The sequence below is a fragment of the Camelina sativa genome, chromosome 4 (assembly GCF_030686135.1).
Source record: "Camelina sativa cultivar CO46 ecotype springtype chromosome 4, ASM3068613v1".
Classification (NCBI taxonomy): domain Eukaryota; kingdom Viridiplantae; phylum Streptophyta; class Magnoliopsida; order Brassicales; family Brassicaceae; genus Camelina; species Camelina sativa.
The window spans coordinates 25,547,402-25,801,264 of NC_141883.1; the positions used below are offsets into that span (position 1 = coordinate 25,547,402).

Here is a 253,863-nt window from a genome sequence, read left to right on the forward strand (position 1 = left end):
TTGATCGCCTTGTATCCTTGCAATTTCCCCAATCAGCATCCGAGAAACCATTCAAGCATATCTCTGAATCAAAAGAGTACATTAGACCTTGTCCAGGATTATTCTTGATATACCTGAGGACCTTATGAGCCGCCTGAAGGTGAATATCGGAAGGTGCAGAGATAAACTGACTTAGTTGATGGACAACAAACGTGATATCCGGTCTGGTGATGGTGAGGTAAAGTAATCGTCCAACAAGTTCCTTGTACGACCGAGGATTAGGAAGAGGTGTTCCCATTGTTGCAGTAAGATGGAGACTAGGATCCATTGGGAGTGGAATTGGTTTACAACCAAGTAAACCAGCATCCTCCAACAAGTTCTGTGCATATTTTCTCTGACAGACCGAGATACCTTTGGAAGAGCGTGAGATTTCAAGTCCAAGGAAAAATCTAGCAGGTCCAAGATCCTTAATTTTGAATTCAGACCGTAATAATGCCTTCAAACTCTCCACTGCATTATCATCATTACTAGCTATCATGATATCATCAACATAAACCAAAGCTGCAATGAATGATCCAGGTCTCTCCTTGACAAAAAGTGTATTATCCGCAGGTGACTGAATGAAATTTGCACCCAACAAAACAGAGGATAAACGCTTATACCATTGGCGAGAAGCTTGCTTCAAGCCATAAAGAGATTTGCGAAGTCTACATACCGGATTAGGAGGCAGGGTGACATTTGGTGGAGGAGTATACCCTTGAGGTAAACTCATATAAATTTCTTCATCCAAATCTCCATGTAAAAATGCATTAGAGACGTCCATCTGTGTTAAACTCCACCCTTTCTTAGCAGCCGCACCAAGTAGTAGTTTCACACTAGTCAACTTTGCCACAGGAGAAAATGTTTCGATGTAATCCAAACCTTCTTGTTGTGTAAACCCTTGAGCAACCAACCTAGCTTTATATCTCTCCTCTGAACCATCAGGATTATACTTTATAGTAAACACCCATTTGCAACCAACAACATTCTTACCAGGAGGTAAGGATTCAACATCCCAAGTATGTGCAGATTCAAGAGCATTAAGTTCATCACCTGCTGCATTTGTCCATTTTTCAGATTTCATGGCTTGGGCAAAGGTTTTAGGTTCAGTTTCAAGCTATAAGAGCAAATATAGGATTGAGACAAAGGATTGAAACGTTCATAAGAAACAACAGAAGAAATGGGATAAGGAGTAGTAATTGGTTTAGCAAGAGGTTGATTTACTGGTGGTATAAAAGGAAGTGATAACGGTGGGCCTGTAGAGATAAAAGGGACTAACGCACAATGATATTCAGAAAGATAGGAGGGAGTCTTAGTAGTTCGTTTAGGTCTAGCCATGGGTAAAGAAGCAGTACCTGTTTCATGTGTACGAGCAGTGTTCTCTTCCAGAATGATACTAAGATCCCGTGGTGTATGTGATGAAGATGCATGAGATGCATCAGGAAGATCAGGAATATCAATTTCAATAGCATCATCATCAAGAAAAGACATGGAATCAACAAAATGTGATGGTGCACGCAAAGGAAGTACACTATTTGGAAACATATCAACTGCAGTAGATAACAAATTTGATGTTTTAAAAGGAAAAACATTTTCATGAAAGACAACATTACGAGATATAGTAACAGAATGAGACTCTAAATCTAGCAGTTTATAGCCCTTATAACCAGTCGGATAACCAAGAAAAACACAAGGCTTTGCTCGAGGTGAAAATTTATTCCTATCATTGACATTAGTAGAAACAAAACATAAGCAACCAAAACTTTTGAGTTGAAGATAATCAGGTTGTTTATCACAAAGCAATTGAAAAGGAGATTTATCATTTAACAAAGGCGAAGGTAAACGATTAATCAAAAACACTGCAGTTAAAACACAATCACTCCAATGCTTCAAAGGTATATTCGATTGATATAACAAAGCTCGAGCCACATTTAAAAGATGTTGATGTTTTCTTTCAACGATAGAGTTTTGTTGAGGTGTATATGCACATGAAAATTGATGTATCATCCCTTGTTCTTTAACTATTTCATGAAAAACTAGCTCAGGTGCATTATCTGATCTTATTGTTTTGATTTTAGAATCATATTGAGTAGAAATCATTTTGATAAAAACTGGAAAAATAGTAGAAACATCACTTTTATTGCCCATCATATAGATCCAGGTTACACGCGTACAGTCATCTACCAAGGTTAAGAAATACCTAAAACCCTCAACAGACTCTATACTAAAAGGACCCCAAGTATCCATATGAATGAGATCAAAAGGTTTCTTAGCAAGATTATTATTTGAAACATAAGCTAGCCTTTTCTGTTTTGCTAAAGGACAAATTTGACACTGAGTATTATTAGAAACTAAAGACTGTAAAGAAGGAATGACACTAACAAGTTTACTCAAAACAGCTGGTGACGCATGTCCAAGACGCTGATGCCATAGAAGATCAGAAGCAACCGTAGAAGCAGAAAAGGAACAAACCGCAGGAAAAGATGATGAGAGGGTTGTGGATTATGTCTCAAGAATATAGAGGTTATGATGAAGTCTAGCCCTCCCAATCATCAATCCCCGTGAAAGTTTCTGTATAAGACAACAATTGGGAAAGAAATGAGCAGAGCAAAACAAACTTTGAACTAAACAACTAACACTAATCAAGTTAAAACAAAAATCAGGAACATGAAGAACATTATGCAAAACTAAATGTTGTGTTATGTAAATCGTGCCGGTGTGTGTAATAGGGACCCGAGTACCATTCGGAAGAGTAACTGTAACACTAGAAACGGGAACCATGTCTTTAAACATCGCCAAATCTGAGCAAACATGACTAGACGCACCACTATCAATAATCCAATCATTAGGTGCAATGAAAGTAGGAAGAGTAGATAAAATGTGTTTTTGAAAAGTAAGAGTATGATTCTCATAACGAAGGTTAGTCGAAGGAAAAGGAATTGTACCAGAAGTAGAGATTTTAGCCATAAAACCATGATCAGTAATAGTAGCAGCAATAGGCTCTTGAGTTTGCACTTGAGTATTGTATTGGGAAATAAGTTGCTGTAATTGTTGTGGTGTTAAAACAGGATTACTGAAAGCATTACCATCCAATCCAGTAGAAGAAGACATTGAAGCAGACTGATTGACCAAAGAATTCGGAGGTGCAAATGAGGCTGGATATGAAGACTGTTCTGTATACACATTAGCAATAGTATTTGCCTTCTGAATAGGATCATAAGGTTCCATCTGCATTTGCATCCTAGGCTGATTCTGAGGCATACGAGGCTGAAAAGTAGACTGTCCTTGCGAATTGCCTTTAAAACCAGTGTTCGTCTTATAACCTGGAGGAAACCCATGAAGCTTATAGCATTTCTGAATAGTGTGTCCTAGACGTCCACAATGGGTACAAACTGGTTTCTGAGTTGGCCTCATCGTATTATACGCAGCAACATAAGTCTGATCACCATCATACGAAACAGGAGCAGAAGATTGAAAAGCCACATTATCAATCCTTGTCAATGGCTTTATAGTTATCTGTCGCTCATCCTGTGTAACCATATTGAAAGCTTCTTCGATCGTAGGAATAGGTTTAAGCATCAGTATATGGCGTCGAGCTTGCTCATAACTTTCATTCAATCCCATGAGAAATTTAGTCACACGACTACGCTGTTGCAAATTCTCCCATTTGACAGATGCATCACACTCACAACGTCCACAAGTACACACTGGAAGATCAATATAATTTTTATGTTCTTCCCAAAGAGAAACCAAAGCTGTGTAGTAGGTGGTAACATCTAAAGATCCTTGCTCAATCTTACTAAGTCGTCTCTCAATATCAAAGATCCTAGGAGCATCATCTTGTTTAAAGCGATTGAAAATACTTTTCCACATGCCCTCTGCAGTAGGAATATAGAGCAAACTCTGTCCTATCTTTTTATCTACTGAGTTCATCAACCAAGTACTCACAATATCATTTCATCTAGACCAAGTTCCATAATCACGATGATTCTCTGGAAGTTTAGTAATCGTACCGTTGATAAAACCCAGCTTATTGCGAACATTCAACGCCATCCACATAGATCTCTTCCAAGAAGGAAACTCCGAAGCCGTTGTAAGGCGATCTGAGACCAAAACAAGTCCAGCATGATCATTACTATTGAGATAAAAAGGATTCTCATACTGATCCATCTGAAATCGCGGAGGCTCAACGGAACTAGTCATCGGATTCAAAGGAGGAACATTAGATCCCATAGTTTTAGGGATTTGAAAAGAGAATTCGTGACGAATTTGTAAAAAAAAAGAAAAGAATCGACACAAGAAAGGTCAATCAAAGAAATAAAGCAAACAAAAGAAGAGTGAAACAAAGAATGACTCCGACGATAAGCTCAAAGATCGTAACAATAAGGATTCTCACAATCCGAAGAAAAGAAATCGAGCAGCTCATCTCTTTCAATCAACTTCTCACAAAGATTCCGATGATAACAAATGATGCGGAAGACTCAAGAGCAATGCTCTGATACCATATTAAGATTCTGATTCACCGGAGAAGTACATCGGAGAAGAAGAAGAAGAGGAGAGCAATTAAGGCTCTAACTAACTTTCTTAACAGAAAATAAATGTGAGTTACAAAGCTTAGTTTAGGAGAATTAATCTCATCTCCTTATATACAAACATCTCATTAAACCAAACTAAGTAAACCAGAGATAACCGATATCCGGTTGAACCAATCCTCATGTATCTAATATACACCAATACCAAATTTAGTCTTGTATGCGTTACCTGTAACGAAAGTTTCTTAATTACTTGTAATCCGATTTGTCACCATCAATTAGGTGAAAGTGCAGTTATATAACTTTAAAATCCTTTATCTCAAAGATCTAAACATATATTATTAATTTATTGTCAACTAAAGTCATGAATCAATATTGATGCCAGGGTGATTCACAGGTGATTCATCATTCTTGATCGGTAATATGTACGGATGATATATATATATATACTTTATAGAAATATAATTGATGAATCTAGGCCCTGGGCATAAAAATTGTATCCAAATATTTAACCCGGAATCCGACTCGAAAAACCGGATTTGGGTTGGGTACGGGTTTGCCTATAAAACTCCATTGAGTTTTATTTTCTAATATCTGTGGGTTCGGGTTAGGACCGGATAATACCCGATACCCATTTAGGTACCCATTAAACCCGAACATACAAACATATTTATAATATTTATCATTAATATAATGCAATTATCTGAAAATAATCAAAATATCTAAAATATTTTGTCACATAAATCAAAATTTAACTAAATTTAATTACATTTAATTATATTTCTTCGGGTACCCGGTAGTTCGGGTACTAAAATTTGTAACCCAAACCGATCCAAACGCGATAGTACCCAAAGCGAACCGAACCCATATATCTAAAAATACCCAATGAGTTCTATCTTTCTAAACCTGTTTATCCGAACTCAAATGGATAATACCCGAATCCAAACAGATTATCCGAATGTTCAGTCCTAGATAAATCCCCCTATTTTACTAAAATATTAACTCTACCCCAAAAGTCCAATCTTCTGTTTATGTACCTTCGTCAAACGAATATAAAGTATATATAATCTTTGAAAATAAATAGTTGAAAAACGGGTACCGTTTATAAAGAACTTACATGTGAGCCATGCATGATCAATATATTTGTTTTAAAACACCAAACTAACAATGGATCTTTTTTTTGCTTTCGCTAACAATATCCGTATGGATTTGAGCCGATAACATTGAAGTCACATATGGCTAAGGCAATCGGTGAATGTTTGTCTGCACCCAATAGTCCATGCTACAATGGGTTCAAATTTCATTAAATTTCCGAATTTCAATGTCTAATCCGCCAAAAATTTCCTCTAGATAATATTTTAAACTGTTGTAATGTGTGCCATTGATTTTATATTAGAATTTTCATTAAAAAAAATATTCAAAGAATAATTTGTTGTCAGTTTAAAATCCGCACAAAATTTTAATCGTGAAAGTACAAAATCCATGACTATTACTTGAAAAAATGTTAAATTTTTGTGACCGCTAGAGTTTGCGTTAATGAAAAATCTCGATAAGTATGACATGCTTGTGATGACGAATCACGAATGTCAATCACCAAAAATAAGTATTTCAAAATTTATGACCACAATATAAAGTTTTGTATTTTTTATACTTTTTCTAAGTTGGTTGTAAATGAATATTCAGGAAATGATATGTTTTTACATTCAAAAGTTTGAAGTAATACTAAAGTAGCAGAATCATATACTCTCATACAAACTCAAATTGTTTTATATTTGTGCCATGTTTATAGTGTTAAAAAAGACATACAGTTAACTAAAAGTATGGTTGTGTGTTTCGTGTAGTCTACACAGTTTAAGGAGTTTTGTGAAATTTTTGCAAATATCAGTAGAGAAGAAGACAAAAGGATAGAAAACGTTATTTTGTAATAAATAGCATGATACAAAATCAGAAGATACTTGGTTCGATTCGAATCGATCCAACTTGATGCTATTGATGCACACTCACCATCGATGCAGAAAGCCATTCCCTTCGATCATTAAATTTGGCCTTATTGGCGTTACATGAATATAACATTTTTAATTCTTTATTCAATTTCAATACGTTTAAAATTAAGAACACCGAGCTGGACTGTGTGTAAGGCGATGAATGCATATAGATCACCAGTAAAGTTAATATGTCGTTAATTTTGGAATCAAATTACATGTTCTTGAAAATATGTTTTGTTTTCACTCGTCAGAGTAAAAATTCGCTTCCAAAAAAATCGTGAACCGGTGTTAACTTGAACCGGAAATAATCAGATTGTTAGGTAGGCCCAAATAACAGAACAAATTAATTGGTCTGTAATGGGCCTACATGTGGTTTTTCCTTATTAAGCCGGCTAGCAGAAAATCCAAATTTTGGCAAAGGGATGGCGAACGGTCCAATCTGACGAGCCTTCTTGATTGAATCGGCCGGTTCGTGAGTCAATTAAGGCAGTTTTAGGTCAAATGAGTTTCTTGTGCAAGCTATCATCAAATTGCTGTGCAATTAGAAGGTCCAGAACCAGAAGCAGGCTTTTTTAACCCCCTTTTTCTTTTTGGATTTGCAGCTTAATCTATCTTTTGTTTCTTTGTATGTGGATTTCTTTTTTAAGTCATCCCCCTTAACATCTCAGTTCTTCCTTTTGTCAATAATTAAACAGTCTACTATAGAGCCTTCCCCGTCATCATCCCCATTATCATCATCTCAATACTTACAGGGAATTGTTATGAAACCACCGTACCATGTAATATGTAGTACAGTGTTACTTTAAGCGATAACACTCATCCTACTGATGAGTCACTTGGAGAGCCTACAGACACGTTTCTAGATGTTTTCAGAGTACTGCTTGTGGGTTGCAAATATTGAACTGTACCTTCCTGAAGAAGACAACATACTGTGTTGGGGAAAATATAATCAAGTGCTATCACAATCTTCGTGCAAACTTAACATATCTTGGAGTTTCGGATGGCATTAAACCCGGGTTGTTCATGTGGTTTTACCAAACTATTTTAGCAAGATATTTCTTATCCTGTACGCTGGTTCTGATATGGTTGGTTTGCTTAGGGCTGTCCATTTTCTCAATATATACTTCTAGCTACCTCACAGGATTCTCTCATTTTCAAGTGTTCTTTTTTTAATCTTTTTTCTTATAAGTAATTTAAGTGTCAAAATGGCTCTCTTTTCTTGTAGGAAATGCCCTTTTCCTTAGCCCCGATCGAGCATGTAATTTTGGTTAGCATCATATATTTTCTTGTCCTTGTTTGTTGATAAGTGTCTTGTCCTTGTTTGTTGATAGGTGTACTTGGATGGATACTCAAGTGCAGGGGATGCTATTTGAGGTAAGATGATTTTCAATTCTTAGCCTCATCCACGTTTTGTGTAAGAAACATTGATGATATATGGCATATGCTTTAAAACGTCCGGATGGAAGCTTTAGATTTATGGTTATTTTTGTAATGCTCTGACTTCATCCGTTGAAATTAAATTTTGTTGCTCATCTTCACTTTTACTAATAATATTGAAGAGCAGACGGCAAAAAAAAAAAAAGAGTAACAATATTGAAGAGCCATGTTCTTTTTTTCTTTTTCACAATTTTACTGTTAATACAAATTAAAGTCTGCCATATACTGTACAACTACACCTATTACCCTCTTGTACATGAAAGTGATTAGCTAATTTACTCACATTTCCCACCAAATTCATTAATTTTGTCTCTGTTTTATACATATTGCTATATCTTCCTTTTTGATGGTGGTTGCTTTGGTATTAGATTAGCTGCTAGTGTTAGTGTTAGTGTTTTCCTTTTCTTTTTTTCTGTAGAGCCATTTTTAGCTTGAAATCACCTGAACGTATATCCTTGATATAACTTCCTCTGAAAAATATGGAATTTGGTTGGTTAGGCCCTTTCAAAGGTTTCCCAACTAACAATCACATCAAATCCGCACTGCCTCTTCAAGGGGCTCACAATAATGGACTTCTCTCTGCAGGCTAGTCATGTCAGAGAGTTATGAACACACACGTTTCTTTAAATTTCAGAAATATTAGCTAAAGTAAAGTCATGCAGTTTGCGCAAAGTAAACACGATATATGTACTTGCACTATGTCTATGCAGCATGATTGTGGCAATCCAGCTTGCAAAGATCTTAATTCAAATCTCTCTTTTTCTATATGTATCATAAATCCATTTTCTCTAACACTGTGTCTTTACCCTGTTCAAGGCTTAATGCTGCAACTGTTTGATTAAACACTACAGTATCTTCAAATCATGGGCCAAGTTAAAATCATCAGTCATGAGCCTCGGTAGATACCTTTACCTACATATTCAGTTATGGCCATTATATACGGTTGCTTCTACAGTCTGATACATTACATTATTCATAGCTTTCTGCAGCCTTTCAAACTGTAGACTTTTAGTTGCGGATCAGTTTCAATCACCAAAAGATGAGCATAAAAATAAAGGATGCATGCAAAGCATTGATATGTTGTAACTTAATTAGGAATTCAGAAGGAAACAGTCATCTCAGTTATCAAACCACATGTTCTTTACTTTAGTACCTTTAACTTTACTACCCAAACCGTCAGTTAGTGCTCTGAGATTTGTACTGTTCGAACTATCATCCTCTCTTCTTTTTTTTTGCAACTTTTTTCCTAGGGGTATGGGGTCACTGTTCTTGATCAGATTCAACCAAGTTCTTTTGCACATATCTTAGAAAAAAAAAACTGAGCACAAAAGTGTGGTCCTCTAAGAATTCATACTATATTTCTTTATCAGTTTGTACACTTATCACATGCTTCCCTCTTAATTGCAGTAACTGGTAGGTCCACTTTTTGCTACTACTGATGTTAACTCTTTTTTGACAATATTTCCTTAAACGTCCTATTATGTCCCATAAAAACTCTCCTGTAATTTCTTAACTAGAACTGTTTGTAGCTGAGGAATTGTTCTGGGAGGGTGGATACGTCTTTTCATTCTTTCTGTATTTTTGTTTTTGTGACTACTCTTGGTGACAATTGAAACATCCTTATTATTGTAATAGTTAAGTTGAAACGTGTCCATAAAATGAATCTGAAAAACCTTATCACTTCACTTTTGACTCTACAGGCTGAAGTTGCACCATCTGGTCCCTTCCCTGCTTAACTGATGGAAACTGTTCCGCAACTAAACTCTTCAGGTCAGGAAACTCGCAATGTCACTTTCTGCAGCCTCTCAAACTTATTTTTAGCTTTAGGTTGGTGTCACTTATGTTAGTTATATCTTAGCCATCATGCTATACAATGTTAATTTATAGACATATAATATTTGGTTAGAGAAAAAGTACAAGAAAAGGAACTCCTATGCTCTTTGGGGTAAAACAAATTCTAGCTACGTTGTCAACTATATCTATTAATGTTTTGATTTGATAGTTTAACATAACAAAACTACATGGTTAACTAGGTACATGGATCTTCCCATGTTCTTTTTGTCAAAAAACCAATTTTCGGGTCATTACCATGCTTTGAGATCATTAGTAATTTTGTATCCGCCCTTTTGAATGCAACAAGACTAACCCGTCATAATCATTCGCGTTAGCATCTGTTATGTGGAGTCTACCGCGGGTATGTGAATCACAACTTTTTCGAGTTCATTGATTGTGATATTATATATTTGTTGATTAATATATTCCTTTGGATTGCCTAAAAGAAAATATAGGAAATAAACACAAAAGTAGAAAAGATTGAGGAATTTTTGTTTTCTTTAGCTTTTTTTAAAAAATGTTTTTAACTAGAAATTGCAATTAAAAAAAAAATTGCAAAGTTAAGAGAAGAATAGCTCTATATATCACAAACTCTACATTTGTGTGTTTATGGACCACTTCACTCACTTTGTCTCTCTCTACCATTTTGTCTTGTCCATTGTCTTCACTTACCCAGACGCACCAAATTATCATCATCATCATCTAAGCTTATTACCAATTTTGAGTTTTATTTGTTTCGGCAATTAATGACTCCATTGTGCACTAGATTCGTTTTAAACCTCGTAAAATATATATTTGTACTCAAGATGTTTATTTTCGTGTTTTTCTTATATTGTTTTTTGTATTTGTTACTTTGGTACTTACTAGATTCTATTATTTAATTATTTTCGTACAGTAAAAATCTGAGTATATTACTCTAGACTGACAATTTCCCTGAAACAATAGTGTTCGAAGCTTTTTACTCCACAGCTATGATAATTATGGACACGTAAAATGATAAATTCCTTTCCTTCATTGAAGCACGTGTAGCGAACAAAAAAAAAAGATCGATGAACATTAAACGAAAACAAATTACGTGAATCTCACACACATCGTGCCGTTTCTAATTCAGAAAAATAAACACCGCATCATTTTTTTTCTTCACTAAGTTACACTTAACACTCAGTAAAAGAAGGATACGGATCGAAATAGGTTATAAGAAAAGTCTTTAAAGTTTTATTTTTGTTTAGGAATCTCTAAAGATGAAGATCGAGACTCACATGATCTTGCACATTAGGACTCAAGCCGTACCGGTATGAACCCGTTGCATCATCAACAGGAGACTCAGAACCAGATGCAGACTTAGAAGACATAGATGCAGATTTGGCCTGCGATGCAGCCTTTGAAGCTGTTGCTGAAGTTTTGGACTCTGTAGCAGACTTAGAAGCTGTGGCTGCAGACTTGGCCTTTGATGCAGACAAAGAAGCATGTGATGTAGCATTCTGACCAGTTGGAGTTGAGGGATTTTCAAAATCAACCTTACTCAGGGGCCAAGATACGTAAGCCATCAAACAGTCCTCAAGAAATGACATTTCAGCTGTAGGTCTCCATAGTGATGTATCAGGCTGCTTTACTGAATCCACAAATACTTTAACTGCTTTTGGTCCAAGAGGAATTCCGTTAACCAACGCACTTGGTTCTTGTGTCTCCCAACGCCCCTCAGCAACAATGACGTCACCCTTAGACAAATCCAATAGTTTACATTTGTTTCCTTGTATACCCTGTTAAACACAATCAGTAAACAAATCCAATATAATTAATTAGCATTATAGACAGGGGTAATACATTGCTAACACATTGCTAGAAATTATAAATACCATAGGGGCAATGTCTTCCATTTGGATGTTGTTGTCTACCAGTCTACACTTATCAGTTGGCCATGCGATTATATGTCCAACAGCTTCTTTCATATGAAAGATCTTTTGTGCAGATCTTTTGTGCAGGTCTTTCATATGAAAGATGTTTTGAACTTCATGACCAGTTAAAATTCTTGACTTTCTCCTATGCTCAACTTTTCCATCAAACCAAGTCTTCTTTTCCCTATATCTGTGTGTTGGAGCCAAACCTTTTCTATGACACATGTAGACATGTTTCCTGCTAAACTTCAACCACATACTATCAGTATTTTTCCCACACATAGGACATCCCATTTTACCTTTTACTTTACAACCAGCAAGATTTCCATACGCAGGAAAATCACTAATGGTCCAGAGAAGCATTGCCTTTAGAGTAAATGTACTTTTACTAAAAGCATCATACGTTAGCTCTCCATTCTTCCACAGATGATTCAAATCCTCAATAAGAGGTTCTAGGTAGACATCAATATTATTACCTGGTTGTTGTGGACCAGGAATCAATAATGTCAACATTATATTCTCCTTCTTCATACAAAGGTGAGGAGGCAAATTGTAGTTTACCAATAGCACAGGCCAGCTACTATAATTACTATTCTTCATGTTGAATGGATTAAATCCATCTGTGGACAGCCCAAGCCGTATGTTCCTTTCTTCAGCTGCAAATGAAGGATACTTCTCATTCATCTGAGCCCATGTAACAGAATCTACTGGATGTCGAAGTTTTCCATCAGTGCTCTTGTTAGTGTAATGCCACCGTAAGTCCTTAGCCATGTCCTCTGATCTGAACATTCTCTTCAGCCTTGGTATAATTGGAAAATATCTTAATACTTTCTGTGGGACACCTTTCTTTACCTCATTAGTCCGCTTATTAGTCTTCCACCGTGAAGCATTACATTTGGGACATTTATCAAGCTTCTTTAACTTCTTTCTGAAGAGGCAGCAATCATTAACACATGCGTCGATCTTTTCATATCCCATATGAAAGCTCTTTAAAAATTTCTTGACATCATACAATGATGTGTGAAAGACATTACCATCTGGCAACATGCTTGGCAATGTCTGAAGCAGTTCATTGAAGCTCTTATCCGACCAGCCATTATGTGTCTTAATCCTAAACAAAGTCACAATAGCCGATAACTTGCTGTGGTTTGAACAGCTAGGGTATAGTGGGGTTTCAGCATCCCGGATCTTTGCAAGGAACTCATCCTCTTGTTGGTCCTCACCCTCTGCAATCTCACTTAAGTCGCCCACAGGTTGGTCAGCTAAGTCACCTCTAAAAGCCAACTCTTGATCAAAAAATTCAGCAGCTTTATATAACTCAAAAACTTCCTCATTCCACTGAGTTGGTTTACTTTGAAATTCATCTACTGACTTCACATCTCCATGATGATACCAATCACTATGCACCTTGTATGCCTCATCCATCCCTCTTATTACAAGATGCTCAACCACAACACTGTTTAACTGTCGTACTACATTACGACAGTCTTTACAAGGACATATTATCATTTCTATGTCACCTAAAGCCGCAGACACATCCCTTACAAATTTCCAAGCTCCACTTTTATAACCAGGATCAGCTCTTCAATGGATAATTAAAGAAAAAAATCATAACTAAAAGAACATCTTAAAGTATCCAAACCCAAAATAAAACCTAATTATGAAATATAATTCCTTACCTGCATAGATGCACCCATGCCTTGTCCAACATTATATGTTATAATATAAATTTTAACCTTTATAGATAAAATAGAGATACATATTATACAAAGCTCACATTAAGCAACAATTCAGACAATACTGCACTACTTCAGACACATACAGATGCTCTTAAACCAATATCTAACTGTGTAAAATCTCACTAATCTAATCACTATTTATACGAATCAGACTCAAAGGACAAAACATAGCAATCACCAATATTCGTGTGTAATAATAATGTTTAACTATTGGTTGAGTGATACTAACCTGTTGTGTGAGTACAGAGAAATGAGAAGCTTCAGTTCCCCAACATTTCAATCACCAACACTTGGGAAAAAAAAAAAATCGTTCAGTTTATGAAGGCGCAAATACTCAAATCCAAAAGCTATTTTTGAGTCAAATCTGTAAATAATCGAACCCTAACAAAACAGATGGATTCGAAACTCCACATTCTCAAAATCTGTAAATAATCGAACCCTAAAAAACAGATAACGAAATAAATCTAGATAAATCGAACCCTAACAAAACAGATAACTAAATCTGACCCTTATCGAAATCAAAAGCTGTTTGAAATCACAAATAATCGAAACAAATAACGAAATTAGGAGGAAGAAGAAAGACATGCCTCAAAAATGGATTCGAGCTATCAATTGCGATGGATATGGAGATTTAGGGCGAAATTGGGGCTTTTCACAAACGGCGAAATTGGGGCTTTTCACAAACGGCGATAAAACTGAAGAATTGATAAGAAATTTAGAAGAATTTGAGCACACACAGAGAATTTAGAAGAAGAAATCTTCTTAGGTTGAGCTTAGGTTGTAACGAGAGAGAGAGAGAGAGTGTGTCGAGTTTTTGGGTTTTTTTTTTATTTGGCGATTAAGTGAATAATTTCACTAAGTATTGGCGGACAAAAGTCACTTTTGTTTCCCGCTACATAATTTTCCTATCATAGCGTTAATAAGATGCTATTAAAAAGTAAGCGAAAAAAAATCTCATCTTTCATAGCAGTGACGGAAAATGAGCTATATCCGTCTGCTATCAATGTACATATTTGTTGTAGTGAGACTCACATGATCTTGCACATTAGGACTCAAGCCGTACCAGTATGAAGAAGCTCGGGTCTGAGATCCGGGGCCACCCACTTGTAACGGTGGTTGCGTCTGAGAGCCGGCCAACAACGATAATGTTGGGTTAGAAGAAGAAGAAGAAGAAGAGATGTCACTACTAGTAAACGCTGCGTTTGAGTTATAAACGCCTTGAAGGCCAGAGGAAGAAGTCCGTGGTACACGCCATAGTCCTAACGGGCTCCCATAGCTCGGTCGTGTGTAATACGCCGAAGACTGAGGACCATAAAAGTATCTTCCATAGGACCTAGCCGCGGTTAAAGGACTGCTAGTCCACGAAGGATAATGACGGTAACTGTAAAGGCTAGTGTCAGGATGATGAAAGTAAGAGGAAACACCGCGTTTGGCAAGCTGGCGTTCACGTTTGTGAGCGTTTTGGTGTCCGCCTAGGGCTTGTGAAGTAGGGAAGTTTCTAAAGCAATAGTGACACTCGAATCTCCTATTGTTGATGATGCTACTATTGTCCTTATCGTCATCTCCGGTCTGATCTTCTTCTTCTTCCTCTTCTTCTTTATTTTTTCTCTGGGAGGGATCGGAGTAGTCTTCTTGACCGGTACTGGAGCCGGAGAAATCTCCGCCGGTGAAATATTTGCCGAAGACACGAATGGGTTTAGGGTTCTTATCCTTAGGACGGCGGATGAAAGGAAGCTGAGAGAAGGAGTCGACGTTCATTAAGTCTTGAGTATCTGTTTCTCCAGTAGACTCGTCCATCGAGAGAGAGAGAGAGAGAGAGAGAGAGAGAGGGAGAGAAGCAAGAGAAGAGAGAGGAATAATGAGTGGTATAGAGTTATGAGGCTGACTTCTTCAGAGAAATAGACAACGTTTATATAAAACTGGTTGGTTCCCATTTTTTATGGCAATTCATTTATATTTTTATTTGTTGTTGGTCAGAAGGATTGATAACTTCTAAGTTCTAATTATCAAAGCCAAAGAAAGGTTGATAGCTTACCCATGTTATCGAGTGATGAACAGATTACATACATGTAAAAGTCGCAATTTAACTTAGTCATGATGCTTTATCAAAAAAAAAAAAACTTAAGTCATGATTAACGATGTACATGGTTGTGTTAATATGTCCAATGAAAATTATGGATCCATATAGAGTATATGTTGATCCAGGACCAATAGCAGGATTATATATGATATTGACTTTTGACTATACTGTATATATATGATATTAAAGCTTCCTATGAAAAATATATACATTACACAATTTACTTGTCATCATAATAGTAATTATTGTTTGTATCAGCTTCCTCCAAGAAAAATACTTGTAATGTACGTTTTTCGTTTTTAAGTAATATACTGTAGCACTACAAAACTTTTTTTTTCTTCTGCATAGTTGTAAATATGGTGGTTCACTTTTTATTACTCCCTCTGTTTAATTATAAGTGTCAAAATTCTTCAATGAATATGAGATTAAAGTTAGAAATTTATGCTTAATATTACATTGAAAATCTAAAATGACACTTATTTTTAAACAAAAAAATCAGACTAAAATGACATTCTTTGTGAAACAGAGGAAGTATTTTATATGATATTATATTATATTAATATATATTTTTGACGGCAAAGAATTATCACATTTAACAAAACAAAACGTGCACGATTACTACATTCAACTTTTTTTCTCCAATATTGGTTACCTAGGAAATAAACCTATGAATACAATAAATTACTGTAGCTTTTGTATATATTCCTTCATTTGCCAACAAACAACTTTTCTTGAGAACCATTTGTTCCTGTGATATCTACTTTTGTTTCTTATTAATTTCTCACAAGTGCTTTTACATTACGAACATTCAATTCCAATTTCATTTAGTTTTTCGATTTGAAAAGACTTCTTTTCAATACTGATTTGAATTGTGTCTGATGATTTAAAATCTAGGACATATATATAATAATAGTATAGTATTCTTTCTTTTCAATACTGATTTTTAAGTGTCTGTTGTTTTTTTTAAAAAGCTTTTTTAATAGAAATTTAAGAATTTATATTGCAGTCCCGGTTCTACCTTTTCACATTTGATATGAATTAGATTTTTGAAGCATCTAACATGACAGATATATAACCAAATTAGAACTCTTTTGGTTTTCAAATCAGTTTTAATATAATAAATCATCAATTTTATAGGGTTACTAAAAAATGAGTTTTTAACTTTTAAACTAACAATTACTCAATTATAAGCTTTGAAATTGGAAGAAACATATACAAAATGATAGGGCAGATCTATATGGAGTCATGGTAAATTTATGATAAGTTAATTAAAAAGCATAAAACTAGGTGAAAGTTATTAGGTAAATAAATAAATTCGTCCATTACGAAACTACGTGAAAGTTATTAGGTTACTCACTTACTCTTCCTCTTTCATCACATATGTACACCGGATGTTCCTACTTATAGGTCGACGAGAATTATCTCGCAAAAGGACCCATCTTTTACTTCTTTCATCCCCCTCTCTCTCCCTCTCATGCAAAGATTTTCAGTAGTGCCTCGATAGTAGAGACACAAATGAGAGGAGTGGTCCATACATGCTCTTCACTTTATCAATTTGTTAATGTCATAAATGAAATTGAAAGCCTTTTTGTTGTAATCATCGTCATGTATTGAATTCATCAAATATTTTCATGCTTTAGTAATAATTATTTATAATAGTTCTATACAAAGTTTGATTTGTAGTTTTCATGAATTACGAACCCTTTTATGATTTACTAAACATACGGAAAATAAAGTTGTTTTAGTTTTACAAAGTTTTGGCATTAAATTAGTTTGTGTAGCCATTATAAACTGAACAGTATTATACTTTTTTTTTTTGGGAATTTTGATTTAAAAAGATGTTTCTTTTTTAATTTGTCCATCTATGCTTTCTACGGTAAATTGTTGATTATGGCTAAATTACCTTTTAAAAAATGAAATCAACTTTTAAGCAATTTCAAAATATAAAATGAATGAAAACAAATTAACAAGTAAGGAAGAGGAAGATTTAAGGTTGACAAAAAATGTTTTTGATGAAATCATGATGATTTTCACATTGAAAAAATTGTTCTGCAACATTTAGAATACATCTTCTGCAATTTGTATATATTCTAAAGATATTAGATTATGAATTTTACATACTGTACATGTTCTGAAAATTGTAGATTACGAATTCTACATATTGTATTTGTTCTGAAAATTTTAGAATAGATATATCTTTTAAAAATTTTAGAAGTCAGATTTTGTTGTTGTTCTACAAAAATTAGAATATGTATTCTACACATTCAAGGAGTCTCCCACACTTCATCTAACTCCTTCGCTTATGAGGTTTGGTTGGATAAACTTCACTTATCTCGCCACTTAGCACCATAATGCTTTATCTCCTTCGCCATCCATGTCTTCCACACTTTGACACCTTCTTTGCTCATCCACCAGGTTTGATTTGATAGATCCTTACTGGTTTCTGTCATAGAGCATAAAATTTGCTTCACCTTCTTCGCCATTCATTATTTTCTTGCACCCTCTTGCTCATGCTTAGTTGATTTTCTCCTTGATTCCCTTCTTTGATTTCCCTTGCCCTTTATTTTCTTCTTTTCTTCCTCACGCTTCAACTTGGCCAATTCTTCTCGAACACGATCTTGCTTTTAGCCACCACTCCAACTTGCTCCGCCAAACTCAACACTCACTATTCCACTACACGGCTGGGAAAAGGTTCAACCTAGAACACAAAGGTTTCACTACACGGCCTAACACTAAGGTTTCTTCAAAACGCTTAGCTAGAAGGCTTCCTACACAACACCTAGAACTTGGACTAGCACCACCAACTGCTTCCACAAGCCTAGACAAGCAACAAACACAGCAAGCAAACAGACACCAAACAAACAAACACACACACACACAAAGAGGGAGTTAGCGCACATACTTACCTTCCCGATCGCCACACGGTTCTGAAGGTCTAAGGGTTAACTACCTAATGGAAAGGATACACACAAACCCTTCCTACTTGCTGCTTCAACGGTTGCTCTCCTTTGGGACTGGTCAGTGGGGGATCTCTTGCTTCTTGCACCGCTTCTCGGCATTGGTCAGTGGGCAGGCTGCCATGTAATGGCCACCCTCGCCACAACTTAAACATATGATGTGAGATGGAACTAGCAAATGGCTCTTTCCTCCTTTTGAACACTCACGAAAATAATAGCCTCGCTCCCCACATGAGTGACATACAACTCCTTTTCTCTTCTTTGAGTTTGCACTACGACCTCCTTGGTCGGATAGTCTCCTCCTCCGATTTGTGCCAACACTTGGCATCATCTTTGCCTTGCTCCTCCCATGGTCCTGGCGCATAGCTTTCTTCTCCCTTCCCAATCTTTTCTCCACGTTCACAGCTCTTTTAACCGACTCATCGGTTTCCTGGTAAGTTACAGACATTAGTCTCCTCCGAATGTCTTCGTAGTCGAATAAAATAAAAATTGATCCCAACTCTCGAACGCTCCTCACGCCTTCTTCTAAGTGCATGAACTCGGTCTCCAATTTATCTCCGGCCTCCGATAGAAAATATTTCCGTTCGAACTCCCTTCGAAAATCTATCCATGTTGGATTCCTTTAACCATAGTGTTTCTTCACACTGGTCCACCAATCGCTTGCATCGCTCTTCAAGTATTGCTCGGCAATATCTTTCTTGTAATCTTCTTGACATCGAATTACATCGAAATTCCTCTCCAAGTTTTGCAGCCATTGTTCTGCTTCGAACATGCTTGTTCCTCCTCGAAAATACTTAGTTCTCAAATGTCTCATGATTGCCACAATCCTTAGAACGTTGGGGGACTCTGATATACTTGGGCTTGACACTTGTTGTTACCGCCTAAATTCTAGCATCTCTTGCAACACAACTATCACAGGGTCTCTTGCTCCAATCTCTGGACGTCTTGGCTCTTCGCGCGCGCTCATTTGTCTTATCTCTCCGGGTATACTTCCTTGTTTTGGCTTCTCGGGTACATTCATTTGCTTTGGTGGCACCCTCCTTGGCTCATATGGTTCGTGATATGCAGGTTGTAGACCAGGTGTTTGACGGAAACTTGCTTGCTGTTGACCCGGGTTGTTAAATCGCGAACCAGACCAGTCTCCACCGAAAAATATTTCCATCAGGAATCTTGATCTTTCTTCGGGTAATGATCCTTGCGACCCACTTCTTTCGGAACTCGACCTCTTTGTTGTCTGATCGTCATTCTCTCTTGTTCTTGTCTCTCCCTCGACATCATATGGATCACCCTCTATCGGCTCTTGCCACTCTTCTTCGACATTGTTTTGATCACCTCCTAACGATTCTTGCCATTCTCCCTCAGCATCAAATTGTTCACCCTCCGGTGAGCCTCGCCACTCTTCTCCATCAGCTCTTGAATCACCCCACGACCATCCCTCTTGACCTCCCTGATCTGACATCTGCACCAACATCCAAGGATAAATCCTAAATCCCCACTACCTAAAATGCACAAGGACGTACCGGTTTCCTAAAATTGCCTTTGCGACTCATTTACTCGATCAAACATTTGAAAACATGTGTTCCACGAGCATCATAACCATGCTCTGATACCACCGTTACAACGGTGGTTCAGAGCGGTGTTTTTGAACCCGCGAGCACTTGTGCATTTCAAAATTTTATCGAGTAAATGAGTCGCAAAAACACAAATTTTATCCGGTTGTTTGCTTGTCTAGTTTTAAGTTGAACCTTAGAATGGACTAAGCATCTCACCTTGTTTCTTGTGGGTTTTAGATGTCTTCAGGTGATTCAGGTTGCAGGGATGGTTCAGGAGATGAGGGGCCGATACATGAGGGTTGTAATCATCACAATGGGTATTTGTCGATGGAGTCAGAGAGTACTCATGAACAAATAAATCCAAACACTTGGAGTGTGGATTGGCAATTTATCGGAGAAGGGGACAGTATGTCTATTTGAGACCAATCCATCTGAGTGTCTAGACGAAACGGAGGAGGTAGAAGTGGATCAGGATGAGCAGACGGTTGTATTGGAGGTTGGTGAGCCGAGTCGTATCCAAGTTAGGATGGACGCGCAAGGAAATTTTCAGACCAATCCAGTTGGAGATCATGGAGAGGCGGAGGTGGAGCTCGCCGATAAGTTACAGAAGTTGCTGTTAGAACTTGTGGAGAATCATTATGAAGAGGTTAATCCAGAGGACTATATGAGAGAGTACCCGGAGGTAGTCGAGAAGATTATGAACTTCTTGACGGAGATGTATGCGCCAGAAGGAGCTGTTGCTAGTGGGAACAGGGTAGGGACAACCAGTGGAGGAAAAAGCAGAGACGGTCGCAGAAATTCTTCGTAGGTTGAACGAGTTACACTCACCGGAGAAAGCGGACGGAGTTGAGGGTGAACCTATAGTACCGGAGGCCAAGAGACAAAGGAATCCAGGTGACGGAGACTCTAAGTCGGAGGAGCCGACGACGAGAAGGGACGTGTTTGTGGAGGTGATCGAAATTTTGTCAAGTGATGACGAGGGGATACCAACTTTGGTGGTGGAATCAAGAAGTGACCAAGATATAATGCCAAGAGACCAAGACCAAGAAGCTGCCGCGAGTGTGGAGCCTAGAGAAGATGTGAGACCAAGGGCTACTTCAAGCCGAGATGTGAGAAACCAAGGCGGACCAGATCGAGTAATGCCAGAACAAGTAGTACCGGACCAAATTGTGCCGAGACACAACAGTCCTATTCGGGTTATACCATTGCGAATGGAGTTAGCAGAACAAGAGGAAGAACCAAGAGACTTAGAATGGGAGAAGATGTCTAAGTTAAGAAGATTAAACCGAAGTCATGTAAGGTTTGAGGAAGGAGAAAGCAGTTCAAAGAGGCCAAGGACGTCCTATAAGGAGATGCAGCTGAGAGCAGCAGCAGGAAGCGCGGTCTGTGACTACGCAACCAAGAGGCAGGCTGAGGACTAGAGCTACTGCCCGGAAGAGAGTGGTTTATCCAAATCAAGTCAACATAAGGAACCAGCCTTATTGCGATCTGTGTGAGGGAGTTGGACATTGGACCAGAAACTGTTGGAGGACAGCACTTCGACGTATGTTTTCCCCGGAGAATAAGGTGTGTGAAGATTGTGGGATGCGAGGGCACTTTGCCTATCAGTGTCCGAACCCGGAGTACGTGAGGCACTCAAGGCCCTGTGATTCGTGTGGTATGCCGGGACATTTGAACAACCATTGCTGGAGGGCAAGACCACAACGTCCGTTGATCCTAGATCATATCATTTGTACCGAGTGTGGGACGAGTGGACATTTCACTCATAGCTGTCCGGACCGAGTTGTGCAAGAGGGAGAGAACCCATCAAGCCAACTTGTGCATACGGGGGAGAACCCGTTAGACCGAGCTATTCGAGATGAAGAAGACCCGATGAATCAAGCTGGAACCTCATTTCATGTCGCCTCTACCTCAACCGAATCTCCCACAGAACCGCAACCTGAAAAACTGGCTAGGGCGTGCGTGTGCACTTGTGAAGAGTGTATCAAGCGTAGAAGCCAGTAGAGTGGTAGAGAGTAAGGGAAGTTTCTCTCTAAGTGTATAAGTGTAAGGGTTGGGTAAGTTTTCCCTTGTGTGTAAGCTTCTAGACTTAACCTTTGTTGTGGCTGTATAGGACCCAAACCCTTGAAGTATCGGCTAAGTGTTGTAGAACCTCGTATCTTTTGTAAAGTACCTTGTGTTCTTTAGCCGTGTTGTTGTGTTGTTAAAACTGCTTGCTAACCTTTGCTTATTTAAAATGCTTGCTTTGATTGTTGCTTGAGTATTATAGGTTTCATAGTTAATTGCATAATTAGCTTGCATTGCTTCAACGCGATTGATGAGGATTCACGTAAGTCACCACAAGGCGCGATCAGACAAAAGAGAAGAAGTCCAAGGAAGTTCAAGAGAGTTCATCGAAGAAAGGACAATCAGTTTAAAAAGAAATCAGAAGAGCAAAAGAGCGGTGCAAATCAATCGAAAGTGGCAAACGAAGTTGAGGAGGTCGAACCAAATATGACCAAGAAAGTGCGAAAAGTAATGTGTGGTTCAAGAGTTAAGACAAAAGAGAATACAAGAAGATAATACATAGAGAAGAAAATTGTCTATGAATAGACAAAGAGTGTGCAAGAAAATAGCGGACGACAGAAAGAAGCATTATTATGCTAAGAGGCGAGAGTTGGACAAGACTATCAAATCAAACCTCAAGAGTATGGGAGTTGAAGAAGAAGTTCGTAATGGAATTCAAACTAATTTGGGGGAGAAGTTATATGAAGTCGAAGGAATCGAAAGAAGTTAAAATCCCAAGGAGTGTGAAGCTAAAGGAATCGGAGAAATAAAAATGAGTGTAAGGTTAAAGGAGTCGGAGGAACTGGAGGAGCAAAGTTTTGTGACCATCAGAGGAGAGAATACGAAGTCATAGGATGAGCATATCAAGATGGTGGAGTGAACCAAGTTATAATACGGAGGAAAGAGAAGAGTCAAGAAAAGCTGAAGAAAGAGAAGTAAAGAATATAAAGTAGTGGACAAGCCATGGTGCAATATGGCAAAAGCCTTAGTATTCGAAGAACTTGAAGAATATGAGTAGCCAAGTGGATGCTGGAGATAAAGAAGCTTTTCCAAAAGTATCAGCCAATGGTGTAAGTGGAGCGAGTGTCGAATGGTGTCCGTGTATTGCCGAGAGAGCCGATGGTGTCCGAGCGATGACCGAGAGGAGCGTTCGAGCGAGACCGAGAAATATCGAGAACTGTCGAGAGCGTCGGACGAAGGGACGAGTTTTGCCGGAGAAAGCAAGAAATCGTGTGCCTTTGTAAAACTGACCAATCAGATTATATGCACACATGCAGAAAGAATTTTGGTGTTTTAAATGGAATTTTGCGAGGGGATTGGGCGGTGTAATCCACGCGCCACATGCAAACAAAGAGAGCGCCACTTGTCAAAACGCACTAAGGAAGAAGAAGGAGAAGTCTAGCCTATAAATAGAGGGCTTGCGATTTCATTTGTGGTTTTTCTTTCATTTTCTCTCATTCCTCCCAAACACTAAAACACTAAAGCTTTGTTCTCTCAAAGCCGAGAGAGAGAGAGATCATCGAGAGATATTGCTTGCGCCGAGAGAAAAACAAAGGAGAGATCATCGAGAAGGAGACGTTGTTGGTGTCAAAATCAAGTCAAGGAGGAGACGGTGTTTGTGTCGAGGACAAACCGAGAAGAGACGGTGGTTGCGGACGAAAGCGGATGAAGAGCGGGAAGCTGTTTGACGCGAAGGATAAGATTGTCTGATCTGTGGTGCAGTGGAGTCCGGTCATCATCGGTTGTGTAAGGGTGAGTCTGCGGTAATTGTGTGCGGTGCTGCATGGATCTTTAGATCCTTGCGGTCACCATTTGCGTGTTGCATGTAGACTTGATTCATGGTAGAATCAGTTTAAAGCTGATGCATGCGAAATATGGTAGGATTCATGCTAGATTCATGTTAAGGGAACATCGAATTGGAGCTAGGAATCACCATGCAAGATAAATTTGGATGCATTTTAAGTAAAATTGGAACGCTTAAAAGTTGGTTAAGAGGATTGCATGCATGTTGAGACTTAGCGAATTTACTAGCAATATCTCTTGCTTGAAACCGGTTGCATGCATGATTAAATTGGGAAGTTTGTTAGCAATTTTTATTGCGTAAAATTGGATGAGGTTAGCTTGCATGCTTAATTGGACTTAAAGGATTTAAATGGGTTAAATCGCTAAAAATGGATTGCATTCGTAATCGAACTTGTTGCATTAATATGCTTAAGTGGTTTAAATGGATTACATGCTTGTAAAACAATCTAAGTCGCATGAATTGTTATTCTATTGCTTGTTGATTGTTGCATGTTTTCTTGCTTGAATTTCTTGCTTGTGTTGCTTGATTTTCTTGCTTGATTGGTTGGTTTATTTACTCTATAGTCTACAAATTTTAAAATTTGTTTTCTACATTTTACACTATGTTCTACTGAAGTTAGAAGACGAATTCTACAATTTGTTTTCTCCAATCTACACTATGTTCTTTTTCTACTTTTCTCTCAAAAAAAATTAAGAAAACAAAATAAATTAGTATAAACTCAATTATGAGAGATACGATGGTAAAGAGAGTGTTTATGTTAACATTCATTGTGAGAAGCAAAAATAACCAAACTATATAAATAAAAATTCAAAGATCTACGTTGCTTATCAAAACCATACAATAACCCTACTACATAAATTAATCAATGAAACAGAGACAATCTAAAAGCCAGAAGAGAAAAACAAAACGTAGGAGGATCACAATAGCTTTACCTTCAGCGAAGAAAAAAAAAATCTTGTTTGGCAAATTTTTTCTTTGGTGTAGGAGAAAGGTTTTTAGAATTATTATTATTTTTCTTTTATGAGATTTCAGGAAAAAAATAATCTTAAGGAAAGATTCTTTATGACTTAGATGTTTTGGAATATGTTTAAAAAATTAGATTTTATTTCTATAAGTTGTCAAGTAAGGGTAAAATCGAATTTTAATTATTATACAACCTAATACTCTAAATTTTTCCAATAAAGTCATATATGGACAAATTTTAAAATAAACATCCTTTTAAATCAAAATTCCCTTTTTTTTCCTCACGCACTCCACAACTATGTTGTATAGAAACTCTTTTTGAGGTGCGTTTCTTGTTTCCGAAACGTTTCGGAAATAGAAACTCGTGGAAACTTGGAAACAAGTCACAGAAACACGATTCCTAAAAATCTCTGTTTGGAAACACGATGGAAACTCCGTTTCCGTTTTGGAAACGCGACGAAAACTCTTTTTTATAATTTCAAAATTTAATAAATAAATAATTTGAAAATATAAGTATTCATGATACATATAATGAAAAACAAAATAATATAATTAGTAGCTTAAAAGTTAAAATCCCTAAATGTATGGCGATGCTGGTCAAAAAATTGATTTTGAACGTTTATTTTTTTACAGTTTTACTTTTAACTAAACTATTTAATATTTCTGTTTTGAATTTGTGTTGTTTCAGATTTTTTTAATATGGTTTTTATGTTTGGAGACTTATTATATCTATATATATATATATATATATATATATATGTTTCCTACATGTTTCCATTACTTAATTTTTGAAAAAAAATCATTTCCCGTTTTGAAACGTTTCGTTTCCACGTATCCATTTCCGTTTCTATGCAACTTACCTCCACGAACACCATATTATTTGTAAATTAGGCTACTATAAATATAGTAAGAGTTATAGGAATAACATAGGAGTATTAGTTTTTAACAAGTACCGACAGGAAGCCCACAAAGACTAAAGAATGGTAGGCCCCGTGAAAGGAGTTAACCCCACAAGGCCTTAAAAGCCCACAAAGACTAAAGAAACCCTAACAGGAAACGCTTGGTTACAAACACCTTTGCTTTGCTATTAAAGTCATAGTCATATGCTTCGTAGATTAAATGGCTTTTTGCCTTTTGGGGAAGGGACCATTACCTATCACTTTCTAATTTCTGATGCTTCATTTGCTCCTTTTCTTAGCTGCAACTCATCAACTAGGAACACTACTCTAAACCCCTGTTTTAAAAATACCCGCCTACCACCGATTACGCCTCGTAAAATCACTAAATCCACCCTCTTCGCTTCGATTAATGACTAATCCCCGCCTAGCATCCATTATCCGATTATACCGTCTAATCCGATTAATTCCCGCATAATTTTGTATATACCGATTATTTTTGGAGCCAAATATAAATCAAATATATATATTTCTGTTATTTAGACATTTAAATTAAGAGTTTATGATGTTTTACAATAACTAATGTACAAATTTTTAATAAAAATTATTTTTTCTTTTCTTAATATTACGTTTTTATGTTTTTACCATAACTTTAAAGACAATACTATAGTTTTATATTTTATTTGATATTTTTATTTTCACATAAACATAATTATACATATATTTAGTACTAGATATTTTTAATTTACTATTAATTTAACAAAATAACCCAAAAACTAGTCCCCGATTAATCCCCGTTTAATCTCCGATTTTCTCGTTAGGCGCTAGGTCCACCCCGACCGCCCGACTAGCGCCTAGCGATTTCTAAAACAGGGCTCTAAACTATTATCCATGCATGTCTTTTTTTTTCAAACCATGTATATGCCTATTTATTTCATATATACGTTTTCATACATTACTGTCCTTTTAACCATGCGTTTAATTAAGTAGAGGTGAGTTTCGAAATTATTCCATGCAAAAAAAACTAAATATGGTATCAAAAAATGGTATATGCATACCTCTTTTTATAGGCTACTTCTTGTGAGAGGTCTTAAATTTGAATCTCCCGTTGTAATATATTCATACAAGAGTGTAGCTCGTATCCAAAAAATTAAACAGTACATGGAAAAAACAAATGGTAGATCCAATCTAATCAGATAAGTAAATCATATCTAATGCAAACCCGGTCTGCATGACTAGCTATCATGAATGGACCGTTACCTAATAATTGAAATACATTAAATCATTAATAAGTAACAGTTGTGTGTGTTGTAAGTAAATGAAAAATAAATTGAAGAAGATTTGATGGGGAACAAATCATGCCCCTTTCATAGCATGTAAGCTCACAAGCTATAATATAAGCCTACTTTATAATAGCATGCAACCTCGCAAGCTAAATAATTTGTAGCAGATTAAAAACAGAAGATATTTATAAATACAACAAATGCAAATGAAGTTAAAGAACATGAGCCCACCAATGTCTTTTAGAGTTAAACACTCTAGATTCTACCTCTATATGTGCAGTTATACACAATCAATGTCAATTTAAGCATCTTGCGAAGAGACGATTTTAGAAAAGTAGAATTGGAAAATGATGCTTATAGAAAACTTTCACTTGAACAAATCATTCTTCAATTATTAAGTTGGTTCAACATTTCTTTTATTATCTGAAAGGTAGATAGGTTTGATTTTATGACAACATTTTGTATGAGCCACGATTTATGTAATTATGATAAATGGAGAGAGCATCTTTTTTCAGATATTGTATGTACGTGGGAAGCTTTCTCGAAGATATTACACATGTTTCCCGACCTCTTTAATCAATGTTTTTTTTTCTTTTCTTTTCATTTCTTTTTTTCTCATCCTCTTTGATTTTATAACAGATCATATTGGGCTTAAACCCCAATCTATAATATGAAAATTGGCTAACTCTCTCCATCAGCATGCCATTTCAGCATTTTAGAGTAATGTGGAGCTGACACATAATTTAAAACACCTAGCAATAATACATTGATGTTTATTAATGTTTTTCCCTAATGTTTTTCCTATTGATGTTTTTTTATACATTTTTAAATACATTTAGTGTTAAAAATATGATTTAGTTTTCTGAAATTATATCAGTCATAAAAATTATGATTTACACAATGATAAGATATAGAAATAGACTGAAATATAAAAATTAAGCCTACAATGATTTGTAATTCCATAGTTTTGTTATTACAAGCGTTTACATTTATATCGTATAAATGTAATTGTATAATTGGCTTGACTCTAATGTATGCTATGGTTTTTAAAAGCTCACGTGTATTACCAGCCTGCAACAAGAAGGCAAACTTAACTAAAAGCTGTGCAAAAAGAAAGAAGCTTCATCAATGTTTCCTACACAACAAATTCGATATCCTTTGAAATTATGAGTTAGAGGACACATGTTCTCTACTTCTCTTATTATTTAAGAGTCTTCTCTTTAAATACAAAATAACAATGTAATTGTAAAAGTGAGACGAAATAATATCACGAAAAGAGCTTCTTCTCCAAGTTTCATTTTCATGCTTTTCTACAAGTTTTCACTCCAAACCTTACACAACAATCGATCAAGAGACAAAGGCTGAGAGTAGTAACTGAACAAAACGGAGTTGATAACATACTTAGGGATTTTCACTCGGGGAACTTCTTTTTGTTTTTGTTTCTTATAACAAAACTGACACGCTTCTTTTTGTGCATGTTTGTCAACAAGTTTTCCAATACAAAACATTGATCAATACACAAATGAATACAAAATCCATGATTCGAACGGCAAAGCATCACAAACATTAATACAACAAACAAAGTTTATTTTTACCCATGTTCCACTCTTCGTTTTACCGAGATCATAGAAGGTGTTTATTTTTCCTATGTTGAAACACTCCTATTTAAGCTTTCAATCTTACCGCATAATGTAGCTACCTTCTAATCCAATATATCCACACTACACTCCGAAGAAACATGAAAATAAAAACATTATATATATCAAAGGCAAAATTAATAGCATATAGCAAATCATCAAACAACAACTACAACAAAACCTTCATTGAGCTATTTAGTGATGATGATCGTAAAGAGTTTGGTCATTAGAAAGCTCACGCGAGGACATGGTCTCATCAACGCTTCTAACTACAAATGAAAAACCACTTAAGCTACAAAGGGCCACGAGAGAGAGCCATGAATAACACAGTGAATTGTTCTTCTTCTTCACTGTGCTTTCCTCTTTACTTCTCCACCTTTGATCAACTCTTCGTCATCACCAATCAATCGACCTCTGTTTTAACGAATCACCAAATTTAGGGTTTCTGCTGCACCACCGGAACTTGATTTTTTCAGTTTCTTATCATCATCCTTTGTTCCTCTTCTCTTTTATAAATGGTTCTCTGATACCACATGCGTTGTGTGCTACATAGAACAAAAACATATAGATTAGAGACCAGATCACAACCGATATATCCCCCAAATTGGAGTGAAATTAGGGTCTATATAAATGTCAGAACCTTGGGACCATCAGAACCACAACGCTGAAGAGAGGGTGGGATATTGATACTGGAAGTAGAAGAAATCGATTTTAACATTGAGAATCGATTTTAACATAGAAGGGTAGATAATTATGTGTCTACGTAGGCTAAGAAAAAGCTGATCTGTATTAATCTTATATTTTTATTGGTTAGTTATTTTAACTGATGTGTCAACACCAGTTTCAGTGTTGAGACTGATGTGTCATACAAAGAGAGCAACACATTTTTCTTTTATTGTATTGAGTCATCTAGGCTAACACCTGCAGATTTTTGTATTACTTTTTTTTTTAACACGACAAATCGCTATTATTATATAACCAAAGTTTGACATGATACATACAAACAATTCAAATACAATCTTTAAAACAAATAAAGGAAATTGAACACAATTTCGATGAAAAAATAGAAGTAATCCCGCTGGCCAAACGGAAACCTTACAGGCAACAGAAAAAACGAATCTGTTAAGTCTCTTCTTCATATACTTATAAAACGCTAATATCTTATATACGAAACTCCAAAATGCATTTCACATCAAATGTAGATATATATATATATATATATATATATATATATATATATATATTTGCATTGTGATAATTGTATACCGATTTACGACAATACCAAATATAATGTGTTACATTTCAATATTTCATCAAATCGTTTCTCGGGTATACCATAATTTCTTACAAGAAAAGAACATGAAAAATCAGAATATCGATTCAAAACAAAAAAAAAAGAAGAAAAACAACATTAATTCCACCAACTTTTTTATTTCTCAATGTATTCAAACTAAAACTTTAATTTCAACTTTTCACGTAAATATGGAAAAGCACCAAATTAAGAAGTCAATAATTAATGCCATATATAGACATTATACTCGACCACAGCATTCGCGCTCGTAATATTGAAGGTAAAAGTCTTGGCCTGTGCATATCCTTTTCCGAACCTGAAAGCTCCCGTACCTCCGATGATCGGCATCTCTCTCACCTTCGACATTATCGGATTCCGGCCATACAATGAGATGGTACTGCCGGAAAATTTACCCGTCGTGAAAACAAAGTTAAATACCATAAGCAGACTGAACTTGTTCTGGTCGGTCGATGCAAACATTCCTTGCGCTCTCCCTACTTCCCCCGAGGTTATTTCAGGTCCCACCGTCAATATGTCGTCAACAATTGCAACCATACCAAAAGCGGTTGCCGAGGAGTTTGTGGTGGGACCTGTAGTGACCACGACGGAGGTTGGTTTGTTTCCGGTGACAATATCGTGTAAGTAGAAGTGGAGGTGGGTTAGCTTCTCTAGGTTATGTCCTGGATATGGTTTCTTCACTGTTGTTGAGAAAGCTTTGGATTCTGTTATGGTGGCGGCCAGAAGAAAAGCTGAGAACAGAGAAAGAAGAAGGCTAGCCATGGGGAAGATGGTTGTTGCTTGAGAGAGTCAACTTATCTTTCAGGCTATGTGTGAGACATGTGATTGCGTTTTTGTGGAAGTGATCGCATAATTTATACACAAAACAGAATCATTGATTGAAAGCACGAAATGTTTTGATAATCTATTTGCTTGGTGTACTACAGCTATTGTCTAGACTCTAGACTCTAGCGAGGCGACGTGCTAACAAACAAATCTCCATTGATGTGGACATAATCTTAGTTTAAAAGGTTACACAAGTATATCGCTTTTCCAAAATAATAATATAAAAAAGGAAGGTTACAAGTGTTAAAGATAGAGATGTGTTTTATGACTTAAAGTAGGGAAAGTCAGAGACACGTTTGTTGCATCTACCAAAAATGGTTTTCTAGCATTTTCACTCTAGCGTTCGTTGTTATCGTATTGTATGAACATGTGAATCTCTAGTGTTTCTACTATTCCATGATTCCAGTACTACACTGCTTTACTACTAGTCGTCTAAAATTTATTTCAAGTGATGAGATTTTCAAAAAGACTATATGTTCATACTTCACCATTGTAACGCTGTCTCGCGTTTTGGCGTGCCCAGGCCCGGCCCTTCACCCATTCTGATGAAACATTCGTATTGGGCCTCAACATTTCGAAGCCCATTTTGCAGGAATTTTTTTTCAAAAAAAATAATAATAAGGCTTCAAAACCCAAAACTAGTAAAAAGGCCTCATCATTTTCTAAAATGTCCAATAATAAGTTCCAAAAAAATCCAAAAATTAGTTAAAAGGCTACATAATTTGAAAAATATTACATAATTAATAAAATAGATTTTAAAATTAGAAAAAATTATCAAAATTAGCAAAAAAAAATCTCCATAATTAGCAAAAAAAGTCTCAAAATCAAAAAAGTTAATAAATAAAAATTTGTGAAAGTCCCATATAGTTAGCAAAACAAATATCAACTAATATTATTTTTTAAAAAGAAAAAAACCTTAAACTTTTTTCTTTTTTCGTATTGGGCCTCGGATTTCACCGGACCGGCACTGGGCGTGCCCATATATCTGGGCATGTGTGCTGTCGTTTCTTGATGATCCACAAAGAGTTTTGATCTCAGAGGGACAATGAGATACATAAGGTTAGCTCACAAGTCAAACCAGTCGACATCCAAAGATTATAATATTGTTTTTCTTAAACAGTAATAAAGTGTTACAACGAAACTTATTACTCCCTCTGTTTTTATTAGTTATCCTTTATTAGTTGTCGTTTAAAGATGTTTCATACAAATTAAAAAAAATCATTAAATATTTTGTTTTATCTTTTTAATATATTTTCTAATTTTTTGTTGGTCAAAACGTTAAAATAGTTGGATAAAATTGGAATAATTACTAAATATTTGCATTACAAATCTAAAACAACAATTATTATGATACAAAATTTTAACTCTAATACAACAATTAATAAAAAAATAAAGGTTCCAATAAATGTTGCAGTCAAAGCAAACTAATCCATGAGCGATTTAATTTACTCAACTTTTGGGGTGGACAATAAACTACCGCCAACCAAATCAATTTGTATATAAAAATGATTTATACTTAGTTTGTATCGGTTATCTTTCTATTTTTATTGGACTACACTATTACATAATTATATCTAATCCACAAACGAATTTGTTTATCCTAACGGGTGCAACTATTCAAATCCGTAGTAGTAGTCATGTTTTAAATAAAACATTAAAAATATTAATTACCAATATAATATTATTATAAGTTGACCATGCTATTAGAAAACAATATTCTGAAGAGTTCATCACATTAACTACGAATTTTTATAACACACACAATATAAATTACACGAAAGTCACAATATCAATTAAACAACAACAACAACAGAAACCATTTATTCCACAGGATATTTATTTGAATTATTTCATCTGATGTTCAACAAAAGGTGGTGAAACGCATTGAAAAAATGCCAATAGTTAATGCCAAACATAGACATTATACACGACCACAGCATTTCCGCTGGTAGTATTGTACACAAAAGTCTTGGCCTGTGCATATCCTCTTCCGAACCTGAAAGCTCCTGTACCTCCGATGATTGGCATCTCTCTCACCTTCGACAAGATCGCATTCCGGCCATACATAGAGATGGTGCTCCCGGAAAATTCACCCTTTGTGAAAACAAAGTTAAAAGCCATAAGCAAACCAAACTTGTTCTGGTCAGTCGATGCATACATCCCTTGAGCTCTCCCAATTTCATCTGAGGTTATGTCAGGTCCCATCGTCAATGGATCGTCATCGATTGCAACCAAACCAAAGTTGGTTGCAGAGGAGTTTGTTGTGGGACCTGTAGCGACGAGCACATCAGTTGGTTTGTTTCCGGAGTCAATGACGTGGAAGTAGAAGTGGAGGTGAGTTAGCTTCTCTGGTTTAGGTCCTGGATATGGTGCCTTCACTGTTTTTGAGTAAGCTTCGCATTCTGTAATGGTGGCTGCCAGAAGAAGAGTTGAGAACAGAGAAAGAAGAAGGCTAGCCATGGGGAAGATGGTCGCTGGCTGAACTTATCTTTCAGGCTATGAGTGGAGTGACTGTGTCTTTGTGGAAGTGATCGCATAATTTATACACAACACAGAATTATTGATTGTGTTGGAAGTTGATTCATAGCTTAATCCTACAAAAGAGAAACAGAGAAAAACAGAGAAGAGCTTAGAAGAGTAAGCAACAGAAGAAGACATCGAAGAGAAGAAGAATCGTTGGTAGTAGGAAGAAGAAGAAGAAGATTAGAGAAAAAGACCTTTGGGCCATAAAAGTGTTGAAGCCCAATGTTAATGGGTTTGGTTGTTTTAACTTATGTATTTAGGTTAGAAGTAGTATTAGTATAAATATGTTGTATTGTTGTAAGAGACAAGCATGTGTGTGAGATTAAGGAGAAAGAGGTTGTAGTGGCTAAACCTAATCTCTAAGAGATCCATCATCAAGAACAAGTAACAATGTAGACATAAAAGAGATATCTCTCTAATTGTTCTAGAGGGTTTGTGAGTGAGAAACAAATCAAGAACAATGGAGAGATGGGATGAATCTAACCTCTAAAGAGAAGTGAGATCAAGATTCCAACAGATTGAAAGCACAAAAATGCTTAGATAATATATTTTCTCGGTGTACTACAGCTAGCCATGCAACGTGGTAACAAACAGACCTCCATTGATGTGGACCTAATCTTCGTTTAAAGGTCACAACATCTCATTTAGTTGTTAGCTAGCCCTATTCCTCACCTTTGCTTTTAAGATGTTTTATGACTCTTTATCTTCTTTTTTTTGTGGGACAAAGTTTTATGACCTTATCTAAAGTAGGGTAAATCAAGATGTACACCTTTGTTGCATCATCTTATTATATAAAATTGGGTTTAAAAGTTAGCCAATAATAAGTTTTCGACATGTGTCAAGTTTCTATTAATCTGAGATTTTGACATGTGTAAAAGTTAATATTTAATAGGAGAGATTTGAGATTACAACAAAAAAAACAAAATATTTTATTTTAAACAATATTAATAATGTAAAAAGATAATTATTAAAAAGTTAGAAAATTCAATTTTTCTAAAATAAGTATAAAGAGATTATATATAAATATATATACACATATTTCATAAATTTCGAAATTATAACATTTATTTTTAATTTGAAGTTATTAATTCTACAAAAAAATAGAAATGGGATTGAAAATATACAGTTAAGTATTAATTCTAAATTTTGTAAATACTCACTTCTATATAAACATAGATTGTCTCATATTTTTCATCTAACATAATAATTTATTCAAAAATATTGCTTTCAACTTTGTTCTATTGGTAAAACTTTTTTAATGGAAAGGTATATTTTTCTTTTTTTTTTAAACCAATTTTTTTTCTATTTTCACCTTTTTCAGTTTGGAATATGTAAGATTAATATGTTAGCAAAAAAAAAAGATTAATATATGCAGCTTCTTTTTCTAATAATGTATTTAATGTAGTATTTTTATATTTTTTATTTAATATATATTTTCACCTTTGAATTATTTGATATTCATATATTATCTTGCTTATAATTTTCTATTATTTCTATATTTATGTCAAATTATTTTTCTTCTAATTTCTCAACTTTGATTGGTTGGTCATTGATCTTTTTTGTGCAAACATAATTGTTACCATTCATTCAATCCCAAAAGGAAATAATGAGTAGAAGTTCATCAACCTAATGGTTAGATAAAATAGGTTAATCAAACACAAACTTAAAACAAACATAGATATAATGATTGGAAAAACATAAATTGTTGTTCATAGATCCATAGGAGTTCAAAGACGGTGACACCCTGGTTTGCGGATAAGTTTAAAAGAATTGATTTGGCCACCTATATCACCAAAGTACACTTATCTTTTCGATCAATGGTCTTGAGAGAACTCCAAAGTTAAGCGTGCTTGAGCTAGAGTAATTTCAGGATGGGTGATCTTTCGGAAAGTGATTGTCAAAACTGAGCGAGTGAGGACAAAACAGATAGAAAGATCATATGGTGATTTATAGGGTTGATAAACAAGTATTTAAAGCCTCTCAAACTTAACAGACCGACCGTCGGATATGGATAGGCCAAGAGTAGACGTGGGGTCCACTAAAGAAGGTGGGCCCGTGGACATGGGTTCACTAAGCTAGGTGGCAATCGGGGCATTCTAGAGACAAAAGCTACATTATAATGTGAAAAATACTTCCACGAATACATTGGAAAATTTAACATTAGTTACTATCAAAAGATTTTTTGACGTTAGAAAATGATCTTTAGTTTCATTGGTTGTCGGAGCAAGCTATTTTGAGATAGCTTAAAGACGTGAACATGTTTTCTCCACACATAAGGAGCGCAGAGTCGAAGTTCTCTCTATGGTGGAGGAGGTTGGATGCAAGGTTATCTCCCCAAGGGAGGAAGATGGAGGAGGTTGGACCCAAGGTTATCTTCCCGAGGGAGAAAGGTGGAGCCAGTTCCTTTCATGATGGAGGAGGTTGGTCTCAAGGTTCTCTTCATAGGGAAGAGGGCAGAGTTGAGGTTCTCTCCCTGGTTGGTTATACACTATTGTGATGATACATCATTTATTAGTATACTATGTAATATATTTTTTACTCGAAATTTTTTTTGAGCAAATAATTTTAGTAATTAAAAATACTATCCAAAAGTGAAAGTAATAAGACAAATAATAGTTGGCTTAATGTGTTCATAAAGACATTTTCTAGGTAGTGGTAAAAAATATATTTGTAATATACAATATATTTAGGTGTAAAAAATACGTTTTTAATGGTAACATACATAAAAGATTTGTAAATTGATATAAACATGTAGATTATAGCAAACATAAAACTTATAAAAAATGTATAACAAATTTTAATAAATTTTTATAGAATTTAATTTAGTTTACAAAACTTTAAATCTGCACAACGGACGGGTCCTTATCTAGTGAATATATAATAAATTCAATTCTCATAAATAACATCAAAATAATTTGTGTTTACAAATTTAACATAATTCTCGTGCTAACGTAAATCGATTGATAACAAAAAGAAACAAATAGTATGTAGAATATACATGGCTGCGTAATTGAAAAGAAACAAATAGTATGTAGAATATACATGGCTGCGTAATTGAATTTAGTTTTTAAAACTTATTTATTTTTTGAGTATATAACTAAACATATAGTAATATAAAAGAATTTAATGTTTAGTTAAAACCAAAATATTGTCAACATCATAGTAGCAAAATTAAAGAAAAACATAAATATTTGTTTTTGATAATTGTAACTTGGTAATTTAATTGATATAAAATGGTTATTGCTGTAAATTTCATTTAATTTAGTAAATATCTGTAGATTTAATTTTGGATGGATATATACTTATATGTGTTACTGTGTATAGTTTTAAAGCATTTGTTAGTTCATATTCTTACGAGGTTATGTCAAGTCCCATCATCACCAAAAACGGGAAATATTTATCAATACAACAAATGCAAATGAAGTTAAAGAACATTATCCCATCAATGTTTTTTTTTTTTTTTTCAGCCCATCAATGTTTTTAAGAGTTAAACACTCTATATTATACTGTTGAGCTTTCTAAATTAAATAGGCAACTTAACATATTATCGGTAGGATTAGGATAACTTCTATTTTAAGTTTTTTTCAAGCTTACTCCAACAATCTCTTCTTTAAGATTAAAACTCAACTTTGCCAGATCTTGTACTCCCATTAGCTCCCTCATTCTCTGAATTTGAATCTTCTGAAAGCCTTTGTAAGAATGTTCGCCTTTTTCTCAGTTTCCGGAATATGCCTTACCTCTATTTTTCCACTTTAACACAATCTCTTATGAAGTGATAACGTTTGTGTATATGCTTGCGAGAGCAATGGCTAATTGACTGTCAATTCGAATAGTTATTTTCTCACTTGAAGATCATGTAAGCTCAAATAATAAATTCTGCAACCAAATTGCTTGCTTTGCTGCTTCAGTTCCTGCAATAAACTCTGCTTCACACAAGGACATAATTACAACATTTTGTTTTTGTGAACACCAAGTAATTGGATTCTCTCCAAAATAAAAGATGTGCCCTGAAGTACTTTTCCCATGATTCGGATCAACATTGTGACTACTGTCACTGTAATCAACCAACTTAGGAATCGAAATCGTTCTTCCATAAGACAGACCAAAAGTAGTGGTACCTTTCAATTATCTCAAAACTTGTTTCATTACTACTCCATGCGATTCAATACCGATTTACAACAAATATCAAATATAATGTGTTTACACTTCGTCAAATTATTTCTCGGTACCATAATTTCTTGCAAGAAAATAACATGAAAAATCACAATATCGATTGAAAAACAGAAAGAAAAAAACATTTATTCCACCAACTTTTTTTATTTCTCTATGTGTTCAACTTCAAACTAAAACTTTCATCTTTTCACGTAAAGATGGAAAAGCACCAAATTAAGAAGTCAACAGTTAATGCCATATATAGACATTATACTCGATCACAGCATTTCCGCTCGTAAAATTGAGCGCAAAAGTTTTGGTCTGTGCATATCCTTTTCCGAACCTGAAAGCTCCCGTACCTCCGATGATCGGCATCTCTCTCACCTTCGACATTATCGGATTCCGGCCATACAATGAGAAGGTACTGCGAAAATTTACCCGTCGTGAAAACAAAGTTAAAAACCATAAGCAGACTAAACTCGTTCTGGCCGGTCGATGCATACATTCCTTGCGCTCTCCCAACTTCCGCTGAGGTTATTTCAGCTCCCACCGTCAATATGTAGTCAATAACTGCAACCATACCAAAAGCGGTTGCCGAGGAGTTTGTGGTGGGACCTGCAGCGACTAGGACGCAGGTTGGTTTGTCTCCGGTGACAATGTCGTGTAAGTAGAAGTGGAGGTGGGTTAGCTTCTCTAGTTTATGTCCTGGATATGGTTTCTTCACTGTTGTTGAAGAAGCTTCGGATCCTGTAATGGTGGCGGCCAGAAGAAGAGCCGAGAACAGAGAAAGAAGAAGGCTAGCCATGGGGAAGATGGTTGTTATTGCTTGAGAGAGTCAACTTATCTTTCAGGATATGTGTGAAAAATGTGATGTTGTTTTGTGGAAGTGATGGCATAATTTATACATGAAACGGAATTATTGATTATAGGACAATTTTTGTAGATAATCGATTTGCTATAATCAATAATTCCGTTTAACATATCTCTATAATTGATTAGCAAGTAGCCAGGCGACGTGTTCCATTGATGTGGACATAATCTTCGTTTAAAGGTTACAAGTATCGCTTTTCCAAAATAATAGAGAAAAAGGAAGGTTACAAGTTTAAAGATAGAGATTTATGACATAATAAAACTAAACTATAATTTGGACCGTGCTAAGCACGGGTTAACATTTATTTTATTTATTTTGTAATTTTAATTTAAAGTGATATATATATATGATTGTTTTATTTGTTTTAATTTTTTTTTTTGCTCAAACACTATGTCATGAAATCATATGTTGAATATAACTTATGAAAATAACATCTATTTTGTAAGATCTATTCTAGTAGATCTAGATTTTGACCCGCGGTACGGTGCAGTTTAAGTTATTTGATAAAACTATTAGTTTATGCTTGTTAATTTTATTTGATTTGTTTAGTTTTTAAAATTATATATTGTATTTTAATTCTTAATTATATGACTTAACCTACACTGTACCGCATATTAACTATTTTGTTACAGTATTAATTAATCGATTTAATTGGATACATCTATTAATCTAATATTCATATTGTTAACAAAATAATGAGATGATATTTTATCCATGTAGCACCGAATTAATGACATTTTAAGTTTCTATTAATATTTACTCAAACATGTCTAGTCATATAACCCGTCATGTGATATTTTAATTTGTTGTACACCACAGAAAAAACTTCATAAAAAATATAAATATATTTTTAAAATTTAAAATGTTTAAATAAAGTTTCTTTTTTTATAGAAATTGAACTACTTATAATATTTGAACTTCTTATAAAGTTTAATTATTATTAATATCTTAAACAGTTATAAAAGTTAAATGTTTTAATAATTGAAATATTAATAATCTTTAAAGTTTTTAAAAAGTTCACAAAATAATGAGATGATATTTTACCCGTGTAGCACCGAATTAATGACATTTTAATTTTCTATTAATATCAACTCAAACATGTCTTGCCATATAACTCATCATGTGATATTTTAATTCGTATATATTATTAAAATTTAAAATGTTTGAATAAATTTTATTATTTTAGAAATTGAAATACTTATAATATTTGAACTTCTTATAAAGTTTAAATATTATTCATATCTTAAACTTTTTATAAAAAGATAAATGTTTTAATAATTGAAATATTAATAATCTTTAAAATTTTTAAAAAGTTATACATTTGAATTTTTAAAGTTATTAAAAGTTGAAATTATTTAAAATAACGAACCATAATAAAATGTATAAAATTTTTAATTTCAATACCTGATAAATCAAGGTTTCTGCTCATTCGTATTTAGAATCATTTTGGTCTCTTTTTTATTAATATGACTTTGAATCTTTACCTAGTTTTCTTAGGTGATGTAGGGCATTTAGTATATTTTTTTATTCAACAGTTGAGCAATATATGTCTGTTTAAAAAAATTTAAATTACATCATATGCAGAAAAAATTAGAAATTTTATTAATTAAATATATTAGATAAAAATTTTAAATAATTTAAATATAAAATAAAATAAATGTGAAAGAAGAATCACATATTTTTGTTTTAATTAGGTTGATAGATTTCCTTATCTTTTAAATGTTACCTATAATTGATTTATATGTTACTATAATTAACTAAATCTATACTATCCTTACTTACCAAAAATCAGACGAACCCGTATATTATGATACACCAATGTCACAAGTTTATAACCAAAAAATCATAAATATATCTATTATATAGTCTACAAAAAAATGTCGTGTACTTCCGTTTTATTATACATGGGATTAAATAGGAAAAGTCAGAAACACATTTGTTACATCTTAAGAAAATACAACTACAGTATTTAAAATACAACAATTCATGATCTAGTAGTACAATGTTTTGCTAGTCGTCTAGTATATTTCAAGTGATGAGACTTTAAAAGCTATTCAAGTGTTTATAATTTTGAGGCATATAATTGTAAACACTCGAATAGTCTTTAAAATCTTTAAATTATGGTTGTAACTTCTTTTTTTTTCTTACTTCACCATTTTGAGGCATAAGTTTGTTATCTCCGTTTGAAGGTTATAACTTATAATTATAAAGTGAGCATAAGAATACAAATTGAAAAAAGTGCTTTTATTACCAAAAAAGAAAGAAGATAGAGATATGTTGTATGGCTTTTATCTTTTGTTTTGGACAAAATTTTATGACTTTATCTAAAGTAAAGAAAGTCACAGACACGTTTGTTTTCGTCGTATTGTATAACCACGTAAAATATCTTGTGTTTCTACCTACCATTCCATGATTTTAGTACTACACTGTTTTACTAGTCGTCTAAAATTTATTTCAAGTGATGAGATTTTCAAAAAGACTAGACAAGCGTTTCCAATTTCGAGGCATAAAGTTGTAACCTTTTTCTCCTACCTCAAACCATTTTCACTCTCTCGCGTTTTGGCGTGCGCCCATATTTCTGGGCGTGTGTGCTGTACGTCGTTCCTTCCTTGTTGATCCACAAAGAGTTTTGACCTCAGAGGGACAGTGAGATACATAAGGTTAGCTCACAAGTCACACCAGTCAACATTCAAAGGTTATAATATCGTTATACTTAGTTATAAAGTGTCACAACGAGACTTATTATATAACACGTAAGATTCGAATAACTGTTGCAGCCAAAGCGAATCTATTTGTATAAAAAACGATTTATACTTAATCTATTTATATTAGATTACACCACTAAAAAATATATTTGATAAATGGTAAATAAAAAACAATCTAATCCATAAACAAATTTATCTACCCTAACTGCTGCAACTATTCAAATCCATAGTAGTAATGTTTCAAGCAAAACATTAAAAATGTTAATTACCAATATAATAATATTATAAATTGACCATTTTGCGATTAGAAAACAATATCCTGGAGAGTTCATCACATAAACTGCGAATTTTTATAACACTCACAATACATTACACGAAAATAGCAATATACATTACACGAAAATAGCAATATCAGTTACACAACAAAAACAACAACAACGGAAACCATTTATTCCACAGGATATTTATTTGAATTATTTCATCTGATGTTCAACAAAAGGTGGTGAAACGCATTGAAAAAATGCCAATAGTTAATGCCAAACATAGACATTATACACGACCACAGCATTTCCGCTGGTAGTATTGTACACAAAAGTCTTGGCCTGTGCATATCCTCTTCCGAACCTGAAAGCTCCTGTACCTCCGATGATTGGCATCTCTCTCACCTTCGACAAGATCGCATTCCGGCCATACATAGAGATGGTGCTCCCGGAAAATTCACCCTTTGTGAAAACAAAGTTAAAAGCCATAAGCAAACCAAACTTGTTCTGGTCAGTCGATGCATACATCCCTTGAGCTCTCCCAATTTCCTCTGAGGTTATGTCAGGTCCCATCGTCAATGGATCGTCATCGATTGCAACCAAACCAAAGTTGGTTGCAGAGGAGTTTGTTGTGGGACCTGTAGCGACGAGCACATCAGTTGGTTTGTTTCCGGAGTCAATGACGTGGAAGTAGAAGTGGAGGTGAGTTAGCTTCTCTGGTTTAGGTCCTGGATATGGTGCCTTCACTGTTTTTGAGTAAGCTTCGCATTCTGTAATGGTGGCTGCCAGAAGAAGAGTTGAGAACAGAGAAAGAAGAAGGCTAGCCATGGGGAAGATGGTCGCTGGCTGAACTTATCTTTCAGGCTATGAGTGAAAAGTGATTGTGTTTTTCTTGTGGAAGTGATCGCATAATTTATACTCAATAACAGAATTATTGATTGAAAGCACAAAATGTTTTCTCGGTGTACTACAGCTAGCCAGGCAACGTGCTAAAAACAGACCTCCATTGATGTGGACATAATCTTCGTTTAAAGGTTACAGTCTCTTGTTTACTTGTTAGCTAGCCCTATTCCTCACTTTTGCTTTGAGGGTATCTAAATAAATAAAAAAGTTAGGTGAGCATAAGAAAACAAACTGAAAAGAATGCTTTTATGGTTGACAAAAAAAGAAGCAGCTTTTATTACAAAAAAAGACGATTTTATGTTCTGGATATGGTGCCTGCACTGTTTTTGAGTAAGCTTTGCATTCTGTAATGGTGACTGCCAAAAGAAGAGCCGAGAACAGAGAAAGAAGAAGAAGATGGTGGCTAGCCATGACGAAGACGGTCAGCCTGCGCTACAAACTCTTAACTGATATTTCAGGCTATATGTTTGAAGATGTGATTGCGTTTTTTATTTTAAAAAAGAACCAAGACACAGAGGTATGTTGTATAGGAGGAAATAGGGGAAGTTAGGGGCATATTAAACTCATTTTGAAAAATATGACTAATTAAAACGAAACGTCAGTATTCATCTGCTATAACTGGTCTAGCATTTGAGATAATCGTACAAAAAAACGTTTCATATCTCTAATGGTATCTACTCTTCCATGATTCCACTAAAGTCTTCTAATATATTCCAAGCGATGATAGATTCAAAAGACTATTCAACTGTTAACCAATTATAAGGCATAAGAGAGTGTAACAACCTCTTTGTTCCTGCTTCACCATATTCACCTCTGAGCAACAAACAAGCAGACCGCTTTCGTGTTGAAGTTCTTGGTCTAGCGCTGTGGCGCGTATCCATAAGACTGGGCCTGCATATGTCGATTCTTGATGATCTGCAACGAGATTGACCTCAAAGGGACAGTAACATCCAAAGGTAGAAGTACTTCTTCAAGCTCAGACCAGTCAAGATCTTCAGAATCCCCATCTTCATACTCAACTCTGTACCAACCAGATTGCTTGTCGAACTTTGTCACCACACCAGAATAGTAGTGACCCAAGAAAAACTTGCGAACTTGTCTACCCTCGAGCCATTCGCCGCTTCCTACAGTGCCACTTGATGATGATGATGAGATTGGTTCGTCTTTGGCAACCATACAATCTGTTTGAGGTTCATCAGGTACACCATTGATAACAACAGCAGGCTCTCCCGGTATCTCGAAGATCCCTGGAGGAAGAGACGGTGGTGCTTCTTGCTTAATGCTCCCAGTGTTCTCCATCTTTTTTTTTCTTCTGTAAGAAAGAAAGCTCACAGAGTTAAGTTAAGATTCAAAACATTAGCTGAATCACTCATCTGTTGAACCAAGCGCATCTTTCACAGTTTCTGTAGGTTTCAGGACCGATGAAGCAAAATTAAGTCGAATCATTCATATAACTGATACACGAGAATCAGATACGAACTTGAAAACGAATGAACCCCTAAATTTTATCCTATGATGACGAAATTGTCCTCTCCTCGAACATTAAAACAATCGATTCTTAGTACAAACCCTAAATTCCCCAGCAATCGGCGAGGCGATTCCAGTTTTATACCAAAATACGACGAATCGAAAGAAGAGAAGAGGCTTACTCACCAGTATCAGGTGGGGATAGAAATTTACGGGCGGGAGATTTCAGCCACCGTCGTTCGTAGTCCGTCGAGTGTACGGCGGCGAAGGGAGGCGAGGCGGGAGGTTTTAATTTAAGAGATTAAGCCAGACACGTTCTTGTTTGGCAACGCGGACAACTTAACTCTGGATGGATCCACTCAGCAGTACTAATCTTATTTTTGCTTAGCCTTTTTATTTATTTGATCACCCTAATATAAATTAGAAATGCACTATGTATTTGCTGGAGCATTAGCTTGTAATTGTATTGTGTGACTCGAATGAGACCGTGTCAAGTGTAGCCCTCGAGACCCTAAAAATAGATTCCAGTGTTTGTTTACTTCTCTTACTCTAAAATCTCTGATTGTGTTGCAAAAGACTATCCATTAGCTAATTTTTTAGTAATCTATTTGAGGCTCGAATCAATCTGATAGTCACTAATGATAATATTGAACAAGCTAGAGTCCCAAATAATGATTGCTTAGAAGATGATGGGGATGCTGTTTCTCTTCGGTCTAGTATGTGATTACAAAATGTCTAGTTGGGTTTTTTCTATTATCCTCTGCGTCGATGCCGATGACGGTGTTCAACAACCTCAAATCGTTATGTTTTGAGGAGGGGTAAGAGTCGATGGCAAGCAGTAAACTGTTCTCCTAAATAACATCTAGAAACTCTTAGGCATTGAAGTATTAAACACGACTTATTTTCTTAACTTGTAGAAAAGTAGAGTTCATAATATGAATCCCCTTAGACATATATATATGCCTCTCCTTTCAGGATCTTTCGGACTGTGTGCCAGATACATGCGAGGATGTTTGTGACTGCAAAGGTTGTCCCTGCTCATCTTGTCCACTGAAGAGATTAGAGATTGAAGAGTTTAGAGGAACAATGAGAGAGATGAAGATCATCAAGCATTTCTTGGACTATTTTCCGGTGCTTGAAGGAGATAGAAATCACTGTTCCAGCATTTCTTGGTCCAACATAGCTCGATGTCCCTAACGTTATTGATCTTCAAGTGCAGATGATCGAACTCTACAAGAAGTCATTGAGTTGCAATCTCGAACTCATGGGGTGTGAGTCTCTGTATAACAAGTTGATTTCCCAATAACGTCTACAAGGAACAAAACTTGCTCATAGTTTTGCCAAAGTCCCTTCGAAGCACCACGCGCCAACACATTACACATCCAACGATCCCACATGATCCACACCAGTTTTACACTTGAGGGAGAATTTTTCTATAAGCCCAAAACGCCGTTTCCGAGCATTCTTGAAGACAACACGAACAATTCTGTCAATCTGAGGAACATAAGAAATGCTTTAAAATATTAGTCCATAGTACTTAACAATCTGTCCACAGAAATCTGCATCTGAGATTTTCAATCAAGTACCTCGTGGGTAACATAAACCTCAGTATTAACCCAACTTCTTTGCCATTATCATTTGTCTTAATTCCCCTTGGTTCTCCAAGATAAAAGTACATGTTACCATAAGACCATCATTTTTATAAATGATATCCCACTACAGAACTAGAAAGACAAGAAGCACGATCAGTTTCAATAAACTAATTAAACTGACCTCATGTAAGCTGTTTTACAACCATTAGAACAAGACCTCCTGCAACCTCTCTCTTCAAGCATCTACTAACTGTACAAAAAATAAATAATTTGAAGTTTACACAAGAAATAAAGTTCAGGCTACCAAGAGATTTCCGAGATTAGGCTGAGGATGGTTACCTGTGGCAGAACTGTAGCACGTCTCAGATTTTCAAAGACTTTAAGCCTGCACGAAGCTGAAGTAACCCCTTCTCAGGCCTCAGATGCTGCTATTCATTGTCATCCCATTTGTACCTTAAATTATACCTACATGAAAATATGAGAAACTGTATGCATACTCTGTTCAAATGCGTACTCTGTATGCGTACTCTGTATGCGTATTCATTGTCAACAGGCGAACGAATGCAGACCTGGGGTGGTGCCATCAACACTTCATGCATACTCTGTTCAAATCAACTAGAAACCAGGGATCATCTATTCTTCTCCTGCCCTTACTCATCAGAAATATGGACAAGCCTTACACTAAAGCTCCTCAGTAGGTCAAATTAAACCGTAGAGCTACTCTCTCAAATTAAGAGGTCACTGCAGTACTTAGGGGTCGAATTCCACAAGGACTCTAGATTACTCAATAAATTATAGAGTTTTATAATTACGCTAAACAAATTAAGTTGTATTAAAATTAAGAAAAACAATGCAAAATATTAAATAAAAGTTGTGTAAATTCAGATGATCAAAGAGCTAGACCTAGGGAATTTCTCAGGAAATTATGAAATATCAAATCAATAAATTAATTAGGATTCAGGCATTTAAAATCAGATCTAGAACTCTAAACTCTTCTGTAAAATAAATCAGTTCTCACTACAAATATTTTCTAAATTTAAAACCAGAAAATCCAAATCTCTTTGTAAAATTCTAGGTTGAAAATCAGCTTTGAAAACAGGTTTAGATTGTTCACAAAATTACTAAATCAAATCTCTTTGCAAGAAATAATTTTGCTCATCAAAAGGTTTTATCAGGAAAATCAATTATATTCTCATATCAATTTATTTTCCTAGGTTATTAATTGTTGCAAATCCAACAAGATTTGATGGTACTTGCATATGTTGACTAACTTGGTTAACGGCATAGCACAAGTCAGGCCGTGTGATTGTGAGATAGATCAGTTTCCCTACAAGCCTACGATATCTCCTAAAAATAACAACCTATGATGAAGATCAAGAAAGATAATGAATCCTAAAAATAACAGATCTAATAAATCATAAAATCCCTGTGAAAAACCCTGAACCTAACAAGCAAACTACTCAGAAATATTCAATGAAGAACAAAACATAATTCTGAATAATAAGCAATTGAAATTAAAAAAGTAAAGAGAGAGTTCAAGAATTCTTCTCTCAAAGCAGTTCAGATCTCTCTCTCCCAAAAGCTCTCAAAATCTCACAGGATTGCAGAAAAATAAAACTTGCTAGAAAATAACTTAAGGGTTTCTAAAACCTAAAAATACTATTTATATGTCCAAAAACACGCCAGAGACTAATGATGCAAATATGGAAAACTTTGGGGCAAATTTGTAAAATTTCCAAAACTTGCTTCTCTCGGCTAAACATGGTGTCGATCGATGTTAAGGCAGTGTCGATGAAACTTTCATCCTTCCTCTGCTCCAAGTTCTCTTCCTTAGCTGAATTGCTCCAAAATCCCTCCTAATTGCTCCATTTTGCTCCTTTCATGCCAAAATCCTAGAAAACTTGTTAAGACTCTAAAACATCCTACAAAACAAATCAAAAGACTCTAAAAGACTCATAATATCATGGTTAAAAACCACAAAAACCATGATATATCAACTCCCCCAGACTTAGCCTTTGCTTGCCCTCAAGCAAAACATAAGCTTAAACCTGTGAAATAGGTTTGAAAACAGGGAACTCACTCAACTGCATGATGATTCTTATTCGCACTCTTCATTTACCTGACTCAAGAACTTACTTCTTATACTTAACCATGATAAGCATCAACATTCCTTGCTCAAATCCCACAATCCTATGGAATCTCTAGTCTCACCATTGTCATCTCATTACATAAATTAAAGCAAGTACAGGTGAGTTCTTACCTTGGTGTATCGATCAGTGGCATATGGACTCTTTTCAGACCAAGACATTCTTCATACATCTCTTTTCCTCTCCCTTTTCTCACTTCCATTTTTTTTTTTCAAAGGTGTAAGTGAATACCGGGGTCATTGGTAATTTACCTACCCCTCGCTTCCAAGGTTTGTGTGATCATTTGACTCAAGAGTAGAATAATGAGGTCATAGGTAATTTACTTACCTCTCTAAACTGATCAAAATCATCTCATCTTTTTTTTCTGATCTTTCTCTCTTTTTTTTAAGCACTGAAGGGAAGATAGAGGGGAAACATACTTTGAAAAATTTGCACTGTCTTGTATGGCCCAAAGAAGAAGTCTAGTCCACTGATTTCCAACCCCAAAGTAAGAGATTAAGTCCGGTTAAAATCCTGATAAAAGTTAAGACAACGTTAGTTTAACCAGATTTCCTTTGAATAAGGGCTTTCGGGATTGTTGATACAGCTCATAGTCTTTCTAAGCTTCAGTTCTGAGATCAAGCATAAACAAATAATCATTAGAGCGTTAGCCAAATAAGAGAAATCATTAATCAAGATCATAATTCCCAAAGTCAAAAAGAAAATTTTGACTCAAACTTTATGGCTTTGACTGACACAACTGAAACTCAAAAACAAAAAAAGTAGTTAGTAGACAACCTCCCCCAGACTTAAACAACACTGTCCGCAGTGTTGTCAAGTAAGAGGAAAGCTAAAAGAAACAAAAATGTATGGAAATTGTAATGAAAAGATGAATTGATTCTCGGGTTACCCAGCGGTGTCGACCGACACCATTTCAGCGTCGATCGACACTCATCATGAATGGTGGTTTTTGGCCGTAACTCCTTGTTAGTTGCATTTAGTTGTGTTCATGTGTTGTTGGATCAATCATTTGATGATTATGTTGTGAAGAAACACTCAAACACAAACACAGGTTAAAAGCAACATGATAGATAGATAGTTCATAAATTCAAACAAAAACTGACTCAATGCAAAAAGAAAAATGACTCAAAAGGAAAAGAAAAACCTAGAAGTGGATTGCCTCCCACTAAGCGCTTGTTTTCAGTCATTAGCTTGACTGTTCTGAAGCTCAGGCATCCGGTGGATTAGAACGTGGCATTGAATGCTTCTGAGAAGAATGTCTCATCATCCAAGGTGGTGTATAAGCTTTAGGTGCATGAGGTCTGCCAAGGATGTGAGGAACAAGACCAGGACAGGATTTAGGGATGGGTTTGCTTCTCTTATGTCCTGCAAAATCATCAATAGAAGAAACAAGTGCTCTACGATAATCTCGTGGCTTGGTCAACTGCAAAACAGTTTTTGTATCTTTGAAATTCTTCTTGATGATAGGAGGGGGTTTGGGTAAAGAAGATTCATACCTTTGCCTTACCTGAGGACTTTGGAGTGTGGAGTGGGGGGCTTTCTGTTTGGGAACAGCTTTATGATTTGGAGCATCAGTTTTGGACAAGATCTGTCTCGGATGTGGAGGTGTGTCGACCAATGCTGATAGGGTGTCGGTCGACACTGAACCTGTTGCTTGTGTATTTGCTTCTTTGCAGCTTATCTCAGCAATCTTCTCAACAGAAAATGTCTGTCCATCAATGGTAGGAGCTCTCCACAGCTTATCCATCTCAAAGTTCATACTCAAACCTTCCACATTCAGTGCTATGTTTCCCTTCTTCACATCTATGATGGCACCAACTGTTGCCAAGATAGATCTTCCTAAGATTAGAGGGTCTTTAGGCTCTTTATCATACTTCAGCACCACAAAGTCAGTTGGAATCATGATGTTTCCAACCTTAATTGGAATATCCTCTAAAACACCTTCAGGAACTCTTTGGGATCGATCAGCTATGATAAGAGAAATCACAGTTGGCTTAAATTCTGTCATCCCAAGTCTCACAACAACAGAATGTGGCATCAAGTTGATACTAGAGCCAAGATCACAACGTGAGTGAGCAAACCTTCCTGTGGAGATAGAGCAATCTAACACAAAACTTCCAGGATCTGGTAACTTCTTTGCAATCCTACTCTGGATCATAGCACTCACTTTCTCAGAGACAACTACCTCTTTCTTCTTCTCCTTCTTCCTCTGTGGAGGCTGGTTCAAAAGACTTGCACTGACATCTTTTGTAAGCAGTGCTCCTTCTTCAGGGCTCAAACCATTTGATACCATTCTCTTCACATAACGCTTAAGTGGTGGTGAAAGCTTTACTGCATCAATCAAAGGCATCTCAATCATCACCTTATCCATCATAGCCTTGCATCTAGCTTCCTCCATCTCCTGCTTGGACCTTCTTGGCTTAGGAAAAGCAATCTTCGGTTGGTACACCCTTTCAGCAGCTGGAACCTGAGATTTTGCAACTTCGGGTTCTGTCTAAGAGGGGTGTTGACCGACACCCATGTGGTGTTGATCGACACCATCATCTGAAGCCGAGAAATTTGTCGATTTCTCTCCCTTTTCTGTAGAAGCAATTTCACCTTTATCTTCACCTCTCACTGATATGGCATTACAAGAATGTTTGGGATTTGACTCAGTTCTCCCAGGGAGAAATCCCTCTTGCCTTTTGACGGATCCAGCTGTTTGTGCTACCTGACTTTCCAGCTGCTTTACATGAATGTTCAAAGCTTCAAATTTCCCATTAAGTTCAGTGTAGACATTGTCAAGCTTCCCATTGAAAGTCATTGTCATCTGCTCCTGACCTTGCAAAAGATGCTCATGCATAGCTTCCATCTTACTACTTTCAGCTATTTTCGGAGGAGGGGACTCATATGAGTTATTGCCATAATTCCTTGTGTACCCAATGCCCTGTTGCTGCTGCTGATACTCTGGCTTGGAAGTGTAGCCTGAAAAGTTTCCACTGTAAGGCATGTTGTTTTGCTGATTACCAAATCTCTGTCCCTGATACCCAGCTCCATACACATAGTTGACATTCTCCTCCGTATTCTTTGGCTCTGGCTCAAATGTCTCAACCTTAGCAGCAAATTGGACTGACTTCTTACCTACAAGTAGATTATGCACTACACCTGAAACACCAAAGAGAAGAAAAACAAAAACGTGTAAGTAGAAAATAAAAAGAAAAATTTATACGAAATTAAAAACTAAAATCTAATGGTAGATCAAAGACTCCTCGGCAACGGTGCCAAAATTTGATATGCTCAAATTAAACCGTAGAGCTACTCTCTCAAATTAAGAGGTCACTGCAGTACTTAGGGGTCGAATTCCACAAGGACTCTAGATTACTCAATAAATTATAGAGTTTTATAATTACGCTAAACAAATTAAGTTGTATTAAAATTAAGAAAAGCAATGCAAAATATTAAATAAAAGTTGTGTAAATTCAGATGATCAAAGAGCTAGACCAATTGGAATTTCTCAGGAAATTATGAAATATCAAATCAATAAATTAATTAGGATTCAGGCATTTAAAATCAGATCTAGAACTCTAAACTCTTCTGTAAAATAAATCAGTTCTCACTGCAAATATTTTCTAAATTTAAAACCAGAAAATCCAAATCTCTTTGTAAAATTCTAGGTTAAAAATCAGCTTTGAAAACAGGTTTAGATTGTTCACAAAATTACTAAATCAAATCTCTTTGCAAGAAGTAATTTTGCTCATCAAAAGGTTTTATCAGGAAAATCAATTATATTCTCATATCAATTTATTTTCCTAGGTTATTAATTCTAGATGGCCAATCAAGGATTAATATGAAGAACAACCTATGATGAAGATCTAGAAAGATAATGAATCATAAAAATAACAGATCTAATAAATCATAAAATCCCTGTGAAAATCCTTGAACCTAACAAGCAAACTACTCAGACATATTCAATGAAGAACAAAACATAATTCTGAATAATAAGCAATTGAAATTAAAAAAGTCTAGAGGGAGTTCAAGAATTCTTCTCTCAAAGCAGTTGAGATCTCTCTCTCCCAAAAGCTCTCAAAATCTCACAGGGTTGCAGAAAAATAAAACTTGCTAGAAAATAACTTAAGGGTTTCTAAAACCTAAAAATACTATTTATATGTCCAAAAACACGCCAGGGACTAATGATGCAAATATGGAAAATTTTGGGGCAGATATGTAAAATTTCCAAAACTTGCTTCTCTCTCGGCTAAACATGGTGTCAATCGATGCTAAGGCAGTGTCGGTCGACACTCTCATCCTTCCTCGGCTCCAAGTTCTCTTCCTTAGCTGAATTGCTCCAAAATCCCTTCTAATTGCTCAATTTTGTTTCTTTCATGCCAAAATCCTAGAAAACCTGTTAAGACTCTAAAACATCCTACAAAACAAATCAAAAGACTCTAAAAGACTCCTAATATCATGGTTAAAAACCACAAAAACCATGATATATCAGTAGGTTCTCGACTAATTGGGAGGATAACCTATCTCTCATCTCTGACGAGACTTTGAGCTATGTTACCTTGTACCTAGCGCTCTTTGCTCTTCAAGCCACTATCTATACTTTATGGAGGGAACGGAACAGGAGGAGACAAGGTGAAACCCCATCCCCTGCTCCCTTACTACTTAAACAACTCTCCATCTACACCCACAACAAAGGAAAATACGAAGCAGCAATGGCAACATGGCTTACAACAAGATATCTCTCTGTTACAACAAGATATCTCTCTGACCAATGTTTTAAACTACCGCTGATGTAAAACGCTTTTTTCGAATAAATTTTATATTTTATTCAAAAAAAAAATGAGAAATTGTATTTTCCAAAAACATAAGTTGGGACAAGAGAGAAGACAAACCTTCCAATGGCTCCAAGAAGCACTGCATCTACTTCTTTTGCAACAGAGATGGTATCCTCCAGAAAGGGAACTCTCAGAGAAGCTCTTCTAATGGGAATCTCCGGGAAGCTAAATTTCACTCCTGGTACAGAGCACAGACGACATGAGTCTCTGACCCACCACCATAGTTTTACGTACTATAGACATATTTTTATTTTTAATTTTAAAATTAAATATTAATAATATAGAAAACTATCATATTTTTTAAAATGTTAATTAATGAAATGGCTGAATTTGATCGGTCATTTAAAATTCTACATGAATGCATTTAAAAACTTATAGAAAAATATCATAGAAAGAGAATTGTAGTAATAAAAAAAACTTATAGAAAAATAGAAAATTATAGTAAATATATATATATATTTTTTTTGTCAAGTTTCCTCAGTCCAAATTTCAATATACATATATACCCTGTTTTAAAAATCGGCCTAGGCGGCCGTGGAATCGCCGATTCTACGCTAGGCAACCCTCTGCCGCCACGATTTGGACACAGTCAGCCAAAAATCGGGTTTCAAAAAAAAAAAGAAATTGAAGGTTTGAGTCTCTAACTATTATTTTGATTGTAGATCTATCATATAAGAGCTAAAACTACAAGAATAACAAAGTAAAATGATGAATAATTGCCAGCTTAAATTAGGATTTTCAGATCAATAGTGATGAGGAAGAAGATGAGGATATTTTCATCATTCTGTATTTATTGAAGAAAAATCGAAAAAAACCCAAAATGTGATTTGTACAGCTCGAGCCTGAGAGCCATGGAATTTCGGTCCGGCTTGGAACCACTGAACCACTGAACCACAAACGAATCTTACTAATATGCTACAATTTATATATATTATATATGTATATAAATAAAACCCCTAAAATTAATCTCCGATTTAAATCCGATTTTCCAATTAATTGTTAGGTCCTCTCTTACCCGCTGATTAACGCCTAACAATTTTTAAACAGGGAATATATATGATCAATGAGTCGTATTAACATTTTTTAATTAAAGAATTTATGGAAAATTTCCATGTTTTTGTCCTTTTTTGGGTCCAATAAAGAAAGAGTTGTAATGAAAATAAAACCAAAGCTTGCTTGGTTGGCCCTTTTGGTTGTTTCCTTCCGCTCCGCTCGATTAAAAAAAGTTGCTTTTCGTATCATCTGGTAAGGGGTTCGTGTCGGTCTCACTTGTATTCTCGCGTCGCGTCGACGAGAAATCCAGAGGGGAGAAAAAAATCGCAGAACAATTCGCAGAAGGTGCTGTCTCCTTAATCCTTATCCCTCTCTGATTTTCACCATTTTAGATAGTTAGGGTTAGTGTAGTGAGCTTCTCGAGTTTAGGATGAGTTTTTTTTTTTTGAGGATTCGGTTGTTTTCACTTTCATGACACGATGTTGAAATGGTATGGAAGAGTCCGTGAGGAAACCAAGGAAAAAAAAAATGAAAGAAGCTGAGGATAGGTTAACACAGGTTTGTTCTTCTCTTTGAACAGTCTGATTTGGTAGAATAGGGGTTCGTGATGATTGTACAAATAGGGTTAAATCTTATTTGATTCGTATTCAATAGGATTGAATTTGGTAGAATAGGTTCTTGATGGTTTCCCAGATCTGTTTATCTTGTGCCAACTTTTTCAGAGTATAAAATACTACCAAAAAACAGTAAGTGAGGGTATTGGAAAAGAATTCCGCAAAGCACAAAAAGCAGAAAGAAGGGCGACTAACGATGAGGATAGAGCAAGAGCAACAGCTTTAGTTGAACAATATCGCGAACCAGTGGCAGAGGTCGAGCGTTACATCTTGACTGCAAGAGCAGAGGTTTGTATTTTAGGTATTTTTAATAGATTCTTTTGGGTCTACTTCTTTTACTAATCTCTTCCCTTTTCTTTTTTCCAGAAGCTTTCCTTAATCCGTTTAAAGAACACCAAACGTCTGCTCAAAGATTTGAAGAACTCCGACTCTGCCAAGACTTCGTACTACAGAGGATATAGAGCAACAGCTTTACTAGAACAATATCGCGAACCAGCGGAAGAGGTCCGACGTTACATCTTGACTGCAAGAGCAGAGGTTTGTATTTTAGGTATTTTTAATATATTTTTTTGGGTCTACTTCTTTTACTAATCTGTTCCCTTAATCCGTTTAAAGAACACCAAACGTCTGCTCAAAGATTTGAAGATCTCTGACTCTGCCAAGACTACTTACTACAGTTGCTCCTGGTGCTGCTGGTAAGAATTCTTGAATTCAAGGTTTGCTTTTTCTTTATTTCTGTGATTTATGTTTTTTTTTTTTTTTTTTTGTGTGTGTGCAGAAAACAGAGAAAGAAGAAGAAGATGGTGGCTAGCCATGACTAACACGGTCATTGAAAAGAACCAAGACGCAGAGGTATGTTGTCTAGGAGGATTAATAGGGGAAGTTAGGGACATATTAAACTCATTTTGAAAAATATTACTATTCAAAACGAAAGGTTAGTATTCATCTGCTATATAACTGGTTTAGCATTTGAGATAATCGTACAAAAAAAACGTTTCTTATCTCTAATGGTATCTACTACTCTTCCATGATTCCACTATAGTCTTCTAATATATTCCAAGCGATGATACTTTCATTAGACTATTCAACTGTTACCAGTTTTAAGGCATAAGAGAGTGCAACAACCCTCTTTGTTACTGCTTCACCATATTCACACTCTGAGCAACAAACAAGCAGACCGCTTTTGTGTTGGAGTTCTTGGTCTAGCGCTGTGGCGCGTATCCATAAGCTTGGTTCTGCATATGTCGATTCTTGATGATCTGCAACGAGATTGACCTCAAAGGCACAGTAACATCCAAAGGTACAACAAGTACTTCTTCTAGCTCAGACCAGTCAAGATCAGTAGTGACCCAAGAAAAACTTGCGAACTTGTCTACCCTCGAGCCATTCGCCGCTTCCTACATTGCCACTTGATGATGATGATGATACTGGTTCGTCTTTGGGAACCATACAATCTGTTTGAGGTTCACCATTGATAACAACAGCAGGCTCCCCCGGTATCTCGAAGATCCCTGGAGGAAGAGACGGTGGTCCTTCTTGCTTAATGCTCCCAGTATTCTCCATCTTTCTTGCTTCTGCAAGAAAGAAAGCTCACAGAGTTAAGTTAACCAGCAGAAGTCAAGATTCAAAACATTAGCTGAATCACTCATCCGTTCTATAGGTTTCAGAACCGATGAAACGTGGTGAAACTAAGGCGAATCATTCATATAACGGTTACACGAGAATCAGATACAAACTTGAACACGAACGAATCAAACTTAACTCTGGAGATTAAGCCAGACACGTTCTTGTTTGGCAACGCGGACAACTTAAACTCTGGATGATCCACTCAGCAAATGTACTAATCATTTTTTGCTTGCCACTACTACTACTTTGCCTTTATTTATTTATTTGAACAGTTTTTTTATTCGTCACTTAATCTTCTTTAGTTCTGCAACAAGAACAGTTCTGCAAAGTAAGATTCCGACTTAACCGGATGCTCTCCTCTGCGTCAAGAGGGAACCTCATACGGATACCGAAGCTCTCTCCGCAATGGTCATCTACCAACATCACGTGCAAATATCTGAGTGAGGGGACTGATTCGACGAAGCCGTTTTGGATAAGTAATGTGCTGAGTAGTGGTGTCTTGGATCATCTTCATCTTGATATTAATGCTAAAGGTATACATACAAGTGTTTAAGCAAATGGAACCTTTCCTGGAGAAATTCCCATGTCTTAAGCTGCTCAAAGTCTCTGCTTGCTTGGGAAAAAGATGAAAAAGCAAGGCTGCAACTTGCCACGGATCTGCTAATGCTTCCCAGAGCTCACAAGCTCCAGGTAGAGTTCTTTTCCTGATAAACTAACTAATGCATCAAGTGGAAATTTTTGTCCCTCTCTTGTTGCTTAAGTTTGTTCAAACCTGAAAATCTGTTTAAGCACTCTATGTCTACATTTTACTGTCGTCATCAGGCTTGTTTCTATTTGCGTTTTCAACATGAATTTGCATTGTTGTGTTTTTTTCTTTCTTGATGTCTTAACTGATCTTCAATCGAATTTCTATGCATAAAATTGAGATAGTATATATAACCGATTATGGTTGATGAGATTAACATCATTATATGTTCGCTGACAAAAGGAAATATCACTACAAATTCCCATAAGAAGCAATCAGAACATTTTGAATCACTAACAATGGCATATGGATTATAAAAAAAATCAAAATGCTAATTAGATGATATTAGGCTTATCTTCAAAGGTGAGTGAACTGGGAGAGATCAAAATAGTATCATCCTCTTGCGTGTGAGAGCCTCTAAAGATGATGAATGATTCGTGTCATCGTCAATAAGCTGCCGAAACAGATGAAGGTCAAGATCCAACTCCAGGAAACCGGTCTGCCACCTCGGCTCATATCTGCCATCGAAGAGTCATCCGCTACTCGACCATTGTTCACTCCTCCCTTACTGCACACCATCATGAGAGTATTGTTGAGTTACATAAAAGAATGAGATCAGTTATAGAGAGATGTGAATCATCAGTGACCAAAACAACACAGAGACATCATCCATTTCATGTATTTTCAACAATCTAAGAACCAAATCACCAAATTGCTCAAGAGAGTTTGAAATTGATTACCTCGAAGGGTATTTGCAAGTTCCCTGACCTGAAAACACACACACACACACATACAAATGTATCAAATCTGAATCTAAAACTTGAATTTCAAAAAACAAGAGATCATCATTATATAATCCTGATTCCACTAACCTAACAAATATTAGAAGAAAGGCTTTTTAGCTTACTGGGATTGAGTGAAGTAAGAGCAGCGTTATTGTTGAAATTGCAAGCCTCATCAGCCTCACCGTTCTTCAGATAGTAATTATTGAAAACGAACGACGCCATTTTCTGAACATCCGTCGGGTCGTTACAAGGTCCACCTTGCTGAATCGGACCACAATCGGCACCGCCTTGACCACAAGCCCACTCAATCGCAGTCTGTAGTGAAGAATCTTCCGCGTTGTTCTTCGCTACGCACCATAACTCCACTTGCAACACTTGACCTCCGATCTGCGCAGTCGCAACCACCATTAACATCGCCGCCGTCGCAGCGACTAAAGAGAAGCAAGAGACAGTCATAACGAGTATCGCGAAGAAGGTTTTTGGGGGTTTCTTTTTTTTTGCCGTAACCGCTGATTTGAGCAGTGAGCACTTAGAGAGTTACCGTTAAAGGTATCGGAGAAGATGAAAGAGAGAGAGAGAGAGATCTAACAGTGACGAATCTGAAGAGTCTCAATAATTTTGGTGTTTATTTGGATTTAAGCGTTTAGTTGGGTTGGGCCTTTAATTCGGCCCATGAAAGGAGGTAAGTGAGAGACATTAATACCGGCGAATGGAAATTAAGTGCTCGGATTGATGATGTGACTTTTTTTTGATTGGTTGATTTAGTTGAGAAAGGTTTTTTTTTCTTCTTCTTAATGTCATCGTCGCGACCGTGTAATTGACTGACTCTCAAGTTTAAGTATTTCCGAGGAAAGAATCAGCTCTTCTCTATGGCTTCTTCTCCGTCAGATCCAGATGCTCTTTCTGGGAACCCTAGTTTAATTGAGAAACCGAGTTTAGTAGTAGTAGGTGAGCAAGGAAGTGTTTCGTTGGAGAATGCGAATCCCGTCGCCGACAAAGCCCTAAATCTAGAATCAACACAGGACGAAGAAACGCAGAAGAGTTTGCAGGATCCGGAGGAGTCCGAAGCGAGGGATCAGCAATTAGAAGCGTCGATTGAGGAAAGCAGGAACGAAGAAGACGATATGGACGCGCCGCTTGCCGTAAATAACCGCCGCGGAGGTGGGCCGCCGAAGCGGAAGAAAGTGAATCAGAAGAAACGAAAACAGCAGGAGAGGGCCAAGGATAAGTTTCAGGTACTTTTGAAAACTTTGAAGCCGATTGCTTTCGTGCCATGTAAAACCCTAGATTTTGCTCGGCACGAGAAGCTATTGAAGTTGTTAGGTCTGTGGGATTTTGTGCATTTGGAGTTTGATCAAAACATCCGTCAAGATCTAGTGGCGAACCTTGTCGCGTATTATAACTCAGAGGGTAGATGCAGCTATGTGAACGGGCTAAGGATTAATGTCAGCCGTCCTGATTTGGCTCGTGCCTTGAAATTGCCTAAGAAGAAAGAGCTTGATATCACGGAGGAGGAGAGACAACTTCTGGAAAGTGATGAATCAGTAAGGTTTGTTGATGAGTTTCTTTCAACTTGGGTTCTACTGCAGAGAGATGATATGTGGATTATGCCTGTAGAGGTTGTTGATTGGACTAGGGATATAAAGCAAAAGCATTTGGAAAAGTTAGATTGGTCTAAATTGCTCTGGTTAATGGTTGAGAAAGAACTGAAAGCTGAGCCTCTACTCGGCGATTGTTTTTTTGCTTCTCATCTCCAGCTGTTGATCAAAACACAGAAAGAAGATTTACTAAGGGAAACGCCTGAGGTGGATGAGGATGATGACGATGATGATGATGTAAAGGAGGTTGATTTTTTGGTGAAATCGCCGAAAGAAGATTGTTTGGAGGTTAAGGAGGAACATGTTGGTGCTCCAGGGTTAGGAAGGGATGATGGTGCCACCGAGTCAAAAGAAGACAAGTATGTGGACGAACATATGATCGAATTGAATCTCGGGCAAGATGCTGTGTCAGAAATGGTGTCTGAGGAGGAGAGAGGTCCTGTTGAAGGACAGCCAATGGATGTTGAGGAGAATAAGAAAGAAGTGGATGAAAGGTGGGCATGGAATGAAGACACTCATGCTGGTTCTCATTTCCTTCGCCGTTGCAATCTTAGTAGTGCTAGGGAGGAAGACGAAGAGGATCATATCGAAGGATCCATGGAAATGGGTGAAGATGAACCAATTGAAGATGTTGGCGAAGAGGAAGCTGAGGAAGATAAAGAAAAGCATGATGGGGGTTTTCCTTTTTTTCCAAATGGTGTTTCCCTTCATGGAGTTGGCCAAGAGAACCTCATGTTGGGAGATGCATCTCCATTAGGTTATAACTCCGGGTTACAAATTCATGGCAATTCGATTGGTGGTGATTTCCTTGGTTCTAGGGTTGACATGCATATGGCTATGGGTTCAGGTAGTTCTTCTCTGTTTGGGAACGGCAACAACAGGAGGGAGGTTGAACATGAGAACGATATTACTTATCACTCTCATAACCCCGGCAATAAGAGGTTGAGGACCGAAGAACCCTCTTGGGATGATAAACCACCCTCAGGTGAGGTGATGTTTGATCAGATGGCATATTGGATGGAAAAAGCTAGGTTGTCATTTGCTGAAAAAGAGAGAGAGCGTGAACAATCTGTTATGCACCAGCAGTATCTGATGAATGAACTTCAAAGCAAGGCAGCTATGATTCAGGAATTGGAAAGAACCAAGTTTGAGGAGCAACAGAGGAAAGATATGATGATCTACAAGCTTGAGAGTGAGCTTCGTATGATGACAAGTGTAGTAGAGGGTTATCGAAAGGCTTTGAAAGTAACAAAAAAGGCATCAAGAGAGCACAGAAAACATTGCCCTTTGCCCGATGATACACCGGTCTACAAGGATGTCAAAGGTTCGGGAGGTTTGGTGTTGAGCACTACTGAAATTGAAAAGCTGAGATTGAAGCAAGAAGAGGAAGACAGGATAACACGAGCTCTAGCAAAGAGACAGATTGAGGAGTTTGAAAGTCGCTGGCTTAAAATATTTGAAGAACTCAGGGAAACAGTAGAATCGCAAAACGAGAAACTCATCGAGATTGAAAATGAAGCGAAGATTTTGAGAGAAACAGTTTCTGAAAGCAAGAAGAATGAGACATCTGAAGTGGGTGCTGCTACAGAAGAAACAGTTTCGGATTGCAAGAATCATGAGACAGCTGAAGTGGCTGCTGCTACAGAAGAAACTTAAGATGCTCTCAAGGTACGTAATACGTTACTCCTTTACCAAAACTTCCAGCATAACTTTGCCCTTTTTTGTTGAATTGGTTATTAGAACGATGTATCCTCTCCCTATAGTCATTATAGAGGAATCTTGAATTTGCTCGTGAAGTCTGAGTATATTAGATGAGCAGTAAGACACACAATAAAGTACGGATTTAGTAGATGAGCATATATATGCTTAAGATTCTAAATATCTCAAAATGTTCTCTTATTGTTTAACTCCATAGTCATCCCTGATTAATATCCACCTACTTGATTATCTTCTTCTTTCTCCAGTATGGCTTATTGAATTATATAAAACTTTTTAGTTACTATATAGCTGATTTGTTGTCTCAATATTGTAGGTTTATGCAAATCGGTGAAGCTTTTGAAGAAGCTCTTTTGAACAAACATCAATTTAGCATCCTCATATTGTATGATAGACAATGATGATCGAATCTAATCTCTTCTTTATCTTCTCTTAGGAAATGTAAACCAACGGTTGTGATCAATGCGAAGTCTTAATTAGCAGTAAACATTCAATCATCTTTGAGTTTTGGTTAACATACTGTGATGAACAACTTGGAGACTCCCCAGTGTTCGGTGTGCGTGTCCAGTCCTTAGTATACATAATCGAGGTCAAATTGATTTAGTGTAGACTTTTGGGCGAATGGTCTGGTTTGTCTGATATACTGTAGTTTGGTATTGGTTCTGTACATATCGAGCTCTAATTGTTGTGTTTAAAGTTTGTTCTCCCAAAAGGAAAAAAATTTATCTATATAGACTAGTAGAAAGGTGTATGTAAGGCTCAATGAGAGGATCGAATAGGTATTGCACTGACATAACTGACAATATCTCGCGTTCATACATTTCCCAATAGGGCCAACACAAGACCACTAACCTATTGTCTTTTTTTTTTCTTTTTTTTTTCCTTTCTTAAGCTTATCCTCAAAAAAATTATTCTTTTAAATTAACCTTGCTAGTGCTACTTTGTAGCTTTCCTCTGTAACTTTTATTCCTTTCACCATTTTTTTACTTTGACCGTCTCGTTTAACTTTCAAAACAAACTAAAAATATAAATTGTTTTGATAAACATTATTATAAAAAAAAGAAAAAAAATATGTAAAGCAGAGGAAACAAAGCCAATCATGTAGCAAGACCGTAGTGGTCCAGCCAAAGGAACATAGCACGTGAACTTACAGCTTAGCTTTCAGATGTCTCCACGTTCTCCCTTTTTCCCTTTTTTCACCCCACATTTTCAGATTTTGACCCACTTTGACCCTAATTTCTCATAAAGGGTTTTTGATTCATAAAAAAAAAAAAGCATAAACTCATTAATCCTTTTTTGTTTATGGTCTGTAATTCAGCAACTTATAATAATATTTGTGACGTGTTTCTGTTAACTGCATATAGTAGTTACCATCTAGATTCTATATGACATCATCTACATGTCCAGTCCCTACGTAGGGAAATGGCTACATTGGCTAGTTAACATCTTACATTTTTTTACCCAAAAAAAAAAAAAAAAATCTTACATTTTCACTTTTGTTTTTCAAAAGGAAATTTAAAGACTGATTATTAAAATCATCTTAATTAATTGATATTTCCTTAACAACGAAATTATATTTCGTTGGAGTTTTTAAGGAATGAGAAATCGCTTTCAGTCACTTCAAATATAAATCTTGAAACTATCTGTGTAAACATTTCATGGTTCCAAAACATTGTTCTTTTTGTCAATCTAAACGAAATATTCATTGTTATATATTTTTATTATATGGATCATGGATGGATGGTACACATTAAAATTTTGAACCATGTTAAAGTGGGACTATTCGATATCTCTATTGACAATAAAATGATGGAAAAACAAATATTCGGGGAAAATACCAATTAGTACACAATGCTTAGACACTCCAACAAAAAAATTGAATAAACAACAAATCAGCTAAATTCTTTTTACATATCATTCCCACTTTCCCCCCTCCCACTCCATAAGAAAAAAAAAAAAAAAAATCAGATACACCAAAAGCAAATTCATCACAACTTAAAAAAATGTGATTAGATTAAAATAAAAATAAAAAGTCCTCTTCTTTGATAAATTAATTTCTTGACACAAAGAGGTTTTATAGTCAAGAATCTTTTCGCCATGAAGAGATAAATATCTTAAATGAGAGAACAGCTTTAGACATTGAGGAGCTGTTCTTTCTCAACGGACGGTTTGATATCGGCCGGAGATTGATCGGAAACATTATTCTCCATCTTCTTGATGCTTTGTTGATGATATACTTGTCGAAGTCTCTCTATTTCTCTCTTCAAAGCTTCTTGATGAGCTGTAAAATATTAAAATTTACAACTACTACTGTCAATATAGGCCTAATTAACATGCAATGAAGTGTCACATGTTTCATTTTAATATACATACTTATGTCGTCATATGAGCACACATGTATGGACAGTTGTTCTAGCTTATTAATCAGACTATTATCTAGTGATGTTGTGATCCATGATTACAAGCTAGACCCAAATTATGAAAATGATTTTAGAGATGTCCATAAACCTTTTAAAAGGAATAGAATAGCTACCAAAACAATATATAATTCATGAAATTTTTGTAAGTATATGAATCATGAAGCATGCATTGCCTATATATATTGTCAGTGAGTATTAAATACATGGAGTGAAAATCATGACAGTACTAGTAAAAAAACAGAGATTCTACAATTTGATATGGCAAATATATTCAGAGGAATTTATGGGAAATTTGAAGTAAAAGAAATAGGAAATTACCGTCTTTGAAAATCTTATCTTGGGCTAAAGCTGCAATTCGTTGTTTGATAGCGCTATTGTCGACGTTGAGAAGCAATCGCTGGTGATCCAAAAACGCAACTCTTGGCGATAACACTGACACTTCAGTCTTCAGTTTTCCACAATTTAAATGATTTGTTAATTAGTATTTTAATTTTAATTTTGATTACTACACATCATGTATATCCAATTGTGTGTAAAAACTTTACCTGCAATGAAGTAACGCTTCGTTCAAGCTCTGATATGTATTGCAGTTTCCTCACCCTTGACCTCTGTGCTGATTGCCTATTTGCTAAAATTCTGTAGAAAAATTCAGCAAAAAAAAAAAAAACACAAAATTTAGATTTTATCGATGTGACACGCTTTTTTATAACTATTTTTACAAAAAACGGTATATCGAATTTTATCAGATTATTAATTATAACTGTACGTGCATGCATGACCTTCCTTGGGGGTTTTTGGAAATAGTAAATAAGAATATTAATTACCTTTTTACCCTTTTAGGATCGTGAATCCGATTACCGGAGCTTCCACCGGAGTTTTGATTCGCCGACGGACCATCCTGTGGCTCCGTCTTGCACTGGCTTTGGACCTCGTCTGATTCGTTGTAATTGTTTCCGGCGGCGTTGTTTTGGTTGGTTATGTTATTGTCCATGTGATGATCATGATCGGACGGTGGTGCTTCTTTGTTATCATCGTCGCTTAGGCTATTGTGGTCTGACGGCGTAGAGGTGTTGGAGGAGGAACGTGTAGCACCCACATTGCCGTTGAGGTTGTTGCTGTTGTGATGGTGATGATTGTGGTTGTTGTGTACGTCGTCGTTGAACATGGACATGAATTGCTCGTCGTCGAACCTGTCGAAGTGGTGGTTCCCGACGCCGGAGGAAGGTGGTTCGAGGAAAGCGATGGAGTCGCTGATTGAACGACGGTGTGTACCACGGCGAGTCGCTGAGAAGTCGAGAAACTCATCCATCCACGAAGGGTTTTGTTGCTGTGGTCCGGCTGTTGCTGCGGCTGCTGCGGTTGCGGCGATGGAAGGTAGTTTCTGGGAGGAGAAGTCAGGCCAATTTGGCGTCGTCATGGTTGGGATTTTTGGAGGGAGTTGTGCCATTAATGAGAGATTTAATGGCACACTTTTATATTCAAGAATTGAAGAAAAAAAGAAACGAAAGGATCAAGAAGGGAATTTAGATCATCAAAGTTTTAAAACAGAGGAGGGATGAGAAACAAACCAGAGTAACTAAAGTGGCTATGTATAACAAAGAGTAGTTATACAAAACAGAAGTAAGAGATATAGAGAGAGGGATGCATGAGATAAGATAATTTTTATAATATATGAAAAAAGCTAAATAAATTATAGAAATGGATTCGATCTCAAAGGGTTATATCTCAGAGTGGGTCACATGGGGGTAGAGAGAGATCGGACAGCTATGAAACAGCTGTTTCGGAAGAAGAAAAAAAAAAAAGAGGAGAAAAGCTTTAAGATGAGCAAAATGGAGAATCAGGCAGCACGTGCTCTTAGTGAACCCCTCCTCCCCTTGATTTGTCTTCGCTAAATTCTTTGGTTAGAGACTTTTCTTTTTTTTTTTCTCTACTAAAACAATGTATATTGTATGTATGATATAATATTATATGAATCCTTTGGAAACATTCTTATGTTTCTCTCTTTCACATGCCCCCGCTCTTCCCTCATCCTTTCTCCGCCGTTCGATCATTTCATCCGCCTTGTTTTCTGGCCGTCCGACGAGCTGACACTTGGCCTAATGCTACCGGAAATATCATATGAATTTAATATGAATACTATGTGTATACCACGAACCGATTGAAGAGTACACTTGTAAGTTTAGTTTCTGACATTCAAAGATTGAACATACATATACATATATATATATATCATTAAACTGTTATCATTTGAGTCATTATATAGTAAACACGTACAGCTTTCTCTTATCACTTAGTTTAACTCGCAATTACACCTAAATGCTTATAAGGTTATATAACACAGTGTGTATGGAGTATGGACATTAATGAGTTGAAGGCATAAGAGTGGCCACTTTATCAAATGACAAAGAAGAATAGTCCAATACAATTAATACACTTCTCTTTCTGTCCTTCACATGTACAATTTAGTTTATATATAGAAGCTTGTGTATATATAAACAATCAAAGAATTAACTCCCTCAATACTATAAACAATCAAATAGCAAGAAAACCAATCATCAGTTGTAAGTTGTAACATATATATAGAAAATTATGACAGTGCTATGCTAATTTAGGGGAGAAAAGCATTATAAAATATAAGAGAGAAGAATGAATTTAGTGGGAGGCTGAGAGTAGTGGAAGAGTGGAGAGATAGAGAGAAATGAGCTGTTGAAAGAAAAGGAGAAGTGAAGAAGGAACCATGTTCATGTGTCAGAACATGGGCTTTGTTTTTATTTTGTATAATATTTTGTGACTTGTGAGACCTCTCCCTCTCTATTTTTGCTTCTCCCCAAACCAAAGCCCCATGTAGGCCAATCTATTTGATTATTTGTTTATAAAACAGAAGATCATTTATTGGATCGAAATTTTGTATATAGATGATGAAAAAGGAAACTAAAAAAATATAAACTTTTATAAAATAGATGCCTAATGAGAACGAAAAAAAATGTAAAGAAGAACTTGTTTCGGTTCAAATTAGATTGCTACAATAGGTATGTATGTATTAAAAATATAAGTTGTTAAAACAAAATTGTATGCATCTAGCTAGAAGAAAAAATAAAGGTTATGAAATTATTTCCTAGTTCTAAGTTTTTCAATGGTTCGTTCAAACTGTCTATTGTTTCACTATTCATATGATACATACAATTCAATTTAAATGTTTTTAATACACTTTTTACTCCAAACAATCCAAACATCAATGGTGGTCCTCTAACATAGTACTCTAAGAATATTCTCTTTAATTTCTACATAAGACCAAACTACAAAATTTCTACAACAAGCCCGGCAAAAATAATTCTAAAAGCTACGAGAAAATGGAATTCGACGATAATTAGTAGATTTGAAATAACAATTTAACCAAAGTATTGGACGTAGAATGAGGGCACCTTTTGGCCAACGAAAATAAAACTTAAAAAAAACTCAATTAGTGGAAATTATATAGCATATACGGCATTGGCGAATCATATGATTAGTTTAAAGGATATAAATAAAGTGCATTATCAAATAAAAAATTAGTTAAAGAGGTGAAAATTAAAAACAAATATAAAAAGACATGTCGAAAACTGTTTTCTTTTTGAGTTTATACCCGAATTCAAGTTTCTCTTGAAGAGGAAACTTCGTATCAAAAGATAAATACCATGTTGGTCTGAAGTTACTATGTTTGGTCTGAAGTTACCATGTTTGGTCTGAAGTTAATTTTACATATTAAAAAAAACAAGAGAATTTCCGGTATACAGAAAAAAAAGAAGTAAGAAGTACACAATAAAATAAGTATACTAGTAGAGTAGTAGGCGTAGTAATGTTTGATTTCACCAAAAAGAAAAAAAAAAAGTGGTAATAATGTTTGCACAATTAGTCATTATATAAAAACTGAAAGTGGTTGCCTATGAATACAAACATGTTCATGCGTGCTTCCATGTGCTTCTCCTCACATTCTTAGGGTTGTTATTGGAGAGATGAAATCTAAATTCATATGAAATTGTAAATTCTAAAAATTAAAACGCTTGGATTTTGAAATAACATGTTTCTCTTTGGATTTGAATCATTCTATTTTGCACTATCAAATCCACTCAAATCCATTTACAATATAACGTGGATTTTGAAATCCAAAAATAAATCATTAACTGAATAACATGAGATTTTAAGAAGTATTTGTAAATCATAAAACCAATAACACATAATTTTGATAAGTATTTTAAAATCAATGATTGAATAACACGTGATTTTTGTTTGGATTTTCAAATCCATTAAAATCATGGAACCAATAACTCCCTCTTAATCCACCCAATTCTGCTTCACATATGCATATATATATATATGCACATATCTTATATATGCATACTGTGGTCCGCAAGGTTTTGTATAATATATTATTTTGTTTTTTTTGAAAAAGATATATTATTATATATTGTTTACGGTTCACAAATACTTATTCTTTTTTTTAATAACACAAAATATTTTTCAATAATTTATAAGAAAATACCGTACGTAAAATATGAGATAATTGAGAAAAATATAAGCAAAAGAGATTAAAAGTAAGTTATCTTTAATCTAAATCCATTGAAAAACAAACAACAGCTCGAATGTATGGATAAAAAGATGGGTTTATTTCCAAGTATTATGGAGAAACGGAGAAATGAATTGCACAAATTTCAAAAATGCATTTTACTAGTAGTAGCTTAGGAGTAATATCTTGATGACCAGCAAAATGATTGAGCATTGAGAATCGCAATATCTGACAAGACCAATCAAATGTGACAGATTATTCGATACACTAGTAATTAATGTAGGCTTAAGGCTTCATGTCATGGCACCAAATTGTTAAAAAAAGCTAGTAACTCGTGTTTTAGTTGAAGAGTAATTAAATTACAAAAATTTATTTTCAGTACTGTACATCTTGTTTTTAGATTTTCCGTATAAGCCAAAATACGTTCTGTGGAATCTTTCATCTAAATTAATACTAACAATGTACATATATATATGATCAGAAGCAAACCAAAACAATAAAAATTGTAATAAATAAGAATGTGGAGGTAGAAAGAACAAAAAACATACGGAATCTTCCGTAACGATTCGTACATGTTTTTTCACTGTCATATAAGGTCACACAAATCACAAGAGTACTGCATCTTTTCCGATCCAATTCCTATTTAATTGCAACCAAATCACTAAACTTTATAATATAGTGATTATATATATATATATACATATGTATATGGATCACGCGTTTGTTTTCTGCGAATTATACATCTGACAATGACATGAACAAAGATACATGGTAAAAACAAGTGTGATGGTTTTTATCGTACCATTTGTTTTCGTGAAATATATAAATTTATTTAAAATCGTAGGTATTTCTTAACTGATGGATGATTCACACGGAAGTTACGCGTTCACAGCCATATAACTTTAATATAAAAAAAAAGAGAAGAAAAGCATCGAATTTTTAATATAGTTCAACTTGTGACTAATCATTATGCATGTTACTGTGTTTTTGTGAATTGGGGAAAAAAGCTTGATCTAAAAGAATAATAATCAAAAGGCAGTTTGTATATATGATAACAGTATATAATATAAGGTGGGAGCATAAGTAACGTGAAGGCAGTTTGATCTGTCGGGAAATTTCTTTTATACTTTATGCGGTCCTAATTGAAATTAGATAAGGTAAAGTATAGTTTTAGTTTAAACTCGTGAACTCATCATTTTCTTACAAGAATCCGGCTTCTGCACCGTCACAAAACAGTTTATATGTATATTTTTGGTTGTTATATTGTGATTTTATTTATTTATTGAGCTATTTCATTTTTTTTAAACGGTATATGACTTTTTTAGAGCCCTTATTAAACCTTTTTATTTACATTTTATTTTTTAAGTTTCTTATAAATTATAGTATTGTTAGAAGTATCTTAAATTAAAGGGGCAATTATCTTTTATATAGTATGGGTTGTTGAAAGTATTTTTAAGATTTTTTTTTGTTTTTTGTTTTTTCTTTTGTTTTTGTGTTTTGTTATGTTTTAAGGGGCAAAGTCGTAAATACAATCATCTTTCTCCGGCGAAGATCCAATATATGACCCGACTCGGTAACCTGGGCTGTAGTTAGTTGGGCCCTTTTCAAAGTCCAAATAATTTCTTTTGAAAGCCCAAATAATTTCGTAAGAAAAAGTCTCCGTCTTATTACGTCGATCGCTTCCTTCCTCCTCCTCACCGTCGATCAGCCTCCAACGCCGCCTCGTCGCCGTCATCAAGCTCTTACCTTCTCACCCCCAGCTTCGGTAGGTTCTCTTCTTTGGTTTCGTCGTTTCAGTCTCTGATCTCCCTTAGCTTGATCCTAGGGAATGGAAGAATGTTTCTGTTATGTTCATCTCCAATGTGGATTCATGAATCTGCGAATTTGGGCAAACACGAGTTTCATCAAACTGATTTTCAATTCTACAGTTGTTATTCGTATTCTGAGTTTGATTTGCTTACAAAGTTTGAAACTTTTTGTTTACTTGTCTGCTCTGTTCATTCTTTAAATTGAACAAGTCTCTGAGCTCCTCACCTTAAACGAGTTAAGTTCGACTTATTTGTATGAATTTGATCCATCATGAAACAATTAAGACTTATTATTTGTTAGACTTGATCAGTCTTGTTTTTATTACTTTCTTCTTGGGGCTTCTCCATTTATATGCTGAAAACTTTGAATTGATTCAAATGTCATCTATGGTGTCAGATGGCATGGCTTGTGGTTTCTGTTTCTCTGATTGTTATCTGGGTGGCTTCTTTATGCAAAATTTTCTTCGGAGCAACATCTAGCTCCCGAGCCACTATTCTTGATGATGGCAAGTAGCCAGAAACCGGTTTTTTCACTATTTGATTACTCATTTACGTTAACTTTTGATGCAGAATTTGATATCTCATTGTCTTTGGATTTCAGGTAAAAACCCTCAAAAGAAAAATGTTATGTTCGTTATAGCACATCCTGATGATGAGTCAATGTAAGTTTTTGAGCTTGATTGATCGAAATGTCGAGATTAGTAATTTCTGTTTTGCTGAGAGATTGGTCTTTGACGTTTCTTGACAGGTTCTTTTCTCCAACGATAAACTACTTAACTTCCAATGTTTACAATCTTCACATATTATGCTTGTCTACAGGTAATATGCCTTATCATACTTTTTAGGTGGCTGTATTACTTTCCTTTTCAAAGTTGTGGAATTGGTTAGTAAAAGGATGCTACTGAAATGCAGTTTGGAATTCATTTTGGACACTATAGATGAATTTGTATATTTCAGGTAACGCTGATGGTATGGGAAACATTAGGAAAAATGAGCTGCATCAAGCGTGTGCAGTGCTCAAGGTAATCCAATTTGACAAAGAAAGGATCTGTGTTTCTTGTCCTTGCAGTAAAAACGTGTTTGCTAATAATATATATATCGAACGTGATGCAGGTTCCGCTTCAACAGTTAAAAGTTCTGGACCATCCAAATTTACAGGTCAGTGCAAATATATCTCCCCAGTACATTGTTTATCATTTGAGGGAATACGTATATTATATCCTCTCGCTCAGGATGGCTTTGGGCAAGTATGGAACCATGATTTGCTAACAGAAATTATCGAAGAAGAAGTCACTAAACACGATATCCACACGGTATGACTTGGCTCTTAACTTAGAATTATTTCCGCATCTGATTCTCTGTGAGCTGCTTTCAGATCATAACATTCGATAACTATGGTGTTTCTGGTCATTGCAATCACCGAGATGTGCATCGTGGAGTATTGTACGTTAAGACTTCTTTCTATTCCGTAGTCATGAAATCGCAGAATCCTTCCTAATCACTGTGTTGTACGTGCAGAACGTTCTTGCTGACTAATTCAGGAAGACATATCAAAGCTTGGGAACTCGTAAGTCGTTACTTTATTTTCTTGGAACTGAAAGGTATCCTGCAAGCTCTCTTACGATTCAGCTAAAAGATTACATGCTTTGTATACCAGGTAAGCCTAAATATCTTTCGCAAGTACTGTGGACCTGTTGACATTTGGCTGTCAATTTTATCCGCCAAAAAACATCCAAGTAATGTAATCATCATAAACGAGCAGCCTTGGAAAAGCTTCAAAGCAATGGCACAACATTTAAGCCAATGGGTTTGGTATGTCTCCACCAGATATGATATACTTACTTTTTTATCTGTGACCATGATGAATGTGAATGGTAAAACTGAAACATGAACCTCTGTTTTTTTCTTTGTTTGTGATTGTGCAGGTTTCGGAAGCTTTTTGTTTCGTTTTCAAGCTACACATACACGAATACACTTAATAGAATCATTCCTTGAGTCAGATTTTGAGGCTACTCAGCTAACGAGCACTTGTCTGAGGCAATGGTTAAACAATTTTGAACAAATACGGTAGCTTGTAATGTTGGATCATTGACGATTTATTGATTTGGCATTCTGTATAATTATTTTGTGTAAAACACTTGACTCATTCAGATGCAAACAGTCACAAAAGCTTTGCCAAGTTGAAGCATAAGACATAGAGCCACCTTATTTTTATTTCCTTTAATAACAAAAACCAATGTACATATATTTTTATTTGAGAGTAATGTAATTCAGCCAGAAGTAAACAAATTTTATGTAGGAAATAGGAATTTCAATGTCAAACCTAAAATGCTCATCATCTGTCTGCAATACAACTCTTCTTGTCAAAATTCTCACCTTAATTCAACATTTAGCTTCTTTTCCACCTCAACACGCACTTTGCTCTGCATTTCGATAAATCACCATTTCAAAACCCGTTTAACACTTAACAACATATAACAACATATAACAACACAAATGCTACTTTCCTATTACGACTTTTCTTATGGTTGGTTATTTGAAATAGTGTCCTTTCAGCTAAAAAAGGTTTTGACATCCTTACTCGTTAATAAGTGCCTTTTTCTCAATGTTATATCCCGGATTAATGTAGAACGGAGACACAAATACGATTACCTGCAAATCATTGACCTCCTCGTCCGTAAGAGAGCGCTCCATTGAACGGAACACGATTCTGTAACAATGACTCGTCATCCCTTTCTTATTTGTGAATTTGTCAATTAACTTCACCTGCACATGGATGATAAAGGCTATAAACAATCACTCTGAAGAACGTGATGATAAAGCTGAAAATTAGCTCGATTCTTGGTATTTTCTCCTGACCAATAAAAAGATAAGGTATGTACCTCTTCAGCAAGATCCCCAGCAATTCCTCTAACAACTTCACAAAAGTTATTCTCTGTGAATGCATCACTAATCCAGAAACTGATGTCCTTGTAACAAGGAGGATACTGCAGAACAAGATTTCAGTTGCCATCGTTAAAACTTGGAAGACAAATTGGTCTTAAACTAAACTTCATTTGACTACAAGACATGGACATGAAGATGGAAAGAAATGTTTAACCTTTGAATATGGCTTGAATTTGACTCCAAGTTCTCCTTTTCCAAACTGCATGTACCATCAAATACATTGATGTGAGAAAAGTAAGTCACATTATAGATGATTAATCTCCTTTTTTTAAGTTGTCACCAAAGTAATTACCTGGGTAGTGAATCGTTCATCGGATGACCAGAAAAGTCTTATATCAGGGATGTCAAACAAAACCATAGCAAGTCTCTCAAGTCCAAGTCCGAAGGCCCACGCAACCTTATCTTCTAATCCACTTTGTTTCAAAATTACTTGCTCGGTCACCCCACAGCCCAAAACCTCCAACCAGTCTTCCTGAATCGATAACCAGATACAGCTTACGTTAGTCGAGAAACTGACGTTTGTGTTAGATGCTATAATTTCCTTCATAGAAGACTGGTTGGAGGTTTTGGGCTATCATCTTTGGGATAAGAAGACCACACAAAAATAGAAGTATGTCTCTTTAAAGCATAGTTATGCAATATATCAGAAAGGAAAACGAAAGATTACCTTAAAATATATTTCAAGCTCAAAAGATGGATTGGTAAATGGGAAGTATGTATTAACCCATCTCATCTCCACAGAACCTGGCAGCCAAAATATGAAGTTCATATCAAACAGTTTCATATACATTTCCCCACTTTCTTTTGAAGTTAATGAGAACATCATCCTACACTATACAATAAACCATCTTCCATGTAATTTAGATTGTATAATGGAACTTAACGTACCAAATAAGTGGCGTGCCAATCCCTCGAGACATTTCTTTAAATCCTCAGCGGCATATAAAGTGGGATCCATGCCAGACTCGTTCCAGTCCTCAGGAGAGAAAACACAAAAACCTTCCATCTGTATAGATAGAACGAAAACATAAACATCTAGTATAAGAAACACGTGAAGTCTAGCAAAACAGCCAAAGTAGAAAAACAGAGGGACCTCGAGAATAGAACACCTGATGGAAAACCGGATAATGAGTAGAATCAATAGAATCTCTACGGTAAACATCCCCAGTAACAAGGAAACGACTATGACCTTTCCTCAACAGCTCAGCTTGGTGAGCACTTGTATGGCATCTCAAAACAGTTTGGGGGTCGACATAGTACGTGTCATTAAGGCTTCTGCTTACATGATCAGCAGGAACTAGCACATCATCGAAGTTCTGGTACCAAAAAAACCCCCAAAGAATAATTACATTGAAAACCAAGTGATATGTCCGAAAAGAAAAATACAAACTTTGAGTATGGACAACTTACTTGCTTTGTGGTAACAATTGGGGAAAGGTCTTCGAACTTCTCAAACTTTTCAGCGTAATTGGAATCAAAGTAGCTGTATATAGCATTCTTTAAGATCCCAATCGGATGCTTATTTCTTCTGTGTAGCTGCATTCCTATCTTAGAGAAAATCGAGTCTGGTACATTGTTTGTAGGATCATCATCTTTCACCACATCTGCGAAGTGTACATTGAACACATCAGTAAGAGTATTAAAAGATATTAAATTTAACATCCCAGAACGAGCTTCAGCTAAAATGAAACAACTTTTAAAAAGTCAAATCTTATAACGAACGAACCATTTCTAGCAACTGTGACGCCACCAATATCAACAGCAGAGACGATTGGGTACCGCCGCTGCTTCTTCATTTTAGGGAGTCGTGGAGAATACACGGCGGTTGAGGAAAACGAAGAAGCGAATGAGAACCGCTTTAAGCCATTGCTAGAGAGAAGAACCACTGAAGCTCGACTGAAGATAGTGGAGTGAACTGAGAAAATAGTCATGGCGTCTCCAAATCCTGAGAGTTAAAACACCGTCGATGAAAAGAAGAGGAGACAAGTCTCCGATATGAAGAGAATCGCGGCGGCGATTGGCGGCTGTAAAGAGAAGAGGAGAAAATCTCCGATGAGTGGGAGAGATGATGACGTGTCGAATTAGAAAGCAGTAGGGTTTTGGAAGTTTTTATGGATTGAATCGTGTGACTTTACTATTTTACCCCTTTCCTTGAATTGAGGAAAATTGCGTATTGAGCACTTTGATTTTTCATAATTCAGGTATTGCACCCTGATGTTTTTTTTCAACACCTACCTACCTTTTATATATATACTTTTCCCATCTTGATGTGGGTTTTATTGAGTAAAGATTGAGATAAAAGTTAATGACCAAAAGTAAAATCAGGAACGACATTTTCAATGTAAGAAGAATATCGAATTACGGTTTATGAGATAATAATGGTCCAAGCCTAAACGAACACAGATCTCTTCTCTTCAGCAGTTAACATATCTGGTTACATCTGAAACTTATCTACAAGTAACAAGCTTTAAAAAGCTTTGCAAAGAAACAGAACCATCTATGAGGTTTTTAGTTCTGTTACGGGTATCTTCTGATCAGTAGTACTCTGCCAGCACATGTAGTTGAAGAGCCAAGCAAACCCTCTTGGCTTAAGAACCTCTTCATTAGGGGGCTTAGAAATCTGTTCATTAAGCGGCTTAGAAAGCTCTTCATGAAGCAAGCTGCATCTTTGTTTCACCTCTTCAATTTCTTTCTCCATCTTCTCATGTTTTTGTCTGATTTCCTGGTAAACATAAGCACAGTAGTTAACATATGATATCCCAAAGAGATGCAAATAGAGACATCATAGTTAACATGTGGGGAATAGAAGAGCTCACAGCTAGTTCTTGTTGTCTCTTCTCTTCTTTTTTCGCTTCTCCTCTAGCATTTCTCTGCACCTCGTAGACAAGAGCCCCACCTGCAACCTTAAGAAGAGAACAATCTATTTCAGAACCAATTGAATTGATGAAAACAAGTTCAATTAAGGCGAGGCAGATGATCTTTATTGATGTAATAAATGACTTCAACTGCAGGGAATCTTGTAGATGCAGAACAACTTCATTGATACAATCAATATAACTAAAGTCTCCTTTGAGGAGTCCTTAAGCAATCAAAATCTATTAAAAGACATAAGATACCGTGAAGGCGAAGAGTTCCCCAAGAAGATCAGCAGCGGCTTGAACAGCTCGCTCTTCGTTTAAAGGGCGAATAACTGCATCAGTCACACGACCAGAAGCACGTCTTTGTAACTTTGTTGTAAATCTGTGATTCGCCTGTCACAAATTTTGAGCAACACACACAAAAAAAAAAATGTAAATCAATTTAGAAGCTTTTTCATAAACCCTTGATTCAAAAAATCAGGAATTTTTTGGCTATCTCCAACAATATCAAGAGAGAAACTTTATGCAATCAGATCACAGGTATACCAAAGATCATAACCAAAGATCATAACCAAAGATCGGAGCTTTTGGGGGTTTAAGTTTTATACCTGTGCAATGTTGATGATGAATTGACGGAATCTGGGGTGAACACCAGCTTCTTTTTTAAGGCGATTAGCGATGGGTTTGCAGATAGTTCGAAGAGCTAGGGTTCCTAGCTTCAGAAGCGGCAGGACCATGGTCTGTTGCACCAGAGACTTCGGCTGGCTCATGGAGAGAAGAAAGGTTTTAGCTTTGGGGTTTTTTTTTAGGCTTTTTCTTTAGTCTTTTAAGACCCAAAAAATCAGACCTTGCCCGGCAAGGAAATTTTGCATTTTTGATTTTATACAATTTCTGAAAAAATTCAGATTCGAATCCTGGATCGGGTTTTCTTGTCGGGTCGGGTCAAATTCCGGGTCTTTGAGGTGATGATGATGATAAGGCAAAATCAATACTGGGTGTGTTGTGAGCTAAAAATGGGAGGGAAAGAGAGAGAGAGAGAGAGAGAGAGAGACAATGGCGTCCACAGGAATGGCGAAATCCAAGGGGAGTTTATGCCTCACCCTCTGCAGAAATCGATCACATCCCTTGAGACTCCAATTTCATTTCTCTCATTCGCGTTTGAACCCAGAAGAAGACGAAGAAGACGAAGATTCATAAAATTCGAGCCTCTGACGGTTTTGGTGTTTATACGAATATCGAAATCACCGTCTTCTCGAAAAGTCTTTATAGCTCCGTCGATCGGGGTTTGCGGAAGTTTTATCCGTTTCTCAGAGCGATTGAGGGAGCTACATCCACAGGTGCTTTTTGATTCTTTTGTCATAAGGATGAATCCGGTTCATAGGCTTTTCGATTTTGCTAGATTTATTAATGGGAGATTTTTGAGGAAAGAGCTAATTTTATAACCCTTGTAGTCTTTGGAATCATAGATTTGAATTCTTAAGATTGAACCCTGTGTATATATGTACTTTACTGTCCACTGAAAGCTTGTGGTGTTTGCTTAAAATGCTAGGAAGATTTACGGGATGGCTGAAATCGTGGTGGATTCTCATGTTTGGGTGGAAGACCCAGAAAGAGCTTGGATTGATGGGGTTGTACTTAATATTAAGGGTGATGAAGCAGAGGTTAAAACTAATGATGGCAGAGAGGTAAACGCCTTTTTTTCTTCTTTTTTTTTTCTCCAGTTATCTGGTGCTCTTGTAGCATATTGCGTCCATTCATGGGATTATACATTATCCTGCCTTGTAGAGCTTTTTTCCCCCAGAAATGGATGTACTACACATCAATATCTTCATCATAAATGTCGGTATTGCTTTCAGTCATTTGATACAAAAACCAAAAACTGGACCTTCATAAACAACTGGTTGTTTTTGCTTTTTATACTCTTGATTGATTCACATTTCCGTTTACTGGTCAGGTCATTGCTAACTTATCAAAACTCTATCCAAAAGACACTGAAGCTCCTTCAGAGGGAGTAGAGGATATGACTAGATTATCTTATCTGCATGAGCCTGCAGTTCTCGACAATTTAGCAACCAGATATGAGCTCAATGAAATTTATGTAAGAATATTTCATTTCTGGTTGTAAACTAAATATTTTCATCTTGGTCCTTGGTAAAAAACCATTAGTTAATGCAGTGATAGGCGAGTCTGTTATAATATTTTGACATCATGACAGACTTATACAGGAAACATTCTTATTGCCGTCAATCCCTTTCAAGGACTCCCCCATCTCTATGATGCTGAGGTTATGGAAAAGTACAAGGAAGCCTCTTTCAAAGAGCTGAGTCCTCATGTTTTTGCAGTTGGTGGCATCGCATATAGGTGATTATTTGTTCATTTTTATTATTGTTTTCTATGAAAGTAGCAGAAGTGGGTTTATTTATTAGTTTGAGAAATTTTTCAACAGGGAAATGATTAATGAGGGCAGAAATAAGTGTATATTGGTCAGTGGTGAAAGTGGGTCTGGAAAGACAGAAACAACTAAGATGCTCATGCGTTACCTTACATACTTTGGAGGGCATTCTGCAGCTGAAGGAAGGACAGTTGAAAACCAAGTTTTAGAAGTAAGTTTTGATGATTTAGTTTAGTATTCAAAATTACAGAGCCTCCTACACTGTAGGGGGGAGTTTTTAAACTTGTTGCCTAAATCAAATTAATTTTCAAGGCTATGTCAAAGACTTTCTATCCCTTTTATCTGCTCCACAAACAAGACATTATTGTTTGTTAAACTTTCTTGAGTATATGGTCTGGGGATCGCTACCTTGACATCCTTAGATTGGAGCTTTCTCTTTTTGTGGTACCACTTGTACCTCTTAATTATTGGTCTAATTCTTTATGCCAATTGGGTTATGCTACAGTCAAATCCAGTTCTCGAGGCATTCGGAAATGCGAAGACTGTTAAGAACAACAATTCCAGGTAAACTTAGAGCTCTTAATATTGAGTGCTTTCATTTCTCCTTCGCTTTGCTTGTCCACCTGTCTCTTTTACCTACTTTTATTGAGATTTATCACTGCTATTAATAAATATGAATTCTTTTTCTTGTTACAGTCGTTTTGGTAAATTTGTGGAGATTCAATTTGATGACGTGGGTCGAATATCAGGGGCAGCCATCAGAACTTACCTTTTGGAGAGGTCACGTGTTTGCCAAGTTTCAGATCCTGAACGTAACTATCACTGCTTTTATCTCCTGTGTGCTGCTCCTCCTGAGGTAGGGTTCTCTAAGTTGTCCACATCTTTTATCGGAAGAATCTTTGAATTGATAGATGATATTAAAATTTGCAGGATGTTGAGAGGTTTAAATTGGGAGATCCTAAGTCATTTCGCTATCTTAATCAATCTAGCTGTTATGAACTTGATGGTGTAAATGATGCAGAAGAGTATCTTGCTACTAGAAGGGCTATGGATGTAGTTGGGATAAGTGAAAAAGAACAGGTTTGCAATTTCTTTGCAAATATGCCTATCACCTGTTGATTTTGCTAATAGGAACAACTTAACTTCTTCTTTTTCGTCTCTTCAGGATGCAATTTTCAGAGTTGTGGCTGCCATCCTCCATCTTGGAAATATTGAATTTTCGAAGGGAGAAGATGCTGATTCATCATCTCTAAAAGATGAACAGTCAATGTTTCATCTCCAAATGACATCAGAACTGCTCATGTATTATGCGGCTCTTTACATTTCCAACTAAATAAATACTGATTATTGTACTGCGTGTAACTACAACTTGTTATTTTAGGTGTGATCCCCATTCCTTAGAAGATGCTCTGTGTAAGCGTATAATGGTCACCCCAGAAGAAGTTATCAAGAGAAGTCTTGATCCTCTTGGCGCTGCCGTTAGCAGGGATGGTTTAGCAAAAACAATATATTCTAGACTCTTTGATTGGTAAACTTTCTACTCAATGTTCAAACACCCTTTTTCCATATGCCACTGAGCCTCTGCTAAGTCAGTACATATTTTCTTTATTCCAGGTTGGTAAACAAAATAAATATCTCTATTGGGCAAGATTCTCACTCTAAGCGCTTGATCGGAGTCCTTGACATTTATGGGTTTGAGAGCTTCAAAACCAACAGGTAATAGCTGTGAGCATGCATGGGGTAGTATCTAAATTGTAAACACATCCACTGTCCTATCGTCTAATAGATAAATTACTCTTTCCCCTTGACTTTAGTATGAAGATGACATTGTCTATGATAAACATAGTATTTAGCTTTGATTTTACTTAATATTGTGACCGTAGGAAATAATATGTTTTTTTTATAAGTTTCCATGACTACGGAGATATCTATAATATCTCTTAATCTAATCTCTACTTCAGTTGACACTGACTTGTTAATATTTTTCCGCAGTTTTGAGCAATTCTGTATTAATTACACGAACGAAAAGCTGCAACAGCATTTCAACCAGGTATGAGGTCAGTCGTAGGTTATGGCTGTTGATTTGGCTCAAGATTCTGTTAATTAATCTGAACTCGTTAATATTGTACAGAATGTATTTAAAATGGAACAAGGTGAATATCAGAAAGAAGAAATAGATTGGAGCTATGTGGAGTTTGTTGATAACCAAGATGTCGTGGATCTGATTGAAAAGGTTTGTTTCATCCAATTATCTATTTCCCCTGGTATAAAGACAGATTTGTGGCTTTATATTTGCGACCAATTGGTAAATCAAACACTAGGCAGTAGAAGTTCCCTTTAGAGAGCATTGTGACATCACCTATAATACATTATTATACAGCTCAGCCTATGTTATACGGAAAATGCTTGCACCTGTATGGCTGTATCTAATATCCATGTTTGATATCTTTCCTCTAAAAATATAAGAACTCCCTTAAGTTTATGCAAGAGTTCTATCTGTTTTCAAATATGCTCTGGTATCCTGGCTCACTTTTCATTGTTCTGACTTGAAAACACATGGAGTAGTGGGTCTTTTTATTCATGAAACTGTCTGTTATTCCATTACTTCGTGCTGCATTTTTTCCCCTGAAAATATGATTTCAATCTTTTTGCAGAAACCAGGTGGTATCATTGCTCTTCTAGATGAAGCATGGTATGATAAAATTGTCTTTACCTGCAGCGACCTTAGTGTTTTCTTACACAGTAACTATTTTCTCCAAACACCATTATTATGTGTTATAAAAGTTTATTATCTCTGCAGCATGCTCCCAAAATCAACTCCTGAAACATTTTCTGAGAAGCTGTATCACACATTTAAGGATCATAAGCGCTTCATGAAACCAAAATTGACTCGATCAGATTTTACATTAGTTCATTATGCAGGGGATGTAAGTTGCATTTCACGTTCTGTTGCTTTGAGTATTAAAAGTAGATAGAGTTATGATTTTAAGTTCTATTCCCATGCTATTCTATTCAGGTTCAATACCAGTCCGATCAATTTTTAGACAAAAACAAAGACTATGTTGTTGCTGAGCATCAGGACTTGTTATACGCTTCCAAATGTTCTTTTGTGTCAGGCCTCTTTCCTCCTCTTCCTAAAGAGAGTAGCAAATCTAAGTTTTCCTCAATTGGCGCTCGTTTCAAGGTAACTTGCCTGGAAATCCATTAACATTAACTCCTAGATAGGACTGGATGATTGGACCACACATAGGATATTGTTGAAATTTTGATGCCACACTCATCATTTGTACGAGCTGACATGTTCAATTAATTGGCGCAGCTACAATTGCAACAGCTGATGGAGACACTGAACTTTACGGAACCCCACTACATCAGATGTGTTAAGCCAAACAATTTGTTGCAACCAACAGTGTTTGATAATGCCAATGTCTTGCATCAATTACGCTCTGGGGTCAGTGTTTCTGCTGAATTGTTCATATTAACATGTTTGATGTCTTGAGGTGTTATATCATATTTGTCTTATGCAGGGTGTTCTTGAGGCCATTAGAGTAAAATGCGCTGGATATCCAACAAATAGGACTTTCATTGAGTTCTTGAATCGATTTGTCATTCTTGCACCGGAAATTCTGAAAGGAGAGTATGTATCAGTACTACCCGTTAAGCTTGAAAAGTCTTCCGCTCTTGTCTGCTGTATTGGTTCTTAATTCTGTTTATCGCAGCTTCCTTACCTTACACTGTAATCAGGTATGAAGCAGATGTTGCATGCAAATGGATTCTGGAGAAAAAGGGGCTTACAGGTTACCAGGTAATGTTCCTACGAAGTTCACTAAATATGAAAGGAATCTCATTTTTGCATGAGTTCAATACTTGTAGAATTTTCAGTATTATATGAAGTTGAGTTCCTCAGATAGCATAATTTCCGTAGGTGCGTTGACGATATAATTCTAATTTGCAGATTGGAAAAACTAAAGTTTTCCTGAGAGCTGGTCAGATGGCTGAGCTAGATGCACACAGAACAAGAGTGCATGGGGAATCAGCGAGGATGATACAGGGGCAAGTCAGAACTCGTTTGACAAGAGAACGGTTTGTTCTCATGCGGAAGGCTTCAGTTAATATACAGGCTAATTGGAGAGGTAAGGGCTTCAGTTCCTATACAGACTAATTAGATCAATTTTTAGCTGTTATGGTTTCATTGATATGCTGATGAAATTAGGAACGCCGATAAAGTCTCTTTTTCATATTTTAGGAAATCTTGGACGAAAGATATCCAAGGACATGAGAAGGGAGGAGGCTGCCATTAAAATCCAGAAAAACTTACGTAGACAGATTGCTATCAAAGATTACGGGAAGACCAAATCTTCCGCACTCACCTTGCAAAGTGGAGTTCGCACAATGGCTGCACGTCATGAATACCGTTACAAATTAAAGAATAGAGCAGCAACTGTGATTCAGGTCCTTTCTCATTACCCTTTTCGTACTTAGCAAATCCTCCTGGAATCATTCTCTCACGAACTAGAAATGACTTTCATCTCTAATCAACTTGCAGGCATATTGGCGTGGTTATAGTGCTATATCTGACTACAAGAAATTGAAAAAAGCTTCTCTTGTATATCAAAGTAAACTCAGAGGAAGAATTGCCAGAAAACAGTTGGGACACTCAAAGCAGGTATTGCAAAGCAATCTCTGCACGTTGTTTGAATATCAAGTGTTTTAATTTATTCCGCATGTAGAAATACGTAGAAGAAATTATTTGGTTTTGATTGATGTAAACACATGGGTATAGGCTGACAAAAAAGAAGAGACAGAAAATAAAAGAAAGGTGGAAGCTTCCAATAGAGCAGAAGAGGCAGTGCATTCAGAGCCAAGTGATGATGACGAGATAGGACATAGAAAGACAAAACATTCCATCGAAGGACAAGATGGACTTGAGAAGACCTTAGGAATGCATTCAGATCAAAGTGATGATGAAGAGATAAGACATGAAAGAAAGACAAAACATTCCAGCGAAGAGGAAGACGACGATGGAATCGAGAAGTCCTTTGCAATGCATTCAGATCAAAGTGATGATGAAGAGATAGGACATGAAAGAAAGAAAAAACATTCCATCCAAGCAAAAGATGGAATTGAGAAGTCCTTTGGTCTTGATTCAGAGAAGTCTTACAACACCTTTTCTGTTGTTAGCCAAATAACGGATCCTATTCGTGATACAGAAATGGAATCCCTCACTGCAGAAGTTGAGATGCTGAAGGTAATGTTTCTATATCCACCAACATTGTGACTAGCTTTTAGAAACGGCATGCTAATTAATAATTATCTCCGGATTTTCAAGCTGTTCACTGATTTATTAACCTGATATGCATCCCTATATCGTGAACATAATATATTGTGTGCCTATCATCTTGATCAAATGCATGGAGGATAAATTGAATATTTCTTGTACTCTTCAGGCCTTGTTGCAAGTTGAGAAACAAAGAGCTGACATTTCCGAAAGAAAATGTGCTGAAGCCCGAGAACTTGGGGAGAGAAGACGTAAAAGATTAGAAGAAACAGAAAGAAGAGTTTACCAACTACAAGACTCTTTGAACAGGTATTATTGATTCGTAATTTTAACAACCTTGAAGTTATCTTAGATTTATCTTGCTTCTGACAATTTTGACTGCTTTGTTAAAAGCTTGAATATCAAACCCAGTACATTTACTGATGCTAAGTCTTGTTTAGTGTATTTCAGGTTGTTATATTCTATGTCGGACCAATTCTCGCAACTTAAGTCCATCTTGAGATCTCCTTCTATGTCAACTTCAACAATGGCCTCAGCGCCAGTTGTGCGTGATGATCTTGGTGACAGCTCTGAGAACTCTGAAGCTTCATCAAGTGATTCCGATTTCACTTTTCCTGCTCCATCTCCTTCCCCAGACAATTTTTCGAATTTTAACCCAAATCAGCTGCAAGTCATTGTTCAGGATCTCTCAACCACAGAAGCGAAAGGTCAGTGGTAATAGCACTAAATCCCATGAAAGCTTGCAAGTTATTTGTCTATGAGATAATGGCTAGTTTTTCAATGGGTTAAGTTGAAACACTTGATTAGTTTTGATTAGTTTCTTCACCTAGAAATATAGATTCAATTTTTTTTTTCGTTACACCTGCCTCTAGATCCACCATAATGTAATCATTTTAAACAAGGTATACATTGTTAATTGAATCATCCTTCTTCTCATCTTGTAGAACAATAATATTGCAGGAACAGAGAACTATGACAGTGATAAAGAAGGGGGCTTTGAAGATTACTTTTGATGATGCAGCAGGGTTTTGATCTCTTCACCAGATATTTGGAGTGCTTATAATCTCTTTACTCCATTGTTGTGCCACAGGGCAATTGTTTTAGTGTTTTCACTTAGATCAAACTTCATGTTTTAGTTTCCTCAGGAGTAGATGCTGCAAGAACTATGTAGGGTCATCAAGATATGTCAGGTTCCATGTGTCTTAATGCATTACACAAGCCATGTTTGTTACTTCAACTAATACAATTGTTGCTGAATTTCAGAAATACTAATTTGCTCTCATTTGTCATCTTTCTTGCGCTTTATGCGTCTGAATCCCCTGTTATAACTAATTTCTTCCCGCTATTTGGTAGATAATTGTTAGACTCTGGTATATAGAAATCAAGTTAAGAAAATATTATTTCAAGTTTTATACGGACTTACGTACAACAAGCACCAGTGGTCTAGTGGTAGAATAGTACCCTGCCACGGTACAGACCCGGGTTCGATTCCCGGCTGGTGCATCAAGTATATTCAATATGCTATTATCTTTTGTGCTTGACTGGTTAGAATCTAAACCATCGCTATTATCAAGGTAATAAACGCTCTTTATAATCCATTATATAACTTTTTTTATGTCTATAAATTTTTTGTCCTCAACCCAAGCACTGGATCACACTATAACACTGGAGACATACGTTCATTCCACTGATGAGGGATGATTAGATTGTACGAGCCAAGAGAGAGACTGCTAATAACATGAGATCATGGATGGAAGCTGGTTTAGGAATATCATGGGTTCGCCGATTTTACCGAGTAAGATAGTATATGACTAAAAACAAACCCACGAACGATGCCACGAGCGTCAGCATTCTTCGGCTTGACTTCGTCTCAAATACCTGCAAGGATACGATAAGACACTTTGCAACACATAATAAAGCTATAGGCTAAGGGATCTGAGAGAGTATTTCAACTCAGGATATACCGTTTTAAACCGGTCCATGGTTCCTGAGAGAAATCCCCTAGATGAGTCCATATCATTGCCCTGCATAGAAATCACGCAAAACGTTCAGTATCAATAGCGTCTGTGAGAAAATAAAATATACAATACAAGTATCAGAAAACACTGGGGAAATACCATTCTGTCAAGCATGCGGTTATGAGTATCGACCTCTTCATTTATATCACCAGATAGCTGTGTCATGAAAAAAGAAACATATCAGAATCTGGTTCACACCTAGTCGTGTATAAAAATGTGAAACTATGTTACGGTTTCCATACTACAAGTATGGGCAGTATGTGTTAGATTTGTGGCTAACCCATTGCTAATGTCAATTTATCACGCTTTCATTAGATGCTATGCTCGTTATTCAAAAAAATCAGAGGCAAGTATTCAGGCTTACTCGTTTTAAGAGAAGGACTCTGTCTTGCAAACCTTCCAAGGCACGCTCATTGTCATGTTCATTGATTTCATGAGAGTAAGAAGAAGCAGCTCTAATTCCTCCCTCTTCAATGCCATCAAAGAGAGAACTTCTACCACCACGCGGCTCCCTGAAAACAAAAAAAAATTAGACAATCAGCAAAGGACACAGCTCTAATTCCTCTCTCTCTCTTCACTCAATCATGATACGAGAAAGAACTCAAAGCAACTAATAATCTCTAAAGCTAGAAAAGCTCAAGCAGAGGGCAACATGACTCTCACTTGCAAATATGAATGAACTCAGATGCTACGCACTGTACATTGATTTAACAAATTCCAGATCCAGATTTTGCAGTTTTGTAATCGAAATCTAAATTAGTAAAGACGAATTGGTCTACTACATCTATACGGATACAGAGCACACAATTCTATTCTATCTATATATATTCACTGCTTCTTGTTCAGATCCGCCTGATGGAACCCTAATCTACAAATTAAATAACTCATGAGAACACATCGAATCATGAGATTTCGCCAGATCTTTTACCTCCAAATTCTAAATAGGAAAAAAGATACACGGAGCTAACCTTCTAGGATTCATCGATCAATCGAATAAAACGATCTAATCCTCCTCGCTTCTTGAGTTCACCTACCAGGATCTTTCTATGGTAAACGCAAAATTGAGGCAAGGAAACGACGGTTGATATGTCGAAAGAGAAAGAAGCTAAATCATCATCATCATCATCAGACGAAACTGTTTTCACACACGTGTACTACTACTACTGTGTATGACGTAATAGAAACTATGGGGTCAAATTTAAAATTATGATATTATTATGGGGGCCAAAAAGTGAATTCAGTTATTAGCAGAATAGGTCCCCGCGTTTTATTTCACGAATCGCGGATTCTCTCCTCTTTCGTATACAGAAACCCTAGTCGTCGTCGTCGTCGTCGTCGTCGTCGTGTCGGAACCCCAGATTTTTTTCACAAACTGAATTTAGTGAAGATGGAATCTAATGGAATAGTTTCATCGACGACGGTGAACTTGGAGAAGTTTCTCTGCGAGCGATTGGTTGACCAGTCACAGTCGATCTCGGAGCGGTTTAGAGCTCTCTTCTCTCTTCGCAACTTGAAAGGACCAGGACCTCGCAACGCCCTAATCCTCGGTTTGTTTTTCAATCTCTGCTTCTCAAAATCTTCTCTTTCTCGTTTAATTTTTTTCATTTGTACTAGAAAGTAAGAAAAAAATTGGTACTTTAGGAAGAACATTTGAGTTACTCTTCTAAGCTTAAACTGAATTTGTGTGCTGGTATGGTTTTGTGATTGATTAGCTTTAGATTAGTTATGTATTCTGAGTTTTTGGTTCATCAGGATGTGGTTGCCATAATTTCGTTTTTGCCCTATCTGTCTCATTACTGATTGTTTCTCGCTTTCATATGTGACATTTTAAAATTTCTGAAGAGCAAGAGCTCTGTTTATTTAGTTTCAGTAGGGAAGGTTTCTATCAATCATTTGCGCTGGGATTAACTTCTCGTCTATCTTTTTTTACTTCTCCTGCAGCATCTAGGGACTCATCTAATCTGTTAGCACATGAAGCTGCTTTTGCATTGGGTCAGATGCAAGATGCTGAAGCAATTCCTGCTCTTGAGTCGGTTCTTAATGATATGTCTTTGCATCCGATAGTACGACATGAGTTGAGTATATAATTTGATCCTTGTGCTGTTAATCTCAGATCATCTTTGTTTCCTCTGTATTAGTATAAGCTTTTGTGATCCTTACAAAAAGCTGATTCGCTGTTAATATAACAGGCAGCGGAAGCTCTTGGAGCCATTGGTTTAGCAGGTAATGTTGACATTTTAAAGAAAAGCTTGAGTTCGGATCCAGCTCAGGAGGTTCGAGAAACATGTGAATTAGCTCTCAAAAGGATTGAAGAGTTGGGCAATGTTGATGCCGAGAACCAGTCAACCACTACAGAGAAATCACCTTTCATGTCTGTTGACCCTGCAGGCCCAGCTGCTTCTTTCTCTTCTGTCCACCAACTGAGGTTCTTCCTCTCTTGACCAACTCAATAATCCTTAGATTATTTACCAGTTTGTAACAGGTTATTGATTAAGATCATCGATTTATAGGCAAATTCTTCTGGATGAAACGAAATGCATGTATGAGAGATATGCTGCACTTTTTGCCCTACGGAATCATGGTGGAGAGGAAGCGGTTTCTGCCATAGTTGATTCTTTGAGTGCTAACAGTGCCCTTCTACGTCACGAGGTTTGTCATGTTTCCTTCATTAAGTAACTTTCAGTTTGATCATTGTTTCCTAATGAGAATGCACTCTTCGAAGATGTTCATGAACTTGAATGAGTCGTTATAGTTAACCTTGAATCTCTGCTTATTGTTCTCCAACCTTAAACCGTATAAGTGTTGCTTTGTAATTGATGCAATTTTTATTAGGTTGCATATGTCTTGGGCCAATTGCAAAATAAAACTGCTTTAGCTACTCTAAGCAAAGTACTGAGAGATGTGAACGAGCACCCAATGGTTAGACACGAGGCTGCAGAAGCGCTTGGTTCTATTGCAGGTATCTTTTCCAAAACACACTTCATTGCTTGAACGACCATAATTTCACTGTCTTTAGTTTACTGACTTCTTCACATTACTCGGCTCTGTTCAGATGAGCAGAGCATTGCATTGCTACAAGAATTCTCAAGGGACCCTGAGCCTATCGTTGCACAAAGTTGTGAAGTTGCATTGAGTATCTTGGAATTTGAAAATTCCGGAAAATCATTTGAGGTAAACACTTTGATCTCAAAACTCTTACCCTCATATCTGATGAATACTTTGGGACTGTGAATCTGTAATGACCCATATCGCAACCTTTTTGCAGTTCTTTTTCACGCAAGACCCCCTTGTTCACTAAGGATGCTCAAGGATCTTCAACAATTCTTCAAAACATTTACCAACAAACAAAAGAACACAAACTTTAGCAGAAAGTTGACATTTTTCTACAGAGATAGAAGCTACTTTAACAACTCATATTGCACGATTATTAATTTATTATAGTTATCTTCGTTGTGTAAGGTTAAGATACATTGTCTGATGGGTATGGAAGCTTTCCATTGTTTAAGTTGAGAAAAGGGCATGTGATATTGTAGACCAAATCCAAATAATTTTTTTTTTAAGCAACATTGGTCAAAGTTTGAGCTATCTTTTTGTTGTTCTCTAGGATTTATATATACAGATACAGACGTATAATTGAATTATTAAAAACTGGTTTCAGAGTTGTACAAAATCCATGGTTAGATAAAGTGTTGCTTAGCAACGATCATTAATTAATTTGAGCTGAAAGTCTTTTTACAGAAATGGAAGCTACTTTTTTAATTAGCTTATTATAATCACGCAATTTGATCAACTGACTTCACATTCAAAATTACATATGGCATTAGCATCTGTCGGTAAACTTCTAACGGGCACTTTTCCGGTTTACCTGGTCTTCTAGAACACGACAAACGGCAACATTTCCAATGTCGGGCGTTCGGCGATATAAGTCAATATATTAAAAAAAAAAAAGGACACTAGCTAAGTTCTGTTTTGGAGCCTTATCGGCCGTCTACGTTATTAACTACTAGTTGTCTAACGGTTTGACTATAATATTTGGTCGAGTAATCGTTTAACCATGGAACAAAAACAAGTTTTATCAAAATCAGAATTAATAGTTTGCTACAATTTATCAGAGGATTGAGGTTTACAACATACTGATAATAAATACCGGCTCATTAATGGTTAAGACTTAAGGCAATTCATTTGTTTTCTTTCTTGGTACAAAAGACTTTTACAAGAAATACGTTTGACATCATCCACTATTGATTTGTCTCCGTAGAACCCTGCATGATGACCTTGCATTGTCAACCCATTCGCACCCTTTTGTTCACTCAAAAGTTTTTGACATTAAATGCACATTTTTCCTTCAAGTCAAAGAAACCAAATCTCATTTGGGTAGGCAAACTTATTAATATTTAGTAATACTTTATACGCTATATATATATATATATATATATATAACCATTTTATGTATATTAAGAATTTTAGTACAGTTGGTATAGAAAAAATGCATGTCTAATTTATGATCATTCTAGGATTTTTTGTATCGACCAAATAAGATATAGCATGTAGAGATTACATTATCTCAACGATTGTATACGATGATCATCAAAAAAGATTATGCCTCATAATTTTTAATACAATCTAACGTGAGAAAAAAAAACACTTAAACAAATCCTTCATTTCGTAGCCTACCAAAAGCCTAATCGGTCGGTCACTTAATTTTGTTTTATGAACCCGAAGAACTGATTCAATTAACACGGACACGGCAATGGGATATATAGTAAACTTCATTTACGTCATGAGAAGACTATACATACTATCTTATTCGAATCACGATTGTTTCATCATATACTCTTTATGGACTAAAAGACAAAATAGGATTCAAGTTCTAGTGATGTTCATTTAAAACAATAATAATCTATAAGGGTAAAGGTAACGCAAATGGTAGACAAACAAAAGTAAAACTAATTGATAACATTATCATAGAATACAGGGCAATTCTGCATATATAAGTGAATTTTATTAGGAATCAAACCAAATACACCAACAACTGCCACCATCGTATCTTGTTTTGCTCTACTTCTCAATCTTATAATTTAAACCATTTCCGAGTTTGCTCGTGTACAATTCTTACAAAGACAATCTTTTTGTAACTAAGTATAAAAACTTTGTTCAGATGGCATCTAACGGTACCGGAACAGGTTCGCCATGCGGCGCATGCAAGTTTCTGAGGAGAAAATGCGTGATTGATTGCATATTTGCACCGTACTTCTCATCGGAAGAAAGTCCTGCGAGATTTGCAGCCATTCACAAGGTGTTCGGAGCAAGTAACGTTTCTAAAATCTTGCTCCACGTTCCCATCCAAGACCGGCATGAGGTTGTCGTCACTATGGCCTACCAAGCTGAAGCTCGTCTCCATGATCCTGTCTATGGTTGTGTCTCTCATGTCTTCGCCCTCCAGCAACAGGTAAAAATACAATATTCTATTTGTAACGCATAGATCGATAAATAACCTATAGAATTTCGTAGTGTTCACTCTATGATTTTATGGACTAGTTTTTTTTTCCCAACTTAATTAGACTGTTGGACATTTTTGTTTATGTTTTCACTTTAGATTGTTTAACATATGTGATGTATAGGTGGCATTCTTGCAAGCACAACTGATGCAACTAAAGGCGAACCTCGCCCACCAGACAATCTCCACGGTCGCCGGAGATCTGAGCAAAATATCAGAAATGACGTGGCAGCAAACAACTGGTTACACGATACCGTACATGCCATACAGTCACGAAAACCCTAATAAACCGGTGTCACCGCTGAGCTCAATTGAATCGTTGGAATACAGCCACACGAGTAGTGAAGTCACGACCAGCGTGCAAGATATTCAAACGGGTCGGTTTGGGTTTCACCAGGACGGTTATCCAAACAAGAAGAGATCGCTGAGTTACTGTAATAGCGATCTCGGAGAGCTTCAAGCGTTGGCTAGGATGATGAGAAACTGATATAATTATATAATATACAGAAAATATGTGCTTCTTCTAAATTATTCTTCTTCTTAATCAAGATGCAATGCTATAACAGACAATTTATATACTTTTAAGTTTTAAATCATATGCCAAATCTTTAGAACATTTAAATCATGCTATAACAGACTATGAAATGAAAGAGTTCCAAATTTTTGTTTACAACAATTAAACAAAATATTCCACTTTTTGAAATCATTTTTTTATTTCAGTTTAAGAGAAAATGAAGAATATAATGCTGAGTATATATGGCCTATGTTGACTTTCTTTATAGATTTGAGGATTTTAGCTAGGTTCGGATTTTAGCTATCTGGAAATTGTCAATTGTATAGATTGGTTTATTATTACTCGTCTATCAATGTCTCTCGAATTATCTATAATATTTTTGAGTATTAGCAAACTAGTACTGTTGAGTTGTGTAGTCTTATCTTTTAGACATGTTGTGCAACTCAACGATTGGAGAGTCAGTCTGTGATTTGTATAGTTTAATTAGTATCCACTCGTTTGTTGTAGGGTTTTTATTTACTTTTTGATACTATTTTCCTCTGTCGTAGAGCCAAGAAAAAAAAGTGTTAAGAGTCAACATAGTTCTCACTTTAAAGATGACCATTATTAAACATGTTATTTTTCTTGTTTTTAAATTTGTTCTTTTTTGAGAATCGAACTATTATATATGAAAATTGTCCTCCGAATAAGTGAGAAGCAAATAAATAAATTAAAACTCTTTATTCATATCTAAACTTAATCCTAAGAGGACCACACTTTAATTCAATGTTAGAAAAGATTAAACATGTATACCTAACGAGAATTAAGAAATGTCATAGATATTGGTATTTTTAGACAAAATGTCCCCTACGTAGGATGCAAGTTAACTACTTTGTTCTTTGTCACTTCCAAATAATTTAATCATCTTTAAATTACTCATCTAATCCAATTTGGAATTTCCCACCAAGAAGCTTCTCTAGTTGATCACTCATAAGATATCCCAACTGATTAGTGACGCCAATGGAACAAGAACGCTTGTCCTCTTCATGGTTCTTAGAAAAAAAACAATTGAACAAATAGAACAAAAAGAGTTTGACCGAGGAAAAAAAAGAACAAAAGAAGGCACAAAGGAGTAGCGAAACGGCTGGCGTCGACTTACGTGGGGACTTAGTTTTCTTAAGTAGAAGACTAGAAGTGTACTTTTACATGTTTTTGAGGCTGGAGAGTGCTCACACCATTTGCGATGTCGGATCCACTTAAACATGTCTAATGAGGTGCAATCCAATACTCGTAAACCGTTTAAATTTGTCAACGCCATCGCTGAGATGGAGGCTTTTAAGCCAATGGTTGAAGAGTTTTGGAAGGAAACAGAGCCTATTTTCATGTCCACTTCTTCTCTGTTTAGGCTCATGAAGAAGTTAAAGGCTCTTAAGCCGTTGATCCGTAGATTGGCAACTGAACGGATGGGCAATCTGGTAAAACAGGCAAAGGATGCATATCTTATGCTTTGTCAGAAGCATGAAGCAAAACAACTAAATCCTTCTCCACAAGCTATGCATGAAGAAGCGGAGGCATATACCAAATAGGAACAGATTGCCGGCTTAGAGGAGAAATACTTGAAGAAAAAATCAAAACTGCATTGGTTGCAGATTGGGGATCAGAACAACAAAACTTTCCACCGAGCAGTCATGGCTCATTTTGCGCAGAATTCAATAAGGGAGATTCGAGATGGTAGTGTAACGGCTAAAGCCGAGGAGATAAAGGCAGAGGCAGAGAGGTTCTTTCGAGAATTTCTGCAGCATAAACCAGATGATTATGTTGGAGCTTCAGTTGTTGAGCTTCAAGACCTACTCTCGTACCGGTGCTCCGTAGAGGATAAGCAAAAACTTACTCGCCAAGTTACTGCTATAGAAATCAAACAAGTTCTCTTCTCGATGCCAAAGGATAAGTCCCCGGGACCGGATGGGTACACTGTCGAGTTTTACAAATCGATTTGGGAGTTTGTTGGCCCAGAGTTTGTAGTGGCGGTTCAATCTTTCTTTGAGAAAGGGTTTCTGCCAAAAGGGGTAAATTCTACAATACTTGCTCTTATTTCAAAGAAGTTGGACGCCATGGAAATGAAGGATTATAGGCCGATCTCATCTTGCAACGTGCTTTATAAAGTCATATCCAAGCTCCTTGTCAATCGACTTAAACTGATTAGTCCTCTATTCATCTCGGGAAACCAGTCCGCTTTTGTTCAAGACAGACTCCTTATTGAAAATCTGCTTCTTGCCACGGAGTTGGTTAGTGGGTACCATCTAGATTCTATTTCCAGCCGATGTGCAATCAAAATAGATATCTCCAAAGCTTTTGATTCAGTTCAATGGTCTTTTCTCGAAAATGTGCTGCTCTCTTTGGACATCCCCTTCGAATTTATTCACTGGATTATGCTATGTGTTACCACAACATCTTTCTCGGTTCAGGTCAATGGAGAATTGGCTGGTTATTTCTGCAGTTCTAGGGGTTTGAGACAAGGTTGCTCTCTCTCACCATACTTGTTTGTTATTACTATGGATGTACTGTCAAAGATGCTTGATAGAGCAGCAGGTTTGAGGAGATTTGCGTATCACCCGCAATGCAAGAATCTCAGTCTAACTCATTTAAGTTTTGCTGATGATCTAATGGTTCTCTCCGATGGTAAGCTGCGGTCTATTGAGGGGATTCTGGAAGTATTTGATAGCTTTGCAAAACGATCAGGGCTTCGTATCAGTATGGAAAAGTCTACTGTCTACCTTGCGGGTGTTACAGATTCTTGTAAACAAGAGATTATAGACCGTTTTCAGTTTGGTGTTGCTCAGTTTCCTGTACGTTACCTTGGGCTACCGCTAGTGACTAAGCGCCTCTCTTCTGGGGACTATAGTCCTTTATTGGAGCATATCAAAAAGAAAATAGGATCCTGGACGGCTCGCTTCCTTTCCTATGCTGGTCGCCTTAATCTTCTCTCTTCGGTCCTCTGGAGTATCTGCAATTTTTGGTTGTCAGCTTTTCGTTTGCCACGCCAATGTATTCGAGAGATTGATAAGATTTGCTCTGCATTCCTCTGGTCTGGACCGGCCCTCAACTGTCACTAGGCTAAGCTTGCTTGGGAAGATGTTTGCACACAAAAGACTGAAGGAGGACTTGGTTTACGATCTTTGAAGGAGGCTAATGATGTTTGTTGCCTGAAGTTAGTTTGGAGGCTTGTGTCGAATGGAGACTCCTTGTGGGTCCGGTGGTGCCGACACTACTTACTACGGAAGGAGTCGTTTTGGTCTATCAACCACACTGCCTCCAGGGGATCCTGGATGTGGCGTAAACTCCTTAAATACCGTGATCTTGCCAAACAGTTTAGTAGTGTTGAGGTGAAGAACGGTGCTCAGGCTTCTTTTTGGTATGATGTGTGGTCTCCAATGGGGCGTCTGATTGATGTTGCAGGTGAGCGCGGGTTCATTGATTTTGGGATAAGCCAACATATGACGGTCGCTGAGGCATGGACTCATCGTCGTCGGCGACGGCATCGAGTAGAACATCTAAACCAAATAGAAGACACACTAGCTCTAAAGTTCCAAACACGCACATATGCAGAGGATATCCCCTTATGGAAAGGAAAAAACGATACCTATCGCACGAGGTTCTCAACCAAGGAAACATGGCTCCATATACGTACCACACCCGACCTGGTATCCTGGCACAAAGGAGTCTGGTTTGCCCATGCAACACCTAAGTTCTCCTTCTGTGTTTGGTTGGCTACGAGGGACAGACTCTCAACTGGGGATAGAATGATTCTCTGGAACAGGGGACTCTCCCCGACCTGTGTTTTCTGCAATCAGCCCATCGAAACTCGGGATCATCTTTTTTTTTACTTGTGGTTTCACTTCAGGTATCTGGGATAATCTCGCAAAAAAAATATACAAGACACGATTCTCTTTGAATTGGCACATTCTCCTTGGGATAGTCTCTGCTACTTGGACGACTACGGAAGAAGGTTTTCTAGCATGGTATATTTTTCAGGCAACGGTTTATGCACTCTGGCGTGAACGTAATAGGCGGCGGCACGGTGAGCACCCGATCACAGAAGGTCAGTTGATCAAATGCCTTGATAGACAAGTCCGAGATCAGCTCTTAGCGATCCAAAGGAGTGGTGATAGGCGTTATGCTAATGCCTTACACCTTTGGCTAGCATCAAGATTTTAGCTATTAACAATTTTTACCACATTTTAAATTTCTCTTTTGAATACTATTTTGGCTGAAGGTTGCACTAGTTACAAACACATATTTTTCTTTTGAATCTAATTTAACATTTTATTCAAAAAAAACAAAGCTCACCCGTACGACAAATGTAAGTACGTAACAAAGCTTTACTTGCACAAGCAGCGGCTTTAGCAGTGTTACCCGCAAAATTATTATTACCAAATTAAACATATTTTAAAAACACCTACGGAAAAAGGAATAAGCCCTCTTAATTTGACTCTTTCTTTTAGTATCCTCTGGAATCGAATTAAATATTAGATTTTGTATCCGGAGAAAAACTTTACTGGCATAGAGAAGCATGTCCAATTTCACTTATATTATGGGCTTAACAACCCCTAATGTCCATAAAGGGCTTAATGGATTATCATTTCGAGACCATATATGATACATATATTTTCTAATGGTGAGTTAGCTTATAGATATTTCCATTGATAGGTTAGCTACTACATAGGTAGCTAGCTAGACCATAAGAAAATAAGAAAGACTATGCATAACTCTGGATAACTAACAAAAGAAAAAAATTTGGTCAAGGGTTTATGAGATGAATTTCCTTTCGATTTTGTTGTTTCGGTATTGTAAATCTACTACCGATCAAACTCTTTTCCGGTGATATTCTAAACTAGCTAGTTGATATATAAAAAGACAAACTTCGTGGCAAAATAATAAATTGGGGTTGTACTTTACATTCAATTTTTTTCTATCAAGTAGTTCAAACTAGTTGTTTAGTGGATTGTATGCTCATATACTACTACTTTTCATACCAAAGTTGGTATGTTCGGGTTCAGTGAATTTATCATGTAGATGAACCCTAAATCCATATCCAGATATTAGTTACTCGTACAAAAGTATACCTATTTCCAGTGATTTATGTTTGGACTCGGTTATTTAATTCTAGAACCTCGTTTTACGTTAGTGATAATGAACAAAATATATAATTTAAAATAAAAATATCGCAACAACCAAACAACCAATTAAAATTAGCAGAACAATTATTGTTAGAATCAAAAAAAAAATTATAGTACTTTTTCTAAACAAAACAAAAAAAACTATGAGATTAGATTTGTTGATAAATTAAATTCGCAATACATTATGGAAAAGAAGAAAAAAGAGTTAAACCAATTTTTTTTTATTTTTTTGAGAAAAGTAGAGTTAACCAATATTGATAAGCTGTGTCTACAAACTTGATGATAATGATGAAAACATCTACAAATCGATGAATATTCGAACAACAAACAGGCAACAAAATTATGTATATTTTAGCACTTCTTCTTGATAAAAGGTCAGTGGCAGTCCAATCGATCATGAGCATTAATCATATCGAGGATTATATGTATGTAACATATAACTATCTGCCAATAATTTGGAGAGAGTGTAAACTTTCGAACATGTAAACATAAAAATAAGTCAAAGATCATAATTTACCTAACAGTGATCCAATATCCGCTTTCCCCAGTATTGAGGGAAATTCGCAACCAGGACGATCGGGCGTACGGGTACCAGACTGTAGGTATACAGTATACGTACGTACTAGCAGAATCTAAAGAAACAGGACAGACAGTTTAACGAGCTAGGGAATTTTCTCGTTTAAGATTAAGATTGGGACACAGTGAAGAAGGAAAACATGATTCTTGTGCAAATATATATAACAGAAAAATTGAAATATATATACACTACTAAACAGATGTTGAGGATATTGATATATATCTAATATCTTTATATAATTCTAGGGCATCTAGTGCTTTTTATTTATGATTACAACAAAGCTGGTTCGTTGAGCTAGGCATGCAACATCATCAATCGCTACTAAAACCATCAAAAAGTCTGAAACATATATAAGCAGGCTATATATTTATATATTTATATTCTATATAGATCGGATATTGAATAATTATAAGAATCACAGCCCATGTCTTGATATAAACCATATCACGAGAAGGAGATATAGCCAAAATTTGCTGACTGAAGCTCTTTGATATTATCTTGATTGAAAGTGTTCAAGCGTTGTTCCAAGTCAGAGTAGATGGAGAATTCTCCCATGACTGAGGATGTTTCGTTGTGGTAACTATTCTCTGTGGCATCCCCGTGGTGAACCGTCCCAGAACTTCCGGTTTGGTAAACCAAATGGGTCTGATCATGATGATGATAAATGTTTTGAGGTTCTTGATGATCATGATGATAAGGAGTCTTATTTGTGTCTCCATAGTAACCATTAGGGTTTTCTGATGTCGGTGAATCAGCAAAAATCATGCTTTGTGCTGTCTGTTGCTTGAGGATCTCAAGTTGTGCTTGTAGATTCACAACCTATACCCCAACAAAAAAAAAAAACTAATTACAAAAAATTCGCCGGCAAAATATTCTTATAGCTAGTGATTAAATACGTTTATATGTAGATTAGGAGTGAAACTAATGATCTTGATTAAGGTTTTGAAAGGAAATACTTGTTGCTGGAGAGCAAAGATATGAGAAACGCAGCCATAGATGGGATCTTGAAGCCTAGCTTGAGCTTCATAAGAGATTGTAATAGCGGCTTCACATCGATCACTGATGGGAAGATGAGAGAGCAACTTAGAAGCATTGCTAGCTCCAAAGACCTTGTGAATGGCTGCAAAGTGTGAAGCTCCTTGTTCATGACAAAAGTATGGAGCAAACACACACCCCTTTGCACATTTCCTCCTAAGGAACTTACAAGCACCGCAAGGAGAGCCAGAGCTAGAGCTAGAGCTGGAGCTACTCATGATGATGATGGTGTTGTGATGAATCTTTATATTAGATGTCGAATTTAATTTTGTGATTAATTGTCTTTGTAGTGCTGTTGTAATTAGGTTTTGATCTAACCTTGAGTATAGCTTTAAGGGAGAGAGATTTTATAAACAAGGCAAAGGTGGAGATGAAGGTGGGTTACATATATTAGGTTTGTTTAATTACATATTGTCTGCTTAATGCTCTACACTTCTCATTATTTATTTTTATTCATTCCTTTTGCATTAGTACAACTTTGTTTTTCTTGTTAAAGAAATTGACAATCCTTTTGGATTTTTGTATGCATAAAAACGAGAGATATATAATACATTGTATATATATAGTAGTATATTGCATCATAGAATGGACGTGTACATTTTTCTATTAATTAAACCAATTTAATAAACCGAAAGCAAACTATAATGAATAATTACACAATAGACTTGGTACCAACAAAAAATTACACAATAGACGTTTTTTTGTTTCCGGCTCCACAAAATTACTAGAACTTCTAACCTACCCTTCCAATATTTGAGAAAAAACTATTTACTTTGAAGAATGTTTGAGTTGATTGGCAATGAAAATATGCAACGTAAATAAGTAGGTGCCTTATGTAGCTATCAAAATATAAGTAGGTCATAGGTTCCAAGTAACTAGTAATCGAATTCAAGTAATTTTTTTTTGGTTAACAATCGCATTAAAACATAGAGGAGTTAGGGTTTGAAACCGTTACAAGAAGTGATAAGAGTGATTAAAGCACTTCATACTCATTCTTCAGTTCTTAAAATGTTTAATAATAAAGTAAAAGAAGGACAGTCTTAATTCATTTTAATTTGTATAACACATTGATTTAAGCGAAAAATACATCAACAAAAGGTGTTCATCTTTCATGAAAATAGCAACTATCTACATATCTGCTAGAACTCTTAATTTCGGCCTATATATTTAACTGAAGTATCTCATTCACATCCCTTTGGCAATAATCTCTACCTATTACTGTGTATAAACCGTCTAGAACAGTTAGTTAACAATTAATTTGGACACTATAAATAATTATTTTATGATTTTATCTACGTAAATTATATGCATGGCAAATAATGTTCTCTTTAAAGAATAATGAGTGTTACCGTTACAATCAGCGTCCTAATTTTAACATCATCTCCTCCTTATTCCATCCGTGGTGGTATAGTGGTTGGAGCGCCCAATATTGTAAGGATTCAATACTTCGATTCTTTAAAAACAAAAAAATACTTCAATTCTTCAAAAGGCTTCTTGTAATGTTGAAAAAAAAAATGTTTCCATTACCAATACGGGATCCATTAGTGAAGAATAAGGTATTTTATGTCTATATTACTCTAACTGTGGACCTGCTCCTATCCACCCATATTCTTGCATATAATATTAATATATACTGTATATAGGTTATTCCTCAGTCCTATCGATATAGATACGATCCCTAAAATTTTATAGGGATCCATTAACTACACATGCATGCGTTAAACACTTGTGTAAGTATAATATGAGCCAACATATCTTGAATTAAAATAAATCGTATCTAACTATACATGTTTTCCTATTTTCTTGTTGATCTATATATCATTTGTTGTAGTAACATAAATTCTACAAACCATGATCTTTGTCAATCTATGCATACATTTCAGCATTTTGAATTTCAGATAAGAGAGTATTAAAAGCACAATATGGTAAAGAAAAATGTATATATATTAATTATTAGGCCTTCAATTAACTTGTATTTTTAATACCAAAGAAAATATAATGTGCCAACGATAGAGCGACAATGGACACAACGTCTGGTATATGATATATTTGAACAGTAGGGTCAGGGTTGTCGAGCAATATTGAGAATTAAAATCTTAACCTTAAAATAATATAATTACTTTATAATAAAAATTGATCTGTTATTAAGTAAATGCTTCAATATATTTATTTGTGTCACGCATAGAAACCAACATGTAGACCCTTTCTCAGGTGGCAAATTAATCAGTTCTCACACCCAAGAGCTCCAAATAGTGACATTCTTAATCCCAAAAATCTGTTGTCCTACCACTACTCTCTCAAGTTACTATATAATTATAACACACGAGGGACAAAATAAACCAACTGTAGTGATCAAAACGGGTCGAAAACTCGTCTTGCTAATTATTAAGATCAACGATAAAATGATCGCCGTTTGTGATTACATCTCGGTAATTCTATACGTATTAATAAGCAGCAGAAAACTAACTAATTTCTATAGAATTTGAGATTAAACAGTGCTTGGATTTATAATCACCTGGTTATAAAAATGGTTGTCTTATAGAGGAAAACGGAAGTGTATAAAAAGAAAATAGAAAATATTTATCAGTAGTTTAACTAGAATATTCACCGCCATTCACAACGCGTGATCAGCTTGCCAAATTTTTTTTTTGTTTAGGCTATCATATTTGAGGTCTTAATTATCCTTTCCATAGTGATGAGTTTCTGGTTCAATCTGCAAGTTTTTAGATCATAATTATAACTCGTACATGTAATGATGTAAATCACAAAAAAAAAAAAAAAAGACATCACAATTGTGGTAATTACGTAAGATGTGTATGATTAAAATTTCTTGAACGCTAAATTTCAGTAAGAGCAAATTAATATATACTCGTAGTTTTTTGCGTATATAAATTATATATGCGTGTAGTGACTAGTGAGGCCTCTTGGTGTATCGAAAGGACTTAATTTTGTTTCTTCCTACGATCATTTTGTACGTAACTTTAATTTTTAAGAAAACAATTAGACAGAACAAAAACCTGATTAAGTCATCTTCCATTTTAATTAAGATAGCAAATGAGCTTTTGTCAGCATTATATGTGTAAGCAGACAACTTTTCGTGTTCTCGCGCAACATTTCATTTCACCTTCTCTACTCTTTCTCCACCAATATTAACTAGTATACGTTTTTAAAACAAAAATTAGTTTATTATTTTGATTAAGTTAAATATCATCCGCAAAATTTTGTTTCTTAGTCATGATGTTAACTGAATACTAATCCTTGGTGGTTATTAATTATCGTCAATAGGAGGGATTCATATTCGAGCCATTCTCTGAGTAATATATAATAGTTTTTTTGGCTCTACAATTAAGGACTTAATAAAGAAAAAACTTGAATATTAATTCTAGTAAACCCAAAATAGTTTTAACTATATTACATGTTTGTGTTTGCGAATGCAAACTATGATTGACCTTTTGGAATAATTAACCGATCGGTTTGGAAAAAGTCAAATTTTTGAATATTGGTCCTCCAAAAATGTTAAAACACAATATACGTGTGTAATATTGTACGCTGCTCAAAACAAAAATAAAATGCTTCCATTTAAATTATACAAAATAAAAATGTTTATAAAAATTAACCACATTGTCTCATATAATAAAAATAAATAAAGAAACAAACTAAAACGAAATATTAGGTTTTGAGCAAATGTTTAAACCAAAAAAAAAAAATCACCGAACTTTTTCGCAGCATATACAGTCTATAGGGTAACGTGGTTATGTACAACTGAATATGGTAATGTCGGTGAATTAAAAATCATGTATGCGGTAGTTCAAAGAAAAAATCAGGTGCTCTATATAGTCTATAACTCTAGTCTCTATATATATACATAGTTGTACAGTTTGATTTCTTAACAGTGAACTATTGTTATTGTGCTATATTTACCAAAATTAGAGTTTTATTTTTCAGTGTCACGTGTCCAATATTTTGCTATAGGCGCATCCTGTTTTTGTTAAGCTGAACAAACTTTTAGACCAAAAACTTTTATACAAACTTATGTTTACACAATTCGCCGTGTGGAATATTGTTTCCGTAAAGCTGGAAATTCTTAGAATAAAACTCTAAATTAACGGTCAAAACCCAAAAGGATGGTCAATTATGAATTATGCTAATCCACCCCGAATAATTCGAGATAAATAAACATCAAAAAAAAGGAAAAAGAATTACCCTATCCACACACAAAAAAAAAAAAAAAAAACAACAACAACACAGCCAAATTAAACATATCGTCGCAAGGGTGAACAGTTCTTTATATGATGTTGGTCCTACTTTGACCATATGTCCACGTCACGCGCTTTCCCTTAACAACTCATTGTTCTTCCCATTTTTTCACTTTATATATATAATCATCATTACTACTACTACTCAACTATTTATGCGTTAATAACATCATTATATTTTCCTACGTTTCATTAGTATTTGAGGAGTTTTGATATAAGTTATATCCTCTGAAATTCATATTGTCTTCCCGAAGACCCTAACCGTAAACAATAAAATTATGTACAATTAGTCATTATGGCGTTAAGAAAGAATAGTCGTTATTCAATTTCTACGGTAGCTTCATATATCACATTGAGATACAGCTAATGAGACAAATTATATAGAGTAGTATGAATTAGGCTTAAACCTCATTATGTATTTATGTACATAATACAAAGAGCGTCATTCGTTTCAAGATTAATGTACATATGATATGACTTGTTGGTATGATTAAGTTTAGACTAAATATGTTTATATAGAACTAAAATGTTGGAAAATGATGCTGACCTATCTGACCCTGACGACGGTCAACCCGACAACATATGACCTCTCGTGGGTCCATCACACGTGTGTCGACATTTAAATCATTTATATACTACTATTTTCAGTATTGAGACTTCAAATTTACAATACGACATGCCAGCGAGATGAACACATAAAAAGGAATTTTAATATTTGTTATTTTTTTTGTTCCATTTGTTCCTCGTCAATTTTGGGGGGAATCACTTTTGTTCTATTGTTTTTTATTTTTTAAAAAATGTAGAGGAAAATAAAAGAAAAATTATTACTATCAAATGGTAAACAAATTGTGGAATAAAGAGGAATATCATATTCCTCCTTATTCTTTTCCTAAAATGTGATCACCAGTTGAAACATAAGATTAAGTTAAAAGACATGTATAAAAACTTTGACTGAAAAAGCAACAATTCAAAGTCTAAACCACAATATAAGGAGATTGTTTACTCAATTCAATTAAGTTAGCGCGAGTGTGACAAACAAAGTTGTCTTTTAGAAAATAAACTAGTGAAGATTAATTTTGTATTTTTTGTGTGAATCGGTGCAATCCATACGTATATTCCAAGTTACATATATAAAAGACGCGTAACCTAAAAATTTTAAAACGATAAAATATTATTTTTCTTTAATAGACGAGTAATCGAGTATAGTATATTTATAAACCTATACATATCTAAATATAAACTGCAATTAAGGTTACGCGTCTTTTACTATCCATGAAAAAAACACAAAATTGAGTAATACATTATGATTACTAGAATTGGAGTCGTCCTAGAGTACGTGTTAATATTTATTTTATTTATTTTGTAATTTTTATTTAAAGTTTTATATATATATGATTGTTTTATTTGTTTTAAATTTTTTTTTCAAACACTATGCCATGAAATCATATGTTAAATATAACTAATGAAAATAACATCTATTTTATAAAATCTATTCTAGTAGATCTAGATTTTGACCCGCGGTACACTGCGATTTAAGTTATTTGATAAAAATATTAATTTCTGTTTGTTAATTTTATTTGATTTGTTTAGTTTTTAAAATTATATTTTGTATTTTGATTGTTAATTATATGACTTAACCTACACTATACCGCATATTAATTATTTTGTTACAGTATTAATTAATCGATTTAATTAGATACGTCTATTAATCTAATATTCATATTGTTAACAAAATAATGAGATGATATTTTATCCATGTAGCACCGAATTAATAACATTTTAAGTTTCTATTAATATCTACTCAAACATGTCTAGCCAATTAACACGTCGTGTGATATTTTAATTCGTTGTACACCTCTGAAAAAACTTCATAAAATCTAAATATATTTTTAAAATTTAAAATGTTTTAATAAAGTTTCTTTTTTTAGAAATTGAACTACTTATAATATTTGAACTTCTTATAAAGTTTAAATATTATTAATATCTTAAACAATTATAAAAATTAAATGTTTTAATAATTGAAATATTAATAATCTTTAAAGTTTTTAAAAAGTTCACAAAATAATGAAATAATATTTTACCCGTGTAGCACCGAATTAATGACATTTTAGTTTTCTATTAATATCAACTCAAACATGTCCTGCCATATAATCCGTCATGTGATATTTTAATTTATATATTTTATTAAAGTTTAAAATGTTTGAATAAATTTTATTATTTTATAAATTGAAATACTTATAATATTTGAACTTCTTATAAAGTTTAAATATTATTCATATCTTAAACATTTTATAAAAAGATAAATGTTTTAATAATTGAAATATTAATAATCATTAAAATTTTAAAAAAGTTATACATTTGAATTTTTAAAATAATTAAAAGTTGAAATTCTTTAAAATAAAGAACCATAATAAAATGCATAATTTTTTTAATTTCAATGCTTGATAAATTAAGGTTTATGCTCATTCGTATTCAGAATCATTTTGGTCTCTTTTTTATTAATATGACTTTGAATCTTTGCCTACTTTTCTTAGGTGATTTGTAGGGCATTTTGTATATTTTTTTTATTCATCTGTTTAAAAAAAAATAAATTACATCATATGCAGAAAAAATCATAAATTTTATTAACTAAATATATTAGATAAAAAATGAAAATAATTTAAATATGAAATAAAATAAATGTGAAAAAGAATCATATATTTTTGTTTTAATTAGGTTGAGAGATTTCTTTATCTTTTAAATGTTACCTATAATTGATTGATATATTACTATAATTAACTAAATCCATACTATCCTTACTTACCAAAAATTAGACTAACTCATATATTATGATACACCTATGTTACAAGTTTATAACAAAAAAGTCATAAATATATCTATTATATAGTTTAGTTCAAAAAAAAAAATATCTATTATATAGTTTACAAAAAAATGTTGTGTACTTCTGTTTCATTATATAGGGGATTTCGTGCATGAGAAGTAAATAAATTTATGTGGAGTATATATATGGTGACAGTTTTAAAGAAACACTATATTTTCATTTGTAAATTCTCTTTATGTTTGAAGCTTAGTTCAAGTTAGGATCACATTCGAAGCTTAGTTCAAGTTCCTTTATCGTTTCTACTTTATTCATATATATTGTGTGTGGTGTGTTACATGTTAATTATGTCCGAAGTTCTCTATCATTAATTATATTAAAGGTTATATATTTTCTAATCGATGTATAGAAAGATAGTACATGGACACAAAGAGGTTGCTTTTCAATGCGGGTCTATGTAATTGCATGCTTTCTAATTTTTAACTCTACTTGCCACTGCGAGCTATAACCCTACTATCATGCGCTATCAATCAGTGAATTTAAACCACTTTTCATCAAATCATTAGTTTCACTTTCTAATCCCAAATACAACACGAATAAAGATTAACCTTGAGTGGAGAAGAAACAAACAGAATTAGGGTAAAACAAATTCTACCTTATTAAAAGGGTGTTTTAGTATTATTTTTTTCTTTATTTTATTATCGAGTATACACGAATATAGGTTAACCTTTAGTGGAGAAGAAACAGACAGAATTAGGGTAAAAAAAATTCTACCTTATTAAAAGGGTTTTTTTTTCCTAACTTGCAATATGAGATACTACTAATATGATCCTCTCCAACCATATCGTCCATGTAATCATATCTGAACACATTTGGAATTTTTTTTAAAAAAATTGTCGATTAACTCAAGTATAGACAATAACGAAATACTGGATTTGAATCGGATTATAATTTTTTGAGTGGGGATTAAAGGGATAACATAAAAATATGTGTGACTAATTAATTAAGCCCGACAAATATAGGAGAAATGTGGCTAGAAAGAAAACCTTTGTAATAGTATAATAATACTACAAAGACACACTTAATTTTGTCTGATAAAAGAAGACGACTTTATGTTATGTGATGCACACAAGTTGAAGATTAGTTTTTTAAAATATCGATTAAGATGGGACATAATGCATAACAGTTACTTAACACAAATCAACATGATTCATATGTTTACATTTCTTTTGAAAGAAGAACCAATAATATCCAAGGCAACTTATGATTATTCTTTTTTACATCTTTTCCTTTACAGAAACTATAATGGATGAGTATGTATGGTGGTGTTAAATTAGGTTTAAGAACCCTAAGGCTTACGCAGTTACGCTGTTCTAACAATTAACCTCAAAGCAGCTTAACTTCCTTTGCCTTATCTCAATGGATGTTTCTATAACATAAAAAAAAAATATTTCAGACAATTTAATTAACACATGTAAAGATTTTCCCTTGATCTAAAGTCCGATGCATCAACAAACTAATTTCATGTTAATTTGACCTACTTACCAACTGGATTTCATTCCTCAATCTTGCAAGATAATCGTTGTTTATAAGTCTCTGTATAATTTTATCCAAAACATGGCGGTCTCATACATATAAGTTGTCAAGACTCAAGATCATATCAAGAGTAAAAGTTTTGAGCTTTGGCTAAAACTTGTTCAGCAAGAGATCATTTCCTTAAAAAGGTAATAAAAGGAGTTATTTCACATTACTAAAAACTTGGAGCAATTTTTCCTGCCAACAGGAAACCTAAACTCTCTTTTTTAGTAACCAAAGTTTTGAGCTTTGGCTCTCATAATCTAGTTGGAGTGAAAGAAAAAGAACAGATAAACCTAGTCTAGAACTTGTGACGACCTTAACGCACTCCTTACACTCTCAAATTCCTTAGCTTACTCCTCTGAATGCTAGCAGTAGTTTCCAAGTCCAGATATTGAATCCTCCAAGTCCAGATACTATATATGGAAATCTTTAACTACAAGACAAAGCACAGAAGCACATCGTCGGCCCGTACTAAAAGAATTCAACATGTGGACTTTAATTGGGCTCATATGTCGGCCCATAAAGATCGGTAAACCGAAAGAAACAAATGGGATGGGGGGGGTGGGTATTTACGTCTTTATACGAGGAAACCCTAAAGAACCCTAATTGTATCGTTTCGTCTGAAGTTGTGCGTGTATATATATATTTCATCCTAAATCAATCTTGTCATCAGCTCAGAACTTTACATTCTCGCCGTCTCTCTGGTTTTTGCTTACGAATTTTTCGATTATAAAAGTTGGCTCCTTTATTATGTTCTTCTTAGGTACTCTGTTTTTCTGAAAGAAGTTTTAAAAGGATCGATTTTTATGAGTTTTTTGTGTGTGTGGAAGAAGAAGAGAGAGATATGATGATTGAACTTTGTTTCCCTATTGGTTTGATAGCCGATATGATGGCATCTTACGTATTAGCTCTATCTGATCTTTCTACTTCTTCTTCTTCTTCTTCTTTGATTTTGATAGTGTTTAGCTTCTTTTTTACATTATGATTCGGGTCATATAATGAGAGTTAAGAGAATGAAGTGATGATTGAACTTTGTTTCCCTATTGGTTTGATTGCCGATATGATGGCATCTTACGTATTAGCTCTATCTGATCATTCTCTTCAATCCTCTCTTTTTTCCAAAATTTAGTTACTAATCAATTATATATATATATATATGTTAGGAACATTGTTTTAAATTTGATTCGTAGTCACTATAGTAGTTTCTTCCATCAGAAGTAACTAGTGTCGATCAATTTACTTGGACGTAGCTTTAATTTCATAATTGATAGAACAAATTTCCAATGAAATATGAGAAATTGAATCGTTTTAATCTGATTAGTTGTTGTCAGTAATAAAGCTTCAAAATCAAGTCAATGTTCTGAATCGGAAACAGAGTGCATAGCTCATGTTAATAAGTCTACGGGCAATTGGACAAGTAATAATAATTAATCAACCCCTACGGCTCTACAACTGAGCTGAAGAGTTTGTTGTTCTTCTTGACAGTGTAACAAAAGATAAGACTCACTTTACAAGCAAGCCAAGTTTATTACTGAAATGATAAATTCAAAAAATAATCTTAATTAGTTCCTTCTATGATGTAATCCGTCATATTGGATTGGACGATTATGTTACTTTCATACCATTTGCAAGAACCGATCATTTATACCAGAAAAGACTCGAGAATTCCAAAGATGAGAATGTGAACTTGTTATTAGCTTCTTTGCCCCCATTCAAGACTACTCTTGCAATAGAACCATTTGAGGAATGTGAAGAGGGCGTGGAGCCCTATTAGGCACCCAGGTATCGTAGTAGTAAACAAACAAAACACAGAAGTCTGGAACTGGAAAGCACACTGCGCCACAAACCTGATGCACAAGCTTGTTGAGTGGCTGAGTAAAATATACGCAATATTGGGGCTATCTGTTGGGCTCATTTAGTAAAGCTTCAGCGTCACAGTGGACTTAGTTGGGCGGTTGGGCCTATTTATCGCCTCATGATAATTCTTAGATTGCAAGAAACAAGGAGTGTTTACTAAAAACTCTATTTACATAGTCTTGAATGAAGACAAGCTTAGTGCTGTTTGGTTTACAAAAACACATAGCGAGTTCCCACCAAAAAGAGTTACTTAAGAGTGAAAGCAAAGAGGAGCATTCTTATATCCATTGGATGATTAAGATGTACTGCTCTTTGTAGTCAGTTGATAACAAGTGACGAGAACGTTAATCAGTAATCACAGGCGATTAAGGTTTTTAAATGAGCTCATCACATTCTCGTTGAAGAGAATTAAAGAGTTATGATTAAGGAAACTGCCATACTGGTTAAATTTTGTACAGTATTAGCCATTCCTCTCCAAAAGTTTCTCTGTTATTAACCATAAACCAAATTAAATACAAAAACATAAAGACACAGGGCTCTCTAGTCTCTACCTTCTTCCTAAGTTTTAAGAGGACTATAATATAGACTCAAACAAACAAACACCAGAACATGCCAATTTCATACTTAGATAATATCATCCAATGTTTAGAGAAACTCTAGCAGCCAACACCTTTGCCTTTTCTTTCTCCAGCAGAGCTTCCATGTCTAAGCACTTCTGCTTAAACTCCTTCAAATCCTCCTCTAATTCTTGAATCCGAATCTCACCATTTTGCTCTTCCACCTTCTTTTCCTTTACTTCCTCAAGCTTCTTCTCCAACCAACCCACCTTAAACCCCGAAACTTTCACGTATGTTAGTGCATTGTCTGCTTCCACCAAATCTTCATTGGATAGTCTCTGTGGTGGTTGGCACAATGTCTCGATTAGGCTGAGCAAGAAAGTCATGCATGCTTTCCTCAGATGTGGGTTCTTTGGTCGGAACTCTTTTGCAATGTCCGGATGTTTTTCAAATATACGCTTCACAAAATCCACCTGCCAAAGGATCAATATACATAATGATCATCTCCTTACAAAGTATTCATCTTTCTAATGTTTCCTTACCTGGGAAGGAAGAACTTGGAAACCATTGACGTCCATGAGTTCACTTACTGGTGGAGTCTCGTTGAGCAGCAATTCATTAGACGTCACACTATCATAATCTACCTTAACCTTTTTCAAAAGTTGTGTTGACTCTTTAAATTCAACTGATACATCTAGTATCCCAATAACTTCAAGCACATCTACCTCAGCAACAATCTTGAGTTCATCGTTCACAAGAAACCCATCATCTTTGGCATAAAGTTTTGGAAGGGGAAGCATTTCTGACAAACCCCATCCTGGAATCTTTTGATACACACTATGCTTTCAAGTCACTCAAGTTTAGACTTTCTTATGAAAGCATAGTGTGTACCCATAGCCATCAATCTGTCCATAGCCATCAATCTCGTTCATTTCCTGCAAACATAATACTGATTGCTTTAGTACCAATCACTAACGAGGATAAATGTTACCTTTTCAAAATTAATGGAGATGGCATATATAAATTGATCCCTGCCAACAGGACATTCTGAAGAAATGTCACACTTCAATCACTAACGAGCATACAAGACTTACCCTGTTGATATCATAAACCTCAGTTGTAATTTGACAGTGAGTAACAAACGATCCCATCAAATCATCTCCACTGTATTTTAAAAAGCATACCTGCTGCTTCTTTAGGTAACATTATCAATTTAGGGCCTGAGTTAGATACTTCTCCTCCACCCATCAATTTCACTAGCTCATCATGTACAATCTGCAACATAGCTATGATAAGCCATACTTCTTCAGTCAAGTTTAATGTTTCCGAGCCAGCTATCAAGGCTAATAATAATTCATGGGTAAAAAAAAAACAGTGCAAAAAAGCGAACCTTAGCCTTTTGAGTTTAATCTGCAAGCAGCCTCCTCGAGTCCACCAGTCAATAGAACAAACTCTTCACTTGGCTCCTAGTGTTATGTGTATCTTCCATGGCCATCAAGTCTTCGATTTCACCCAACTCCATAGCTATCGTCTCGCTACTCAACAGAGAACATCATAAAGAAGACAAAATAACAAAAGAAAAAATTAACAAAACCGCCCAACAGAGATCAAAACGAAAAAAAGAAGAAGCAGAATTGGAAGGCAAACCGTGGAGGAGACAAGAGAGAGAAGCTGAATTACAACTCGTATAACTGGAAGTCAGAACTTTGCACTCATTTTCTTCTTCAGCATCTTCTTGACGCATCTATAAAGACAGATGAAGAAGGATTCAGTGTAGAGAGAGAGAGGGGAGAAAAAAAGTTTCATAGTAATTTTACTGAGAAATAACTTACAACTTCTGTTGCCTTCTCTACAAATGAAAGCACATATTCCTTCCTAATATTCTTCCAGCCATTCGATCTTGCTAAAAGGGTTCAAGATCCTCCATCCGCTCTCCACGTCCTACCAGTTTAATCGGTTTTCCCTATACCTATTGACACCCAATTAAGAGTAAACTATTAACGTAAAACGTTAATTAAGTATATTTCTATGACATAATTGATCAAAGAAGAAGAACACAAACCTCCTTGACACTCAAAACCACCTCTTGAATCACCATCTAGATTTGCCACAATGGCTTCTGTGAATCCTATATATTGAATGTTGTCACTAGAGCTGTAGGAAGCACATAAGCTCATCTTAGTATATGACGGATGCAGGAGCAGTTCTGAAACAAATATATTTTCAGGATGTTTCGAATCTTCTTGACGTAAAATACAAAAAGCGTACCTGCAGTTTCTTGTCTAGTAATGGCATCAAAAACTAGTAACACTTCTGCGGGGGTTATAGAAATTTCTTCACGTCTTTTACTTCGTCCATCATGCCTTTATCTATCTGTCACCAATAATCAATTTCATAACTAAAGCGCCAATGGATTTATGATACAAAAATGACTCTCAAAGAAGAAATCTTACCTGAAGCCTCCCTGCAGAATCCATAATATCTACATTACTCTTTTTAGCTTCTTTTAGACCTTGCTTTAGCTATATCTGAAGGTTGGTATACATTCAGCAATAAGCATGCAAGACTTTCCCTGCAGATATCATAAACGTCAGTGTAATTTGACAGAGAGTATCAATCAAAATCTCGACTTTATTTTGGAAAAGCATACCTGCTGCTTCTTTTGGTAACAAGCTTGGCCTTTGAGTTTGATCTGCAAGCAGCCTCCTGAGTCCACCAGTCAACTGAACAAACATCTCGGCTCTTCACTTGGCTTCTTCTGTAATGAATCTTCCATGACCAACAGTCTTCAATTTCACCCAACTCCATAGCTCTCGTCTAGCTACTCAACAGAGAACATCACAAAGACGATAAAATAACCACACAAAAATCAATCTTACAAACCCACCCAACAGAGATAAAAACGAAAAAACAAACTGAAGCAAAGTTGGAAGGCAAACCGTGGAGGAGAGAGAGAATCTGAATTGCTGGTTGAGGAAGCAAGAACGTGTGATTAAGAACAGTAGCAGACACCTTAGTTTTGGCTTCATACATACAAGTCTCGATGGTTTTGCAATCTTCACCAAAAATACTTATCTGATTTTTGTAAGAAAAAAGAAAGAGAGAAATATAAGGATTGCAAAGAAGAAGAAGGATGGAAAGAGAGAAAGTGAGATGAGAGAGTACCAAATTTGATTGTATCGGAAGAGGACTTCTCCAGGGACTCGTCTTCTTTGCTTCCTCTTTAGATCAGAGAGTACCAAATACTTCTCCTCCACCAATCAATTTCACTAGCTCATCATGTACAATCTGCAACATATCCATGATAAACCACAGTTCAGTCAAGATTAATGTTTCCGAGCCAACAACCAAAGCTAATAGCTCATGGGTAAAAAAGAAAACAGAGAAAACCGAACCTTGACCTTTGAGTTTACTCTGCAAGTAGCCTCGAGTCCACCAGTCAACAGAACAAACATCTCGGCTCTTTACTTGGTTCCTAATGTATATTTGATGGCCAACAACAGTCTTCGATTTCACCCAAATTTTATAGCTCTCGCCTCAGCTACTCAACACAGAACACCGCAAATTAGAAGAAGCTTCCTTAACTTTTTGGTTTTTTTTTTTTTTTAATTCTGAACAAAAACAACAACCTTACTAAAAAAGCAAATTTGAGGAAGCGGACAAGGGAAGAGAAAGACCTATATATACTTTATACTTAGCTTCAAGCTTTTCAGACACATCCAACTTATGCAAACCTGCGCAAAACGAAACATAAACCTGTGATTCTTGTTACACAAAATAAAAGCCATAAACAAAACAAAAACAAAATGTACCTGATTCTTGACTCAGTGTTCAGAGCAACCAACACTGTATCTTCAATCCTCTTGGCTGCCTTTCTTCTCCAAATCTGTATTTCAGAAGCATTGCAGCGCTGAGGATGGTTGCCAATTGGTTTGCCTTATCCTGGAAATTCAAAGAATCAAGAAGTTGTGCACTTTATTTTTGGCATAGGAGTAGTTTTGATATCAGGGAACAAAAGCCGTGTTTGTTTGTAGAGTAGAGTTAGAACCTGTCCAGCAATACTAGGTGCAGAACCATGTTTAGATTCAAAGAGTCCAGGTCCCTGTATTAAACATGGCGGGTTTATGTATGTTCAGCAAAGATCGTACTTCTGCATACTCAAAGATCAGATTGTTTTCTATTCACCGAATCACTGAGACTAGTCAGCATTCCTATCCTTCCTGTAATCATTGAAGCTTCATAGGATAACATATCACCAAAAATGTTGTTATCCTTCCTGTAATCATTGAAGCTTCATCGGATAATATATCACCAAAAATGTTGTTTGTCCCAATGGTGTCAAACTGCGTATATGAAACAATTAACCCATTGTAAGTGTTTACATAATTTTCAAAGCGCCATCAATACTAACTATTTTGGCAAATACACGTACCTGTTTGGAGTCAAGAACAAGCTGCATCGTAGCATTGTCAACATACATATGTGACAGCTCAACATCAGGATATTCAGAGGCTAGAGCTGTAACTCATTTCATCCATAAAATTGTGGCCTGCAGAGAAAAAATCGCATTGATATCAGTGTTATATGCGTTCCCCAAGAAACAAGAGAGAGGAAAACAAGTAAAAGAAAACGTAACTATCAACCTTACTTCGAAGCATTAGCTTTGATATCAGTGTTATATGCGTTTCCGAGCAGTCTTGAAGGCAACAAGAGCAACGAATCAATCTGCGGAACATAAGAAATGCTTAAAAATATTAGTCCGTAAGAAATGCTTAAAAATATTAGTCCGTAAGAAATGCTTAAAAATATTAGTCCAAGTCATCTGAGATTTTCAATCAAGCACCCCGTGGGTCTTTTCAGTACTAAACCCAAATTCTTCGCCATTTTCATTGGTCTTTATGCCCTTGGTCTCCAGAATAAATACCTGTTACCATGAGACATCCTATTTAATGATATTGTCACACTACAGAACGAGAAAAAAAAGGAATTATGATCAGTTCTAATAACTAATTAAACTGACCTCAGCCTCATGTAAGCTCATTAACAACCATTAGATCAACACATTCTGCTACCTCTCTCTTTAAGGCGAAAGCATCCACTAACTTAAAAATAAAAAAATAATATGAAGTTCACACAAGAAACAAAGTTCAGCAAGAAATATCTGAGATTAGGCTGAGGATGGTTACCTGTGGACTAGGGCAGAACTATAGCAGGTCTCAGATTTGCGCAGACTTCAAGACCTGCACGAAGCTGAAGTAACCCTTTCTCAGGCCTCAGATGCTTTTCATTGTTATCCCACTTCTACCTTAAATTATACCAACGTAAATTTCTATTTCCCAAAAAAATTTAGAGGCAACAACATAAGTTGGGACAAGTGAGAAGAAGACCTTCCAATGGCTCCAAGAAGCACATTCTTTTGCAGCGATCCGGAAAGGGAACTCCCAAAGCAGCTCTTCCAATGGGCATCCCCCCGAAGCTAAATTTCATTCCTGATACAGAGCACAAATGCAATATCTTAAACATATCAGTGGCAAAGATATACCCCCTTCGATTACATCCAAATAAACCCTACCCACAATTCTAAATCCCTTTCTTCAAAAAAAAAATCTCGCCATCTTTCAATTAGACAGAAAACAGAAAGTTCTCGCAAATGAACAAGAGAGAGAACCTTCCAAAGATTTAGCTTGCTGAAGCACATTTTTGGCAATTGAGACAACCTCCGGCCGCGAGATCTGAAACAATATCACCAACAATGAACCAGTCAGAATGGTATCGAACTGGAACATCACAAATTTAAATTGCATTTTGTAAGAATCATTGCAGTCAATACATGAGGAACTGGAAAAAGTGTTCCAAATTGGACTGGCTTTACGAAAAGAAAACCTGTCCTGGGTACCGAACAAGATCCATCGCAGCTGTGTCAATCAACAGATGACTCACTTCAACCTCAGGATACTCTGAAGCCATTGTTGTGACTCTTTTCCTCCACAACATTGATCCCTGCACCCAAAGAAATTTCAGGAAAAAACACATGGATTCTGGATCTATTTCATCATTTCTAATTCAGTAAAGAAAAGAAAGACACAATCTTCGACTCTTTTATAACCAAAACAAATGGAAAAATTATAAACACGATCAAGAGCAAAATTAAATTTTTGGCTAAACACTTATAGCTCCCGGATGATCAAAAGGTCAACCCCTTCAGCTGTGTCTTTATTTAGATATGTCAAATCAACCAACTAAGGCATAGAAAATGTCCAAAGACTATTAAGTAAAAGGCTTTGATGAACATAAGCAGTGATACTGTACCTGTAGTAAAAGTGTAATACTGTGATCGGTCATGAATTGACAAATACTTCAAGAGCTGCCCGAAGCTGCAACACACACCTGTTTCACCCAAAAGAAACAAACAAAATGATTTAAAAGCAAACTCGACTTACTTTTATGGAAGTGGACAAGGGAAGAATAACGAATGTTACCCTTTTGATCAGTTTCATGTTGTTACTGTAAGAAAGCCGGCTACCGTTTTTGTTCTGAATCTACTTCATCCTTGAAAAAATCTGAGTCAATAAACCATTGTCCTTGTTGGGACACATGAACACACACACCTGTTACCCAAAAGAAAGAAACGAACATATTATAAATCTTACCTCTAAAATACAACACATGAACATGAAACTGGAATATAATAAATCTAGAAAATGTAATACATCTAAATTTTGTAAATCTTACCTCTAAAATATAAATACCAGGTGGAAACTGGAGACAACGCTTTCTCAACAGCCTTTTCATAATTCTCAAAGTAATCACGGAGTCCCACATTTGGATTCTCCACTTAAGAAACTTTCGTTGAAGCTATTGAAGATGAAATTCCTGCAACGGTAAGAAAACGAGTCCTTGTACATTAATAACACACATCCATCAAGCTATAAAATTGTTCTAATGTGATGATAATCTCTGATGGAGGATATTTACCTTGAGTTATGGCAGATGTGGTGAACTTCTTTGTGGTGCAGGCAAAAGCTGGAGCTATGGAGTGAAGAGCTTAATTTGTGTAAGGAGCTTAACAGACATCTTCAACTATTGGCAAGAAACAAGAGAAAAATAACAAAAAAAGTTAGTTAGAATCGTTTATAAGTTTCATGGAAACAATAATTGTAAGGAAACAAAGAATAAAGATTGATGCTTACATTCACCATCATCTGCCTGATGATTATAATCGTCGTCATCATCATCGAAGTCTTGATTCTACAAAAACAAAAATTTTAAGAAGAACAAATTTTAAAAGCAACTTGAGAAGAAGAATCACAATGTTGCATTCCACCATTAATTCGGAAAATAAGTGGAACCTGATAATAATCTCCGTAATCAGATTCTTCAACTTCTTCATCATTTTCTCCTTCTTCTTTCTCAACCTTTCCTTCAGCCTAACCAACCATAACTCAAAAATGTTACTGTGAAGAGCTCAAAAAAAACAATTTTACTGGAAAATGTTTTTTTCATACCTTATACTTAGCTTCAACCTTTTCAAGAGAAACTGCAAAACGAAACATAAACCTGAGATTCTTGTTACACTGTTGATAAAACAAAAACAAAAAGAAACAAATAGAACAATGTACCTGCTTCTTGACTCCATCACAGGCCGTGCTCTTCGAGAATCTGAAATTGCATTACGATTTACTAATTGACAATTGCATTGACTAGAAGATGAATCTAAAACAAATAAAAGTGAGGAGATGAATCAAGATCCAAACAAACCTCCAAGAGGATCTTTCGGGAAGTTATCAGGTCTCAGAAGAAGAAGAAGAAGAAGAAGAGAATCATAGAAAGATCCCTTCTTGTTAGACTTGATCTTGTGCTTCAACGAGTCTGAGAACATCTAAATTCTCATTCTCTGATATGATTGTGGAAAACTTTGAGAAAAAGCTCTTAGCTTTAAGAGGGATATGATTGTGTACTCCATTTGGCTCGGTAAAATCAAGGGTTTAGCTTTGAATTCTGGTGCCTTGTCATCGAGTTCCACTTCAGTAGTACGTTGTTATTCAACAAAAGAAAGGACCATTGGTTAAGGGAGATAGATAAACTTGAAACAGAAGAAAATAAAGAAAAGCAGAGAGGATTTTGAGATGACTTACAGTGAAGAGGATTTTACCATCATTTGTGTCCACGACTCAGCATCATCCTTAATAATATCTCCATCATCTAGAGAAGCACAAGCAGGAAAAACAAAACCAAAAAAACTCAGTCTTATATATGGATGGGGAATTGAAGCAAATGTATTGAGTGATTGCAAGTAAAAAAACTCAAGTCTCAAAATTTTTTGTTGGTTTGATGTGGTCTCACTTGCCTGACTTGTTCGAAAACATCAATGGAGTCTTGGCGTCGACGATTGAGCTACTTCTCTCTACCAAAAGATTTCAGTAGTTCCTCGCAACACCATGATCACTAGTCATGTCAGAATTGGAACTAGCAGGATACTGAAAAAGAAAGGCAACCAATAATGTAAAAGTTTTAAAAAATAAGGTAATTTAAGTGTTCAAGGTTTGTTTTCTAAACTTCATACCTCAGGGCAGAGATGCAGTCTCTTGTCATTGGCATTTTAAAAAGACGAGGATAGATAAAGAGATCAACTGGGCTCAAAGTGCTAGACCTCCAGAGACGCATCATGACAGCTCAACCAAACCACAGATTACCGTCCTGACAACATACTTACCAGATAAGCCCCCTCTCAGTGCTAAACATTCATGCTTTCGTACGTCCTTGAAAAATATGATTCATCGTCCTGTTTGGAACACACAGCCACAGACACAAACCTGTTTCGTCAATTCACCACCCAAATGAAAGAAACATGAATAGAGAATTAGAAGAAGAAGAAGCTTCCTTAATATATAAACTCATAGCAAATCTCCGATCTGCACAAAAATAGAGAATTAGAAGAAGCTTCCTTAATATATTTTTTTAAGTCTGAATTATCACAACCAGCCTTAGTGAAAACAAAATGTAAGATTATACAGGAACATGTTTTTTTTAATACCTTACACTTAGCTTCAAGCTTTTCAAGCAAACCTGCGCAAAACGAAACATAAACCTGAGATTCTTGTTACACTGCTGATAAAAAAAACAAGAATCAAATAAAAACACAATGTACCTGCTTCTAGACTCCATTTGGCTCTCTTCACAGGCCATGTTCTTCGAGTATCTGAAATTGCAATACGATTTATAAGTTAACAAATAAAACAGAACCTGCAATGTAAGAAACTTGCTGACTTAAAAGATTGGCAAATTGAAGTGGACCGTGGAAGGAAGACGTATCGAGTCAAAGACGCCTACAACTAGAAGAATCAGTTTGATGTTGTTACCTTTTTGGTTCTGAATCTTCATCATTCTTCAAACCCATAGCATATCTCCAATCTGCACAAAAATAGAGAATTAGAAGAAGCTTCGTTAACTATTGATTTTTTAGGTCTGAACTAAAAGAACAACCTAGATAAAAAAGCAAATTTTAGGAATCAGACAAGGAAAGAGAAAGACCTATATATACCTAATACTTAGCTTCAAGCTTTTCAAACACATTCAATTTATGCAAACCTGCGCAAAACGAATCATTTAGCTCTCTTCACAGGCCACTCTTCGAGTATCTGAAAGTGCATTACGATTTATACCTTATACTTAATTTCAAGCTTTTCAAGCAAACCTGCAAAACGAAACATAAACCAGTGATTCTTGTTACACTGTTGATAAAAAATAAAATAAAAACATAAACAAATAAAACACAATATACCTGCTTCTTGACTCCATTTAAAAAGAAGAATCAGTTTGATGCTGTTACCTTTTTGGTTATGAATCTTCTTCATTCTTCAAACCCATAGCATATCTCCGATCTGCACAAAAACAGAGAATTAAAGGAAGCTTCCTTAATATATTTTTTCCAAGTCTGAATTATAAAAAGCCTTATTGGAACAAAAAAATCTGAGATTATACTGGAAAATGTTTTTTTCATACCTTATACTTAGCTGCAAGCTTTTCAAGCAAACCTGCAAAACGAAACATAAACCTGAGATTCTTGTTACACTATTGATAAAACAAATAAAAAGAAGAAACAAATATAACAATGTACCTGCTTCTTGAGTACTCCATCCATTTAGCTCTCTTCACAGGCCGAGCTCTTCGAGTATCTGAAATTGCATTATGATTTATAAGTTAACAATTGCATTGACTAGAAGATGGATCTACTAAAACAAATAAAAGAGAAGAGATGAATCAAAATCCAAACAAACCTCCAAGAAGATCTTTAGGGGAAGTTATCAGGACTAAGAAGAAGAAGAAGAGAATCATAGAAAGGTCCCTTAACTTGGGCTTCAACGAGTCCTCTCATTCTCTGATATGATTGTGAAAAAAATTGAGAAAAAGCTCTTAGCTTTAAGAGGGAAATAAAAAAAGCAAATTTTGAGGAAGCGGACCAGGGAAGACAAAGACATATATATACCTTTTAATCAATCAGTTTGAATGATGTTGTTACTTACTGTTAGATCGCCGGCGACCCTTTAATTGTTCTGAATCTAAGTCATTGTCCTTCAGGTTGGAACACGAACACAACACCTGCTTCACTCAAAAGAAAGAAAACAAACAAACTCTTGATTTTCAGAAAGCAAAAAACATTCACCACGGAAATCAAAACCGATTCATCTTAGGGTTTTAGAAGGAAACACTAAACGATACCTCCTCTGACTTCTTCAGTCCGTTTGCTCTCTCTCGCTCGCTCTGTCTCGCTCTTCCTGGTTGGAACACGAACACGGACCTGATTCACCCAAAAGAAACAACCCCATCAATTAAGAGCAAACCCATTACACAAACAAAAGTGAAACTCTTGATTTCAGAAAGCAAAAAAACATTCACCACGAAAATCAAAATCGATTCACCTTAGGGTTTAAGAAGGAAACACGAAACGATACCTCCTCTGACTTGTTCTTCATGTCTGTTTGCTCTCTCTCTCTCTCTCTCTCGTCGCCATTATAATCGAACCCTCTCTCCCGCTCTCTGAATAAGTGAAGAGCGTTTGTGAACTGATTATGATTTCTCTATCTGAAGGTAAAGTATTTATAAACAGAGACGACCGACATTAAAAAAATTGGAAATTCCTAGTTTCTTTTATTGTTTACAAAAGGAAATTACAAATTATAAAAAAAAGGAAATCAGTAATCACTAGTATATGATAGACAAATAATATATTTTGTTACATTATTTTAGGACTTCGTTAATATTGCTTGTAACGTTCCAAGATATGAGGAACCACTCCTATTTTTGTGTAACAACTCTGGCTATAAAGCCACGGATGATCTCTGTGAATAATCAAGGAAATCTTCCATCTTTCATGGTACCAGAGCTTCTACGGTTTTGATTCTTTCTTCATCTCTTTTCTATCTCTATTTTTCTTCCTCTTCTTTCCTTCAATTGCCATTAATGGCTGCTGCAAATGCTCCAAACGAGCGCTATTTCGGCGTCACAAACATCAAGAACCAGATCCCGATCCTTCTTGATGAAAACGAGCACAATTATGATGCTTGGCGTGAGCTCCTTCTCATGCACTGTATGGCCTATGAAGTTTCCGGCCATATTGACGGCACATCCCAACCAGCCAACGCAAACGATGACGCCTGGATGAAACGAGATAACGTTGTCAAGCTTTGGCTTTATGGCACAATGACTCCGCAGCTGTTTCAACATTCCTTCCAAGCTGGCGGCACCGCCCGTGACCTATGGTTACGAGTTGAAAATCAGTTTCTCAACAACAAGGAGGCACGCGCAATTCAACTTGATAACGAATTGCGCACATTGGAGATCGGTGATCTAGGGGTCGCTGCCTATTGCCGGAAGATGAAATCAACAGCTGCTCTCCTTTCCAATGTCGGCTCTCCGATCACAGATCGCACTCTCGTTATGTACATCATCAATGGACTTAACGAGAAATTCGATAACATAATCAATGTTCTTAAACACAAGGATCCATTCCCATCGTTTGATACTGCCAAAACGATGCTTGAATGGGATCAAGGCAGATTTCAATACCAAGGGACTCTTCTTGTCGCAGACTCTATATGCCGAGGATATCATTACACGAGCAGGGATGACAGATTGTAAGCCTCTCTCCACCCCTGTGGATCTGAAGTCTAAACTATCGATCGACGAAGGAGAACTTCTTGAAAATCCAACGGTTTACAGACAATTGGCGGGCGCACTGCAATATCTGACGCTGACTCGACCCGATATATCATACGCTGTTCATCAGGTCTGTCTATATATGCACAAACCACGAGTCCCTCATCTCCAGGGACTGAAACGCATCATTCGCTACATCAAAGGCACGTTGACACATGGCATTCAGATGGTCCGAGGACAACTTGATACACTCACGGCTTATTCTGATGCCGATTGGGCGGGATGCCCCGACACTCGCAGATCGACTTCCGGATACTGTGTTTTTCTTGGTCCCAACTTGGTATCCTGGTCCGCTAAAAGACAACCGACACCCTCACGATCAAGCTCCGAGGCAGAATATAAGGGTGTCGCAAACACAGTGGCTGAACTCACGTGGATACGCAATTTGCTGCTTGAACTCCATCGCCCAATCAAGAGTGCTTCAGTGGTGTATTGCGACAACATTGGCTCAGTCTACCTCTCAACAAATCCAGTTAAGCATCAGCGGACCAAGCATATAGAACTTGATATTCATTTCGTTCGTGATAAAGTTGCCATAGGCGAAGTAAAGGTTTTGCACGTGCCTACTTCACTTCAATACGCAGACATTTTTACCAAAGGCCTTCCCTCCTCGCTGCACTCTGAATTCCGTTCCAGCCTCACCGTCGTTCCGCCGCTGTGATAGACAAATAATATATTTTGTTACATTATTTTAGGACTTCGTTAATATTGCTTGTAACGTTCCAAGATATGAGGAACCACTCCTATTTTTGTGTAACAACTCTGGCTATAAAGCCACGGATGATCTCTGTGAATAATCAAGGAAATCTTCCAATCTTTCAGTATATAAGAAAAAGCCAAAAAGAACATTTACTAACCAATTTTGCTACTGGGCTTCTATAATTGGGCCTCACTAGTTCGAATTTTGCCACTGGGCCTAACAATCGAATTTTCTTTCTCTTGGGAGAGCTCTTCTGATTCTGAACTTGATTGATTCAATCAATAATTTAACAGAAAACATTTAAAGAATAAAATAAAAATCGTAGTCACTGAACCTAGAAATACAGTGATGTTATCTCAAGCTAGCAAATTGCCACGAAATAATGAAAATAGCAACAAAAAAAAAAAAAAAAAAAAAATTGAAAAGTTTGTTACAACAATTTATAAATTAGAAGAGACGAAGACATAAGCGTTAACAATATTATCGGAGAAGAACATAACAAGAAAACTTTTGAAATCAAGGTAACAAAGATGTGGCCGTTTATTCAATCAACCCTGTAAATAGATGACGCCACGCCACATATGCTTAAGTACGTACGTATGAACGAAACCTTATAAGAACGTTGTTAGGCTTTCATGACTGATGACTTTTTTTTCATTCAAATTAAACAACATCCTCGAAACCAAGTCGAGCACTGTCGGATCTAGCTTCGTTCTCTTCATTCTTCCGTTCCGTTTCAAGAGCCCACAACACACGCCTCTGTTCCACGATCATACCATCCAGCTCTCTCATCCGAGCCCCTCGTGCTTCCATTTTCTTCTTCTTCACGCAAAGCTCCTCCAGCTTCTTCTTCAACCAGTCCAGCTCAAAACCTACCTCCACCAGTTCAAAGAGCGTGTTCTCCGCATCTCTTAGTTCCTCCTCTGTTAGCTCTTGAGGAGCTAAGCAAATTATGTCGATGAGATCGAGGAGGTTGTTCATGTAAGCATTCTTCACCATTTGGTTCTTCGGACGAATGTTCATTGCGGTTTCTGGGTGTTTTTCAAAGATTCTCCTAACACAGTCCACCTGAGAACAAGATTAACGTAAAAACTACAAACCATACTTAATATGAAAGAGATATATTGGAGTTACAATGGAGATAATTTTTTTTGGCTCACCTCTGAATAGAAAATTCGAAAGCCATTGACCTCCACGGTTCCATCACCATTCCACATTGTTACGATATCAAAGTCTTTCGTGATACAGAGAAGTTGTAATGACAGAGCTGGCAAAGGGAGTTTTGTGTGTTTGAGGAGTTTCTTGCTGTAACTGATATATAAATGAAGAAGATGCATGGATCTCAAATAAGCGTGAGCTAATAATCGTAACTTATATAAAACTGTCATAATTAATAGCACTCGAATATTAGTAGCGTCACACGTCAAGCTACTCGTTTTGGCAAAGACTATATACTCTGTTCATACATCCAACGTCACTTACTTTTTTCATCAAGAAACACACAGTGCAATAAAGAAACTTAGACGCAGTCATCATTCATCAACCACAAAAAAAAAAAAAAAAAAAAAAAAATCCTAAAGTTAATTTTCACAAAATGTCGAAACCCTTAACTGGGATATATTAGTTAAAACAGAACAAAGAGAGACCAGAGCACCAAAAAAAACTAAAACCAAACTCCACGTCCTTAGGAACAGAAAAAGACCAGAAGCTGGGCCTGGGGCTTCCAAAATCTCTGCCTTGTGTTTATCCAGCTGAGCTTTATGGTCTTTAAGGTCTTTGAACTTATGCTTCAAGTCATGCAGGTGTTGTTGCCTCATTTCACACACCCGGACACATTTATTCTTACTTTCTTTTACTTCATCAAGTTTCTTCTCCAACCAATCCAACTTAAACCCTAAACTTGTCATGTATACCAGAGCAGCTTCTGTATCAGACAGATCATCCTTGGATTGTTCCTCAGGTCCTTTGAAGAGCATCTTGATGAGGCTTAGGAGGAGATTCATGTATGATGTCCTCAGACTTTGGTTCTTTGTACGGCATTCTAATGCAGTCGCTGGGTGTTCTTCAAAGATAAGCCTCGCTAAACCCACCTTTGAGTAAAAAGAAGGTGTGATCAAAACCAAAACCAATAGGACACAAACCTCACCCTAATCAAATTTCAAAGTTCAAACAGAAACAATTTTCCAAAAAAAAAATACCACATATTGCGCCTTCAAATCAACAAAAAGCAGCTGATGGTGAAGTGTATTGAGCTTGGAATTTCTAAAACTTAAGCGAAGTTTGAATCTTTCTCAAGTATTCTTACGTACCTGTGAAGGAAGAACTTGAAACCCATTGATATCCACCAAATCTCCTGGGATGTCCTCGTCATCATCATTGTGCTTCATCGTTTTCAGAGGTTTGGTTGCCTCCTTAGATTCCTCTGGTACATCTAATTTGCCAATAACTTCAAGAACATATAACTCAACAACAATCTTGAGTTCATCGTTCAAAAGATATCCACCATCTATGTCATGAAGGCAAATCATGGATGTAAAACCCCAGTCTGGTGCCTTCTGGTCTAGCCAGTTTCTTGCTACTGCGAAAGATACATAGTCAAAACAAGCACTACCCAACACAAGTCCTACGACTAAAAGAGGAAAAAGTTATCGGAAGAATCACCTTTCACTAGTGAGAGATTCTCATGAAATTGGTTTACTAGAGTAAACGTAAAAAATACGTTCCTTCTACACTCAGAAGGCAATGATTCATAATCAGCAACTATCAGATACAGAGAAAAATTATTAGGGCTGTTATTTCCCTCGGGAAAGGCCAGGAGACGCCTGCAAGCAAAAACCAACATTAAACTACAAGTCTACAATGGATGTGACTCACATTAATTGATGGCGTAAAACTTTTCTTTTCTTACCACTTGCAGCCGCTGATCACAAATTCGTCTGAATAGATTTTCTCAGATTGCAAAGTGGAAAAATTCTTAATCACCCAAGTAAACTTTCTATCAACTTCATTCCCCATTGAAGGCTCCTTTTGCAACCAAACTACCAAAACATGAAGAAGAGCTTATTAAGCCCTAGAATCTCGAGCAACAAATCCAAAACAGAGATTTACAGTTTCCTTGAGGAATCGATCGAATCGTAACACTCTTAGACATCAATTTATAGAAGTAATAACGAACATAGTGCAGGATCAAATCAAAGACTAGAAAGATCAATGGTTCAGGATTTACCAGGAATTATAATAGGACTGATTTCGAGTAGGCAGGCACACGAGGATTGCAAATTGCTAAAGGAACTCTTAGGGTTTACTGTTGGTGGCGGTTCCTTTATATTATAATCACAAGCCACCTACCTAGTCAATCATTTACAAAAAAACTTTAAGTAAAGAAAAATAAGGCAATCCTAATTTTTTCTAATTAAACATATCCTTGTTAAAAAAAAATAAAAAAAAATCCTTATCTTTTAAAACCATGCATGATTTTCAAGTTTAATCTTATTAGCGAACAGAGACTAGAGAACACCTAAAAAGAAAAAACCAAACATCAAGTTCCAGGAACAAACGTCATCAAACAACATCATTAAAAGATATATCAGGAGATGTGGCCTTCTTAATCTCTGCCCTCTCTTTTTCCAGCTGTTGACCTACGCTTGTGTACTTATTCATCAAGTCTTGCAGCTGTTGCTCCAGTTCAGTCACCCGGTCACATCTCTTCTTGTTTTCTTTCACTTCAACAAGTTTCTTTTCCAGCCAATTTAACTTAAACCCAACACTTTTCATGTATGCCAGAGCAGCTTCTGCATCGGACAGATCATCAGTGGATTGATCCTGAGCCCTTTTGTAGAGCATCTTGATTAGGGTGAAGAGGACATTAATGTATGATGTTCTCAGATCTTGGTTCTTTGTACAGCATTCTACTGCTGTGTCTGGGTGTTTTCCAAAGATGCGCCTCACAAAACCCACCTGCGAGTAAAGGATGAATAAAGTAAAACCCATTGAGTAAACTGAAGGGTATAGTAAGTTCAGTTTTAAAGTTGCATCTTTCTTATTATCTTACCTGTGAAGGAAGAACTTGAAACCCATTGACATACACCAAATTTGCCTTACTAGACATCGCACCATCATCATTTGGCTTTACGGTTCTTACCAGTGTCGTTGCCACCTCGTCCTTAGATCCATCAAATAAGGGATCAGTTTCATGAACATTGATCCGAACAACAACTTCGACTTCTCCATCCACCAGAAACCCAGATTGTTTGTCCGTAAGTTGGCTAAGGGGAAGCATGGATATACCCTTGCTTCGTTCCTTCTTATGAAACCAGTGTGTTAGTCCTGAAAAGTTACGAAACATGAATAAAACTTTATTCAAAACAAGTATTTTCAACAAAAACAATATATAGATCAATCTTGCAGCACAAGTAATCACCTATCTCTTTTGAGAGTTTCTTGGAGAAATAATTGACTACAGTAAAGGAAAACTTCACGGCCCTTTTCCATTGAGACGGAAAGGATCCACAATCAAGAAGTTCCAGATCCAAACAAAACCACTGATTACCATTTTTTCCCTTGGGATAGGCCAGAATTTGCCTGCAAAGCAAAGAAAAACAAACTATGGATGGCCTCGCAAAGCTATATTGAAAAGGAAACATTAATAGATGATAACTTGTTATCTTCTTACCATTTGTAGCCAGCCATCAAGATTATATTTGAATAAATGGTCTGGCAGCTCACAGAGGATAAATTCTTGATTAGCCATGTGTACTTGTTATCGACTTGATTCCCCATTAGTGAAGACTCCTTGCAATCAAACTATACCTGAACATGAAGATGAGAAATAAAAATCGAACCACAATAAAGGTAAGATTTAACAAGTTCTCAAAGACTAGAAAAATCTATGGGTAAGGGTTTTTACCAAGAAGAGGAATGCGAGTGTTAAGGGCTCCCAGGGTTTAAAACTGTTGCTGCTTTATAAAATTGCAACAAATCCTCCTAAAAACAAGGTCAAACTACCTGTTTATAGGTTTGATTTAGCAATTAATTGTTGATTTATGTATATTTTAATCACCCGATTTAAATTTTACTGAAATAATCGTTTAAACTTAAACAATCACCAGTTTCTGGTTCTGCATCGTCTTGGTTGGACTGGGAGTTCTCTGACTTTCTTGTTCTTTCCTTTTCTTCACGTAAACTTCCCCAAAGCTTTGTTTTTAACCAATCCAACTTAAACCCTACAACTTCAAGGTCGAAAAGCGTGTTGTCTGCTTCATCTAGTTCTTCATCATGTAAGCTCATGAGGCGATCAGACAAAACATATACTCGAATTGGGTAACTTAACTTATCTAGAAATACTCTTTAGTCTGTTCAAAGTTCAGACACCCAAGACATATACTTATTCTGTTATTCATCAAGAAACAAATTGCGCTAAAGAAACCGAGACAATCATCAACCACAAAATACCACATAAATGTGGCAACCTCTAACTCACATATTAGTCTTTTTAGCTTCTTAAGTAAAAGCAGAGGACTCTTATTTACGAACATAGAGACCATAACACCAAATAAAAAACAAAACCAAACTTCAAATTCCTAAGAACTTGAAGTCATCAAACTATATCAATGAAAGATAGATCATGAGCTGTCTTCTTGATCTCTGCCCTCTCCTTCTCCAGCTGGTTTCTTACGTCTGTGTACTTATCCATCATGTCTTGCCGCTGCTGCTCCAGTTTAGTCAATCGGGCACATTTCTTCTTGTTCTCTTTCACTTCATCAAGTTTCTTCTCCAACCAATCCAACTTAAACCCAACACTTTTCAGGTATGTCAGAGCACCTTCAAAATCAGACACATCATAACTGGAGTCTTCATATGGAACTTTGAAGAACCTCTTGGTTAGATCGAGGAGGACTTTCGTATGAAATCTTCTCATATATTCGTTCTTCGTACGGTACTTCTTTGCAGTCTTTGGGTGTAATTCAAAGATACGCCTCGCCAAATCCACTTGCTTAGTAACAAAAAAAGGGATGAGTGGAGTAAAACTCATATCTATACATTCAGCAATAAGAAGTTTCCAACAAAAAGAAAACCACATCTTGTCCCAAATCGGACAAAAAGCAGCAATGATGAAAGTAAAGCGAAAAGTACTGATCTTACCTCTGAAGGAATAACTTGTAACCCATTGACATCCACCAAATCTATTGGTTCTTCAGGCCTATTCAAAGGTTTCTTGGCCTTTAGAGATCCATCTGATACACTAAGAACATCTATCACAACAACAATCTCGAGTTCATCGTTCACAAGAAATCCAGCATCTTTTGCATGAAGCTTGCTAAGGCGAATCATAGATATAGAACACTTTGGTTTCTTATGATCAAAAAAAGAAGCCTGCTGCTGTAAACTCACACAACATACAACTTCAGTCAAAAAAAAAAAAAAAAAATAGCCTTAATTGCGTACGCACAGAACACAACACATATAAATAGAATCTTGCAGCGCAAGCAATCACCTTTCACTTTTGAGTGTTCCTGAGAAAGTTGATTTACCACAGTGAAGGTTACCTGTACGGACTTTATCCATCTTTCGCCACGACGCCAGGCGGATTCAAAATCAGCATCTACCAGATACACATACAAACAGTTAAAATCTTTATCTCTATGTCTCCTAAAACAGGCATGAAGATACCTGCAAGAAAAAAACCACAGAAAAGTAATGGTAAGTATAGTCCTTGTAAAAACTAGATTGAAGGAGAAACATTATTAGATCGCAAAGTTTCATCATCTTACCATTTGCAGCCACCGATCACAAATTGATCAGAACGATATGAATTCGGTAGCCAAGTGCAGTAATCCTTAATCAGCCACGTGAACTTGTTATCAACTTGATTCCCCATTGAAGCCGCTCCTTGTAACACTCGAAATAACGAACTGGGGCGCTTAGGTGATGGATGGTGTTTTTGGTCTCACGGACGATGCAGTTAATGAGTGATAGGGGTTTTACTGTTGGTATACATATTTGAACTGAATCCTCCATAAACAAAGGGTCAAGGAAATTAGTTCTATTAATCCGGATAAATTAATCAATTTATTAATAGTTTTTTTTAACATCAATTAATAGGTTTGTTTAAGCAATTGATTTTTTTTATTTATCTTTTAATCAGTCGATTACCGAATTATATATTGCTCCGAGCGCTACTTTTTTGCTCTTGCTTCATCTTTATTCTTTAGGCGCCAATCCAACTTAATTAAACCCTGCATCAAATTCGTTTGGCTTTCGACTCTTCAATTTTCCAAGATACTTGTTAATATTTTCATCACAAAACTCAATTCCGTATAGACACATTGAGAACATTTAACCACTCTGGAAACTTATATAAGATGTGTGAACATTAATTCTCTTAACTGCTGAAAATAAATCTCTTTTTAACTATTTTTTATTCATTTTTGTCTTTAGAAGGGATAAAGCAAAAGAACAGGCCAGGTCACTCTAGTACTATAGCAGAACCTAAATCTTATTGCCTAACTTGAAATCATCAACACAATCATAAAACTCATCATCATAATCATAATAATCATCATCATCTTCATCTTCATCTTATTAGGGATACAATATTCCACATTGGAAGTTGAGTAGGATCTTAAGTGGTATATATAAGATATAGGCCTCTCCACTCATTGCCAATTGGTTTTGAGTTGGAAGCCCACAATCTAATATGGTATCAGAGCCCGATCCGCACATGCTCAATCCAATCCACAATCAGCCTGGCCCAATAGTTGGCCCGCCGATTCATACCCGAACATACCGAGATTGATGCTTAGAAGAACCATCATCTCGAGGGGGCGTATTAGGGATACAATATTCCACATTGGAAGTTGAGTAGGATCTTAAGTGGTATATATAAGATATGGGTCTCTCCACTCATTGTCAATTGGTTTTGAGTTGGAAGCCCACAATCTAATACATCTTCATCTTCATCTTCCATCAGAAAGCAAGAGGGGAGCTATGGCAGCCAAAACCTCTGCCTTCTCCTTCTCCAACTGGGCTTCGAGGTCTGAACACTTAAGCTTCAAATCCTTCAACTCTTGTTCAATTTCTTGTATCTGAGTCTCACCAGCTTCATATTTCTTCATCTTTTTAGACACTTGATCAAGTTTCTTCTCCAACCAATCCACACTCGTTCATGGGTTCCAGTAAAGCATATGCATCTGCCAGTTCATCTTTGGCGATTTCCTTAGGCGACCGGCGCAGAGTCTCAGTCATGCTGAGTATGGCATTGATGTACCCTGTCTTCACATATTGGTTTTTTATACAGCTGTTTTTTGCAATTTTCGGGTGTCTTTCAAGCAAACGGTTCAAAGATTTCACCTGCGAGTGAAACACAAATGATTACTTATGTTTGTAGCTTACTAGCTTGTATATATAATATAAAGAAACTGATGAAGTTTTCTTACCTGTGAAGAAAGAACTTGAAACCCCTTGACATCCATATATGATATTGTTTCCTCTCGTACCTCTGCTTTGCCAATAACTTCAAGAACATCAACGTCGGCCACAATCGTTAAGTCTCCGTTCACCAACAACCCACTACATGGGTTAAGTATGATACGATGAACCATTGTTGGGAAACCCCAAGAGACAGAATTCTGATCAAACAGGTGTTTTGCTTCTGTAAAGTCACGAAACATAGAGAAAATCTAGTCAAAACAAGATTTAAACTAGGCAGTAGCACAAGACCCACGACGAACAAGTATGAATCATAATAATTTATTGAAGTTTAAATTCATATTGTAATATATAAGCGAGGGTAGAAAAATAATACTCACCTCGTACGATAGAGTATTTAGGCGTAACATGATGTGGTATAGTAAAAGAAACTTTTGCTTGTCTTCTCCATCCACAAGGCAATAATTCATGATCAGCAACCTCAAGATACAGAGACAGATAATCACTTTGCTTATTCTCTCCCTTGGGATAAGCCAGAAGACGCCTGCAAGCAAAAACCAGAGAAAACAATCAATTAAGCAGAACAAAAAAGGAGAATATATATTAATCCCGTAAACCTAAATCTAAAGACAAGTTCTTCTTCGTACCAGTTGCAGCCATCAACCACGAATACGTCAGAATAGATATACTCGGATTTCACAGATATAAATTTCTTAATCACCCAAGTGAAACTCTTAGCAACTTGCTTCTCCATTGTTCTTGATGATGTCATGATGATATTGACTCCTACTCCTACACAACAGTCTTGAGACACGCAACAAAAATAAAATTAAGATGGTACTTTAATCGGTATATATATAGCCTTGTAAGCAAATCTTTTCCTACAAGTTACCACACCGTAGAAACACAAAGAGAGTCGTTGGCTTTACCACACAGCTATATATGTTTCGGCTCCTCATATGTAGTTCATAGATTTAAAAATTAGTTGGGCCTAGGCGGTCAAAAAAATTATATTTGGGGCCTTAACCTGTATTTGCAAACGTTGCGTTTCATTATTTTTCCATCCCCAAGAACAAAGAGCAAAACCATGTGAGAGTTCTGAATTTGTGTGCCATTTCGATATTTGTTTCATTAATTCTGAAAAAAGTAATGATCTAAAACTGTTAAATTTTACTCTGATGATACCAAAGGCGATAATGGAATGTGGGAATATTGTATTCGGTGCTTTATATTAGTTGTTTAAATGTTTCAAATTAAACAAAAAATTTCTTCCATCCTTTGTTAATTTCTCTTTTAGGTTGCGTAACAACAAAACCTTATTTTTCAGTTGCACAAAAGATTGGAGAAGTAGATCACATAAATGCAAAACGCCAACAATAATAACCAAGAAGCAAAAGATCCACGCTTGCTTGGCCGAAACCTTTCGTGTTTGAAGACCAAAAGCTTGTCGAAAACCGTAATGCTTGGCTGAAACCTTTCGTGTTCGAAGACCAAAAGCTTGTCGTAAACCGTGAATAAGCAAATTATAATCAAAATAAAACAAATTGAAAACTAAACAAGAACACCAACTGAAAACTCGATAACAAAAGTCCATTGATAAAAAGAAGAGATCCAACAATGCGTTGCATCATTGACGGATCTATATTAACGTTATAACCATGATGCACATCATCAATATATAGGGAATGTCATCATCTTTATCAAACAACGAGAAAGGAGCTCTGGCGTGTTGGAATATTGAGAGGAAGAAGATAGAAAACAGAGCAAGAGACTTTGACTCTTATCTTTGGAGAAGACAAGAGAACGAAACCTGAAATATTTATTTATATGAAACTTATTAGTTTTTGTTTTACAACACACCACAGTTATATATAAGACATACGGTCGTAACCGGTCGTAACTTGTCACAACCGAGAACTTGAAACAATGTTGGAGTAAGCTTGAAATAGCTTAAGGCCCAAGAAAAATATATTTAGGAGGATAAGCTAAATATACATATTTGTGTTTTAGGAATAATCTAAATAAGTTATTTTTCCTATTTTAGATTAGGAAATTGGTGTTGAGAGTTTTTATATTTAAGGTGATGCAAGAGCGAAATATTGACGAGAAAGAGTATAGACAAAGCATTGGTTGCCTTAGATACTTACTCCACACTCGACCTGATCTTTCTTATTGTGTTGGGGTGTTAAGCAGATATATGCATGAGCCAAAGGAATCCCATGGAGCAGTCTTGAAACAGGTTATTAGATACTTAAGAGGCACCACTTCTCTTGGTCTTCTGTATAATCGTGAAGGGAAAAACAGTTTGGTCGGATATAGTGATAGCAGTCACAACTCGGATGAAGATGATGGTAGAAGTGCAACAGGTCACATGTTTTATCTAGGTGCTAGTCCGATTACTTGGTGTACACAGAAGCAATCTACGGTTGCTATGTCGTCATGCGAGGCTGAGTATATGGTTGGTACTGAAGCGGCGAAGCAAGCAATCTGGCTTCAAGACCTGCTTGTCGAAGTGACTGGTTCTGCTAGTGAGAAAATCCCAATTTTGCTGGATAATAAATCGGCAATAGAGCTTACAAGAAATCCGCTGTTTCATGGTAAAACCAAGCATATACATAGGAGATACCATTTCATAAGAGAATGCGTCGAGAAAGGTTTAATAGAAGTGGAGCATGTTCTTGGAACAGAGCAAAAGGCGGATATTTTAACTAAGGCACTTGGGAGAATAAAGTTTAAGGAGATGAGAGAGTTCATTGGAGTTCAAGACTTGAAGAGGAGTGATTTCAAGCTTAAGAAGGAGAATGTTGGATTAAGCTTGAAATAGCTTAAGGCCCAAGAAAAGTATATTTAGGAGGATAAGCTAAATATACATATTTGTGTTTTAGGAATAATCTAAATAAGTTATTTTTCCTATTTTAGATTAAGAAATTGGTGTTGAGAGTTTTTATATTTAAGGTGATGCAAGAGAGTTGTAAAACCTAAGAGATTTGAGAGCTTTAGGTTTTTGAGTTATTTTTCCTAAAGATTAATAAAAGAGAGTTTTTCTTGTTCTTGATTCAAAGTTCTTAGTTCAACAAACAACACATCTAATAACACACACGTGTATACACACCTCTTCACTAATTACAGACACAATTGTGTTGTGTTATGTAAATGTGTTGTGATGCGAGATTTGATTATGCTTCAACATAGCGGCCAAAACATCTGCCTTCTTCTTCACAAGAGCTTCAAGGCTTGGAACACTTCTGCTTCAAATCCTTAAACTCTTCCTCAGTATATTTTCATAACAATCCTTAATATTTCTATTTCCAATAGCCATGAAGAAAAGAGGAGTTGACTAGTTGAGAAATTCACTGTCACAATAAAATGATTCTAAAAAAACAAAAAAAAAAAAAAAAAAAAAAAAAAAAAAAAACTAGAGAATCTGAGTCACTGGTGAATTTCATTTTACACAATATCACTGAAATCAAGTGGAGCACGAGCAGCCATAGCCAGTTCCTTCTCAATCTTCAGTTCGTTCTCGAAATACAACAAAACAAACTTTTGTTTATGCACCTCTCCTTGGAGTTCTCTGATCCGAGCGCCACTTTCTTGCTCTTTCTTCTTCTTTACGTAAACATTCCAAATCTTCATCTTTAGCCAATCCAACTTAAACCCTGCATCTTCCAGGTCGAAAAGTGTCTTGTCTGCTTCGTCTAAGTCCTCATCAGTTAGCTCATGAGGCGATCGACAAAACATTCCGATAAGATCAAGGAGGACATCAATGTAAGCTGTTTTGAGCTGTTGTTTCTTTGGACGAAAACCTGATGCAGTGCCCGGGTGCGTTTCGAATATTTGCCTCACCAGTTTGACCTATCATAAAAAAAACATATAAAACAAGAAACAAACAAAAGACATAAAATTAGCGGAAATTCAAAATTTGACTACCTGTGAAGAAGGAACTTGAAACCCATTGACGTCAACTATTTCATCATTATTAATATCCCCAATCCTCTTCGTATGCATCATCAGATTAAAGTAACTTAAATTGACTCTCTCTTTTTTTTTTTTTCCTTTCTTTTGATCACATTAAGATTTCATGCAATATTTAAACAGCAAGAGCATGAAGAAGAGAAATCCAAAGGATCAATACCCTTGTTGATGAAAAACCATGCATATCTGTTTCCAAAAAGTAAAATAAAAGAAAATGCATGCATTTGTATATAGACTTATGAGAAAAGCCTTGGCTCCTCGTGATAAATGATGAGACAGCTGATTTAAGAAAAAAATAACATACGTTCGTTTGGCTTCGACTCTTCAGTTTTCCAAGATTAGTTTTTCATCAGGAAAAACAATGCTTTAAAGACAAATTGAGAACCCTTAACCACACTGAAAACTTATATGTAATGTGTGAACATAAATTCTCTTAACTGCTGAAAAAAATCTTGTAACTATTTTTTTATTTTTATTTTATCTTTAGAAGGGAGAAAGCAAAAGAACAGGCCAGGTCACTCTAGTACTATAGCAGAACCTAAATTTAATTGCCTAACTTAAAATAACCAACATTATCATAAAACTCATCATCATAATCATAATCATCATAATCATCATCTTCACCATCTTCATCTTCACCACCATCATCATCAGACAGCGAGAGGGGAGCTATGGCAGCCAAAACCTCTGCCTTCTCCTTCTCCAACTGGGCTTCAAGGTCTGAACACTTAAGCTTCAAATCCTTCAACTCTTGTTCAATTTCTTGAATCTGAGTCTCACCAGCTTCATCTTTCTTCTTCTTTTTAGACACTTGATCAAGTTTCTTCCTCAACCAATCCAACATAAATCCACACTTGTTCATGGGTTCCAGTAAAGCATATGCATCTGCCAGTTCATCTTTGGAGATTTCCTTAGGCGACCGGCGCAAAGTCTCATTCATGCTGAGTATGGCATTAATGTACCCTGTCTTCACATATTGGTTTTTTATACGGCTGTTTTTTGCAATTTCCGGGTGTCTTTCAAGCAAACGGTTCAAAGATTTCACCTGCGAGTGAAACACAAATGATTACTTACTTATTCTTGTAGCTTGTATATATAATATAAAGAAACTAATGAAGTTTTCTTACCTGTGAAGAAAGAACTTGAAACCCCTTGACGTCCATATATGATATTGTTTCCTCTCGTACTCTGCTTTGCCAATAACTTCAAGAACATCAACGTCGGCCACAATCGTTAAGTCTCCGTTCACCAACAACCCACTACATGGGTTAAGTATGATATGATGAACCATTGTTGGGAAACCCAAGAGACAGAATTCTGATCAAACAGGTGTTTTGCTTCTGTAAAGTCAGGAAACAGAGAGCGAATCTAGTCAAAACAAGCCTTTCTTGCACAACAGTACATAACTAGAATCTCGCAATAGCACAAGACCCACGACGAACAAGTATGAATCATAATAATTGAAGTTTAAATTCATGCATGTTGTAATATATAAGCTAGGGTAGCTAGAAAAATACTCACCTCGCACGATAGAGTCTTTAGGCCTAACATGATGTGGTATAGTAAAAGAAAATTTTGCGTTTCTTCTCCATCCACAAGGCAATAATTCATGATCAGCAACCTCAAGATACAGAGACAGAAAATCATGTTCATGATAACTCTTTCCGTTGGGATAAGCCATAAGACGCCTGCAAGCAAAAACCAAAGAAAACAATCAGGCAGAACAAAAGGAAAATATGTATTAATCCCGTAAACCTAAACCTAATGACAAGTTCGTCTTCGTACCAGTTGCAGCCATCAACCACGAATACGTCAGAATAGATACACTTTGATTGCGCAGATTTAAAATTCTTAATCACCCAAGTGAAACTCTTAGCAACTTGCTTCTCCATTGATCTTGATGATGATGATGATGATGACTCCTACACCTACACAACAATCTTGAGACGCGCAACAAAAATAAAGAGTAAGATTGTACTTGAATTGATTGTAAGCAAATCTTTTCCTACAAGTTACCGCACACACCGTGGAAAACGAAGAGAGTCGATGGGAAAAATAATGCTTAGGGCTTTACCACAACAGCTTCATATGTTTTCGGCTCCTCATATGTAGTTTGTGGGGTTAAAAAATAGTTGGGCCCAGGCGGTCAAAAAAATTATATATAGTTGGGCCCTTAAATCAGTATTTGCATTAGGGTTATATTAAATGCTGAAAGTCCAAAACAAAATTTTCAAAGAGAGCAATTAACTTCCCCTAAGTCATAGAGAGGTAGATCACAAAAATCAATTGCACTAGCAAAACGCTGATATTAATAACAAATAAGCAAAGATCCACACTTGTTTGGCCCAAACTTTTCGTGTTCGAAGACGAAAAGCTTGTCGAAAACCGGGAATAAGCAAACTAAACAAAACAAAACCAATTGAAAACTAAACAAGAACACCAACTGAAACTCCATAACAAAAGTCCATCGAGAAAAAGAAGAGATCCAACAATGCGTTGCATCATTGACGGATCTATATGAACGCTATAACCATGATGCAAATCATCAATAGGGAAAGCCACTTAATTAGGTCATCATCTTTATCAAACAAAGAGAAAGGAGCTCTGGCGGCCAAAACATCTGCCTTCTCCTTCTACAGAAGAACTTCAAGGCTTGAACACTTCTGCTTCAAATCCTTAAACTCTTCCTCAATTTTTAGCATACGAATCACACCAGCTTCTTTCTCCTTTTTAAACAACTCGTCAAGTTTATTCTCCAACCAATCCACCTTAAATCCTACATTTTTCATGTATGCTAGAGTAGTTTTTGCATCAGACAGATCATCCTTGGAGATTTCCTTAGGTGACTGGTTCAGAGTCTCAGTCAAGCTGAGTAGGACATTCATGTAGGCTGTCTTCAAAGTTTGGTTCTTTATACTGAACTTTGAAGCAATATCTGGGTGTCTCTCAAACAAACAGTTCACATATTTCACCTGCGAGCGGAAAATTTAAAAAGTATGATTTATAAGTCAAGAAAGCAAATTTTAATGATTTGCAAACCATATATACTGTATGCAGCAGCGTGCATGTAAAAGTGATAACGTTTTCATCTTTCTTAAGTTTCTTACCTGTGAAGGAAGAACTTGAAACCCTTTGACATCTATGCTTTGAGACTTCTCTGATTCATCTAATGAGCCAATAACTTCAAGAACATCTACCGCAACAACAATCACGATTTCATCGTTCACAAGGAACCCATATTCTTCAGATGGTACTTTAAGGATTACCATTGGTAAAAAACCCCATCGGGGAGTTTTCTGATTAAAACACTGTTGTTTTTCTAAAAAAACCACAAAACAGATTTCCATCTCATAGGTTACATTTTTTCGAATAACCATCATAAGAGTAATATAATATCAACTTTATATATGCAGTTACTAAATATAATACCTTGCTGTAGGGAGCGCTCTTCTGAATATTGATTTACTAGAGTTAGGGAAATTTTTGCATGCCTTTTCCAACCAGAAGGCAAAGAGTCACAATCAGGAACGTCCAGGCACACAGACAAAGACAAGCAATCACCAACATGATTAACTTCGGGATAGGCAATAAGACGCCTGCAGGCGTGCAAAGAAAAGGTAAATAATCAGTGAGAATATCAATTTCACATAAATAGGGAAAAACATTAAAAAGAAAACAGATTCTCTTTTTCTTATACCATTTGCAACCACCAACAACGAAACTAGCTATATGAGCTTGCATTAAGGAGAAATTTTTAATCACACAAGTGAACGTGTTATCAACTTGCTTCCCCATTGATGATCAAGATGAAGAGTCTTGGAAATCAAGCTACCAGAATATGAACCTCAAATTAGAAAGTCAAACAATCTCTTATCTTGAGCAACGAAACCAAAAACAGAGATGAACTTTCTCTAAATTTCTCTCTTCTCCCCCCCCGACGTCGGCCTCACGCTGATGGTCGGAAATTTCCCATGACTCCCAAGAAAAGAAGGAAGGCTCTCAGAGGGGTCATACCCGGCTCCTCCAAGTTCGCTAGGCTGGATGCTCGTGCTGTCGTTGGCAAGCTTAAGCCTGCTACTCTGCCGGTCTCCGGTGACTGCTCTGTTGCTGAAGCCTCGCTCCCTGCAGTCCAGGATCCCCCGCTGGATTGCTCAACTCCTACCTCTGCAATTCCGGAGGTAGATCTGAAAGTTGACGCCGCATCGGGTTCTGTGCCCTGTGCAGATCTGGTCCTCGCCCCCGAGAACTCTCCTTCTCTCATCGTCGTAGGTTCATCCTCCGGTGAAGTTCCCGCAGGAGACCACGTGGTGAGTGTTCCAGACCCTTGCCATACAGCCGACGTAGGTCCATCCTCCGGAAATGACAAGACTTCCTCTTCCACGCCGCTCAAGTACTCCACGGTTGCTTGCGACCCCTCATGCTTGGAGGAAATTGGTACTCCAACACAACATGTTTCTGGAGTTCCATTTGTACTTATCCCTGATGAGAATATCCAGGCTGCGAAGATTGAGTTTAAAGACTTCATCTTTGCTCAGTTTCATGGACCTTCCCCAGCAATGGGTAGAATCATTGGTGTTGTCAATGCAATTTGGGCCAAATCAGGACCTCATATCTTTGTTCACCGCATTGGTGAAGGAATTTTCCTCCTTAAGGTAACTAATGGCAGAGTTAAGGACACGATTCTTAGCAGGAACATGTGGAGCATCGCAGGTCACCCAATGTTTGTAGCACCTTGGTCGCCTGACTTCAATCCCGACGCACCACCTATCTCGTCTGCTATCGTCACAGTTGAACTCAGAGGGGTGCCATATCTGCTATTCAACAGGGAAAGCCTCGGAAGGCTTGCGACTGCTGTTGGTAAACCAGTTGCTTTAGCTCCTGAGACAGCTCGTAAAGAGAACTTCGAGGTGGCAAAGATTCTGGTCCGAGTGAATCTCCTCAAAGACCTACCCACCCGTATTGTCTCTGGTTTTAGCGATGGGAGGGAGATGGACATTTCTGTATCCTACCCCTGGCTACCAGCGAAGTGTGATGTTTGTAACCAGTTTGGCCACAACTCACAAGAATGCAGACGTAGCCTAACTTCCCTGTCTGGACGGAAGATTCCTCGCAGATCTACCAGTCGTAGAGGCCGTCCCTCTCGCCGTGAGAGATTATCCAGGAAGGAATCTCACTCATGAGTTGGAAGGACTAGAACTATTGTGCATTCTGACAATAACATCTCACCTTCTACAATTACTCGAGTACGAGGATTGGAGGACACACCTACACGTATAGATGACTTGGATCTTGCTGCGTCCCCGACTTCCCTAGTAGTGTGTACTAAACCATCTCTGACTAATGGGGAGATGGCAGGAGAGGCGGCTACGAAAGTGGACATGGCTCTGTAACAATCCCACTCTGATGCAATGACGACAACGAAGCAAGTTCTACATCAGACTGATTCGGGTTTGGTCTCTTTGAACACAGGGTCGACATCGCAGCAGCACGCACCAGACATTGTGGTTTCATTGCCACCTAGTAGTACTGTCTCTAGTATCCAGTTGGAGGAGAAACCATTTATTCTGGTCTCGCGCCGGAAGAGTGGCCGTAAGGTCACAAAGTCACTTTAACTACCCATTATCATGTATTTTGTATGGAACATTCGAGGGCTGAATAGCAGTTCTAGACAGAATTCGACTAAGAATTGGATTAATATCCGCAAGCCTTTTTTTGGAGCTTTTTTGGAGACTCATATCAGAGAAGTAAACTGTAGGAGAATTGCAAGTGCCATCCCCGCAGGATGGAAGTTCTTTGGAAACTTTGATCATCACAGCTATGCACGGATTGTGGTGGTTTGGGATCCAAGTATCTCGATGGTGATTTATAAATCATCGGCTCAGATGATAACCTGTGGAGTCTTCCTGCCGGCGAAAATGTGAGTATCACCGTATCTTTTGTCTACGGTTTTAATACCGTTGAACAGAGAAGATCGTTGTGGGAGGAGCTGACTCTTCTTAATAATACTACACCTGTAGCATCTCACCCGTGGGCGGTGCTAGGAGATTTCAATCAGATCATGCGTGAGTCCCACCATTCGGACTTTCAGATACGTGAAGTTGACTCTAGTGGTGTGGAGGAGATGAATTTGGCTTTGCAGGATGCAGAGCTATTCGAGGCTCAGGCGAAAGGGTTAATTTTCTCGTGGCGGAACAGCAGTGATAATGATACTATCTCGAAAAGGATTGATCACGCACTTATCAATCAACATTGGGCCACAACTTACCTTGACGCTTACGCTGAGTTCTTGGATCCCAAGCAATCAGATCACACACCAATTTGGTTCAATGTTTCTGCTCTCAACAGACACACTGTCCGGCCTTTTCAGTTCTTTCATCATGTGGTGGATCACCCTGATTATGCTATGACGGTAAGTCGATCTTGGACTAGCTTATCTGTGGCAGGGTCGAACCAGTTCCGCGTGGCTAAGTCTCTGCAAGCTTTAAAGCCAGCTCTCCGGAAGCTGAATAGAACACACTTCAGTGGGATCTCTCAACGTGTTAAAGCAGAGGAACAAAAACTTGATATCCTTCAGAGAGCCATCCTCACGAACCCTACTGAGCAGTTGGCTAGAGAGGAGCGTCGGGTGCGCGAAAAATGGAAGTTACTGAGCAATGCAGAGGAGAAGTTTTACCGGCAAAGATCGCGGATAAAATGGGCTCATCTTGGGGACAGGAACACAGCATTCTTCCACAAAACAGTCATCGCCAGAACAAATAAGAACCATATCCACTTCCTACAGGACCAAAGTGGTAGAAGAATCAATGAAAGCACAGAGCTCAAGGAACATGCTGCAGATTACTTTGAGGAAATCCTTGGCTCAACGGATTTGCTGCACTCTCCTTGCTCTGTTACTGATCTCGAAGAGCTCCTTTCTTTTCGCTGCTCTGAGGTACACAAGATTACTCTGGTAAGAGATGTAACGGAAGAGGAGATCAGAACTACCATCTTTGCCCTGCCCCTAGACAAATGCCCAGGCCCTGATGGGTATTCAGTGGAGTTCTTTAGAGCTTCTTGGAGTGTTGTGGGATCGGATGTGGTTGCGGCAATACAAGAATTCTTCCGGAATGGCAGGCTACTTAAAGACTTTAATACCACGAAGATTGCTCTGATTCCTAAATTCCCTGAAGCGTGCAAGCTAGGAGACTACCGCCCTATCAGTTGCTGTAACTTGGTTTATAAAGTCATCTCTAAGATCATTGCCAATCGTCTAAAGCCCATCCTCCAGGAATGTATCTCACCCAATCAAGCAGCCTTCCTCAATGGCAGATTACTAGGTGAAAATGTTCTTCTTGCGTCAGAGCTTATCAAGAATTATCAGAAATCGACTTGTCAAGAGAGCTCCATGCTGAAGGTGGATATTAGGAAAGCTTTTGATACGGTCTGCTGGGACTTTGTGTTAAAGCTGTTGGCGGCTCAAGGATTCCCTCCACTGTTCTGTATATGGATCAAGGAATGCATCACATCACCTAGGTTCTCGGTTGCTATAAATGGAGAATTGGCAGGGTTTTTCAAAGGTAAGAAGGGTTTGAGACAGGGCGATCCTCTTTCACCATATCTTTTCATCATGGTGATGGAGGTGTTGTCTAAACTATTGGATAAAGCTGTCTTAGAGGGCAGAGTTGAGGTACACCCGAGATGTCAGACGCCTAACATTACACACTTGCTTTTTGCTGATGACCTCTTGGTTTTCTCAAATGGTTCGCGGGTCTCGTTAACTGGGATTGCGGAAGTCATGAGCAGATTTAAGGAAATGACTGGATTGGATATGAACCCTGCTAAGTCCGAACTCTTCTTTGGAGGTTACACAGAATCTGATGCTAACGAATTGAGCGCTCTGGCTGGCATTAAGCTAGGAGCTTTCCCAACCAGGTATCTTGGCTTGCCCCTCAACCCTTCAAGAATCTCTAATGCCACCTTACAGCCATTTATTGAGAGAATAACGAGTAAGCTTCACTCATGGACTGCTAAGTTCCTATCTTTTGCGGGTAAAGTAAGACTGATCTCTGCGGTGATTTATGGAATGGTAAACTTTTGGAGTAGTGTATTTGTGCTTCCAAAGCACTTCTACGCACGAGTGGACTCCCTTTGTTCTGCTTTCTTATAGAAAAACAAAACGAGCTCTGCTTCAGGCTCTAGAGTGGCATGGCGAGACATATGTAGGCCAAAAACTGAAGGAGGACTGGGTATTCGCTTGTTGGAGGATTTTGAAGTCGTGTTCAGACTCAAGCAAGTCTGGAACTTTTTCTCAAAGTCTGGCTCTTTATGGGTGGCTTGGTTGCGGGAGAACATCTTTAAGCGAAAGAATTTCTGGGAAACGAATGTATCTAGTCGTTTTTCCAAGGCAATCAACAGTATGCTACAACTCAAACCAACTCTTCAAAACTTCCTCAAGTGCGAGGTCGGGGATGGAAGCACCGCTTCTTTCTGGTATGATAACTGGACTGACTTTGGACCGCTAATCACCTTCCTTGGGGTGGCGGGTCCAAGTCAGCTTCGAGTCAGAAGAAGCGCAAAAGTTACTGAAGCCTCGAGGAATGGTGGATGGAACCTCCCACCAGCCCGATCAATCAATGGTCAGTCCCTAATGGTAGCACTCACGAAACTTCCTGCCCCTGTCGCAAGTCGCGGTCCAGACATCTTCCTATGGCGTAAAGCCTCAGGTAATTTCTCTCATACACTCTCCTCCAAGGAAACATGGGAGCAAGTCCGACATAGATCTCCTTTGGTACCATGGGCGAAGATTGTTTGGTTCAAACAGCATGTTCCGCGCTACTCCTTCATTGCCTGGTTAGCAATGCTCAACCGGCTTCCCACTCGAGATAGACTCCACAGGTGGGGAATGAATGTTCCTACCTCTTGTGTGTTATGCTCGTCTGGGGTTGAGAGCCATGCCCATTTGTTCTTTGAATGCCCATTTGCCTCTAACTTGTGGGGTTTTCTAGCTGCAAAGTTCATTTCAAACCCTCCCTGTAACCTTCCTGCCGCTGCATCGTGGATCGCCTCTCGCAACTCGCCTTCTCAAGCTAACCTAACCGCCATCCTCAAGCTCCTCCTTACGACTATCCTCTATCACGTATGGAAGGAGCGAAATTCCAGGATCTTCGTCAACGCCGCCTCCACCATCCACCAACTCCGTACTGCTGTTGATCGTGCAATGTGGGACAGGCTTCTGTCCTTCACGGGCCCTTCCGTGCACTCCTCTCTCCTCCTTACTTACTTCTCGCATGTTTCTCCTGTATTCTTTTTGGTGTAAATAATTTTTTTCTGTCTAATGTTCCTATACTAATGGGTAGTTTTTGTAATAGCAGGACCTTCTTTTTTTTTTTGGAATGAAATCTTCACATTAAAATCAAAAAAAAAACAGAGATTATGATTCCCCTGTCAAAATCAAGGGGCCTTTAAAAGTTCCAACAACAGACGAAACAAGGGTTAAATAAGTGTTTACCCCTTAAGAGTACAAAAGTGCAGAAGTAGCCTAAACGCCCAAATTATAATGTGAATGGCTTTAGCTCCTCCTAGGGTTTTATCTTTTGAACAGATTCTTCTAGATACAAGGACAATCTCTTAACCCACGTGTTAAAAGGTTTAGTTTAGCTATGAAGTAATTGTTTGATTTTTGTTTTTTTATGTTGGATAATTGTTTGATTTCATTTCATTATTTGGTAGTATTAAATGGACTAATAAATCTCTTAACCCACGTGTTAAAAGGTTTGGTTTAGCTATTAAGTAACTGTTTGATTTTTGTTTTTTGGTTGGATAATTATTTCATTTTCATTTCATTATCTGTTAGTATTAAATCGACTAATAATCGAATAATCTTAATTTTTCTATATTTTTTTACAATTTGTTCAAAAATCATTTTTTTTTTCAAGTAAGTCGAGCCTAATAATTTTGGCCAGGCACAGTCCACAGAGCACTGAAACAAATGATTCCGGCCTAAAATTTTCAAGGCCTTTTTACTTAAAAATCTGTTAAGTAATATACTTGTAAAAAGCCTTTTTTTTAAAACCAAAAATGTTAAAAGCCTTTAAAAATAAATTGTGCTCTTTTAGAAAACCTAAAACTTTAAAACACTAGAGCAGAATAAAAAAAAAATCAGAGACGACCTTACATATTCTTTTTTTCTAGTTTCTTCTACAGATTACTTCTCCACATATGTGAGCAAATTTAGTTTAACGTGATTTTATTTTTATTATTGTTGGTTATATTTTTTTTAATATGTTAAAAGGGTACAATTTAAAATTTTGGCGTAGAGCATTCGTAAATGCTGGGCGGGCACTGATTTTTGCCAATGATTTTTTTTTTTTTTTTTTTTTCTTTCAGAAGAATGTGCATGCATATACGTGCTTTCTATGGCAAGTAACAAACATGCTCAATATTCTGTTCTTAGTTGTTTTGTGGAGTTCAGATATAAATGATAGAATGCTTTGCAACTTTGGTTATTACGACTCTTTCATGTGCCATTCAAGTTTTCATCATCAAGAAATTCAATGATTAATATTGTATTAGCTTCATTCCTTATGCAATGTAACACAAAGTATTTTGAGCACACATGTATGAGTTGGTAAATTTTGTTGTTGTAGGACGAAAAGGGTAAGAGAATTCAAGAACTGACGATAGAGCTGCGAAACAAGAAGCGCTTATGTGCAGCATACAGGGAACAGCTAGATGCGTTTGCAAGGATTGTTGAAGAGCATAGTGATCAGATAGCCAAGAAAGTTGAGAACGTAGTGAACAGTTTGAAAGAATTCGAACCTATAGAGCGTGAGCTATTGCGAAGTAAACAAGATGCCGTCTAAGCCAACTATGTATGCTTGCTGCTGTATATTCTTTGTATCGGTAAAGCTTTCTGTGTAACCATAATAGAGTAGAAGAGAACATTAAGGTTTACATACAAAATCAAGTTTCAGGAGTGAGGATATGAACATAACTCTTTCCTTGTAGATTAATACAAATGTGGTGGGTTCTGCAATATACTATATTGATAAGAAAACAGTTAACAGTCAATTATGTGAGCTCACTTTTCTCTTCAAAAAGTTCTCCTATTGAAATAAAATAAAGCTAATAATAATCATTTCTCTTACGAAATTCGTAATCTGAGAGTAGAACGTGTAATCTGAGATGATAGGTGTGGTTATTAAATTACCAATTTTAAAGTGACAGAGAGAGAAATACAATTTGTAATAGTTTTAATGGTTCTTCTATAAATAATATGCATTCGTATAAAATTCAAAAGATTATATTGCTATTGACTTTTGTAATACTAATAAGGTGTCACGAGTGAGACTTGAGATTTGATCATCTGTCTTCATGTTAATTCTTTTTCACATAGCAGTTTGGCTCATATCTCCTGACGCCTATTGATAAGCTTTTGTAGTCTTATTAATCATATTAATCAATTAATTCCTGTTCCCGGAATACATAAAAGCTTATATTGGTCTTTGACTAATAAATTACCAGTTTTATTACTATATAAACTTTGGCGTTGACTTTTCTCTAATAAAAAGAAAAACACTAATTAAAAAAGGAAAAAAAATAGTACCGTCAACACCATTTTAATCCGTAGTACTACACTATGCAAGTTAAAAAAAAATTGTTATTATACAAAAGTAATATGAATGAAATCAAATCCTGAAGTAAGATTTGGTTTCATACATTAACAGAAGAGCAAGGAAAATTAACTCCCTGTCGGAGTATCCAAGAGAATTTCCAACAGAAGTTACCAACTCTACATTAAAACAAAAACCACAATTAATAAACATATAGTGATTAGTAAGTAAGTTTTTCAAAATAAGGAATCATGTTATTGCTACTAACCTTTTCCCTTTCTCAATAGTGAGACTAACAGAGTATCTTGTGGCTGTGCACTTAGCCAGCTCTCATACAAACACCTACGATAAGTGGCTTTAACCTCTTCAGATAGGAATTCTGATATTATAGCATGAGAAAGATACAACCCACAACCGATGTAAGGGCACACCACATCTAACTCGCCAGCAAGTATTTTCTCCCAGATGTAGTCTACAAATCAGCAAAAGAAAACATTTTAAGATCACCAAAACACAACACAAAGTTTAAAAAGAGGAAGAAACACTATACGTTACGTACCTAAGAAGCAACGACCGCAAGAGTAGTGCCCACAGCCGAGATTCTTGCAAAGAGCATAAACATTACATATGCGACAATGCCTCTAGATATTTTTGTAAAAAAAGAATTAGTAAGTATAAAAGAAACAGAGTGCCATGACCAGAATAAAAGACCAAAAGTGCAAGAAACAAACCATTGAAGGTTGATGGCCAAACTGAGGGTTGCTAACAAAATAACGGGATAGTAAGGATCCCGAGTCAATCCTACTTTCATCCCTAAAAAACACATTCCGAATTCATCATAATCAATACGAAGAAGAAGAGAACAGAGTACGTAAGAAACAATCTATGCATAAAGATACATTACCAATGAAAGTTGACAAGCAAAACTGTGGCTCTATCTTCAGAAATTCTGAGACGAGAAGCAACCCTTCTGATTGCAGCTCGAGCCTCATTGACGTTCGGAGCCTCTTCTTGTCTCTCAGCCCTCCTCCACGATTCTTTCAAAAACCTATAAGCGTTCCTCCTGAGAAAGTAGAGAATTTCATAAATCAATCAATAATGATCTTAACGCTTCTGCGATAAAAGGCAAAAACCTGCAATACATTTCTAGCAAGAAAATGCAAAAATTGATAGAACAAAACCATATATATATCGCTAATTCTACAGAGCCTATTCAGACGCAAAATCATACGATCACCGCTTATAGAATCAATATCGATAAACGAAGATCAGATAGCATTCACCAATCGCAATTTCACAATTGATTTGAACCCAAAATCTTTACTGATTCTTCCAGTTCAGAGATCGAACAACCCAGGGAATGAAAACGAAAACGATGCATCAAGACCACGAAAATTCCAGAGAAAACGCCAAGCAAACGTCGAAATTCAAAGGGACTACAAAAACTACAATGAGAAAAGAGTACTGGATCTTACAAAGATTCCATGTTTATGCTTTCTGTATCAATCGCTGATGAACCCTAATCAAGAATTGGAGAGAATTGGAGTAAGATGTGTAAAGAGATGAGGCTGAGCTGAGCGCGAGAGTCTCCTCTTGGAAATATATATATATATATAGGCTCCTCCTCCCTTTTCCGAAAATAAAAACAAAAGGCTCCTCTTTTTTTTTTTTTAAGTTTTCGAGACCCATTTTTTTTTTATCAGTTTAAATAGTGTTCCAATTTGTTTAATAATTAAAAAATAATTATTATTAGAAACAAAAGTCGTAGATTATTTGATTCAGCAGGTAAATAATACTTCTTATATCATTCCCTCTCATTTCATATTTTCATTTGCCTTTTCGATTCCTGTATAATAGCAATATTTACATGGTGCTTTTTTAATAAATACTCTTAAGTTCCAACGTGTAGGTAACGTTATTAAAAAGTGTTTTGTACAAATATTTGGCATCATAATCTCTTACCCAAATAAACAAAAATATTGGTTTCTTTTATTTTAATTGTTTGTTGCTATTTTTTTTTTATATATATATAGTGTTCTTATTATATACTAGTTAGTTTTTTAGGGTAATCGGTAAATAACTTGATCTGCAATTAACTCAATTTACCTTTTCCCATGAAAGCATTATTTCCTATAGAAGAATAGCTGACTATTTAACGTTCGTGTCTTTGGAGGCTTTGTTTCCTCTTTCTTGTGGTTTTGGCAAGGATTTCCAAGCTTAAGATGTTTGTTTTATTGGATGCTCTTGGTTAGAGGTTGCTTTGGTAGAACTTGTGAGTTCACCCTTATCCTAAAGTCTCAATTTGAGCATTGTTGTTGTTAATAGCTTTCGCTTTTGCTCGCCTAGTGGATGCTTTGGTTTATTAGGCTTTCTGTAGTTTTGTTGTATCCTCTCTTAGGGAGTAGAGGTTAAACTCTTTTCTCTATCATATGATACGTTTGCCCAAAAAATAAATAAAGAAGATCAATAAAATAGCAATGAATTTGGAAGTAAACAAAAGATATGGTCCGACCTTTTTGTCGTGTACATACTACTATAAGATGCGTTTAGTGACCAAATTATGATTTATGCCGTGAAGGAATTAGCTAACAAATCTTGTAAACCTTTAAACCTAGCGGTTAGTCATTTTCAGTCAAAACAATAAACAAATGGTTGTTTAATTCTCGCATATGGGTAGGGTTGGATTGGTATTTTAAGGTTACTACTAAACTGTTCTTTCCTATACGCTGTTACATACACTTTCGTTTTCTCTCTAACTGTTGAGCCGATGGCATATTGGGGCTATTGGCATCTGCCGGAATCTGTCTCTTGATTTTATTTTTAATCGAATCACACGAAGAACTCAAGAACAACGAACACATAAAACAGAGTTAGGCTAAAGATCGATATAAGAACACACACAGCTTTACGAGTTCGATTATAACTGTTTGACAGAAATTTACGTCTCCACGAGGACTCTCCCCCAGCAATTCACCTTATAATTAGAATGAGCGTTGGGATTTCTCACAGTCTGACTCTGAGAGCTCCAAAAAGATTACAATGCAGAAAAAAGAAGAAGGTGTACCGAGTTAGAAACAGAATCAAGCCTTTTAACAACACTAACAGCTAACACTTTCTCTCACAACAAGTATCTTCCTTCCCAAAACAGTCTCATTCAATCAGAGTATTCTTCATGTACAATACTTAGTAAAACCAAGCTAGAACGAACGGTTCAACTTGATAATTAACATCAAACCATGAACAGTTTGGATTACATATCAATATCAACGAGACAAAACCTTTTAAAGATGTATATACTCCCATTAAGACGTATTTAACTCGTCTTCTCAAGGAAAATGTAGTTTTGAGAAGAAGTAAGAAGAACATTGAGCTCATAACGTCATCTCGTACTCGTACATATGGTGAAGCCATCCATAACCATTAATATTATAGCATCCTCAAAAATACCAATAACCATTGAAAGAACAAAGTGTTAAGAATGCTTGTGTGATATATTTCTGAATAGTACAGAGAATCTATATTAACACTTTTCAAGTACATTTTGGTTTATGCCTTTGAAGTTTATTTTATTTAATTTGTTTTTTGCAACATTAACCCCTACACATTTTCCTAAAATAATATTTCTACTTAATTAACCTCTTCAGATTTTTCTAAAATAACATTTCTACTTAACTCAATTAATGGAACTATATTAATCGATCAAATTTATTTATGTTTATTGTCATACACAGCATGACACCATCATTTAAGAGATCGAGAATAAATGCTCAAAACTTATTTTAATACATCTTTATGATAGTTGAATGTAAATCGAGCGACTTTGAGAAACAAAAGATTACATTCTCAATTATACTTATGACGAAGATAACGTTCATAAACACGATAACCCAAATTAAGAAAATCAAATTTTAGCAAATATATAACTTTGTAAGCAAGAAATACATTTATTTCTGTATATATCTCCTTTAGAAACTGAATATTGTTCTGCAATATTTTTAACAACTCAAATAGACATACAGAAAAATCTCGTGTTTATTTGTTGTTTATAATGAAGATATTAGCCATACTTCCGTCTTTCTATTTTAGCTGTTTATATTATTTAATGTTAAATTCACTACTCTAATGTTAAATTCACTACTCCAATGTTAAATTATTTTAATACTTCAAATAATTTAATATTCTAACTATAATTACAATATCCTCATCAAATCTTCGACTTATCAATATGTTAACTACACATGAAGATTTAATAGGAAAAAGAAACATGATATACTACAGCTACACTCATAATTAGTGGCGTACTATATTACTAGCATATATTATAACTACTTCCAAAATTGTAATATTTTCGAGATATTGTATACTTGATCACCAAGATTATCTCTACATATTCACACAAAAAAAACCCTACGATCTCTTTAAAGTTTAAACACTATAAATACGTTCAGTTTACAGCAGCTAATATCACTGAATCCATTTCTCACTTTTTCATAACAAATACGCAAAAAAAAATTCACTACTCCAATGTTATTATATATGTTATTATTTGCTACTTCTTATGTGATCCGTTACTTCTTATATTTTCTTTGTTTCATATGTTAGTATATATTTCTTTGTTTTCCTGTATATATATTTCTTTGTTTTCCTGTCATCCGTTACTATTAGTCTATTGTTTATTATGTGATCCAACTATCATTATGATAATATTCACTGCATATTATTGTTATTTGTTTAGGAGATGTCATTGGACAAGTCGGTGACATTGGGGAGATCCCGGAAGCAAACAAAAAAACAGCTAATAAATTTAATTTTAAATTGAATGATGAAAAATGAGTTTTAAGTGAATAGTTATGTATAAATATAAGCATGTAATCAATTTCTTTATATGAGATTTATAATTTTTTTTTTTTTATGTCATAGTGACGAGAGACTTGGGTGTAACTTGTAGGGTTCACTTGGTTATTCAATAAAGTATTTTCAGAATATTTTCAACCTAAATTATTAATTCAACTGATTGAATGTCAATTCACTTATTAATCTGCCTATAATTAACTAACCTCGTAATTCATGTTTGGGGTTTCGCCGTTTAGGTCATACTTCCATATTTCATATTGTTAGTTGCTATCAGTGTCATCCTGTATAATACGAAACCCCGTATCAACTTTTTTTGTTAGGCGGCGAAAGTAAACTTTATGTATGGTTTAAATATTTACTATAAAAAAAAAGTTGCTAAGGTGAAATAGCTATTCAAGAAGTCGTTTCTTATAATACAATTAACCTTATAATTGGTCGCTAGCTAATCTCTAAAAATTGATATGTTACTTAATCTCTTTGCACAAAAAAACAAAATCAATTATATTCCTAAAATATCTATACCAATTTGGTTTATAATTTCCTAAACTAATTTATATATTTAGAAATTTATAACACTTAATAACATATGCTAAAAATATATATACAATATCTTTTTTCTTTTAAAAACTCTAATATTCAATAGTAACTATAGTGTTTGATATGAACAATTAAAATCTTTAATATTTACTAAGATGGTGATAAAATAATATAAAAATAATTATTTCATGGATTAAATCTAATAAATAGAAGTATTTATAATATAATATATCCTGCGGTATACTGCATAATAACTTTTACGGATATAATTCAATACGGTAAAAATGTAACATTATTATAAATAAAACTTAATAGTTGTACCGTCATGTCAGTAGTGTACAGGTGGTCAAATTTTAGAATTAACACTCAAAATACAATTATACAATCTTAAACACTAGACAAGATAAACTAAACAAATACAATGTTTAAAAATTTTAGTTTTTTATTATAAAAATATTGTCCCGCGGTGTACCGCGGGTTAAAATCTAGTGTTTATATACAATAGAGGAGGAGGAGACTCTAGGTTAGACCATAACTATACATTCCTAAAATTAGTCAATCATATATTCTTGAGTATCTTGTCATATCTCTTACACTCCCCCTCAAGATGAAGGGGTTTGACCACGCCAATCTTGTGTCGGAGGTCCAAGAATCTAGGACGCGGTAAGGGCTTTGTTAACGCGTCAGCGAGCTGATCACGAGTATTGACGTGAGCGAAGAGCACCTTGCTGGATTTGGCCACAGACGAAATGATAATCAACAGCAATATGCTTCATCCTCGAATGAAAAACTGGATTCGCACAGAGGAAAGTAGTTCCAATATTATCACAATACACAACTGGTTTCTGAGGTAACGGTATCCCCAGTTCGGTGAGGACATTGCAGACCCAGCTGAGCTCTGCCGCCGTATTGGCTACGGCACGATATTCTGCCTCAGTCGACGAACGTGCAACCCCTTTTTGCTTCTTGGCGGTCCAAGAGACGGGATGACTGCCAATATAAATGATGTATGCATTTGTGGAAGCGTAATCATCGGAATCGCCAGCCCAATCAGCGTTAGAGAAGGCATGGAGGGAGAGGGGATTGTTGGCCGAGAAGTAGATACCATGAGTTGGTGTACCTGCAAGATACCGTAGGATCCGTTTCGCAGCCTGCCAATGAGCTTCCGTTGGTTGATGCATGAACTGTGACAAACAGTTAACCGCATAAGCAATGTCGAGTCTCGTGAAAGCAAGGTATTGTAAGCTACCCACAAGTTGACGATAGACCGTTGGATCTGAGAGATACGCACCGGAGCGGAGTGTGAGCTTGGGACTGGATGCCATGGGTGTACTTACTAGTTTGGCGTGCTGCATATTGTGGCGGTGAAGCAGGTCAATGGTATACTTCCGCTAAGAGAGATGGAGACCATGATCTGTACGATGTGCTTCCAAGCCAAGGAAGTAATTCAAGTCTTCAGGATCCTTAACCGAGAACCGATCAGCAAGAAGCTTGAGGATCCGAGCAATGCCAGGTTTACTGTTTCCTGTTATTAGGATATCATAGACATAGACCAACAAGTAGAAGAACTGTGAACCTTGTTTAAGAGTGAACAACGATGTATCTGAAAGCGAGTTTTGAAAACCAAGACTGAGTAAGAATGTGCGCAACTCTGTATACCACGCACGCGGAGCCTGTTTCAGGTCATAGATGGCTTTGTGAAGACGACAAACATGTAAGGGATTGTCTTGATCAACGAAACCAGGGGGTTGCTCCATGTAAACTTCTTCTGTGAGCGTACCTTGAAGAAACGCGTTGTTGACATCTAGCTGTTGGATCGGCAAAGCTTTAGAAACAGAAACATCAAGCACCAAGCGAATTGTAGTAGCTTTGATAATCGGGCTAAAAGTTTCAGTGTAGTCCCGACCATATTCTTGGTTATACCCTTTGGCGACAAGTCGAGCTTTGCACCTCTGATGAGAACCATTAGAGAGAAATTTGTTTTTGTAAACCCACTTACAACCGATGACATGTTGGTGTCTCGGTCGAGGGACCAATTCAAGAGTCCTATTCTGGACAAAAGCATCAATCTCAGTAGACATTGCTCCACGACACTGTTTATCCTGCATCGCTTGGTCCAGGGTTTGTGGTTTGGGTGGGATGTGAGAGGAGAGGTGAGTATAGAGATTATGTTTTGGGTTGGTTTAACAATGTTGTTTTTCCGTCGAGTTTGCATTTGGTGTTGGTTTTGTGGTGGTGGAGATGGTTGAGGAGTAGGAGGAGTTGGTGAAGGGGACGAGATCGGGGAGGCCGGGTTTAAAAAGGAGGATTCGGATGTACGGGACGGTGAATGCGGTTGTGGTGAAGGTGAGGATTCAAGTGACGATGACGAGGAGATAGTATTTGAGGGAGAATGGGATTGGGTTTGGTGTTGTGGGCTTTGTGGATCAGGTAATGGGCCAGGGTTTGGTAGTTCAGTTATTGGGCTTGAAGAGATAGATGGATCAATTGGGCTTTGTGAACCCGAAGGAATTGAGGGAGAGGACATACCTGTTCGTTAAGGTGTTGCTGAAACATCGATCTCTGTGAATGATGGCCTGCAGTCGGAGATCCCGGAGTCAGGTGGTGCGGATCTGTGCTAGCGGTGGCCGGTGGCGATGATGGAGACTGTACGAGCGGCCGCGGTAACGAGATGTGTTGAGGAGCGGAATTTTGCGGAGAGATGGGTTCGAGAATTACAGGCGAAGAGTGAGTATCTTTAAACGGATAAATCGTCTCATCAAACTTGACATGGTGGGATGTGTAGATTCTGCCGGAGCTTGGTTGTAAACAAAAGTAGGCGCTCTGCGTTGATGAATAGCCAAGAAAAACACATGGGGTGGATTTGTCTTCAAGTTTGTTGTTGTTGTATGGTCGTAGAAGAGGGAAGCAAAGACAACCAAAAACACGAAGCTTCATGTAATTGGGAGGCATGCCAAACAAGCTTTCGAACGGTGACTTCAAGGCTAGAACCGGTGTTGGTAACAGATTTATGAGGTATACGGCAGCAACCAATGCATATGACCAATACGATTTTGGCATACCAGCGTGAGAGAGCAGAGAGAGTCCAGTTTCAACGACGTGACGATGCTTGCGCTCAGATACTCCATTGTGTTCGGGAGTATGTGGAGGAGAAGTAAAGTGTGAGATGCCAGCGGTTGCAAGGAACGGACGGAGAGCAACAAACTCACCACCGTTATCTGAGTATAAGGTGCCAATTTTGACGTTGAAACGGTTCTCTACAAGGGCTTTGAACGGGATAAAGGTTTCGCGGACTTGGGATTTTGTTTTGAGGGGGTAAAGCCAAGTATAGCGGGTGTAGTGGTCAACAAATATAACATAGTATTTGTAGTTGTCAATAGAAACAATGGGGGAGGTCCAAACATCAGAGAAAATAAATTCAAGTGGTCTTGTGGAGATGATAGTAGAGGAGGAGAAAGGAAGTTTGTGAGCTTTATTGATAGAGCAATCAGAACATAATGATGAGGATGTTACAGATTGCAAACAGGGAAGAGAAGAATGAGAAACAACTGTTTTTAGAATGGAGATAGAGGGATGGCCTAAGCGATTATGCCAGTCAATTATTGATGGTTTTGGAGTGGCGGTTGCAAAGAAGGAAGGAACGGTTGAGAGGGAGACTGGCCACTCGTATAGCTCATCATTGGCTTTGCCTTGGAGTAACGGGACACCGGAGCACAGATCCTTCACCTGAAAATGTGCAGGAAAGAATTCCACAAAGACCTTGTTAGCATTACACAATCGGTAAACAGATATGAGGTTTTTCTTTATATGTGGAACGCAAAGAACATTGGATAAGGTTAAGTGACGAAAAGGAGAAGAAGATGAGGGAAAGGTAAGTGAACCAGTATGTATGATAGGAATACCAGTACCGTCGCCAAGAAGAACATTGTCACCACCATTGTATGGGTGATGGAGCGAGAGATTGTGCAGATCACTGGTCATGTGATGTGTGGCGCCGCCATCCATTATCCATGGACTTGCAGAGGACGCAGCGCCTAAAGCTAGATTGGCTCGTGGTTGCCAGGGACGAGGCTGAGACGGCTGTTGAGTATGATAGTATCCTTGATGTTGCTGAAGTTGACGGCAACGCTTGGCACTATGTCCGTGCACACCATATAACTGACACCTGCCCTGATAGCCTTTGGTCATCCGAGTATCCTGAGGTTGAGTATCGGACCGAGGAGAGCCATTGTTATGCCAGGACTGGGAGGAGCGGTGGTTGAGACGACCATGGTACGGGCGTTGGCGAGAGGCAACATTGGCAGTAATCGGAGCAGGGCTAGAGAGAGAATGGGAAACAGCCAGTAACTTGGCTTCCTTGTTAAGCAGTTTCTCGTGAACTTCAATGACAGTGGGAGGCGTGTCACGACCTTCCATTTGATCAATAATAGACTTGTATTCCTCTGGAAGGCCATCGAGTATGAACTCAATCTGTGCTTCATGTTCAACCGGTTTACCAAGTAAAGCAAGCTGATCAAAGCGAGAGGTAAGGCCTTGTAGATAATCATCAACGGTTTTGTCACCTTTGGTGTAGTGCTTCAGCTGGATGCGAAGCTGTTGAACATGTCCCTAACTGGGACTTGCATACGTGACTCTAAGCTTCGTCCACATCTCAGAAGCAGATTTGGTTTTGGAGACAACCGATTGAATGGATAGGGAAAGAGTACCTAGGAGACCACTATAAATAAGTTTGTCCTGGCGGCACCATTTTGTATAGTCGGGATTTGGGGTGACCTGAGTATTGACTGTGATTGTTGGATCTGGTGGAACAGAGGACCCATCAAGATGGCCTGCAAGACCATAGCCGTCAAGCAGGGAATGGATCTGTAGACTCCAGGTCATGTAATTGACAGAGGTAAGTTTGTTGATGTTTGTCATGTTGATATTAAGAGGTGACTGTGTAACATCAACTGGTTCTGCAGCAGCCATGGTAAAGGGAAAGAAAAGAAAGGAGAAAGAAGAAGATAGATAAGTAAGAAAAGAAGAGAAGAGGAAAGAAAAGCGGCGGTAAAAAAAATATATATTATTAGGCTCTTGATACCATGTTAAAAATGCTTGTGTGATATATTTCTCAATAGTACAGAGAATGTTTATATACAAGATAGGAGGAGGAGACTCTAGGTTAGACCATAACTATACATTCCTAATATGAGTCAAATCATATATTCTTGAGTATCTTGTCATATCTCTTACACAAAGTGAATGAGCAATCGACGCAGGAGTAAAGTGAATATTAACTTTCTAGAAAAATGTCCGACCTATGTAAATGTAAAATGTTAAATCCGTAATCTTGATGATATCACAACCAGTCGTTTGCCCCCTAGTCAATAATCTGTAAACAGAGATAAATTTTTGACGCTTCGTACTTGCTTTGCAAGTTACACATGCAAGGAACCAAGGAGACAGAGAGGACTCCATTTACTACTTCAATTTGAATTATCTAAAATAGTAATAACCAACTAAAACTAAAGTGGTAAACACAAACCGAAAGTTGATCCTCCCGAGCTCTGGTTGCTTCGAAAACAATCCGCAAGTAGATGTCCAATCCTCCGGATTAGGTCCTGATCCTGGAAGTGGTACCAAATTCTCGACGTAAGGAGATATAACCGAAATATTTGAGGAGAGACAGCAAATCTCATCTTTCGCTGGATGATATTTGAACAACCTCTTGTGATTGTCATAAAAGACAAGATTCCCTAACTTTGAAACTGTGACCAGCGTGAACCAACATGGGTGGTTGTTAATAATGATACTGGCTAACTTTATGGAGTGAGTCTTACTCCATATATCTCCCTGAGAATCTATCATGCTGAGTATTTCTAGTTCCCATTCTGGCGCCTTTTTGGTTTTGGCTATGGCTAGACGGCCCTCAAGGTTCACCATGTGGATTTCCCAATTAAACCACGTACCTGGAACCGACACATTGCGGAACTCTAGTGTGTGAAGATCCAAGGCTAGTAAATTGAAACACCAGAAAGTGTATAACCAGTAGATTGACCCATTCACACACACTGACTTCCTTCCCACATCGACCCTGTGAGGAGGTGGATTAAGTTTCCTCCATTCACCAGTTTCAAGATCAAGAACCTCGCATTCTTCAACAGGAAAAAAACACATCCTCACCACTTTGTAGCAATCCGTAACTTTGTCTCTGCCGAATCCCATAGCCCAATTTCCCGGAAAGAAAGTGAGGTATGGTTTGTCTGCAAATTTTTTTGAACTTTTCAGACAACTCTCTAATCCATATTTGATGACTTAAGACTCTTATATACAAAAGCATATAAACACAGATTACCTCTTAGCTGACGTTCAAGAATAAAGGAAGGCACGGGATGATCTGGGGTACAAGGGAATCGCCGGAGTTGTCTGATCGATGGGTTCAAAACATTGATCCTACCTGGTTCTGGGATGCAGACCAAACCCTCACATGTCAGGGACGGTCGTGTGGCATCATCATCGCAGTGGTTTAAATAAACCATATCGATCTCTTCGTCACTTTCGAATCCCGACTCGTTCCGGTCTCCTCCGACAGCCAGGATTTTCCGGCGGTTGTTGTTCTGAACATTCATACGCCTCTCCACGAACAACTTCGATTCCAGAATTGATCTCCATTGTTTTGAAACAGTTTTGAATTTGAGTATTGATTTCAAAGGCAATCCAAGAAATATTTCTTCAAGTAGCTCGGGAACTATGTAAAGCATCATCGTCGGATTAGGTTCTGCAAATTGCAAAACTAAACTCGAAAGTCCAGTTTTGTCTTTTTTTTTTAATTTATATATAGATAAATCACAACTGTATGGAAAAAAAAACTAAATCACAACTGTATAAAACTACTTAATAATATCAGACGACAAAAAAAATCCCAAAAAAGGAAAAAAACTTTTTAATTTTACCAGAAACCACCCGAAATATTTCATTATTTACTATTTAGCCCAGCCAAATTCTAAAAGGAATAATTTAGGTCACCTCTATCTCTCTCTTGTGCTCTCGTGCAGCCGAAGATCCTTCTCTGATCGTCACTCAAATCCAGTAAGCTGAATTTCCTCTTACTCTTCAATTTCCTAAACTCCAAATGAATAATTTCTTCAATTAAAGTTTTCGTCCTTGGATCTTCAGTTTTCTTGACTGATTCAGCTAACATTAGCGATTTGTCGGATTCTTTCAAATGGTTTTCGTCTAAAACTCCAAGTCAACCTAGAAACTTAAGTGATCCAACGAGAAAGGAGCTTTTGCAGCCAACTACTCTGCCTTCTCCTTATCTATCTGAGCTTCCTGTTCTAAGCACTTCTGCTTTAATGGCTTAAGCGATTCCTCCATTTCATGCAGCCGAGCCAAAGAAGCCTCCACTTTCTTCTTCTTTTCCTTTACTTCCTCCACTTTCTTCTCCAACCAATCCATCTTAAACCCTGCATCTTTCATGTATGCCAGTGCAATGCCTGTATCAGACAGATCATCATTGGAGAGGTCTTGAGGAGATTGGCATAGCTTCTTGGTTATGCTGAGAAGGACATTCATGTACCCTGTCCTCAAATGCGGGTTCTTCGAACGGAACTCTAATTCAATGTCTGGATGTTTTCTAAATATCCTTTTCACATGTAGGAACTGCATGTGGAAACAGAAAAGGAATTAATAAAGTAAACTCATAGCCATGTGTATATATATAGCTAGATGTATTGCTTTCAACTTCTCTATATTATAATTAGAAGGGTTTGTTTACCTGTGAAGGAAGAACTTGAACCCCATCGACAACTGACAAGGTTTCAGCGCCATGATGATTTGGCTTTATTTTTTTCAGAGGACGGCAAGGCACATCTAATTTCCCAATAAATTCAAGAACCTTAACTTCGGCAACAATCTTTAAATCTCCGTTCACCAGAAACCCACTATTTAAGGCCTTAAGAGGAACCATTTCTGAGAAACCCCAGTAGACACAGTTGGAATCAAGCCAGTGTTGTCTTTCTGTAAAGTCACGAAAACATAGAGCTGATCAAACAAGCATTTCTTGCACAATACGTAACTAGAATCACGTAGCAGAACAAGTCCCACGAACTATAAAAATCATAAAAATTGAACTTTTAAACTCATATATACACTAAGCGTTCCTGGAAATACACACCTCGCATGTAGGAGACTTCAAGTGGGATTTGGTTTACGATAGTAAAAGAAAACTTGACGTGTCTTCTCCATCCAGCAGGCAATGATTCATAATCAGAAACCTTTAAATACAGAGAGAGGTTATTAGGGGAGTTATTTCCCTTGGGATAAGCCAGAAGACGCCTGCAAGCACACAACATAAAAAAAAAGCAAAGAAAACAATCAGAAAAAAAAACAAAGGAGAATACATTATCATCCCGTAAACCTAAACCCTAAAAAAGGACTAAAATATTAGAAGGCAAGTTCGTCTTTGTACCAATTGCAGCCACCAACCACGAACTGATCAGAATATAGAAAATCAGATTGCAAGGAATTGAAATTCTTAATCACCCAAGTGAATTTCTTAATCACCCAAGTGAATTTCTTAATCTTAACAACTTGCTTCTCCATTGATCTTGATGTTAAGAAGAGAACGTGAAACCCTGGAACCGAAATACATGAATCTAGTCAATCGAAACAACAACACTCACAAAGTCACAAGCAATAGAAAAAGTTTGACAAGATAGATTTCAATTAGGAATCCAATCCTCGAAAAACTTATATTGACAGATACTTTGTCTAGGCATCGTCCTTATATAGTTTGATACTTTAACCCCCAAAATTTGGTAATGGTAGTTTAACATATTTGGATATATGCATATATGCGATTAGATTTAGTAACATATTTAAAAAATACTCAATTTCAATGATAAAAGAGTATTTATTTATCGATGGTCTAGTTTCATAATAAATATATTTAGGTAATTTAACATATTTAAAAATACTCAATTTCATTGATCAATTTAACCCATCTCTTCTCTTAATAGAAAAGAGAGACCGAAATATCTCAAAAAGAAATACTCCATAAACAAACTTGAAGTAAACCACAAACTATCGAGTCGTCCAGGAACCACATTACTTCTTACAAGAAACACAATGCATTAAAGAACGGCTCATCAAAACCACGAAATATATAACATCCAACCTAAGCAGCTTATCAGAACTATATATAAGACCAAGAAGATAAAAGCCGTTAAACAACATCATCGAACGAGAGAGGAGCTCTGGCTACAGACACATCAGCAGTACCATTTCCTTCAGGGAAGGCCATAAGACGCCTGCAAAGAAAATTTAGTCAATAAACAATTTCACAAGAAAAATAAAACCCTAAATAGATGAAATCATTGGAAAAATAAGTTCAATTCTTACCACTTGCAGCCATCAGCGACGAATTCATCCGAGTAAATTATCCTGGATTGGAAAGAGGAGAAAATCCTTAATCACCCAAGTGAACTTTTTGTAATCAACTTCTTTCCCCATTCTTATCTGCAATCAATCTACCAGAACGCAAAGACAAGTTTAAAAAAAGAAAAAAAAAAAAAACCGTAGAAGTAATTTTGTACACAATCGAACAATCAAGCAACAAAACCTAAACGAAGATCCAGACACTCTTAAAACATCAAACAAAGTACCATAATCGACATAGAGAAACAGAGTTTACGAAATCAAAAGATTAGTGTTTAAAGATTTGACCTTGTGAGTGTTGGAAATTGGGGAGTCGGAGAGACTGAACTGAAGATTGAAGAATAGTAGCCCCAAAAGAAGGAAACTTTTTTGATACGACGAACTCTGACTTCTTTGACTAAATTTTTTAGTCGTAAACAAACTTGGGCCGAAGAGTAAGCCCAGTAGAACAGTCTAGAAAAACCTCTTTAAGCGTTTATGTTTTGTTATACCGACACGTTGTTTTAACAAGTGGAGCACAAAACGGCACACAGTTGTCTTTTTAGAAGGTAGAAACGGCATCAAGCTTAGTTGAGGATACTAAGCAGAAGAGGGCAAAAGAAATTACTTATTCAGCAAGAAACACTCAAATCTCTTAATCTTCTCCGGTTAAAAGAGGATATATTTTCGTTTCTCAACTCTACCTAAAATGAAGTTATTAAGTCTTTAAGTGGAAAATACTATTCCTAATTAAACAATGGACAAGACTCAAATTAAGAAGTTCAATCAAACAACATTAGTGAAGCGGAAGCTGCAGCTTTCTCTTTCTCTAGGTCGGTTTCAAGCTCTGCCAATTCCAGCTTTCGCTTCTTGACCTGATTCTCCAGTTCTCTGATCCGTGTGTCGTACTCTACCTGTTTTTCCAAAGCCTGATCGAACTTCTTACGCAACCATTCCAAATTCCACCCTGCTTTTATTAGATCAGAAAGCGTATTGTCTGCTTCCTTCAGGTCTTTCACGCAGAGATCCTTAGAAGCTTTGCAGAGTGTCTTGATTAGCTCAAGCAGAGCATTCATGTAAGCGTTCTTGATGTGTTGATTCTTTAAACTGAAACCCTGTGCGAGATCTGGATGTTTCTCAAAGAGTGCCTTCACCTCATCAACCTGTGATGATCAAACAAATTAAAAATTTATCTCAAATATTGAAACAAGAGGTGAAGAAGCTCTGTATTATTAACATTACCTGCGAAACAAGAACCTGAAAACCGTTGACCTCAATAGTATCATCTTTGCTCTGCAAATCTTCAGATGAAGAGGAATCATCATGAGCTCTCTGTTCACCACGATCAGTACTAATCTCCTCAATTTGTGGTGTACGACTTAATGTGTCAATAACTTCAAGAACTCCTACTTCAGCAGTAATCGTAATCTCCCCATTCAACAAGAATCCACCGTTTATGGGAATAAGTCTGCTTACAGGAACCACATCTCTAATACCGAGATTCTTATTGTTCTTATCAAACCAGCCCCATCCTTCTGTAAATTAAACATGTAACAACAAGATCCATCACTATTTTATTTATCGCCAGTCAATGAATCATGATCACAACCATTGTGCCTATATATATATATATAAATATGATTTACTTTTATGTACGGCATGTGCCTCAGAAAGGTGATTGACTATAGTGAAGCGATACTCCACGTATCTTCTCCATCCACTAGGAAATGGTTCCATAATAACTTCCAGATACACAGAAAAGTGATCAGCATGGCGGTTTCCGTTGGGATTAGCAACAAGACGCCTGCCATAAAGAAAGAAATAAACCAAAAGAAAGTATTATTGAATGCTCGATTGATAATATATATATACGATCACGTTAATAATGGACGAGAAAGAAACTATGCATTTACCAGTTAGCGTCACCAATTTGGATTGGAACAGAGCAACACGACCATCGCAAGTCTTTCACCACCCAACCAAACCTCTTAAATCCTTGATTAACCATTGAAGTGATATAAAGATTCTACTAGATAGAAGAAAACGAGAAAACCCCTTTTAAAAGTTCAAAACCCTAATCAGACGCACTGAAAAAGAATGGAGATGAAGAATCTTGTTTTCTTTTTTTTGTATAAACGGGAGATGTGGCTCTGCGTCGGACGATCATGCAGAGGAAGAAATAGAGGTTTACAAATTGCGCGTCTAGTGTGGTGGTATGTTCGTTGACCCGGATTGATCATAAGACTTTGGGCTGCGTCGGTGCTTTGACCTTAATAAACCGGTTCAATCCTTTTGAACTTTAGCAAACCGTTTCAATTAACAGTAAGGGTTTATTGCAACCCATATCTTGAGAAAGCATAAGTCATCGCAAAATCTGTTTAAATTAAGCGATTGTTATTATTTTTGAGTAGTGTATATTTTCGATTACTTGTAGTCGTACGTACGTATATGTGAGTTACAATATGTGTGTTATTCGCATACTTTTTCGGTCTGTTTATTTTCTCTTGCCGTCAAAAACATACAAATCCAAGAGTGATATATATCAGCTTCTTCCAGTCTGGCGTAACCATAGTGTGAAGGGTTGCTATATGAAAAGCACAATGACACTCCACTCAGAGACGTCAAGTGTGTACTGTTGTAAAATGGACTTGGTTTGTTCATTAACAGGCTCAACAACAATGTATAAGTTGTTAGGATATGTATATAATGAGGGTATAGTTGTAATTAGTATTGATATAAACCTTACTACATAGCTGTATATATACTCTGTACTATTGTCACCGTAATATCATTCAGCTTCCTCTTATATGGTGTCAGAGCATAAAAAGATCTAAAAGACCTAAATTTTTATTTTTTCCGCCGCCATCTTTCTTCTCCTCTATCTTCTTTCTCTTCGTTCTCTTCTTATCGGCCATGGCTGCTCCCAATGAGGTTGTTGTCTCTTCTGATGAATCTTCTCTCGTGAATGTCAACATGTCAAATGTGACTAAACTCACCGCAACAAAATTTTTAATGTGGAGTCGTCAGATCCACGCTCTCCTTGATGGCTATGATGTTGCTGGCTATCTTGATGGTTCCATTTTGCCTCTCGATGCTACTCTAACCACCGCTGGTGTCTCCACGCCAAATCCTGCTTCAAACACTGGAAACGCCAGGATAAGCTCATCTATTCTGGCCTTCTTGGCACCATCACTTTCTCCGTTCAACCACTCTTGTCGAAAGCTTCGACCTCTCGTGATATTTGGGTTACACTCAAAGATACCTACGCCAAGCCTAGTCGTACTCACATCAAGCAGATCCGTGATCAACTTACTCACTGGAAGAAGGGCTCCAAATCCATTGAAGACTATGTCCAAGGATTTACAATCCGTTTTGATCAGCTTGCGTTGCTTGAAAGTCCGATTGCCCATGAAGACCAGATCGACTACATACTTGGTGGTCTCCCCGAAGATTATAAACGTGTCATCAATCAAATCGAAGGACGTGACACCACTCCAACGATCACAGAGGTGAATGAAAAACTCATCAATGAGGAGCTCAAACTTCAATCTATGGTTCACTCTTCCTCGGTTCCAACCACCACAAACACCGTCTCATACAAACCTTCTGGCAGTCATCAGCAGCCCCGTCGCAACACTCGTCATGGTTCGCGTGGACAGCAACATCACTTCTCGCGTAATGATTCTCGTGGTATGGGACATGGTTATCAAGGGAGATGTCAACTGTGTGGGGTGTTTGGCCACAGTGCTCGACGGTGCTCACAGCTTCCGTTTGGTGGTGGTTATCCAGCGTATTCTGGTGGTTCTCCGCAGCCTCCCATGCAACCATGGCAGCCACGTGCGAACGTCGCGATGGCTCCTCCCTATCATCCAGCCAACTGGATCATGGACTCCGGTGCAACACATCATCTAACCTCCGACCTTGCTAATCTCTCCATGCATCAGCCTTACACCGGTGGTGAGGAGGTCACAATCGCCGACGGTTCTGGTCTTCCCATCTCCCAAACTGGTTCAGCATTACTTCCTACTCCATCTCGCTCACTAAAACTTATTGATGTTTTATATGTGCCGAATGTCTGTAAGAATCTCATTTCGGTATATCGGTTGTCTAATGCTAACAATGACTCGGTGCACTTTTATCCTGCTTATTTTCATGTGAAGGATCTCAAAACGGGGGCCCGGTTACTCCAAGGCAGAACTAAGAATAAGCTATATGAGTGGCCGGTCATCAATAATGTCATCACCAGCTTCACCACTTCACCGCAACCACGCACTGATCTCTCCTCTTGGCATTACCGGTTTGGCCATCCTTCTTTACCAGTTTTAAAAACTATTGTCTCTGAGTTTTCTTTACCTTTTTCCTCAAAAACACAACAACAGTTTTCTTGTTCAGACTGTTTCATCAATAAAAGTCATAAATTGCCTTTTCACTCAAACACAATTACCTCTACTCGCCCTCTTGAGTATATCTATTCAGATGTTTGGACATCTCCCCTTCTTTCCACCGAAAATTTCAAATATTATCTTGTGATGGTTGATCATTTTATCCGCTAAAACAGAAATCCTAAGTAAAAGAAGTGTTTGTGGCTTTCAAAGCTTTGGTCGAGAAGAGGTTCCAATGTCCTAGCACAACATTGTATATAATGAGGGTATAGTTGTAATTAGTATTGATATAAACCCTACTACATAGCTGTATATATACTCTGTAATATTGTCACCGTAATATCATTCAGCTTCCTCTTATATAAGTAGCTATAAATAGTGATGAAAACCAGAAAAAGCTACCTTCCACATTGAAAAGAAAAATGAGACTTTTAAAGAAACAACTTAAATGGGGAAATTTTCGCATCCAAAACCGCAGGACCTGGAGGATGAGTTACTTAGTTCAGAAGTTCCGAACGAAGAGTTTGAATCAAAACTCTTTGTCTCTCCAAAGCATTATCCAACTTCTGATTCAACCAATACAACATAAAGCCTGCTTTTGTCAGATCAGAAAGTGTACTGACCAGTGAGTTCCTTAGGCGACTTGCTCAATGTCTTGATTAAGTCAAGAAGAATACCCATGTAGACATTCTTGAGATTTTGATTCTTGAAGTTAAAATTCGATGCGAGATCTGGATGTTTCTCAAACATTTCCTTCACTTGATTAACCTGAAGATGATGTAAACAAGAAAAAAAAATTAGGTCATATCTGTTTGTGTCAAAATATTGAAACAAGAGTTAAAATCATTAATGTAATAGCTTTATTACTTGTGATTCAAGAACATGAAAGCCCTTGACTACAAGAGTTACATCATCCTTGTCCTCTTCAGATGAAGAATAATACTCAAGAACTGTCCATTCACTATCATCACTAATCTTTGCAACTTGTGATGTGCTAATAGCTTCAAAAGTTTCTACTTCAGCAACAATCATGACCTCTCCGTTCACCAAGAAGTCACTATTTATATCATTATGTTTTGTTAGAGGAATCATTTCTTCCCAACCCCATTCCGGAGCTTTCTTATCAAACCACTTTCGCCGTTCTGCAACATTTCCACCCTATTAATTGGTTAATCAACATTGAATAGTTAAAGCACAACTACTAAATCAACTAAAAGGCCTGCCAGTGAACTGGAACATCAAATTGCTACTATCAAAATGACATTAGTGATGAATAGTATCTTACTTATTCACTTTTTCCCATGCATAACGTAATACTCATCAAAAGCTAGATAGATTTACGTACCTGTCTTAACGGAGAATTGCTCGGAAAGTTGATTAACTACAGTTAAGTGAAATTGTGTGTATTGTCTCCAACCACAAGGCATTGATTCGAAATCAACTTGCAGATACAGAGACAAGTGATCACCATTATTTTCCTCAGGGTAGACAAATAGACGCCTGGGAGGAAAAATAAAAGTGAACAACCCAAAAATAAAGAAAGATTCACCGAGTCGTTATATAGATGATTAAATACCATTTGACGTCACGGATCAGAACTGGAACAGAAACATAACAATCTTGTAATTGCAAAGAGGAAAAATTCTTCATAACCCAAGCAAACTTCGTATCACATGGGTTCGTTATTGATGTCATGGAGATTCCTCGTTCGCAAGAAAACAAAACTCTTTCAAAACTCATATTTATAAACCCAAAAACCCTAATCAAACCTTTAAAAGCGTAACCTAACGTAAAATTATATATAGGAGAATATTTCTAGCTTTATTTTTTTTTGTAACAGATATTGTTAGATAGTCTTGAGACACATTCCAACAAACTAAATTCAACATACATAGATTTTTTAGGGATATTTCTTAGCCTATAAGACGGAATATTAATCTTGAATACCTTGAATTTTGTATAGATAGATTAACAATACTTATTTTTACATAGCAGTAAGTTACCTATGTCAAAGCATGTATTGACTTCCAATTGCTCTGTTTCTTCTTATATTTAGGTTCTTAATTTAAAAACAAATTATTGGCTCAAATACTCTGTTTCTGATTTGTTATATATGTTAAAATTTGTATGAATTTGGTTTTTGGTACATGATTAGACGTGCTTTATTAAGGAAAGTTAAAACAAAAACAGAAACAGAGGCAATTTACCTACAACCATCAATAAGTGGTAAGGAAGGTTAAAACAGAACAAGAAACAGAGGAGTTTCACCTAGAACCATCAACCATCAACTAGTGATATCAGACTGGAGTTTCAAACAACGTCGCTGAAATCAAACGGAGTTTCAGCAACCAGAGCCTTTGCTTTCTGTTTCTTCAGATCAGATTCTAAATCCGACAAGTTCAGCTTTCTCTTCTTGACTTGTTCCTCAAGTTCTCTGATCCGAACATCAATGGCCCGTTTTTTCTCCTTCTTCAAGAAAGCTTCGTCCAGTTTCTCACGCAACCAGTGCAACTTCAAGCCAGCTTTTGTCAGATCCAGAACCGTTCGATCAGCTTTCTCTAGATTGTCCATTGTGAGATCCTTAGGCGATGATTGGCACAGTGTCATAATTAGGTCGAGAAGAACACCCATGTAAGCATTTTTGAGCTGTTGGTTCTTTATATTGAAATCTGATGCAATGTCTGGATGTTTTTCAAAGATTGCCTTCACCTGGCTTACCTGTTCAACAAGAAAGGTCAAATTGTTTTCTTACACTCGACTTGAAATTAGAGTTTTATTTGTAAAGTTTCATGCTTTGTTACCTGCGAATCAAGAATCTGAAACCCATTGACTTCAACAACTTCAACAACTTCATTAACATCCTCTGAGGACTCCGACCATTCTTCAGATGAAGACGAGTATCTCTGTTCTTCATCGCTAGATTCACTACACTCTGTGTTCCTAACCATTGATTACGAAGAAAAGATCTCAATTTCAAAAACTGGAGATAGATCTGAGGATTAATTGATCTTTCAGTATTGCAGCAAGGAATGTGGACCAGAGAAGATATTTATATTTGCAAAGTTAAGTGCATTCATTTGTGACTTGATACTCTTGTGATCTTGTCATACATTACATATTAATAAACAGGTAAATTCAATAACCTGTGGATATTAATGTTGTCCTTCCAATCGAGCCACTTTTTTTTGGCCGTGTACCACACTGAGACGTTACTCTTACAGCAAGAAAACTTAATGCTTAAAGCATTTATAATTTCATGGCATTTAATTTTGGAGAAAGATTATTTTTGACCATACTTGAATACAAATAGATGTGCTGCGTAGGTCTTCAAAAAACGTTGTCCATAAATGTAAATCTCATCGAACAGTGTCAAGAAAAGGGTAAATCTCATACCGAAAGTTACAACTCCCACTCACAACTCTCCCTCCTTCTTTACCATTGCAGCATTTAGGAAGCTCCCCAATTATCTTATCCAAACACGTTTTACAAACTGTAAACCATAAGTCCCGCGTACACTGCACCATCCCGTACAGCTTCATCTTCCCTAGATTCATCTCCCCCTTCTCGTACAACAATAACTTATCTGATCTACGAGTAGCTTTCGTGGTCAACTCGGTGAATAGAGCCTTTGTCTTCGCATTGAACGACACCGGATCATTTACTTTCTTCGTGCTGTACATATAGAACTTGTTCTTGTCATCGATCTTCTCGAAGAAAGCAGTTGGAGAAATCTTGAGAAGACATTTGTCAAACCAAACTATCCCGGCCTTGTTCATTGGACATCTTCTACGTAGCTGTCACATACATAAAGATAGTATTAATTTACGTATGACATCTAGTTTTTTTTTTTTGTATATGTGTTAAATGCCTGTAAAAATAGTTCACTTAACAAACTTATTATTGTGGAAATCATCAGATATCTACTAGTGATTATATTTTGAAACATTTCAAAAATGACTAGCCTAGTCAGACTAGGCTTCTTCTATTTTTGTTTTTTTTTTTTGCAAAACACTAAATATTTCTAAACAATTAAAAGCTTTCATAAAAATTGTGGCATTTCGGGCAAATTTTTGTCTCGTTTTTGGAAAATAAGAACATTGACGTGTATAAAGTTACCTCGGAGGTGGCCGTGGTGAGGAAGGAACCACACTTGGAGCCGTAGGAGTCACCACGGCATTGGAGCAAGATGTAAACGGTACTGGGATCGTCGCCATGATATGCATAGACAAAACCTCTTACAAAAGTGTCTTTATACATGTCTTTGATTAGAAAGTTGAGGTTTCCTTCGTACGGGCTCTTGGGCTTGTATTTCCTTTCAATCTCAGAGCATTTGTGGTTTAGATACGCGTTGGTATTGTTCATGGATGAAACATTGCGTATAAGAAAGACTTGTATGGCTACCACAACCAAATTAAGGACCAAAAAGATGCGTTTTGATATGGAGGATGAAGACATTTTTTTTGATTCTTGATCTTTCTTTCTTACTTAGGAGAATGCTTTATTACAACGTGGTAGACTCGAGGGAGTTTGGAGCTGATTTGGCTTTCATCAGTTACTTAGATGAAATGATTATGTCAAAACGACTCATTGTGTTTTACCTTACCAAAATTCGGTTGATTTAGAAGAGCTGTTTTTTTGGTTCTGTAACTGACACGAGAGAAGAGTTCGGAGTTATATGCGGCGAGTGAAGGGTTGATGAAAAAGTCAAAATTCAAAGGTTTGTCTGAGTTAAAATTTTTTATAAAGTTTTGATTCTTAACCAGAATTTCACACCGGTTAGAGAGAGGAAAAAAGGGTTTTAGCCAGAACCGCTCTTTTCATTGAACCAAACCGGCAGATTTTAATTAATGCGTTTGCGATGACACCAGTTTATGGAAATGAAAATCATGAACAAAAGTGATCAAACAACATCATCGAACTTTAAAGGAGCTCCAATGGACAAAACCTCTGACTTCTTCGTCTCGCACTTGTGCATCAAGTCATGAAGCTGTTTCTCTATTCCTTGGAGTATGACCAAACCAGACTGTTCTTTCTCCTTCTTTTCTTTAACTTGGTGCAGCTTCTTCTCCAACCAATCCACCTTAAACCCCGCATCTTTCAAATATGTCAGTGCAATGTCTACTTCCACAAGATCTTCATTCGAGAGCTCCTGAAGAGATTGGCACAGCGTCTCGATTACGTTGACCAGGAAATTCATGAATGTTTTCCTCAAATGTTGGTTCTTTACTTGGAATCCTACTGCAATGTCAGGGTGGTTTTCAAATATACGTCTCACAGATTCTACCTGCAAAATTAAAGTAGACGTACGCAGCATGTAAAGAATCTTTGGAAATCTCTAAATAGACAAAGATCTGATCTCGATCGCCATTAGTTTTTAAGTTTATTACCTGCGAAGGAAGAACTTGAAACCCATTAACATCAATGCTTTCCTTCACTTCTTGAGTCTTGTTGACTAAATCATTAGACTGTACAGATTCCTCTGATTTCATCTAAGGTGCCAATAACTTCAAGAACTTCTACCTCAGCAGCAATCATGACATGTCCATCTACCAAAAAACCACTATCATTGGCATTAAGTTTGGTAAGCGGAAGCATTTCTGCAAAACCCCATCCAGGAGCATCCTGTTCAAACCAACGCTGCGTTTCTGTAACATATTACACCCCTCATTAGTTAATCAACCAAAAAAATACTGCACTACATGACCTATATGAACCATTAGAGTAATATCTAAACAACTCTTCCACACACAAGAATTGCATGCATTAACAATCTCTCAGTAGACTGATGAAGGAAAATCCAATGATTGTTAATGTCAAGTAAGAAGGATCATTCACCTTTTTGGACAGAGAGTTGTTGCGAACGCTGATTTACTACAGTTATGCTAAATTTGACGTATCTTCTCCATCCAGAAGGCAATGGTTGACAATGAGCAACTTCTAGATTAAGAGACAAGTAGTCTGCTTTACATCCCTTAATTACGGAAAAAACACACCTGCAAGAAAACCAAAAGTAAGAAGAATTTAAATCACCTTAAATCTGTAAGAAAATTTGGGTTTTATTTTTCTTACCATTTCAAGTCACCGATCACGACAGGAACAGAGTAACACCTCTAATCAGTTTTCAAAGAGGAGAAATTATTTATCTCCCAACAAAACTTCTTATAATCTCCCTTCGCCGCCATTGAATTTTGATAAAATGGTTCCTTGCAATCAAAGTTACCTGAACATAAAGATAAGAAAACCCTAGTAATGCATTTTTTTTTTTTGAACAAACCCCTAGTAATACATAAAAACAATAAACCCCAATGGAACACACACTCGATGCAAAATAAGACCTATATAAAAAAAGACTATTATACCGCTGCAAGCAATTTTGAAATTTATTCAAACACAGTTTTTTTAATAGATTAAAGATCAGTTCAATGCTTAGTTGAAGATTATGTTTCAATCTTGAACGAAGATAAACTTCTCGAATTCGTGTATGGATTTCTTCGCGATCAACTACAAGAAGACGAAGTGAAAAAAAAAAAAACCCTAGAACCTTAATGGCGGCGCACACACACAACCCCGAAATAGGTTAATCGAAACAATCTATTAACAAAGTAATAACAATCTCGATCAGCGAAAACCAACATACATCTAAAAACCCACCTTGGAATCGAACAAAGTCGAGAGAATTAAGAATAAAGGATTTTCCACTTGAAAGTTTGTTAGCGAGTCGCTAGGGCTACTGACTATGGTGCAAAAATAATATATTTTACCTTTTAGCTTTTGTAACGCATTATATATGTAGGATTAATTAAATTATGAAATTTAAAAAAAAAATAAACCCGAATAAAATTCTAAGTTTGACTAATTAATTAAAATGCTTAGATAATTCATATAAAGTACGCATATTCAAAATAAAACAAGGCGAGCCCCAAACCTTATTATTTGTTTCCTTGCGCCAATAATGATAGAGGGATGGGGCGAGTAGGATCGCTGCCTACTGTTTTTTCGGGTTATAGGTGTTTTATTGATGGATCGTGAAAAATGGGGGACGCTTTCGCGGGTGCAGGTTGGATGTGTTCAGCCGCTATAAATGGTTCGACGATAAAGGGAGCCACCAATTTCCGTCAGAGTTTTTCCCCATTGCATGCAGAAGTAGAAACTTTTGTTTGGGATTTACATTGCATGATTGGACATAATTATCGAGAAGTGGCTTTCTATACAGACTGCTCAGACTTAAAAAGATGGTGTATTCCCCTCAAGACTGGCCGGCTTTCAAAACCTATCCCGACGATATAGAGATGGACATGGAAGAGTTTTTTTCTTTCTCCTTATTTTTTATTCCCAGAAGTGCTAATGTCAGTGCAGATTCTTTGGCACGCCAAGCGCGTACATTACACTCTACTTCGTTTAGGTCTTCTATGGAAAGCTCTCGTGTCGACTTGCTCAGTGTCTCGATTAGGTAAAGGAGGACTTCCATAAAAATATTCCTGATCTGCTGATTCTTGAAATTGAAATTTGAAGTGAATTCTGGATGTTTTTCAAACATTTCCTTCACCTGTTTTTCCTTTGAACCAGAAAATGGCAAATTGAAAAGGTCAAATCGAATTATCTTCAATAATAATAGTAGAGACTAGAGAGTATGAACAAAAAAGACTATCACATTTAATTTTTCATGTTCTGTTAGAGAACAGATAATTAAAAATTCTTGTGCTTACTTGTGAAACAAGAATCTGAAACCCATTGACGCCAACAGTTTCTTCATCTTCATCTTCATACGGAGTCAAATCATCATCTTTGCTATCACTAGTATGCACATAACTATTTTCTTTTGTCGACATGATTATGAGAATTCCGTAGCTTTCGAACTTTTGTTTACGATGAAGAAGCCAGATGATCACATATATAAAGAAAATTCTGATTTCTTGGTAAAATAAATGACGAACCTGACTCATCGTGACTTGCTCTTTGCCATAATTACTATCAATAAAGTAAAATTGGTAAACAGCGATAGATAAAACTGCATATACATCATCTGAATTGAGACGGTTGTTTGATAGCGACTCTTCGTAAGACAAACTAGGTTTCTTATTTACACTTTATGGCTTTATCATTGACCAAAACAACAGCTTTCCCAAGAAAAACGAAAAAATATGTTCTTACACGTCATTACTTTATCATCAAGGCATTGAGTAAAATTGACAGAAACTAGGCAAAACACTAAAAAAATCTCCAACCTCATAGCTACTGCATTTATGCGCATTCGATATGCAAGTCATTCTGTGGAATTTTTTTTTTGAGTTAATATTGATTCTATACTCTGCGGTCAGTCTTTTAAAATAATCTAGAGATTTACATTTTACAGCATTGTGGATATTTCCAAGACATATGAGTCTCCTTTTATCTTTCTAAGTTTGAAGAGGACTCTTTAGCAAGAACAGCCCACAACACCAAGTAGAACCAAACTCCAAGTGCCTTAATAACATAAGAAAAAATTAAGCAATATCGTCGAATGAGATATGAGCTTTTGCAGCCAACACTTTTGCCTTCCCCTTCTCCACCAAAGCTTCCATGTCTGAACATTTCAGCGTCATGTCCTCCATTTCTCACTAGCCTCCTCATTCTCCTTTTTTAACCCTTCATAAGTTTTCCTCACCATCCAATCCAGTTCAAATCCATTATCTGTCATGGATTCCAGTGAACTAGCAAAAGCATCCAACATAGAGGGTAAAAGTGTGTATTTTTTAACTTTTTAACTTTTGTACCACATCATATATGGGGGGATCAATTGATTTATGAATTTTCTTAAAACCAAGAAGAATTTTCTTTTTGATTTAAACATAAAACAAGGCAAAACCTTAAAGAACGATTTGATCCTTGTTTCACAACTCACAAGCTAAGTAACAAAAAAATCAAAATCTGCTGAAACAGGGAAAGGAAAAGTAAAAAGATGAAAGACTTCATTCATTCAGACAACATCGCCGAACCCAATTCAGTCATTAGAAACCAAAGCTGTAGCTCTCTCTATTCGAAGGTCGGATTCCAAATCGGACAAATTCAGCTTTCGCTTCTTGACCTGTTCCTCGAGTTCTCTGATTGAATCCCACTAAGTCTCTGTTTCTCCTTCTTCAAGTAAGCTCATCCAAATTCTGACGCAACCAACTCACTTTCAAGCCTGCTTTAGTAAGATCAAAAAGCGTACTCTCTGCTTTTTCTAGGTCTTCCGATGAAAGCTCCTTCGCCGACTGGCTTAATGTCTCAATTAGGTCGAGGAGGACATCCATGTAAGCATTCTTGAGTTTGTGATTCTTCAAATCGAAGTTTGAAGATGTTTTTTAAACATTTCATTGACCATATCTTCCTGTTAAGCAGAAAATTGTTAACCAAAAAAAAAAGGTCAAATCGAACTATCTTCAGTATTTAATTAAAAAGGAATAAGAAACAAAGTGCTGTTAGAGAACAGAGAGTTGAATAATTTCGTGCTTACTTGTGTAGGAAGAACCTGAAACCCATTGACTTCGACAGTTTCTTCGTCTTCCGACGAAGATTGAGACGGAGAATATTCAACATCTTCACTATCGTTAGACTCAAAAGTAGTAAGTTCTTTATACATTTATAGGATGAGAATCTCTCAGCTTTTACAAACTGCAGTTTAGGATGACGAAGGCAAAGCCAGACGATATCACAACGTCGGTGCTAAAACCTTAGCCACAACAGATAAATATATAAAGAAAATTCAGGCATTTCGTAATTAGTATCATATTTATTAACCTTGACTCATCGTGACTTGATACTCTCTGGCATAATCATGAAATAGCCCTGAATGGATATTAAATTGCGTCCATCAAGGAGAGCCACTTGTTTGGTGCGACTCTTCATGTGACAATGAACTAATATGTTTATACAAAACAAAGATATTACTTTTTCATCAAGGCACTGGGAAAATTGAGGCAAAACCCTACAACTGAAGCATTCCTATGATAACCAAAAAAAAACAAAACTCCTACAATTTTGTCGCTGCTTGATTCATTCATCGATGCATTTGATATGAAAGTCATCCTACGGAATTTTTTTGAGTAAATATTGATTATATACTCTATTATCGATCAATTCTTAACAGAAATTAAATCAAGAGATTTACAATTGACAACATTACGGATATTTCCAAGATATGGGTCTCTTTTATCTTCCTTAGTTTGAAGAGGACTCATTAGCAAGAACAGCCCACAACACCAAGCAGAACCAAACTCCAAGTGCCTTAATCGAGGGCCATTAAACAATATCATCGAATAAGATAGGAGCTTTCACAGCCGACACTTTCGCCTTCTCCTTCTCCACCAGAGCTTCCATGTCTGAACACTTCTGCTTCATATCCTTCAACTCTTCCTCCATTTCTTTTAGCCCAATCTGACTAGCCTCCTCATTCTCCTTCTTTTCTGACACTTCATAAAGTCTCTTCTCCAACCAATCCAGTTTAAACCCAGCATCTTTCATGGATCCCAATGCAGCATAAGCATCCAACAGATCATCCTTGGAAATTTCCTGAGGTAACTTGCTCATACTCTGAATCAGACTGAGTAGCAGACTCATGTAACCCGTCCTGAGGTTTGGGTTCTTTGGACGGAAGTCTGACGCAACCTCTGGGTGTCTTTCAAACATACGGCTCACAGATTTTGCCTGTGATTTTGAAACAAAAAGTAGAATGCATATTCAAGGAGTAGTTTCCCGAGACACCAAAAAAGCACCATATCATAGAACACATCATCATAAAAAAATTCTCTAATTACCTGTGAAGGAGGAAGGTTAAAGCCATTAACATCTACGATTTCAGCTATTGTTGAAGTTTCCTCTGTTACATCTACTTTGCCAATAGTTTCAAGAACGTCTATCTCCGCAACAACTTTAAGTTCCCCGTTTAATAGATATCCACTATCTTTGGCATGAATCTCATTTAGGGGACACATGGATGGAAGACCCCAATTGGAAGTCTTCTCATCAAACCAGTTTTCTAGTTCTGTAAAACCACAACAACAAAAAAAAAAAAATCATCTATTCAATCATTTACTTGGAATAAAAGCAATAGTACTTGAACTATGCACCTGTCGTTCTTCTGAATGATAAGAAGATGTGGGATGAAAAAGGATTGTTACTTCCTATCTATATGATTATATATTTTGGGTTTATGATTATGTCTAGAAGTGGGGAGAAGTAATTACCTTTAAGTTTTGACTGAGAGAGTTTATCTGATAATTGATTTACTATTGTCAGACGAAATTTAGCGTGTCTTCTCCATCCGGAAGGCAAAGAAGTAGAGTTAAGAACACCCAGAAATAGGGACAAGGAATTAGTATTATTATACCCCTTGGGATAGGCCCGTAGATGCCTGGACAAAAAAAAAAGCCAAAGAAAACAAAGGAGTACATCACGTAAACCCCCAAAATAGACAAAAAAATAACATTAGAAAAGTTTGTACCATTTGCAGCCACCAACGACAAAAGGATCAGAATAAATAATGTCGGCTGGTAAAGAGGAGAAATTTTTAATCGTCCAAGTGATTTTCTTTTTATCAAATTGCTTCCCCATTGACCTTGATGAAGGTTCCTCTGCAAACAAACTACAGTAGAACATTTAAAAAAAAAAAACAAAAAAAAATATCAGAAGAAAAAACTAGCAAAAAATGAAGAAAAGAAAAAACCTAGAATCCAAGCTGGGGATCAAATAACAATCTCACGCAGCATATCCAAAATTGAAAATCAAGAATTCATATATATATGGGATCAAAGCCTATAAAAGTTTGAGTGCTAGGTTATGAAATGTCATTCGTTTAGTTTACGTACACGAGGAATATATACAAATCACTTGCGCTCCTCTTAGGGTTACTTGGAGCATAGGCATTATGGATTCCATCTTTGGGTCCTAGGGTTGACTCTTGCTCGATTCTTCTTTCTCGATCCTTTTCTTATATGATTATCGACCAGATTCTAGCTTCAGACTCTCTCCCAGCTACTTCTTTCTTTCACTTTCTTCTTCTCTTGAACACGTTTAACTTCTCTTTTCGTTTTCATCAGTTTATATACTTTTGTTTCTTTTTTTTTACAAGTGTAGCAAAAATATACCCAAACTGTACGTTGAGTCCAAAATCCTGTTTCCGCGTTGTCATTGTGTATGCACGTACGTTATTGTAGAAAAAAAAATTAGAGCAAAATTATTTGTAACGATAAGCTTTTCTACAAAAAAAAATTATTACAAAATAAAATTAAATCCATTTAGAAATTGGAAGTGATAAATTTGGTACTCTCTTTTCTAGATTACTTTCAACCACTCTACCTGTGAGGGGTTCTGTAATCCCCAAAGAAGACTATAAGGTGAAGATTTCTTTTCTATCTAATTAAAAATCTCTTAATACAAATAAAGAAACATGATCTTACGCTAGCTTACTTACCTTCGAATAATTAAGGAACCTTAAATCCAAATGATGAAAATTTATGTCTCTCAGCTCTTCCAGTCGTAACAGTGACTAAGCAGTCTAAGCTTGTAACACTTTGTACTAATTAAATCTAAACTCAGAGAAAAAAGAATTTGCTGGACTTGTGTCCAAAAAAAAAAAAAAAAAAGGTTGAACAAAAAAAAATGTTCTTAATTTTGTTGAATCGAAAATGTTCCAATCAATATTGTAAGGCGATATAACGCAGCAAAGTATCTAAACAACATCATAAAACCCCAAGTCTATCTGCAAACGAACAGACAAGCTAGTCACCAAGCAGAAGCCTATCAACTCAAAAAGAAAATTTAAAACACATCAGCGAATGAGAGAGGAGCTTTTGCAGCTGAAACCTCTGTTTTTGTATTCTCCAGCTGAACTTCCAGGTCTAAGCATTTCTGTTTCAAACTTTTTAGCTCTTCTTTGATTTCTTGCATCCGAGTTCCACCAGCCTCCTCTTTCTGCTTCTTTTCCGACAGCTCAACAAGTTTCTTCGCCAACCAATCAACCTTAAATCCAGCATCAGTCATGGATCTGAGTGCAGCAAATGCCTCGTCTATCTCAGTCTTGTGGAGCTCGTGAGGGGACTGGCGCAGAGTCTCAATCAGACTGAGTAACAAACTCATGTAACCTGTCCTAAGATTTGGGTTCTTTAAACGCATTTCAGATGCAATCTCTGGGTGTCTTTCAAAGATATGGCTCACAAATCCCACCTGAGAGTGAAAACAGAAGTTTAAAGTATATATATATATCCATATAGCTGAATGTTTCTACACAAAAAGGGTTTGTAGCATTCTTAATTTCTTACCTGTGAGGGAAGAAGTTGAAAGCCATTAAAATCCGTAGTTTCCATAATTGTTGAAGTTTCCTCTGATACATCTAAGCTTCCAATAACTTCAAGAACCTCTATCTCAGCAACAATTTTGAGTTCTCCATTAACCACGAATCCGCTATCTCTGGCACTGATTTCATTTAGTGGAAACATGGACAGACGACCCCAGCGGGGAGACCGCACATCAAACCACTTTTCTTCTTCTGTAAAAATCACAAACGACGACAGAATCTATATAATCAGTTCACTAGCTAACACCCAAATAAAGCACTAGCTACACCTGAACAATGCTTCTGTGGATCGATTGAAAACATCAACAAAACTTGTAAAAGGACTACTAGACTTGCAAAAACCATATTGGTTGACAGAAACAGCAGTCTTGTGTTTTATGATACTGTCCGTCACTGAAATAAATTGGAGACAACATATATTTAAGAGTAGTGGGAAGAAATAAAACAGACCGTTTTGTTTGGAACGTTTAACAGCATTTTGATTAACAATATTGAGGAGATAACAAACGTGTCTTCTCCATCCAGGTGACAATGATTCATAATCAGCTACTTCCAAATACATAAACAAATAATCAGCGTTATTTCCCTTGGGATGGACAATTAAACGCCTGCATGAAACAATATGTTAAAAAAAGAATCAGCAACACACATGTGAAGGATACTAATTAACACCCAAATCTACATGGACGATAAACATATGAAAAAACCTAACCACTTGCATCCACCGACGACGAATGGATCAGAACAAATTTTCCCAGTTTCCGAAGATGAGAAATTCTTAATCGCCCAAGTGATCTTCTTAGCAAGTTGTGGTTTCCCCATGGATTTTGACGATGTTTCTAATTAGCTGTCAACCTAGCAGGAGGAACATGAAGCAAAGAAAAACCCTAGAACCCGAGTGCCACACACAACAACTCGTGAATCGGAGAATCAAACAACCATCTCGAGGAGTTTAATTAGGAAATCTCTTTAAAAAAAAAGAGTAAAAATGCTAATTTGATTTGGCTTTGACTAAAAAGCATATTCGACAACTAAATTAATTACTATTCAAAATAAAAATAAATATTTTTCCTTTTACGTTTTTGCTTAATATAAAAATTTAGTTGAATGTTGACTTATTTAACAGGAAATAAATTAAGTATTTATAGTTGAGTAAGTTTAGGATTTAATATAAACAAACTAAATATAATTTTTAAAATTACAAAATTAGGAAATCTCTTTTACATAAATCCAAAAGCTGAAGCTGAAAGACTCAGTTTGGTTATAGTCAACTTCTCTGTTTTTTTTTTGAAAAAACAAATTAGAGAGAAACACTATATAGTGTGTAAACACATATGATCAAGACTATTTATAGAAATGACAAAGGGTTGAGCACTAATCTTAAGTCTTCTTACCTGTGATGGAAGAACTTGAAACCCGTTGACATCAATGCTTTCCATTACTGGTGAAGTCTCATTGAGAAAATCAATAGAGACTGCATCGTTATCATCATCTAGCTTTATCTTTTTAAGAGGTTGGTTTTCCTCTTCAGATTCTTCTGATACATCTAACTTTCCAATGACTTCAAGAACATCTATCTCCACAACAATCTTGACTTCTCCGTTCACAAGAAATCCACCGTGTTTGGCATGAAGGTTGGGAAGTGGGATCATGGATGTAAAACCCGAGCCAAGGTTTCTCTGATTAAACCAGTGTTGTTTCTCTGTTCAAGAAAAATAGAACTCTAGTCAAAACTAACAAAGCACACAATGCATATATAACAAGAATCTTGCAGTAGCAGCACAAGTCACATTAGCGAGTTTAGAAAAAAAATCACCTCCTCGTTGGGAGAGTTTTTCCGTTTGTTGGTTCACTATAGTTAAGGAGAACTGCGCGTATCTTTTCCATCCACTAGGCAATGATCTAGAATCATCAACCACAAGATACAGAGACAAACTATTATTAAACTTATTTCCCTTGGGATAGGCCAGAAGATGCCTGCAAGCAAAAACACAATCAACAAAAGTGGATGTCCTCATGAAACTTAAATTGGACTAAAACAGTTAGAGAAAGCAACTAGTCTTTTATTTACTAATGTACCATTTGCAGCAACCAATCACGAATGGACTGGAATAGACTTTATCATATGGCAAAGAGGAGAAATTCTTAATCACCCAAGTGAACTTGTTATCATCAGCTTCTTTTTTGTAATCAACTAATTCTTCAGTACTCCCCATTACAGACTCCTAGTAACCAAACTACGTACCTTTAAAACAATTTCATACATCCAAATTGATCACATTATATATATACACCAGTGGAAACACATCTCGAGTAACAAAATAAAAACCAAACCTAAAATTTCACTATGGACTCTAACTAAGTTAGACTATAAATTCAAAGGCAGTAAATCTTAATTTTAAATTATATTCCACTAGTAACACTTAGCCTCCATGTCAAGGTCGAACTAAACACTTTAAAATCGTAAACTAACCTTGAAAATAGTATATGAAAGTTTGTTCTAAGACAACAGAGACTAAGGGGAAAAAAGGTTTTAGACTCTGAACTTTTACCCTGTAGCACTACTTCAAAAGATCTAGCTAGGAGAGAAAAGAGAGAGAGAGAGACATGAATGCAAATATATTTCGAATAGGAAAGTGAATCACTTCTATATATCGCTAAGGAAACATGATTTTAAAGCTAGAGTAACTATTGGCTTATATATAAGTTAAAATGATCAATAGTTTCCCCAAACATGATGATTAGAAATCGGTAAATAGGTAATGTACAAGGATATTCATACTCTGTTGTTTCTCTTGTCACTCAGTTTCCAAAATTTCCTTGTGCAAAATTTAGGTTGTGAATCTAAACACTTTTACTATTCGGATAAATTAGTTTGGATATGATCAAAGGTTAATTAGAGTTTAGCTCCTATATGCAAGGGATTGCATATATCTCATAGATTTTATATATATAACATGGTGTATTCGGCTAAGATTAATACAGTAGAACAGTTCCTCATCTCCATCTGTCCATCTTCTTGTCCGTTATTCTCACATAAGCATAATGCAAGGTTTAAAATGTACATACATATCCGTGATCCATGTGACAAGAGAGAGAGAGAGAGTCATCAAGACAAGATCACAATATTCATCACACTTGTTTCGACATATGAATCAGTTGTTCACCAAAACCAAGGGACTCCGTTAGAAAATATAATGACAAACAATAATTATAAAGTTTAAAGAAGAGTATGTACATTCTGAGCCAGAACACCAAATATAAAATCAAACTAAAAGTGATTATTCATTCGGTGATTATTCCTCAACTTTTAGTTTGATTTTATTCCTCAACTTTCGGTGATTATTCCTCAACTTTTAGTTTGATTTTTTTTTGAACAAAAATGTTAAACTTCTTTATATAGATATGTCTCGTATTTATTGGAAAGATGTTACACAACTTGAATGGGATGTTCATCAATTCTTAAGATCTTCTTGTCTGTAGTTATACCAGCACAATCTCTTTTTTTTTTTTAATTTCGAATATCTTGCCAACCTCGTTTGATGTTCGTTGCATTCTCAAGATCGTTTTAGTGAATATCAATCAATCTTTCTGCTTGTTAAGAATCTGAGCAAAACACTTTAAATCAATGTCTCCGGAGGGTGATGACTGATGAGCATGTAGTATTGTCTCCCACAAGCAGAAGTTGGTGATGATGATGCCAGGAATATGGCGACTTTATGACTCAAAGTTCAGGGGAATCCTCCTCCACTGACCAAAGATACAGAGCACTCTCTGTTCAGATGCAGAGCAATTACTTCTTCATCAAGTTAACTTATTTTAGAACTAATTGTTTACCAAAACCAAGGGACTCTCACTCCATTACAACATTACTACATGAAAATTAGAAATACGATAATTCATCATCCAAAGTTTAAAGAAGAACTGAGCCAAGACACAGCAACTAACCAAGTTTAGAATCAAACAAAAGTTTTTGACAATTTAAGAACATCAGACGAGTGAGGAACATTTCTGATTGAAGATCCTGCAGATCAACCTATTTTCTGAATGAGTTTCTGCAACTCTTCGTCAATTTGTTGCAACCGAGCCTTAGCAGTGGCCACTTTCTTATTCTTTACCTTTACTTCCTCGAGCCTCTTCTCTAACCAATCTACTACAAGGCCTCCCTTTGCGGCATTTGACACTACGGAAGATGCTTCTTCTAGATCATCATCAGAGATATTCCCAGGAAACTGGCACAACGTCTCAATTTGTCCGAGGAGAGCATTCATGTATGTTGTCCTCCGACATTGTTTTGTCGGACGAATTTCTGATGCAATGCCATGGTGTTTTTCAAGTTTACGCTTCACTGATCCTACCTGTCAAGGACCAAAGGTGAACACACGATATCAACAACAAAACCTTAATTGTAGAACACACGATGTTGCTCACATATTGAGGTTTGAAATTAATTTCAAGTTATATACTTTACTACTTTAGTCAAGTACTAATCTTACGTTTCCTATAATTGTTCAGTAGCTTTATAAACATGACTAACCTTGAAAACAATCTTTAGTTTCCCATCTTTAATAAATCCGCCATGTTCTTCAAGATGGCTGGAGCGGATGAATCCGATTCGATAACGACAAGTAGGGGACTTTTCATTGACACAAAACTCTGAATCTGCAACATCTCACGATACATATACATTGCTTCCAAATTGTCATTATGAGTACATAATTTTATATGTAGCACTAAAATGAAGTAATGAGTAAGTAAGTAGGAGGTATTTTATATTATGCAGTATTGTTTCTGATTGGTTGAACTTGTTAAAAGTAAAGACTTCTTAATCTGCGTGTTTTAGTTAAAACATCCTATATTTTGAAACGGAGGGAGTATATTCCGAGACATCAAAAGACAAGGATTGACCAATTGTAAGGCTACAAGAATCAGCAAACGAGAGAGGAGCTCTCGCAGCCAAAGCCTCAACCTTTTCCTAGTGCAGCTGAGATTCAAGATCCAAGAACATCTCTTTCAACTTCTGCAACTGTTCCTCCATCGTTTGTAGCCGGGCCTTACTACCCTGCTCCATCTTCTTCTTTCTAGAGATCTCGACCAGCTTTGTCTCTAGCCAATCCAACTTAAAGCCGACATCAGTCAGATCAACTAGTGTGTCCTCTGCATTGCTCAGATCATTCTCAGAGAGCTTCTCTGGTGACTGGCACATCATCTCGATGAGGCTAAGGAGTGCATCCATGTAACATCTACTGATATGTTGGTTCTTTGGACGGAAGTCTATAGCTAAGTCTGGGTGTCTTTTGAAGATATGGCTTATGGATTCTACCTGCTAGCAAGAACAAAATAAACTAATATTGAGAACGAGATTGTCACATTCAGTTTCCAGTTAGAACCATCTCTCTAATAACAATAAGAAGATCGATCTTGTTCTTACCTGGGAAGAAAAAACCTCAAACCCATTGATGACATCCATTGTTTCCTTTCCTGGTTGAATCTCCATAAGCATTTTTTCAGACGTCCCAGTAACAGATGCCACAGTGTTAAGCCCCCTACCACCAATTTCTACTGTCTGAGAGGCATCCTCCAAGGACTTCTCTTGGTCTAGAGAGCTTCCATTTACAGCACTATCATTCGAAACATGAGATGAAGCCTCATCATCAACATTATCTTTAGGTGCATCATCATTGTCACCATCTGAAACCTCAGTCTCAGCTGCCACACTGTTACTACCATGATTTCCTACTATATGAGAAGCGTCTGAAGAGGGCTCAGAATATGGCCTATCACCATCATCATTCGCATCCTCTTCGGATGCATCATCAACATCTGAACCTTCTTCAGACGTTGCATCATCATCTGAACCCACTTCAGACGTTGCATCATCATCCGAACCCTCTTCAGATGCGTCATCTTAATCTAAATCCTCTTTAGATGCAATCTCAGTTTTTTGCGCCACTTGACAAGAAGAGACCCCCTGAGATTTACTGACAGATGCATCAGAAGCTTGGTTTCCTCCTTTGCTGCTCAAAGTATCAGCAACCTTCACAGGTTCTGCTGGTAAAACGTCTAATTCAGCGAGGACAGTGAGTTTGTTATCCACCACAAATCCTTCATCCTTGTCAAAAAGTTTGGTAAGTGACACAAACTTTTTACTACCCCAACCATTATTCTTTACATCAAAAAGGACATTTCCCTCCTGCCACATAAACAGAAAAGGAGACAAATTTGCCGCATCAAGTGATCTAATCATAAACAAAAAAATATATGTATATATATATATATATATATATACTCAACAGATATAGAGATTCTATACTACAGAAGCGCTAATGACCACAAAGATGAAATCTTTTCATAGCTAAGAGAGTCCCCCAAGAATAGCTTGCAATATATCGTCAACCAAGCAAGGAGCGGAGTATATGAATGAAAACAGTTACCTAATGATTGGTTTGATTTGCCCTGACCCTTATTCACAAGAGTTAAGCTATATTTCACTTCTCTTTTCCATCCTGAAGGCAAAGATGAAGATACAAGGACATGTAACCATCACTCCTATTTCCCTTCGGAAAAGTAACAACACGCCTTTACAAAACAAAACCCATCTGAAAATTGTTAAGATTCTACAACAAAAAAAAAAACCGAGAGACAGAAAGGTTCTGTAATCGTTTCACCCTTTTATTACCAATAGTATCCGGCGAAGGAGAAGGGGATAGAGTTGCATCTCTCGTCTTGCGAATACGATGTATAATACAAAGACACTGTGAATCTCTTCTCCGTTTGCTCACCCATTAATACGATAATGAAGAAAGGTTATCGCCAAACCTCCACACAAAAAAAACCCTAAAAACTGATCCTGAAGTCTCCACTGATAGAAACGAACTCACAAAAACCCTTATTCTGATTCTTATTTTATACCAAACTAACCGGAACTGTTGAAATCAAGTCGGCTTAAACCGACCAAATTTAAAAATCCGAATCAAACTAAACCGATCTAAATACTAAACCACAATTTGAACCAAACTCAATTCTAAACCCAAAAAAAAAAAAGCCTTTTTAACTTTAAAATGTTCAAAAACGAGTCTCCCTCCACTGCTTTTAAACAGTTTGGTTTGGTTCCGTCCATTACATATGTGATGCTGTGTCGATACAAAAGAACAATAACAGCATAGTTAAGAACTCAAGTTATCAAACAAGAATATCGTCGAATGACAGCGGACTTCTAGTAACCGACAACTCTGCCTTCTTCTTCTCGACTAGAGCATCCAGGTCTGAACAACTTTGCTTCAGTTTCAGCAAGTTGTCCTCCATTTCTTGGAGCTGGGCCAAACCAGACTGCTCTTTCACCTTCTTTTCTTTTATTGCCTCCAGCTTCTTCTCCAACCAATCCACCTTAAACCCCGCATCTTTCACGTATGTCAGCGCAATATCTGCTTCCACAATATCTTCATTTGAGAGCTCCTCAAGTGGCTGGCACAGCGTCTCGATTACGTTAACCAGGAAATTCATGAATGTTTTCCTCAGATGTTGGTTCTTTACGTAGAATCCTATTGCAATGTCTGGGTGTTTTTCAAATATACGTCTCACTGATTCCACCTGCGAGTGCTAAAAAGGTTAGGGAAGTATAAAGAAAACAGAGAGAAATCTTTGAAACAAACAAAGACATGTTCTTGCCTCTTGTGAAGTAAGAAGAAGTTTCTTACGTACCTGTAAAGGAAGAACTTGAAACCCATTGATATCAATGCTAGACTTCGCACCATCATCTAGCTTCATCGTGATTTGTGGTTCGGATGCCTCTACAATCTCCTCCTCTGTTTCATCGAATGTGCCAATAACTTCAAGAACTTCTACATCTGCAACAATCATGAGTTCTCCACTTATAAGAAACTTATGCTTCTCATCTTGAAGTTTGGTAAGGGAAAGCATAAATGGAAAACCCCAGACCAGTTGCTCCTGATCAAACCAGCGATGCATTTCTGGAATTTGATTCCCAAAAATTAGCTAAGATCGAACAAACTACTACTTAACAGTTGACATTAGTGTTCCAAAATAACGACAGAACTAAAACAATAAACATAGCGCCACATACAAACCCTGTTACAGCACATTTTAACAAGATTTACAAGATGTATGTAATGAAACATCTATCTAAAATGGTTATGCTGTAGTAAATATGTTAATGACATTTAAGGGCCACTGAAAAATTTTGAAAGAAGCAGTTAGCATAATGAAGTAAGGAATCACCTCGTATAACCGATTGTTCTTCAGAAACCTGTTTTACTATTGTTAGCCGAATTTTAACGTATCTCCTCCATCCAGAAGGCAATGATTCAAAATCAACAGCTTCCAGAAACAGGGACATGTAATTAACGTTTCTTCCCTTGGGAAAAGCACAAAGACGCCTGAAGAAAAACAAGTCATCAATAACCATGGATGACATAAATATGATAGATCCTCATCCTTAAATCTAAATAAAAGAAATTAACAAAGAAAAACACATGAAAAAATAATTTTCTTTTTACCATTTGCAATCACCAATCAGGACTGGTGCAGAATAACACCAATCACATTGCAAAGACAAGAAGTCCTTAATCACCCAAGCGAATCTCTTACCAACTTGCTTTGCCATCGATTGATATACCAAAAGCTTACTCCTAATCAAACTACAAGACCTGAAGAAAAGAAAAAAAGAAAAAAAAAAATCCTTTTTACCATTTGAGTGATCATCACACACACAAATCCAACCGAAGTCAGTGTTGCAGAAGAGCAGCTGAGGAAAAAAAAAAGAAGAAGCTATGCTTACCTGCAGAGACGGCAAGGGTGTTATGTCTTTTGAGAGAATCCTCCTACCTCCAACGTATAATAGATATATATGACGAAAAATGATGAGAGTCTCGAAGTATGTGCGCGAATGAGAACCATCTTTGTCCCTCGTGACTTGATACTCTGCCATAATTTCGAATTAATATACATTTGTTAGACAGAATGCTTGCATGAAGAGGATAATTTGAGGGAGGTAGGCGTTGCTAGCGATTGGAACCAATCACATAAAACGCTCCTAATCGCTCCTAATCGCTCCCAACCGCTTCAAACCACTGAATTCCAAAAGCTGCTTTCTGCAAGCGTTTGCGGTTGCGGGCAATTGCGGTTGGATTTTTTTTATATATATAAAAAAACTTAAAAGAAATCAATGATAATGAAATTCTTTTGTGTTATATCTTCTATCTAACCATTTTACTCATTAAGGATGGGAGAAAATGAAGTACGGATACGATTATAGAGATTATAAAATAAACAATTAGAAGAAAATAATATTCCAATTAACAATAACCCGGAAAACTTGATGTAAATTTAATGACACATCCCACATAAGTTCAAAAAATCTAAATACTATAATATTTCATCAGAATTTTTTTTTAAATAAGATTATTTGTAAAAAATATTAAAACAAATCACCAGTGACTATTCTCAACTCTCACTTAACCATTCCTACCGATGCAACTACTGACCCACGATCTAAGAGAAAAGAGAAAAGATCTACGATCTAAAGCATATGTTTTGTCATTTATCAAATTACTTGATTAAATTTTTGGTGAAAAGCCAAATGCATAAAGGAATAAGTATTTCAATATAAAATTTATTTGTTTTTTGAAATAATTATTTTAGTATTTTTTAATAAATTTAAATTATAAATCAAATTTAATTAAATTTTTTTATGTTTTTAAACATTTATATATTATATATCACATTTATTATGTTCCAACCGCTATTGTACCCATTGGTCAACCAGTCGTAAACCTCCCGCAAACGCACCAATTTTAAACCGCTAAATCAGTCGTTTAAAACGTTTAATAATGCTTGAAACCGCAATCGTCCGCTTCCGCAATCTCCCGCAACCACAACCACAACCGCAACGTTTGAACCAGTCACACCCTAGAAACAGAGAAAAAAGCGGCTTTATTTACCGAGCCAGCAAGGGAGTTCTGTGGTACTGCAAGAGGTAAAATTATGAAGTCGAATATAATAATGAATCTCGAAAGAGGTGCGAGAATATGAACAGCCTTGACTCATCGCGACTTGATGGTACTCGGACATAATTACGTATTTAAATTAATGGCAATACCAATGAACATTAAAGGAGTACTTTATCAAGTGCTTAGGCCTTAGAGAGGTTACGTTACTTTATCGACTTATCGTTAACATTCATGTGAATCCTATCCATGAGAAAACTCCCCAAAGATAGATATTATAACGAAACATAACTGCAAACTTGAGTATGTTGCTCGCCCATTAAAATATGCTGAAGGATCTAGGATTCGCTATCGAACAGTGAGAGCAAAGAAAACAACTAAACCCTAGATCAATCGACACAACAGCCATAGTACTGTACTGTATTTAGGGTTACAATTTTTTTAAGGAAAAAGATGAATTTGAAAATTTTCAAAACAAGTCAAAAACCGTAATCCGAGCCAGATAAAAATAAAAACAAACCGGTCTAAACCAAATTAAACGACGAGTTGGTTTCACACCTTACAAGAAGATATCGGAGTCTATCTTGAAACAATGACAGAGCGAACAAACCAAAAATACCAATGCAAATGGCCTAATCAAAGAGCATTAAACGGCTTCATCCAAGGAAAGCTTTAAGGTCTGATCACTTCTGCAACATTTTCTCTAAAATAGAAATTTTCATTCTTGCAGCCAAGAGTTCGTCCTGCGCCGCGCCGTAAGCACAGATTAGTAAGACGACTGTAATCAGGAATCCTATCCATATAAGTTTGTTCTTTGGACTGAATTTCACAGAAACCTGCAAGTGAAAACATCATTAAGTCTTTCGATGACTTACAAACAGACCACAAATACAATCTTAGAACCAATTCTTGTAGTTATCTTACCTGTTTAGTCCCATTGACATTGTTGGTTTCCTTCAGTGGTGAAGTTTTCTTGAGCAAATCATTAGACTCAAGACCATCAATCTCTTTTTTCTTGCTCACAAGTTCTGATGCATCTTCAGTCTTTTCTGATGCATTTAATGTGCCAATGACTTCCAAAACATCCAACTCCGCAACAATCATGGCTTCTCCATTTAAAAGAAATCCACCATCTTTGTCATGAAGTTTGGAAAGAGGAAGCATTGCTGGAAAACCCCATGTGGTTGACTTGCCATCAAAACAATGCTCTGTTTCTGTAACATATAATCCAAATTAAGTAGAATGATGACTTCAGTAAAAATGTTTTATCTCTGACACAGGCCAGGACTATTCAACAAAATGCAGAGATTGGTAATAGTGACCTTTCAATATGGAGAGCTTTTTGGAAAGGTGATTTACTATAGTCAGGCGGAAGTTCACGATTCCTCTCCATCCACAAGGCAATGATTCAAAATCAGCAACGTCCAGATAGAGAGAAAAGTAATCACTGTTGTTTCCTTTGGGAAATGCAAGAATACGCCTGCAAGAATACGCCTGCAAGAAAACTCAAAGGAATAAATCACCAAAACCATAAATAATATCACTAAAATAAATATAGACAAAACAGTCAATTACTTACCATTTGCAGTCGCTGATCAAGACTGGAACAGAACAACACTTCTCAGATTGTAAAGAAGAGAAATCTTTTATCACCCAACCAAACTTCTTATCAACTTGCTTCGCCATTGATATATGATATATCAGAACCTGAAGAGTACAAAAACCATTTCACTAAATGTCAAACACCGAAATTGATAATCTTATGCAGGTAGAACACACACTCCAGAAACAAAATCAAAAAATAAAAACTAAGATTCCACTATGGACTCAGCTTCAGAAAATCTAATAAGTAACAATGGTCAGTATCGAACAGGATTCAAGAGATTCAAGAGAAAGCTAAAATGGTAGTACTGCAGCATAGAAAGGTAGAAAGAATCTAATCTGAATCAGTTGGAACAGAAGTTGATACTGTTTTTGATTTCTTGAACATTATTCATGAGTGCAGGTGCGTGAAGAATTTATAAAGAAAATACATAAACAAAACATACAGTGATGCAGAAAAGAAACAGAGTTAAACTTGGCTATACTTACAGATTCGGGAGGGAGTTGTCTTTAGAATGAGTTTCTTCCTGCGATAGGTAGATATATAAAGAAAAGAAAAAAAGCATGCATCTCGAGAGACGTGCGGATGCAAACAGCCTTACATCAACGTGTTTATTCTGCATGACTTAGAATCAAAATATGGCAATATCAATGAATATTAAAGGAGTCTACGTCGAGCCACGAGCCATGGCTCTTCAAGTGCTACCTCTCTATTTAGCACATAGAGGTTACTTAATTATCTTCAAGATATTGGATACCTATAAGGTTTAAACCACATAGCACTCATTCACATAGGAACAGATCTTTGCTTCCGATGCAAGGAAATTAATTTGTCGTCAAGAAACAAAATGCGAAATCAAATTTGGTAGCTGAAAATTTGATAGACAATAGCGTCAATATAATTCTTCACAAAAGTGGTACTTCAAACTTAAGTTCAATTACCTTACGAGAGCAACTCTTATTTTGAAACCCAAGAAAGATGATAGAATATCAGAACACCAAATGCCTAACAACTCAAGTTATCAAACAACATCATCGAATGATAGAGGGGTTCTCGTAGCCGACAACTCTGCCATTTCAGTCTCCATTAGAGCATCTAGATCTGTACACTTTTGCTTCAAGATCAGTAAAGTTTCCCCTGTTTCTTGGAGCTTGGCCAAACAAGTTAGCTCTTTTTCCTTTTTATCTCTGACTTGGTCCAGCTTCTTCTCCAACCAGTCCACATTAAATCTCGCATCTTTCAAGTATGTAAGCGCTATGTCTGCTTCCACCAGATCTTCATTGGAGAGCTCTTGCAGTGGCTGGCACAGCGTCTCAACAATGCTGAGCAGGAAATTCATGCATGCTTTCCTCAGATATTGGTTCTTTGCACGGAACTCTGATGCAATGTCAGGGTGTCTTTCAAATATAAGTCTCACAGATTCAACCTGCAAGTGAGAGAAAAAACAAAGATGCGCAATACATATATGATATCGGTTCTAGTAAAGTAACAAGATGTTTGCAGCATTCTTGAGTTTTTCTTACCTGTGAAGGAAGAACTTGAAATCCATTGACCTTCATGCTTTCATTTCCTGGTGAAGCATCTCCAAGCAAATCACAAGTCACCGTACCATCATCATTAGGCTTAATCTTTTTTAGAGGTTGGGTCGTTGGGTCTTCAGATTCCTCTGACCCATCTAATTGGTCAATTACTTCAAGAGCATCTACCTCAGCAACAATCATGAGTTCTCCATTTACTAGAAACCCTTCCTCTTCGGCATGAAGTTTGGTAAGGGGAAGCATATATAAGAAACCCCAGCCCCACACCTCCTGATCAAAGCAGCGATGTGTTTCTGCAATAATTCTTGGTTGACTTAACATCAGTGTTAACAAATTGGCAAAAACAATTTACTAAACTAAATCAATCACATCCCTTAAATACCCTAGAGAAAACTCCAAACAAACCTTATACAGCACAGCATAAATGCACACCTTATACCTCTCAGTTAAAAATTAATGAAATATATACTTTTTGTCTACAATCAGTAATTAGCAATCCTACTTTAAACGATGGTTACTTTGTATATCTTACTGACTTAGCTGAAACATCATTCAATTAAATATATCAACTAGTTAGAATACTGAAGTGAGAATCACCTCTCAGTACTGAGTGTTCTTCTGAAACCTGTTTTACTACAGATAGCCGAAGTTTTACGTATCTTCTCCATCCAGAAGGCAGTGATTCAACATCAGCAACTTCCAGAAACAGAGACAAGTGATCACAGTTGTTTCCCTTGGGATAGGCAAGAAGACGCCTGAAGAAAACAAGAAGAGACGAGTCAACAAAACCATGGATGACATATCCTTTGTATTTCAAATCGACAAAAACATTTTACGAAGGAAATTTTCTTTTTACCATTTGCAGTCACCGATCTGGACTGGAACAGAATAACACTTGTCACATTGCAAAGAGGAAAAGTTCTTTATTACCCAAGCGAACTTCTTACCAACTTGCTTGGTCATTGATGTAATAAAAGAATCTTCCTGATCAAACTACAAGACATGAAGAAAAATTTAAGGATTTCGTCACACACAAAATCCCTAATCATACTATATAAAATCTCTTCAAAAGACAGAAACGGAGGGAAAAAAAAAAGCTATGCTTACCTTACAGAGTCGGTGATGAAGTTGTGTCTTTCGAGGGGATTTTATCTGCAACAGATAGCTATAATGATGAAAATGCATGATTCTTGATTGATGTGCGCCAATGAAAACAGTCTTGGTCCTAGAGATGCTTTCAAGAAACAGAGAAAAAAGAGTTATGTCATGGGGGAATTTGAACAGCCTTAAGTCCTCGTGACTTGATAATCAGCCAAAATTACGAATTAAATAATGTTGAAGGAGCTACGTCAAGTAATCGCCTCAGGTGCTAGTCATAAGTTCAATACTGACAGAAGTTCAATTAAACAAACCAAAGGAGAAAATAAGATATCAGAACGCTACGTCAAGTAATCGCCTCAGGTGCTAGTCATAAGTTCAATACTGACAGAAGTTCAATTAAACAAACCAACGGAGAAAAATAAGATATCAGAACACCAAAATGCCTAAACAACTCAATTCAGCAAACAATATCATCAAAAGACAGAGCACTTCTGGTGGCCTTCAACTCTTTATGCTCCTCGTCAGCAAGAGCATCCAGTTCTGCCCGCTTTCTCTCCAAAATCGTTAGATTTTCCTCTATTTCATGGATCCTGGCCAAACCAGACTGCTCTTCCTCCTTCTTTTCCTTTAGTATGTCCAGCTTCTTCTCCAACCAATGCACCTTAAACCCTGCATTTCTCAAGTATGTTAAAGCAATGTCTGATTCGACAAGATCTTCATTTGAGAGCTCCTCAAGTGACTGGCACATCGTCTCGATTAAGCCTAGCAGAAAATTCATGCATATTTTCCTCAGATGTAGGTTCCTTGCAAGGAATTCTACTGCCATGTCTGGATGTCTTTCAAATACACGGCTCACATATTCCACCTGCGAGTGAAAAAGATAAAAGGAAGTAAAAGGATACAGAGAGAGAGAGAGAGAGAGAGAGCAACCTCTTGTGAAGTAACAAGAATTTTGCACCATTAATCTTAAGTGTTTTTTAATTTACCTGTGAAGGAAGAACTTGAAAACCGTTGACCTCAATGCTTTCCTTCACTTGTTGAGTTTGGTTGAGTGAATCACTAAACTCGGCACCATCATCTAGCTTCTTCATCTTGGTTAGTGGTTCGTACGCCTCTTCAGGTTCCTCTGATGTGCCAATAACTTGAAGAACTTCTACATCTGCAACAATCATGAGTTCTCCATTTACCAGAAACCTTTCCTTCTCATCATGAAGTTTGGTAAGGTCAAGCATATCTGAAAAACCCCATCCCAAATGCTTCTGATCATACCAGCCATGCGTTTCTAGCAATTTAATTCGTTCCAAATAGTTAGCCAAGATCGAACAAAAGTACTACTACTTGACATAAACATTAAACCAGAAAGAAAAAAAAAATTACTAGTACTTAGACATTAGTGTTCACAACTTAATTTATCTGACAAGGAACACTGAAATTTGAAATCAACTAGTTAGTTAGCAGCAGAGTGAAGTTTAAGAATCACCTTTAATCACTGACTGTTCTCCCACAACCTGTTTTACTATATTTAACCGAAATTTCACGTATCTTCTCCAGCCAGAAGGCAATGAATCGAAATCAACAACATCGAGATACAGACACAAATAATTATCATTTCTTCCCTTGGGAAAGGCACAAAGACGCCTGAAGAAAAACAAGTCATCACAAACCATGGATGATTATATTCTATATCTAAATTAAAAAATAGATAGAAACACGCTTGAAAAAATAACTAGTTCTTACCATTTGCAGTCACCTATCATAACTGGAACAGAATAACACTTGTCACATTGCAAAGAGGAGAAGTCCTTTATCACCCAAGCGAACCTCTTACTAACTTGCTTTGCCATCGGTCGATATACCAAAAGCTTTAATCCTAAAACCCTTGAATGATTATCCCCCACACACACACACAGATCTGAGGCAAAAAAAGAAAGAAAGAAAGAAGAAGCTATATGTGATCTTATCTAGTTAAGGAGATTAGGTTAAGAAGGTGTAGCATTCTGTGAGAGTAAAATAATCCTTTGAATGACTCCTGAACTCTTTACAGGAGCCAGTCAATTAATGCCTTATGGATGGAGAATATGAACAGCCTTGGATAAATTAGTCATAACTACGAATTAAATGATGGAAATGGCAATTTATGTTAAAAGGAGTCTACGTAACATTTAATAGGTTCAGTCACAGTCTCAAGATTACTTTGCCATCAAGATTCATACCATGTGAGAATTCTGCAACGAGATCTAACAAATTTGGTAGCTGAAACATTGATAAATCAGCCGCAAAAGACTTTTCTCCGCACAAAGTGACAACTTCGGAAATACATAAGAGTTCATTAAGAAATACTCTTTATCTTAAAACAAGAATGATCAAACAACATCATCAAAGGAGAGAGGAGTTCTGGTGGCCGACAACTCTGCCTTCTCCATCTCGAACTTGAGATTCAAATCATGAAGCTGTACCTCCAATTCTTTCACGCGGGCCTCACAAGACCGCTCTTTCTCTTTCTTTTCTTTTACTTTGTTCAGCTTCCCCTCCAACCAATCCACCTTAAATCCCACATCTTTCAAGTATGTTAGTGCAATGTCTGCTTCCACCAGATCTTCATTGGAGAGCTCCTCAAGTGGCTGGTACAGCGTCTCGATTAAGCTGGTAAGGAAATTCATAAATGTAGTCCTCAGATGTTGGTTCTTTGCACGGAATTGTACTGCAATGTCAGGGTGTCTTTCAAATATACGCTTCACAGATTGTACCTGCAAATGAAAAAATATATAAACCATATCATAAAAGTTAATGGAAACTTAATGTATTCAGGTTTGAGATTTTCTTAAAAACAAAGAATACAGTGTTGAGATCTAATCTTAACTTCTCTTACCTGAGAAGGATGAACATGAAACCCATTGACCTCTAACTTTCTCAGGGGAATGAAATCATCAAAGACATCTGATGTGCCGAGAACCTCAGCAACAATCATTAGCTCTCCATTTACCAAAAATCCACCGTCTTCCGCAAGGACCTCTGAGGAAATTGCATAACCACAGGAAGGAGACTGCTCATCAAAGCAAAGCTCTGACTCTGTAGCATGCCAAGATAATTTTTTCATCCAATGAGAAGATATTAAATCTAAAACCATGAATTTTGGACAAGAAACTTGGAAAACTCTGACATCAAAATCAAACATCTTGGAGCAACATCATATGACTCGATCCCAAAACAAGTCACATAACATATATTCCCATTGAAGTGAATGTATATGTGTTCTTGTACTATAATAACTTACAATGACTTGGGAGGAAGAAAAAAAAATTAAATCAAACGAGAGAACACTATAAAACTGAAATCTCACCTTTCAATATGGATAGGTTTTCAGATAGTTGATTTACTATCTTTAAGCGAACTTTTAGAGCTTCAGAAGGCAATGATTGACAATCAGCAATGCACAGAGACAGATACAAAAACACAAGGTCACATTCAGCAAGAAGATGCCTACCGGAGAAAAACCACGAAAGAAATTAATATGAATCACCAGAACCGACAAGAAATTTTTTTTTATTGAAATATTTGCAAGAAAAGTTTTTTTTTTATTGAATACCATTCGAGGCCTTTCGATCACGAATGGATCAGAATAACACTTGTCAGAATTAAAGGAGAAGTTTTGAAGCACCCACACGAACTCCTTTCCAACTTGCTTCTCCATTGATGTGAATGTGATCAATGGTTCTTCCTAGCAAACAAATACGCTCTTTAGCAAACCTAAGTTCAACAATTAGAACTAGCTAGTTCCAAAATTCATATAATAAGTAATATCCGGGATAGCCGGATACGGATATCCTAGAAAAGGCCGGATATCCGGATCCGGCCCAAGCCTACCTGTGAAGGAAGAATTTGAAACGCATTGACATCCAAGCTTTCTTTTGTCTTGGTCAGCAGCATTTTGGATGCCTTTTCGGATTCCACTGATACATCTAATCCGCCAATAACAGATAAGACCTTTATTTCAGCTACAATCATGAGTTCTCCATTTACCACAAACCCGTTGTTTTCTGCGAGAAGTTCAGTAAGGGGTATCATGGATGCAAAACCCCAATTGTACCGAGGAGGAATCCCATCAAACCAATGCTTTGTTTCTGTAACATCACAAAATGGATTTGATCCCATTGCTTAATAATGTACACACCAGATTTAAGCACAACAAGAACTATGCACCACTGGATCGAACTTCAATGCAGAAATGAACCAAGTAGTGATCAACCATAAAAAGAATCACCTTCCCATACTGAGAGCTTTTTCGAAAGTTGGTTTACTACTGTAATGCGGAAATAGACTTTTCTTCTCCATTCAAACGTCAATGATTCACAATCAGCAGCAAGCCCCAGATAAAGAGACAAGTATTCGACGTCATATTGCTGGAGACAGGATGCTAGAAGTTTCCTGTCCGAAAGAAAAACCAAGTTAAGAAGAATAAGGACAACTCCGGAGAATATATCAAATAAACTTATATCCCCCAAATCAACAGGAAAAGAAAAATATATATACATCATTATCTTCTTACCATTTGCAGCCACCAATTACAAATGGATCAGTAAATATTTCCTCAGATTGCAAAGAGGAGACATTTTTTATCACCCAGACGACCTTCTGATTAACTTTCTTCTTCCCCATCAAAGTTCACTAAAAGGCATATTATCAACACTCTCAATAACAATTTTTAACTGTACTTATAGCACTCTTTTTTAAAAAGAACAGAGTCTAAAGAGGTTAAAGATTAGAGGATGAATGGTTAAAGGATTACCCTTCAAACCCGATTTTATAAATAAAAGAAAGCATTCAAATTAGTATTATGAAATTTGAAGGGACAAACAGGAGTGGGAATGACCTTATTGGAAGAAAACAAGTCGCTTTTTCTTTTCTTTTGTTGATTCCCAAGAATTACTTTTCTCTATCATTGATTCCCAAGAAGAGTTTTTATAATATCGCTTAGGAAATATGATCTAAGCTAGAGTATACTCTAGTCTCCATCTCCTCCACTCCTGCCTGTGAATCCTTCCCTGTATTTATTTTGTAGCAGAGTAAAAGCAAACCTTGAATCCCCAAAAGCAGAGAAAATGGAGTTATGGTCCAAATCCTGCAAAACTTAAATCCTCAGACGTGTACACTTTAGTTGTTCACAAGTTTTGAAATAGTTACATTTCAGGTTAATTTCACTACTCAGTCCCATTCGACAACAAGACTCAAAGAATATGAACTTGAGACTTGTTCTTAGGCATTAAAAGAAAACGAAGAGTCACCTAACAAGGCCACAATAATCCTAACAAATCAGCAAACAACATCGTTGAACGAGAGAGGAGCTCTCGCAACCAAAGCCTCCACTTTTTCCTTCTGCAGCTGAGATTCAAGATCCAAGAACAATCGCTTCAGCTTCTGCAACTGTTCCTCCATTGTTTGTATCCGGGCCCCACTACCCTGCTCTATCTTTTTCTTCTGAGAGACCTCATCCAGCTTTGTCTTCAGCCAATCCAACATAAAGCCAGCATCAATCAAATCAACAAGTGTGTCATCAGCATTGCTTAGATCATCCTCTGAGAGCTTCTCTGGTGACTGGCACAGCATCTTGATGAGGCTAAGGAGTGCACCCATGTAAGCTCTTCTGATCTGTTGGTTCTTTGGACGGAAGCCTATAGCCATGTCTGGGTGTCTTTTGAAGATATGGCTTACCGATTCAACCTGCTAGCAAGAACAAAGCGAACTATATTAGGAACAAGACTGTTATATTTATTATTCACTTTAGATATTTCTATCTAATAACCGAAGATGAGTCCAGCTCTTACCTGGGAAGAGAAAACCCCAAACCCATTGACGTCCATCGTTTCCTTTACTGGTCGAGTCTCCGTAAGCATATTATCAGAAGTCCCAGTAACAGATGCCATGGTAAGCCCCCTACCACCATTGTCAGCTGTCTGAGAGGCATCCTCCAAGGACTTAACCTGGTCTAGGGAACTCCGGTTTCTAGCACTATCATTTGAAACAAAAGATGAAGTATCATCATCGACATCTTCTTTAGGTGCATCATCATTATCAGAGTTGGAAAACTCAGTGTCAGCTGCCACACTGGTAGAGCTTATTCCATAAATTCCCACTGAACGAGAAACATCCTCCGAAGCATTTGATTGGCTCAAAGAACTTATGTCCATCCCTCCATCATCTGAAACAGGAGATGACGCATCATCATCATCATCATCTACGTGAACCCTCTACAGATGCATCATCTTCATCTGAACCCTCATCAAATGCATCATCATCATCCATACCCTCTTCAGATGCATCATCATCATCATCAAAATTCTCTTTAGATGCATACTCAGTAGCTTCCGCCACTTGGCAAGAAGAATGCCCCTGAGATTTGCTGAACGATGTGTCAGAGACTTGATTTCCTTCTTTACTGCTCAGAGGTTCAATAATCTTGACAGGTTCCTCTGGTACAACAATAGCCGGAAGAACTTGTACTTCAGCGAGGATAATGAGTCTGTAACTCACCATATATCTCTCACATGGATCAAGAAGTTTATCAAGGGGCAAGAACTCTTCAAAACCCCAACTGTGATTCTTTGCATCAAAACTATATTGCCCTCCTGTCATGTCCAGAAAAGCAGAAGGAGAAAATTTGGTCTCATCAAGTGATCTAACCATACTGCAAATGAATATAGAGACTTGGAAAAAAATCAAACTTTTCCCAAAAACCATAAAAATGAGATAATATGATAAACATTACAGACCACGAGGAGATCAAAGAGCTTAGATGAAACCTACTTGTGAGAAAATGTAACACGCATATCACAAAGACTCTCTTGCAATCGTCAGGAAACAAAAAGCAATGAGAGTAAAAGAAAACAATCACCTAATGCTTTGTTGGATCTACGCCAACCCTTATCGACAAGAGTGAGGCGCAATTTCACATCTCTTCTCCATCCTGATGGCAAAGAAGCAGGATCATCAAGTTCCAGATACAAGGACAAGTAACTGTTGTTACATCCCCTGGGAGAAGCAAGAAGACGCCTATATATATATATATATACAAATTTCAAAACAAAAACAAATCAAAATCCACCACAAAAGGGAAAAAAAAATTGTTACTTTATTTACCAATCGCAGCCGGCGAGCTTGAAGGGGTGAGAGTAACACTTATCATCTAGCACAGTTGTTAATTTTCTCGAAACCCAAGTAAATTTCTTCTCCATTAGCTCACTCATTTGATACAATGCTGATAAAGTTATATCGCGAGAGCAACGAAATGAACACAAATTCAATAATACCCCTAACCACTGATTCGGATGCTGAAGTTCGTCGTATATCAACACATAAATCGCAATAGTGTGCTTTCAAATCGAGTCTGATAAAAAGGGTTTAGTGGAAGAAGAAGAAGAAGAAGATGTCTCTAGAACCGAGATAAACCAAACCAAACCATGTATTTCAAGCCGACTTATCGAAATTAAATCGGTTCTTGTATTTTGAGACCAAACTCTAAATCGGTTGTTTTTTAAAATTTTCCTTGAAATTTGGAATTAATCGACCAATCTTTAAATCTGAACCAAAATAAAATTCAATCAAACAAAACCGAACCACGATTTACCCACCCAAACTAAGTTCGGATTGGTAAACCATGAATACGTCGAATATTCAAAAGCCAATTAACTTCCCTCAACTACTAGCACGAACTAAGTAAGGAACACAAGAGCATGTTATTTAGTTTGTCGTCAATAACTGAGTTGAACCAATGGAGAAAATAAGATATCAGAACACCAAAAATGCCTAAAACAACTCAAGCCATCAAACAAGATCATCGAAAGACAGAGCACTTCTAGTGGACTTCAACTCTTTTTTCTCCTTGTCCGCAAGAGCATCCAGTTCTGCCCACTTCTTCTCCAGATTCATTAGATTTTCCTCTATTTCATGGAGCCTAGCCAAACCAGACTGCTCTTCCTCCTTCTTTTCCTTTAGTTGGTCCAGCTTCTTCTCCAACCAGTCCACCTTAAACCCTGCATCTCTCAAGTATGTCAACGCAATGTCTGATTCGACAAGATCTTCATTTGAGAGCTCCTCGAGTGACTGGCACATCGTCTCGATTAGGCTAAGCAGGAAGTTCATGCACGCGTTCCTCAGATGCTGGTTCTTTGCACGAAACTCTACAGCAATGTCTGGGTGTCTTTCGAATATACGTCTCACAGATTCCACCTGCGAATGAAACACACATGCACAAAACATATATATATGAGAAAGAGAGCAATCTTTGGGGATTCGGAAACAGACAAAAACATATACTTTCTACCTTAAATTACAAAGAATACAACAATAGAAGATGTATCACGTTCTTACCTTGGAAGAAACAACCTCAAAACCATTGATGTCCATTGTTTCCTTCCCTGGTTGAATCTCCATGAGTATATTATCACAAGTCTCGGTAACAACAGGTGCCAAGGTTTTAGGACCCCTAACACTAGTTTCCATTGTCTGAGACAACATTTGGTATATAGTACTTGCGACGTTTCTAGCACTATCATTCAAAACGAGAGATGAAGCCTGATCACTATCAACATCTTCGTTAAATGCATCATCAACTTCACCGTTGGAAACCTGATCAGTCTCAGCCACGGCCACCACAGTATTACAACCATGATTTTCTTCCTTAAGAGAGAGATCCTCTAAGGCATTCAATTGGTTCAAAGGACTAATGCCACTACCTCCAACATCATCATTAACAACAGGAGATGAAGCATCATCATCTTTATCCTCTTGGGATTCATCATCATCTTTATCCTCTTGGGATGCATCATCATCATCATCTCCATCCTCTTGGGATGCATCATCATCATCCGAACTCTCTTGAGATGCGTCGTCATCATCATCATCATCCGAACTCTCTTCAGATGCGTCATCATCATCATCATAAGAATCATCATCTGAACTCTCTTCGGATCCGTTAGGAACATAATATTCATCAGTACCATCTTCGGAGGCGTCATCATCATTATTATCTAACTTGTCTTGAGATGCTGCAGCATTATCAGTAGTTTCTTGCGCCGCCACTTGATCATGACAAGGAGAGTCCCCCTTGACAGAAGCTTCTTTGGAACTCAGAGACGATGCAATCACAACTTTCTTCAAAGGTTCGCTATTTAGTGGTACAACAACATAGACTGGTAGAACGTCTACTTCAGCGACGATAGTGAGCCTGTCATTCACCAAAAACCCTTCCCATTTATTACGAAGTTGGTCAAGGTGCATGAACTCTTCAAAACCACTGATATAAACCTTTGCATCGAGAAAGCATTGCTCTCCTGTCATTATTTCCAAGAAAACAGAATTATTTAGAGAGATTCTACTATATACATAAAACTGAGATCATATATATGATGATAAGGATCACGAGGCAGCATTCATAGTTTTGAGAAATCAAAAAGATAATTAGAAGGAATCATCAGGCATATATAGCAGAAACACATTATAAGATTACCTAATACTTTGTTACATTGAGGGTTAACATTGACAAGAGTGATGCGATACTTGACTTCTCTTCTCCATCCTTGTGGCAAAGATCCAGGCGCAAGATAAAGATACACGGAAAAGTATCCATAAGAACGATCATTCATAACTCCTCTCGGGTAAGCAAGAAGACGCCTGTTCCAAAGCAAAGTCACACACACACATATCTTAGAATCAAAAAATAATTCCACACAAAAAAATAAAATATCGTTTTCTCGGTTTTACCAATTGCAGCCGACGACCGTGAAGGGGGGAGAGTAGCGGTACTCTTCATCTAGCAAAGATGAGAATTTTTCCAAATTCCAAGTGAATGTCTCTAGCATCTTCGAACCTGATAGCATCATCAAAAAGTTATCGCCAGAGCAAGAAAAAGTAATAGAAACCCTAATTCCCTCCCAAGTATAATGTTGCTTACAAATCCAGTTGTGGTATAGGGTTTGCTAATTAAGGACATAAAATATTGAAAGCTTTCACCATTCCATATATATATGAGTCTCGAGATCAACCAAACCATATCTTAATGGCCCCTATTTTGACTCAAACCGAAATTAGTCGGGTTCAGGTTTTTTTCTCTCTCTCTTTTCTCACAATATTGTAATCGAACCAAAATTATATTGAATCAAACTAAACCGCACTACGATCTAATCAAAATAAAATAAGTTCGTTATAGTAACTGAACCAAACTTGATGTTTAATCAATTAATCAAAAGTGTATATTTTAGCGTTTAGCTTCAAAGCTTTAAAGCCCTCCGATCCCTCCAATGTGAATAAACAGTTGTCTACGTTAGAAGCAAGATACGTGTCGCTGACATGTGATGTGTCGATCCAAAATCCATCATAAACATCTGTTAACACTCTCCATCTACCACCTACTCAGTATTCATATACTAGCATTTCGTACATAAGATATGATAAGTTATATGTACATGCATATCAAAAGTGTAGTTGGCTAAACCCGGATAAGAAACCAAAAAATACTTACAGAAGAAAACAAAAAATGGAGACTTACGTTGATGCGAGTGGTGTAGACGAGACTGCAGCTGAGACAGCGGTTGAAAAGCACAAGAAAAAGTTGAAAGTGATGGTTGCGATTGATGAAAGCAAGAACAGCTTCGATGCGTTGCAATGGGTAGTGGAACATCTCAGAGATGTTATTAGCGCCGAACCGGAAACTGGTCAAGAAGGCGGTTTACTTACGTTGGTTCATGTTCATCCAACGTACCTTCAATATATCTACCCTTCTGGTGGAACTGGTGAAGATTCAACGCTTCTCTCTTTTTCCTTATCTTTTCGTTTATTCTCTATGCCTATAATAGATGGGAAATTATTATATACAATATTGAGAGATTTTGAAAATTCTTAGCTTCGGCGGTGTATGCCACAGATTCAGTGCCCGAACAAGTGAGAAAAGCAAGAGAAGAGAGTACGACCAACTTATTCACACGGGCGTTGGAGATATGCAGAGGCAAAATGGTGCGCTATGTGTATACACATGTGTGAAAATCGTCCTAGAATTGTCTTCTATCTCGCATTTGAGTTTTTTTGTGTATATATATATATGCTGTAGGTAAAGACAGAGACTATGATATTGGAAGGAGATCCTAAGGAGATGATATGCCAAGCTGTCGAGCAAACCCACGTTGATCTCCTTGTGGTTGGTAGCCGTGGACTCGGCATGATCAAAAGGTTACTTCCATTTTGGTCTTAAGGTCTAAACAAAACAAAACAAAAAAAAAAACATTTCAGGGTGTGACTACTCACCAATTTGTGGTGTTTGGGATATACAGGGCGTTTTTAGGGAGTGTAAGTGACTACTGTGCCCAACATGCGAAATGTCCAATTCTCATTGTGCGACCGCCTAGAGAGACTTCAACTAGCAGCACGAAGGAACACAAGATCAAATGAGGAAGGAAACCATGTTATGATCACTTCTATTTCATATCGTTTGTACCTCGTCGTAGAGAACACAAAAAGTGTGCCAATGAACAATAATCGAACTTAATACGGTGTACTTTGGTTCTTGGAAACGTTTTCTGAAAATAGGTAAGAAATTTGCAATAAAAAAAGAAAGAAATAAACCAACTCTCTGTGTGTATAGATTCTAAACCGGCTAACCAGTTTAATCGTCTGGTTAAAGAAGCAACCTCCTTAAATATACGAAAACAGACGCTATACAGTTTCTAAATGCAAGTAAAAGACGGACTGAGAAACAAACGTTTACAAATACACGCAGGTCTACTACTTTGCAAGTTGGTTTTGTTAAGCCTGCAAGTTAGATCACAATGACTTCTTTGTTAGTAGTGACCAAACTAGAAAGGTATTATTAAAACATAGAATTCTCGTTCGTGCATGATTATACCTGTTGGCTCATTAGGATCTCCACTGCTACAGTGAGATCATCGTCGGCAGCAGCAAGCGCCACTTCCACTTGTGTCTGAAGCAAACCCAGAGACTCTTAAGACATCTTTTCACTATTGTTTTTTGTTAAGGTTGGTATGAATCAGGAAACGTACCCTATCGAAGCCCATGGCGACGAGTTTCTGGATTTGTTCTTCTGGAGCAGCAACACGTCCCTGTGCCTTAACAGCTCAATGAGAGAAAAGCCTCTAGAAGCCTTACAAGGCAAAATATCTAAGAGAAGCAACTAACCTGGGATTGGGGCAGGACTGCTGTATTAGCTACTGGCACCTGTCTGCACACACAGTGAGGTAAGAGGTTGAGGTTGAAAGAAGGTGCATATAAAGCTGATTATGTAGACATTAATACCTTGGCTCTGCCGTGGTGGTGACAGTTGCATCAGAAAGGCGATCTGGGGAGCTGCTATCTTCCAGCAGTCTAGCGTGAAGGTTTGGGTCTGTTTCTCCAGTTGGAGCAGTTGGATCACGGGCAGTGCTAAGAGTTCTACCTCTTCCCGGAAATCTACTGTCCTCAGAAGACTGCATGTAAAGTAGTATGGTTTATTGTGAACACATCCACTAAGAAAAGGAAAAGAAACTGAGAAGATTAGCATGGACCATACCTGATTCGATGCTTCCCTCTGTGGCAACCATGAAGACAAGGATCTCCAAGCATTTCCTGTAGAGAAGCCACTGTTCGAGGAATATGTCATTTGGATGTTATCTAGGAAAATAGTTCAGTCTTTGATATGTTCTTAGGAAATCACACCTGGATGTTGTGTTTTGTACAGAGTAAGTGGGAATGTAGCTGGAAGGATTCCCACCAGTACACATGATGAACTTGGGCCGCCTTATAAAGCTAGACTGGAAAAGGACATAGAATCTGGATGAGCTATGATTAAGGCAGAGAGAAATATGTCTATTGCACCACTCACAGCCTCATATCAAAATATAGCAAAACTAGTAAGTGGTTGACTATTATCTTTGTAGTAAGTAGCCGAACATAAAGCATTACAACTTTTGGATCTTGATGGCTTCTCAATTAACAGAGGAAAGGAAATATCAAGAAATACTTACCATCCAGGAGGCTGACTCAATGGTGGTAAAAAATGAAGAGCCAGGCATCAAGAAATTGAAGAGGCCATATGAATCTGAAATCCAAAGCGACTAACAAATTAGCTGGCTATGAAGTTGCAGGTTTAGAAAGCAGATGGCAATGAGACAGGTCAAAAGTCATACATGAAAATCCAGACAGGATGCCGCATAAGTGCCCAAGCAGTGAAACATTTGTCATGAGAAGCTGGAATACTACTAATAAGATCCACGGATACCTACGCATAGATGATACAAATTTTTACATCATATGAGCAACAAGAAAGGCAGGTGGACACTAAGATGCCAACAAACAAGACAATGAGCTTACAGTTTAGCTGGCACGTTGAAGAGACCAAACACACTGCACAGGAAGAAAGTAGCAAATGAAGATATGTGAGATAGTCTCGTGAATACAAAGGATTAGCAAAACAGCCCACACTTAGAAGATGTTACACGCATATCTTATAAATCTATTTGCAGAAGGCACTTTCACATGCATGTGTAGCATTAAAAAATTTGAAGACTATGTTTCTAACGACAAGAGGAGAAGCTCATATTTACTTGCACTTTAATCTTCCAGAGTTTACTAAATTCTTTAAGTAGCAATTGAAAATTCTTACCTCCTAGAGGTAACTCCACTGAGGCTTGTCTCTATAACAATCATAGAAAACAAGATTCCAGAAAATCCAATAGCGCATTCATTCATGATATGATCATACTGATAGAAGGGATTATATCCTGCTAAGGATGCTATAAGAAGATGCAATATAGCATTGGTCGTTGCCAACAAAAATGTCAGGTAGAGCAAACGGACTGATCCCATGATTCTCTCAAGCTCGGAGCCCATAGGAACCAATGCCATCATGTTGAACAGGACATGAAGCAGTGATCCATGGAAAATAATGGCTGTGTAGAACCTATAAACTGCACAACAGATAACATGAATAGGATGAACAAGAGAAAAATTAATCAAGACATTCAGGCATCTCATTATTAATAACATGAAATTAGCAAAGCTACATGAAAATGAAATGCAACCCTCAATATTATGAGAACTTTTTTACCTTGGAACCGTGAGATAATCGCAGAGGGTAAGAAGCATACTTCATAGAAAGAGTCGTATCCAGTTAAGAGGCAAATCAGGTAGATGATCCCACAAACTACCACCACCGAGGACGTGAGAAACGGTATGGCATTCCACCATTGATTAACTCTAGTCTGAACCCCAGCCTATGAGACAATAAGTAAATCCATAACTAACCACAAACAACATTACTAGGTTTATTATAACTAAACATTGTGCCAATATCTCTACTTGGCCAGACATAGAAACCCTGGTTATCTAGTCCAAGAACAGTAAGATAAATATATTTAACCTTCTGATTCAATTCAGAAATCTTCGAAAGAGGAGGTCACAGTTTTATAACCAGAAGAACTCAGAGGCTGGTATATTATACGAAGAGAGTGTTTCTACAACTAATGACTGGCCATGAAAGTGAAGCTATGGTCGAATTGAACTGCTAATTTGTTAACTAATTGAACTGGGAGATACTTATTACTGATTTCTGCTATCAGCCATAGCTCGTTCTCACTAGGAGTTTCTCGGTAATCAAAATTAAGTGAAAACCTCAAGCAATTTCTGATTGATTGAGATCAAGAGAGAATAAGCAAGCAGAACGGAACAAATTGAACAGATCTCTCACCTCGGTAACAATGTTTGGCCTCATTATCGAAGTCGCGAATTAGTCTTCTTCTCCGGTGCTTGCGTTGCGTGTATTTGAATTTCAATGACCCATATGGGAGAGGAAGTAAGTACTCTCGTCGTCGTTTCTCTCCCACCGTAAAAGACTCTTCTCGAGATCTTAACTTCTTCCCCCGGTTTAGCACTTTGATTCTGGTAAAGTTTGGCGAACCGGGTCGGACCACGTTTTATTTTATTTTACTTTATTTTGTTTGTTGGGAGAACTTTAGAAATTTGATCCAGTTGTTGTGAATTTGTTTCTGATGACTGATGATGAGCTATACAATTCCGTATGTCAATGTTGATTTCATGAAGCAATAAATCATTTTGGTAATGTTGACAATTGATTATGTAATAGTATATGAAAATTTCCAAACTTTTCGACTGATCAACAGATTTGAGATCTGCGGTTGCGACAAGATACAAAACAGAGAACCATTGAACACGGTGAGGTCACCAAGAAAGAGAACATTGATGAAAAATTATCTAAGATCCGAAAGCTGAGAGTGAGACACCACCACACATGAGCGTTCCACGCCACAAATCTTCCTCCCCTGCTAGAGGATAAAGGGCTTGAAATGCCGGAAACCTGAGATTGGTTAATGGACATCGTCATAAGAATTTAACAGCAAAAAGGGAAGACATGAACACGTGAGATGGTTTTAACTCTCTTACAGAAGGATAAAGAACAATTACTGGTTTACTCAATAACAGTTAAAAGACTTTAGAGAAGCAACTTACAAGCAAGTCGACATAGATGCTTAGATGAAAAGATGTACAACTCACAACTAGCTGTCCTCTTCCAAGCCTCCTAATCTGGTACCTGGATCATAACTTATAAACAGTCGAAACTCGTTTCCGAGTTTGCTAGAGTGATGAGGCTTAAACACACAAGGACGAACAGTCAATAGCTCAGCTGCATGTTCTCTTTGCACCTCTCCTGCAAGACGTGAAAATATTTCCCAGTTAATAAATCATAAGATCCGACTTGAAAAAACAGAAGTCGTCCTAGTACCTGTGAGAAGAAGCAACAATGAATCTACCGGGCTTGAGAGGAACGAAATTGTTTGGCTAACTCTTTCCAGGCATTCCCTACTCTGCAAAGCATAAATTAAACGAATCAAAATCAATAAAACGCTAACAAGAACAGCAGGCAATAAAGCACACAAAAACATCACACATTAATGTGGTCCTCGCAAAGATACAAATACTCTTTATCTGAGAAATATTGTGGGTAATAACCAAAACGCAGCATAGAAGCACGACGTATTCATCTTAAAGAAGCGAGAATTAAGCCATGACCATAAGTTCCATAACTAACGGAAAAAACTCCAGTTGTAGGAGTTTAGCAAAGGCTTACACTTTTACTTTCATCTTGTTCCGATGTTGAACTTTCTACTAACAAACTACACGATAGAAGATTTGAGAGGCCACTAGATGGTATTGTATTTGTGGATTTATATGCATCTTACATACTAGTCTCTAACCCTATCTTAAAAGCCATGACCATAACTAACTGATAAAACTCCAGTTTAGGATTTTAGCAAAAGCTTACACTTTTACTTTCACTTTCTACTATCGAACTCCACAATAGAAGATTGAGAGGCCTGTATTAATAGGCATGCTCAAAAAACTCCAGATTACCATGAGATAAATGCACCGGAGAAAGTAAAGAACTTTTAAATAAAATTTACCAAGTAGGGAGGATCTGCAACGATTATATGGAAGCAATGTTTCAGCTGAAGTGGCAGATCTTCAGGTTCGTTGTAATCATAAAACGTGAACTCACTTCCATACCTCTCGAATCTCATATCGTACTCCAGCAATTGCACATGGAGACTCGGATCCCTTTTCTGACTCATCACAAACACAGAAGAAACTTAGCATCAGCAACAACAACAAAAGTATCGATTTTTAGCAAAACGAATTCAATACAAATCAAGGGGTACTTAAACAAAAGTAGTACCTTGAGATAAACGTAAAGAGTAGGGCAAGCAATGCAAGCGACTCTGCAGCCTGAGAATCTTTGAGAGAGAGTGACCACTTCCTCAGCTACAGTCTCCGCGGTTTCAGGTTCGTACCAGAACTGGCTGAGTCTCCAATCCTCTGTAACCAGCTCCACTTTTTCGGATTCATCACCTCCAACGACGGAAGACGTCGGCGGCGTGCTCGCGACAGGCTTGTTCTGGTCGGCTAGAAATTCTTGGAGCGCCGCCAATGCTTGAGAGCTCAACACTAGCGGATCGTCATCCTCTACATCTCCGTCTAGTGGAGCTGAAGAAACGTGGCCGTTTAGCCTCTGGAGCTCATCTTCTTTTTCCATTGGAGCTTCGGTGTATCGGTAAGGAGAGAGTTTAACGGACACGGCCAGTTGACTGTCTAGAGGATTTAGGGCTTTTCCATTCCGCTTGCGTTTATAGAGAAATTACATAAAAGGTCACCAACTTTTGAAAGTTTTATATTAAACACATGAACCTTTTAATTGAGATTGAAATGGTTATCAGTTATCACTATTTATATTTTATCTCTTTTTCTTGTATTTTTCACAGTTCACACGTAGGTGTTAGATTTTTTAAAACATATTATATAAATTAGATAGAAAAATCTATGTTTTAATTTGAGAACTGTAAATATTATTATAATAAAATTTAACTGTTTAATATGTTAGCATAGTGATGTTGCTATGTATTTTATCAAGATAATAACTAACATAAATTGTAGCTTGTGTAATGTGTGCTATGTTTTTTTTTTTAAATTGTCTAATATGGAAATTGTTAAAAAGTTGATGATTTTCTTATAGATTTATTTTGGGTTAAACTAGTAATTTTGAGTTTTTATAGGGACCCAAATTTAAAATATAACACCGAGGACAAAATTAGGTAAAAAACTGAGGAGAGGAGCCAACAAATAAATTACAGTACGATCGTGAAAGCTCTGTCTCTTTCTCTATGTTTAGGAAGTTAGAAGATTTTTAAAAAAACAGAGGATTCTAATTTCTCCACCTCCAATGGAACACATTGGCATTGATAGATTGAGACTTGATGAGAATCTCTTAGATCAGAAACGGCCGCCATTATCGTTCTCTCTCACGTTCCAACCATCTAATCCTAGACACCCAAAGATCCTTATTCAAAACCTCCTCATTTCTTTTTTGGCTCTGTTCTTTTCTTCCATTAAAGAATCTCCTCTGTCTCATGGGTTTTGTTGACTTCCAGGTCTGCTTCTTGTGTACCCTTTTATTTTTCTCCTCAAATACAAGAACTTTTCTGTTTTTGGTGTGTATTTGATTGATGATGGTATTGTATAATTTGACATTTTCAGGACATTCATAATAAGGAACTGCTTGAGCCTGGTTTCAAGTGATAATGGGTTAGTATTTTGTGACATATTCTATGAACAATTTGATTTGGTATTATATTTGAATGATCTTGGTTGTGCAGAAATGAAGACCATTCTTCGATCAATCAGTTTTAATGACAATGACTCGGATCCAACCATCAATGAATCAAATGAAACTAGAAAGAAGCTGTTCAGCAGATCCCTTAGCGGTAATAAGGGGACAACACAACGATCAAGAATCTCTCCGGCTGATGTGGTGAACAATTTCTCTGTTAAGCCTTTGACTTTTATGAAAGAAGATGACAGATATAAATCGCGGAGATGGAAACCAGTTTCCGAGAACGATCATGCCAAAGAATTTTTAGCCTTGTTATTAGGTGACGGAAGGTATCAAGCTGCGTTGAAGTTGCAGAAGGTTTATAGAAGCTTTCGAACTAGAAGACGGCTTGCTGATTGTGCTGTAGTCGTTGAGCAAAGATGGTTCGTACGTTGAGCTATATATAATTGTTGGCATTTGTATATACAAATTTATCTGTTTTAGTTTGACTAAATGGATCATTTTGCAGGTGGAAGGTACTTGACTTTGCTGAACTTAAAAGAAGTTCTATATCGTTTTTTGAAATTGAGAAGCAAGAGACTGCAGTTTCACGTTGGTCTAGAGCAAGAACAAGAGCTGCTAAGGTAACATACTAAGCCTATCAAACATGTTGGTTTTGATGCATACTAAGCCTATCAAAACATATTAATGGTTTGACAATCTTAATGTTAAGGTGGGTAAAGGCTTGTCAAAAGACGAGAAAGCTAGGAAATTGGCTTTACAGCACTGGCTTGAGGCAGTAAGAATATTCTTGTACAATATATATGTTTTCCTCTGTGGCTATATAAGTTTTGTGTAAAGCCATGTGATCTTAATTTTCTAGTTTAACAGATTGATCCTCGACATCGATATGGCCACAATCTGCAATTCTATTACCATGCTTGGCTCCACTGTGACAGTAAACAACCCTTTTTCTATTGGTAAGCTTTGCTGTTACACAATCAAAAGTATGACAGTATCAAGAGTACATACAATTTACGAGCTAACGTCCAACTTAATTTGGACATGTAGGCTTGACATAGGACAAGGTAAAGAATTGAACCATGAAAGATGTCCAAGATCAAAACTTTACCAACAAAGCATCAAGTATCTTGGTCCCGTGAGTTTTACCCTCTAGTTTCTGTAATTATTGACATGCTTGTTTAATACCTTCTTTGTAATGATTTATTCTTTCTTACAATCTAACAGACCGAAAGGGTGGCATACGAAGTTGTAATTGAGGATGGGAAACTAATGTATAAGCAAAGTGGGGTAGTCCTCGACACAAAAGAAGGTCCTCCTGATGCAAAGTGGATCTTTGTCCTAAGTGTATCTAGAATAATGTATGTTGCAATGAAGAAAAAGGGTAACTTTCAACACTCGAGTTTTCTAGCCGGCGGAGCTACATTATCTGCTGGAAGAATTGTGGTTGAAGATGGTGTTCTTAAGGTGAACGAAGGAATTTTCCTTGAACTGTTCTTTGGATGAGTTTGTTAAAACTTTGTGTGTTGAGTTTGAGTTCTTTGGATGATCTTTTCAGGCAGTTTGGCCTCACAGTGGACATTATCTCCCAACAGAAGAGAATTTTCAGGCCTTCATGTCGTTTCTTCGAGAGAACAATGTAGACCTCGCCAATGTAAAGGTAAGTCCATTCTGGTCTGAGTTTTAAGTCATCAGTAACTCTGGTTTGAGTTTAGGCTATGATTTACGCAGTTACAGATATTCTTTTTCATATTCTGCAGAAGAGTCCGGATGAAGAAGATGGAGAAGCTCATCCTAAGGTGAAGAGGATGCCTTCAAGAATCAAAGAGACTGAAGAAGAACATTGTGACTTTGTGGATGCTGAGACCGGTGAAAGTCCCAACACTAGACGTCCCAACAATCATTCAGAGCTACAAACATTAACAAGGTCCCATTCAAAACTTTCAAGACCGGAGACTCTTGACAACGTGATTGAGGAAGATCAGGAGGATGAAGAAGAAGAACCTGAAACCCCTTCAGAAGAAGGATATGAGACAGCAGAAGAGACATTCATAGCTGAGGAAGAGTTCACATACCCAAAATCAAATCTGTTCGATGAAGACATTGAAGAATACGAGAAACCTGTCCTGAAGGAGAAGATAATGAAGCGGATAGATTCACACAAAGGAATTAAATCTTACCAGTTAGCTGAGCGGCTACATTCAAGATGGAGTACTGGTGCAGGGCCTAGAATCAGTTGTATGAGAGATTACCCATCAGAGCTTCAATTTAGGGTTCTTGAGCAAGCTCATTTATCTCCAAGAGCTTCACGCTTTGCTAACCCATCTCCTTTTGCTCCGGTCAGATCACGAGGAACAAGTCTTGGGAAAAGTCCTTTGGCGGCTGAAGAACTTGAGAAGCTTTAGGTCAATATATATGTGACGCAAATGCTCATATGATGAAGTGATCCGCTTAAATAATTTTTTGTTTGTTACGCAAGATACAAAAGTAGGGATTAATTGAAGAATGGTCTTCTTATGTTTGTTCCTTGTTTCTCAAGTCACCTATTCATTATTCTTTTGTTAATGTCTGCAACTCTGCATAATTAAGAAAAACAATTGTTAATTATGATGATTTTTTTTCGTGTGATTATTTTGTTTGTAATCCACTACTGAATCATATAAACTCGATGGCCCATTGATGAATTTAATTGTAATCCAAATGATTTAATCTTCACTAATCTAATTGTAATCCAAATGTAAATCAAACAAATTTAGCCTATTTATTATTAACCAAAAACTAATTTGAAGCTAACCAAATCTTTACTCCGGTTTAAATTATTTAATTTAATTGATTTTTTTCTCCGACATCATCAAAATGGATGATGCAATCTGAATCGTGTATCATAAAGTCGATATTACCCAAAGAGACCAAAAAAAAAGACACTGTCAATAATCAATACGTTACAATAGACAGGGGTAGATCAGGAATATTCACAAGAGATTTCCTTCTAAATTGCAAAAGCCCTACAAATACTTCTCACGGTTCCTTCGTCTGAGCTTTTGGGATTTAATCCTGTCTTACGTTGTCGCTCGCTTCTCACCGTACAGATCCGACTTCTCTTAGTACTTATGTTGTTTGGTGTTGATTACGATTAGATTTTGCACTCAATAGCTTATTTGATTTATCCTGAAGAAAAATGTTCTGCTTCGGATCTAATGTTATTACTCGATTATGATTTCTGTGTTTGATTTCTAAGCTTATCATAATTCTATGGTTATCAAAATCGTTGCTTGATTGTAAAGAAAAAATTGAAATTTGCTTTACTCTGTTTTCATTGAAACCCTAATGAACTCTATGGTTAGGGTTCGAAACCCTAATGAACTCTATAATTTAAGGTTCTTCCTTTGGATCTGTTTTTCTCGAGTTGATTTTATTGTCTTTTTGTGGATTGCAGGTTCTCATTGTCATTGCTTCTATTGCCTAACGTTTACCTCTTCTGCTAATAAAGATGTCTAAGTTCTTTGGTCCTCAGGTTTCCTCTTGAACCTTTGTATATCGATAACTTCTTTAGTATCGTCTATTGGGTTGCTCCATTGGTTTTTACTTACTTCAAATTTCTTCTCATTGTATCTTTGTTCACCAGAGTGGAAGTGATAGTGAATATGAGAGTGATGTCGACGAAGAGTGGGACGTGGTTCAAGATACCAATGCTGCTAGTGCCTCGCGTTACCTTCCAGGTGGCAGTGATAGTGAGGACGATGATCTCCGTAAACGTGTTGTTCAGCCAGCCAAAGACAAGCGTTTTGAAGAGATGGTTAGTACCACAGAGCTGATGAAGAATGCCATCAAGATCAATGACTGGGTTAGTCTACAAGACAACTTTGATAAGATTAACAAGCAGTTGGAAAAAGTTATGAGGATTACAGAGGCTGTCAAGGCTCCAATCTTGTACATCAAACCCTTGTGATGTTAGAGGATTTCCTAAACGAAGCTCTGGCCAACAAGGAAGCAAAGAAAAAGATGAGCACTATCAACTCCAAGGCCTTGAACTCAATGAGGCAGAGATTGAAGAAGAACAACAAGCTCTATGAAGAGGAAATTATCAAATATAGGGAGTCGCCAGAAACCGAGAAGGTGAAGGAATCAGAGGATGAAGATTCTGAAGATGGCGACGACGAGGATGACGTTAATTTGGAGGCTGATTCTGAAGAGAAGGAGGAGGAAGCCAACGATAAAGGTGATCCCTCTTGGGAGAAGATGCTTAGTAAGAAAGATAAACTTATGGAGAAGTTGTATAATAAAGATCCTAAAGAGATCACATGGGACTGGGTCAACCAAAAGTTCAAAGAAGTTGTGGCTGCCCGTGGAAAGAAGGGAACTGCACGATTTGAACTCGTAGATCAGCTTACACACCTGATAAGGATTGCCAAAACTCCAGCACAGAAACTTGAAATCTTGTTTAGTGTTATTTCTGCACAGTTTGATGTGAATCCTGGTCTCAATGGACACATGCCTATCAAGGTCTGGAAGAAGTGTGTGAATAACATGCTTACGATACTGGACATTCTTGTCAAATATGATAACATTGTTGTCGATGATACAATTGAGCCTGATGAGAATGAAACTTCAAAACCAGAAGATTTTGATGGAACAATTCGGGTCTGGGGTAACCTTGTTGCTTTTGTGGAGAGGATAGACACTGAATTTTTCAAGAGTTTGCAGTGCATAGATCCTCATACACGTGACTATGTGGAGAGATTGAGAGATGAGCCGATGTTCTTAGCTCTTGCTCAAAACATCCAAGACTACTTTGAGCGGTCTGGTGACTATAAAGCTGCGGCAAAGGTGGCCTTAAGACAAGTTGAGTTAATTTACTACAAACCTCAGGAAGTTTATGATGCCATGAGGAAACTGGCTGAGCTGGTGGTGGAAGAAGAAGAAGAAGATAGTGAGGCTCCCAAAGAGGGAGCTGGACCTCCCGCTTCATTCATTGTTGTTCCAGAGGTTGTTCCTCGTAAGCCTACCTTCCCAGAGAGCAGTCGAGCTATGATGGATGTTCTCGTCTCCCTTATTTACAAATATGGAGATGAACGAACCAAAGCACGTGCGATGTTATGCGATATATATCATCTTGCTGTAGTAGATGAGTTTGTGTCTGCTAGGGACTTGTTGCTGATGAGTCATCTGCAGGACAATATTCAGCACATGGACATCTCAACCCAGATCCTATTTAATAGGTCCATGGCGCAGCTTGGTCTATGCGCGTTCCGGGTTGGAATGATTACCGAATCTCACAGCTGCCTGTCTGAACTGTACTCTGGTCAAAGGGTGCGGGAGTTGCTTGCTCAAGGTGTCCAGCAAAGCCGATATCATGAGAAGACTCCCGAGCAGGTATATATTTTGTGTTTGTATGCATATACTATCTTCTTTTGTGTCTCAGGTTCGTAGATTTTGTTTCCATCTTCTATAGATTTTGTTTCCATCTTGTGTAATTGGGTTCGTGATGTTCATGGTGTTTTCATCAGTCTGTTAATATTGAGAATGAAGCTAACTGTTCTGCAACCTTTTGGTCCCACCAGGAGAGATTGGAAAGGAGGAGACAGATGCCATATCACATGCACATAAACCTTGAGCTTCTTGAAGCTGTTCATCTCATATGTGCCATGCTACTAGAGGTCCCTAACATGGCAGCCAATTCTCATGATGTCAAACGTAAGGTGATTAGCAAGAATTTTCGTCGCCTGCTCGAGATCAGCGAGAGGCAAGCATTCACTGCTCCTCCTGAGAACGTTCGTGACCATGCCATGGCAGCAACCCGAGCTCTCATTAAAGGAGACTGCCAAAAGGCTTTTGAAGTTGTGAAATCTCTTGATGTCTGGAGACTGTTCAAGGATCGGGAAACCATTCTTGCTATGGTGAATGATAGAATCAAAGAAGAGGCTTTGAAGACTTATCTCTTGACATACTCGGCCTCTTACGAGTCCCTAAGTCTAGATCAACTTGCCAAGATGTTTGATCTCTCTGAGAACAAAGTCCACAGCATCGTGAGCAAGATGATGATCAATGAAGAACTCCATGCAAGCTGGGACCAGCCTACACGTTGCATTATCTTCCATGATGTACAACACAACAGGTTGCAAACCTTGGCTTTCCAGTTAACCGAGAAGCTTGCTGTTCTTGCGGAGAGTAACGAGAGAGCAATGGAAGCTAGGACCGGTGGTGGCGGTCTGGATCTAGGTTCAAAAAGAAGAGACAACAATCAAGACTACGGAGGAGCAGCAGGTGGTGGAAGGTGGCAAGAAAACATGTCTTACACACAAGGAAGACAAGGTTACAACGCTGGTGTTAGGTCTGGTTATGGTGGTAAGAGATCATCTGGGCACGGTGGTCAGAACCGAGGAACTGGTGGGAATGCAGGAAGAGGTGGAACAGGGAATAGAGGAATGCAGATGGATGGCACGAGCCGTATGGTAAGTCTTAACCGAGGTGCTCGTATATAAGACTGACTTGGTTACGTTTCAAAACATAAACCCAAATTAAAGGAGGAGGTCTCTCGTAAAACTTCTTTATTGTTCTCTTGTAAAACTTCTTTGTTGTTCTGTTCTGTTGTTCTGTTTTTGACTCTATATATAAACTCATATTTTGATTAATCTAAAATAACATATGTTTAGTTATCATATACCCTAATCGGTTTTCTTCTGGTTAACACACTAATCGTCTGTTCAATCTGTATCTTCTACGTATCATTTTATTTAAACAGTATTTCGTTTCATTTTCATCTTAATTTAAAAAATATTTAAAAGAAAAGAAAAAAAAAACGAAACTTTAGGCAGCACAAAATCAAATAAAATTAATGGCAATCACAATCACAAAGACAAAAGTAAATTTTTGACTAAATTATGCGCTGGCCTAAGTCGCGAAAATCACACGTAGACCTCACTTTGGTAAAGTGCTGGATCAAAACTGGTGGCTATGGACAATTTTCATAATAACAAACAACTAAACTCTCTTTTTAAGGTTCTCTCAAAATCTCTAAATTTATTTCCACCTTCTCTTTGCCAGCGAACATCCATTGGAGCTCCTCACTGTACGCCTCAGGGAGGGAGAGAGGAGCATCCGGGAGAGAGAGAGATAGAGATATAAATTTTGATAATTTGTCTTCTAATTCTGTGTTCTAAGGTTTTTTGACTTTTTTTTGAAACCCAGAAAAAATTTACCAACTGTTTCAAATTTTCAAACCTTTTCTACTCTCTCTCTCCTCTTTCTTGAAACGGGAAAGAGGGAGGGAAGAAGAAGAAGAAGAAGAAGATTCTAGAAAGATCAATGGAAAGCTCAGGCTCAGGCTCAGGGACTTGGCAAGGATTGATCCTTGTGGGTATTGTTACATGGATCTGTGTTTCTTCCTATCTGAATTTTACCCATAAAATTAGATCTCTCATACAACCATGGGTCGGTCGTCAAGTCCTTGGTGGTGTTCCTCTCATTCTCAGAATCCAGGTGTGTGCCTAATTTACCCAATAAAAGTTGTTTACAATCCCAACTAGTAGTAAAAGAAATTGAAGCTGACTTTTTTTTTTTTTTTTTTTTTTTTGTTGGGGTGATTTGCAGAAATGTCAGAATGGAGTGTTGGATGCTTTCTTCTCAGCGCTATCGTGTGTTGTCTCTGTCCCTTTTTACACTGCTTTCTTGCCTTTGCTTTTCTGGGTAAACTTTCTTGTTCAACATCAAAGTTGTAATCTTTACTCTTCTTAGATATATATGGCTTATGAGGATATGATTGTAACCTTTAAAAAGATTACTAAGTAATGAGTGTGTAATTGCAGAGTGGCCATGGTAGATTGGCTAGGCAAATGACTCTGTTGATAGCTTTTTGTGATTACTTGGGAAACTGCATTAAGGTATTATTTACTGGTGTTCTATTTACACATTCTATTAGTTTTATAAGAAGGAAGTGTTTGTTTTTATACGGTCGTTCTGTATTTAGGATGTGATATCAGCTCCTAGGCCAAGCTGCCCACCTGTTAGAAGGATTACTGCCACCAAAGATGAGGAAGACAATGCCATGGAATATGGCTTGCCTTCTTCTCATACTCTTAACACTGTTTGTTTGTCCGGGTATGTTTTCTGCAAACTCTTTACCCTCTTTGATGCTTCTAGTTGTTTATTCAGATAAATGTGAAGCATTTCGTGTAATCTGTTTCCCATCATTTTGTAAAGCAAATGTTGCTGTGGTTTTTTAACACTTTGTCTCTTTTATTTGTTGGTGTTTCAGATATCTACTTCACTATGTGTCATCATCTGTCGGATACGAAAATGTGTCTATCCAATACTATGGATTTGCCCTTGCTTGTTTGTTGGTAGCCCTAATCGCCTTCGGTAAGATCAACACTCGTACCAGAGAAAACACACATTCCTTGCAAGTATTTGATTCCTCAATTGACATCATTGATTTTTCTTCCTAGGAAGGATTTACTTGGGTATGCACAGTGTGGTCGATATCGTTGGTGGTCTTGCCATAGGAGTCTTGATTCTAGGTCTATGGCTAACCATCAACGAACAAATGGATGATTTTATTACCTCAAAACAGAACGGTAAGCTTCATTTCTCTTAGTTTTACAAATGCTTCTACATTTAAACACTAAATGATAAATAAGCTATGGCTACGGATTGTTCAGTTAGCTCCTTCTGGACTGCTCTGAGTTTCTTATTACTCTTCGCTTATCCAACTCCCGAGCACCCAACTCCAAGCTACGAATATCACACCGCCTTCAACGGAGTTACACTAGGAATCGTAAGCAATCCAGATATGTTATATAGTGCAAAAGTATAAATGGTTAATTCAGACAATGACCTTAAATGGCGGTTTTACTTGTCGTAGGTGACTGGAGTCCAACAAACGTACAGCCAATTTCACCATGAAGCAGTCCCACAAGTCTTCTCACCGGAGCTCCCGCTAGCAGCCTACATTGGGAGAGTTATGGTAGGAATACCGACAATACTCTTAGTTAAATTCTGCAGTAAATCCCTTGCAAAATGGATCTTACCAACAGTATCCAGTGCACTTGGGATTCCAATAAGATCCAGCACATACATTCCTAAGCTCAAGCTCGACAACGTGCATGCAAATGGGAAGAAGACAGACGAAAGCAAGTACTCGGTTGGGTATTTGCAGAGACTATGTGAGTTCTTGTGCCAGGACTCGTTTGATATTGACACTGGAATAAGGTTCTTCCAATACGCAGGCCTTGCCTGGTCCGTTGTTGATCTTGTTCCCTCCATATTCTCTTATATTAACTTGTAGTAACAGCTCCATTGTGTTTTATAAAATCAATGCTTTAACATTGTTCATAACTTGGCGATACAAAAAGTCTCCATAGTTGTGGGCCTTGTGGCTTTGAAGAACTTTATATTGATTAGAGTTGAATTAAAAGGGTGCAAATACAGAAATATGGAACAAAGGGGAAGAATAACATTAAATAAATCGAAATAATCTCTCACAATAAACATATTCTGATGCAAAAGGGAGCTAAATAAGTTCAGCCAAACACATGTTCATGAGAGGTTTTAAAGTTCATTGACCTCTTTGCCTATATTACACTATCCCAAGGGAGAGGGCTAAATTGATTTTAAGCAACCTGGAACACAAATGCGTTAACCAAATGGAATAAGCAGAGATCTTCAAAAACCAACAACTGGACTTCGCCGCTGCAGGAGGAGCTGAGTGTCTTCATAGGAAGTAGTCGGGTGTCCTTCGAGTGACATCTGGCTCGCCTCTCCTTGGTGCTGGTTCAAACTGTTGTATGATTTAGACTCTGTTAGTTTTCATTCCCCACAAAAAAAAAGTCAAAACGAAGATATCTGGACATAGTTTGGGAAAAGACCTGAATGAACGTGTGGTTCCTGCAGTCATCGACCTCAAGAATTGAAGCCATGTTTCCACAGCGATAGCAATAGTTTGGTGCACTGAATATAGTAACCACCTTTTGCTCCTGTCAACGGGAATATATTTTTTTAACATAGTGAGCTAAGAATCTTAGATTTGGCATGCAGGGAAAATGAGTTTGATTGTATTACGTGAGCCCAGTTGAATCCATCCATAACCAGCTGATGCGCTCGGGCGATCAGCTTTAAGTTGTTAGTGTGATTGAATTGTTCGGAAATGTCCTATGGAAACAAAATTGAGAAAAAAGAAAGTCAATTACACACTTATTTGGAACCAAAAAAAGGCAAGCTTCTGAAACTAAGGCTTCATAATTCAATACCTGACCAAATGTATATCCGGCACCACGAGGAGAGATGCCCCAGCCACATCTGTCATCAGGATCAGACCATAATAAGTCACACATAGGTCCTTCATGCGGAACTTCTTGAACTCGATCGAAGTTCCTAATGTTGTCAAGTGTCTCAATAGATGGTGACAATCCACCATGAAGGCAGAATATTTCCGACTCGACCTGTAAACAAGGATAAACGACATGAGAAGAACAGCCTCGTTATTTTTTCGGAACGAACACTCTTAAGAAGCCATCAGTTCAATCAGACAAGTTATATTAAGTATAAGTAGCGATTGCAGTTTATATTGTCATTCACAGCTTTCTAGATACAAACCATCTCAAATTAAAGTGAAACTTGCCAACTAGCTAACACACGCACAAGAATGCATCAAAAAAATTCAATCTTCTGAATGAATTTAATATTAAGAGCGCCAGAACAGACAATATTGTAGGAGTGGAATGAAATGAATGATGCAGTGTATGTACTAAGTACTAACCAAGGCTGTCAGTGGGAAATAGTCAAAGAGGTCTGTAAATATTTTCCAAACATTTGCATTGCCATACCTGCAAGTACAAGCAAGCTTTGTTAAGCAAAATCCAAACGAAATAACCAAAAAATTCTTTCTACAGGCGTAGAAGAAGACATGTCGTATCAAGCTCACTTTTTGATTAGCACTAACTAACAAGGTATGAAAAATACCATGAGAATAGTCAAATGAGTAAAGCAATATTAGTCCGGAAGATCAATACAAACTAGCCAGGACTAGAAAAAAAAATGAAAGGAAAATTGATATTCTCCCATCAGCAAAAACGAGCAGAAACAACAGCAACCATAAAGACATGCAGAGTATTAGTTAAAGAAGATGTATAATGACATGAAAAAAAGCGAGTTAGCAGCTTATACAACATAAAGGTGTTTTCCAGGAGACTCACTTTCGCAGACATTCATCATAAAATCCATAAACCTGAGTAATCTGCCAGAGCGAACAAAAAGTGTATTAAGCCATGAGTCAGATAAAAAACTTGGCGGACAGAAAGTTGCAAGCAAATAAACTCTAGTAAAACCATAGTTTACTCGAAAATGTATACAGCATAGAAATGAATAAAATAAATTGTAATTATAAGAGGGTTCCATCAAAGATAGTTTACCTGACGACTTTCATGGTTTCCTCTAAGAATAGTGATTCGCTGCGGATACCGTACTTTCAAGCCAACTAACAGCTGTAAATGGAATTTAAAAGAAAGAAAAACTATGAGAAAGGTAAATCTAACTAACATACATAAATCCAGTATGGACAGTATATTTGATTTAACAGCAGTATAAGAAGACAGGATATGTATTTCTACTTGGAAATCAGAATATCATTATTGAACAAAAACGACGTGTGCATATGGTATAAACTTGGTACCGTAACAGTTTCGACAGAATAATATCCACGGTCAACATAGTCTCCCATAAACAGATAGTTGGTATCAGGGCACTGCAAAAAGAGCGAAAGATGAACACTCATCAGGTTTTGTCAAAGCTGGTGGTAGATGGACAACAAAACTCCAGCACTACTTTTAAATATAACCCCTCAGAAAAGGCTCCAATATATTCTAATTATTCAGTGAGCATCCAGACAGATTTTGTATCCCCATCCAAGACTTATAATTGCTAGAAAAGATGGAGGCTGAATAAAAAACAAAACGTTCATCTATATGTCCATTGTGCATCTCAATAAGAGTTAGAGAGATTACCTTTCCCCCTATACGGAAAAGCTCTGCAAGATCATGGAACTGTCCATGAATATCACCGCAGATTGTCACAGGGCTTTTAACAGGCTGCATAAAGGAAATTGTTTTAATTTAAGTCTACTTAAACCAAACAAAATGAATGTGTCCTTAAATGAAAAGAGGCTTTACACAATCCATCAGATGGGAATTATAATTGCCAAGAGATGCAAGAAGAAGAACTGACCTGAACGTTGCTTTCATCCATCAAGATCTCCTTAGCTTTCTCGCATAATGCTCTAACCTAAAGCAAATAAAACAATACTGCACATGAAAAATTCATCTTTTCTCACTTTTCCCTTCCTAAAGAGGTACATGAGGTACATGACTAGAACTAATATCTAGTATCAAAACCATAACATTAGAATGTCAAAAAATTAGATACACCAAAAAGATATTTTACAGCTATTGATCACTTTTCCCCGATATTAGTCCCAGAAGGTCTTCAACCAAGTTGCAACCTCTCTCTCACACACACAAGCTAAAAACTATTTATCATTTTACATATTTTTCCCCCGATTGAAAAAATCCGAAACTAGTCACACAAGCTAAAAACTATTTATCATATGTTCAAAATGATAACTTTGGCTATGGTTCATATCAAAATGCGAGTTAATTCAGAACCCAAAATTCATCTTGAAACAATAAAATTGAAATGGCAAATTTTTTTTCCAACCCATAAAACTGACGTGAAATCAAACATCAAATCAGATAATCAGATACACACAGAATAAAAAAATCCAATCTGAGATCCAATCATCGGAACAGTCGAAGCTCAACCGGGGGGAAAAAGACACATATACAAATTTGCAGATCCAATTGAAAAGGAGAAAAAAACGAAAAGGGTGTGAGGAAAGCTAGAAAACGCAGGGTACCTGTTGCTCAGAGAGGGGCTTGCACTGCATGAGCTGCGAGATCTGCTCATCTAGATCGAGGGTTGCATCAGTCGGAAGCGAATTCGCGCCCATCTTTTTGGATCCGAAAAACACAGATCAGAAACCAGCAACAGGTTTCCAGATTAGGGGGCAGCCCTAACCCTAAATTGGATGGTTTCTGCGTCTTCTTCGCTTTTTTTTTCTTCCCTTTCTCTCTCTCTCTCTCTCTCTCTTTCTCGAAGCGCAGAAGAGTGAGAGGAACTCGCAATGAGAAGGGGCGCGTGAAGGGAAGTGGCGAGTGGGTTTGTAGCTTTCGAGCCGTTTCCTCAATTGACTATAATACCCTCTCCTTTGAGATCTATTAGACAAGGTGACAAACAAAACCCTCTACTTTCTAAATTATTCAAATAGTACATATAATATTGTAAAATCGATTTTATTCCTCAATTAAACCAAAAAAAACACTATGGGTCTATTCAACTTGACATTTTGAGTGATTTGTGTAAAATTTACAAATTCTATGTTATTTAATTATGGATTTTAAAAATCTTCTGAAATCCACTGTTATTTAAAAATTTACCTAAAACTCTATTGTTATTCAAAACAGTTTGTGGATTTGGATTTTAATTAGTTTTAGGGATTCTAGAGGATTTGATAAGATTTGTTTAGTTAAAAATACAGAAATCCAAATCTCATGGTTTTAGGTAGGATTTGAAAGAATTTTACCATAAATCATATCAACTTCCTTAAAATCTATCAAAATTCCAAATTTCCTAAATCCCATAAAATTCTCCAAAATCATGGTTTTAATAAAATCCCCTATAAAAATATAATCACCAACCATTGAAAAAAGTGTTCACCTTAATTATTAAACATTATACAAAAATACATTGTAAAGTTTTATTGATTTCAGTTTTTAGCTAGATAACAATTTAAAGCAAACTAATTTATTTCTTTACAAAATTGGACTACAATTGCCAATTGGTTTGAACTTTGAAGTGATTTTTTTTTTTTGGTCTCAAACATAATGCATCAAAATTTATATATGGTATGAAAAAGGTATGTAACTGAATTTGTTTATACAAAAACTTAAACCTTTATTTTTTTAGAAGGACTCACTATGCTCCAAGCTTTGAAACAGGCATCTACGGATCTACCTTAGGTTTATCAAAACTCTCTCTAGCTTCAGCCTCGACTCAATTGATTGAAGTCATTAACTCGGAGACTCCTCATAAATAGCTCCATGAGATTCTACATGATATCCTAGTTGTCTCTTCTACTTTTCGAGAAATTTCTTTTCGGTTTATTCCTATTGAGCAAAATAAGAAAGCTGATGCTCTCGCAAAAGCAATCTTACAAGACTCTTGTATGCGACTGTTCAAGTTTAATTGAAATGAATTTGATTGACAAAAAAAAATGTGGCTTTAGATTTAACCAACAAAAAAGATCTCCAACTACCAATAGACGTTGATAATGGAAACAAAATAAAATCTTATTCAAGTTGAAGTTCCTCCAACATTCATTTTATTTATATTTAAAAAAAAGAATCATGAGTGAAAATGATTGGAACTCACATAAAATTTATGTTTGAAAACAAAAATTAACATGCTATTATATTTCTTTCATTATTTTCGAAAATCTAAGATACAATCAAATACAATTAAAAAAAAACTATATTTCACATTGTTGTAGTAAAGGTATTTTAATTTTAATTTTAATTTTTGGCCCAACTCTTATAGGTTTATAATTAGATTTTAGATTTATATATTAAAAAAAAAAACAAAACAAGCTGATCTCATAGTTTTTGGTCACATACATATTGAAGAGATTAAATTAAAAGAAGCATTATTAAATATATTTAACTCACAGTATTATCTCTCGCGTTGTGTGTGTGTCCTCCGATCCAAAAGGAAACATCGAATTTAGGGTTTTTCTCTCCTCCGAGCTTTTCCGTTGGGTGAACGAACGACTACCGTTGATTTCTTCTTAGCTTTGATTCAGATTCGATTCTCTCTGCCGATATTGTTGAGGTTCTCTCTCTTTCTCTCTATATCCTCTCCTTTTGTCTCCTTCATTTTTTTATCTCTCTCGATTTCGATTTCGCGTTCGAGTTTTTTTTTTTTGTGTTTTTGTTTTGGTAGCTAGCCTAGGGTTCCTTCATTGCTCTATGCATTTGGTTTCTTTCGTTTCAGGTGTATGAAAACCCCTTTTCGATTTTCTAATTTTGCTTTCGCTGGGTTCTGATTCTTATCAGATGGCCTGATTTTGTTTGATTATAGATTTGATTTTGGGATTCTGTGGGTTTCCAGCTTATATATATTTTTGATAAATCCTCGCTGTTTGTTATTGATTTCTGTGATTGCGTTTGTGTTAACTATAGAGACCTGTTTGGTATTTGCCAGGTTCTTAAGAAGCATTTAAAAAGTCAAGTTTTCTGCTGGGGAAGTTGCAACTTTTTTCTCAATAGTTTTAGGACGTCACAAATTTTTCAAGTATGAGTTCATCATGGGCAGATGTGGCTGATTCTGAGAAGGCCGGTTCTAAGCCTAAAGGTTCTTATGTTCCCCCGCATCTACGTAACAGGCCATCTGAGCCGCCTGTTGCTGCTCCTTTGCCACAAAACGATCGTCCTGGGTATGGTGCTCAACCTGCTGGGTCTCGATGGGCTCCGCCACCCAGTGGCGGTGGTGGCAGCGGCTATAGGAATGATGGAGGGCGCCCCGGATATGGTGGTTATGGTGGAGGAGGTGGTGGTGGTGGTGGTGGTGGCTGGAACAATAGAAGTGGAGGGTGGGACCGTAGAGAACGTGAAGTAAATCCATTTGGAGATGATGCTGAGTTAGAACCGATCTTTACCGAGCAGGAGAATACTGGCATTAATTTTGATGCTTATGAAGATATTCCGGTTGAGACCAGTGGGGGAGACGTGCCTCCTCCTGTTAACACATTTGCTGACATAGATCTTGGGGATGCATTAAATCTCAACATCCGGAGGTGCAAATACGTGAGGCCAACACCTGTACAGCGTCATGCGATTCCAATACTGCTTGCAGAGAGGGACTTGATGGCCTGTGCACAGACTGGGTCTGGGAAGACTGCTGCTTTTTGCTTTCCAATAATTAGCGGAATTATGAAAGATCAGCATCTACAGAGACCCCGTGGTTCACGGACGGTTTACCCTCTTGCAGTCATCCTCTCACCAACAAGGGAGTTGGCATGCCAGGTAACACTGAGAGTCTACTCATTCCCTCATAGAATAGAGTTTCTTTGGGGAAAATTTTCCGTGTATTTTACTTTAATATACACACGTTTCTCATTCTGTGATTTTTTTGGCAGATACATGATGAAGCCAAAAAATTCTCCTACCAAACTGGTGTGAAGGTTGTTGTTGCTTATGGAGGAACACCTATTAACCAGCAGGTAATTATAGTACAAATTTTTGTATTCTTGGTTGTGAGCTTGTGATTGATTTTGTTACATGATCGTAGTAGCTTATGCTTACTGATATTGGATTCTGCCTGCTCTGTCCTTCGTAATGTCAGTCTCTTTTGTGAAGTCAGCAATGCATAATGCAAATCATGCATATTACACGCTTTTTTCCTTTGTTAGTTAGCATTACATATGGAATTAATCTTTTGCAGGTGTTAGTTAAACAGTTTTGAAGCATCAATTTGTTGATCTCATTTTTTATTGTTTATACAGCTCAGGGAACTCGAGAGGGGAGTTGATATCCTTGTGGCAACTCCTGGCCGGTTAAATGATTTGCTAGAGAGGGCTAGAGTCTCCATGCAAATGATTAAATTTTTAGCTCTTGATGAGGCGGACAGGATGCTGGACATGGGTTTTGAACCACAAATTAGAAAGATTGTTGAACAGATGGACATGCCTCCACGTGGGGTTAGACAGACAATGTTGTTCAGTGCTACATTTCCAAGGGAGATCCAGGTTGGTTTCACTTGTCCATGAGACACCCTTTTCTTATTAAGTCTATTCTAGTGAAGTAGCATGGTAGTTATGTGTCAGAGGATAATAGTGGTCTTTCTTTTATATCTGTAACTTTGTTCCTTCCCAGATCATGATGGTGAATCTTTGATGATTTAGTTTTAGAGTGGCACAATTGTCATATGCCTTATGAGTGTTATATTCGTATGTGAGAACAGCTGCATAATATTCAGCACGTACAAGAGTGATCGGTTCTTAACGTTTCTTTTAATAATACTTTTTTGTTCGTGTACAGAGACTTGCAGCGGATTTCATGTCAAACTATATATTTTTGGCTGTCGGAAGGGTGGGTTCAAGTACTGATTTAATTGCCCAAAGGGTTGAGTTTGTCCAGGAGTCTGACAAGAGAAGCCATCTCATGGACCTGCTTCACGCACAGAGAGAGACCCAAGACAAGGTAATTTGATAGTTACCATCTGTTGTTTACTTATCCAAGATTTGTTATAGTCATGTCACACAAATCATAATTTTTCACCCTCTGACCGATGCTGGCTTTCTGCTCTTTCTATAAACCAGCAAGCATTGACATTGGTTTTCGTGGAGACAAAGAGGGGAGCTGATACTTTGGAAAATTGGCTGTGCATGAATGAGTTTCCAGCAACCTCCATTCACGGGGATAGAACACAACAGGTTCGTTGATTGATTGAAGTTTAATTCGTTGATGTAATTCTGAACATCAAACCTTACTATTGTGGAGTAATACATATGCTTCACTCCCACTAAAGCTAAAACAAAACTATGTTTGTTATAAAAACCTGGATGATATTTGCTAAAATGAACTCGTTCAAGTTCATGATCGATAAGTTTGTTCTCTGTTGACTAAATCTGACTAACTCCTTTGTGTTGTTATACATTCAAAGGAAAGAGAAGTGGCACTGAGGTCCTTCAAAACTGGGAGGACACCCATTTTGGTTGCAACAGACGTGGCAGCACGTGGTCTTGACATTCCCCACGTGGCTCATGTTGTAAACTTTGATCTACCAAATGACATTGATGACTATGTCCACCGTATTGGACGAACAGGACGTGCAGGCAAATCTGGAGTAGCAACTGCCTTCTTTAACGAGAACAATTCATCACTGGCTAGGCCGCTCGCTGAGCTGATGCAAGAAGCCAATCAAGAGGTGCCTGAGTGGCTCACACGATACGCTTCACGTGCTTCATTTGGTGGTGGTAAGAAACGGTCTGGTGGTCGGTTTGGTGGCCGTGACTTCAGAAAGGAAGGTTCTTACAGTAGAGGAGGCGGTGGCGGTGGCGGTGGCAGTGATTACTATGGCGGAGGAGGCTATGGTGGTGGTGGATACGGTGGTGCTCCAAGCGGTGGGTATGGTGCTGGAGTGACCAGTGCTTGGGATTAGCCGACTAGGCTCCCCAATTTTTTCTCTTTTTAACCTGACTATTTATTTCTTATCTTCTACATTCCCAAGAGAGCACATGTATTTTGCCCCCACTTTTGAGATCTCACATTCAAGAGATAGATTTAACTAATCGTTGCTATCAGGTGAATCTCTCCGTTTTTGAAGCTATTTTTAGGATTTGTCCTAAAAGATAGACAGTAGTTTTTTTTCGATTTTGATCTTGTTCATGGTTTCTTCTAACAATTTCATTTGTTAGTTTGAAATCCAAATTGTCTTTTTGTTTCCCTTTTGTTGTTTGACAATCTTTCTTGGTGGAAAAACAATCTCTCTTTATATCCTTTTATGGACTTTATTATGCTTACATAATTCAAACTCCGTTCCATTACATAAGAGATAAAATGCAGTTAAAATGGTGTGAACAACAAAACAACTGTTGCTATTCATCTTCGGAATCTTCTTCAAGCTCGCTTCCTTCCACAATCTCTTCTTCTTCAGAGCCTTCTTCCGCAAGGTCATCCTCTGGCTTATCAAGCAAAAGTTCCTCTTGAGAGACCATGCCTAACCCTCTAGCCCGGTAAAGAAACCCTGTTCTCATCACATGATAGAACTTATCACGAAGACGAGTGAGAGGATGCGGATTCACTAGTTTTCCTCGACGATACCCTTCTTTGAGAATCACAGTTGTTGTCTTACACTTCAATGAGAGGTAGAAAATCCCGGGGTATCGAGTGAACAGACGAGTGAACTTATGAGGAATATTAAGCTCCGCTCTCATGCTTCTCAAGTAGTTCCTCTTGGTTTTCTTGTGGATAGTCAAGCTCAGGAGCTCGTGCAGAACTCCCACAGCTCGTTTCTCCATGAGATCGCTTTCAGGGTCAATGTTGCTCGAGTCATCGTAAGGAGAAATGTAAGGAAGTTTTTGAAACTCATCCATCCATGCTTTGACCTTCTTCTGCGCTCCATAACCTCTAGGAAAACTCATAGGGAACGTCAATGTGGACTGACCTCTTTTGAAGTCGCGGTAACTAGAATCCTCCCCGGCAATAACAATGCTCTCGTTCCGCTTCTGCAGGGACGAGAATGCGAATTCGTCATGCCATTTTACAAGCTTTAGACAGGGGTTCCCATTAGAGGCCTTGACGAAACAGAAATGATCAGGGTACTTCATGACTAGCGTCTTCTCGTAGTTATCAGGTAAACCAAGATCGAACTTGAGAGAATGTAGTGATCTGAGAGAGACAGTTTTTGTTCTCGTCATCATCAAAACTCTACATAGTCTCTCCACTGTATCAGCCTCGTGGCTTTGATGAATAATCTCTTCCTGTGAGTGAAGCATTAGTGCTGTGTCCGTTAGCTTGAAACACGGTAAGCTCGCGTAACGAGCATGCGGGAACTCGTGAAACAGAGTCGGATACCTGCAAAAAAAAATAAAAAAAAAAGTCGACTTTTTTTTCAAGTAGCAGTCTTTTACAAGTTTCTATCAAAGGTTTTGAATTTTAATCTGATTTTGATACCTGCGCAAGAAGCGGAGAACAGGGACGGTGAGACCTAAGAGTTTTTGCCAATCGGAGACGGATTTTGCGGTGAGGAAACCGGTGGGAGATCGGTTAATGGCGTCTTTGAGGATGCAAGCTGCTTTGAGATCGGTCTCGGTATCAATGACGTGATCAAGGTTCTTGTTCTTCACCCACTTGAGTCTCACTTTTGTCATAGCACCCATTCCTCGCCATTGTTGATGCTGATGAAACAGCAGCTTACTCACTGAAAAGAGAAAGCTTTGGGATTTGACTAACATCTATAAGTGATTTGATGAAAGAAAAATGCGGAAATTGGATGATCTGTAATTGAAACTGCTTAATGGGTTTTAGGGTTTAGTGTTTCTCTCTCTCTCTCGGGGTTTAGTTTTAGAAAAACATCATCATTGGAACTTGGAAGAACAGAGAGAAGTGAGTAAGAGTAGTGCACACAATGTGCTCGACGAAATTCCTGAAGGTGTCTAAAAGCGAGATTTTCCGACTTTTTAAACTCAAGGCCCACCCACAGGCTATAGTTAAGGTAAAGGTAAGCCTTTTAAATTAGTGGCTTCGCGAATTGGTTTTTTAGTTTTGCGGACAGAACCTAAAAACTTCGAACTTTGGTCTGCGGTACAATCAAATCTACTGAAACAAGTTCTATTCGTCGACTCGAGAAGACTTGGCTCGTTTAAAAGTTCAAGCTTTTCCTAGATTCTAGTCCTGGTAGAAATTTTTTTATCGCAAAGCTTGGATTTGAGAGTCATGGAAGCGAAGAAAGTGACAGAAGAGGAAGCGGAGACATGGAGAAGAGAGATAGTAACAAGCGTGATGAGATTAGTGAGCTCGAGATTGCCTCAGACAGATCTAATATCACTACTTCTTGTTAGCCCTTGGCTTTATCGCACCCTCGTCTCCTACCCTTCTATTTGGCTGGTAACAAAACTTTTTTACTTCTTCTCTTTTTGACTTTTTGACTATTTGGCTGGTAACAAATCCAAGTTTTCGAATTTTTCTATACTTAATCTGATTCAAAGTGTTTATTGTTCTCTTTCAGAACATTGATTTGCGCGAGATGACCAATGCAGGGGATCGGCTTTTAGCTGCTCTGTCCTTGGTTAGTTAATGTTAAAAGTTTGATACTTTTAGTTTTTGGCCAAGTTTGAGCAGAAGTCACTCATCGTGGTCTCAAATTGTGTAGCCAAGATATCGGCAAGTGAAGCATATCAATCTTGAATTTGCCCAAGGTGTTGTGGACAGCCATCTTAAACTTGTGAAAGCCCGGGTAACTTTTTTTCGCAGACTCTACCAGTAATTTACTCACGACTTTATGTTTCTGACTACGTGAATCGTTCTAGCCGTTTGAGTTTCTGAAAATATTGTATTGGCTTGCTATATGACAGTGCCCGGATGCTCTCTTAAGTTTAGAATGCTTGAATCTTAATGGGTGCCAAAAGATTTCGGACAGTGGAATCGAAGATATAACTAGCATATGTCCCAAGTTAAAAGTTTTCTCTATCTACTGGAACGTGAGGTAGTATTCTGTCTGACTCATTGGTTTCAAACTTCCTGATTTTACCACATGAGACATGCCTAATTCTAGATATAATGTTTGGCAGGGTGACCGATGCTGGCATTAGACATCTAGTGAAACATTGCAGACATATCATTGATTTGAACCTAAGTGGCTGCAAGGTATGTTTATATATATCCTTGGAGTTTTATTCCTGATGGATTGCTGTAATTATGGCAGTGTCTTACACACATGGATACCCCTTTCTCTTCGATGTTCACTGTTTGTATTAAGTGAAAATATATGATTTGGATGTGCAGAGCCTAACGGACAAAAGTATGGGGCTAGTAGCTGAAAGTTATCAAGAATTAGAGTCGCTGAATATCACCAGGTAAGTTGAAAAAGGCTTAAGTCTTTACATGGTGATGATAGATAATCCATAACATTCTTGGATAATGTCATTCTTCGTTTGTTGATTGTCTGTCTATAATGGTGGAAGCATGATTTCTATACATTTTCATTAAAGGATTATGGTATTTGGTTTTTTTTGTTCATGATGCCACCAGGTGTGTTAAGATTACAGATGATGGTTTACTTAAAGTGCTACAGAAATGTTCCTCTCTCCAGACCTTAAACCTCTATGCTCTTTCAGGGTATATATAGTCAGCACATATTTATTTGTTTCTGGATTTATTGATAAGCTAGCTGTTCTAAGTCCTGGCACTGATACTGCATATTCTTGCAGCTTCACAGACAAAGCCTACAAGAAAATATCACTTCTAGCTGATTTAAGGTTCTTGGATCTATGTGGCGCTCAGGTAGGAGTCTATGAATCCCATTTATTTGGTTGCATTTGTCCTTTTTCCTTGGTGGATGGATGGATGAGTTTAATTGAGATCCTGGATTATCTTTCACCGTCTTGTAGAGTATAACTCAGGGATTGATTGCTAGCAAATCCATAGTACAGATTATATATGTTGAAAATGGTATTCGTATCTTTTATACATATCTGTAACTAAGAGTCCGGCTTTGGTTGCCAGAATATATCTGATGAGGGGATTGGAGATATAGCTAAATGCAACAAACTAAAGTCTCTCAACTTGACATGGTAAGCTAAGTCTCCCCCTTACAAGAAAGATAACAAAGCAAGAAGCTGCGTTTTTCATTCCAAATGCTTCTTAAACATGGCAGGTGTGTGCGTATCACAGATGCAGGTGTGATTACCATGGCTAATAGTTGTACCTCCCTCGAATTTCTCAGGTATAATTTTATTACAATTCTAGAACTATTTTGCTTTGTTGTTGTTGTTGTCAGTGATTATTTTTGCTGACACCATCCAATGAAAAACCGAAAAATTGCAGCTTGTTTGGAATAGTAGGAGTGACTGATAGATGTCTAGAGATTCTCTCGCAGACATGCTCTACTACACTCACCACTCTTGATGTTAATGGCTGCATCGGCATCAAGGTGTGTACTGTGACTTTTTCTCCAGTATATCAGTAGTTTCTATGTTGTGGTGATGCTGAAGAAGATCCAACACTTTTCTCTTTACTTAGTAAAAAACACATGATACAAATTTTTTTGCAGAAACGAAGCCGTGAAGAGTTGCTTAAGATGTTCCCTCGTCTGACATGCTTCAAAGTACACAGCTAATTTGCTCATTATCTAAGGACTCTCAACAAGTGTCTATCCTCTTTTTTATGATTCACAAATCACAATCTATTAGGAACAGAGGAGAGTACTCTTATTATCTTAATCAGATGCTGTTAACTGTGACTAATATGCTTTACTAACAAGCCCAGTATATCGTTACGATAAATCCAATTATCCAAACAGTAAACAGCTGAAAACAACACCACGTGTCACGTATTTGATGCATTAGTATACAGTAAGATTATGTGCGGCTGTATAAACTACAAATTAGCAAATATCTGTAACGGTAAAAAAACCTTAAACAGTAATTATCTTGGATGGTTCTTAGTTATTTTGGATGGTTCTTTTACAGAACCAGGAAAAAGGCAAAAAAAAAAGCGAAGGGACAGATGAATACTTGCGGATACGGTCATTTCATTTTCTTCTCCTACACTTGGTAAATTCTCAATAACCAGAACAGAGCATAACTAACTATATATACATTTTCAATGATCTCATCCCTGCATAACAAGAATCTCGTGAATATCTGTCCTAAATCCTAATGTTCCAGAACAGAGCATAACTGTATATACATTTTCAATGATCTCATCCCTGTGCATAAGGAATCTCGTGAATATCTGTCCTAATGTTCCAGAACAGAGCATAACTGTATATACATTTTTAATGATCTCATCCCTGCATAATCTCGTGAATATCTGTCCTAATGTTCAGTTCCTTGGCCAGCATCAGTTTTTGTAACGGTGACATCTGTTCCACCGTCAAAACTGAGCTCAGCTTCCTAAACCCATCCAGCCATAGTTTTTTCGACCTGCCATGCCATTATGTTATGAATGTGTTATCGAAAAATATAAAAAATCTGGAGAAAGAAATTTAGATTGGTTATATGCTCTTACCATGGGCATGCATGTATAGCTCGGTAGTAAATCTTTGCAGCTGCTTCTAAATCTTTTGCGATGTCGATCTCATATGCAATATAGCAACGCCATAGAATGACCGACTTGTTTAGTGTATCTTGTGCAAAAGCCCTTTCAAACAATCCACGGATTCTGTGTGAGGAGTCTTCTTTATTCAACTCATAAGAAAGTGCCAATAGCCAAACAACGACAGATGAATTCCTGCATGATTAACATATTAAACTAGTTTAGCATCGATCCTTCTTCTAGGAGGAAGACCATAAACATGTAACTGTTCGTCTTTAACTAAGCTAAGCATCCAATATCTACATTACGCAGTTCTCGTGAGAATTTTAACAAAGTTTGTGAAAAAAGCTTACTTGCGGGAATAGTCATCAAACATCATTCTCAGTCTATGGGATGTCGTACGGTGACTACAGATGTTCACCAAAGCTCGATAAAGCTCCGGATTGAGAGGATACAGTTTCAGTCCGTCTGATATGGGGATCCGAAGTTGTGAGAAAGTTCGATCGTCCTGGTGTCTCTGAAGCATTCTCGCATAATAATTGAACAAGAGTTCAAGTTGATGACTTTTGCTTTCTCTTCCTGGATACAAATACAGATAAATAGTGCATGCATGAAAATTTATCTGTACATGGAAAACATTTCTGATGCAGTCATGCTCATGTATACTAGTATGGAAATCAGTAAGAGAACACGGTTATTGATCTAGGAAATAACCTGGAAGAACAGAACTGATTATGTGCTCTAGGATCTGAACAGCACCAGGAAGGTTATTTGTTAACTCCTCAAATAGAGCTGCCGAACAAACAAGCGCTGCTGGTTTATCATCAGTGACACCACTAGACCATGCTGATCTTATCTTCTCAAGCTTCTCTTTAAACCCTTGGCGTGCTCTAGGGATTTGCATGCTTAAAGACTCGGAAGTATAAGGAATATAAGCTAGACCACTTCCCAGGTAGTACAGAATGTGCATAGCACGAGATGATGATTCTGTATCCCTACCGCTATTGGCTAATTCCAATTCAGCATACCATAAACATAGCAACGAAGCGTTGTACTGTAATCCCTGCAATGATAGGTGAAATATACTTAGCAATCGTGGAAATTGGGTTGATGTTTCTCTGCACAAGTGCACAAGAAATAAAGTATACAAGAAAACCTATTCTAGCGATCTCCACTAGGTCATGCTTCCCTATAAATTACCCAGAAAAGACTGTCTTATAACAAATAACTCTACTATGATCCGTCCATGAAATATTATCTTGTGCAAGCTCACAACTGGGAGGGGGCACCAGTTTCCTGGAAGTGAAAATTTGAATCAGCAATCACAAAACCATGATAACTCATCTAGAAGTTCTTTTGAATAATAATAAAAAAATAGGTTTCATGGAACGTTGTATCACATGATAACCAAAAGATCTGGAAACTAACCTTAGAGAGGCCACAGATAGAAGTCAGTGCCATGTCGAAGAGTTCTCTTGCACGGTTCATATTTCCAGAAGCAGCTTGTCGCAGTGCAATAACTCCACAATGTGATAGATCCTGTTCATAGAGAAGGAATCAGTTCAGGTGAGCTGAAGGAAAAAAACAGACCACACCAACAAATTGGAATGGGACTTACCTGCTGGTAATTTTCCAGGAGACGATCGGCCAAATCTTGGCATGGTGTAGTTGCTACCTCACATGTTTTCATATTTGTTACAAATAGCTCTTCTGCAACAAGCACAGCTTCTTCCAGAATGTAGTTGTGGGGAAAAACATTTAGACAAAGCAAGATGGCATTGCGGAGAAATTTCATCATCGCAGTCCGCATAGATATGTCACAGCTGCCACCTAAAAGAGATCCCAAGCTGAACCCGTAGGCACTATCTGATTTCGACAAACATTCATGTACACTTCTCAAGTTTTCTAGCATAGAACCTGACAATGTTTCAAGGGTACTTATTTTCTCACTCCACGACAAACTGTTGCTGGAAGTCCATGCTTACATTTTTTCAGATAAAATTGCAAGTCAATCCTATTAAACATATCTACAGAGATTGAACTTTATTTACTAGGCTGAGCGATTAGTCCCACTTGGACAAAAGCCAAGCCAGTAGACACAATTAGACCTTTGTATGCTCCAAGAGAAAAGATGAACAAAACGATACAGAGATAATGATGGTAAAAGGTAGTGATAGATACCAGTTTTCCGAGTAGGCATCCATTGACTGCAATCTCGAGAAACCTCTTCTTCAAACCATTTAACCCAAGTTGATGTATTTTTAACCTCATCATCGACCGCAGCACTGACAGGCTTTAGCATAGCTTCAGTATCATCTCCAGGTTTGCTAATCTCGTCTTCTATATCCTCATCCAGACCCTCCCGATCAACACCGACCTCTACAGTGTTAGCTGAAGCAATACTATCTCCATTTCTACCTGAGACTGTCCAACCACCTACCCCATTGTCATCAGGGGATTCTACTTCCAAAATTTTATGCCTGTTTTCCTCCTTTTTCTCCAGCCACAATGACCATCCAAAAGCTCCTTCTTCTCCAACTCTAGCACCATTACTGCTCCAAAAGTCCTTAAACGATCTTATTTTACTCTGTTCAGTAAGCAACGAAGATGGGCAGAAAATGCTAAATTCCACTTCAGCTTGAAATAACGCTGTGGCCAGCTCCTGGTAGCCAGCCTGCCACTCAAACCTGCAGAGGCTAACTAGCATATCAACTAAAAGGAGTTCCTGCTGGATGGCAGCAGAATCCAATGGTTTAGGTGTTGCATCCTCCTGCATAATCCGATAAATAGAGTTAGACCTTACAATGTCAAACTGCTGATAATAAGAGTAAACAGATAAGTATTGAAGTGATTCATCAGTTAGCACTATAAAACAAGAACCTGTCCATGTGGCTTGCTGCAAGCAGAAGAAAGAGCCGAGATCGCCAAAGAATACGTATTTCTCACTTCAGAGACTTTGAATATGGAAAATTCTTCTTGAAGAACATGTAGCAACTCCCTCCATAACTTGTAGCTAGCGGAATTCTGCATAAGTGCCTTTTTGCATCTACTGATTAATAGATCTGTGCTGTCTCTGCTTCCGCAAGTCTCGAAAAGTGCAAGAAACAGTTCTTCGTTATCTGGGTCAAGTTCAAAACCCTTCTCAAGTATACTAATCTTCTGGTCTAAAGTCTGCAGGCGATCTCCTTTATTAACTTGCGTACTTAAAACCCGGTCTAGAAAATGAGCAAATGCTAGCCACGTTTTTACATCATGGGGATGCTCCCTCGTCAGTCTGTTAAACTCTAGCGTTTTATTCAGCACGTAATCCTCCCACGATGCTTCTTCCATCATTCAGTCCTTTGATAAAACATCTTCCTCCAGTGGGATGAAATGATCAAAGGAAGAAGAATCAGTAGCTTCTCTTGAAGCAGATAAGCGAATACGCTTGGTCTTCTTGCTGCGTTCTGTGACTGCATTTTTTAAAAACCAATAGCGTTCCCGAGACTCTGGTGTCCACTCCAAATAATCAGTATCAGTCTCTGGGTCAAGCATAGAACTACCCAGAGAACCTGACCCAAGAACTCTCTGAGCATTGTCAAGTTTATAGCGAGGAACATTCATACTGCATTATAAAAAAGAAAAAAAAAAAAAAAAAAAAAAAAAAAAAAAACAGAAGCAGATTGTTTTTTCAATATCTCCACACTCAAAACGCATTACACAGGACCAGCCATATCTACGAAACTTATAAACAAATTACCTGCGAATAGAAGCAGAAGCAGGAAGAGTATCCAAGTAGTAAGAGTCCTTCTTCACAGGTTTGGAATAGTATTCATCCCTAAATGAGGATTTCCTAGAACGAGATTCATCCAACGCAACATCCATCCTCTTCTGCTTCTTCTGGGAGCCTACCAGAATGAGTCTGGTACAAGAAGGAATTCCTAGCCCTATCTCTCTAAATTTGTTTTAAAATGGTCGGTGTTATATCTCCAAAAGAGAAGCAAAAGAACTCCTCGGTGAAGAAAGGTTTAATTTTGCAGTGGAAGCTCTTAAAAGTTGTCCAGAGATCTCAGAGTATAATGCTTTTGAACTTTATGATTTTTGTGGAAAAATGTTCATCGTTCTGAAGACTAGGAGCCTACCAGAATCAGACTTGTTGCTAGAAGAAATTAGTTCAAAGTTAAAAGATGGTTTTGGTTTTATAAGGGATCAATGTGGTCATCTACTTTGCTGGGCTTTCGGGATCTGTGACACGATCAGTTGCGAACGTGTGGTGAATGGCGTGGATAGCGAATTCATCCCTTTATGCCCCTCTTTTTATGTCAAAATGCCTCTCCAAAAACCTACAAGAGAGATCTCCCAGGTGATGAGAAGCATCGCTGTTATGGGTACAACATCGAATCAGGTTTAATGTATGTCAAAAAATATGGGATCCCGAGAGCAGAACCAGACATGATTAAGGATTTTGATTGTTGTGGGCCACTTCTAAACGACAGAATCATGTGTCCCATCACTCAAGTTTACAAGTTACCAACGTTACAACACACTTTGCAACGCTTGAAGAGGGGACATCCAGTTTGTGCAGGATTGATTTGTTTTAAAGTGTGTTGTAACGTTGGTAACTTGTAAACTTGAGTCACAGATCGTGTCACCACACGTTCACAACTGATCGTGTCACAGATCCCGAAAGTCCAGCAAAGTAGATAACCACATTGATCCCTTATAAAACCAGCACCATCTTTTAACTTTGAACTAATTTTTCTTCTGGCAACAAGTCTGATTCAGGTAGGCTCTGAGTCTTCAGAACCATGAACATCTTTCCACAAAAATCATAAAGTTCAAAAGCGTTATACTTTAAGATCTCTGGACAAATTTTAAGAGTTTCCACTGCAAAATTAAAACTTTCTTCAGCGAGGAGTTCTTTTGGTTCTCTTTTGGAGATATAAGGCCGACTATTTTTATACAAATTTAGATGGACACGGCTAAAAAATCTTTCTTGTACACGACATCTTCTACGAACTCTAATCTATAACCCCTCTGGATCCGTGGAACTACTAGTGTTATCACTATCAATAGACTTTTCCAGATCTTGTTCCATTTCCAACTAAATCATATCGTCTTCGCTCAGAGGGAAATCAGACATTACCTTTTCCTTGTCTGAATCAGAAGAAAATTCCATGCTTGTCTGAATCAGAAAAATCACCCACCTTCAGCTTCTTCCTCTGTCACTTTGGGTCTCTGTTTCTTCTTCAGATTTCTTCTTTTTTTTCTTCTCCCGTCTCTCTTTCTCTACTTCTTCTTCTGTAGAAAGTAGCTCCTTTTAGGGTTTTAACAAAGAAATAAATTTTGGACAAGTAAAAAGACTGAAAATATTTAATTCCCCCACCCACACAACTTTTTCTTCGCTTCTTACTATTATTTCCGTACGAAGCTGTGTTCTCTTTTCTGAAACAACAACGTCATCATGCCGAGTGACGTGTGCTTGATTACATTGAATGGATCATCCTGTCCTCGAAATTGACAATAGAAGGGCCTTTAAGGATGAGAGAAGAGTATTTAGAAGGAATACTCGAGTCACCAACGGTTATTGAAGAAGCAGTACCTGAACAGCTAAGAGGTTTATTGGGTCAAGCTTCTACCACGTTGCAGCAGCTTCCTCAACCTATCAAGGATACTCTAGCCAATGGTCTAAGAATTCCCCTTGTTAAGCCACATAAAGCATCTTTTTAAGCTTTTCCCTCTTTACATGTAAACATTGTAACCACCTAGTGTTGTTGTTATTTGACCAATTGGTGTTAATGGATGGCCACTGTTCGTAAATTGCTGTTTTAGCTTTCTTTCTTTGTTTTTCTTCAAAAGGGTTTCTGTGAAACATGTTTAAATGGAAACTAAGTAACTCTTTTGTATATGACATCTTTCAAAGAGTTGTAATCTCTCGTTGTATCTTTAATCGGATGATATGAGTTTTTTCTTTTTGATAAGTTTTGTTTTATTAACATGCCATGATACATCTGCTTCAGCTAGAATATATAACTCGTATAATGGTTTTACATGTGTATTTTTAGTAGCTCAGATTACAGAGAATTGAGAGAGCTATAGCCATCACTATACCAAATTGCTTCTTAGCTCGTCCTTTGATGCTTGATGAACTTTTGGAGACAGCTGCAATATTTTATATTTCGTTTTCTTTTAGTTCCGAGAAAGCAGGAAATTAACTTTTGTTTTGCACGAGTAGAATCAAAAGTACTGTAAAAAGAGTGCTAGTGTAATACCTTTATGTCCAGCATTCTGAGAGGATTCAGTGAATTGCTTAAATATCTGAGAGGCTGGTGAATTTAGAGGCAAATGTAGAAGCTCTTCTTGCAAACAAAATTAAGTAATGAGAAAAAGATATAGTCTGTCACCATGCAAAAGCTGTTGAATTATTCAAGAAAATATTGTACAAGATATTTGGTTATGAAATCTGTCACCTGGGCATTTTGAGATATTTGCAGGGACGTGGCAAGCCAAAGGGAGGCTCATTGCACGATTGGCATCAACTTTGAACCCTAAACCAGGATCATCTCTGTCTTTGACAAGAGTACAAAGACATCTCTTGGTCTGCCCTTTGTCTATGTTTACCTTGAGTTTGCTGCAACATGTTGAGTCTGGAGCTTTAGCTTTGTTACTGACATAAGGAAGACAAGAGTAGAGATCAGACATGGCATCCTGACATCCCTTTATGTCCTGATTCAGATCTGATCTCACACCAAGAAACATTACTGCTACTGTTATGCATAGAGCCAACATTTGAGGATTTTGATTGTAACCCATGAATCTTGCCATCAGTTTATGCAGCAGAGTAAGAAGTCAACATGGCTTTTTATAAGCCTATCTACAGACTTGCTTCTTGTTCACATATGTTTCCCTCTCTACTTGGATAGATTAGTCAAAGTTCTAACTCTGCAAGAAACTTGATTTAAAATGCTCATATAATGAGTACTAGTTGACATGTCCCATGTCTGATTGAAATTGGAGTTTGGATCATCTGCAATTATTGGAGGGTTACATATAAATATAGTAAGCTGTTCATAATTCGTTTTCACAGTATCTGCAAGATATCCCACAAGTAAAGCGAGTAGAACATTGATGGGTCAAGCTGTATTGTTAAAGTTTAAGGAGGCTTGCAACCATACCTAGAAGAGACAGTTTTTATACTCAGGTGAATTGACCGTAAACTCCCGTCAACATTTTTTTTTAAGAATCTAATGTTTACATTGTTACAATGACAAGCCAGTGAAGACAAAACCTGCTGGCAAAGAGGAATAACTATAAGAAGAAAAACCAAACGAACAGAAAAGTTATCATACTTCTTACATTGAGAGCAAACTAAATAAAACTGTGATAGAGTAGAACGCAAGCGAAAAACCCAGCAGGAGAAAACCCGGGGACATGGCACGCGATCTTCCTCATGTAGATTAACCATCTCCACTGGAACATGTCTTTGAGTAGCGGTTATTACAGCTGCAGTATCTCTACAAAATATATTTTCATCTGTGAAGTTTGCAGCATCAGCGTCTGGCCCTGGGCATGCAGCGGAATTCAGCTAAAAGTGCAATGTGATCAGAAGACCATTCTGGAGATGGAAGAGCAGTGTCCTTCCTCAAGCTCTCTTCATCCAACAGTTCCAATAATGATTCCACTGTTAACGTATCAGCTGAAACCAAAAAAAAAAAAAAAGCAAAAGCAAAATGTTTACATGAAAAAGAAATCTGAGTTGAAAGCAGCCAATGGCTGCGAAAGCAGGGAAGTTCTCGCTTAAGTTAACCTGTGTAAAATATGTAATCAAGTGTGCCTATAAAGTCCCTGGTACAGTTGGTAAACAATGGTTCATTTGATGCAGGATCCATTCTTCTCCTTTGCTGCTCAGCAATAAGGCTGCCTCCCATTCTTGCAAATGATGAGTAAGCACTAACCTGCATTGCTCACAAGATGAGATAATTATCCATATGTAGTAGTTCTAAAGTTTATAAGTATGTCTTTGGCGGTTCTATGCATCTCTTTTCCGTTTATATGAAAGATAATTACCAGTGGCAGCTGATGAGTTAGCTTGGTGTGAGGACGCAAAATTCCAAGAGGATCGACCATCAAATCTGGGTGCAATGGATCGACCTTCCCCATAGCAAGAAGTGAATGAGGGGCACTAAAAACAATTAGAAAGAACTCGAAGTTAATTCAATTAGATACCATAATCATAATTTGATATAGGTTAAGACAATTTTGCAGTTTATGCATAGCAAATAGTTAAGCCAGCCGGACCTCGCTGGTACTGTGTTGAAATCTCCACACACAAGCATCGGAATATCTGCACTAGCAGCTATTTTCTCCAGTCCCTTCAATAATGTGTGAACCTAGTTTGAGCAAGAATGATTATTAATCAGTAGTGATGTTAGAACCTGAAATCTGAGAGGTCTTTTACTATGAGAAGTAAAGACGAACCTGCCAGAGCTTGACATCCTTCAGTTCATGAGAAACGTTTACATGCGTGTTAGCCTGCACTCATCAAGAAAGAGAGAAAATGTTATCAACTCGAGATCTTTAAGGCAGAAGAGCAAGTGTAAACACATAAAATTCAAATCTAGTATCATCTCTTACAAAAGATGTGGCAAACTCACCACACAAAGTAGCTGGCGCTTCCCAGGATTGTCAGCAGCCTGGTTGCCAAATTTTGCTTCCAGTACAACTATTAAAGCAACATTGTCCTAAATAGAAAAGAGTATAAATCAGTTTTACATGAAAGACTAACATAGAGAATGTGTGGAAACAGAAATCGCACGGTGGAGCATCTCTGAGTACCTTAACCAAACGATTCAAAGCAGTTTTCTTCTGGGTAACAGGAATAAGAGCCTCGGTCAAAGACTGGGCAGCCTTATTGAACTCAACCTGGACAAGAAGCCCGATGTTTTAACAAAAGCGCTTACATAGATAGGTAATCAAGTGGAACACTAAAATATACCTCGTATTTTTTAACATGAGAAAACCTGTCTCTTCTGAAAAAAGTAGCACATCCATCAATTGTGTTTGTATTACCAACGTAAACCTAAGATTATTAAAAATAAATCAATATGTTCTGGTCAGTACATCTTGTCACATAAGTGACAAGGAAAAGGTTATAGGGGGTCAAGGGGATGCGTCCAAACAAACCTCATTTGTCTTCCTCTTGAAAAGAGCTTGGTATCCATGCTTATCCAGCTCAGGAGCGAAAAACTCATCAAAATGATCATTCTGTACCTGCAAGATGGAAAAAAAGGAATTATTGGAGAGGTATTTGTTTATAATTTAACAGGAAGCAATTGCAACGTTTCCAAGCCAGTGCAACTTGTGCCAGAAAATATTTAGCATACCTCTTGCAGACAAACTATATCTGCGCGATACTTGACAATTTCCCGTAGTAAATTCTGTCTACGGTATGTCCAAGCGAGAGCCCACGCGGGACAGTAACTGTATATGTCGCTGCTAGCGTATGTATCAGCCAATATATTGTAGGAGAGCACAGTGAATGATCCCATAGAAAAAGGTCTTCCATTAGAATCCAGCTGTCCGATAACATCAGCTCCATTAACAGGAATCAGCCTTCGCGGAGAAGGTGATGGAGCTGGAATAACACGGGAGGTCAATATGGTACAAGAAAGGCCCACATTCTGTTTTGTCTCGGCATTGACCACTACACACTCAAACTTCAAAACATGGCCAATATCATCAGCCATTGGTGTGTATGTCTTAGAGCGTCCAACCTCAACAAGTGTTTCTCCACCAGCACCTGTCTTTTGAGTTATGGCTGCGGGATAAACATTAGTTAAACTACCACTGGTGCTGAGAATGCCAGATCCAGACCCTGAACTATTCAAACGGAGCAACTCTTCTTCATCATTTCCTTCTGCAGCAGCAGCAGCACTGGCAGCACGCTCGTGCAACACACGGTGATGCTGCCACGCATCTGAAAAGCACTTGGTAGAACAGTGGAAACTTTTGGAAACAGGAACCTTAGACTTTAAACATCCCAAACACTGCAATGTGGCCGGCTCAGATGGATGCACACTACAAATAGCAACTTTTTTATCACTCTGAACCCGATACCTGCAACAGATGATTCATCTTTAAAAACAGAACCAAAAAGACAGACTAAACACTTACAAACCCCACTTCATAATCATTTTCACACTCAAATTTGCAAACAAACAAAGATTTGAACTTGCTAAAAAGAAACAAAATTCCCGAACTTTCGTTTAAAGAAACTGGAGAGCAGATTGAAGAGTGAAAGAAAGCAAAAGGGATAACATACCATCTGTACTTTAAGAAGTGACCTTCAAGCGGAGCTGATTCAGGTACATCATCGGTGGTGGGAGTCTTATCAGGCCGGCGGAGAAGCACGTAAGGAGTAAGTTCACATCCAACAATAGGTATCTCCGACGGTAGATGTACTCGTATAACGCTAAGCATTTCTTTTTTTTTTTCCTAACTAACTAACTGTAATTTCTCAACACACTAAACGAAGCTCAAAGGTTGAGACTTTAAGTTTTAGATATATATGTAAACTGATAAAAGAGAGCAGAAGAAGAAACAAATCGGATCCCTAACGGATCCGCCATTTACTTAACCCTAAAACCCACCAGCATAGATGAACCCTAATTCTCCCCCCTCAATTTTCTCAACAACAACAAGTTTCTCCAACCCCAATTTTACGACCTAGAAAAAAAAAAATATTCTGAAGAAATTGAAATCCAAAGAGTTGGATCGATAAATTTCGCTACGACTAGAAAAAATAAATAATTTCCAAAGACAGACACAGACCCAATACGCAGTATTTTAATTTTATTTTATTTTTTCCAAAGGGGAACAACAAAGGCTAGAAAAAGAAAAAGAAAAAAAACTATAAGATATTTATTTTTACTAATATCCCAATTACTGCTGAAAAAAATGATAATGATCTATATTAACATTTTTTTCAACAGTTGTTAGCATTGTAATAGACTATTCAAAATTGGGAAAAGACAGATAATTATATCATCACAGTAAACAATATTTAGTAAATGATTATTTATAAAAAGATGTTTGAAAGAGTGTAAATGGGAAATGATAGCAAACACTCATATATTTATGACATTTGTTTAAAAATAAATTGGTAAGTAAATAATAATGTTTTTGCTGGCAATTAATTTACTAAATTTGTCAGTAATTACTTTTGTCCAGACCATAATAAATATTCGTATCTACCCAATCCTAGCTCTTCGTGTCTATCACGCGCTAAAATAGTAAATTGCCGACACGCAGTTTACTTCGTTATAGTTACGCCGGCACGCTTTTCGTTATTAGAAAAAACGGCAAACAGTCCGAAAATTAAAAAGCCTTGTTGGATCGAAATACAAATATCTCTTCCATCTTTTTCTCTTTTGCTTATTTCCCAGAAGAAACCTTTGTTTCATTTTGCTTTCGTGTGCGATCGCGAGAGAAGAAGGGAGAAATAAAAAAATTAGGGTTTATAATCTGAAGGTTTTTTTCGAACACCATTGATCCTTGATCTAGGTTTCTCTTCTATTCGAGTTTCTTTTTAGTTCTGGCTTTCATATATCTTCTCTCTGTGCATGGTGTCGCTAAATCTATGCAGCGTTGTCCTGTTCGATTCCGTTTAGCTTCTAGGGTTTAATGATTTGTGCATTTTTATTGGTTTTGAGGAATTGATTGTTCTCAGCTTTGCGTTAGTTCATCGTGATTTTGTTTTGTTACGGCCTTTTATTGTTTAGATTTTTCCGATTAGCTGCTGAGGTTTTTTTTTCCCTCTAAGGTTCTTCTAGAGAGATAGTTCTCTCGAATCGATCTGCATTTGTTCTTCATTTTCAGTATTTTGATTTGTTGAGTCTTCCTGTTATATCTTACATGCACAGCTGCAACTTGATTTCTGGAATATGAACTTGTTCTAACTGAAATTTATTACGATCTTAGGGCTTTGATCAAAATCAGTTGGTCTTTCTCGGAGGTTGTAGTTTGCAATCATGAGTTCAAATTCATGGGCTGATGTCTCTGAATCGGAGAGGGCACCATCTGGTGGTTGGGGTTATTCTCGTCCGTCGCGAACCAACTATGTTCCTCCACATCTCAGGAGTCGTACACCATCTTCGGACTTTGCTGCTCCTTCACCTGGTAATGATCGTGGGGGATATGATGGTCCACATAGTGGTTATGGTGGTCGAGGCCAAGGTTATGCTGGTCGAGGAGGTGGTGGCTACGCTGGTAGAGGAGGTGGTGGTGGCGGTTGGAATAACAGAAGTAGAGTTTGGGACCGTAGGGATACTGAAACTAACCCGTTTGGTAATGATGGAAATGCAGACCCGGCTGTTACCGAGCAGGAAAATACAGTCATTAACTTTGAGGCGTATGAAGATATTCCCATCGAGACAAGTGGGGATAATGTACCACCCCCTGTTAATACATTTGCAGAGATAGACCTCGGAGAAGCTCTGAATCTAAATATCCAGAGGTGCAAATACGTGAAGCCTACCCCTGTGCAGCGTAATGCAATTCCCATTTTGGCTGCTGGAAGGGATTTGATGGCTTGTGCTCAGACAGGGTCTGGGAAGACAGCTGCCTTTTGTTTTCCGATTATTAGTGGGATTATGAAGGATCAGAATATAGAGAGACCACGTGGAGTTCGGGGAGTCTATCCTCTTGCTGTCATCCTCTCACCAACAAGGGAGTTGGCTTGCCAGGTCTGAATCACTGGTATAATATCATATTTTATGTGCATTTCGTAGATCACATGAAGATTTCATGAAAAGACATCTGTTTCATGTTTTTTTTCGCAGATACATGATGAAGCAAGAAAGTTCTCGTATCAAACTGGAGTGAAAGTTGTGGTTGCTTACGGAGGAACTCCTGTCAACCAACAGGTTTCTGTTATTGTTTGATAACTGCTTCATTTTCCACGTCTCATAGACTTTGTGGTTGTGTGTGTGTGTGTGTGTGAGAGAGAGAGAGAGAGAGAGAGAGATAGAGAGATTACTTTTGCTTTTCCAGGCTGTAATTATACTAAAGTTCACTAGTGCGCGTTGTTAAATTTTGGTCTGACAGTTTCTTTAGCTCTTAGTTTGGTTGATGACATGTCCTGGCTGTTCTTTGCTCTGTAACATCCCATTACTCCTCCTGTTTATGTGGGTTTACGATAATTAACTTTTGTGTCCTTACAATGAAAAGCTGCAGGAATCAACTACATTTCATGAGAGTAAGTCTAGTGCTCTTGCTAATTTGTTCTTGTTTTGCTGTTGTACAGATTAGGGAGCTTGAAAGAGGGGTTGATATTCTTGTTGCAACTCCTGGGAGATTAAATGATTTGCTGGAGAGAGGTAGAGTCTCATTACAGATGGTAAGATTTTTGGCGCTTGATGAGGCGGACAGAATGCTGGACATGGGTTTTGAACCACAAATCAGGAAGATCGTTCAGCAGATGGACATGCCTCCTCCTGGTGCCCGGCAGACAATGCTGTTCAGTGCTACATTTCCTAGGGAAATACAGGTTTGTGGAACTCTTTCACATGCCATTTTCTATGTTTTCTCCTTACCGGAGGAAATTCAGCTAGCTCTATCGTCAGTCTCTCTTGCTCTCTTAGTGTCTTCATTGTTAGGGCACTGCTTCATTTGGGTCTCCAGTACACTTGTTCTGAGAATAACGTTCTTTTTATTAACTTGGATAAAAGTGACTGAGCACTTATCCTTAACTTGTGTAAAGGATCTGATATTTGCATGGTGTAAGGAAGGATATATCAGTTCTTATGCTAGTGATATGAAAGAACAAGGTAGTGATTATATCTGCTTGCTGTTGTTCCGTGAATGTTGCCTATAACTGTAGAAAAAAAGTGAGATTTGGTAGATCTGGGAAATGATATGGATGTCCGGTACAGAATCTTGTTTCCCTTTATTGTTGGAGGTTTCATTTCGTTGTCTTACTAATTTTTATTGTTTAAGTTCCAAAAGTTTGGCTCTTAGAAGTTTTGTTTCCATATGCACTTAGTTTTTATTTTATTTTTGTGTGCAGAGACTTGCATCTGATTTTCTTTCAAACTACATATTTCTGGCTGTTGGAAGAGTGGGTTCAAGTACGGACTTAATTGTCCAAAGAGTAGAGTTTGTCCATGATTCTGACAAAAGAAGCCATCTAATGGACCTTCTTCATGCCCAGAGGGAGAATGGTAACCAAGGAAAGGTAATGCAGATCAACATGATTGGTTTCTTGGTTAAATGTGAACATAGTCAGTACTAGTGCTCCTTTTGGTCTCAAGGTTCTGTATCATTGTCTCTTTGTTCTGTATGTTGCATTGTAGTTCAAGAGCACCTTGACGATCCTGTTTATTTTTTTCTACAGCAAGCTTTGACGCTAGTTTTTGTGGAGACAAAGAAGGGAGCGGACGCTTTGGAGAATTGGTTGTGCATCAATGGTTTCCCAGCAACGACCATTCACGGTGATAGGTCACAACAGGTTAGTGAGTCGTTGATATCAAAAAAGAGGATATTGTAGAGTATAGTTCAGTTCAGTGCAACCAAACCTAAAACCGTATTGTGTTTTAATGCGTACAAGGAAAGAGAAGTGGCACTGAGATCATTCAAGACTGGACGGACACCTATTTTGGTTGCAACTGATGTGGCAGCACGTGGTCTTGACATTCCGCACGTGGCTCATGTAGTGAATTTTGATCTACCAAACGACATCGATGACTATGTCCACCGTATCGGACGAACAGGACGTGCAGGCAATTCAGGACTAGCAACTGCTTTCTTCAATGACAACAACACATCAATGGCCAAGCCACTGGCTGAGCTAATGCAAGAAGCAAACCAAGAGGTCCCTGACTGGCTAACTCGATACGCATCTCGTGCTTCATTCGGAGGTGGTAAGAACCGGCGGTCTGGTGGACGGTTCGGTGGCCGTGACTTCAGGAGAGAATCTTTTAGCCGAGGCGGTGGTGGTGCTGACTACTATGGTGGTGGGGGTGGGTATGGAGGCGTTCCTGGTGGTGGCTATGGAGCAATGCCTGGTGGGTATGGAACCGTACCAGGTGGTGGATATGGAACTGTCCCCGGTGGTTATGCACCTTATGGTAGAGGCGGGGGTGCTTACTATGGGGGAGGATATGGAACCGTTCCTAGCCAAGGGTATGGTCCGGGAGTGGCTAGTGCATGGGACTAAGCTTTAACTTCAATTCTTCAAGAACCGATTATGTTCTCTCTCTGACTTATCTCTATTGTTTATTATTAGGGGGCAGCCACCGATGTGCATGTTTGCTCTTTAAATGGTTATGTAGACACGAATCGTCTCTTTGTTCACTGTGAAAAAGAAAACTCCTAGTCCACTATTATTTTCATGAGTTTTAGTCTTACAAAAACCGTAAAAAAAAAAAAAAAAAAATTAATCTATTACACCCCGTACTCTTATTGAAATGCAAGAAAACGAAAAAGCACAAGAAACGGTTTTACTAAATTGAGGATCAAAATGAGAAAATAAATGAAGGTTAGACAAAGCCACACAGAGGTCATAATAAAGAATGACCAACTTCAGAAAGTGATTTGCCTTACTCAGAACCACTTTTGATCTTTGTGTCATCTCTCTATCACAGATTTGGTAAAACGTTTTTGTCTAAACAGTTGATGTCATAATCTGATAAGAAAAAAAAGAAGACCGGAACAAAAAAAAACTATCTGTAAGCAAATGGTGGTGGGTGGTGAACGCGGTTAGCGTCTGGTCCTAGGCTTGCAACGAAATTCAGCTAAGAGTGCAATGTGATTAGAAGACCATTCGGGGGAAGGAAGAGCTGTGTCCTTTCTTAATCTCTCTTCATCCAGTAATTCCAGTAGAGATTCCACCGTTAATGTATCCGCTAAAACCAAAAAAAGAAGACTCTTCCTGTTGAGTTAACTTGGTTTTTTCTGATGTAGTTTCAAAAAGGACAAAGGAACTAAAAATGGCGAAACCTGTGTAGAATATGTAGTCATGAGTGCCGATGAAGTCCCTTGTACAATTGGTAAACAAAGGCTCGTTTGTATTAAGATCCATTCTCCTTCTGTGTTGTTCCAATCCAAGACCCATTCCCGGTCTAACAAGCGATAGCGATGAGTACGCGCTCACCTGTACCAATTCACTTGTCAAATATCCAAAAGAGAGAGTCAAAAAGGGTATAAATTTACTTAATCTAAGAAAAGGAATGTTACCAGAGGCAATTGATGAGTCAATTTAGTGTGGGGACGCAGGATATTAAGGGGATCTACTACCAGATCTGGATGCATTGGATCGACCTTTCCCATTACAAGAAGTGTATGAGGAGCACTGTAATACAAAGTTCCAAAAAAGCGAAGCTTTAGCTTTCTAAACCACTAATCGTAAGAGAATTCTGCATTTCATATATCATGTCAGAAGAATTTATGAATCAACAAACCTCCCGGGAGGCGTATTGAAGTCTCCACACACAAGCATGGGAATATCAGCACTAGCAGCTATTTTCTCCAGTCCCTTTAATAAGGTATGAACCTAAACTCAAAATGAATAAAACAAAAACTTGAGGTGAATACTAATTCTTTCGAGTTCATTGAAATCTGAGTTATTTGGGATATAGAGATACACAAACCTGCCAGAGTTTCACATCCTTCAGATCTTGTTGAACATTTACATGTGTGTTTGCCTAATATCCAGCAAGTTACCACAAAAAGATTAGATGGCTTTCACTAAAAGAGCATGAACAGAAACTAACAGTTATCATGAGAAGAGTCTATTGGATGGGAAAGAAAAAGGAAACTGTACCACACAAATAAGCTGGCGCTTCCCAGAAGGATCAGTAGGTTGATTACCAAACTTGGCTTCAAGAACAACTATCAATGCAATGTTATCCTATAACAATCATTGGAATAAGTTTTGTAAAGAATAACTCTCTGATATTTCGATGTGGCCAGCAAAAATTGTATAGCATGTCAAAAATACCTTAACCAGTCGGTTTAATGCAGTTCTCTTCTGCGCCTGAGGGATTAGAGCATCAGTCAAGGATTGAGCAGCCTTATTGAATTCAACCTGGATTTACAGTCCATGAATTAGAATGGAGATCTAAATAGATGGAGCGAGTAAAGATATAGAACCGATACAAACATCATATTTCTTGACATGCGAAAATCTATCCCGTCGGAAAAATGTTGCACAGCCGTCAATGGTATTTGTACTTCCGCTGAGAACCTAGCAACAACAAATTTATTGTTAAGAGGTTACAAAACATAAATCACTGAAGGAAAGAATGCATGGAATCAATGAGCCAACCTCATTAGTCTTCCTCTTGTAGAGAGCTTGATAGCCATGCTTATCCAACTCAGGAGCAAAAATATCAAGGAAATGATCACTTTGTACCTACCAGATAACGAAATAAGAACACATTAGAAGATTTTTAAAAAATAAAATGCTTAGATATTTACCAAGTCCATACGAACAACATACTTCTTGCAGGCAAACTACATCGGCTCGATACCCAACAATCTCCCTTAACAAATTCTGTCTGCGGTATGGCCAAGAAAGAGCCCAAGGAGGACAGTAACTGTAGTGGTCGCTACTTGCAGAAGTATCAGACAGAATGTTATATGAAAGAACAGTGAATGATCCTGCAGACTGAATCCGACCATCTTGATCTAAGTGCCCCATGACATCAGCTCCGTTAACAGGGATTAGCTTACGGGGACTTGGAGAAGGAGCAGGAATAACTCGTGAAGTCAAAATGGTACTAGGATGTCCCACAGACTGTTTAGTCTCAGCATTAGCCACAACACACTCGAACTTCAAAACGTAGCCAATATCATCAGCTGTTGGAGTGTACGTTTTGCAACCCCCGACCTCAATGAACGTCTCTCCTCCATTTTTCTGAGTGATATTAGAAGGATAAAACGGAGCTGGACCATTGTTGGCAATATTAAGATTTGACATGGACCCAGATAAGGTCCCGGCGAGAGCCCCAGCACCCGCACTGTTATACCGGACCAACTCATCTTCCTCGTTACCGTTCTCAGCAGTAGCTCGCTCGTGCAAAGTCCTGTGATGCTGCCAGGCATCGGTAAAGCATTTAGGGGAACAGTGATAGCTTTTAGCAACAAGGGCTTTACGCTTAGAACAGAAAACACATTGCAAAGTGGCTTGTTCCGTTGGATGCACACTGCAAATAGTTACTTTCTTATCGCTCTGTACACGGTACCTACAACAACAAAGAAATCCAAAGAATGAATCTACAACAAGACCAGAACTTTTTTTTGAAGACCCACTAATATAATAAATCAGAAAATCACAAGTCTCTGAATTCAGATCAAAAATTCAGTCTTTGATAAACCCCAAATCGCAAAATAGGGAATCGAAGCAGAGAAATGAAAGAAGAAAAAAAACAAACCATCGGTATCTCAAGAAGTAGCCTTCAAGAGGAGAGGATTCAGGGATATCGTCAGTGGCGTTGTTCTTATCGGGGCGACGAACGAGAACGTAAGGAGTCAATTCACAGCCCACAATGGGAATTTCAGAAGGTAGATGCACTCGGATCACGCTCAGCATTGCTTTTCAATAACACCTGGGTTTTGATTGTTATCCCGCACACACACATACACTAAACTAAACGAAGCAGCGCACAGCAGAGAGATTTATAATAATTCGAACGAACAAGACCTTCTTTGTAAACCTAATGACCAAGTGGAGCGTACGATTGGCTGATCCATTATTTACTTTGACCCAACAAAAACCCGTCCAATCTCTAGAAACCCTAGATAAATATATCAAATGGTCTTCCTCTTCTCAAAAAAAAAAAAAAAAAAAAAAACTATAGTAAGAGGTAAACCAAAGTTGGATCCAAAATCGAAAAAAAAAAAAAAAAAAAAAAAAAAGGAAAGATGGAATCGAGATGTGGGAGGAGAGATCTTGGAGGAATCCTCTATAAAGATCGATTCTTACGCTGAGAATATGGAAAAAATCAATCAAACAAAAAAAAATCGATTTTTTTTTTTTTTTGCCCCCCGAGTGGGTTTAATATTTCTTTTTTCTATGAAGACCAAGAAAAAAACTATACACTTATTATGAAAAAAAATTAATTGATTTTGGTCTTCCTCTGAATTTTTTTGGTTTTGGCGCTCAAAGATTGAAACTTTTTTGAGTTGTGTTTTAGTAGTAGTATAAAGGGTAAATTAAAAAAATCAGAGAATATGCGTAAAACAAATAGAGGATAATATAACTAACTCAGAGACAAATCAAGATTTATAAACTCGTTCGTAGCCTAACGAAAACAAGACAATGTTTATGGAGTTAATTGATAAACAAAATTTGTGTGCGTTAGACGTGTTTTTTTTTCAGTCGCAGAAATGGCAACAATGACAGCAAAATTATACTGTTTTAGTGGTAGAAAAACGATTCCAGCGAGACCCAGCGACCAAATTGACGGCAAGTATTGCTATGAGATCTGACGTTGAAATTTTCAGCGACTATGAGAGATTTTTTTTCTATCGATGTGTCTCTGAAATTTGTAAAAAAGTTTCATCTGATAGTTACAATGGAGAATAAAGCACATGGACTTTTAATGGACCTTTTATTTTTTTGTTGTCGTTGTCGCCATTTCTGCGACTGGAAAAAAAATACGCCTGTTATATATAGATGATATATTTGATACTACTACTACGATATCAGAAACGAAGATGGAATGAAAGAAAATGAGTCAATAGGCAATGCACATTCAACAAAAAGGAGGTGTGATTTTTTCATAGTCATCTAGAGTCAACATTGTGATGTAGTTATTCTTGAAGACGATTTACAAAAGTAGAATTAACATAT

The 253,863-nt window shown here is 37.0% G+C and overlaps 50 protein-coding genes, 3 long non-coding RNA genes, 3 other non-coding genes and 19 pseudogenes across 120 annotated transcripts; 18 read left to right on the forward strand and 57 right to left on the reverse strand.

The window, feature by feature from the left end:
• Positions 1–477: 477 nt before the first annotated feature.
• LOC147946191 (uncharacterized) lies at positions 478–4,251 on the reverse strand (annotated as a pseudogene).
• Positions 4,252–7,045: 2,794 nt separating this feature from the next.
• LOC104781717 (uncharacterized) lies at positions 7,046–10,431 on the forward strand. Its single transcript, XR_015597133.1, has 2 exons — positions 7,046–7,909; positions 9,673–10,431. It is a non-coding gene; the product is annotated as an uncharacterized LOC104781717 (long non-coding RNA).
• Positions 10,432–10,799: 368 nt separating this feature from the next.
• On the reverse strand, positions 10,800–12,974 carry LOC147946192 (uncharacterized). The gene is made up of 2 exons (XM_087510742.1): positions 11,662–12,974; positions 10,800–11,565 (listed from the first exon to the last, which is right to left on the reverse strand). Exons 1-2 carry the CDS (start codon positions 12,745–12,747, stop codon positions 11,041–11,043), a joined length of 1,611 nt encoding a protein of 536 aa, XP_087366868.1. The 5' UTR covers positions 12,748–12,974; the 3' UTR covers positions 10,800–11,040.
• Positions 12,975–13,400: 426 nt separating this feature from the next.
• Positions 13,401–15,316, reverse strand: LOC104781716 (zinc finger protein GIS-like). 3 transcript variants are annotated; one of them, XM_087510743.1, is made up of 3 exons: positions 14,503–15,306; positions 13,669–13,728; positions 13,401–13,436 (listed from the first exon to the last, which is right to left on the reverse strand). In XM_087510743.1, exons 1-2 carry the CDS (start codon positions 15,234–15,236, stop codon positions 13,716–13,718), a joined length of 747 nt encoding a protein of 248 aa, XP_087366869.1. In that variant the 5' UTR covers positions 15,237–15,306; the 3' UTR covers positions 13,401–13,436; positions 13,669–13,715. The 3 variants fall into 3 exon arrangements, with proteins under 3 accessions (XP_087366869.1, XP_019100405.2, XP_010504749.2); XM_019244860.2 differs by having other exon boundaries at positions 13,401–13,728; positions 14,503–15,316; XM_010506447.3 differs by having other exon boundaries at positions 13,401–13,728; positions 14,472–15,316.
• A 14,619-nt stretch (positions 15,317–29,935) lies between these two features.
• LOC104781718 (dirigent protein 21-like) lies at positions 29,936–30,809 on the reverse strand. The gene has a single exon (XM_010506450.3). It carries the CDS (start codon positions 30,727–30,729, stop codon positions 30,172–30,174), a length of 558 nt encoding a protein of 185 aa, XP_010504752.1. The 5' UTR covers positions 30,730–30,809; the 3' UTR covers positions 29,936–30,171.
• Positions 30,810–32,585: 1,776 nt separating this feature from the next.
• Positions 32,586–33,386, reverse strand: LOC104781719 (dirigent protein 21 pseudogene; annotated as a pseudogene). Its single transcript, XR_015597134.1, has one exon. The product of XR_015597134.1 is annotated as a dirigent protein 21 pseudogene (transcript).
• Positions 33,387–37,440: 4,054 nt separating this feature from the next.
• On the reverse strand, positions 37,441–38,415 carry LOC104781721 (dirigent protein 21 pseudogene; annotated as a pseudogene).
• A 2,955-nt stretch (positions 38,416–41,370) lies between these two features.
• LOC104781722 (dirigent protein 21 pseudogene) lies at positions 41,371–42,131 on the reverse strand (annotated as a pseudogene).
• Positions 41,371–44,178, reverse strand: LOC104781723 (dirigent protein 17 pseudogene; annotated as a pseudogene). 2 transcript variants are annotated; one of them, XR_015597135.1, is made up of 2 exons: positions 43,860–44,178; positions 41,371–43,518 (listed from the first exon to the last, which is right to left on the reverse strand). The product of XR_015597135.1 is annotated as a dirigent protein 17 pseudogene, transcript variant X1 (transcript). The 2 variants fall into 2 exon arrangements; XR_015597136.1 differs by having other exon boundaries at positions 42,773–43,515; positions 43,856–44,053.
• Positions 44,179–53,399: 9,221 nt separating this feature from the next.
• LOC104781724 (uncharacterized) lies at positions 53,400–56,333 on the forward strand. 6 transcript variants are annotated; one of them, XR_015597139.1, is made up of 7 exons: positions 53,400–53,570; positions 53,725–53,783; positions 53,948–54,127; positions 54,206–54,376; positions 54,455–54,534; positions 54,618–55,676; positions 55,768–56,333. XR_015597139.1 is itself a non-coding variant. In XM_010506456.3 (6 exons), coding segments are annotated over exons 2-6 (462 nt in total). In that variant the 5' UTR covers positions 53,400–53,570; positions 53,725–53,753; the 3' UTR covers positions 54,619–56,333. The 6 variants fall into 6 exon arrangements, 2 of the variants coding, with proteins under 2 accessions (XP_010504758.1, XP_010504757.1); XR_015597140.1 differs by having other exon boundaries at positions 55,785–56,333; XM_010506456.3 differs by having other exon boundaries at positions 54,618–56,333.
• On the reverse strand, positions 55,042–55,402 carry LOC147946193 (dirigent protein 17 pseudogene; annotated as a pseudogene). The gene has a single exon (XR_015597141.1). The product of XR_015597141.1 is annotated as a dirigent protein 17 pseudogene (transcript).
• A 44-nt stretch (positions 56,334–56,377) lies between the features above and the next one.
• Positions 56,378–57,590, reverse strand: LOC104781727 (PLASMODESMATA CALLOSE-BINDING PROTEIN 5-like). The gene is made up of 3 exons (XM_087510745.1): positions 57,118–57,590; positions 56,951–56,978; positions 56,378–56,778 (listed from the first exon to the last, which is right to left on the reverse strand). Exons 1-3 carry the CDS (start codon positions 57,449–57,451, stop codon positions 56,628–56,630), a joined length of 513 nt encoding a protein of 170 aa, XP_087366871.1. The 5' UTR covers positions 57,452–57,590; the 3' UTR covers positions 56,378–56,627.
• LOC104781726 (uncharacterized) lies at positions 57,213–60,806 on the forward strand. The gene is made up of 2 exons (XM_010506457.3): positions 57,213–60,261; positions 60,626–60,806. The coding sequence occupies exon 1, from the start codon at positions 57,865–57,867 to the stop codon at positions 60,247–60,249; it is 2,385 nt and encodes a 794-aa protein (XP_010504759.2). The 5' UTR covers positions 57,213–57,864; the 3' UTR covers positions 60,250–60,261; positions 60,626–60,806.
• Positions 60,807–62,116: 1,310 nt separating this feature from the next.
• On the reverse strand, positions 62,117–64,689 carry LOC104781728 (basic leucine zipper 61-like). Its single transcript, XM_010506461.3, has 4 exons — positions 63,554–64,689; positions 63,275–63,365; positions 63,048–63,174; positions 62,117–62,590 (listed from the first exon to the last, which is right to left on the reverse strand). The coding sequence occupies exons 1-4, from the start codon at positions 64,174–64,176 to the stop codon at positions 62,442–62,444; spliced, it is 990 nt and encodes a 329-aa protein (XP_010504763.1). The 5' UTR covers positions 64,177–64,689; the 3' UTR covers positions 62,117–62,441.
• Positions 64,690–68,362: 3,673 nt separating this feature from the next.
• LOC104781731 (putative N-acetylglucosaminyl-phosphatidylinositol de-N-acetylase) lies at positions 68,363–71,271 on the forward strand. 4 transcript variants are annotated; one of them, XM_010506463.2, is made up of 12 exons: positions 68,363–68,429; positions 68,785–69,037; positions 69,478–69,586; positions 69,682–69,742; positions 69,829–69,899; positions 70,038–70,102; positions 70,194–70,238; positions 70,313–70,393; positions 70,456–70,523; positions 70,599–70,647; positions 70,738–70,892; positions 71,006–71,271. In XM_010506463.2, the coding sequence occupies exons 3-12, from the start codon at positions 69,478–69,480 to the stop codon at positions 71,073–71,075; spliced, it is 774 nt and encodes a 257-aa protein (XP_010504765.1). In that variant the 5' UTR covers positions 68,363–68,429; positions 68,785–69,037; the 3' UTR covers positions 71,076–71,271. The 4 variants fall into 4 exon arrangements, with proteins under 4 accessions (XP_010504765.1, XP_087366883.1, XP_010504766.1 ...); XM_087510757.1 differs by lacking the exon at positions 68,363–68,429 and having other exon boundaries at positions 68,934–69,037; positions 70,019–70,102; XM_010506464.2 differs by lacking the exons at positions 68,363–68,429; positions 69,478–69,586 and having other exon boundaries at positions 68,957–69,037.
• Positions 71,272–71,275: 4 nt separating this feature from the next.
• Positions 71,276–74,242, reverse strand: LOC104781730 (phenylalanine--tRNA ligase, chloroplastic/mitochondrial). Its single transcript, XM_010506462.3, has 10 exons — positions 73,753–74,242; positions 73,437–73,630; positions 73,136–73,342; positions 72,915–73,032; positions 72,694–72,770; positions 72,319–72,498; positions 72,181–72,225; positions 71,963–72,067; positions 71,733–71,846; positions 71,276–71,503 (listed from the first exon to the last, which is right to left on the reverse strand). Exons 1-10 carry the CDS (start codon positions 73,955–73,957, stop codon positions 71,453–71,455), a joined length of 1,296 nt encoding a protein of 431 aa, XP_010504764.1. The 5' UTR covers positions 73,958–74,242; the 3' UTR covers positions 71,276–71,452.
• Positions 74,243–74,359: 117 nt separating this feature from the next.
• Positions 74,360–75,654, reverse strand: LOC104781732 (uncharacterized). The gene is made up of 4 exons (XM_010506466.3): positions 75,493–75,654; positions 75,143–75,277; positions 74,843–74,929; positions 74,360–74,748 (listed from the first exon to the last, which is right to left on the reverse strand). The coding sequence occupies exons 1-4, from the start codon at positions 75,652–75,654 to the stop codon at positions 74,524–74,526; spliced, it is 609 nt and encodes a 202-aa protein (XP_010504768.1). The 3' UTR covers positions 74,360–74,523.
• A 58-nt stretch (positions 75,655–75,712) lies between these two features.
• Positions 75,713–83,845, forward strand: LOC104781733 (myosin-16). 25 transcript variants are annotated; one of them, XM_010506467.3, is made up of 26 exons: positions 75,713–76,221; positions 76,438–76,569; positions 76,839–76,982; positions 77,100–77,245; positions 77,331–77,487; positions 77,782–77,840; positions 77,973–78,132; positions 78,207–78,356; positions 78,442–78,578; positions 78,658–78,804; positions 78,891–78,992; positions 79,269–79,326; positions 79,408–79,509; positions 79,931–79,968; positions 80,077–80,203; positions 80,293–80,460; positions 80,596–80,727; positions 80,804–80,913; positions 81,021–81,081; positions 81,232–81,409; positions 81,523–81,728; positions 81,823–81,942; positions 82,060–82,524; positions 82,724–82,863; positions 83,005–83,261; positions 83,515–83,845. In XM_010506467.3, exons 1-26 carry the CDS (start codon positions 75,850–75,852, stop codon positions 83,565–83,567), a joined length of 3,921 nt encoding a protein of 1,306 aa, XP_010504769.2. In that variant the 5' UTR covers positions 75,713–75,849; the 3' UTR covers positions 83,568–83,845. The 25 variants fall into 25 exon arrangements, 15 of the variants coding, with proteins under 15 accessions (XP_010504769.2, XP_010504773.2, XP_087366872.1 ...); XM_010506471.3 differs by having other exon boundaries at positions 75,739–76,221; positions 76,434–76,569; XR_015597145.1 differs by having other exon boundaries at positions 75,742–76,221; positions 76,434–76,569; positions 82,995–83,268.
• A 141-nt stretch (positions 83,846–83,986) lies between these two features.
• On the forward strand, positions 83,987–84,057 carry TRNAG-GCC (transfer RNA glycine (anticodon GCC)). The gene has a single exon. It is a non-coding gene; the product is annotated as a tRNA-Gly (tRNA).
• A 63-nt stretch (positions 84,058–84,120) lies between these two features.
• On the reverse strand, positions 84,121–100,133 carry LOC104781734 (bet1-like SNARE 1-1). Of its 2 annotated transcripts, XM_087510760.1 has the most exons (6): positions 100,099–100,133; positions 85,541–85,756; positions 84,937–85,084; positions 84,672–84,728; positions 84,519–84,578; positions 84,121–84,432 (listed from the first exon to the last, which is right to left on the reverse strand). In XM_087510760.1, exons 2-6 carry the CDS (start codon positions 85,552–85,554, stop codon positions 84,343–84,345), a joined length of 369 nt encoding a protein of 122 aa, XP_087366886.1. In that variant the 5' UTR covers positions 85,555–85,756; positions 100,099–100,133; the 3' UTR covers positions 84,121–84,342. The 2 variants fall into 2 exon arrangements, with proteins under 2 accessions (XP_087366886.1, XP_010504775.1); XM_010506473.2 differs by lacking the exon at positions 100,099–100,133 and having other exon boundaries at positions 85,541–85,864.
• On the forward strand, positions 85,960–88,157 carry LOC104781736 (deoxyhypusine hydroxylase). The gene is made up of 7 exons (XM_087510761.1): positions 85,960–86,119; positions 86,514–86,651; positions 86,766–86,997; positions 87,083–87,221; positions 87,405–87,531; positions 87,625–87,743; positions 87,838–88,157. The coding sequence occupies exons 1-7, from the start codon at positions 85,960–85,962 to the stop codon at positions 87,868–87,870; spliced, it is 948 nt and encodes a 315-aa protein (XP_087366887.1). The 3' UTR covers positions 87,871–88,157.
• Positions 89,571–90,662, forward strand: LOC104781737 (LOB domain-containing protein 16-like). Its single transcript, XM_010506475.3, has 2 exons — positions 89,571–90,021; positions 90,194–90,662. The coding sequence occupies exons 1-2, from the start codon at positions 89,731–89,733 to the stop codon at positions 90,554–90,556; spliced, it is 654 nt and encodes a 217-aa protein (XP_010504777.1). The 5' UTR covers positions 89,571–89,730; the 3' UTR covers positions 90,557–90,662.
• Positions 96,506–97,666, reverse strand: LOC104781738 (LOB domain-containing protein 29-like). The gene is made up of 2 exons (XM_010506476.2): positions 97,273–97,666; positions 96,506–97,135 (listed from the first exon to the last, which is right to left on the reverse strand). The coding sequence occupies exons 1-2, from the start codon at positions 97,567–97,569 to the stop codon at positions 96,761–96,763; spliced, it is 672 nt and encodes a 223-aa protein (XP_010504778.1). The 5' UTR covers positions 97,570–97,666; the 3' UTR covers positions 96,506–96,760.
• A 6,707-nt stretch (positions 100,134–106,840) lies between the features above and the next one.
• On the forward strand, positions 106,841–106,927 carry LOC147946194 (small nucleolar RNA Z102/R77). Its single transcript, XR_015597973.1, has one exon. It is a non-coding gene; the product is annotated as a small nucleolar RNA Z102/R77 (small nucleolar RNA).
• An 87-nt stretch (positions 106,928–107,014) lies between these two features.
• Positions 107,015–107,101, forward strand: LOC147946195 (small nucleolar RNA Z102/R77). Its single transcript, XR_015597971.1, has one exon. It is a non-coding gene; the product is annotated as a small nucleolar RNA Z102/R77 (small nucleolar RNA).
• A 1,199-nt stretch (positions 107,102–108,300) lies between these two features.
• Positions 108,301–109,939, reverse strand: LOC104781739 (MATH domain and coiled-coil domain-containing protein At3g58210-like; annotated as a pseudogene). The gene is made up of 6 exons (XR_015596326.1): positions 109,870–109,939; positions 109,602–109,760; positions 109,409–109,464; positions 109,309–109,352; positions 108,960–109,254; positions 108,301–108,890 (listed from the first exon to the last, which is right to left on the reverse strand). The product of XR_015596326.1 is annotated as an MATH domain and coiled-coil domain-containing protein At3g58210-like (transcript).
• A 2,165-nt stretch (positions 109,940–112,104) lies between these two features.
• LOC104784142 (3-isopropylmalate dehydrogenase 2, chloroplastic-like) lies at positions 112,105–119,488 on the reverse strand. 11 transcript variants are annotated; one of them, XM_087510763.1, is made up of 34 exons: positions 119,337–119,488; positions 119,137–119,215; positions 118,941–119,016; positions 118,535–118,592; positions 118,420–118,451; positions 118,247–118,298; positions 118,006–118,111; positions 117,777–117,828; positions 117,566–117,616; positions 117,452–117,483; positions 116,981–117,329; positions 116,765–116,894; positions 116,553–116,619; positions 116,176–116,439; positions 116,037–116,076; positions 115,923–115,954; positions 115,767–115,837; positions 115,608–115,665; positions 115,393–115,497; positions 115,150–115,290; positions 114,897–115,025; positions 114,727–114,804; positions 114,301–114,417; positions 114,086–114,149; positions 113,805–113,906; positions 113,604–113,667; positions 113,438–113,519; positions 113,261–113,341; positions 113,061–113,142; positions 112,850–112,966; positions 112,603–112,760; positions 112,466–112,519; positions 112,230–112,359; positions 112,105–112,151 (listed from the first exon to the last, which is right to left on the reverse strand). In XM_087510763.1, exons 22-26 carry the CDS (start codon positions 114,757–114,759, stop codon positions 113,651–113,653), a joined length of 333 nt encoding a protein of 110 aa, XP_087366889.1. In that variant the 5' UTR covers positions 114,760–114,804; positions 114,897–115,025; positions 115,150–115,290; positions 115,393–115,497; positions 115,608–115,665; positions 115,767–115,837; positions 115,923–115,954; positions 116,037–116,076; positions 116,176–116,439; positions 116,553–116,619; positions 116,765–116,894; positions 116,981–117,329; positions 117,452–117,483; positions 117,566–117,616; positions 117,777–117,828; positions 118,006–118,111; positions 118,247–118,298; positions 118,420–118,451; positions 118,535–118,592; positions 118,941–119,016; positions 119,137–119,215; positions 119,337–119,488; the 3' UTR covers positions 112,105–112,151; positions 112,230–112,359; positions 112,466–112,519; positions 112,603–112,760; positions 112,850–112,966; positions 113,061–113,142; positions 113,261–113,341; positions 113,438–113,519; positions 113,604–113,650. The 11 variants fall into 11 exon arrangements, with proteins under 11 accessions (XP_087366889.1, XP_087366888.1, XP_087366893.1 ...); XM_087510762.1 differs by lacking the exons at positions 119,137–119,215; positions 119,337–119,488 and adding exons at positions 117,949–118,005; positions 118,695–118,795 and having other exon boundaries at positions 113,604–113,657; positions 115,767–115,832; positions 118,080–118,111; positions 118,904–119,016; XM_087510767.1 differs by lacking the exons at positions 114,727–114,804; positions 114,897–115,025; positions 115,150–115,290; ... (17 more) ...; positions 119,137–119,215; positions 119,337–119,488 and having other exon boundaries at positions 113,604–113,722; positions 114,301–114,700.
• A 2,254-nt stretch (positions 119,489–121,742) lies between these two features.
• LOC104781740 (MATH domain and coiled-coil domain-containing protein At2g42465-like) lies at positions 121,743–122,550 on the reverse strand. The gene is made up of 2 exons (XM_010506478.3): positions 122,494–122,550; positions 121,743–122,401 (listed from the first exon to the last, which is right to left on the reverse strand). Exons 1-2 carry the CDS (start codon positions 122,548–122,550, stop codon positions 121,997–121,999), a joined length of 462 nt encoding a protein of 153 aa, XP_010504780.2. The 3' UTR covers positions 121,743–121,996.
• A 363-nt stretch (positions 122,551–122,913) lies between these two features.
• On the reverse strand, positions 122,914–124,673 carry LOC104784143 (MATH domain and coiled-coil domain-containing protein At3g58270-like). The gene is made up of 5 exons (XM_087509528.1): positions 124,560–124,673; positions 124,242–124,371; positions 123,995–124,155; positions 123,643–123,911; positions 122,914–123,423 (listed from the first exon to the last, which is right to left on the reverse strand). Exons 2-5 carry the CDS (start codon positions 124,346–124,348, stop codon positions 122,914–122,916), a joined length of 1,047 nt encoding a protein of 348 aa, XP_087365654.1. The 5' UTR covers positions 124,349–124,371; positions 124,560–124,673.
• A 111-nt stretch (positions 124,674–124,784) lies between these two features.
• LOC104781741 (MATH domain and coiled-coil domain-containing protein At3g58240-like) lies at positions 124,785–126,230 on the reverse strand. The gene is made up of 4 exons (XM_010506479.3): positions 126,006–126,230; positions 125,754–125,914; positions 125,385–125,659; positions 124,785–125,290 (listed from the first exon to the last, which is right to left on the reverse strand). Exons 1-4 carry the CDS (start codon positions 126,110–126,112, stop codon positions 124,895–124,897), a joined length of 939 nt encoding a protein of 312 aa, XP_010504781.2. The 5' UTR covers positions 126,113–126,230; the 3' UTR covers positions 124,785–124,894.
• Positions 126,231–126,693: 463 nt separating this feature from the next.
• Positions 126,694–128,348, reverse strand: LOC104781742 (MATH domain and coiled-coil domain-containing protein At3g58240-like). Its single transcript, XM_087509123.1, has 4 exons — positions 128,104–128,348; positions 127,827–128,002; positions 127,475–127,711; positions 126,694–127,321 (listed from the first exon to the last, which is right to left on the reverse strand). The coding sequence occupies exons 1-3, from the start codon at positions 128,208–128,210 to the stop codon at positions 127,692–127,694; spliced, it is 303 nt and encodes a 100-aa protein (XP_087365249.1). The 5' UTR covers positions 128,211–128,348; the 3' UTR covers positions 126,694–127,321; positions 127,475–127,691.
• LOC147946196 (MATH domain and coiled-coil domain-containing protein At3g58240 pseudogene) lies at positions 126,930–127,663 on the reverse strand (annotated as a pseudogene).
• A 687-nt stretch (positions 128,349–129,035) lies between the features above and the next one.
• Positions 129,036–129,147, reverse strand: LOC109132639 (uncharacterized; annotated as a pseudogene).
• Positions 129,148–129,288: 141 nt separating this feature from the next.
• On the reverse strand, positions 129,289–130,514 carry LOC104784144 (MATH domain and coiled-coil domain-containing protein At3g58250-like; annotated as a pseudogene).
• Positions 130,515–133,207: 2,693 nt separating this feature from the next.
• LOC147946197 (MATH domain and coiled-coil domain-containing protein At3g58220 pseudogene) lies at positions 133,208–133,768 on the reverse strand (annotated as a pseudogene).
• Positions 133,769–134,193: 425 nt separating this feature from the next.
• LOC147946198 (MATH domain and coiled-coil domain-containing protein At3g58250-like) lies at positions 134,194–135,072 on the reverse strand. The gene is made up of 2 exons (XM_087510774.1): positions 134,860–135,072; positions 134,194–134,777 (listed from the first exon to the last, which is right to left on the reverse strand). Exons 1-2 carry the CDS (start codon positions 134,893–134,895, stop codon positions 134,277–134,279), a joined length of 537 nt encoding a protein of 178 aa, XP_087366900.1. The 5' UTR covers positions 134,896–135,072; the 3' UTR covers positions 134,194–134,276.
• LOC147946199 (MATH domain and coiled-coil domain-containing protein At3g58250 pseudogene) lies at positions 134,978–135,624 on the reverse strand (annotated as a pseudogene).
• A 621-nt stretch (positions 135,625–136,245) lies between these two features.
• On the reverse strand, positions 136,246–137,527 carry LOC104781743 (MATH domain and coiled-coil domain-containing protein At3g58260-like; annotated as a pseudogene).
• Positions 137,528–142,127: 4,600 nt separating this feature from the next.
• On the forward strand, positions 142,128–144,573 carry LOC147946200 (uncharacterized). The gene is made up of 2 exons (XM_087509529.1): positions 142,128–143,009; positions 144,358–144,573. The coding sequence occupies exons 1-2, from the start codon at positions 142,128–142,130 to the stop codon at positions 144,571–144,573; spliced, it is 1,098 nt and encodes a 365-aa protein (XP_087365655.1).
• Positions 144,574–145,398: 825 nt separating this feature from the next.
• Positions 145,399–146,467, reverse strand: LOC147946201 (uncharacterized). The gene is made up of 6 exons (XM_087509530.1): positions 146,457–146,467; positions 146,228–146,386; positions 146,055–146,136; positions 145,883–145,964; positions 145,592–145,795; positions 145,399–145,502 (listed from the first exon to the last, which is right to left on the reverse strand). Exons 1-6 carry the CDS (start codon positions 146,465–146,467, stop codon positions 145,399–145,401), a joined length of 642 nt encoding a protein of 213 aa, XP_087365656.1.
• Positions 146,468–156,189: 9,722 nt separating this feature from the next.
• On the reverse strand, positions 156,190–157,454 carry LOC104781744 (F-box/kelch-repeat protein At2g43270-like). The gene is made up of 2 exons (XM_010506482.2): positions 157,049–157,454; positions 156,190–156,956 (listed from the first exon to the last, which is right to left on the reverse strand). Exons 1-2 carry the CDS (start codon positions 157,452–157,454, stop codon positions 156,190–156,192), a joined length of 1,173 nt encoding a protein of 390 aa, XP_010504784.2.
• A 50-nt stretch (positions 157,455–157,504) lies between these two features.
• Positions 157,505–159,323, reverse strand: LOC104784147 (MATH domain and coiled-coil domain-containing protein At2g05410-like). The gene is made up of 4 exons (XM_019244190.2): positions 159,164–159,323; positions 158,870–159,030; positions 158,471–158,712; positions 157,505–158,355 (listed from the first exon to the last, which is right to left on the reverse strand). The coding sequence occupies exons 1-4, from the start codon at positions 159,295–159,297 to the stop codon at positions 157,993–157,995; spliced, it is 900 nt and encodes a 299-aa protein (XP_019099735.2). The 5' UTR covers positions 159,298–159,323; the 3' UTR covers positions 157,505–157,992.
• Positions 159,324–159,729: 406 nt separating this feature from the next.
• Positions 159,730–160,560, reverse strand: LOC104781745 (uncharacterized). The gene is made up of 3 exons (XR_015597151.1): positions 160,420–160,560; positions 160,096–160,223; positions 159,730–160,004 (listed from the first exon to the last, which is right to left on the reverse strand). It is a non-coding gene; the product is annotated as an uncharacterized LOC104781745 (long non-coding RNA).
• Positions 160,561–160,892: 332 nt separating this feature from the next.
• LOC104781746 (MATH domain and coiled-coil domain-containing protein At3g58280-like) lies at positions 160,893–162,118 on the reverse strand. The gene is made up of 4 exons (XM_010506483.3): positions 162,024–162,118; positions 161,757–161,914; positions 161,353–161,645; positions 160,893–161,273 (listed from the first exon to the last, which is right to left on the reverse strand). Exons 1-4 carry the CDS (start codon positions 162,116–162,118, stop codon positions 160,893–160,895), a joined length of 927 nt encoding a protein of 308 aa, XP_010504785.3.
• Positions 162,119–164,960: 2,842 nt separating this feature from the next.
• On the reverse strand, positions 164,961–166,187 carry LOC104784149 (MATH domain and coiled-coil domain-containing protein At3g58280-like; annotated as a pseudogene).
• A 475-nt stretch (positions 166,188–166,662) lies between these two features.
• Positions 166,663–167,440, reverse strand: LOC104781748 (MATH domain and coiled-coil domain-containing protein At3g58280-like). Its single transcript, XM_010506484.3, has 2 exons — positions 167,294–167,440; positions 166,663–167,210 (listed from the first exon to the last, which is right to left on the reverse strand). The coding sequence occupies exons 1-2, from the start codon at positions 167,438–167,440 to the stop codon at positions 166,803–166,805; spliced, it is 555 nt and encodes a 184-aa protein (XP_010504786.1). The 3' UTR covers positions 166,663–166,802.
• A 166-nt stretch (positions 167,441–167,606) lies between these two features.
• On the reverse strand, positions 167,607–169,083 carry LOC104781749 (putative cysteine-rich repeat secretory protein 61). Its single transcript, XM_010506485.2, has 2 exons — positions 168,609–169,083; positions 167,607–168,286 (listed from the first exon to the last, which is right to left on the reverse strand). Exons 1-2 carry the CDS (start codon positions 168,945–168,947, stop codon positions 167,849–167,851), a joined length of 777 nt encoding a protein of 258 aa, XP_010504787.1. The 5' UTR covers positions 168,948–169,083; the 3' UTR covers positions 167,607–167,848.
• A 229-nt stretch (positions 169,084–169,312) lies between these two features.
• Positions 169,313–170,798, reverse strand: LOC104784150 (MATH domain and coiled-coil domain-containing protein At3g58340-like; annotated as a pseudogene). Its single transcript, XR_015597154.1, has 4 exons — positions 170,562–170,798; positions 170,328–170,485; positions 169,880–170,137; positions 169,313–169,776 (listed from the first exon to the last, which is right to left on the reverse strand). The product of XR_015597154.1 is annotated as an MATH domain and coiled-coil domain-containing protein At3g58340-like (transcript).
• A 2,674-nt stretch (positions 170,799–173,472) lies between these two features.
• LOC109132533 (MATH domain and coiled-coil domain-containing protein At3g58280-like) lies at positions 173,473–174,093 on the reverse strand (annotated as a pseudogene).
• Positions 174,094–174,428: 335 nt separating this feature from the next.
• On the reverse strand, positions 174,429–176,298 carry LOC104781750 (protein RESTRICTED TEV MOVEMENT 3-like). 2 transcript variants are annotated; one of them, XM_010506486.3, is made up of 5 exons: positions 176,176–176,298; positions 175,954–176,094; positions 175,697–175,863; positions 175,268–175,494; positions 174,429–175,157 (listed from the first exon to the last, which is right to left on the reverse strand). In XM_010506486.3, exons 2-5 carry the CDS (start codon positions 176,061–176,063, stop codon positions 174,753–174,755), a joined length of 909 nt encoding a protein of 302 aa, XP_010504788.1. In that variant the 5' UTR covers positions 176,064–176,094; positions 176,176–176,298; the 3' UTR covers positions 174,429–174,752. The 2 variants fall into 2 exon arrangements, with proteins under 2 accessions (XP_010504788.1, XP_010504789.1); XM_010506487.3 differs by having other exon boundaries at positions 175,954–176,083; positions 176,176–176,279.
• Positions 176,299–177,096: 798 nt separating this feature from the next.
• Positions 177,097–178,788, reverse strand: LOC109132534 (MATH domain and coiled-coil domain-containing protein At3g58360-like). The gene is made up of 4 exons (XM_019244191.2): positions 178,517–178,788; positions 178,255–178,412; positions 177,770–177,996; positions 177,097–177,674 (listed from the first exon to the last, which is right to left on the reverse strand). Exons 1-4 carry the CDS (start codon positions 178,624–178,626, stop codon positions 177,270–177,272), a joined length of 900 nt encoding a protein of 299 aa, XP_019099736.2. The 5' UTR covers positions 178,627–178,788; the 3' UTR covers positions 177,097–177,269.
• Positions 178,789–179,142: 354 nt separating this feature from the next.
• LOC104784151 (MATH domain and coiled-coil domain-containing protein At3g58370-like) lies at positions 179,143–180,020 on the reverse strand. Its single transcript, XM_087509533.1, has 4 exons — positions 179,884–180,020; positions 179,621–179,781; positions 179,199–179,506; positions 179,143–179,148 (listed from the first exon to the last, which is right to left on the reverse strand). The coding sequence occupies exons 1-4, from the start codon at positions 180,018–180,020 to the stop codon at positions 179,143–179,145; spliced, it is 612 nt and encodes a 203-aa protein (XP_087365659.1).
• Positions 180,021–182,612: 2,592 nt separating this feature from the next.
• Positions 182,613–184,683, reverse strand: LOC147946202 (MATH domain and coiled-coil domain-containing protein At3g58440-like). The gene is made up of 4 exons (XM_087510776.1): positions 184,484–184,683; positions 184,239–184,383; positions 183,236–183,997; positions 182,613–183,127 (listed from the first exon to the last, which is right to left on the reverse strand). The coding sequence occupies exons 3-4, from the start codon at positions 183,305–183,307 to the stop codon at positions 182,780–182,782; spliced, it is 420 nt and encodes a 139-aa protein (XP_087366902.1). The 5' UTR covers positions 183,308–183,997; positions 184,239–184,383; positions 184,484–184,683; the 3' UTR covers positions 182,613–182,779.
• Positions 184,684–184,937: 254 nt separating this feature from the next.
• On the reverse strand, positions 184,938–189,455 carry LOC104784155 (MATH domain and coiled-coil domain-containing protein At3g58410). The gene is made up of 8 exons (XM_010509216.2): positions 189,349–189,455; positions 189,092–189,249; positions 188,694–188,983; positions 188,457–188,605; positions 186,321–186,470; positions 186,043–186,200; positions 185,506–185,774; positions 184,938–185,394 (listed from the first exon to the last, which is right to left on the reverse strand). The coding sequence occupies exons 1-8, from the start codon at positions 189,453–189,455 to the stop codon at positions 184,987–184,989; spliced, it is 1,689 nt and encodes a 562-aa protein (XP_010507518.2). The 3' UTR covers positions 184,938–184,986.
• A 767-nt stretch (positions 189,456–190,222) lies between these two features.
• LOC104784156 (MATH domain and coiled-coil domain-containing protein At3g58410-like) lies at positions 190,223–192,732 on the reverse strand. Its single transcript, XM_010509217.2, has 5 exons — positions 192,018–192,732; positions 191,767–191,903; positions 191,508–191,665; positions 190,896–191,203; positions 190,223–190,798 (listed from the first exon to the last, which is right to left on the reverse strand). Exons 1-5 carry the CDS (start codon positions 192,093–192,095, stop codon positions 190,394–190,396), a joined length of 1,086 nt encoding a protein of 361 aa, XP_010507519.2. The 5' UTR covers positions 192,096–192,732; the 3' UTR covers positions 190,223–190,393.
• Positions 192,265–194,064, reverse strand: LOC104784157 (MATH domain and coiled-coil domain-containing protein At3g58410-like). Its single transcript, XM_010509218.3, has 4 exons — positions 193,749–194,064; positions 193,492–193,649; positions 192,998–193,293; positions 192,265–192,876 (listed from the first exon to the last, which is right to left on the reverse strand). The coding sequence occupies exons 1-4, from the start codon at positions 193,853–193,855 to the stop codon at positions 192,469–192,471; spliced, it is 969 nt and encodes a 322-aa protein (XP_010507520.2). The 5' UTR covers positions 193,856–194,064; the 3' UTR covers positions 192,265–192,468.
• Positions 194,065–194,249: 185 nt separating this feature from the next.
• Positions 194,250–196,772, reverse strand: LOC104781752 (MATH domain and coiled-coil domain-containing protein At3g58340-like; annotated as a pseudogene). Its single transcript, XR_015597153.1, has 7 exons — positions 196,558–196,772; positions 196,273–196,436; positions 195,876–196,132; positions 195,598–195,729; positions 195,352–195,491; positions 194,881–195,080; positions 194,250–194,758 (listed from the first exon to the last, which is right to left on the reverse strand). The product of XR_015597153.1 is annotated as an MATH domain and coiled-coil domain-containing protein At3g58340-like (transcript).
• Positions 196,773–197,166: 394 nt separating this feature from the next.
• On the reverse strand, positions 197,167–199,376 carry LOC104781753 (MATH domain and coiled-coil domain-containing protein At3g58440-like; annotated as a pseudogene). Its single transcript, XR_015597152.1, has 4 exons — positions 199,146–199,376; positions 198,901–199,058; positions 197,834–198,634; positions 197,167–197,729 (listed from the first exon to the last, which is right to left on the reverse strand). The product of XR_015597152.1 is annotated as an MATH domain and coiled-coil domain-containing protein At3g58440-like (transcript).
• A 184-nt stretch (positions 199,377–199,560) lies between these two features.
• Positions 199,561–201,968, reverse strand: LOC104781754 (MATH domain and coiled-coil domain-containing protein At3g58440-like). The gene is made up of 4 exons (XM_087510775.1): positions 201,768–201,968; positions 201,514–201,677; positions 200,376–201,337; positions 199,561–200,234 (listed from the first exon to the last, which is right to left on the reverse strand). Exons 1-4 carry the CDS (start codon positions 201,884–201,886, stop codon positions 199,830–199,832), a joined length of 1,650 nt encoding a protein of 549 aa, XP_087366901.1. The 5' UTR covers positions 201,887–201,968; the 3' UTR covers positions 199,561–199,829.
• A 472-nt stretch (positions 201,969–202,440) lies between these two features.
• On the forward strand, positions 202,441–203,544 carry LOC104781757 (uncharacterized). Of its 2 annotated transcripts, none has more exons than XM_010506498.3 (4): positions 202,441–202,795; positions 202,927–203,015; positions 203,110–203,228; positions 203,330–203,544. In XM_010506498.3, exons 1-4 carry the CDS (start codon positions 202,540–202,542, stop codon positions 203,445–203,447), a joined length of 582 nt encoding a protein of 193 aa, XP_010504800.1. In that variant the 5' UTR covers positions 202,441–202,539; the 3' UTR covers positions 203,448–203,544. The 2 variants fall into 2 exon arrangements, with proteins under 2 accessions (XP_010504800.1, XP_010504799.1); XM_010506497.3 differs by having other exon boundaries at positions 202,450–202,795; positions 202,906–203,015.
• A 72-nt stretch (positions 203,545–203,616) lies between these two features.
• Positions 203,617–206,908, reverse strand: LOC104781755 (rhomboid-like protein 15). Of its 5 annotated transcripts, none has more exons than XR_015597155.1 (13): positions 206,737–206,908; positions 206,098–206,263; positions 205,654–205,957; positions 205,362–205,394; positions 205,178–205,269; positions 205,016–205,089; positions 204,708–204,802; positions 204,562–204,631; positions 204,309–204,478; positions 204,192–204,230; positions 204,056–204,115; positions 203,902–203,976; positions 203,617–203,807 (listed from the first exon to the last, which is right to left on the reverse strand). XR_015597155.1 is itself a non-coding variant. In XM_087510777.1 (13 exons), the coding sequence occupies exons 1-13, from the start codon at positions 206,758–206,760 to the stop codon at positions 203,802–203,804; spliced, it is 1,212 nt and encodes a 403-aa protein (XP_087366903.1). In that variant the 5' UTR covers positions 206,761–206,896; the 3' UTR covers positions 203,617–203,801. The 5 variants fall into 5 exon arrangements, 3 of the variants coding, with proteins under 3 accessions (XP_087366903.1, XP_010504797.1, XP_087366904.1); XR_015597156.1 differs by having other exon boundaries at positions 204,056–204,121; positions 206,737–206,896; XM_087510777.1 differs by having other exon boundaries at positions 204,192–204,234; positions 206,737–206,896.
• A 191-nt stretch (positions 206,909–207,099) lies between these two features.
• Positions 207,100–209,200, reverse strand: LOC104781758 (uncharacterized). Its single transcript, XM_010506500.3, has 5 exons — positions 208,741–209,200; positions 208,469–208,627; positions 207,790–207,871; positions 207,516–207,714; positions 207,100–207,363 (listed from the first exon to the last, which is right to left on the reverse strand). Exons 1-4 carry the CDS (start codon positions 209,095–209,097, stop codon positions 207,563–207,565), a joined length of 750 nt encoding a protein of 249 aa, XP_010504802.1. The 5' UTR covers positions 209,098–209,200; the 3' UTR covers positions 207,100–207,363; positions 207,516–207,562.
• A 484-nt stretch (positions 209,201–209,684) lies between these two features.
• LOC104781759 (IQ domain-containing protein IQM6) lies at positions 209,685–212,802 on the forward strand. The gene is made up of 10 exons (XM_087510780.1): positions 209,685–209,989; positions 210,096–210,143; positions 210,215–210,593; positions 210,680–210,794; positions 210,884–210,949; positions 211,042–211,130; positions 211,222–211,309; positions 211,399–211,638; positions 211,730–211,831; positions 211,932–212,802. The coding sequence occupies exons 2-10, from the start codon at positions 210,140–210,142 to the stop codon at positions 212,574–212,576; spliced, it is 1,728 nt and encodes a 575-aa protein (XP_087366906.1). The 5' UTR covers positions 209,685–209,989; positions 210,096–210,139; the 3' UTR covers positions 212,577–212,802.
• A 385-nt stretch (positions 212,803–213,187) lies between these two features.
• Positions 213,188–216,825, forward strand: LOC109125235 (eukaryotic translation initiation factor 3 subunit C-like). 2 transcript variants are annotated; one of them, XM_019244195.2, is made up of 4 exons: positions 213,188–213,254; positions 213,608–213,685; positions 213,797–215,544; positions 215,733–216,825. In XM_019244195.2, the coding sequence occupies exons 3-4, from the start codon at positions 214,120–214,122 to the stop codon at positions 216,651–216,653; spliced, it is 2,346 nt and encodes a 781-aa protein (XP_019099740.2). In that variant the 5' UTR covers positions 213,188–213,254; positions 213,608–213,685; positions 213,797–214,119; the 3' UTR covers positions 216,654–216,825. The 2 variants fall into 2 exon arrangements, with proteins under 2 accessions (XP_019099740.2, XP_087366905.1); XM_087510779.1 differs by lacking the exon at positions 213,188–213,254 and adding an exon at positions 213,314–213,370.
• A 234-nt stretch (positions 216,826–217,059) lies between these two features.
• LOC104781760 (lipid phosphate phosphatase delta) lies at positions 217,060–219,583 on the forward strand. Of its 2 annotated transcripts, none has more exons than XM_010506502.3 (8): positions 217,060–217,650; positions 217,762–217,857; positions 217,977–218,051; positions 218,138–218,268; positions 218,426–218,529; positions 218,616–218,744; positions 218,829–218,944; positions 219,032–219,583. In XM_010506502.3, the coding sequence occupies exons 1-8, from the start codon at positions 217,477–217,479 to the stop codon at positions 219,452–219,454; spliced, it is 1,248 nt and encodes a 415-aa protein (XP_010504804.1). In that variant the 5' UTR covers positions 217,060–217,476; the 3' UTR covers positions 219,455–219,583. The 2 variants fall into 2 exon arrangements, 1 of the variants encoding a protein (XP_010504804.1); XR_015597524.1 differs by having other exon boundaries at positions 217,126–217,650; positions 218,620–218,744.
• A 19-nt stretch (positions 219,584–219,602) lies between these two features.
• Positions 219,603–223,483, reverse strand: LOC104781761 (serine/threonine-protein phosphatase PP2A-4 catalytic subunit). Of its 2 annotated transcripts, none has more exons than XM_010506504.2 (11): positions 223,076–223,483; positions 222,388–222,444; positions 222,168–222,251; positions 221,837–221,908; positions 221,577–221,648; positions 221,361–221,401; positions 220,925–220,991; positions 220,416–220,607; positions 220,228–220,317; positions 220,035–220,142; positions 219,603–219,946 (listed from the first exon to the last, which is right to left on the reverse strand). In XM_010506504.2, exons 1-11 carry the CDS (start codon positions 223,166–223,168, stop codon positions 219,881–219,883), a joined length of 942 nt encoding a protein of 313 aa, XP_010504806.1. In that variant the 5' UTR covers positions 223,169–223,483; the 3' UTR covers positions 219,603–219,880. The 2 variants fall into 2 exon arrangements, with proteins under 2 accessions (XP_010504806.1, XP_019100411.1); XM_019244866.2 differs by having other exon boundaries at positions 222,388–222,439; positions 223,067–223,338.
• Positions 223,484–224,589: 1,106 nt separating this feature from the next.
• On the forward strand, positions 224,590–228,772 carry LOC104781763 (DEAD-box ATP-dependent RNA helicase 11). The gene is made up of 7 exons (XM_010506506.3): positions 224,590–225,105; positions 225,478–226,298; positions 226,412–226,495; positions 226,778–227,020; positions 227,313–227,474; positions 227,594–227,707; positions 227,938–228,772. Exons 2-7 carry the CDS (start codon positions 225,570–225,572, stop codon positions 228,433–228,435), a joined length of 1,830 nt encoding a protein of 609 aa, XP_010504808.1. The 5' UTR covers positions 224,590–225,105; positions 225,478–225,569; the 3' UTR covers positions 228,436–228,772.
• LOC104781762 (protein WHAT'S THIS FACTOR 9, mitochondrial) lies at positions 228,740–230,480 on the reverse strand. The gene is made up of 2 exons (XM_010506505.3): positions 229,950–230,480; positions 228,740–229,850 (listed from the first exon to the last, which is right to left on the reverse strand). Exons 1-2 carry the CDS (start codon positions 230,228–230,230, stop codon positions 228,872–228,874), a joined length of 1,260 nt encoding a protein of 419 aa, XP_010504807.1. The 5' UTR covers positions 230,231–230,480; the 3' UTR covers positions 228,740–228,871.
• Positions 230,481–230,487: 7 nt separating this feature from the next.
• LOC104781766 (F-box protein At3g58530) lies at positions 230,488–233,278 on the forward strand. Its single transcript, XM_010506507.3, has 12 exons — positions 230,488–230,882; positions 231,004–231,063; positions 231,148–231,231; positions 231,350–231,480; positions 231,566–231,641; positions 231,780–231,850; positions 232,026–232,112; positions 232,205–232,277; positions 232,500–232,567; positions 232,651–232,719; positions 232,821–232,926; positions 233,047–233,278. Exons 1-12 carry the CDS (start codon positions 230,712–230,714, stop codon positions 233,110–233,112), a joined length of 1,062 nt encoding a protein of 353 aa, XP_010504809.1. The 5' UTR covers positions 230,488–230,711; the 3' UTR covers positions 233,113–233,278.
• A 293-nt stretch (positions 233,279–233,571) lies between these two features.
• Positions 233,572–238,031, reverse strand: LOC104781767 (uncharacterized; annotated as a pseudogene). The gene is made up of 9 exons (XR_015597525.1): positions 237,772–238,031; positions 236,913–237,636; positions 236,094–236,802; positions 235,651–236,012; positions 235,461–235,571; positions 234,747–235,095; positions 234,386–234,611; positions 234,006–234,227; positions 233,572–233,920 (listed from the first exon to the last, which is right to left on the reverse strand). The product of XR_015597525.1 is annotated as an uncharacterized LOC104781767 (transcript).
• An 861-nt stretch (positions 238,032–238,892) lies between these two features.
• Positions 238,893–239,875, reverse strand: LOC147946203 (uncharacterized). The gene is made up of 3 exons (XR_015597526.1): positions 239,614–239,875; positions 239,398–239,516; positions 238,893–239,312 (listed from the first exon to the last, which is right to left on the reverse strand). It is a non-coding gene; the product is annotated as an uncharacterized LOC147946203 (long non-coding RNA).
• A 100-nt stretch (positions 239,876–239,975) lies between these two features.
• On the reverse strand, positions 239,976–241,038 carry LOC104781768 (non-specific lipid transfer protein GPI-anchored 22-like). Its single transcript, XM_010506509.3, has 3 exons — positions 240,482–241,038; positions 240,284–240,367; positions 239,976–240,173 (listed from the first exon to the last, which is right to left on the reverse strand). The coding sequence occupies exons 1-3, from the start codon at positions 240,834–240,836 to the stop codon at positions 240,073–240,075; spliced, it is 540 nt and encodes a 179-aa protein (XP_010504811.2). The 5' UTR covers positions 240,837–241,038; the 3' UTR covers positions 239,976–240,072.
• A 179-nt stretch (positions 241,039–241,217) lies between these two features.
• LOC104784164 (carbon catabolite repressor protein 4 homolog 1) lies at positions 241,218–245,174 on the reverse strand. The gene is made up of 11 exons (XM_087511541.1): positions 244,333–245,174; positions 243,395–244,127; positions 243,195–243,281; positions 243,007–243,090; positions 242,847–242,933; positions 242,666–242,752; positions 242,490–242,543; positions 242,310–242,401; positions 242,079–242,193; positions 241,819–241,966; positions 241,218–241,707 (listed from the first exon to the last, which is right to left on the reverse strand). The coding sequence occupies exons 1-11, from the start codon at positions 244,488–244,490 to the stop codon at positions 241,562–241,564; spliced, it is 1,791 nt and encodes a 596-aa protein (XP_087367667.1). The 5' UTR covers positions 244,491–245,174; the 3' UTR covers positions 241,218–241,561.
• A 106-nt stretch (positions 245,175–245,280) lies between these two features.
• LOC104781770 (DEAD-box ATP-dependent RNA helicase 52) lies at positions 245,281–249,394 on the forward strand. Of its 2 annotated transcripts, none has more exons than XM_087511542.1 (7): positions 245,281–245,573; positions 245,991–246,754; positions 246,851–246,934; positions 247,315–247,557; positions 248,077–248,244; positions 248,404–248,517; positions 248,617–249,394. In XM_087511542.1, exons 2-7 carry the CDS (start codon positions 246,041–246,043, stop codon positions 249,223–249,225), a joined length of 1,932 nt encoding a protein of 643 aa, XP_087367668.1. In that variant the 5' UTR covers positions 245,281–245,573; positions 245,991–246,040; the 3' UTR covers positions 249,226–249,394. The 2 variants fall into 2 exon arrangements, with proteins under 2 accessions (XP_087367668.1, XP_087367669.1); XM_087511543.1 differs by having other exon boundaries at positions 245,419–245,540.
• Positions 249,395–249,491: 97 nt separating this feature from the next.
• On the reverse strand, positions 249,492–253,314 carry LOC104781769 (carbon catabolite repressor protein 4 homolog 2). Its single transcript, XM_010506511.3, has 11 exons — positions 252,443–253,314; positions 251,509–252,253; positions 251,335–251,421; positions 251,170–251,253; positions 251,008–251,094; positions 250,831–250,917; positions 250,658–250,711; positions 250,469–250,560; positions 250,245–250,359; positions 250,008–250,161; positions 249,492–249,913 (listed from the first exon to the last, which is right to left on the reverse strand). Exons 1-11 carry the CDS (start codon positions 252,598–252,600, stop codon positions 249,768–249,770), a joined length of 1,809 nt encoding a protein of 602 aa, XP_010504813.1. The 5' UTR covers positions 252,601–253,314; the 3' UTR covers positions 249,492–249,767.
• Positions 253,315–253,863: the final 549 nt, after the last annotated feature.

Bases quoted from the DNA above. Each gene is read 5' to 3' on its own strand.
- LOC147946192 (XM_087510742.1), bottom strand. From the start codon at position 12,747: ATGTTGCCAGATGGTAATGTCTTTCACACATCATTGTATGATGTCAAG. The intron at 11,566-11,661 runs GTATTTATAATT...TGTGTTTAACAG, and splicing joins TGGAAGACATTGCCCCTATG to GGTATACAAGGAAACAAATG.
- LOC104781716 (XM_010506447.3), bottom strand. From the start codon at position 15,236: ATGGACGAGTCTACTGGAGAAACAGATACTCAAGACTTAATGAACGTC.
- LOC104781718 (XM_010506450.3), bottom strand. From the start codon at position 30,729: ATGGCTAGCCTTCTTCTTTCTCTGTTCTCAGCTTTTCTTCTGGCCGCC.
- LOC104781724 (XM_010506455.3), top strand. From the start codon at position 53,718: ATGGAAGAGTCCGTGAGGAAACCAAGGAAAAAAAAAATGAAAGAAGCT. The intron at 53,784-53,947 runs GTTTGTTCTTCT...CAACTTTTTCAG, and splicing joins CTGAGGATAGGTTAACACAG to AGTATAAAATACTACCAAAA. The intron at 54,128-54,205 runs GTTTGTATTTTA...TCTTTTTTCCAG, and splicing joins TCTTGACTGCAAGAGCAGAG to AAGCTTTCCTTAATCCGTTT.
- LOC104781727 (XM_087510745.1), bottom strand. From the start codon at position 57,451: ATGACTGTCTCTTGCTTCTCTTTAGTCGCTGCGACGGCGGCGATGTTA. The intron at 56,979-57,117 runs GTAAGCTAAAAA...GTGTGTTTTCAG, and splicing joins TCTTACTTCACTCAATCCCA to GTCAGGGAACTTGCAAATAC. The intron at 56,779-56,950 runs GTAATCAATTTC...GATGGTGTGCAG, and splicing joins ACTTGCAAATACCCTTCGAG to TAAGGGAGGAGTGAACAATG.
- LOC104781726 (XM_010506457.3), top strand. From the start codon at position 57,865: ATGGCTTCTTCTCCGTCAGATCCAGATGCTCTTTCTGGGAACCCTAGT.
- LOC104781728 (XM_010506461.3), bottom strand. From the start codon at position 64,176: ATGGCACAACTCCCTCCAAAAATCCCAACCATGACGACGCCAAATTGG. The intron at 63,366-63,553 runs GTAATTAATATT...ATTTTTCTACAG, and splicing joins GATCCTAAAAGGGTAAAAAG to AATTTTAGCAAATAGGCAAT. The intron at 62,591-63,047 runs GTAATTTCCTAT...AATATTTTACAG, and splicing joins AGATAAGATTTTCAAAGACG to CTCATCAAGAAGCTTTGAAG.
- LOC104781731 (XM_010506463.2), top strand. From the start codon at position 69,478: ATGGCATGGCTTGTGGTTTCTGTTTCTCTGATTGTTATCTGGGTGGCT. The intron at 70,524-70,598 runs GTACGTTAAGAC...TTGTACGTGCAG, and splicing joins GATGTGCATCGTGGAGTATT to AACGTTCTTGCTGACTAATT. The intron at 70,648-70,737 runs GTAAGTCGTTAC...TTTGTATACCAG, and splicing joins ATATCAAAGCTTGGGAACTC to GTAAGCCTAAATATCTTTCG.
- LOC104781730 (XM_010506462.3), bottom strand. From the start codon at position 73,957: ATGACTATTTTCTCAGTTCACTCCACTATCTTCAGTCGAGCTTCAGTG. The intron at 73,343-73,436 runs GTAAGTTGTCCA...TTTTGGTACCAG, and splicing joins CAATTGTTACCACAAAGCAA to AACTTCGATGATGTGCTAGT. The intron at 73,033-73,135 runs GTGTTCTATTCT...CTATCTATACAG, and splicing joins ATTATCCGGTTTTCCATCAG to ATGGAAGGTTTTTGTGTTTT.
- LOC104781732 (XM_010506466.3), bottom strand. From the start codon at position 75,654: ATGAGCCAGCCGAAGTCTCTGGTGCAACAGACCATGGTCCTGCCGCTT. The intron at 75,278-75,492 runs GTATAAAACTTA...AATTTGTGACAG, and splicing joins TCATCATCAACATTGCACAG to GCGAATCACAGATTTACAAC. The intron at 74,749-74,842 runs GTGAGCTCTTCT...TATGTTTACCAG, and splicing joins AGAGACAACAAGAACTAGCT to GAAATCAGACAAAAACATGA.
- LOC104781733 (XM_010506467.3), top strand. From the start codon at position 75,850: ATGATGATGATAAGGCAAAATCAATACTGGGTGTGTTGTGAGCTAAAA. The intron at 78,579-78,657 runs GTATTATGCGGC...TTGTTATTTTAG, and splicing joins ATGACATCAGAACTGCTCAT to GTGTGATCCCCATTCCTTAG. The intron at 80,914-81,020 runs GTATGTATCAGT...CACTGTAATCAG, and splicing joins CCGGAAATTCTGAAAGGAGA to GTATGAAGCAGATGTTGCAT.
- LOC104781734 (XM_087510760.1), bottom strand. The intron at 84,729-84,936 runs GTAAGCCTGAAT...TTCATGACACAG, and splicing joins GAGTCCTTCTCTTAAAACGA to CTATCTGGTGATATAAATGA. The intron at 84,579-84,671 runs GTATTTCCCCAG...ATTTCTATGCAG, and splicing joins ACCGCATGCTTGACAGAATG to GGCAATGATATGGACTCATC.
- LOC104781736 (XM_087510761.1), top strand. From the start codon at position 85,960: ATGGAATCTAATGGAATAGTTTCATCGACGACGGTGAACTTGGAGAAG. The intron at 86,120-86,513 runs GTTTGTTTTTCA...CTTCTCCTGCAG, and splicing joins TCGCAACGCCCTAATCCTCG to CATCTAGGGACTCATCTAAT. The intron at 86,998-87,082 runs GTTCTTCCTCTC...ATCGATTTATAG, and splicing joins TCTTCTGTCCACCAACTGAG to GCAAATTCTTCTGGATGAAA.
- LOC104781737 (XM_010506475.3), top strand. From the start codon at position 89,731: ATGGCATCTAACGGTACCGGAACAGGTTCGCCATGCGGCGCATGCAAG. The intron at 90,022-90,193 runs GTAAAAATACAA...TGTGATGTATAG, and splicing joins TCTTCGCCCTCCAGCAACAG to GTGGCATTCTTGCAAGCACA.
- LOC104781738 (XM_010506476.2), bottom strand. From the start codon at position 97,569: ATGAGTAGCTCCAGCTCTAGCTCTAGCTCTGGCTCTCCTTGCGGTGCT. The intron at 97,136-97,272 runs GTATTTCCTTTC...GTTGGGGTATAG, and splicing joins TCTTTGCTCTCCAGCAACAA to GTTGTGAATCTACAAGCACA.
- LOC104784142 (XM_087510762.1), bottom strand. From the start codon at position 114,759: ATGACCGATCACAGTATTACACTTTTACTACAG. The intron at 114,418-114,726 runs GTACAGTATCAC...CTTTGGGTGCAG, and splicing joins GTATTACACTTTTACTACAG to GGATCAATGTTGTGGAGGAA. The intron at 114,150-114,300 runs GTTTTCTTTTCG...ATATTGTTTCAG, and splicing joins TTGTTCGGTACCCAGGACAG to ATCTCGCGGCCGGAGGTTGT.
- LOC104781740 (XM_010506478.3), bottom strand. From the start codon at position 122,550: ATGTGGAATGGTGATGGAACCGTGGAGGTCAATGGCTTTCGAATTTTC. The intron at 122,402-122,493 runs GTGAGCCAAAAA...TCTTGTTCTCAG, and splicing joins TTCGAATTTTCTATTCAGAG to GTGGACTGTGTTAGGAGAAT.
- LOC104784143 (XM_087509528.1), bottom strand. From the start codon at position 124,348: ATGGGGAATGAAGTTGATAGAAAGTTTACTTGGGTGATTAAGAATTTT. The intron at 123,912-123,994 runs GTGATTCTTCCG...TATCTTTCGCAG, and splicing joins GAATCTCTCACTAGTGAAAG to TAGCAAGAAACTGGCTAGAC. The intron at 123,424-123,642 runs GTACGTAAGAAT...TTTTACTCAAAG, and splicing joins TTCAAGTTCTTCCTTCACAG to GTGGGTTTAGCGAGGCTTAT.
- LOC104781741 (XM_010506479.3), bottom strand. From the start codon at position 126,112: ATGGGGAATCAAGTCGATAACAAGTACACATGGCTAATCAAGAATTTA. The intron at 125,915-126,005 runs GTAAGAAGATAA...TTTGCTTTGCAG, and splicing joins TTGATGGCTGGCTACAAATG to GCAAATTCTGGCCTATCCCA. The intron at 125,660-125,753 runs GTGATTACTTGT...GTAACTTTTCAG, and splicing joins GAAACTCTCAAAAGAGATAG to GACTAACACACTGGTTTCAT.
- LOC104781742 (XM_087509123.1), bottom strand. From the start codon at position 128,210: ATGGGGAATCAAGTTGATAACAAGTTCACGTGGCTGATTAAGGATTAC. The intron at 128,003-128,103 runs GTAAGATGATGA...TTTTTCTTGCAG, and splicing joins GTGATCGGTGGCTGCAAATG to GTATCTTCATGCCTGTTTTA. The intron at 127,712-127,826 runs GTGATTGCTTGC...GTGAGTTTACAG, and splicing joins GGAACACTCAAAAGTGAAAG to CAGCAGGCTTCTTTTTTTGA.
- LOC147946198 (XM_087510774.1), bottom strand. From the start codon at position 134,895: ATGGACGTCAAGGGGTTTCAAGTTCTTTCTTCACAG. The intron at 134,778-134,859 runs GTAAGAAAACTT...TTTCACTCGCAG, and splicing joins TTCAAGTTCTTTCTTCACAG to GTGAAATCTTTGAACCGTTT.
- LOC147946200 (XM_087509529.1), top strand. From the start codon at position 142,128: ATGCTACAACTCAAACCAACTCTTCAAAACTTCCTCAAGTGCGAGGTC. The intron at 143,010-144,357 runs GTATTCTTTTTG...TTGTTGTTGTAG, and splicing joins ACTTCTCGCATGTTTCTCCT to GACGAAAAGGGTAAGAGAAT.
- LOC147946201 (XM_087509530.1), bottom strand. The intron at 145,796-145,882 runs GTACGTAACGTA...GCTGATTTGTAG, and splicing joins TTGCGGTCGTTGCTTCTTAG to ACTACATCTGGGAGAAAATA. The intron at 145,503-145,591 runs GTTAGTAGCAAT...GTTTTAATGTAG, and splicing joins ACTATTGAGAAAGGGAAAAG to AGTTGGTAACTTCTGTTGGA.
- LOC104781744 (XM_010506482.2), bottom strand. From the start codon at position 157,454: ATGCTTTACATAGTTCCCGAGCTACTTGAAGAAATATTTCTTGGATTG. The intron at 156,957-157,048 runs GTAATCTGTGTT...AAAAATTTGCAG, and splicing joins TCTTGAACGTCAGCTAAGAG to ACAAACCATACCTCACTTTC.
- LOC104784147 (XM_019244190.2), bottom strand. From the start codon at position 159,297: ATGGAGAAGCAAGTTGTTAAGATTAAGAAATTCACTTGGGTGATTAAG. The intron at 158,713-158,869 runs GTGTGTATTTCC...GTGACTTTACAG, and splicing joins TGAAGTCTCCTACATGCGAG to AAAGACAACACTGGCTTGAT. The intron at 158,356-158,470 runs GTAAACAAACCC...TTCCACATGCAG, and splicing joins TTCAAGTTCTTCCTTCACAG to TTCCTACATGTGAAAAGGAT.
- LOC104781746 (XM_010506483.3), bottom strand. From the start codon at position 162,118: ATGGTTAATCAAGGATTTAAGAGGTTTGGTTGGGTGGTGAAAGACTTG. The intron at 161,915-162,023 runs GTAAATGCATAG...TCTTTATGGCAG, and splicing joins CAAATTGGTGACGCTAACTG to GCGTCTTGTTGCTAATCCCA. The intron at 161,274-161,352 runs GTAATGTTAATA...TGATCATCACAG, and splicing joins TTCAGGTTCTTGTTTCGCAG to GTTGATGAGGTGAAGGCACT.
- LOC104781748 (XM_010506484.3), bottom strand. From the start codon at position 167,440: ATGGTTAGGAACACAGAGTGTAGTGAATCTAGCGATGAAGAACAGAGA. The intron at 167,211-167,293 runs GTAACAAAGCAT...CTTGTTGAACAG, and splicing joins TTCAGATTCTTGATTCGCAG to GTAAGCCAGGTGAAGGCAAT.
- LOC104781749 (XM_010506485.2), bottom strand. From the start codon at position 168,947: ATGTCTTCATCCTCCATATCAAAACGCATCTTTTTGGTCCTTAATTTG. The intron at 168,287-168,608 runs GTAACTTTATAC...TGTATGTGACAG, and splicing joins TCACCACGGCCACCTCCGAG to CTACGTAGAAGATGTCCAAT.
- LOC104781750 (XM_010506486.3), bottom strand. From the start codon at position 176,063: ATGGGGAAGCAATTTGATAAAAAGAAAATCACTTGGACGATTAAAAAT. The intron at 175,864-175,953 runs GTACAAACTTTT...TTTTTTGTCCAG, and splicing joins GTCGTTGGTGGCTGCAAATG to GCATCTACGGGCCTATCCCA. The intron at 175,495-175,696 runs GTAATTACTTCT...GTGGTTTTACAG, and splicing joins CTCTCAGTCAAAACTTAAAG to AACTAGAAAACTGGTTTGAT.
- LOC109132534 (XM_019244191.2), bottom strand. From the start codon at position 178,626: ATGGGGAAACCACAACTTGCTAAGAAGATCACTTGGGCGATTAAGAAT. The intron at 178,413-178,516 runs GTTAGGTTTTTT...TGTTTCATGCAG, and splicing joins GTCGTCGGTGGATGCAAGTG to GCGTTTAATTGTCCATCCCA. The intron at 177,675-177,769 runs GTAAGAAATTAA...TTTCACTCTCAG, and splicing joins TTCAACTTCTTCCCTCACAG to GTGGGATTTGTGAGCCATAT.
- LOC104784151 (XM_087509533.1), bottom strand. From the start codon at position 180,020: ATGGGGAGTACTGAAGAATTAGTTGATTACAAAAAAGAAGCTGATGAT. The intron at 179,782-179,883 runs GTACATTAGTAA...TTTTGCTTGCAG, and splicing joins GTGATTGGTTGCTGCAAATG to GCATCTTCTGGCCTATCCCA. The intron at 179,507-179,620 runs GTGATTTTTTTT...TTTCTTGAACAG, and splicing joins AAAACTCTCCCAACGAGGAG to AGAAACAACACTGGTTTAAT.
- LOC147946202 (XM_087510776.1), bottom strand. From the start codon at position 183,307: ATGCTTATGGAGATTCAACCAGGAAAGGAAACAATGGATGTCATCAAT. The intron at 183,128-183,235 runs GTAAGAACAAGA...TCTTGCTAGCAG, and splicing joins TTGAGGTTTTTTCTTCCCAG to GTAGAATCCATAAGCCATAT.
- LOC104784155 (XM_010509216.2), bottom strand. From the start codon at position 189,455: ATGGCGAAGCAAGTTGATAAGAAGTTTGGTTGGGTGATAAAAGATTTC. The intron at 188,984-189,091 runs GTCACTATTACC...TATATGTTACAG, and splicing joins AAAGCTCTCCATATTGAAAG to AAACAGAGCATTGTTTTGAT. The intron at 185,775-186,042 runs GTGATTCCTTAC...ATCAAATTCCAG, and splicing joins AGAACAATCGGTTATACGAG to AAATGCATCGCTGGTTTGAT.
- LOC104784156 (XM_010509217.2), bottom strand. From the start codon at position 192,095: ATGCATTTTCATCATTATAGCTATCTGTTGCAGATAAAATCCCCTCGA. The intron at 191,904-192,017 runs GTAAGCATAGCT...CATGTCTTGTAG, and splicing joins TTCATCACCGACTCTGTAAG to TTTGATCAGGAAGATTCTTT. The intron at 191,666-191,766 runs GTAAAAAGAAAA...TGTTTTCTTCAG, and splicing joins CAGATCGGTGACTGCAAATG to GCGTCTTCTTGCCTATCCCA.
- LOC104784157 (XM_010509218.3), bottom strand. From the start codon at position 193,855: ATGGCAAAGCAAGTTAGTAAGAGGTTCGCTTGGGTGATAAAGGACTTC. The intron at 193,650-193,748 runs GTAAGAACTAGT...GTTTTTCTTCAG, and splicing joins ATGATAGGTGACTGCAAATG to GCGTCTTTGTGCCTTTCCCA. The intron at 193,294-193,491 runs GTGATTCTTAAA...TTAAATTGCTAG, and splicing joins AGAACAGTCAGTGATTAAAG to AAACGCATGGCTGGTATGAT.
- LOC104781754 (XM_087510775.1), bottom strand. From the start codon at position 201,886: ATGATGCTATCAGGTTCGAAGATGCTAGAGACATTCACTTGGAATTTG. The intron at 201,678-201,767 runs GTAAAACCGAGA...GCTTTGGAACAG, and splicing joins ACGGTCGTCGGCTGCAATTG to GCGTCTTCTTGCTTACCCGA. The intron at 200,235-200,375 runs GTAAGAACGTGA...TTTCATTCGCAG, and splicing joins TTGAGGTTGTTTCTTCCAAG to GTGGAATCTGTGAGACGTAT.
- LOC104781757 (XM_010506497.3), top strand. From the start codon at position 202,540: ATGGAGACTTACGTTGATGCGAGTGGTGTAGACGAGACTGCAGCTGAG. The intron at 203,016-203,109 runs GTGCGCTATGTG...TATATGCTGTAG, and splicing joins AGATATGCAGAGGCAAAATG to GTAAAGACAGAGACTATGAT. The intron at 203,229-203,329 runs GTTACTTCCATT...TGGGATATACAG, and splicing joins GGACTCGGCATGATCAAAAG to GGCGTTTTTAGGGAGTGTAA.
- LOC104781755 (XM_010506495.3), bottom strand. From the start codon at position 206,760: ATGAGGCCAAACATTGTTACCGAG. The intron at 206,264-206,736 runs GTGAGAGATCTG...ATTGTCTCATAG, and splicing joins GGCCAAACATTGTTACCGAG to GCTGGGGTTCAGACTAGAGT. The intron at 205,270-205,361 runs GTAAGCTCATTG...ATCTATGCGTAG, and splicing joins TTCAACGTGCCAGCTAAACT to GTATCCGTGGATCTTATTAG.
- LOC104781758 (XM_010506500.3), bottom strand. From the start codon at position 209,097: ATGGAAAAAGAAGATGAGCTCCAGAGGCTAAACGGCCACGTTTCTTCA. The intron at 208,628-208,740 runs GTACTACTTTTG...GTGATGAGTCAG, and splicing joins CTCTTTACGTTTATCTCAAG to AAAAGGGATCCGAGTCTCCA. The intron at 207,872-208,468 runs GTAAATTTTATT...TATGCTTTGCAG, and splicing joins TTGCAGATCCTCCCTACTTG to AGTAGGGAATGCCTGGAAAG.
- LOC104781759 (XM_087510780.1), top strand. The intron at 211,131-211,221 runs GTAAGCTTTGCT...TTGGACATGTAG, and splicing joins AAACAACCCTTTTTCTATTG to GCTTGACATAGGACAAGGTA. The intron at 211,310-211,398 runs GTGAGTTTTACC...ACAATCTAACAG, and splicing joins GCATCAAGTATCTTGGTCCC to ACCGAAAGGGTGGCATACGA.
- LOC109125235 (XM_019244195.2), top strand. From the start codon at position 214,120: ATGTTAGAGGATTTCCTAAACGAAGCTCTGGCCAACAAGGAAGCAAAG. The intron at 215,545-215,732 runs GTATATATTTTG...TGGTCCCACCAG, and splicing joins ATGAGAAGACTCCCGAGCAG to GAGAGATTGGAAAGGAGGAG.
- LOC104781760 (XM_010506502.3), top strand. From the start codon at position 217,477: ATGGAAAGCTCAGGCTCAGGCTCAGGGACTTGGCAAGGATTGATCCTT. The intron at 217,651-217,761 runs GTGTGTGCCTAA...GGTGATTTGCAG, and splicing joins CTCTCATTCTCAGAATCCAG to AAATGTCAGAATGGAGTGTT. The intron at 218,745-218,828 runs GTAAGCTTCATT...CGGATTGTTCAG, and splicing joins TATTACCTCAAAACAGAACG to TTAGCTCCTTCTGGACTGCT.
- LOC104781761 (XM_010506504.2), bottom strand. From the start codon at position 223,168: ATGGGCGCGAATTCGCTTCCGACTGATGCAACCCTCGATCTAGATGAG. The intron at 220,143-220,227 runs GTAATACAATCA...TCCCGTTGACAG, and splicing joins ATGGATTCAACTGGGCTCAC to GAGCAAAAGGTGGTTACTAT. The intron at 219,947-220,034 runs GTCTTTTCCCAA...ATCATACAACAG, and splicing joins GGAACCACACGTTCATTCAG to TTTGAACCAGCACCAAGGAG.
- LOC104781763 (XM_010506506.3), top strand. From the start codon at position 225,570: ATGAGTTCATCATGGGCAGATGTGGCTGATTCTGAGAAGGCCGGTTCT. The intron at 226,299-226,411 runs GTAACACTGAGA...TTTTTTTGGCAG, and splicing joins CAAGGGAGTTGGCATGCCAG to ATACATGATGAAGCCAAAAA. The intron at 227,021-227,312 runs GTTGGTTTCACT...GTTCGTGTACAG, and splicing joins CATTTCCAAGGGAGATCCAG to AGACTTGCAGCGGATTTCAT.
- LOC104781762 (XM_010506505.3), bottom strand. From the start codon at position 230,230: ATGTTAGTCAAATCCCAAAGCTTTCTCTTTTCAGTGAGTAAGCTGCTG. The intron at 229,851-229,949 runs GTATCAAAATCA...TTTTTTTTGCAG, and splicing joins GTTCTCCGCTTCTTGCGCAG to GTATCCGACTCTGTTTCACG.
- LOC104781766 (XM_010506507.3), top strand. From the start codon at position 230,712: ATGGAAGCGAAGAAAGTGACAGAAGAGGAAGCGGAGACATGGAGAAGA. The intron at 230,883-231,003 runs GTAACAAAACTT...GTTCTCTTTCAG, and splicing joins CCTACCCTTCTATTTGGCTG to AACATTGATTTGCGCGAGAT. The intron at 231,851-232,025 runs GTAAGTTGAAAA...TGATGCCACCAG, and splicing joins GAGTCGCTGAATATCACCAG to GTGTGTTAAGATTACAGATG.
- LOC104781768 (XM_010506509.3), bottom strand. From the start codon at position 240,836: ATGGCAAGATTCATGGGTTACAATCAAAATCCTCAAATGTTGGCTCTA. The intron at 240,368-240,481 runs GTGACAGATTTC...GTTTGCAAGAAG, and splicing joins AAATATCTCAAAATGCCCAG to AGCTTCTACATTTGCCTCTA. The intron at 240,174-240,283 runs GTATTACACTAG...AAAATATTGCAG, and splicing joins TCAGAATGCTGGACATAAAG to CTGTCTCCAAAAGTTCATCA.
- LOC104784164 (XM_087511541.1), bottom strand. From the start codon at position 244,490: ATGCTTAGCGTTATACGAGTACATCTACCGTCGGAGATACCTATTGTT. The intron at 243,282-243,394 runs GTATGCTAAATA...TCCATCTTGCAG, and splicing joins ATATAGTTTGTCTGCAAGAG to GTACAGAATGATCATTTTGA. The intron at 242,544-242,665 runs GTGAGTTTGCCA...TGATGAGTGCAG, and splicing joins AGCGCCAGCTACTTTGTGTG to GCTAACACGCATGTAAACGT.
- LOC104781770 (XM_087511542.1), top strand. From the start codon at position 246,041: ATGAGTTCAAATTCATGGGCTGATGTCTCTGAATCGGAGAGGGCACCA. The intron at 246,935-247,314 runs GTTTCTGTTATT...GCTGTTGTACAG, and splicing joins GAACTCCTGTCAACCAACAG to ATTAGGGAGCTTGAAAGAGG. The intron at 247,558-248,076 runs GTTTGTGGAACT...TTTTGTGTGCAG, and splicing joins CATTTCCTAGGGAAATACAG to AGACTTGCATCTGATTTTCT.
- LOC104781769 (XM_010506511.3), bottom strand. From the start codon at position 252,600: ATGCTGAGCGTGATCCGAGTGCATCTACCTTCTGAAATTCCCATTGTG. The intron at 250,561-250,657 runs GTTTGTGTATCT...TTTTGAGTTTAG, and splicing joins AGGATGTGAAACTCTGGCAG to GTTCATACCTTATTAAAGGG. The intron at 249,914-250,007 runs GTTTCGCCATTT...TTTTGGTTTTAG, and splicing joins TGACTACATATTCTACACAG to CGGATACATTAACGGTGGAA.